This window comes from Schistocerca nitens, chromosome 8, assembly GCF_023898315.1.
Source record: "Schistocerca nitens isolate TAMUIC-IGC-003100 chromosome 8, iqSchNite1.1, whole genome shotgun sequence".
Taxonomy (NCBI): domain Eukaryota; kingdom Metazoa; phylum Arthropoda; class Insecta; order Orthoptera; family Acrididae; genus Schistocerca; species Schistocerca nitens.
In genome coordinates this window covers 603,580,009-603,868,366 of record NC_064621.1, presented here as the reverse complement: position 1 = coordinate 603,868,366, position 288,358 = coordinate 603,580,009, and the positions used below count along the sequence as shown (strand labels likewise).

The window sequence follows — 288,358 nt, the reverse complement described above, 5'->3', positions numbered from 1 at the left end:
GGATAGGTTAAAGTTAGATATAGTGGGAATTAGTGAAGTTCGGTGGCAGGAGGAACAAGACTTTTGGTCAGGTGATTACAGGGTTATAAATGCAAAATCAAATAGGGGTAATGCAGGAGTAGGTTTAATAATGAATAAAAAAATAGGAGTGCGGGTTAGCTACTACAAACAGCATAGTGAACGCATTATTGTGCCCAAGATAGACACAAAGCCCATGCCTACTACAGTAGTACAAGTTTATATGCCAACTATCTCTGCAGATGATGAAGAAATTGATGAAATGTATGACGAGATAAAAGAAATTATTCAGGTAGTGAAGGGAGACGAAAATTTAATAGTCATGGGTGACTGGAATTCGAGTGTAGGAAAAGGGAGAGAAGGAAACATAGTAGGTGAATATGGATTGGGGGGAAGAAATGAAAGAGGAAGCCGCCTTGTAGAATTTTGCACAGAGCATAACTTAATCGTAGCTAACACTTGGTTCAAGAATCATAAAAGAAGGTTGTATACCTGGAAGAATCCTGGAGATACTAATAGGTATCAGATAGATTATATAATGGTAAGACAGAGATTTAGGAACCAGGTTTTAAATTGTAAAACATTTCCAGGGGCAGATGTGGATTCTGACCACAATCTATTGGTTATGAACTGCAGATTGAAACTAAAGAAACTGCAAAAAGGTGGGAATTTAAGGAGATGGGACCTGGATAAACTGAAAGAACCAGAGGTTGTAGAGGGTTTCAGGGACAGCATAAGGGAACAATTGACAGGAATGGGGGAAAGAAATACAGTAGAAGAAGAATGGGTAGCTCTGAGGGATGAAGTAGTGAAGGCAGCAGAGGATCAAGTAGGTAAAAAGACGAGGGCTAATACAAATCCTTGGGTAACAGAAGAAATATTGAATTTAATTGATGAAAGGAGAAAATATAAAAATGCAGTAAATGAAGCAGGCAAAAGGGAATACAAACGTCTCAAAAATGAGATCGACAGAAGGTGCAAAATGGCTAAGCAGGGATGGCTAGAGGACAAATGTAAGGATGTAGAGGCTTGTCTCACTAGGGGTAAGATAGATACTGCCTACAGGAAAATTAAAGAGACCTTTGGAGAGAAGAAAACCACTTGTATGAATATCAAGAGCTCAGATGGCAACCCAGTTCTAAGCAAAGAAGGGAAGGCAGAAAGGTGGAAGGAGTATATAGAGGGTTTATACAAGGGCGATGTACTTGAGGACAATATTATGGAAATGGAAGAGGATGTAGATGAAGATGAAATGGGAGATAAGATACTGCGTGAAGAGTTTGACAGAGCACTGAAAGACCTGAGTCGAAACAAGGCCCCGGGAGTAGACAACATTCCATTAGAACTACTGATGGCCTTGGGAGAGCCAGTCATGACAAAACTCTACCATCTGGTGAGCAAGATGTATGAGACAGGCGAAATACCCACAGACTTCAAGAAGAATATAATAATTCCAATACCAAAGAAAGCAGGTGTTGACAGATGTGAAAATTACCGAACTATCAGTTTAATAAGTCACAGCTGCAAAATACTAACGCGAATTCTTTACAGACGAATGGAAAAACTGGTAGAAGCGGACCTCGGGGAAGATCAGTTTGGATTCCGTAGAAATGTTGGAACACGTGAGGCAATACTAACCTTACGACTTATCTTAGAAGAAAGATTAAGAAAAGGCAAACCTACGTTTCTAGCATTTGTAGACTTAGAGAAAGCTTTTGACAACGTTAACTGGAATACTCTCTTTCAAATTCTGAAGGTGGCAGGGGTAAAATACAGGGAGCGAAAGGCTATTTACAATTTGTACAGAAACCAGATGGCAGTTATAAGAGTCGAGGGGCATGAAAGGGAAGCAGTGGTTGGGAAAGGAGTGAGACAGGGTTGTAGCCTCTCCCCGATGTTATTCAATCTGTATATTGAGCAAGCAGTAAAGGAAACAAAAGAAAAATTCGGAGTAGGTATTAAAATTCATGGAGAAGAAGTAAAAACTCTGAGACAGAGGTGGAACACTATTGGAATTATTCTACTCCACAATGACCCTACAGAGATTCAGATTTCTGGCACATTGTTTGAGATTTAACGATAAGTCAACGAGGTCCGACAGGCGAAAAGAAGATAAATTGGCTCCTACACGAAATATATTTGATCTGTTCACCAAAAACTGCATAGCACACCGTTCTCTTGGAGAATATGTCACCGTAGATGAAATACTTGTCAAATTTCGAGGACAATGTAGTTTTCGAATGTATATTCCTTCCAAACCTGGCAAATATGGAATAAAAGTGTTAAATCTAGCCGATGCAAGAACGGCGTACACGTCAAATTTGGAAGTTTATTTAGGTGAGCAGCCAGGTGGCCCGTATCAGTTGAGTAATCGTGCAGCTGATGTCGTCAAAAGGTTGTATAGTCATATTTCCAAAACATCAGGGAACATAACGATAGATAACTGGTTTACGAGCAATGAACTGGCCCGGTCGCTTCTGAAAGACCATAAATTAACACTTTTGGGAACAGTAAGGAAGAACAAGACGGAAATTCTCCCATAATTCGTAAACACAAGAGGTATAAATGTCTTAACAAGTATCTTTGGCTTTCAGAAGACGTGCACATTAGTGATGTATGTACCAAAGAAAAACAGGTGCCTACTTATAATGAGTACTATGCACCATGACAACAAAATACACTACTGGCCACTACAATTGCTACACCAAGAAGAAATGCAGATGATAAACGGGTATTCGTTGGACGAATTGTAACAGTTGTGATACTAAATGTGACACTTCTGTCACTAAATGTAACTGGGTTTTCTCTTTTGATGCTGTCAATTGTCAGGATGAGCATTCTAAAGCATTCTGTCAGGGTGAAAATATTAAATAGATTAACTTTTCTCTCTTAACAACATGTGGGCGGGGTGGGTTCTTCCTTGGCTCGGGTATGAGGTCGAATGAAACATCATTTTTACATAAGATAACTTTTATTGAAGATTTGTACAACTATATCTTACGGAATGTTCTGGTTCGGAGAGCGGCAGCTGTGTCGTTTGTGAAGTCTTCTGCTGCGGCAGCGGTGGCGGCGGCGGCGGCGGCGGCGGATTACGCGTAGCGGTGTGTATCTCGTGTCGCCGTCTCGCCCAGTTGACTGGAGACGCGCAGCGCGAGGTGGCCCGTTTAATTATTGCGAGCGAAATCGTGCATCGGATGATACCTTGGGTGTGGCGTCCCAGTGTTTCTCTTCTCTAAACGGCCGCGTGTGTTCTGCGTCGGCCAGCGGAGCGGCGCGGCGGGGGAAGGCCAGTGTGGCGGACTCGAACCACGGACTCCCGCTTGCCAGTCTTCGGCTGTCAGGTCTTCATCCCAGCTCACAGGTGACTACTGATGTGAGGCCGTCTCCTTCCCGTCCTCACGAGTCACCCGGGTATGTAAAAACCAGACTTCAAATACCTTTTAACTTCTGTCTTCTGGCGCCGCGGCTGCTGCTTGCTATTCCATTACAGCGGCGGACTTGGTTCGTCTGTGCATGATGCAGACTCTTCTTGCATGACGGTCTTCAGCACCGAAACTGACTGAAAACTACTGCTACTCTTCTTTTCTTCCTTCTTCGTCTCTTGTCTCGTCTCCGTCCCCGTCTCCGTCTTCGTCTCTGTCTCCATCCCCGTCTTCATCTCCATCTTCATCCCCGTCTTCATCTGTCTGGCCCACTGCGTCTCACGTATTTATTCACTTCAGTTTACTGGAGGTGAACGACTTCACGGTCATTGCCTCTTCTGTCACGTTGAGAAGCTCCTCGAAGAATCTTCTTAACGTCGGTCATTGGCTCTTGGAATGTAGGCGAGGGCTTTTGATCCCATGTGACGACTGAGAAACACGTGAGCCGGTCATTGCCTCTTCTGTCACGTTGAATAGCTTCTCGAAGAATCTTCTTTACGTCGGTCATTGGCTCTTGGGATGTAGGCGAGGGCCTTTGCTCACGTACGACAACTGAGAAACACGTGAGCCGGTCGGGCGATGCCCTGACGGCTGAATCGACAGCGCCCGCTTATGTGGAACTTGCAGACTTCACGGTCATTGTCTCTTCTGTTCTGCTGTTCGGCCCGCTATTTGCGAGTATGTAACTCTCTATACTAAACCAAGTTTTTCATTTATATTCTAATTTCTAGTTCACTTTGATTTCACTAATTTATTTACTTAAGTGCCACTCAACATTCCTCCACCCTTCAGAGAAATTCGCCCTCGAATTTACCACTCAGCATTCCTCCACTCCGAAATTGTCAATATGTACCGGTACTTTTCTTTCTCCCTCAACGTCTTGAACCCGTACAACACTCCTACGTACAAAACAATGTGATACATCTAATTCCTCATTTTCCTCTAAAGGCTCTATTAGACACACTGTATCTGTAGGTACTTCGGGGTCAACGGTCATCCAGAAAAGTTTACCTGAGCCAGATGGTATCTGATCCCGCGAATCAACCTTCAAGGACGTTGCACGCAGTATAGTTGATTTCGCCTTCCGGTTAGGGAAATCTTGCGGCAGAGGGCCCTTTGCAGCGGTGTCACCTAGCTGAAACACTATTCCGCTAAGTTCTACAGTTTGCTGTCTGAGGTCGATTTCAGCGTGATGTTTATTCAGGAAATCCAACCCTAGGTTCACGTCGTACCCGTCAGTTACCTTTGTTACCACTTCTACATCTTCTTGAAATTGTACACCGTGAATATAGAAAATCAGTGATGTACGTCCTAATGACTTCACTGTACCTCCTCCTACTCCACTCAATCTATACCTTGGAGGGTCATATTTCTTTTCTCCAATACATTCATTACTCACTATTGATACGTTTGCGCCTGTATCCACTAGTATCCTTGCCTCTTTATCCTGTATGGTAGCAGATAACCAGCATTCCACCTTCACATTCGCCTTAATGGCATGAAATTTTATTGGGAACGCCTGGCGGCGGATCCGACATTCCCGTTTGAGTTTAACTGATTTCTATTTCCAAAAACTTTCTTAGACCTGCGTTCCTTGAATGTGTGACCTATTCTTTGACAATTAGTGCATTGAGGTTGTCTGCAGTTTTTTGCTATATGTCCCTGTCGCTCGCACCTAAAACATCGTACTCCTGCTGAAAATACATTTCGGTTCTCCTTGTATCTGGTGGCAATGTCTATTTCTTCGAAAGCCGTCGCCACAGATACAGCTTCTGCTAAATTTTTAGGAAACTCTGCCCTGACACGACGGGACGTTTCAGGAGGTAACCCACGTAAAAATGTATCCAGAGCTCTATCTTCTGCCTCTTGTAAAATAACTTTATTTGCTTCATCACTAGTTGTCAACTGATAGGTGTTAATATTAACTTTTCTAATCCTATCTACAAAGCTTTCTAACGACTCGTTTTGCCTCTGAGTGATAGTGTTTAATTTTTCCCTATAAAATCTACAGCTGTTCTGTTTTTGAAAACGTTTAAGCAATCCTTTCTTCAATTCCTCAAATGTTGGAGCATTCCGTAATTCTTCATGGTATAAGACGTGTGCTTTAGCCTCTCCTAGCAATCTTAACTTTGTCATTTGTAAGAGCTGTTCATCTGACCATGATCCTAACTTTGCAGCTGCTACTAAATCATCAAAAAAGGCTGTTATGTCCTCGCCAGGTTTACCTGAAAAAGGAGTTACCAAGGCTGCTGCTGAGGAATCTATGGTGGGAGGGATTGAACTGGTTTGCCTAACGTCACTCAACTGTTTAAATAATGCATTATTATCGTTTTTAAGCTGTGCTATCTGATTAACTAAGCTCCGAATAGCTTCCTCAGTAGAAACCGCTGGTGGTGCTGACTCTGACTTTGTACGATTTCGTGTCATCATTTTACAAACTATTAGTTACACAATATTACCACACTGAATTCAAAAGATGTTTAAATATTTTCGACAAACTCTTAAAATTATGAGAGAGAATACACTTCTAACTATAGAAAATATTACGACTGCTATGCAAACCTCTATCCTTTCACACATTAAACAATACTAACTGTTGACCTTTAATGAGTGTCATTCACACCTCATATTGAGCCAAGGGTTTTTTCTCTGACACCAAATGTAACAGTTGTCATATTAAATGTGACACTTCTGTCACTAAATGTAACTGGGTTTTCTCTTTTGATGCTGTCAATTGTCAGGATGAGCATTCAAAGCATTCTGTCAGGATGAAAATATTAAATAGATTAACTTTTCTCTCTTAACAACATGTGGGCAGGGTGGGTTCTTCCTTGGCTCGGGTATGAGGTCGAATGAAACATCATTTTTACATAAGATAACTTTTATTGAAGATTTGTACAACTGTATCTTACGGAATGTTCTGGTTCGGAGAGCGGCAGCTGTGTCGTTTGTGAAGTCTTCTGCTGCGGCAGCGGCGGCGGCGGCGGATTACGCGTAGCGGTGTGTATCTCGTGTCGCCGTCACGCCCAGTTGACTGGAGACGCGCAGCGCGAGGTGGCCCGTTTAATTATTGCGAGCGAAATCGTGCATCGGATGATACCTCGGGTGTGGCGTCCCAGTGTTTCTCTTCTCTAAACGGCCGCGTGTGTTCTGCGTTGGCCAGCGGAGCGGCGCGGCGGGGGAAGGCCAGTGTGGCGGACTCGAACCACGGACTCCCGCTTGCCAGTCTTCGGCTGTCAGGTCTTCATCCCAGCTCACAGGTGACTACTGACGTGAGGCCGTCTCCTTCCCGTCCTCACGAGTCACCCGGGTATGTAAAAACCAGACTTCAAATACCTTTTAACTTCTGTCTTCTGGCGCCGCGGCTGCTGCTTGCTATTCCATTACAGCGGCGGACTTGGTTCGTCTGTGCATGATGCAGACTCTTCTTGCATGACGGTCTTCAGCACCGAAACTGACTGAAAACTACTGCTACTCTTCTTTTCTTCCTTCTTCGTCTCTTGTCTCGTCTCCGTCCCCGTCTCCATCTTCGTCTCCGTCTCCGTCTCCATCCCCGTCTTCATCTCCGTCTTCATCCCCGTCTTCATCTGTCTGGCCCACTGCGTCTCGCGTATTTATTCACTTCAGTTTACTGGAGGTGAACGACTTCACGGTCATTGCCTCTTCTGTCACGTTGAGAAGCTCCTCGAAGAATCTTCTTAACGTCGGTCATTGGCTCTTGGAATGTAGGCGAGGGCTTTTGATCCCATGTGACGACTGAGAAACACGTGAGCCGGTCATTGCCTCTTCTGTCACGTTGAATAGCTTCTCGAAGAATCTTCTTTACGTCGGTCATTGGCTCTTGGGATGTAGGCTAGGGCCTTTGCTCACATACGGCAACTGAGAAACACGTGAGCCGGTCGGGCGATGCCCTGACGGCTGAATCGACAGCGCCCGCTTATGTGGAACTTGCTGACTTCACGGTCATTGTCTCTTCTGTTCTGCTGTTCGGCCCGCTGTTTGTGAGTATGTAACTCTCTAAACTAAACCAAGTGTTTCATTTATATTCTAATTTCTAGTTCACTTTGATTTCACTAATTTATTTACTTAAGTACCACTCAACAGAATATATTATACTAGAACTGACATGTGAATACATTTTCACGCAATTTGGGTGAATAGATCCTGAGAAATCAGTACCCAGAACAACCACCTCTGGCCGTAATAACGGCCTTGATACGCCTGGGCATTGAGTCAAACAGAGCTTTGATGAAGTGTACAGGTACAGCCGGCCATGCAGCTTCAACACGATACCACAGTTCATCAAGAGTAGTGACTGGCGTATTGTGACGAGCCAGTTGCTCCGCCACCATTGACCAGACGTTTTCAATTGGTGAGAGATCCGGAGAATGTGCTGTCCAGGGCAGCAGTCGAACATTTTCTGTATCCAGAAAGCCCCGTACATTACCTGCTACATGCGGTCGTTCATTATCCTGCTGGAATGTAGGGTTTCGCAGGGATCGAATAAAGGGTAGAGCCACGGGTCGTAACACATCTGAAATTTAACGTCCACTCTTCAAAGTGACGTCAATGCGAACAAGAGGTGACCGAGACGTGTAACCAATGACACCCCATACCATCACGCCGGGTGATACGCCAGTATGGCGATGACGAATACACGCTTCCAATGTGCGTTGACCGCGATGTCGCCAAACACGGATGCGACCATCATGATGCTGTACACAGAACCTGGATTCATCCGAAAAAATGACGTTTGGCCATTCGTGTACCCAGGTTTGTCGTTGAGTACACCATCGCAGGCACTCCTGTCTGTGATACAGCGTCAAGGGTAACTGCAGCCATCTTCTCCGAGCTGATAGTCCATGCTGCTGCAAACGTCGTCGAACTGTTCGTGCAGATGGTTGTTATCTTGCAAACGTCTCCATCTGCTGACTCAGGGATCGAGACGTGGCTGCACGATCCTTTACAGCCATGCGGATAAGATGCCTGTCATCTCGACTGCTAGTGATACGAGACTTGTGGGATCCAGCACGGTGTTCCGTATTACCCTCCTGAACCCACCGATTCCATATTCTGCTAACAGTCATTGGATCTCGACCAACGCGAGCGGCAATGTCGCGATCCGATAAACCACAATCGCGATAGGCTAGAATTCGACCTTTATCAAAGTCGGAAACGTGATGGTACGCATTTGTCCCCCTTTCACCAGGCAACGCCGGTCAACTGCTGTTTGTGTATGAGAAATCGGTTGGAAACTTTCCTCGTATCAGCACGTTGTAGGCGCCAACCTTGTGTGAATGCTCTGAAAAGCTATTCATTTGTATATCACAGCATCTTCTTCCTGTCGGTTAAATTTCGTGTTCGTAGCATGTCATCTTCGTGGTGTAGCAATTTATTGGCCAGTAGTGTAGATGCAACAACTGAGGAAGAAATGAAGCCGGAGATGAGAACTCTGTATAAGGGTGGGGTAGATTTAGTAGATCAGATGTGTGCCACCTATGATGTAGCAATTCCCCCCTTTTTTTTGTTTTCCCATCATCTGTCCAGTTTCCCCCCACCTGCTCTCGGCTGTGGTATGTCACATTTGCCAGCTTTTTAGCGCAGTGTTCCAGTGACTATTCAGTGTTGTTTGTCTTTCTCGTGTTGCGAACAGAAACCATGCTGTCACTAGGTGTGAATTTTATGTCTTTTGCGAACAGAATCCAGACTGTCGCCGTGTTTTTTAATTGTCTATTGTTTTCCCTGTCTGCTTCGTATGTATTTTTATTAGCATCATCATCCCTCTGTTGTTGTTTTAAGTTCCACGATTTCTTTTCGCCTTGTTACTCTCTAAGTCTCCGATTTTCTCGCCTGTTTTGTTATTATTTGTTCTCTTGATCTTTGTCACAAAATCTGTCGGCTGAAGAGCGGCATACTAAGCTGCTGCCAGGCCGCCCCCTTCGGGGGGAATTGAAATTCAATAAAGAAAAAAAAAATATGATGTAGCAAGAACAGCTAGAAGTGGCCGTTGGCCTTATTCTTTTGCTTACTGAATGTATCAGGCATAAATAGTCTCGTCATCTTCAGAGCTAACAACCAGGGAGAGACGAAGAGGAGAGACTTTCTTGAATCGCTTGGGAAGGCTCTTGTCAGAGGCCAGTTACTGCACAAGGCTGACAGTAAGCGTATCAACCGGCATCTCAAAAGATCTGTCAACAGACTGGCGGGGGTCGAACAGCGAGACGGTGGGAGTGTGAACCAGAGGACTGTGCCGAAGAGAGGACGGTGCTATGGGTGTGAAGATAGCAAAACGCAATAGATTTGTTACAACCGCTCTACGTCTGTGTGTCTCAAAAAACACTCAAGTTTAATTTATAAAGACTGCATGTAGCGGCCTGTTGTGGTAAAACGACATGTGGAAACAGTACGTTCAAAAGACACTCCGTTTACTTATTACATTTTCGTACATGTTTTCTACTCATCTGTTAATACCTGAGTTTGGTTTTCGCAGCTTTCATTGTTCTACTTTTTGTGTAACCATTTTTGTCCTGTACAATATGTAAATGTTAGAATCACTATCTAAATTGCTTACGTAGTAATAAAGGACAACAACTTACTCAAACCCAAAGCAAAACATGTTTGTTTACTTCATCTAGACAACATACGTGAATGTGAAATCCTTTTGTGCTCCCTAGGCTTAACAAATCTGATACGCAGGTCGGGTCTGTGAGACCCCTCGTAGCAACGGTGGAACAAACGAAACACTAGCAACGCAGGATTAAAAAATAAATGATGTAACAGCTTTAAGATTTCGGTTCCTATATTTTTCCTTTTTTCTTTTCTGTGACAGAAGCTGAGTACGCATTATAACGATTGGCGTGATAAAGTAAAGAGGGATGTGGTCAGTTCTGTGATTGAACAACACACCTGTAGCCTGTGCCTGTGGAAAAACAACAATTCACTTGCCCGTCTACCCCATTATAATCATATCTCTCGCTTAACAAGGGAAAACCCGAAACTTAATGGCTCTTTCAAATTGTAATTACAATGGTTGCGCCACTGATAAGATTTTAAAAGCCAAGGACTTCAGCACCAGCTATCGACCACCGCCGTGGCAAGCCTGTGGCTAGCCATTCCTAACGACACTCGTTTTGTGCAACTACCTTCATGACGTGAATCTCACGTTGCTTTAACTTGACAAACTTTAGCAGTAAAGCTATCAAAGCATAAAAGAGAACAAAATATTTAGTGCAATTTCTCGGGTTCTAGAAGCCCTATAAAGTAGATATTTGATATCCATGTAACCAAGTGTCACAAGCTAGGCAAACACTGAAAACTGCTATGTCTTCACATCATTTACTTGTTAATTTGGTGCTTGAGTATTATACATTAACGCTGGAAACGAGAGTTTTTGAAAAGTGTAAAACGTTGGTAGGAGAGGACTCATGTTTATCTATTTGAAAGTTCAAAATGGTTCAAATGGCTCTGAGCACTATGGGACTTAACATCTGTGGTCATCAGTCCCCTAGAACTTAGAACTACTTAAACCTAACTAACCTAAGGACATTACACACATCCATGCCCGAGGCAGGATTCGAACCTGCTACCGTAGCGGGCACGCGGTTCCAAACTGAAGCGCTTAGAACCGCACGGCCACACCGGCCGACCTATCTATTTGAAAGCTGATGCTTATTTCATTCCCAATAAAGTCGGTGCAGAACTTTTCACTGTGCTCGACAAGACCAGAAGGAACTTTTAGTGTAACATCCAAACGGTTCAAATTCAAAGCGATGGTTACTAATTAACAAGTGATGCTTCCGAGGCCCCACGGAACAAATCTCTCTCTTCCGGTCCCACTTCTTACAAGAACCGGTGATCAAAATGCGTGTAACGTGAGAAAAATACTGATCTCAACACCGTATTTCGTTTGCTTGCAATGTTTACATAAAGGTACCCTAAATTTACTGTTTCACCGCAAACTTTTACAGCTCTATCCACATGGTCTAATAGTTAATCGTAGACGTTCCAGACATGTTAAACACAACAGAGGGAAATTTGGCTGTAATAAATAGTAATAGTACCCTCAAGTACCACTTAGTAGCGGAAAAGCATCCGGACCAGACGAGATACCCTTAAGATTCTACAGTGATTATGCTAAAGAACTTGCCCCCTTTCTATCAGCAATTTATCGTAGATCTCTGGAAGAACGTAAAGTACCTAGCGACTGGAAGAAAGCGCAGGTCGTTCCCATTTTCAAGAAGGGTCATAAATCAGATGCGAATAATTATAGGCCTATTTCGCTTACGTCAATCTGTTGTAGAATAATGGAACATGTTTTGTGTTCTCGTATTATGACGTTCTTAGATAATACAAATCTCCTTCATCATAACCAACATGGATTCCGCAAACAGAGATCATGTGAAACTCAGCTCGCCCTATTTGCCCAAGAAATTCACAGTGCCGTAGACACTGGCGAGCAGATTGATGCCGTATTCCTGGACTTCAGGAAGGCATTTGATACGGTTCCGCACTTACGTTTAGTGAAAAAAATACGAGCTTACGGAATATCGGACCAGGTTTGTGATTGGATTCAGGATTTCCTAGAAGAAAGAACACAACGTGTCATTCTTAACGGTTCAAAATCTGCAGATGTAGAGGTAATTTCGGGAGTACCGCAAGGAAGCGTGATAGGACCTTTATTGTTTACAATATACATAAATGACTTAGTTGACAACATCGGTAGCTCCGTGAGGCTATTTGCAGATGACACGGTTGTCTACAAGAAAGTAGCAACATCAGAAGACTCGTACGTACTCCAGGAAGACCTGCAGAGGATTAATGAATGGTGCGACAGCTGGCAGCTTTCCCTAAACGTAGATAAATGTAATATAATGCGCATACATAGGGGCAGAAATCCATTCCAGTACGATTATGCCATAGGTGGTAAATCATTGGAAGCGGTAACGACCGTAAAATACTTAGGAGTTACTATCCGGAGCGATCTGAAGTGGAATGATCACATAAAACAAATAGTGGGAAAAGCAGGCGCCAGGTTGAGATTCATAGGAAGAATTCTAAGAAAATGTGACTCATCGACGAAAGAAGTAGCTTACAAAACGCTTGTTCGTCCGATTCTTGAGTATTGCTCATCAGTATGGGACCCTTACCAGGTTGGATTAATAGAAGAGATAGACATGATCCAGCGAAAAGCAGCGCGATTCGTCATGGGGACATTTAGTCAGCGCGAGAGCGTTACGGAGATGCTGAACAAGCTCCAGTGGCGGACACTTCAAGAAAAGCGTTACGCAATACGGAGAGGTTTATTATCGAAATTACGAGAGAGCACATTCCGGGAAGAGATGGGCAACATATTACTACCGCCCACATATATCTCGCGTAATGATCACAACGAAAAGATCCGAGAAATTAGAGCAAATACGGAGACTTACAAGCAGTCGTTCTTCCCACGCACAATTCGTGAATGGAACAGGGAAGGGGGGATCAGATAGTGGTACAATAAGTACCCTCCGCCACACACCGTAAGGTGGCTCGCGGAGTATAGATGTAGATGTAGATTAAAATTACAAGGAGATGTAAGTTAGCACCAATGTAACAGAATCGGGAGCAAATCAATCATTCAATTTGCAAAGAATCATTCATTCAAGACGATATAAGAATGCGGATTGATAAGCCTGATAAAAAGTAGGAAACACCATCTTTTGCAAAAAATAATAATTTTTGACATGATCTCTACCACGCTCATTGCATATTTTACAACGGATATTTGTGATTTAGGTTTCCATAACTAAGATTTTCAGAAGAGTACATATTCTTTGGTTTTACAAGATTCTACATCCAGTAGTGACGTACACTTGAGGCAGTTTTTAGTATATTTATACTCGTGTGTTCCCATTTTTGTGTGCCACTACTGGCATGAGCTATTACATTTTCTATACTTGGTGAGACATAGGCCTATGTACGAAAGACGTTCAATAATTTTTCTTTTTCTTTTCTCTTTCAGTACGTGCGGGAACATGAAGGAAACAGGAAAATGGAGCCCGGCTGCAGGGAACTCCAACTGCAAGTGACGCTGCGAAGGCTTCAGTAAAAGCAACAGTTCCTCACATGCAGACATCAGCCAAAGCGGAGAGGGGAAACGTTGACAGCTTTGAAAAAGACCTGTTGCGGATTCTGGAACAAAGACAGTAAAGTTATACAGTTATTACAAACTTATGATGATCAATCTAACCCACAATATAATATCATCAATTTGCCGTCTCGTGACGAATCTATTCCGCAACGTATGTGCAGCGCACGGCAACATCTGCTTTCTCAATCGCAAATTGAGTAGTAGAATCCGGGGATTTTTGAGTGTCGTATTTGAATCTGTCATAATTATTGGATTGAATCTTACTGCCAGTATGTGAGATTTTTTGTTAAGTAGGTTGAATTTTCTTGCAATTTCTATAATGAATGGGAGTACAGCTGTTTGTAGTATAGTCAACTGTTCCTTATTGCTATTATTGCTTTACATGTATAACTGACAGCTTTTCTTCAGCTCCTATACTATCTTGCATATTGGCATCTCTGCGTGCAAGTCTTTCACGTACTTTCGAGATACTCAAATGATAGTGCAGTATTGACATACGGTAATAATAAAAAAAAACAAGGTTGGGTAATTTGTCAGTCTTTCGTGTGTATTTACGAACTTTCCTTTGCGATGCAGGTCTACAATTATTGGATGTATCCACCCATCTCTCCGCTGTTTTCAGTTTCCGTTGTCTGACAACCAATACTGAAATAGTAGCTTGTGACGTTATGCTCAGTTCCGTCATTGTACTTCTCAGTTCACTCCAGTCGGTGCACAATGGACCGTGCTACAAAGGAAACTACTCTAGCAATACATCGAGTAGCAGGCGTGCTTCCAAGCCTGCGTCACTTAACCTCAGAAACCGCTCCGCTATTTAACGCATGATGTAGCCAGGTGTCTGCTGTAAGAAAACGTTGCCGTAATTTCCGTAACATTGTTGCAATAAAAGACGCCCCTGTAGCCTTAGGCTTGGACTTAAACAACAAATCGCTACGCGACGCAGTTCTCAACAATAGAGGGGTCCTAGCAGCGGACCACGCCGTTGTCTAGCGACAGCGCGAGGCGGGGGGACTGGCTAGCAACACGAGCCCGTCAGCAAGAGGCTGAGAAAACCGTGAAATGCAGCAGGAGCACCGGGCAGCGACACAGTCAGAAGGTAAGCCGCGACAGGCGTTAAGTGGACCGCTCGTATCTGCAGATGCAAAATACAAATTCTCGCAGCCTTATACTGACTGTGTAATGGATGTGGGGGTCAATTCTAGTGTCCGATACCGCCCGGTGGCTTTGACCAATGACGTAATGTGTGATGTTATTTTGTTTGCGCCGCAGATGAACGTCAAATGATTTCTCTGGATTTCCTCGTTACGCGCGTATATTAAAAATTCGATGTAGATTGTTTAGTTTTCATCTTGTAATTTGTTTTCGGCATCTTTTGTTAATGAAATTAGTCGTGATTTATAAGTAGTCGTGATTCATAAGGTCTTGATTTCTCACGCTGTTCGTTGTGGATGAGTCAGTTGTTTTTACTGCGAAAATTCTCCTTCAGAAAATGAGAGACATAAATCAACTATAAAATTTTTGCAATCATTGGGCGTCATTGCGTCGGTGGAAATTATATGGTTTTGAAGAAGGTTGCGTTATCACGAACTTCCGACGAATACATGCGGAGGTGCAGAAAAAATAACATATGGAGATCCATACGCAGGGGGACGTGGTTCGAAAGATCGGGGTTGAATTTAGAAGTAATTGTCATGCTAACCTACTATTTTTGCTATGATTATTCATGCAAATCTGTCATGCATGAAGCAGGGGTTTCGTGTGGCACGGTAGTCGACTGGGTCTCGTTTTGTAGAGAAGTCTGCGGGGCATTTATAAAGTATACGGGGTCATTGGGGAGGGAGGGGGGCAGGGGTTATAGTTGAAGTAGATGTGTCACATTTTGAAAAGAGAAAGTACGAAAGGGGTCACGAGGTTGTTGGACTTTGGGTTTTTGGAGGAGTAGTTTCTGGAGGAGATTGTGCTGATGTTGTATTTAGGGTTGTACCAAATCGGACAAAGGAAGTCTTGACATCTTTTATAGAAGATTATTTGAAAGAAGATTCTGTAGTCATGTCGGATGGGTTTGCTTCATACAAGGGGTTGGGTGAAAGGGGTTATCATCATTTGGTCGTGAATCACAATATTCAGTTTAAAGATTATAAGACGGGGGCATGTACTAATACTATGGAGTGGTATTGGGGGGGGGGGGGAGGGAGGGCTGTAAAATCTGTTTTCGGGCGGGGAAAGAGAACGATTTCAGTGTTGTAATGCCATTTAGATGAATACTGTTGGAGGAAGAGTATCCCTAAAAATTAATGTTTATTTCTTGCATTTATGAAAGTAGTCAGCTAAATGTACAAGCCTCGTTTTGTTAGTTAGGTGTTGGTGGGTTTGAAACTTTTTTCTTGTTTTACGTTGCGTTTTTTTATGTTACTGTATTATGCGAATGCACAAGTGGTTTCTCTGGAGGTAGGTTTCTCTGTCATTTTAATATTTTCTGGTTAAATGGTGGGCCGAGGGGTATTGCTGTGTCTTTGCCGGAGGGTTTATGTGATTGACTCGTGATTTCATTTCTTTTATTACTTTAAAATTTTGCGCCCGATTGAGGGCGGGTGGTAGGGAAGAACTGATTTGAATGGTACCTCATTCGTGACTGGCAGTTTGTGGTTCTTATTATTTTTTTCACTAGTTATTCTGGATTTTGCCTCTTTCGTTACAGTTTGACGTTCAAGCATTATTATTTCTTGGTATGCCCTAATTTCACTCTTGTCAGTCTCGATCTTTGACTCCTTTGGAAGTTCATATGCGATAATTTTTTTTTTTATCTAGCCACTTTTATGTTTTCATTTCGATGTTTCTGCTACACTTGTGTTATTTTTACTGTCACTCATGATATATCGATTTTACTGAGTGTTATTTGGAGCTACTGTAGATAATGTGACTTTCGTGTAGTATAATTATCGGTTTCAAGGTTTGGTCTTTATTTCGTTTTATTTCTTGGCGTGTGCAGTAATGTGTGTAAAGGTTTTCATTTTTTTAAAGTCTAGTCGTATTCTGTAGTTCACTAACAAGATCATTTTTTAAGCACGTTTCTGATATAAGATTTTTGCGCAACAAACAGTAATATTGGAATCGGTAACTAGAAATGACCTCCTACATAGGTCGCTTCTAGTTTCCGATTCCAACTATTCGACGGTTCATTATTTACATCGTTTTTGCAGTACGTGTGGAAAATATAACATAATATATGCACTCGTAATTTCTCTCGTGTTCTCATTTATTTCAGTCATCTTCAACTCGATTAAATGAAATTCGCGCATAAATAATAGTCGCGTTAAACGTATTATTTTATGGCATGCTACATACGTTTGTTTACGAGTATAATCCGTTCCATTCATAGATTGTCCATTGCAGCATCTTTGCCTTACGTATGACGCCATTGGTGAAAGCCGACGGGTGGTATCGGACACTAGAATTTATCCTGGGGATCATTGATATTAAATTTATATTCAGCGTTAGTTGATTTTATTAGCTGCAGTTTGTGTTACAGTTTTTGTGATTCAGTTTGTGATGGAGAAACACGAAGTAAATTCTGTAAATACAGGAAAAAACGAAGCTACGTGTTATAAATTTTCACACAAAGTTTACATGTCAACTGTTTCCTATATTCGTTCTTATAGACAATATTCGGCAAGTCGAGTGTATTACCGTGTTACGATATTATGAAAAGGAAAGTTGCTACTCATCATATTGCGCAGATGCTGCGTCGCAGATAGGCACAACAAAAATTTGTATTACCGTATTATGAAACACGTTTGCAGTTTATTTAGCCAATCCCAGTACAGTCCGCCCACATTCTCTCGACTTCTCGCCTCCCTCGTACTGAATCAGTAGAGGTCCTTTGGTTTCGAGCAGTTCGTGAGTTGATTCTTCTCGCTACCACGATCAGATAACACGTATGCTGAATAGGCCTGCCAATGCTGTGTTCCATTTCGGTGATGGGTAATTAATACCACAAAGTATCGTTTGTACATGACATCTTACATCTACATCTACATCTACATCTGCATGTCTACCCTGCAATTCACATTTAAGTGCCCGGCAGAGGGTTCGTCGAACCACGATCATACTATCTCTCTACCATTCATTTCCCGAACAGCGCGCGCGAAAAACGAACACCTAAACCTTTCTGTTCGAGCTCTGATTTCTCTTATTTTATTTTGATGATCATTCCTACCTATGTAGGTTGGGCTCAACAAAATATTTTCGCATTCGGAAGAGAAAGTTGGTGACTGAAATTTCGTAAATAGATCTCGCCGCGACGAAAAACGTCTTTGCTGTAATGACTTCCATCCCAATTCGCGTATCATATCTGCCACACTCTCTCCCCTACTACGTGATAAAACAAAACGAGCTGCCCTTTTTTGCACCCTTTCGATGTCCTCCGTCAATCCCACCTGGTAAGGATCCCACACCGCGCAGCATTATTCTAACAGAGGACGAACGAGTGTAGTGTAAGCTGTCTCTTTAGTGGACTTGCTGCATCTTCTAAGTGCCCTGCCAATGAAACGCAACCTATGGCTCGCCTTCCCCACAATATTATCTATGTGGTCTTTCCAACTGAAGTTGTTCGTAGTTTTAACACCCAGGTACTTGGTTGAAGTGACAGCCTCGAGAATTGTACTATATATCGAGTAATCGAATTCCAACGGATTTCTTTTGGAACTCGTGTGGATCACCTCACACTTTTCGTTATTTAGCGTCAACTGCCACCTGCCACAACACAGCAATCTTTTCTAAATCGCTTTGCAACTGATACTGGTCTTCGGATGACCCTACTAGACGGTAAATTACAGCATCAACTGCGAACAACCTAAGAGAATTGCTCAGATTGTCACCTACGTCATTTATATAGATCAGGAACAGCAGAGGTTCCAGGACGCTTCCCTGGGGAACACCTGATATCACTTCAGTTTTACTCGATGATTTGCCGTCTATTACTACGAACTGCAACCTTCCTGACAGTAAATCACGAATTCAGTCGCACAACTGAGACGATACCCCATAGGCCCGCAGCTTGATTAGAAGTCGCTTGTGAGGAACGGTGTCAAAAGCTTTCCGGAAATCTAGAAATACGGAATCAACTTGAGATCCCCTGTCGATAGCGGCCATTACTTCGTGCACACATCATGTGTGCTCTTTGTTGTGACCCAACAAGTGGTTTCGTCGATGACGTCTTCGTTGAGCGTCCCACACACGGGGGATGAAGTCGTCACAACGTTGCTACAAGACAACACTGCTGATATTCGAAGCCGACTTGATCAATGATATTCGCCCTTAAATCCGGCTCTTCCAGATAATATTTTATTTTTCTCCATTGTGTGATGCCTGGCTGAAATAGCTAAGGCATTATTTTAACTACTGTAAGAAACATAAGCAAAAAAGTTATTCATCCCAGCAGACATTTCGGTAACACCGTCTAACACCGACTGTAACTTTGATAACGGCCAGAATTCGGCGAGTGAGAGAATCCACATGTTTCTTCAGATGTGTCGTGTCCTGCTGAAGTCAGTCATTGTTGTTTTGAGCACGCAGAGCTATCAGATTTCGGGTGAGTCGATTCCTACGTTTGACCTTCTTTTTCAAATAGTCGCAGACGTTTTCTGTACGATTAAAAGCTGGCGATTTATCGGACCACTCGAAGTTCATTACGGCGCCTGAGAGTTCAGCAAACCAGGACCGTTTGCATGCAGCCCTGTGAACACAGTTTATGTAGCCTTGGGAGAAGGGAGTCCCCATAACTAACTCATCACAAATATGTAGCAGCACGGGCAAAGCCTGGTCGCCATGAATGTTAAAGTAAACATCCCGCGTTGTTTTCACGGTAGACTGAATGAGAACGTGCAGGTCGTCGTACGAAACCCACCCCCGGAACATGAAAGAAGTGGCTCCGGCCCGAACTACACACGGTGGGTCATGCGCCTCATTGCACCGTCGGCATCATTTGTCAAGAGGCGAAATCGCGACTCGTCGGACGACACCATACGACACTGGACAGCCGCTGTCCAGTTTCTGTGTTTTTTGGCCCAACGAAGACGAGCAGATTCATGTCTCGCTATGAGAATGGCCATTTGCGAGGTACCCGAATCCAGATGTCCACTGCATGCAATTCTTTTAGCATCGCAAAATGACTGAAATGGACCAACCCTCCTACTGTGTTTGAAAATGATTGTCGTTGTTGAAGTGTGAAACACGTCTCCGTTCACTGTAGTTTATCATCTTTTTATGAGCACCATTCTTACGCCGTGGCCGGCCGGTGTGGCCGTGCGGTCTAGGCGCTTCAGTCTGGAACCGCGTGACCGCTCCGGTCGCATGTTCGAATCCTGCCTCGGGCATGGATGTGTGTGATGTCCTTAGGTTAGTTAGGTTTAAGTAGTTCTAAGTTCTAGGGGACTGATGACCTAAGATGTTAAGTCCCATAGTGCTCAGAGCCATTTGAACCATTTGAACTTACGCCGTGTTACATGAAGGCGACTGGTACAACATTCGTTCTAGACGCGATGGACTTTCTGGGTTCATACACCAACAAATCTGGCAGCCTCATTCACGTCCAAACACAACAGCTCTCCACTCTGCCAATCAGTCACATGTCCACGGTGTCCCATCTCACTGTGCTGATTGTGTGCCACTGACCGGCTGACCTGCCGTGACGTAACTCGGTAGTGGATGACGTCACCATCACCACAGTCTGGTAGCAGCTCTCTTAGATGACCATGATACTTTTTTGTACATATCTACAACGACCAGTACATTACTGACAAAGTGAAAAGAGCTTTTGTTTCATTTCTATTTATTTAATAATATTCTATTTTTTTATTCTTCGTTACCCACAATGTTCACTTGCGGAATTGACGTTAAGTCGATGTATGTTAATACGAGGGCGGTTCAATAAGTAATGCAACACATTTTTTTTCTGAAACAGGGGTTGTTTTATTCAGCATTGAAATACACCAGGTTATTCCCCAATCTTTTAGCTACACAACACTATTTTTCAACGTAATCTCCATTCAATGCTACGGCCTTACGCCACCTTGAAATGAGGGCCTGTATGCCTGCACGGTACCATTCCACTGGTCGATGTCGGAGCCAACGTCGTACTGCATCAATAACTTCTTCATCATCCGCGTAGTGCCTCCCACGGATTGCGTCCTTCATTGGGCCAAACATATGGAAATCCGACGGTGCGAGATCGGGGCTGTAGGGTGCATGAGGAAGAACAGTCCACTGAAGTTTTGTGAGCTCCTCTCGGGTGCGAAGACTTGTGTGAGGTCTTGCGTTGTCATGAAGAAGGAGAAGTTCGTTCAGATTTTTGTGCCTACGAACACGCTGAAGTCGTTTCTTCAATTTCTGAAGAGTAGCACAATACACTTCAGAGTTGATCGTTTGACCATGGGGAAGGACATCGAACAGAATAACCCCTTCAGCGTCCCAGAAGACTGTAACCGTGACTTTACCGGCTGAGGGTATGGCTTTAAACTTTTTCTTGGTAGGGGAGTGGGTGTGGCGCCACTCCATTGACTGCCGTTTTGTTTCAGGTTCGAAGTGATGAACCCATGTTTCATCGCCTGTAACAATCTTTGACAAGAAATTGTCACCCTCAGCCACATGACGAGCAAGCAATTCCGCACAGATGGTTCTCCTTTGCTCTTTATGGTGTTCGGTTAGACAACGAGGGACCCAGCGGGAACAAACCTTTGAATATCCCAACTGGTGAACAATTGTGACAGCACTGCCAACAGAGATGTCAAGTTGAGTACTGAGTTGTTTGATGGTGATCCGTCGATCATCTCGAACGAGTGTGTTCGCACGCTCCGCCATTGCAGGAGTCACAGCTGTGCACGGCCGGCCCGCACGCGGGAGATCAGACAGTCTTGCTTGACCTTGCGGCGATGATGACACACGCTTTGCCCAACGACTCACCGTGCTTTTGTCCACTGCCAGATCACCGTAGACATTCTGCAAGCGCCTATGAATATCTGAGATGCCCTGGTTTTCCGCCAAAAGAAACTCGATCACTGCCCGTTGTTTGCAACGCACATCCGTTACAGACGCCATTTTAACAGCTCCGTACAGCGCTGCCACCTGTCGGAAATCAATGAAACTATACGAGACGAAGCGGGAATGTTTGAAAATATTCCACAAGAAATTTCCGGTTTTTTCAACCAAAATTGGCCGAGAAAAAAAATGTGTTGCATTACTTATTGAACTGCCCTCGTAATTGCATATGTATGAACTCTATTAATTTGTTAACATCTGCCACATCCACCAAGATATATTCATTATATCAATTGAAGACATAAAGACTGAAAATGAGTCTGTGATTATATTGTGAAACTTTATTTTACAGGTCCGTCTTGATCATACAAACTTTTTCACTGCACTGTTACCAGTTTTGGCTACTGCCGTCTTGGGATCACAAAATATTGATTCAGGTACCAACGTGAAATTATACATGTAGGTACGTAGTAAGCACCTACTATAGTAGTAGCCGAAACCGCTAATAGTGAAGTGTAAACCTTTGTGCGATCAAGACGGACCTGTAAAATAAATATTCATTATAGATGTATAAAATAGACGACAACTGTAATCCAACACTGTCATACAAACGATGATAATAGTGCTGGAGGCTCATTTAGTCACTAAATAATGTTCTACATAGATAACTTAGTACATTATTTGTAGCACATAAACTTCTACATAAAATGTTATAAATTTCCACAACATAAACGAAATCTACAAAAACAACAACAAACTCTTTTTTTTCAGTTTATAACCTATATCTGTGAGATTAACGTGCTTCACCACTGCTCCATTTAACCTTTGTCTTTCACTTTGGCAGGCCACTCGTACCTAAAACACATTAGCATTTAAATCAACAAATTTCCAATTCTGCCGTGTTGTCCTTTACTAAAGGCTACTGGTATCGAAGGATTAATCCTTTGCCATGAAGCTCCTTTTCAAACACAAGGTTGATGTCGAAACACTCGTGCCGTAACGTAATAGAAAATAATTTTATCTAAAGTAGTGCCACACCTGTGACATGTTCCATAAATTTGTAATTCACGTTAAATTGGCAAATATTACCACATGGCAACCAGCTTTCATTTATATAGAATGTACCAGCTGTTAAGAACAACTTTATAGGGGAATAATAATAATAATGGCATGTGACTGGGGCCTCCTGTCGGGTAGACCGTTCGCCTTGTGCAGGTCTTTCGATTTGACGCCACTTCGGCGAGTTGCGCGTCGATGGGGATGAAATGACGATGATTAGGACAACACAACAACCAGTCCCTGAGCGGAGAAAATCTCCGTCCCAGTCGGGAATCGAACCTGGGCCCTCACGATTGACAGTCTGTCGCGCTGACAACTCAGCTACCGCGGACGGACTATAGGGGACTGAAGCCCTTGACACAGCGCAGGGGAACGATGCGGAAGACCTGTACCGCCGTACTAGGCAAGGTCCTAATGGAGGTGGTTTGCCGTTGTCTTCCTCCGACCGTAATGGGGATGAATGATGATGATGAAGACAACACAACAACACTCAGTCATCTCGGGGGAGGTGAAAAATCCCTGACCCAGTGCTAGGGAAGCGAGAACGCTACCGCGAGACCACGAACTGCGGAGAAGAACAACTTTAGTGCCAGTTAAATATTCAGTCGCCATATGCATATTAATCACATTTACTTTACAGCTGGTCTGCATCTACATCTACATCTACATCCATACTCCGCAAGCCACCTGACGGTGTGTGGCGGACGGTACCTTGAGTACCTCTGTCGGTTCTCCCTTCTATTCCAGTCTCGTATTGTTCGTGGAAAGAAAGATTGTCGGTATGCCTCTGTGTGGGCTCTAATCTCTCTGATCTTATCATCGTGGTCTCTTCGTGAGATATACGTAGGAGGGAGCAATATACTGCTTGACTCCTCGGTGAAGGTATGTTCTCGAAACTTCAACAAAAGCCTGTACCGAGCTACTGAGCGTCTCTCCTGCAGAGTTTTCCACTGGAGTTTATCTATCATCTCCGTAACGCTTTCGCGATTACTAAATGATGCTGTAACGAAGCGCGCTCTCTCCGTTGGATCTTGTCTACCTCTTCTATCAACCGTATCAGGTACGGATCCCACACCGGTGAGCATTATTCAAGCAGCGGGCGAACAAGCGTACTGTAACCTACTTCCCTTGTTCTCGGACTGCATTTCCTTAGGATTCTTCCAATGAATCTCAGTCTAGCATCTGCTTTACCGACGATTAATTTTTTATGGTCATTCCATTTTAAATCACTCCTAATGTCTACTCCCAGATAATTTATGGAATTAATTGCTTTCAGTTGCTGACCTGCTATATTGTAGCTAAATGATAAGGGATCTTTCTTTCTACACTCCTGGAAATTGAAATAAGAACACCGTGAATTCATTGTCCCAGGAAGGGGAAACTTTATTGACACATTCCTGGGGTCAGATACATCACATGATCACACTGACAGAACCACAGGCACATAGACACAGGCAACAGAGCATGCACAATGTCGGCACTAGTACAGTGTATATCCACCTTTCGCAGCAATGCAGGCTGCTATTCTCCCATGGAGACGATCGTAGAGATGCTGGATGTAGTCCTGTGGAACGGCTTGCCATGCCATTTCCACCTGGCGCCTCAGTTGGACCAGCGTTCGTGCTGGACGTGCAGACCGCGTGAGACGACGCTTCATCCAGTCCCAAACATGCTCAATGGGGGACAGATCCGGAGATCTTGCTGGCCAGGGTAGTTGACTTACACCTTCTAGAGCACGTTGGGTGGCACGGGATACATGCGGACGTGCATTGTCCTGTTGGAACAGCAAGTTCCCTTGCCGGTCTAGGAATGGTAGAACGATGGGTTCGATGACGGTTTGGATGTACCGTGCACTATTCAGTGTCCCCTCGACGATCACCAGTGGTGTACGGCCAGTGTAGGAGATCGCTCCCCACACCATGATGCCGGGTGTTGGCCCTGTGTGCCTCGGTCGTATGCAGTCCTGATTGTGGCGCTCACCTGCACGGCGCCAAACACGCATACGACCATCATTGGCACCAAGGCAGAAGCGACTCTCATCGCTGAAGACGACACGTCTCCATTCGTCCCTCCATTCACGCCTGTCGCGACACCACTGGAGGCGGGCTGCACGATGTTGGGGCGTGAGCGGAAGACGGCCTAACGGTGTGCGGGACCGTAGCCCAGCTTTATGGAGACGGTTGCGAATGGTCCTCGCCGATACCCCAGGAGCAACAGTGTCCCTAATTTGCTGGGAAGTGGCGGTGCGGTCCCCTACGGCACTGCGTAGGATCCTACGGTCTTGGCGTGCATCCGTGCGTCGCTGCGGTCCGGTCCCAGGTCGACGGGCACGTGCACCTTCCGCCGACCACTGGCGACAACATCGATGTACTGTGGAGACCTCACGCCCCACGTGTTGAGCAATTCGGCGGTACGTCCACCCGGCCTCCCGCATGCCCACTATACGCCCTCGCTCAAAGTCCGTCAACTGCACATACGGTTCACGTCCACGCTGTCGCGGCATGCTACCATTGTTAAAGACTGCGATGGAGCTCCGTATGCCACGGCAAACTGGCTGACACTGACGGCGGCGGTGCACAAATGCTGCGCAGCTAGCGCCATTCGACGGCCAACACCGCGGTTCCTGGTGTGTCCGCTGTGCCGTGCGTGTGATCATTGCTTGTACAGCCCTCTCGCAGTGTCCGGAGCAAGTATGGTGGGTCTGACACACCGGTGTCAATGTGTTCTTTTTTCCATTTCCAGGAGTGTATGTATTTGCAGCACATTACACTTGTCTACATTGAGATTCAATTGCCATTCCCTGCACCATGCGTCAATTCGTTGCTGATCATCCTGCATTTCAGTACAGTAATGTGGTGCTGTTTGTTACAAAGTTGAAACGTAGAGGATTAATCTCCCAAAACTGGTAACTTACCGTGCTAGACATTGTGGCAGACGTGAAACGTCTCCTGCATCCACAAAATCACCTACTCTCTCCCTTCATCGTTCCTACGTGACTGCGAAGAGCACGGCTTCAATCTTGTCATCAACTGTTCCACAGTCGTACCTACAGCTCTAGCGTGTGCCTCTGTACCACAGTCGGCAACCACAGCTGCACCAAACGACGACAGCACAATGCTCACTACTATCACCTACCTGCGCCATCGCCATCACACCCGGCTGCACCACTGCAGAAAGAGCGGCGTCGCCATCACCATCGTCGGAGCCATTACCAGCTCCTTCTTTCTCAAAAACCTTACATAAAAAGTACCAGAGAATGAAATCCGAGACCTTATTCATCTCAGAAACCAAAAAAACTTTATATGAACACAGCAACACGGAACCAATGGAATCCACCCCTGACACAAACCTAGCCCCTACTACAGCCCATTCTTTCTCCTGCCCCATTGCTTCACCATAAAACTTTACCGTTTGCATTCAGAAAGTGCCTCCATAATTAATCTTCTTTCACATAGCTTAGTGTGAGTTATTTAGAAACTTCCTGCTGTCAGATTAAAACTGTGTTCAGTCTGGGACTCGAACGTGGATCACACTTTCTCTAAGGAAACCACTGCCGCCAAAGCGGTGGTTCCGCGTTCGAATCCCAGTCGAGCACGCGGTTGATGTCTGTCCGCAAGTTTCAACAGCGTGTCCCTCATCTCACTGTCTTACAAGCACACACAGATTCCGTAATCACCAAATTCTTATCCACCCGACGGAATTTGCTACTTAATTACCCTGTTTCATTAAGAGATGTGACTGTTGGTATATCAGATCACACGACGCTGTGCTACCAGTAGCCTATAACACTGCAAGAACACACAGTTATGGATTCTTCAGTGGTTGCAGAATTTTGAAATCGGAATTTTAAACGAGAGATAAACTGAATCTTACTGACATAATAAACGGAAGGTTGACGAAGAGAGTATCTCTATACACTTTTCTACCACAGAGCGAAACGACATGACAAAACATAATCACACGGCAAAATATATTAATAATGTGATCTCTTAAATGATAGTGTGCTTCCGGGTGCTCTGCCGAGTTGCTTTCATTTTATATATAAAATGGAAACAACAACCAGACGAAATACCGGGAAGTGAACTATCAATAACAACAATGATAACAGTAACACATTTATGCACACAGGCATTGAGTCCGTGTTACTACGAGGGTCACTCCAAAAGAAATGCACACTATTTTTGTAAAAATACAGTTTTCATTCTGCATGTGCGAAAGTTTTACAGTGTGTAGATACATCCTACCCGCTTGTTTTCAAACTTAGTTCAACCTGTTCCCGTGAGTGGCGCCGTCACAGCATGTCTTCAAGATGGCTACTACACTTGACGTTCGTCAGAGGCCACGTGCTGTCATAGAATTTCTGTGCTGTGAAAACGAGACAGTGAGAAACATCCACAAGAGGTTGAAAAAGGTTTATGGAGATGCTGTTGTCGATCGCAGTAAAGTTAGTCGGTGGGCAAGCAGGTTACGTGATGAAAGCAGGCACGGCAATATTGAAGATTGTCCTCGCAGCGGCAGGTTTCGTACTGCACAGTCCAGACAATGTGCAGAGAGTTAACGAATTGGTGACTGCTGACAGACGCATGACAGTGAACGAATTGTCATGCTGCGTTGGGATAGGGGAAGGAAGTGTTTGCAGAATACTGAAAGTGTTGGCGTTAAAAAAGGTTTGTGCCAGGTGGGTTCCCAGGATGTTTACAGTGGCTCACAAAGAAACAAGAAAAATTGTATGCAGCGAACTTTTGGAACAGCATGAGAATGGTGGAGATGAATTCCTTGGAAGAATTGTGACAGGTGAAGAAACATGGCTCCATCATTTTTCACCAAAGACGAAGAGGCAATCAATGGAGTGGCATCATGCAAATTCACCCAAGAAAAAAAAATTCAAAACCACACCTTCTGCTGGAAAAGTTTTGGCTACGGTGTTTTTCGATTCCGAAGGACTCTTGCTTGTGGACATCATGCCAAGTGGAACCACCATAAATTCTTGTGTATATGTGACAACACTGAAGAAACTTCAAGCTTGACTGAGTCGTGTTCGACCACATCGGCAAAAGCAGGATGTTTTGCTGTTGCACGACAATGCACAGCCACATGTCAGTCAAAACACCATGGAAGCAATCACAGAACTCGGATGGACAACACTGAAACACCTGCCTTACAGTCCTGACCTAGCTCCATGTGACTATCATCTCTTTGGGAAAATGAAAGACACTCTTCATGGAACAAGGTTTGAAGATGATGATTCCCTTGTGTATGTTGCCAAACAGTGGCTCTGAAAGGGTACAGTACCACCCGACATTGAAAATAGGTACAAAATACTTCATTATTCTTGTCAGAACAACACATTTTTTGTGTAAAAATAACTCAATTTCAATTAATGCAGCGAAGCCGGATACCAGTGTGGGAAAGCATGACAATTTATTTATTTAATTGATCACATGTGCACTCCCACAAAGTAAATCCCTACATCCAGTTTGGTGAGATCTGTGAAATGAATGAATGTATGGTCGTCTGCTAACCACAGATAGTGAATGGGAATATATGATCATCTTTGAGTCGATCCTTTGGCCACCTTTGGTGGGACCAAAGACATGAAATTTACCAGAGCTTTGAGCGCCTGAAATGTGGTTGACCAATACGGTGGCAAGGTGCTTCCCCCACCTCGACAGAGGTGCGAGATGACCTACAGAACGGCCATGTTTCAGCACTCTGCCGCTGGATCTTGTGCTGTTAAGACCTGTTTTAGTTGTGCTCCGTATTGACGAAAGAGTGGAGACAAGGTATGCATGTGGAATATTTAAGAGTAGTTTGAAATAATAATTTCTCTATCTCAGGAACTTTTGTGGGGAGAATTAAATGTCAGGCAGGTAATATTAAGGGGATTGTAGTAATCTTCGGAAGTGACCAACGGTCACAATGAAACCACGTGTAGCTGTAAGTTGAGATACTTCCGTGTGCTTAAGTTAAGCTGAATTACTAGCATGTGTACAATAAGTTGAAATATTTAAGAAATAGTGTGTGTATCATAAGTTGAAATATTTAAGAAATTGCGTGTGCAGGACTTGAAATTAGAGACGAGTACTTCCACGTGGTGAGTACTGTGTGAGTCTCAATCTGTGTATGAGACAAAGGACAAAGAGAAGTACTCGTCCATGGTATCAGTTGAGGACTCGCATGTGTGCTTAATATTAAACTGCATGATATGATTCCGTGTGACGCTAGATTTAAACTCTGAGAGAGAATCAAGGTGAGTCGGTCGTCTATCCAGCAACGCCACTTGGCTTGCATTGCACAGGAAGACGTGCATTTATCTCCAGAGTTCACAGTAGGAAAGTAGAATTACAAAGTGGGGCAGTGTCGTGTGAAACTGGGATAAATATTGATTGAAGTGGGAAAGCTGAAAGTGATAATGTTGTAACCATTCTTTGTGTAGTATTTCACATTGTTGTGTGGTGTATGTCATGTAATTTGGGTATGTGTGGTTTGCATGGGGGAGTAGCAAGGTAGTTTCAAAAGATTTGTGGGTTATGCTTGTTCCTTCTGTATCGCTCAGTCTGGAGGAAAGTTTCGTGATGATGATTGTGAGAGTCGAAGTGTGAGGTATAATAAAAGATCCACCATCCTATCCAGAAAGTGCACTGTAGAGTTAAATAAATTACGAGACCATAATATAGAGATTCACTAATGTAAAGCCAGGCCCACTGGGCGGAATTTCTCACGTGATATTGTGTAGGTTATAGAATTTGTGTGTTTTGGAATAAATAATATAGTGAAAAGAAAAAGATTGGTGGATTTTTCCATTGAATTGCATGTTGTCATGATGCCCCGAATTTATAATGTGTGCGCCATTCACATTCAGTGCGGTGGCCACGTGTTAATAAAAGCCGTTAAATAAAAGACAAAAAAGAAAATGTGGTATTGCCAATGCGTAGTGTACAGTCAGAGTTCTGTAATTCACTGATAGTCAGATATGCGTTTCCGTTGCGTATTATTCATACAGGAGGATAATTTGTAACTAAATAGTAAGATACGAGAGTTCATGTTACTCGATAAATTAAGAAAGAATCCACTCGCTTGGCAGACCACACATCTTGCGGGCCTGACTGCTTGATGCCACAGTATGAGCAAGGCATGTGGGTGCCTCTCAGCTCCAACAGGTCGGTCCAGAATTTTACTGTGCGAGTATACAGGCGCTGGTTCCAAGATGAAGTAAGGCAGTTGAGAGGGATGGAAATTATGTGGAGAAATGAAAATATTGTTCCTAAAGGATGTATCTACACACTGTAAAACTTTCAAACATGTAGAACAAAAGATAGATTTAAAAAAAATAGTGTGCATTTATTTTGGAATGACCCTCATAGTCATGCATAGTCATCACTGCTACTACAGCAAAAGATTCTGAGCAACTAATAAAATTTGTTGTATTACTGAAATGCCTAGATTCAAGTGAAGGGAATCATTACAGTTCTCCATGCCAAACTCACTACTGCTTTATGGTGATGGATTGTAGATTAAAAGAAAGAGAGCTTCATCACAATGTCTTTTAATATATTTATGTCGAAAGAAATACGGAAGTAATAATTGAGAAGCTGCCCTTTGCAATATGTTTTGGCAAACTTAGATGGTTCGATGCATTGTTGATGTGGACATTGCGCATTTTACCTGCATCTCTGGGGCACAGTGACACATGTCATATGGTGCAACACATTTCTTCTTGCCTGCTTAACCTATCACTACTCTGGTTATGACAGGATGCGCTGTTCTTCCAGATAGCACATTTTCATATCACAGCATTCCTAAGCACACAAAGACCACCATGTTGCTAGGATAGCTATAGACTTCTCAGTGCAGTTACAATAAATAAAGTCTTTGCCTAAGCAGTGCAGTTCTCCTGCAGACATAACTGCTACATCCGTGAGTAGCTGGACATCAGCACATGCGTCACAACCCAGGAGAGGAACACCTGAAGCTGCAAGGTGGAAGGGCTCTGTGCAGAAGAGAACATGACACCTAGCAGTAGCCGAGTTGAACGCAGCTGACTCATGTCGGATGGGACACAAAGATTAGCCAAACAACGAGCTGCAAAGCGGAAACCTTAGTCACAACGATGCCTATAGGCCAACAACAGAGAGATGCCAATCCGAATCGCGACCAGAGAGAAAGACTAAGTGCCAAGCGAGAGTGCTATCGAGCACTGTGAAGTACAGCAATGATACTAACCAACAATATCAGACGCCGATACGGAACTAATACAGAACTGACTGACCGTTCACTGGGCAGCCGTATTTAGAGTCTGCGCAGAATATCCTGGCCAGTAGATGCGCAGTTGGCAGGCAGGCGTGGGGGGCAGAGGTAGTGGTGGGGACTGCAGGCAGGTGCTGTAGGGGAAATTCCGAGTGCTGGAGGGGAAGTGCCTTTCCAAACTGAAGGGCACACTCACATTTCATGTAAATATGAAGTGGGGCCCCTCACACCTACACTTGTAGAGTGACAATTGAAAGAGATCCACTATCTGTGCTTTGGCTAGTATCTCAAAAGAATCGTATGTACATCAGTCATGCGCAGTATTTTATGGTATGTTTCCCTATCATTAAGCGAATAAATTATACGTTTTTTGGTAGGTCTTAGGAAAATAAGATTCATTAAGCCACTGTTCTCTCAAACCAGTCTGTATTGTGTCATCAGTTACAGTTACAGGATGCATGCCTAACATGTGCGGTCGTACGCTGCCAATGCCAAATGTTCTGTCTATCTGACAAGGGGCATGATGGATAATGAATTCGTCAATGGCAACACCATCATTATCGGGTGCTTTTGGTTTTGCTGAGAGCTGTCTGAGAGATTTAGTAACTGGATTAAAGGTCTCTCTTAGTGTTTGCTGTCAATCCATATGCCCTAACCTTGTTGTTGTTGTTGTGGTCTTCAGTCCTGAGACTGGTTTGATGCAGCTCTCCATGCTACTCTATCCTGTGCAAGCTTCTTCATCTCCCAGTACCTACTGCAACCTACATCCTTCTGAATCTGCTTAGTGTATTCATCTCTTCGTCTCCCTCTACGATTTTTACCCTCGACGCTGCCCTCCAATACTAAATTGGTGATCCCTTGATGCCTCAGAACATGTCCTACCAATCGATCCCTTCTTCTGGTCAAGTTGTGCCACAAACTCCTCTTCTCCCCAATCCTATTCAGTACCTCCTCATTAGTTATGTGATCTACCCATCTAATCTTCAGCATTTTTCTGTAGCACCACATTTCGAAAGCTTCTATTCTCTTCTTGTCCAAAATATTTACCGTCCATGTTTCACTTCCATACATGGCTACACTCCATACAAATACTTTCAGAAACGACTTCCTGACAAATCAATACTCGATGTTAACAAATTTCCCTTCTTCAGAAACGATTTCCTTGCCATTGCCAGTCTACATTTTATATCCTCTCTACTTCGACCATCATCAGTTATTTTGCTCCCCAAATAGCAAAACTCCTTTACTACTTTAAGTGTCTCATTTCCTAGTCTAATAACATTCCATTATCCTCGTTTTGCTTTCGTTGATGTTCATCTTATATCCTCCCTTCAAGACACCATCCATTCCGTTCAACTGCTCTTCCAAGTCCTTTGCTGTCTCTGACAGAATTACAATGTCATCGGCGAACTTCAAAGTTTTTATTTCTTCTCCATGGATTTTAATACCTACTCCGAATTTTTCTTTTGTTTCCTTTACTGCTTGCTCAATATACAGATTGAATAACATCGGGGAGAGGCTACAACCCTGTCTCACTCCTTTCCCAACCACTGCTTTCCTTTCATGCCTCTCGACTCTTATAACTGCCATCTGGTTTCTGTACAAATTGTAAATAGCCTTTCGCTCCCTGTATTTTACCCCTGCCACCTTTAGAATTTGAAAGAGAGTATTCCAGTCAACATTGTCAAAAGCTTTCTCTAAGTCTACAAATGCTAGAAACGTAGGTTTGCCTTTCCTTAATCTTTCTTCTAAGATTCTTAGCAACCGTAATTTCTCACGAAATGCTTTCTGTGCTTGAATCACTTTCTGCTTCATTGAATTGACATCTCGGTGTATACTAATCAGTCATCTCTGCAGCGTGAGACTTTATACATGTGCTCTTCTTCTTCCTCTTACTATGTGCCTCCTTCCCCTTCTCAACAACAAGGAAGTCTACATCTATCTTTCCCACAATAGCCTCGATCTTTTCAGTTAAGTCGGTTACTTTCTTACTGGCTTCATCAGCTAAATCATTTAACGCATTCACCATTCTCAGAAGAGTCTGGTTATATGCCTCTAGTTCCCTGCACATACCTCCGACTTTATGCACAATAGCCTGAATTTTCACATCCATCTACAGGCGAATGTTCTGCCTGTTTACAACCATCCTCTCGGGTTGAGAGCCAGATATGCGAGCGAATTTGTACATGTTGTAGCGTATACTGATATACTAACCTCTCTTACTGCGTTATATATGCAGAAACTCTAGAAAGTTTCGCCTGTACCTACCATCACTCAGTTTTCTTGTTTTATCAATAACGAGAAACCTATTCTGTGCATGACTCCAGCGATCAGCACATGCATTGAACGACATGTCAGTTCCGACATGTGCCTGGTAAATGTGTTTTAAATTCAGACTCTCTTGTTTGAAGGCTATAATGAGGTTTGCATTATCCCTAACCTACTGTTTCGGGATTCTGGAATATGTTTGGCTTAGATAAAATACATCTGCACCCATATGACGACCGAAACAGAAATATTTTCGAATTTGGTCTTAGTTTCCCACAGCAACATCGTCAAATATGAAGACAGTGTTTGGCTTTGCTTTTTCAGATGGAAGGATATCACTGCTTTCACTGAATGTCGTGTATGTAACACCATCTACACCGCACAATATCTCCTGTAATAACTGATACTTGGGTTGAAAACAGTGTTTTTGAGAATACACAAACATGTTCAAATCGGACTCTATCTACATACGTTAGCAGCGTCGTGAGAACATCAGTCTTGCTTTAATTGTATGGACCTACAATAATTGCACGTAATTGTCAGGAAGGAGAATTCTGTTCTTCTTTTTCTTCAGTTCGTCTTTTGCATCTTCACAGGACCAGTCACCGACAACAAAGTCCTTGTGATGAGGCTGTTTCTCCCAGCCTGCCATGATACTAACTACACCAGGTACTGGCAAGTAGTTGTCATATATAGAAAGATACACTTGAATGGAAGGTAATAGTATGTGTAGCCACTATAGCTCCATCACCTAACTGACTGCGATATATTGGGTACACCGAGAAACCAGCTATATATATGTTTTACCCATGAACAATAACTTTATCGTTCCTTTTGTGAATAACTGGTGTAGCATTGAAAAAATATTGATATTAATAAGCGTAATACTTTGACTATAATGAGAGGTATGAAATAAAATACAAACATGGTTTGAGTATGTATATAAATACATTACTTATTTAAATATCATACATTGGATGCAGTATTTCAAGAAAATCATCAGACTCTTTCTGCATCTTCTTCTTCTTCGCACTTGTACAGTATTTCCCAGACAAAGCTTTCTGACATCCAATAAACTCCGCACATATCTCCCTCAAGCCAATGGATGCCTCACAGTATTCGGGTTTTTCAGACGCACATTTAATCTGCTTCTCTTTTGGTTCAGCGTTCATAAGCAAACAAAGGTGCTGCTCCAAATCATCAACATGTACGCTATGCACACATAGGAAGTTTACAGCATCATTGTATGCAGAGTCTATGCTCAGCAACCAATGGTTCAGTCTCTCCAATGCAAGATGTAGCACAGTATCCAGTTTGTGTAAGTTCATAACTGAGGTGTGCCTTAGATAAACACAGCTATCACCCGATTTCACACATAGTGCACAGTCATCATACACTATTGTAATAGATAGTGTCACACCAGCAAGGCGAATGTCTGGGGAGAACGAGTGGGATAATACTCTGTAGTCTTCTGCTGATTGATGTAGCGCTCTGCATGACATATTTCGTCCCAGTTGAACTCGGAAATTGGCACTTTAACACCCTTCGATGCATTTTCAATTTCTATTCTCGCAGGAAAGCCCCAGACGTGATGTGCTTCTATACGAACGTTTACACGTTTCGTTCCACTGGGAGTTAAATTGTACATAGAACTGAAAAGCATGAGTACAGTCGATGCCTTCTTATCCACAGCATCTCCACTCTGTGCCTGCACTAGCACAGGGATGTTCTGCTGGGATGGGTCATTTGTTGGTGACCAGTACTGTCCTCCATCTTGCTGTTGTTTAGGACCACCAGCAGCATTCGATGTTTTGGGAGCAGATCACGTGACCTCATCACACAAATCGATGAATGGAACAGACAACAGCTTATTGTCCTGCTCCAGCAAGTGGGCTATGTGTGCTACAGGATCCCACATAGTCGCTACAGGTTCAGACATGCTGGAGATTGCTGCTGCAGCAGGTCCAGAGGTCGGTGCAGGTGTCGACAAGATGGCAGCCATGGTTGCTAAATGCTCAGATGTGGCAGAGATCAACATGTTGGCCCTTGACCCTGAGGGCTTGGACGCATGGAGGACTACTGCTGAACAAAGATGAGGAAGCATTACATATGGACCAAGACATGAAACCAATCATTAATAATAATAATAATAATAATAATAATAGTAATGCTAACCACAGAGAGAGATGTGATATGGGATACTTACTTTTCCGTTTCTTCCTATTCTGCAGGGCTGTGTCGGATTGCGAGTGCTGTTGATGCCTCATGGTTCTTCTTCTTCTGCTGCTGCTAGCTGATGGAGCAAGACTGAGGTCCCAGAGCTGCTGAGCCTGCCCTATATCCCCTCCAATGACATTACCAGATACCTCCATCTTACTGGCTGAAGTTGGTTCCCACCATTTTTCCTCTACAGACCAACATCTTGGATTATGTCACAGAAGGGGTGATGGGGTTCTCTGGTGGCGGTACTGTGTACTAGGTCAGTTGGACTCTGGGCCTCATGGTGGAAACACTGGATGGAGCTACTGCCTCAAACTGTTTAAATAAGGACTGTCTGCAATATAAAGACTTATGTCCAGCCTATCCAGCACAGGCTGAGTCCTTTCCTAGCCAATTCCTAGGAAGCGGTGGTGGTCGGATGACTTAGGTTAGTGGAGGTAGCCCAAGTAACCTATTTTCCCGCCATTTTCTTAGGTTAGTGGAGGTAGCTGTGGTGTGTTGCATTGTCCTGATGGAATTCGAACTTCCCACCATTTTCTGGGGGAAGGGCGGGTACGGGAGAGGGGAGGGGATTAGTTTAGTGGAGGTAGACCCAGTGACCTATCTTCCTGTCAAAATTTGAACTTCCCGCCATGATGTCATTGCGATGTTGACATATCTATCGCCGCCATCTTGGATCAGCCATCTTCAACACGTTTGGCACCAATTGAGAGTGGGGTGACGCCGCCCTTGTTCCACTACATATGGCATGTATGTGTATCTTAAACGCGTATTGTCGTTTATGATTCGCTGTGTCATGACAAAGTGCACCTCCACAACACCCAGCTGCACAAACCTCTCCCCAAAGCCTTTAGTTCGCATGCTCCCATCGTCCCTCATGGTCTGCAACGTCTTAAGCAGTCCCAACGTCCGGAACGCCTGGAAACCCTCATTGTTGTGATCTTGGGGGTAGACCCTCAGATTGCACCTGAGGAGGTTGTGCACGAACTTAACTTCCCTCCCAGAACTGCAAATCAGATAACATCTCCGTATCCACGGCAGCGCTGGTACACTTTTCTTGTCCATATACGAGGGCAGTTCAATAAGTAATGCAACACATTTTTTTTCTCAGCCAATTTTGGTTGAAAAAGCCGGAAATTTCTTGTGGAATATTTTCAAACATTCCCGCTTCGTCTCGTATAGTTTTATTGACTTCCGACAGGTGGCAGCGCTGTACGGAGCTTTTAAAATGGCGTCTGTAACGGATGTGCGTTGCAAACAACGGGCAGTGATCGAGTTTCTTTTGGCGGAAAACCAGGGCATCTCAGATATTCATAGGCGCTTGCAGAATGTCTACGGTGATCTGGCAGTGGACAAAAGCACGGTGAGTCGTTGGGCAAAGCGTGTGTCATCATCGCCGCAAGGTCAAGCAAGACTGTCTGATCTCCCGCGTGCGGGCCAGCCGTGCACAGCTGTGACTCCTGCAATGGCGGAGCGTGCGAACACACTCGTTCGAGATGATCGACGGATCACCATCAAACAACTCAGTACTCAACTTGACATCTCTGTTGGTAGTGCTGCCACAATTGTTCACCAGTTGGGAAATTCAAAGGTTTGTTCCCGCTGGGTCCCTCGTTGTGTAACGGAACACCATAAAGAGCAAAGGAGAACCATCTGTGCGGAATTGCTTGCTCGTCATGTGGCTGAGGGTGACAATTTCTTGTCAAAGATTGTTACAGGCGATGAAACATGGGTTCATCACTTCGAACCTGAAACAAAACGGCAATCAATGGAGTGGAGCCACACCCACTCCCCTACCAAGAAAAAGTTTAAAGCCATACCCTCAGCCGGTAAAGTCATGGTTACAGTCTTCTGGGACGCTGAAGGGGTTATTCTGTTCGATGTCCTTCCCCATGGTCAAACGATCAACTCTGAAGTGTATTGTGCTACTCTTCAGAAATTGAAGAAACGACTTCAGCGTGTTCATAGGCACAAAAATCTGAACGAACTTCTCCTTCTTCATGACAACGCAAGACCTCACACAAGTCTTCGCACCCGAGAGGAGCTCACAAAACTTCAGTGGACTGTTCTTCCTCATGCACCCTACAGCCCCGATCTCGCACCGTCGGATTTCCATATGTTTGGCCCAATGAAGGACGCAATCCGTGGGAGGCACTACGCGGATGATGAAGAAGTTATTGATGCAGTACGACGTTGGCTCCGACATCGACCAGTGGAATGGTACCGTGCAGGCATACAGGCCCTCATTTCAAGGTGGCGTAAGGCCATAGCATTGAACGGAGATTACGTTGAAAAATAGTGTTGTGTAGCTAAAAGATTGGGGAATAACCTGGTGTATTTCAATGCTGAATAAAACAACCCCGGTTTCAGAAAAAAAATGTGTTGCATTACTTATTGAACTGCCCTCGTACTTACTGAATCGTCATTATCTAATATCCCTTAGCCATGGAACCCCCATTTATCATCGCAAAGACACCATGCAGAATGTCCCCTATTACAACCCCAAATGCATCGACGCCAAAAATAACTTATTTACAGTGACCTTAACCCATTTATACAAAATCAACAAATCTGCCCCTATTGTCAATCGAATTAGCTCCTAAAGAAATTTCTCAATGTTGCAATCTGCACCCCTATGTAATGCCTGCAATATATCCTACCTGACCATTCCTACGAGTGTGAGGCCAAAACCTCCTACACAAAACTTGAAATCGCAGCCACACTGCACCCTAATAACTCATTACTCCCTATATCGTTGAGCGAAGTACACTGGCTGCCTGTTCTGTGCTTCCCATAAATGCCGCAGCCTCCCACTCCCAGAGCCACTGTAAGTTCGCTTTCTACTGGCTAGGTTCCCCCCCTCTCTGATCACGTTCCCACGTTACCATGTGCCACATTTCTAATCCTGCTGTACCACAAGTGCATTCCGATACTGTTCCATTGGTCCAGTCCTTGGAACAAGAATCAGATAATACCTCATGTTCCAAATTGTAACATAACGCACTCATCAATATGATTTTTCAGTTTCTTCCTCCTATTCCATCTAGCTTTTTACGCGTAGCAGTAAAAGTCTCTGATCATCATCTTACAGCCATCCATCATCTTATAGCCATCTTGTGAAGCATCGACAACATCTACAAAGACTAAATAAATGAGCTGTAGAGCACTTGTTTTAAAATCATGTTTGTTTTAACTACATTTTATTTTCAAAGAAACAACACAGCTGAAGGAGAGTCTCATTTGCAGCAAGTTTTTTCCTCTCCCGCCGTCCCTCCTCCTAGCAGTTAGTGTGGGGCGGAGATGATGAAACGACATTAAAGGAAATAACATGTTACTTAAACGTAAGCATAGACTGAATTCCACTGAATTATATGCTAATTGATACCGTTCATTGTAGTCACTGTTGTTACCGCCGGTGCTGCTTGACACTGGTAATCCACACAGAAGAGAATGTCGAATGGTGCAACCTCTACCGAACATACTCCACAAATTCTAATGGCAAATGCATTACTTGCATCGCTACTTTTCCCTGTTTGACTATCGTTTGTGGTACAAACATGCACCCTAGGTCGAAGGTCTCCTCGATACCTAGAATCTTTTTCAATAGAGTGTTTGTCAAATATCTGATCTCTGGATGCATCACAATAGTTCTGAGGAGCCTATAGGACACAAGTTTTGTTCTGTTATGGGTGTACAATGTGGCCAAGGTGGTTTGGAGTGCAGAGTACTAGGCTGTTGCCCCTCAAGCTCCTGGTATCATTCCCACATAGGAGCGGGGATTTTTTTCCTCGTTACAGTCAGTCCCTCCACGAGGGCTCTAGGTCCACTCAAGCTGTTATCGAACTGAGTACCAGGGATCTTCCCTGGGGGGTAAAAGGCGGCTGGGGCAATGGCTTACCACCGCAACCCCTCCTAGTAACACAGTGAACGAAACATTGCATTTCACCTTCAGTCAGGCCAGAAACCCGCCTACAGGTTGAGCACCACAGACTTTGCCTTCTTACATTTGATTACACAATGGATATAGCAACGCAGTGTGATTGAGGGAACACTGCACACCTTCATCTTGTTCTTCTTCTTGGCTACTAATAGACTCGAAGCTCCGATGCTAGTGTTACATGTTGCTTCCAAATTCTTCGATCTTGGACTACTTCCCGCCAGTTATTTACCTCCATCGTATTGTATATTCTTTTAATTTCATTTACCGATGTACTTCTGACTCCTCCCCTTTGTGTCTTACCAAATGACTTCTCCATGCTTATTCTTGAAACTACTAGATCCTGATTCATTCTCATCAGATCTCCTTATCTCCTTTCCATTGAGGTCTTCCGGTATTTATTAAGCTCATCACCGTTACTTGTTGTTGAAACCTAGACAACACTTTGCCTAGCCTCTTTTCATTTTTATTCACCTTTCACTATACAAATGGAGGGGAGCTGAATTAGTTTAATGGCACTTATGATATGACAGTGATGGTATGAGCTAATTTCACTTCCTATTCTTAACCTCTTGTAGTCTGACATGGTCCTGGGTATAATCATTTGCTTTTTGTCCTGACTTTGGAAGTGAGGAGTGCTGCGAATATCGAACAGGCGATGGACTGCCAGGGCTGAAGGAATGAGCCATGCAGGGACCGTGGGTGCACTAAAACAGAGGGAGAAGAAATAGCAGATAGGGCACCCGCCTACTTGCCACGAAATGAAAGATACTTTGCCACACAGAGACCAGGCAGATAGGCCATTTACCCATTTATAGGATGGCCTGCAGGTGACTGAGACAAAAAGCCCTCGTTCCAGAAGACAGAACTCTGTCAGATAATGATAGGCGGTAGGAGCTTGTTAAGTGATATACACTCCTGGAAATTGAAATAAGAACACCGTGAATTCATTGTCCCAGGAAGGGGAAACTTTATTGACACATTCCTGGGGTCAGATACATCACATGATCACACTGACAGAACCACAGGCACATAGACACAGGCAACAGAGCATGCACAATGTCGGCACTAGTTCAGTGTATATCCACCTTTCGCAGCAATGCAGGCTGCTATTCTCCCATGGAGACGATTGTAGAGATGCTGGATGTAGTCCTGTGGAACGGCTTGCCATGCCATTTCCACCTGGCACCTCAGTTGGACCAGCGTTCGTGCTGGACGTGCAGACCGCGTGAGACGACGCTTCATCCAGTCCAAAACATGCTCAATGGGGGACAGATCCGGAGATCTTGCTGGCCAGGGTAGTTGACTTACACCTTCTAGAGCACGTTGGGTGGCACGGGATACATGCGGACGTGCATTGTCCTGTTGGAACAGCAAGTTCCCTTGCCGGTCTAGGAATGGTAGAACGATGGGTTCGATGACGGTTTGGATGTACCGTGCACTATTCAGTGTCCCCTCGACGATCACCAGTGGTGTACGGCCAGTGTAGGAGATCGCTTCCCACACCATGATGCCGGGTGTTGGCCCTGTGTGCCTCGGTCGTATGCAGTCCTGGTTGTGGCGCTCACCTGCACGGCGCCAAACACGCATACGACCATCATTGGCACCAAGGCAGAAGCGACTCTCATCGCTGAAGACGACACGTCTCCATTCGTCCCTCCATTCACGCCTGTCGCGACACCACTGGAGGCGGGCTGCACGATGTTGGGGCGTGAGCGGAAGACGGCCTAACGGTGTGCGGGACCGTAGCCCAGCTTTATGGAGACGGTTGCGAATGGTCCTCGCCGATACCCCAGGAGCAACAGTGTCCCTAATTTGCTGGGAAGTGGCGGTGCGGTCCCCTACGGCACTGCGTAGGATCCTACGGTCTTGGCGTGCATCCGTGCGTCGCTGCGGTCCGGTCCCAGGTCGACGGGCACGTGCACCTTCCGCCGACCACTGGCGACAACATCGATGTACTGTGGAGACCTCACGCCCCACGTGTTGAGCAATTCGGCGGTACGTCCACCCGGCCTCCCGCATGCCCACTATACGCCCTCGCTCAAAGTCCGTCAACTGCACATACGGTTCACGTCCACGCTGTCGCGGCATGCTACCATTGTTAAAGACTGCGATGGAGCTCCGTATGCCACGGCAAACTGGCTGACACTGACGGCGGCGGTGCACAAATGCTGCGCAGCTAGCGCCATTCGACGGCCAACACCGCGGTTCCTGGTGTGTCCGCTGTGCCGTGCGTGTGATCATTGCTTGTACAGCCCTCTCGCAGTGTCCGGAGCAAGTATGGTGGGTCTGACACACCGGTGTCAATGTGTTCTTTTTTCCATTTCCAGGAGTGTACTTGGGCAGGTAAACATCTTGTGGCATTCCTGAAAACTTGAAGAAACAGCGCTGACCTACTTAGGAGCTTGTAGCAAGCTTTATAATGTTTCATGAGACATGCAGTGCGAGGCTAGGTGGTGGCTGAATGAGCATGGATTAGTGTGTTAGTGGTGACGTCATGAGAATGTAACATTTCAAGGGGAGCTTTGAACAAATGAGGGGAAGAATTTCGATTTATTGCATTGTTGATGTTTCACCGTTCCTGGGCATGAAATACTGTCGAAGAAACAATTACACCATTGGCGGGCTGTAGCAGCTTTTAAAAGGGCTGGTGGTGACGTCTTATTGATGGGACGACAGGAGAAAACTTCTGGGAGGATACATGAAAAATATGAGGGGCATATAGTCAGTGACAGAGGGCGAACAGACGCAAAAGTTGGAGGATCTCCGGGGCAGAAGTCGTAGACACGTGACGGAAACCAGGTCGTGGCTGCACTCTCCAGTCACGGGGACGCTGCGTTTCCAGTCTGCTCACAGTTTCCTAAGGATTCTGGTAAGCAGTGCTTACAGCTCCGCAATATTAGGGCGAGCGAGAGTTCAGTTGCAAAGTACCCCTCACTGGCTCATATTTTTTCAGGCTTCTTGGACGTTAGTTCCAAAAAAACAGTCACTACGACGATCATATAAAGGTAACTGTACCTAATTCACTGAATTAGATCTCAGATTATTATAATGCAATCCTGTTTCTTTCAGCAACTTCGCCAACTCAGAGCTTTTTCTGTGCAGTTCTCATAGTAAGCTTCATCTTTGTACGGTTCTTGTTGTGTTAATCACGTGTCCTTCATAATAAACCATAGCGCTACTTAAACCTTCAGTTTATTATTGCAACCATTTCCTTCCAGTGATAAATATTATGTCCATTCCCCACATTCAAATTCACTGCTAGAGCCAATAAATTAAAACGTCAGTAATTGCGTTGTGTACATTAAATTCAGCACTGGATCTCAAGGGCGTGCCCAATTCTTCATTTCTGCCAGATTCAATGAGATTTCACATATCATACGCGTGAAGTTGTATATTGTGACACTACGTGGATTTCTGTGTTGTGTCTTCTCTTCCAGCTTTGCGATTCATTATCGTAGTGTGGGCCTAAGATTTTCCTATAAACTTTGTCTTCAAATACTTCTAATGAGTGTTCTTCCATCTTAGTTTAACTCCATGTTTCTGCTCAATAGGTTCGGAATGGCCTGATGACTGTGTTATATAGCTTCATTTTAGTTTTCCTTGTCAGTAGTTTAGAGCCTGGAAGTTTAAACATGGACCAGTGGGCTCTATTACTATTTTTCTATCTGATTTCCACTTGTTTCCGATTTTGTTCATCTGTCATTGCGTCCACAAATCTGAATTGTTCACCGCATTCGGATTTATGTTTGCCTATTACTAGATGCGACTGGTTGTCTTGGCCATCTCTACGTATTACTGTTTGCATTGCAGGAACCTGAAGTCAGAGATTCGTTGCTGGAGATGAGGCACAGAGACTTGCAGCAGAATGGCAAGACGGCAGCAGCGTCTTTCCACGTGATTCGCAACACTTCTACGCACACGTGATACACAGGTGCTTACACTGAGAAGAGGTTAAGCGGTTGCCTTAGCTGCTGCCGACTCGTTGCTGCTTTCGCATCAGATGTGTTCACGGCAGTACGATTATATTCCTCGTGCTGGAGGACAGGGACGTAAGAGCAATAAGTGGAAGTAAAGCATTTATGAATTAATTATGGCCGGCCGGGGTGGCCAAGCGGTTAAAGGCGCTACAGTCTGGAACCGCGCGACCGCTACGGTTGCAGGTTCGAATCCTGCCTCGGGCATGGATGTGTGTGTTGTCCTTAAGCCGTCGGCACACGGACCGTGCTGTCGAACATTAACGCTGAGCGTGCAAAGTTCAACGTGCTGCTGAACGCTCAGGAACGATGCGACTTGTGCATACGGTACGTGGGCCCCAACGTGGTATACGCGATCGCAACGCACTCCAGCGGCAGTTGAGGGATGTTTGTAGTTCGTAAATCACACTGTTTACTCGACGGGCGCGCGTAAAATTCCGACGTTAGCTCTATTAAAACGCACATTTCCTCCATCGTCCGCGAAAAGGAAAGTACCATGTCCAATCAATAAGGACACAGGCATATAAAAGTTCCATTACAAACAGTGCCGTACAAATTTGGAATACTTCTCCTCATAAGATAAACATTATTTCATCATTCCCACATTTTAGTAAAACCCCAAGGTCAGTCTTGCTTGATCACTGTTCCTACCCAGTAGCAGAATCTCTGCAACATGTGAATTACGAAGCATAAAAGTAAAAGGAGCAAAATAGCTTTATACAAGTAGTGCAAGCCGTCCTGTAAATTAAGCCAATCGAACAAAGTCACCCCGCAAAAAAGGTGAACTTATATTTACATAACACCAAATATTATAGCATATACTTATATTAAACTAATGATGAAGTATCAGAACCTAATAAAAACGCGAATGCTAGGAAAAATAAAATTTGGTAGTGATGTGACGCGAACCACCGCCCCAATTCAGAATTCATCAATGAACGGCGACGCTACTCATCTTTTTTTTTTTGTAATCTCATTTTGTTCGTTATTGTTCGTTTTTTCAAATGTTCGTGGCGGACGTCACCTGACGCCCATTGAAGTTCGTTTTTGATCCATTCACTCAGTTTTTTTTATTACAGAGGGCAGCTAACCCTCTGACCGAACACGCTGAGCTACCGTGCCGGCAATTACGCTAATCCAACAACACACGTGAGGTATGTAGTCATATTATGTTAAGCCTTGCTATAAAAGTTAATCGTAGATAATTATGTTATTATATGAAATTTAATTATAACAAATTGTACCAAGAACAATGCGTTTTGGGTGGATCTTCAGTGTGTCGCTGCCTTCAAATAGCCTACTCTCATAATACGTTTCTCATTATTTTATTGGAACGAATCACACAGGTAACGTGTTTTCCAGTGATTCTCAGTTTTCTGGTGCTCAGAAATGGCATATATACACTCCTGGAAATTGAAATAAGAACACCGTGAATTCATTGTCCCAGGAAGGGGAAACTTTATTGACACATTCCTGGGGTCAGATACATCACATGATCACACTGACAGAACCACAGGCACATAGACACAGGCAACAGAGCATGCACAATGTCGGCACTAGTACAGTGTATATCCACCTTTCGCAGCAATGCAGGCTGATATTCTCCCATGGAGACGATCGTAGAGATGCTGGATGTAGTCCTGTGGAACGGCTTGCCATGCCATTTCCACCTGGCGCCTCAGTTGGACCAGCGTTCGTGCTGGACGTGCAGACCGCGTGAGACGACGCTTCATCCAGTCCCAAACATGCTCAATGGGGGACAGATCCGGAGATCTTGCTGGCCAGGGTAGTTGACTTACACCTTCTAGAGCACGTTGGGTGGCACGGGATACATGCGGACGTGCATTGTCCTGTTGGAACAGCAAGTTCCCTTGCCGGTCTAGGAATGGTAGAACGATGGGTTCGATGACGGTTTGGATGTACCGTGCACTATTCAGTGTCCCCTCGACGATCACCAGTGGTGTACGGCCAGTGTAGGAGATCGCTCCCCACACCATGATGCCGGGTGTTGGCCCTGTGTGCCTCGGTCGTATGCAGTCCTGATTGTGGCGCTCACCTGCACGGCGCCAAACACGCATACGACCATCATTGGCACCAAGGCAGAAGCGACTCTCATCGCTGAAGACGACACGTCTCCATTCGTCCCTCCATTCACGCCTGTCGCGACACCACTGGAGGCGGGCTGCACGATGTTGGGGCGTGAGCAGAAGACGGCCTAACGGTGTGCGGGACCGTGGCCCAGCTTCATGGAGACGGTTGCGAATGGTCCTCGCCGATACCCCAGGAGCAACAGTGTCCCTAATTTGCTGGGAAGTGGCGGTGCGGTCCCCTACGGCACTGCGTAGGATCCTACGGTCTTGGCGTGCATCCGTGCGTCGCTGCGGTCCGGTCCCAGGTCGACGGGCACGTGCACCTTCCGCCGACCACTGGCGACAACATCGATGTACTGTGGAGACCTCACGCCCCACGTGTTGAGCAATTCGGCGGTACGTCCACCCGGCCTCCCGCATGCCCACTATACGCCCTCGTTCAAAGTCCGTCAACTGCACATACGGTTCACGTCCACGCTGTCGCGGCATGCTACCAGTGTTAAAGACTGCGATGGAGCTCCGTATGCCACGGCAAACTGGCTGACACTGACGGCGGCGGTGCACAAATGCTGCGCAGCTAGCGCCATTCGACGGCCAACACCGCGGTTCCTGGTGTGTCCGCTGTGCCGTGCGTGTGATCATTGCTTGTACAGCCCTCTCGCAGTGTCCGGAGCAAGTATGGTGGGTCTGACACACCGGTGTCAATGTGTTCTTTTTTCCATTTCCAGGAGTGTACATAGAGGCTTGAAATGAATGCCAATATGGCGCCTCACAACTCTGTACTGAAGGGAGACGGCGTGCGTGTGACGTAGGTGGCGCTGTTCCATCTCATTGGTCAACGCTCACACGCACGCTCAGAATATCTGACATGTCAGATATTGCTCTGTACGTTCGGAAAGACCCGCGAACGTGCTATTCCACGCTATGACGTCAGAAAGTCCGCACGCTCAACGCTCAACGTTCGGATGCACGGTCCGTGTGCCGACGGCTTTAGGTTAGTTAGGTTTAACTAGTTCTAAGGTCTAGGGGACTGATGACCTTAGAAGTTAAGTCCCATAGTGCTCAGAGCCATTTGAACCATTTTTGGAATTAATTATGGATGAGGAACACTGCGACTGTGGTGAATAAAGGTTTCTTGAAATTACTGCATCCAGTCGCCCATTTGTTGTGTTCTTCAGTTTTATTATCCCATTAGCGTCGGACATCAGTGTAGCTGCGCACTCATACGCACCGCCGGTGGGTACGTAAATGACCAGAGTTGCAATTCTCTATGAGAGATAGAACAGCAACCAGACTGCGTTAGTATTGTTCGTGTGTAGTGTTGTTGCCGGGCCTGGCAGGGTTTACAAGGGACGTCAACAGCATCAGGTACTCCGTAGTCACTGTGAATGTCGCGGAGATGTTGAGTACTCGTTGAGACAGCGTTATCAGCACCTGACGCACTTTGAAAGGGGCCTCACTCTGGGTCTCCATTTAGGAAGACTACATGTTTTACACGAATGAAGATGCGAACTTGGAGTAAATTTTAACTTACGCTAGTCTTTGGTGTGACGTCATAAGCGCGTGACTGCGTGTGAGATCGCTCTCTAAGTTTTCATCTATTTTTAGGTTTCAGATACATATTTTAAATGTTTTTGTGATAATATTTACTATATAAGTGACTTATTAGTGGTTTCTTCATTCACCTCTGCATTTCTTGTGTTGTGGCCTGATATTTGTGAGTGTTTCGTATCGAGCAACTTAACCTCTTACCCGTGTTTACATTCCGCGCTGACCAGTTGCAGCTGTAGCGGCGCATCGAAAGCTAAGTACTAATTAATTGTTTGTGTATAGTAGTTTATTTAGGAACTTTAGTAGTCTTCAACCGGTGTTCTTGGTGTTTTCCGGTGAAATAACTTCAGAAGAAATTTTTGCGAACTACTTTCAGTTTCGTTACTGTCATTAGACGTTTGATTTTCTTTCTGTGTTAGTATTTTGTTATATTCTCATTTGTTGTTGATTAATAAAGTCAATAATAGTAGTTACTTCCCTTGTTAGAGCAAGTTTGTGATTATTGTAGTCAGTTTTTAACATCTTCTTATTGTAGTAGCGGAACTTAGATAAAGTTGTTTTCTTGTTTCAATAATTGTAAAATTTTACCATGAGTGAGAAGTGTGGGCTTTGCCGTAGGTTCGTGAGCAGTGGATTGCGGTGTGAGACTTGTTCGAAGTATTTTCACTGGGGGGAATGCAGTGGGGAAGCCAGTGGGCATTTTGGTGAGATCCTGTCCTGGAACTGCAGGTTATGTAGCAAGAGTAAGTTGATAGAGGAGCAGGAGCGTAATATCTGTGCCCTTCAGGTGCAGTTGAAAAACGCACAGGAGGAGCTAGATAGGATGAGGAGGGAGAAGGGGGTTGGGGAATGGGAGCTGGCTGTTGGCAAGAGATCTGCTAGGAGAAGGAGATTTTCAGATAGTTTTACAATTGGTGTTTGTAATAGATATGACCAACTGTCAGAGTCTAGTGGAGAGGAATCTCTAGTAGCTGTAGATGTAGGAAGTATGCAGCAGACCTCAGCAGTTACGGTGGCTAGGACAGTTGCAAAGTCTAAGAGAAAGAAGAAGGTTCTGCTGTTAGGTAGTTCTCATGGTAGAGGTGTAGGCCAGCAGTTGCAGGAAGTTTTGGGGAGTGAGTACCAGGTCACCAGCATTGTGAAGCCTAATGCAGGATTGGCTCAGGTGACTTTTAACATAGGGGGGCTATGTAGGGATTTTACTAAAGAGGATCAGGTAGTGATTGTGGGTGGGGCTGGTAATAGTATTGATAGGGATGGGGAGTATGACATAGATGGTGACCTGGAAAAGATAGCCACTCAGACTGGCAACACGAATGTGCATTTCGTGGAACTGTTTCAGCGTCACGATCGGCCTCATCTTAATACAGCCGTCAGGCGTAATAACATGAGACTTGGGGGTGCGCTGATGACAGAAGGCATGAGTCACATTTCAGTGGTGTCGGTGGAGTCTATCGGCAGGACTGGTTTCACTAGACATGGCCTACACCTCAACAGGTATGGGAAGGGGAGGTTGGCAAAACTTATAGGTGACAGCATAGGTGGGGGTGGTGGGATCACTCATGGGAAAATTCGGGTAGTTGTGGGTGTTAGAGCTGTACCTTTTTTAGATTGAAGTCGGCTGATAGGTATTCCTGCTTAAGGGAAGTCTCTCTAACAAAGAAACCACTTTCTACAAAGCTTGGGTATCCGATTAATGAGGGAATTAGTATATTTCATCAAAATATACAAGGTATTAGAGATAAAGTTAGTGAACTGCTTATAGATGTTGACTCAAATTATTGGTATATCTGAACACTTCTTAAATAAGGAGATAATTCAGAGGCTTCCTTTACCAGGATACAGGTTGGCTGGCAGCTTTTCTAGGAGCTCTTTGTGGTGTGGGGGAGTAGCCATGTATGTGAAAAACGGTATCCCATTTGAGTCAATTGATGTTTCAAAGTACTGCACTGAAAAGGTGTTTGAATGTTGTGCAGGTGTGGTTAAATTTAGTGGAGATAAACTTCTTACTGTTGTTATTTATATATCCCCAGACTCCGATTTCACAACATTTTTGCTAAAGCTAGAGGAGGTTCTTGGTTCACTTTATAGGAAATACAAAAAGTTAGTTATATGTGGTGACTTCAATATTAATTGTATAAGTGATTGTGCAAGGAAAAGGATGCTGGTAGACCTCCTTAATTCATATAATCTTATGCAAACCGTATTCTTTCCAACTAGAGTGCAAGGGAACAGTAGAACAACCATAGACAATATTTTTGTTCATTCGTCATTATTAGAAGGGCATTCTGTTAGCAAAAAGGTGAATGACCTTTCAGCTCATGATGCACAAATTTTAAGTCTAAAAGATTTTTGTGCTGCAACACATGTTAAATATAGTTACCAACTTTTTAGGAAAGCTGATCCAGTTGCTGTACAGACTTTTGTAAACCTTACCAAGGAACAAGAGTGGCAAGATGTTTATAGTGCTGACACAGTAGACGATAAATATAATGCTTTCCTCAAGACTTTTCTCGTGCTCTTTGAAAGTTGCTTTCCGTTAGAACGTTCAAAACAGGGTACTAGCACAAACAGGCAGCCTGGGTGGCTGACTAAAGGGATAAGAATATCTTGTAGAACAAAGTGGCAATTATATCAAAACGTTAGAAACAGTCACAATCTAAATGCAGCAGCCCATTACAAACAGTATTGTAAGGTGCTTAAAAAAGTTATTAGGAAGGCAAAAAGTATGTGGTATGCAGATAGAATAGCTGAGTCTCAGGATAAAATTAAAACCATATGGTCAGTCGTAAAGGAAGTGGCTGGTCTGCAGAGACAGGTCGAGAATATAGAATCAGTGCGTAGTGGGGATGTCCGTGTTACTGATAAGTCGCATATATGTACAGTACTTAATAATCACTTTCTGAATATAGCAGGTGAACTAAATAGAAACCTAGTCCCAACAGGGAATCATATAGCACTCTTAGAAAAAAGTGTTCCGAGACTGTTACCTGAAATGCTCCTCCATGATACTGACAAGAGGGAGATTGAGTTAATAATTAAATCACTAAAGACCAAGAACTCTCATGGATATGACGGGGTATCTAGCAGAATACTGAAGTATTGTTCCACGTATCTTAGCTCAGTACTTAGCCATATCTGTAACTTTTCCTTTAGGAGTGGTCGGTTTCCTGACCGATTAAAGTACTCGGTAGTGAAGCCACTTTATAAAAAGGGAGACAGGGATAATGTTGACAATTATAGACCTATTTCTATGCCATCGGTGTTTGCTAAAGTTATTGAGAAGGTTGTATATACAAGGTTACTGCAGCATTTAAATTCACATAATTTGCTGCCAAATGTACAGTTTGGTTTTAGAAATGGCTTAACAACTGAAAATGCTATAGTCTCTTTTCTCTGTGAGGTTTTGGACGGATTAAATAAAAGGTTGCGAACGTTAGGTGTTTTCTTTGATTTAACGAAGGCTTTTGACTGTGTTGACCACAAAATATTACTGCAGAAGTTGGAACATTATGGAGTAAGGGGAGTAGCTTACAATTGGTTCGCCTCCTACTTTAAGAACAGAAAGCAGAAGGTAATCCTCCGCAATATTGAGAGTGGTAATGATGTTCAGTCCCAATGGGGCACTGTTTAATGGGGCGTTCCCCAAGGGTCGGTGCTGGGGCCACTGCTGTTTCTTATTTATATAAATGATATGCCTTCTAGTATTACAGGTGATTCAAAAATATTTCTGTTTGCTGATGACACCACCTTGGTAGTGAATGATCTTGTGTGTAATATTGAAACATTATCAAATAATGTAGTTCATGATATAAGTTCGTGGCTTGTGGAAAATAATTTGATGCTAAATCACAGTAAGACTCAGTTTTTACAGTTTCTAACTCACAATTCAACAAGAACTGACATTTTAATCAGACAGAATGGGCATGTTATAAGCGAGACGGAACAGTTCAAGTTCCTAGGCGTATGAATAGATAGTAAGCTGTTGTGGAAAGCCCATGTTCAGGATCTTGTTCAGAAACTAAATGCCGCTTTATTTACCATTAGAACAGTATCTGAAATAAGTGACATTTCAACACGAAAAGTAGTATACTTCGCATATTTTCATACGCTTATGTCATATGGTATTATTTTTTGGGGTAATTCTTCTGATTCAAAAAGGGTATTTTTGGCTCAAAAACGGGCTGTTCGAGCTATGTATGGTGTAAGTTCGAAAACCTCTTGTCGACCCCTATTCAATAGTCTGGGAATTTTGACATTGCCCTCACAGTATGTATTTTCTTTAATGTCGTTTGTTGTTAGCAATATTAGCTTATTCCCAAGAGTTAGCAGCTTTCACTCAGTTAATACTAGGCAGAAATCAAATCTGCATGTGGAATGCACTTCCTTGACTCTTGTGCAGAAAGGAGTGCAGTATTCTGCTGCATCCATTTTCAATAAGCTACCACAAGAACTCAAAAATCTTAGCAGTAGCCCAAACACTTTTAAGTCTAAACTGAAGACTTTCCTCATGGCTCACTCCTTCTATTCTGTCGAGGAGCTCCTGGAAGAGCTAAAAAATTAAGCAAATTCCAGTGTTACATTCTTGATTTTCTTTATTTAAACTAACGACTTGTCGCCTGAATATGTTTCTTATATTTCATTTCATTCTGTTTCTACAATCGTGTTATAATTTCATGTATTGACTCGTTCCATGACCATGGAGACTTCTCCTAAATGTGGTCCCACGGAACAATAAATAAATAAAAAATAAAAAATAAATAAAAACTAATAGTTTGGCTCGGCGCCAGCTGTCAGATTCCGGCAGGGGCCTCTGCTGCAGGTAGCCCGTTGTCTCTCTAAAACCATGGGACGGGTTTTACTATCGTGTAGACGCTGTTGTGCGCCCATGAAACATACATTGAGTGGTTGTGAAAGGTAAAACAGAGTCTGATCCTCAACTGAATTGTAAATACACTACCGGCCATTAAAATTGCTACACCAAGGAGAAATGCAGCTGATAAACGGGTATTCATTGGACAAATATACTATACTAGAACTGACATGTGATTACATTTTCACGCAATTTGGGTGCATAGACCCTGAGAAATCAGTACCCAGGACAACCACCTAGGACCGTAATAACGGCCTTGATATGCCCGGGAATTTAGTCAAACAGAGCTTGGATGGCTTGTACAGGTACAGCTGCCCATGCAACTTCAACACGATACCACAGTTCATCAAGAGTAGTGACTGGCGTATTGTGACGAGACAGTTGCTCGGCCACTATTGACCAGACATTTTCAATTGGTGAGAGATCTGGAGAATGTGCTGCCCAGGGCAGCAGTCGAACATTTTCTGTATCCAGAAAGGCCCGCACAGGGCCTGCAACATGCGGTCGTGCATTATCCTGCTGAAATGTAGGGTTTCGCAGGGATCGAATGAAGGGTAGAACTACGGGTCGTAACACATCTGAAATGTAACGTCCACTGTTCATAGTGCCGTCGATGCGAACAAGAGGTGACCGAGACGTATAACCAATGGAACCCCATACCATAACGCCAGGTGATACGCCAGTATGGCGATGACGAATACACGCTTCCAATGTGCGTTCACCGCGATGTCGCCAAACACGGATGCGACCATCATGATGCTGTAAACAGAAACTGAATTCATCCGAAAAAATTATGTTTTGCCATTCGTGCACCCAGGTTCGTCGTTGAGTACACCATCGCAGGGGCTCCTGTCTATGATGCAGCGTCAAGGGTAATCGTAGCCACGGTCTCCGAGTTGATAGTCCATGCTGCTGCGAACGTCGTCGAACCGTTCGTGCAATTGGTTGTTGTCTTGCAAACGTCCCCATCTGTTGACTCAGGAATCGAGACGTGGCTGCACGATCCGTTACAGCCATGCGGATGAGATGCCTGTCATCTCGACCGCTAGTGATACGAGGCCGTTGGGATCCAGCACGGCGTTCCGTATTACTCTCCTGAACCCACCGTGTCCATATTATTACAGTCATTGGATCTCGACCAACGCGAGCAGCAATGCCGCGATACGATAAACCGCAATCGTGATAAGCTACATTCCGACCTTTATCAAAGTCGGAAACGTGATGGCACGCATTTCTCCTCCTTACACGAGGCATCACAACAACGTTTCACCTGGCAACGCCGGCCAGCTCCTGTTTGTGTATGAGAAATCGGTTGGAAACTTTACTCGCGTCAGCACGTAGTAGGTGTCGCCACCGGTGCCAACCTTGTGTGAATGCTCTGAAAAGCTAATCATTTGCATATCACAGCATCTTCTTCCTGTCGGTTAAATTTCGCGTCTGTAGCACGTCATCTTCGTGGTGTAGCAATTTTAATGGCCAGTAGTGTAGTATCCCGAGATTGTACACAGATGTGAAGGGGCTGGACCAAAACATCGAAACATCGTGTGGAATGTACGCTTGTAGCCAGACCTACAAGTTGCGCCTGCGTCGTGTCCTCAACACGTTACAAGTTTCAGTGACGGTCACATCAGTGTTCTGTGTAGCTGCGAGCGCAATATGTCACAGCTATGTGCATTGGAGCGTGGGCAAAGTGTTTGGTGTCTCAAGAGCCACCGTATCGAATATTTATACCACATACCAGGAAAGCGGAAAAATATTACCGGGTAACTCACAACCCGGACGAAAGTGTATGTTGAGTCAGCGTGACAGACGGTCTTTGAAGAAGAGTGTGACATCAAAAAAGTTCAAAAAAGGGCAGCTCGTTTTGTATTATCGAAAAATAGGAGAGATACTGCAACAGGCATGATATGTGAATTGAAGTGTCAATCATTAAAACAAAGGCGTTTATCGGTGCGACGGGATCTTCTGATGATATTCAATCACCAGGTTTCTCTTCCGATTGCAAACACATTATGCTGGCGCCCACCTACATAGGGAGAAAGGATCTTCACGATAAAATAAGAGAAATCAGGCTTCGCACAGAAAACTTTAAGTGCTCGTTTGCCCCGTGCGCCGTTCCAGAATGGAACGGTAGAGACACAGCTTGAAGGTGGTTCATTGAACCCTCTGCCAGGCACTTTATTGTGAATAGCAGAGTAATCACGTAGCTGTAGATGTAGACGTAGAAACAAGAGGACGACGACTGCAGGAGTCACTGCAGATCCGAATGTCGCAGTCGCCAACCCTGCCAGCACTAAAACGACGGAATGAGATCTCCAGAAGCAGGAAATTCGAAAACCAGTTATCAGTTACGCAAATGTCCGCAACGGAAAAAAACATGGTGGCCAAGACGCAAAACCTTGACTGTGGAGGAAAAGGAGAATACCATTTGGTCGGATGAGTCTTGTTGTGCACTGTTTTCAACTTCTGTATAAGTTTCCAAGAGTGAAACATGGCGGCGTTCTGTGATGATCCGTGCACCCATGTCGCGGTATTGCATAGGTCACATGGTAACTCTGCAACGTCGCGTTACTGCAGACGATTTCGTGACTGTTTTGGCTGATCAGGTCTATCCCACGGTACAAAGTTTGTTCTCCAATGGTGGCACTGTTTTCCATGACTACATGGGCCCCTGTTCACGCAGACCGCATCGTTCAGGACGGGTTTTGTGACCACATCTCCTGGCCACCACAGTTACCAGATCACAGTATTATAATGAGACCCTGTGGTCTACTTTGCCGAGAAAAATGCTTGATCGCTATCCACCTCCATCACCTCGGCACTATTTTGCACGAGAAGTGGTATAAGATTCCGTTGAAAACCATCCACGACCCGCATTTATCCACTCACAAACGACTGGAAGCTGTTTTGAATTCCAGCGACTTCCCACACAGTAAATGTGTTGCGTTTGTGGTGTCTGTATAGTTTTGTCGAAACCTTGTATATTTACGATGTACCCTTGTAGAAACGTTCTTTCGAAAATAAAACCCCAAGTTTCTATCTCCAATCAAGTATAACATGTAGGCTTGTGAAATCAGAAAAAAATGGTTCAAATGGCTCTGAGCACTATGGGACTTAACTTCTGAGGTCATCAGTCCCCTAGAACTTAGAACTGCTTAAACCTAACCTACCTACGGACATCACACACATCCATGCCCGAGGCAGGATTCGAACCTGCGACCGTAGTGTGAAATCAGATGCTGTTTTTGAAACACCCTGAAAATTAATACATGATCAGTTGTTTGCAGTAGAACGGTTTATTTCAGTGTCTTCCGTTAAATTCGTCATCTGTCTTTCAGTTACAAAAAAAAAAAAAAAAAAAAAAAAAAAGTGGTTCAAATGGCTCTGAGCACTATGGGACTTAACATCTATGGTCATCAGTCCCCTAGAACTTAGAACTACTTAAACCTAACTAACCTAAGAACATCACACACATCCATGCCCGAGGCAGGATTCGAACCTGCGCCGGCCGGAGTGGCCGAGCGGTTAACGGCGCTACAGTCTGGAACCGCACGACCGCTACGGTCGCAGGTTCGAATCCTGCCTCGGGCATGGATGTGTGTGATGTCCTTAGGTTAGTTAGGTTTAAGTAGTTAGTTAGGTTTAAGTGGTTCCTGAAGAGGGGCAGCAGCCTTTTCAGTAGTTGCAGGAGCAACAGTCTGGATGATTGACTGATCTGGACTTGTAACATTAACCAAAACGGCCTTGCTGTGCTGGTACTGCGAACGGCTGAAAGCAAGGGGAAACTACAACCGTAATTTTTTCCGAGGACATGCAGCTTTACTGTATGATTAAATGATGATGGCGTCCTCTTGGGTAAAATATTCCGGAGGTAAAATAGTCCCCCATTCGGATCTCCGGGCGGCGACTACTCAAGAGGACGTCGTTATCAGGAGAAAGAAAACTGGCATTCTACGGATCGGAGCGTGGAATGTCAGATCCCTTAATCAGGCAGGTAGGTTAGAAAATTTAAAAAGGGAAATGGATAGGTTAAAGTTAGATATAATGGGAATTAGTGAAGTTGGGTGGCAGGAGGAACAAGACTTTTGGTCAGGTGATTACAGGGTTGTAAATACAAAATCAAATAGGGGTAATGCAGGAGTAGGTTTAATAATGAATAAAAAAATAGGAGTGCGGGTTAGCTACTACAAACAGCATAGTGAACGCATTATTGTGGCCAAGATAGACACAAAGCCCATGCCTACTACAGTAGTACAAGTTTATATGCCAACTAGCTCTGCAGATAATGAAGAAATTGATGAAATGTATGACGAGATAAAAGAAATTATTCAGGTAGTGAAGGGAGACGAAAATTTAATAGTCATGGGTGACTGGAATTCGTCAGTAGGAAAAGGGAGAGAAGGAAACATAGTAGGTGAATATCGATTGGAGGGAAGAAATGAAAGAGGAAGCTGCCTTGTAGAATTTTGCACAGAGCATAACTTAATCATAGCTAACACTTGGTTCAAGAATCATAAAAGAAGGTTGTATACCTGGAAAAATCCTGGAGATACTAAAAGGTATCAGATAGATTATATAATGGTAAGAGAGAGATTTAGGAACCAGGTTTTAAATTGTAAGACATTTCCAAGGGCAGATGTGGATTCTGACCACAATCTAATGGTTATGAACTGCAGATTGAAACTGAAGAAACTGCAAAAAGGTGGGAATTTAAGGAGATGGGACCTGGATAAACTGAAAGAACCAGAGGTTGTAGAGAGTTTCAGGGAGAGCATAATGGAACAATTGACAGGAATGGGGGAACGAAATACAGTAGAAGAAGAATGGGTAGCTCTCAGGGATGGAGTAGTGAAGGCAGCAGAGGATCAAGTAGGTAAAAAGGCGAGGGTTAATAGAAATCCTTGGGTAACAGAAGAAATATTGAATTTAATTGATGAAAGGAGAAAATATAAAAATGCAGTAAATGAAGCAGGCAAAAAGGAATACAAACGTCTCAAAAATGAGATCGACAGGAAGTGCAAAATGACTAAGCAGAGATGGCTAGAGGACAAATGTAAGGATGTAGAGGCTTGTCTCACTAGGGGTAAGATAGATACTGCCTACAGGAAAATTAAAGAGACCTTTGGAGAGAAGAGAACCACTTGTATGAATATCAAGAGCTCAGATGGCAACCCAGTTCTAAGCAAAGAAGGGAAGGCAGAAAGGTGGAAGGAGTATATAGAGGGTCTATACAAGGGCGATGTACTTGAGGACAATATTATGGAAATGGAAGAGGATGTAGATGAAGATGAAATGGGAGATATGATACTGCGTGAAGAGTTTGACAGAGCACTGAAAGACCTGAGTCGAAACAAGGCCCCGGGAGTAGACAACATTCCATCAGAACTACTGATGGCCTTGGGAGATCCAGTCATGACAAAACTCTACCATCTGGTGAGCAAGATGTATGAGACAGGCGAAATACCCACAGACTTCAAGAAGAATATAAATAATTCCAATCCCAAAGAAAGCAGGTGTTGACAGATGTGAAAATAACCGAACTATCAGTTTAATAAGTCACAGCTGCAAAATACTAACGCGAATTCTTTACAGACGAATGGAAAAACTGGTAGAAGCGGACCTCGGGGAAGATCAGTTTGGATTCCGTAGAAATGTTGGAACACGTGAGGCAATACTAACCTTACGACTTATCTTAGAAGAAAGATTAAGAAAAGGCAAACCTACATTTCTAGCATTGGTAGACTTAGGGAAAGCTTTTGACAACGTTAACTGGAATACTCTCTTTCAAATTCTAAAGGTGGCAGGGGTAAAATACAGGGAGCGAAAGGCTATTTACAATTTGTACAGAAACCAGATGGCAGTTATAAGAGTCGAGGGGCATGAAAGGGAAGCAGTGGTTGGGAAAGGAGTGAGACAGGGTTGTAGCCTCTCCCCGATGTTATTCAATCTGTATATTGAGCAAGCAGTAAAGAAAACAAAAGAAAAATTCGGAGTAGGTATTAAAATTCATGGAGAAGAAGTAAAAACTTTGAGGTTCGCCGATGACATTGTAATTCTGTCAGAGACAGCAAAGGACTTGGAAGAGCAGTTGAACGGAATGGACAGTGTCTTGAAAGGAGGATATAAGATGAACATCAACAAAGCAAAACGAGGATAATGGAATGCAGTCAAATTAAATCGGGTGATGCTGAGGGAATTAGATTAGGAAATGAGACACTTAAAGTAGTAAAGGAGTTTTGCTATTTAGGGAGTAAAATAACTGATGAGGGTCGAAGTAGAGAGGATATAAAATGTAGACTGGCAATGGCAAGAAAAGCATTTTTGAAGAAGAGAAATTTGTTAACATCGAGTATAGATTTAAGTGTCAGGAAGTCGTTTCTGAAAGTATTTGTATGGAGTGTAGCCATGTATAGAAGTGAAACATGGACGATAACCAGTTTGGACAAGAAGAGAATAGAAGCTTTTGAAATGTGGTGCTACAGAAGAATGCTGAAGATTAGATGGGTAGATCACATAACTAATGAGGAGGTACTGAATAGGATTGGGGAGAAGGGAAGTTTGTGGCACAACTTGATTAGAAGAAGGGATCGGTTGGTAGGACATGTTTTGAGGCATCAAGGGATCACAAATTTAGCATTGGAGGGCAGCGTGGAGGGTAAAAATCGTAGAGGGAGACCAAGAGATGAATACACTAAGCAGATTCAGAAGGATGTAGGTTGCAGTAGGTACTGGGAGATGAAGAAGCTTGCACAGGATAGAGTAGCATGGAGAGCTGCATCAAACCAGTCTCAGGACTGAAGACCACAACAACAACACAAGTAGTTCTAAGTTCTACGGGACTTATGACCACAGCAGTTGAGTCCCATAGTGCTCAGAGCCATTTCGAACCTGAGACCGTAGCAGCAGCGCGGTTCCGGACTGCAGTGCCTAGAACCGCTCGGCCACCGCGGCCGGCTTTTCAGTTACAGATTCGTGTCTTCCTGTCGTGTCAGTTAATGACATCGTATCCGCCTCTGGTTAGATCTCCAAGAAGTGGGTTAGTCCAAACCTTTAGGCAGGACCGAGAGCTTAAAAAGTTAGCCCTGCCTCTCTCGAAACATTTTCTCTGAAAGGGGGTGTTTTGTCATCATATTGGCGGTAAAGTACGTACAATACTCCGACTATATGCAAGTTGAGGGTGAAAAATCCGTGACTGAGGTGCTTCTGCACAATGTACTGTGTTACTAACCATCCTCGCTACGTTGGACTTCGCAATCCCTGGTTCTCTCGGAATCAAGGACTGAGAATCCGCACAGCTGTCACACCTAGTTTTTTACGTGCAGAATATCAAACGGCAGCGCCGTCCCTGCGACATCGCCATGCACTCAGTGTGCGCTCTCGGTGTTTATTATTCCGAGAGCTGGCCTGATATTCTCGCACGCTCATCGTGTGCATTCAGCCGGAAGCACCGCTGTATGCAAGTTGCATGCAGCTGACAAATATTTCCTTAATATTTCACCAGCATGTCAACCATTCACCTCTAACCGACTGTGTCGATGGTGTATGAAGTCTTCTCGAACGGGCAATGATTTGAAAAGTGAGACTAGAATAGTTACAGGTTAATAACAATGGTTAAAGCAGCAGTGAGGAATGCAGTATTATATGCTGCTGAGACGATAACACTAGGAAGAAATGGGGCAGAGAAACTAGAGAAAGAAGAGAGGAAAATACTGAGAAAAATACTAGGTCCCAAAAGAGGTGGAGAGAGGTGGATGCGAAGACCTAGGGAAGAATTGTACCGGAACATAATTACAATATCCGGGGAAATCAGACTCAAAAAGGCAAGGTTTGCTGGGCATGTAGTTAGGATGAGTATGGACAGAATGACGAAGAGAGTGTGGGAATCAACGGGGAGGACAAGGGGAAAGACAGGAACCAAGTGGACTGTTGAACTTCGGAAGGACTGGTTGGAATTGGGGATCAAGGTCGAAGGAAAGGAAAATTGGAGGAACAAATATACACCGACAAATATGCCGGAGATCAATGACAGAGAAGAATACAGGAAAAGATTAGAATGTCACCAGTGGAGCCACCAGGAGAAACGGAAACGAGAAAGAATGAAGAGGTTCTGGGAGAAGAAGAGGAAAATGCAGACCACGAAGGGGCTACCCGTGGTGCTACAGAGGCCGTAACGCAAGAAGAAGAAGAAGAAGAATGGTTACGGTAAACCAGCGCATAGAGATCATTTTAAACTCATACAATCATTTGTATGATGTTACCTTATAGCACCGCTAAGACTATAAGTTTCTCTCTTAACGTCAATAAACTGCGCTAAAGGACATAGTTGTGATAAAACGTAACAATAAATGACTGTACATAAGGTTCATTTAAATGTATGAGATCGACAGAGAATGGCCGGGCACACAAATAATTTGTATTTTTTCGACGATAGACGTCTACAAACTGGTTTTGAGGCTGTCAGTTGGAAGGATGGAGCTAGAGATAACGCCTCTCGATATTAAAACCAGTCACGAAAAGGAAACAATAGGTGGCAGAACTGAATATCTAATCTATGTAGCCGGCCGGAGTGGCCGTGCGGTTCTAGGCGCTACAGTCTGGAACCGAGTGACCGCTACGGTCGCAGGTTCGAATCCTGCATCGGGCATGGATGTATGTGATGTCCTTAGGTTAGTTAGGTTCAATTAGTTCTGAGTTCTAGTCGACTGATGACCAAAGGAGTCACATAGTGCTCAGAGCCATTTGAGCCATTTAATCTATGTAGCTAGTGGTTCAAAATGGTTCAAATGGCTCTGAGCACTATGTGACTTAACATCTGAGGTCATCAGTCCCCTAGAACTTAACAATACTTAACCGTAACTAACCTAAGGACATCACACACATCCATGCCCGAGGCAGGATTCGAACCTGCGATCGTAGCGGTCGCGCGGTTCCAGACTGAAGCGCCTAGAACCGCTCGGCCACACCGGCCGGCTATGTAGCTAGTGTAATCTGCATTTTCACCGCAACGACCATTACGTATACGTGGAAAAGAAATGTTAATACGTTTGATGATAGTCCATGCCATGTATAAAAAGACAAGGATTCTTTTAACATTATTGAATGTAGCAACGAAAGTTTTAATTATCAATTACAAATAATGTACAGGCAGACGTTTCTCAGTCGTAACATGCGTGTGTGATTATCCACATTCTCGCTGTCTCATACTTCGTGACCATTGTGCTGTCTGACGCAGAACTGAGTCACTTTATCGTCATGTATGAATTATTGTTATTTTAATTTTTGTGGGAGAGACAGCCACAGCCACCGAACCAAACCGTTAGGCTAACATGATTGGGCTTGATCCCACACTGTCTGAAGAACACTTTGGCATAGTCTGATACCACAAACACAGTTTCGATTTTGATTTGTGGCACCAAAGTGAACGAAATGTTTGTGATATGAGTTGATAATGTTTTATCTAAAAATATCACTTCCATAATCCCATTTTAAATATTCAGTTGTAAGACATGATGGGTTTTTTTTATTTTTGTTGGAGGTGTTAATTCAAAAATGTAAACCTTTAATTGGATATGTAGAAATGGCCCTGTCTATGTGATACAATTAAATCGTCGTCCACCAAAACAATGATAAAGCAGTTCAGTTACATACAAAAGTAAACACGGATCTCAATTTATTTCATGAAAATGCAAATGAAATGGTTTAAAAATCATAGGCAATACTGAACTAATTCCCTGGCAAACCTGGACATGGGTTCTGGGGCAAGTTTCAAATGGACATGTGTCTGAATAAAACAATTATACTCAAGTAAGTGATACCGTGATTGCGAAAGGTTAGTGAATACAGATAGATAGCGCTACCGAAGAGTAGACGTTCTCATCTTTGGCCGGAACTGAAAGCACGATCTACATCTAGCTACAAGCAAGTCTTCAAAGTGAAGAGATTAGATTAGATTAGTACTTGTTCCATAGAGCATGAATACGACACTACGTAGTGATGTGGAACGTGTCAGGTTAATAAAAGGTGTCTATACAAGATATTACATTACACAAAATATTGCATGACACTTAATATTTGATAATTTTTTTGTTTTTCTTTGTGGAGGTTGGGGAAATTACCCACTTACTATATCCAAAAATTCATCTAATGAGTAGGAGGAGTTGCTATTAAGAAATTCTTTTTTTAATTTCCTTTTAAATGCTACATGGCTATCTGTCGGAATTTTGATGCTATTAGGTAAGTGACCAAAGACGTTTTTGGCAGCATAATTTACCCCCTTCTGAGCCAAAGTTAGATTTAACCTTGAGTAGTGAAGATCATCCTTTCTCCTAGTGTTGTAGCCATGTACACTGCTATTACTTTTGAATTCGTTCGGATTGTTAATAACAAATTTCATAAGTGAATATAATATATTGTGAGGCTACAGTGAAGATCTCTAGCTCTTTAAATAAGTGTCTGCAGGATGATCTTGGATGAGCTCCAGCAATTATTCTGATTACACGCTTTTGTGCAATGAACACTCTTTTACTCAATGATGAGTTACCCCAGAATATGATGCCATACGAAAGCAGAGAATGAAAATAGGCCGTGGTAAGCTAATTTACTGAGATGTATATGGCCAAAATTTGCAATGACCCTAATAGTGTAAGCAGCTAAACTCAAACGTTTCAGCAGATCTTCAGCGTGTTTTTTCCAGTTCAACCCCTCATCAATGCATACACCTAGAAATTTTGAATATTCTACCTTAGTTACCGATTTCTGATCGAAATCTATATTTATTAATGGTGTCATTCCATTTACTGTGTGGAACTGTATGTACTGTGTTTTGTCAAAGTTTAATGAGAGCCCATTTGCAGAGAACCACTTAATGATTTTCTGTAAAACATCGTTTGCAATTTCATCAGTTAATTCTTGTCTGTTGGGTGCGATAGCTGTACTTGTATCATCGTCAAAAAGTACCAGCTTTGCATCTTCGTGAATATAGAATGGCAAGTCATCAATATATACACTCCTGGAAATGGAAAAAAGAACACATTGACACCGGTGTGTCAGACCCACCATACTTGCTCCGGACACTGCGAGAGGGCTGTACAAGCAATGATCACACGCACGGCACAGCGGACACACTAGGAACCGCGGTGTTGGCCGTCGAAAGGCGCTAGCTGCGCAGCATTTGTGCACCGCCGCCGTCAGTGTCAGCCAGTTTGCCGTGGCATACGGAGCTCCATCGCAGTCTTTAACACTGGTAGCATGCCGCGACAGCGTGGACGTGAACCGTATGTGCAGTTGACGGACTTTGAGCGAGGGCGTATAGTGGGCATGCGGGAGGCCGGGTGGACGTACCGCCGAATTGCTCAACACGTGGGGCGTGAGGTCTCCACAGTACATCGATGTTGTCGCCAGTGGTCGGCGGAAGGTGCACGTGCCCGTCGACCTGGGACCGGACCGCAGTGACGCACGGATGCACGCCAAGACCGTAGGATCCTACGCAGTGCCGTAGGGGACCGCACCGCCACTTACCAGCAAATTAGGGACACTGTTGCTCCTGGGGTATCGGCGAGGACCATTCGCAACCGTCTCCATGAAGCTGGGCTACGGTCCCGCACACCGTTAGGCCGTCTTCCGCTCACGCCCCAACATCGTGCAGCCCGCCTCCAGTGGTGTCGCGACAGGCGTGAATGGAGGGACGAATGGAGACGTGTCGTCTTCAGCGATGAGAGTCGCTTCTGCCTTGGTGCCAATGATGGTCGTATGCGTGTTTGGCGCCGTGCAGGTGAGCGCCACAATCAGGACTGCATACGACCGAGGCACACAGGGCCAACACCCGGCATCATGGTGTGGGGAGCGATCTCCTACACTGGCCGTACACCACTGGTGATCGTCGAGGGGACACTGAATAGTGCACGGTACATCCAAACCGTCATCGAACCCATCGTTCTACCATTCCTAGACCGGCAAGGGAACTTGCTGTTCCAACAGGACAATGCACGTCCGCATGTATCCCGTGCCACCCAACGTGCTCTAGAAGGTGTAAGTCAACTACCCTGGCCAGCAAGATCTCTGGATCTGTCCCCCATTGAGCATGTTTGGGACTGGATGAAGCGTCGTCTCACGCGGTCTGCACGTCCAGCACGAACGCTGGTCCAACTGAGGCGCCAGGTGGAAATGGCATGGCAAGCCGTTCCACAGGACTACATCCAGCATCTCTACGATCGTCTCCATGGGAGAATAGCAGCGTGCATTGCTGCGAAAGGTGGATATACACTGTACTAGTGCCGACATTGTGCATGCTCTGTTGCCTGTGTCTATGTGCCTGTGGTTCTGTCATTGTGATCATGTGATGTATCTGACCCCAGGAATGTGTCAATAAAGTTTCCCCTTCCTGGGACAATGAATTCACGGTGTTCTTATTTCAATTTCCAGGAGTGTATTTCAAGAACAGCAGAGGACCTAAGACCGAACCTTGCGGCACCCCATTCTTGATTGTTCCCCAGTTAGAGAAATCACCAGTTTTTTGCATATTATGTGAACTGCTTATTTCAACTTTCTGTACTCTTCCATTTAGGTATGATTTAAACCATTTGAGCGCTGTGCCATTCATACCACAGTACTTGAGCTTATCTAGAAGTATTCCATGATTTACACAATCAAAAGCCTGAAATTACTGAACATCGCCAGAAATGACTCGACTTTCCTAATAGTTCACTTCGCTTTTGCAGCTGGATCTCGCCAAATTCATAAATTGCAAGTGGCGGCAGAAGCAGATGCAGAACGAGTCACTGGCTCTGCGTGTACGTCTTACGTAGACGCATGAAGCGTCTCCCTTCCGAAATGAAGTCTGCCCAGGATGGCTCCGGGCTGCCGAGGTGCGCACGGCGTGCCGCCTGGCTGAAGCGCGCATTTGTGCCGCCTGCTTCCAACAAGTACGAATCGGTTCTCTGCGTTTCTCTGGCGTTGCATAATTTTCATAGGCTTGACGATAAATATTCCGAGAGCCTACCAGTGAGAAGTTGTCTTAAAAGGCGCTAGGCTCCCTCTCTTAATTTCATTTTAGATGGTTATCAAGTTACGAAGATCACAATATTTGGCCCTAAAAACTGTGTCCACTGTCACCCTCTCTCTGTCTACGTTTTCGTGTTGGCCGGTAAGGGTGGATCTCTGTAAGAACAGTTGTGTGTCCTAGTTCCACTTATACAGGGTATCCATTGATAGTGACCGGGCCAAATATATCACGAAATAGCATCAAACGAAAAAACTACAAGGAACGAAACTCGTCTAGCTTGAAGGGCAAACCAGATGGCGCTATAGTTGGCCCGCTAGATGGCGCTGCCATAGGTCAAACGGATATCAACTGTGTTTTTTTTTTAAATAGGAACCCCCATTTTTAATACATATTCGTGTAGTACGTAAAGAAATCTTATGTTTTAGTGGGACCATTTTTTTCGCTTTGTGATAGATGGCGCTGTAATAGTCACAAACGTATAAGTATGTGGTATCACGTAACATTCCGCAAGTGCGGACGGTATTTGCTTCGTGATACATTACCCCTGTTAAAATGGACCGTTTACCAATTGCGGAAAAGGTCGATATCGTGTTGATGTATGGCTATTGTGATCAAAATGCCCAACGGGCGTGCGCTATGTATGCTGCTCGGTATCCTGGACGACATCATCCAAGTGTCCGGACCGTTCGCCAGATAGTTACGTTATCTAAACAAACATGAAGTGTTCAGCCACATGTGAAACGTCAACCACGACCTGCAACAAATGATGATGCCCAAGTAGGTGTTTAAGCTGCTGTCGCGGCTAATCCGCACATCAGTAGCACACAAAATGCGCGAGAATCGGGAATCTCAAAAACGTCGGTGTTGAGAATGCTACATCAACATCGATTGCACCCGTACCATATTTCTACACACCAGAAATTGCATGGCAACGACTTTGGACCTCCTGTACAATTCTGACACTGGGCACAAGAGAAATTACGGGTCGATGACGGATTTTTTTGCAGGCGTTCTATTTAGCGACGAAGCGTCATTCACCAACAGCGGTAACGTCAACCGGCATAATATGCACTATTAGGCAACAGAAAATCCACGACGGCTGCGACAAGTGGAACATCATCGCCCTTGGCGCGTTAATGTATAGTGCGGCATTATGGGAGGAAGGATAATTGGCCCCCATTTTGTCCATGGCAATGTAAATGGTGCAATGTATGCTGATTTCCTACGTAATATTCTATCGATGTTACCACAAAATGTTTCACTGCATGACAGAATGGCGATGTACTTCCAACATGATGGATGTCCGGCTCATAGCTCGGGTGTAGTTGAAGCGGTATTGAATAGCATATTTCATGACAGGTAGATTGGTCGTCGAAGCACGTTCACCGGATCTGACGTCCCCGGATTTCTTTCTGTGGGGAAAGTTGAAGGATATTTGCTGTCGTGATCCACCGACACCGCCTGACAACATGCGTCAGCGCATTGTCAATGCATGTGCGAACATTACGTAAGGCGAACTACTCGCTGTTGAGAGGAATGTCGTTACACGTATTGCCAAATACATTGAGGTTGAGCATTTCTTGCATTAATGTGGTATTTACAGGTAATCACGCTGTAACAGCAACCGTTCTTAGAAATGATAAGTTCACAAAGGTACGTGTATCACATTGGAACAATCGAAATAAAATATTCAAATGTATCTATGTTCTGTATTTTAATTTAAAAACCGTACCTGTAACCAACTGTTCGTCTAAAATTGTGAGCCATGTGTTTGTGACTATTACATCGCCACCTATCAGAAAGCGAAAAAAGTGGTCCAACTAAAACGTTCATATTTCTTTACGTGCTACACGAATATGTAATAAAAAATGGGGGTTCCTATTTTTTAAAAACGCAGTTGATATCCGTTGGACCTATGGCAGCGGCATCTAGCGGGCCAACCATAGCACCATCTGGTTTCCCCCTGCAAGCTAGGCAAGTTTCGTTCTGTGTAGTGTTTTCTTTTGACGCTTATTTCGTGAGATATTTGGCCCGGTCACGATCAATGGACCACCCTGTAGATTGTTGAGGTTAAGCAATGGTTGCTGTTTTTCTCATTTCGCTAAACACTTTGTCTTGCGCAGCCTGAGTGCGATGGAGTTTCTCTCAATCTTCAAAGGCATCCTACACTTGCAGTTCCCGCTCTACTCTCTCAGATGTTATCTCAACATCCTGTGTTTTCGACGAATTCTGACTGCTTGCAGTTCTGTCCGCAGTAGCTGGTCTCTGAGGACTCCGCCCCGAACCAGCCCTCTCCCCTCCCCCCCCCCTCCCCCCCCTCAAGACGACACAGTTGGTCAAAAAAGTCTTCACTGTTTCTGCACAGGCCTGAGCCACAGTCCCTATTGTGACTGACACTGCGTCCGGCGCCGAGCCGCGCTACTTAAAAGCATTCCCTAGTCGGACGGCCCTGGGTTCCTATCACGTGCGCCTGTGCGTCTGCTGTCCTTCCATAAATTGTTCTGAGCTAAGGGCTGTTTCCTAGGCGGCCTGCATGACCCACGGCGCTTCCGCTAACCTAGAACCTAGCACAATATGCTTTTATAGAGGCTTCTTCTTTAGGTTTACATGCAGGAGAAAATTTTAATCTACATAGTTGAGTACCGGTAATCACTGGTACTCATTCACATTTCACTTATCGGTAGAATTAAGTTAGTCGTATTTGATTTGTCTTTTTATTTCGGTTGCACATCAGTTACAGAACAGTTCGGGAAAAATGGTCGTGTAACACGAGGAAGGCTCATTACCACAGTTATTTTTATCAGTACTACTCGCAAGTAATTTTTTTCTTTAAATAAAAGCTGTCGGAGATCCTCTATGATTAGAAATATGTCATGATTAGCGCCTCGAGTTGCTGGTAAAATTCTTTGTTTAACAAACAGTTTCTGTCGGCAGATCGTTATCAGGTTCTTAAAAGCATTTACAGAATCATATTGGGCGAATATAAAATCACTGACGTATGATAATAAATAAGTGAATTTGTCACTGTTGTTACATCACAATAAAAATTAAATCGTCAGTATATACACCACAGGTTATATATTTACGATTTAATTTTCGTTACAATGTGACACTAGTGATATACACTCCCGGAAATGGAAAAAAGAACACATTGACACCGGTGTGTCAGACCCACCATACTTGCTCCGGAACTGCGAGAGGGCTGTACAAGCAATGATCACACGCACGGCACAGCGGACACACCAGGAACCGCGGTGTTGGCCGTCGAATGGCGCTAGCTGCGCAGCATTTGTGCACCGCCGCCGTCAGTGTCAGCCAGTTTGCCGTGGCATACGGAGCTCCATCGCAGTCTTTAACACTGGTAGCATGCCGCGACAGCGTGGACGTGAACCGTATGTGCAGTTGACGGACTTTGAGCGAGGGCGTATAGTGGGCATGCGGGAGGCCGGGTGGACGTACCGCCGAATTGCTCAACACGTGGGGCGTGAGGTCTCCACAGTACATCGATGTTGTCGCCAGTGGTCGGCGGAAGGTGCACGTTCCCGTCGACCTGGGACCGGACTGCAGCGACGCACGGATGCACGCCAAGACCGTAGGATCCTACGCAGTGCCGTAGGGGACCGCACCGCCACTTCCCTGCAAATTAGGGACACTGTTGCTCCTGGGGTATCGGCGAGGACCATTCGCAACCGTCTCCATGAAGCTGGGCTACGGTCCCGCACACCGTTAGGCCGTCTTCCGCTCACGCCCCAACATCGTGCAGCCCGCCTCCAGTGGTATCGCGACAGGCGTGAATGGAGGGACGAATGGAGACGTGTCGTCTTCAGCGATGAGAGTCGCTTCTGCCTTGGTGCCAATGATGGTCGTATGCGTGTTTGGCGCCGTGCAGGTGAGCGCCACAATCAGGACTGCATACGACCGAGGCACACAGGGCCAACACCCGGCATCATGGTGTGGGGAGCGATCTCCTACACTGGCCGTACACCACTGGTGATCGTCGAGGGGACACTGAATAGTGCACGGTACATCCAAACCGTCATCGAACCCATCGTTCTACCATTCCTAGACCGGCAAGGGAACTTGCTGTTCCAACAGGACAATGCACGTCCGCATGTATCCCGTGCCACCCAACGTGCTCTAGAAGGTGTACGTCAACTACCCTGGCCAGCAAGATCTCCGGATCTGTCCCCCATTGAGCATGTTTGGGACTGGATGAAGCGTCGTCTCACGCGGTCTGCACGTCCAGCACGAACGCTGGTCCAACTGAGGCGCCAGGTGGAAATGGCATGGCAAGCCGTTCCACAGGACTACATCCAGCATCTCTACGATCGTCTCCATGGGAGAATATCAGCCTGCATTGCTGCGAAAGGTGGATATACACTGTACTAGTGCCGACATTGTGCATGCTCTGTTGCCTGTGTCTATGTGCCTGTGGTTCTGTCAGTGTGATCATGTGATGTATCTGACCCCAGGAATGTGTCAATAAAGTTTCCCCTTCCTGGGACAATGAATTCACGGTGTTCTTATTTCAATTTCCAGGAGTGTAGTTTTATTATCTCATGTCAATAATGTTATAGTCGTCCAGTATGATTCTGTAAATGTTGATGACAGTATCCCTACCGTAACTTGTTGTTAAATAAAAGATTTTATCAGTATCTCGAAGCGGTAAACACGATATTTTTCAAATGCTTAAGATCTGCGGCGCACCACTTCCTGAAGATACTCTCCTTGATTAATTTCTAATTATCACCAGATATGATCTAATCAACATCAACAACAAAAGCAAAACGAGGATAATGGAATGTAGTCGGATTAAATCGGGTGGTGCTGAGGGAATTAGATTAAGAAATGAGACACTTAAAGTAGTAAAGGAGTTTTGCTATTTGGGGAGCAAAATAACTGATGATGGCCGAAGTAGAGAGGATATAAAATGTAGAATGGCAATGGCAAGGAAAGAGTTTCTGAAGAAGAAAAATTTGTTAACCTCGAGTATAGATTTAAATGTCAGGAAGTCGTTTCTGAAGGTATTTGTATGGAGTGTAGCCATGTATGGAAGTGAAACGTATACGATAAATAGTTTAGACAAGAAGAGAATAGAAGCTTTCGAAATGTGGTGCTACAGAAGAATGCTGAAGATTAGATGGGTAGATCACATAACTAATGAGGAGGTATTGAATAGGATTGGGGAGAAGAGGAGTTCGTGGCACAACTTGTCTAGAAGTAGGGATCGGTTGGTAGGACATGTTCTGAGGCATCAAGGGATCACCAATTTAGTAATGGAGGGCAGCGTGGAGGGTAAAAATCGTAGAGGGAGACCAAGAGATGAGTACACTAAGCAGATGTAGGCTGCAGTGGGTACTGGGAGGTGAAGAAGGTTGCACAGGATAGAGTAGCATGGAGAGCTACATCAAACCAGTCTCAGGACTGAAGACCATAACAACAACATTGCAAAGGGCAGCTTCTCAATGATTACTTCCGTATTTATTTCGACATAAATCTATTAAAAGACAGTGTGATGAAGCTCTCTTTCTTTTAATCTACAATCCATCATCATAAAGCAGTAGTGAGTCTGGCACTTGGAATATTAATAATTCGCTTCACTTGAAGCTAGGCATTTCAGTAATACAACAAATTTTATTAGTTGCTCAGAATCTTTTGTAGTACCAGCATTTTTTTCTTTTAATTGAAAAGAACTGAGAAAACTTCCTGCCTACATGCCAGTTGTTTGTACGTAAACATTTTCAAATAAAGGTTCAATTTACGCAGTGAAACAGAGATCAAACACACACGCTAGTGCCGACTAGAAACTGCTTTCTTGCATCACAGCGACACGTATTCGAAACGAGCCACTATTTCCCAGCCCGGTTTGTTGCGGCCACCAGCACCCCACGAGTCCTTCTGTCGCGGTGCCTACTTCCGACCTTCTAACAAAGACACCCCCTTCGCCTTTTCACTTCTTCTCCCAACTGTACACGGCAGTTTTTCACCACTTGTCTACATTCATTTCTAGCCATGATTTAGTCCTGTGGGATACCGATTTATTTAAGATACGTATCACATTCTTGAAACCATCTCGTCCTTTTGCCTTTGATCTTATGTAATTCAGGATTTTCTTTGTTAGACGCTCATCAGACGTTCTGAAGAAGTGTCTATAGAACAATAACCTTTTTCTTTTTACTCAGTAATGTTACTACTTGTAACTTCCTGTACAGCTCCTCATTTGATCTCAAACATATGTGCCCATTAATCCATATGCTGCCTTAAATAATATGATCTGTATATATAAAACACAATGTCCTCACTGAATCCTCATCGCCGAGCCTAAACCGCTAAGGATAGAAAATTGGAATTTGGAGAGAGCGTTGATCTTATACTGTAGCCGTCGTTTAAGGAGTTTTTCGAAATCCCTCCGCACAGAGAATGAATAAGGGATGAAAGGTCTTTTTGAAAATATGTCACTATGAAGACAATTGCAAAGCTAGAACTACGGAAATTTGTATTTGGTTTCTCAGTCAGAAATGAAAAAATACAAGTTTTTGGATTTTTTGATGTCTAAACGCTAAGGGCGTAAGATAGTGGATGAAAGTTTTTTGAAAATGAATCGTTATTAAAGCACTACTAAACCATTTTGAAGCCACTTCTATGAAAATTGGTATTTGACTTTTCGATTAGACATAAAAAGGGAGTGAAATAGGGAATAAAATGTTTAATGAAACTATTTCGTTATGACAGCATTTTCGAAGCTAAATTTAAAAAATTTATATTTTGCTTGCCTCTTAGAAATAAAAAACACATATTTCATTGTTTTTGGAAATTCAACCTCTAAGGGGATAAAATAGGGAATGAAAATTTTTAAGAAAATATTTCATCATGTTAAATAATTGTTAAAGCTGCTTGTAAAGGCTTAATTAGCGTGAAACGTTTAGAAGCGTTGCAGTTGATGAACAACACAAAAATTCGATCAAACGAAAACAAAAAGAAAATAACCGAGCACACCATGAAGTCTACGTGAGCGAAGCAGCGGGAGCTACGCTACTGTAATATAATCCTTCTGGTTTCACAACCTATTCCTCAGCTAAATACCATGTTATCTCAATGAAAAATTTGATAAAATGGCAAGTTAATGTATAAAACATTGCTTTTGACTGTGAACATGTAGCGTGTAGCCTTTGGCTGTGAACTGTAAAAAGACGTGTGGCGACTTTATAGAATTTTGTGTCGGTTTAGTTGTCCGCTCTACAGACGATAAAAACAGTAGTAGAATGCCCATCTGGTAGCTAGCAACTTTCACATTCACAGACATATCCCGAGTGGACGAGTTAAATACGTATAATCTTCATTATAACACAGAAATCCAATATTACCTATCCGTCAGTTTTCTGTAAAAGCATCGGAAATACTGTTAGTGCAATATATGAAATCTTTTCAGATTTACACCAGAGACCAGGACGCCTCAGAATTCTGGATGATTTGCAGACAGTTCTCTGAGCTGCCACGGCTCAGCAGCATGCGTGAGAATTCGTCGGGGTTGCAGGAGGCAGTCACCACGTGGCACAAGGTTTCATTCTGTTTCATTGGATTCCATCTCGACACGATCCTGCCATACACAGGTGAATTTTAATGTCAGTGGAGACAGTAAAATGTCAAGTATGTTGTTAGTTTACGCGTGTATAAATTTCCAGTTGCCAGTGTTTCATAGGTCGGAGATTCGTTTGCACTTCTGGCAAGTGACGTGGCACAAAGCTGTTAATTTGTAGATTACTCTGACTCATCAGAATTTAAATACACTGGTGTGTGAAACGTAAGGATGCGACTTATATTCGCATGACGTCTCACTGCCACGTAACACAGCTCCATGAAACTTGGACCATTTACAGAAAGAACTGCTAGAATACATTCAGGTAGGTAACTGAAATAAATATGCAATGAGACGAACAGAGATCACTCTTTGATTCAAAGACAATAAGTACACTGAAGTCGGCGTGATTTATGATGGTCCCCTGGACATCACAAAAGGAGGAACATGTTTCTTAACCCTGCAGTGGTCGCATGGACTACATATGTAATCCACCTGTGGAAATTCAAATAAATTTGGAAGTCCGGAAGCGACGTTGCTTCGAGCTTCTGCGTACTTTAAGGTGGATTGCTGGCGGACGCTCTCAGTGTTGTGTGAGCGCCGGTCACGTGTGGGTGCCTCACAGGACCTCGTCAAAGTCGGCGGTCTACCACTGCAGTCCACGCGCCTCTTACGTAAGTACTTTCGTTCCTTTCTTAGTCCACTTTTTCCACTTATTTGTTGGATTACATTACAATGTATAAATATTTGAAATAATAGTACAATTTCATTGAATTTTAGGTAAATAATGGATCAGAGGCAAGCATTACTTTAATGCTGGCGTATGAATTTTACGACACTCGGGCTCATTCCAGAAAAGGAAGGGACCCTGCTTGGTAATGCAATTGGGACAATGAGCAACAAAGGTTCATGGTAAGTTGCTGTATCTTTGTGATGCAATAGTTTGAAAAGCTGATGTCTGCCATACAGTTCTAAAACTTTACGTGCTTTTAGTCTTCCTTGTTGGTTGATTGAAGGTTTGCAGTCGTCGATCAGGGAGGTGGCGACAGTCACTCATTGTCGGCCGTCGCTGTTGCAGAAGCTGGATGTTGGCGCGCCTCCTCCTCGACACGGTCACCAGGCGAAACCGGCTCTTGATGTGCGCCAGCTAATGCTTCCCGTCCACGACACCGTGTCAGAAACTATCATAGCAAGTCGAGCGCAATGACATGCTGCCAAACCCCGGAAGCGCGGCAACTCGCGGGAGCGTCACACAACACACCTGCTCCACCGCCCTACTCCAACTAGACTCCCCCTGCCCGCGCTCCATGCGGCAGAGTTAACACTACCAAAGATCCTAAACACTTTGGTGACCCAGCGTAAAAATACAAATAATATTTACAAAACAAACCAATTATACATCGACATAAACGCATATATATATATATATACAAATAGTAAAACAATTACAATATATAAAGACACAGAAATGTCATACCTTCAGGTAACAAAATAAGGAAAAAAAATATAGTACAATAGATGGAAATAGGAGGATATGCATTTCCGGCGTTACAGTTTGATGTCCAATCTTTTAATATCTCGTTACCCACTAACAGCATTATAGACGGTATGATGCTCGCGTTTACGTGTTTAACTCTGACGTGCTGATATCGTCAGCAAGTAGTGACCGCCCGCCTGCGTGCTGACCGCCTCCGCGCCGCCGCTCGCACGCAGCCGCCTCTGTCTGGTCACCAGCAACGTCCAGTTGACACCGCCGCAGCGTGAGCAGCCTCTGCTCCAGCCCCCCACTACGGAATGGTACGTTACAGGCGCCACCCCCCGCCTCGTTAGAGCACTAACAGTGTAAGGTGGGAACGGCCTTGCACCTTACATGGGTCCATTTAACGCGACAGTTTAGGTTTTTTTGGAGTAATACTCTAAATTAAGGTGTAGGAAGTCTATGTGGAAACGCATCGGCACGCGAGAATCCCGAGAGTTTGTAATTATAAGATTTTGCGGAAAGGCAGTATTCAAACATTATGAATCACCTCGAAGAGAACGATCTATTGATACGTAATCAGCATGGCTTCAGAAAACATCGTTCTTGTGCAACGCAGCTAGCTCTTTATTCGCACGAAGTAATGGCCGCTATCGACAGGGGATCTCAAGTTGATTCCGTATTTCTAGATTTCCGGAAAGTTTTTGACACCGTTGCTCACAAGCGACTTCTAATCAAGCTGCGGGCCTATGAGGTATCGTCTCAGTTGTGCGACTGGATTCGTGATTTCCTGTCAGGAAGGTTGCAGTTCGTAGTAATAGACGGCAAATCATCGAGTAAAACTGAAGTCATATCAGGTGTTCCCCAGGAAAGCGCCCTGGAACCTCTGCTGTTCCTGATCTATATAAATGACGTAGGTGACAATCTGAGCAATTCTCTTAGGTTGTTCGCAGTTGATGCTGTAATTTACCGTCTAGTAAGGTCATCCGAAGACCAGTATCAGTTGCAAAGCGATTTAGAAAAGATTGCTGTGTTGTGGCAGGTGGCAGTTGACGCTAAATAACGAAAAGTGTGAGGTGATCCACATGAGTTCCAAAAGAAATCCGTTGGAATTCGATTACTCGATAAATAGTACAATTCTCGAGGCTGTCACTTCAACCAAGTACCTGGGTGTTAAAACTACGAAAAACTTCAGTTGGAAAGACCACATAGATAATATTGTGGGGAATACGAGGCAAAGGTTGCGTTTCATTGGCAGGACACTTAGAAGATGCAACAAGTCCACTAAAGAGACAGCTTACACTACACTCGTTCGTCCTCTGTTAGAATATTGCTGCACGGTTGGGATCCTTACCAGGTGGGATTGACGGAGGACATCGAAAGGGTGCAAAAAAAGGGCAGCTCGTTTCGTATTATCACGTAATAGATGGTTCAAATGGCTCTGAGCACTATGGGACTCAACTGCTGAGGTCATTAGTCCCCTAGAACTTAGAACTAGTTAAACCTAACTAACCTAAGGACAGCACACACATCCATGCCCGAGGCAGGATTCGAACCTGCGACCGTAGCGGTCTCGCGGTTCCGGACTGCAGCGCCAGAACCGCGCGGCCACTTCGGCCGGCATATCACGTAATAGGGGAGAGAGTGTGGCAGATATGATACGCGAGTTGGGATGGAAGTCATTAAAGCAAAGACGTTTTTCGTCGCGGCGAGATCTGTTTACGAAATTTCCGTCACCAACTTTCTCTTCCGAATGCGAAAATATTTTGTTGAGCCCAACCTACATAGGTAGGAATGATCATCAAAATAAAATAAGAGAAATCAGAGCTCGAACAGAAAGGTTTAGGTGTTCGTTTTTCCCGCGCGCTGTTCTGGAGTGGAATGGTAGAGAGATAGTATGTTTGTGGTTCGATGAACCCTCTGCCAAGCACTTAAATGTGAATTGCAGAGTAATCGTGTAGATGTAGATGTAGAGACAGAGCTCGGATACGTCCGTCCCTAGCCGCCGAAGGCCACAGCCTTACGGTATGAATGGTGAACTGGGGGATTTCTGTAATGCGTTTAGAGAGGCCGCAGCATCCGCGAACCTCTGAGGGACGCGCAGCTGCAGGTGTTCAAGTGTTTACCAAAACACAGCAGTTGATAGCTGGACGGGCTTTCCTGTGCATGCTCTCGCCTATGTCCCACTAATTTTACGCCTTCGAGTAACTTAAGTGGGGCAGACCAGGAGTTCCGAATAACAAACTTTCAATGCAAGAATCTGTGTTCGCTACGACGGGGAAACTTGCCGGGAAAATCTCGAGTGGTCTCTTGGGAGAAAACTTCCACTAAACGTGCTATTGCCCACAGCTGTGGTTCTTCCCAGCCAGCGAGGGCGGAGTTTACTTGTGAAATTTTGTAGAAATAAAAGAATTGTGGAAAAGAGTTCTGTTTCCAGGCCGTACATTGGTCGGCACTGGCAAACTGGGTATTTTGAGAGATTCTAGTTATGTGATTCGCTCGGTAAAAGTTGAGGTGAGAAAACAAAGATGAAGAACGAACTTGCTGGACTCTCGAGAGTGGTCTTCCGTTCTGGGCTCTCATACTGAGAGGACGTTAGCCAAGTCGTCTCCCCTCTTGGTCTTTCGTTCTGAGAGTACGTTAGCCGCGCCAGCTCATTGCTTATGGAAACATTGTCGCAATTAGAGAAGTTTACGGACAGCAGTCTGTTGTTCGAATACTGTAGGAGTGTACTTTCCGAGACGCCACACGCCGACCGCACGGCCGCGCCGGCGCCGTCGGAGACCGCCACTAGAACAGGAACATTACGGTGAGATCGCTCCCGCTTTGGCCTGTGTTAGCAGCAACGTTAAATAGTTTGATCAATTGCAATTGCTGTTTCCTCAGATGGCTCAAATGGCTCTGAGCACTATGGGACTCAACTGCTGAGGTCATTAGTCCCCTAGAACTTAGAACTAGTTAAACCTAACTAACCTAAGGACATCACAAACATCCATGCCCGAGGCAGGATTCGAACCTGCGACCGTAGCGGTCTTGCGGTTCCAGACTGCAGCGCCTTTAACCGCACGGCCACTTCGGCCGGCTTTTCTCAGATGTTTCACGGTACTTTGGAGTGTAGTCGTTCTTCGTATATATGTTATAGGAGAGCGCGTTTTGGACCGATTTTAACACAGTTACTGCCAATGCCAGTTAGCAGGATAATTTGTAAATTGTTCATTGTGTTTTATTCAGCATTGATCTGAATGTTATAATAAAATTCTTGTGATTCAGTAGAGCCTTTACTTTCAGTAGTTGATCCTGAATTCACCCTTTTGCTTTATTTTGTTTTTGTGTATGTGTTTGATGTCATTGAACATCCTAAGTGTTCGTGATCGTTCATGTTTGGAAGTAAAAATAGGTGTGATTTTATCTTCAACACTACCACCTCAGATTAATTAGGGGTGACAGAGCCACATTTAAATCTAGCGTTATCCATTTTTGCGTACAGTTCCACTCCCAATTTCTCTGTAAGTTGTTTGTCAGGCGCGAACACATGCAAAAATCGGACAAGGAACAGGTGTGGTGTTACAACAGCAGCACGCCCCGCCACCCACACTCCGCCAGCCACCTCACGGTGTGTAATGGCGGGACGCTCTGGTGGCATCATAACAAAAGTCCCTGTCCTGTTCCTAAAGCCCGTGGTACGAGGGAACAAAAGAACGACTGTCGCCGTGGATCCAGACAACCAGGTAGATGCAGTATTTCTCGAACACCGAAAATCATTTGACTCAACGCCATACCAAAGCTTATTATTAAAAGTACAGTCGTACAACATATCGAGCGATAATTGTCACTGGACTGGAAATTTCTTGGTTGGAAGAGTGAAGCGTGTTATCTTGGATGAAGAATCATCGCCAGATATGGAATCAGCTTCGGGTGTACACCAGAAGGCCGTGTTCGGACCGTAACAGACAGTGTTAGCAGTAACCACAGACTTTACGAAGATGATGTAGTTATCCATAGTAAAGTAGTGTCTGAAAAAGTCTGTACAGATAGGTTTGTTTATAAATAATTCTTCTGCTACCAGTCACGATTTTCTTTATTTACTTTTCACACGACGCTTGCGTCTTTTTGTGTGTATTACGTCATTTCTACACAAAAAACACACTTATTTTGGGAATAATTTCCCAAAGCGCGTCGTGTGAAAAGTAAATAAAGAACATCGTGACTGTGTAAGACGCCGAGGTCTCCTGACCTTCATTGCTTACATATTCCGCCCTCACAATCATATTCCGCACATCAAGACGCTTCATTCGAACCCAAACTCGGTAAGATAAAGTCAGTGTTTTAGGAATTCATGTAAACAATATGCAAATAACTAATAAATCGCAAGTGCGCACCGTGGTTGAAATACTCAAGGCTGGCATACACACATACATTCCAGACACGACTGTCACAGGAGCTTTTAGTTCGAGAGAGGCAACCACACGCCAGAAGGCCAGTCTCAACCCATCTACGTCGGTTGGTGGCCGCCCGTGGAGCGGACAGCGTCCACCCGAGGGAAAGGAGGAACGACCCCGTGTTTGGCTTAAAAGCAAATTCCGCAACATTGTGTGGGAGCGGCCAGCCTACGCATTCTTTACACATAGAACGCAGTTTCAGAGATTTTGACAGGGAGACAGCAAACGCCAAACGCCGATTATACAGATTTCTGGATTGGTCGCCTTAAACGAAATGTCATTCTCCCGTTTTAGAAGAGCAATGCTGATTGGCAGACGATATTTCTGATACCTTGAGCTGAAGGAGTAATGGAAGAGATGAAAGATATACCCCTTCACATCTGGCGTGGAGACGGGCCGTTCCATTGTTGCTCTTGGAGCGAGGAACAAGTCTCTCCTCAGTACTTCACTGGGAGAGCACCTCTGTCGAGAGCGAATCGAACTGTGACTCTCTATATTGCGTCCTTGGGATTAAGCATTGTTCCCTGTGTTGGCCGACACACTTATTGTGCGGTGTGAACTGACAAAGTTATAGTTAAATGCCTGTGAGGGAATTTTTGAGTGGCATCGTGGTGGACTGGTTATCTGACTGGTGTTCCACGCCAATAGTTAGACTAGGGACGAATAGGAGTCCTTGACTTCATCAAGACATACGGAGAGTTTGATTGGCAAAGGTCAATCCATATAGAACGAGAGTTAGCTTATTTGTCAGCAGCAAGCGGCGCAGACAGCAGTCATCGCAGCTTACGGTATTGTGCGCTACAGCTATTGCAAGCTCCATATTTCCTCCACAACAGTACACTTCACTGCATTTCACACGCGACAGACTCGACCGTACCTAGCAACATTCTAAAGGATAATTATTCAAGTTGAGTAGGCGCGCCTCTCAGCCATTCTGCCAGGTCAACAACAAACGTTGTATAGAAATTTCATTAGCGAATCCTATCCTTGAGAGGTAACTTCACATTCCGAAAAGAACCAGGATATAACTTGTTCAATTCATAACTAAAAGTGCCATTGTGATTTCTCAGTATTTTTGCAAAATAAATAATAACTTTCGTTAGTTTCATGTTTTTCTTACACTAACTAGCACTACTCCAGTACCCAAGTATCCCACTAGTTACGTAAGAAATTTTGTGAATTTTTGTGTCATTTCCTTACAGCGGACGACTCCAGAAGATATTTATTGCTGAAAGTTTTTCAGGCATTTCTCTTTAGAACGTTAGGAGCGTCTGTCTGACTTCTGTAGTAGTGTGGGGGTGGAAATTGCATCTTGCAGGAGCCATGGGGTAAAGGGTACATCTCAGATTAACCCGTTGCGCAGAATAACAGAATAGCAGATCAACCCCGCATTCACCACAGAACTGGTAGCAGAAGAATTATTTATAAACAAACCCATTATTTTCACAGTCGCAGGCTTTCAAAAACCATTTAAAATGGATCAAATCAGATCTGTACAGCTACTAAGAAACTGATGAGACTGTAAATAGGCTGTTTATGTTTTCTTATTGGCAACGTTACGTAGCGCTCTGTATGAAAATCACTGGCTGTGCTGTGTGCAGTCTGTGGCTAGTTTGCATTGTTGTCTGCCATTGTACTGTTGGGCAGTTGGCTGTTAACAGCGCGAAGCGATTGCGCATTTGGAAGTTAGCCGCCAGCAGTGGTGGATGTGGGGAGAGAGATGGCGGAGTTTTGAAATTTGTAATACTGGATATCATGAACTGCTATATACATTATGACTTTTGAACACTATTCAGGTAAATACATTGTTTGTTCTCTATCAAAATCTTTCATTTGCTAACTATGCCTATCAGTAGGCTTTTATTTAGCTGGCAGCAGTGGCGCTCGCTGTATTGCAGTAGTTCGAGTAACGAAGATTTTTGTGAGGTAAGTGATTTGTGAAAGGTATAGGTTAATGTTAGTCAGGGCCATTCTTTTGTAGGGATGTTTGAAAGTCAGATTGCGTTGCGCTAAAAATATTGTATGTCACTTTAGTGCATGTTTGAGTACATTCAGTTTTGCTCAGCTGTTTGAAAAGCAAATAATGTAAGAGGTTTATCAGCACAGTAATTCAGAAATTTTTCTAAAGGGACGTTTCATATAGCTACCCTTAGCCGAGGATACCTCACTGGAATCTTCTGATTTTTTCTTATAGTTTGTGTAATTAGTGTAGCTTTTGTTTATTGCTAGCGCGTAATTTAAGAGAGAATCTCCTTTGTAGTTGCAGTCTTTCATTGTTGTACAGTAAAACAGTTGTGGCATGCATGTAGATTTGCACCAAGTATTTCGCAGCTGCGCTTGCAATTAACTAGATATTATTTTCAGCGCTATGTTAATGTGTTCTCTTATTTTTCTCTTCAAATTGTGCTTTTCTGTGTTATCGTGTGAAATATTGTGACAATAATGGCGTGTGAAAAACGTAATACTAGGCTCCAAAGTAAACTGAGAAATAATAGTGACGACGAGTGTAGCTTATCAGCACCACTGTGTAGTGAATTATCAGACATTCAAAGTAGTAATTTGGTAACTGTGCATAGGGAAATGGAGCGGGCGTCAAATAATGGTGTAGACAGTGAAACAGGTAGTGAACAGGGAAGCATTATCGATCGGTCGGCAACAGCTCGCCTCAGGAATCGGGAATGACAGAACACAATATTGCAAATACTGTAGACTCAGGTTTTGGGTTCTCATCGTTTTCTCAAATGAGTCAAGACACATTTTCCGCTTGTCAAAATGTGAATGTTACCGGTGAAAATTCACTGCCGAAAAGCATAGAGAAACAGATTCCAGACACAAATACATTATTATTGCAATTAATGCAACAAATGAAACAAAATCAGAGACAAACACAGCAACAGTTAGACACAATGGAACAAAATCTTCAAAAGTTAGACACAGTGGAACAAAATCTTAAAAAGTTAGACACAGTGGAACAAAATCTTCAAAAGTTAGATACCACACTTAAACAAACACGTGAAGGTTTAACTGCTGAGTTACTTAAAATCGAATCGAAATGTCAAAAAATCTGTAAAGACGTAAAAACACAAATTTGTGAGCATTTCCAACCTATTTTTTCCCGTCATGAAAAGGCATTACAGAGTCACGAAGCAGCCATAAAAGAACTGCAAACCATTGTTCATGAAAATCACGACACCTTGCAAGCTAAAATTGACTCACTTGCATCTACCGATTCGGTTACGCAACTTGCAAAAACTCAGGAAAACTTAAAGGACACAGTAGATACGATTTCAACACAAATGGACACTCTGAAACTTGGTTCAGAAAAACACACTGAGAAAATAAGTACACTATCGGAGAAAGTAGCCGAACTTTCAGATCAGTTCACTAACTTATCTACAAAGGTAGATGATGATCTGAATGACACAAGACCTGTAGCCTTCACGGATACTGAAGAGTATGAACAAATTAGAAAATTCAAACAAAATCAAAATCAAGCAATACACAGTACAAAAGAGAAATCCGGGAAGTACAAGATCAGTTGGCACAAGTAATACAAGAATTACATATTTCAGAGGACACTCGCGTCCCAATACGGGAAGAGGGACATAGAAATACGGAACAACCACAAAATAATAACACACGACACTTCGGAAATTATGAAAGAAAATGTCAAGGTGCACCGAATTTTGAAATGGAACCGCCGAAACGACGTAACAATGACCGACATGCGACTCGCCGACACGATGATTTTGACTATAAGCTGTTCATTACTACACGTAAATTTAAAACATTTAAGACTTCTGCCAACGACATTCATCCACAAGCGTGGCTCCATCAATTCTCTCATGGTTTTCCTCCCAACTGGTCATTAGAGCACAGATTAGAATTTATGTGTGGCTATTTAGCGAATGAACCAGCTGTAAGAATGCGATCGGTCATTCACGATTGCCACAGTGAAGGAGAATTTTATCATGCCTTCCTCTCAGCATATTGGTCTCAAGCTACACAAGACCGAGTAAAACATAGAATCATGATGATGAAACACTTTGAACAATGTGAATTTTCCAGTCTTGTGAAATATTTTGAAGACATGTTGCACAAGAATCAGTATCTTTCAAACCCATACAGCCCCTCAGAACTCATCCGCATTTGCGTAATCAAATTGCCTGAACATTTACGACATATTATTTTAGCAGGACGTTGCAAAGACGACATTGAAGCTTTTCAGGGACTGTTACAAGAACTGGAAATTGACACTGACAATCGTGGAATGCGAAAACAGGAACACAACAATTACAGGTCACATCCGTCGCAATTCCGCGATGAAAGAAATAATAACTGGACACGACAAGGCTATTCTCACAACACAAATCGTGACCAAAACAGACACCATCCATATGACAACCGTTGGCAGAGTAGTAATAATTACAGAGAAAGATCGCATTTCCGTAGTAATGAATATGGCATAGATAACCACAGAAACAGACAATATGGTAACCAAAACATTTATTGTCATGGGAAACAGAATAACTTCAGACGCAAACGTTCAGAGCGCAGTTACGATTCAGGGAGGCATTCTAGACCATGTGACCATCAAGAAGGAAATTACGGAATCTACCGTTATGACGACAGACGATATAATCGTAACAACAAACCAGAATTTAATCAGAACTGGCGGGTTTCAAACAGTGCAGGGCCCTCTCGACAAGGTGAATTCGTAGAAGTTAGACCCCCAAATCCCAGTAATGACGCGCGGCAACAAAGAGACAGACAATGACTCGCACCTCAGGCAGACACGTGCGCCGGCTGGCTCCGAGAAAAATAACGTAGACGCTAACCTTGAGAAAAATTTTAGCATTCCTTACCGACGTATACCACATGATAACTGCGTTGAAGTTGAAACTCTGCGTACTAGGAAGAGTAAAGGTTTACACCACATTTCACATGTAAAACCGTTTATTGAGAGATAATCTGCTTTTTTAACTTTGTCTTTGCTATAAAATTTTTTCGCTTCACGTTACTAGTATGCTTTGTCAGACTTAGAATCTGTTAACATGCAACAATGTTTGAAGTGAAATATCCAGTCAAGAACCAAGAGAACTTATTTAAACAGAAATTACGAATGCATTGTTATTGTGAACAGACAACACAGTGTTATTGTGTGTGTACATTCTTGCTTGTTAGTTGCACGATTAGGTAACGACTATAAGGCTCACATACTTAGAACATATACCGCTAATGATATTTTAATGCAACATTTTGGTTTACTTGAAAATACATTCTGGATTTAAAGTACTTTCTGTGAGATACCAGATGACACAGTGGTTAGTTAATGTGACAGCTACATGATTTTATCACGACGCTACTAATTAGTGACAATTTGCAATGTTGCTTTTGCGGTGTATCTGTTTTATATCTGCACAGTTTTTCTGAATTCTTCTGGAAAGTAAAACATGTTTTAGTAGTAACTTTTGTGGTATAGCTACAATGAGACAGCCTTTTCCGTATAACAACAATACGTTACAGCACAGTACTTTGTTCATCACGGCAATAAGCGTAATAAGTAAGATATCAATACGCAAAGCATTTCACTTTTGTTTATCATGAGGTAAGTACATTGACTTCCACAGAACTTTTCTTACGGACGACGATAATTACGACACTTGGCACATTTTTTACCCTTAAGTAATGACAGAGATTATATTACAACAAGACGCACAATTTAGCGCTACAGGACACGCATTTGAGTGATTAATTTTGTACTTAAAACATTTATTTTTAAAGATTTTTGAATTGCAGTGATACAAAGGTTTTCCGTGATACATTTCATTCCATTGCTGTAATCTGTAACACCTGAGGGTATAATTACATGAATCCTCAGGGGGGTACACGCCTACTTTGTGTACCATGTGTTTGGCAAGCACAAGGAGCCCTAGCTAATATGGTATTTGCTTATACAACTTTACACATCGGTACCATATTCCTCTAACACATAAATTACACAGCTATCTGATCATTTAACTGTGAGATAAACTTTTTTTACTACATCAGTGACACATGTTTACACAATTACACAGTTGCATAACTTCACACTTATGAAACTGTATTTTGTCTGTACCGTACGAACTGTTCATATTTTTTCGGAACCATTGTGATACTATGAGAACTTTGAATGATGTATTTGGTATGAGATCATGATTTTTAAAGTATGTTTGAGGTTGATGACACTATTGAAATGAACACTATTGAAATGAAATTATTGCAGAAAGCTACGACGTTTTTGAGATTTGACTGAGGTGTTATGATGTTATTATTATGACAACGATGTGTATTATGCTGCTGAGGTATGTTTATGATTAATAAGCTGATGCTATATGAGTTATTTGATTATGCTACGTATCTGTTATGATGAAATATTGAAGAAGTGTCGACGAATATGTATATGTGTAATAAGGTAAGGAATAATGAGTACTGGTTAGGGACTCTGGTTTGTGAGAAAGGTTGTTGGAAACCAAGAATCATACTTTAAGAGTTATGAAATGTATGTAAATGCGTGAATGTATTACAATGCCGACGAAAATTTTTTGGACACTGTTATATCAATAGGATTTTGTTTCTACACATTTGTAACGCAAATTCTCAACCTGTGAAATTTTTTTATATGAGACTGCCACTGTAGCAGAAACTGCTGTCGTAAATATTTCAGTAAGAAGAGTAAGTGACTTTGACATAATGCATTCTGGGCGCCCAGCTGAGAGGTAGTCGTCTGACAAAAGAAAGCCTTTAGGTGGAGAAAAAAAGAGGCCATGATCTTCGCCATTGAAATTCCTTTAGAGAAAGCATCGCAAATACGACACGCTCATTACTTGGAAAGATACTTACATCTGCACACCTGATAATGACAAGCGTCTTTCTACGAGAGTTGAGAGAATTTCTACTAACTTACAAAATGTCACATGACTATTGAATGATATTTTTATGCTTTGCTTTTCGTAGTTGCTTATTTCATTTGATATCTAGTTTCCAGTTGTGTTGCAGCATTGGTTTTATAAAATAAAATAAAATGCATTTGCTAATGTGAACACTTTCTGTCAACAGATCTATTAAATAATAATTTTGTGATCCACGTTCTTCAAAAAAGGAGCACTTGGAAAGGAAAGAACAATAAGAAGGGACTAGTAACAGTAACTGCATACATAATTTTCTTTTCAAGTACATGGTAATATATTTTTTTACAATAAGTTGTTGTGGTGCACCACTTTAATTACATAGACACTAAGATGTGACATAGGTATTAAACATGGCCATTTTTACTGTAATATTTTCTCTGCTTGAGCTTTGTCATGTTTAGGTATAAGTTATAACATTTGCTGCTGTTGCTTGCCAGGCGTAGTTCTACTGAATTTTATCTTGTGTTAAGCCAGTTTTACTACTGATTTATTTTTCTTGTTTGCTGCACAGTGCCTTATATTAGTTGTAATATTGCAATTGCTTTGCCAGTTTCCATTTTTTTGTCATTGTTGTTTGTGTTAATTGTTTTGTGCTGCTGCATTGCCTCGTCCTTTAGTTTAGCATCTGAGCTCAGTAGATTTAAGTTAGCTTAAGAGGGGGTAGGCTATATAAGAGAATGAGTTGCGATGAATTGGAAGAAATGCATTGAGAAGCTATAAGAAAATGGTTTGGCCAAAAAAGTATTTTTGAAAGAGGATATGAACCAAAAAAGTAGGGTTTAGGGACAACAGGTTTAGGTAGGATTTTCTTGGAAATAAATGATGAGGTAAGATAATGGAAAATAAATAATGAGGTAAGAAATGTGTGAACATATAAATACAGAAAGCATGCTTCGATAGAATTTTTTTGGTGGAAACAAATGTTGAAATAAGAGGAAAGATATATGGAATGAAGTTTTGGGGTGGACTGCAGTACCAAATGTCACACTGAAAACAAACCCTATCCTGTATTTTTGTGTTATTACACTATGTGAATTTGTGTTTTTCCTTAGGAGTTATGTTGTAGAATTTTTCTGATAATATGTTATTTTCTTTGTAAAGATGTTTAGACATTATTTATTCTGTTCAGTTTTAATGCTCATGTGTGAACTTGATGTTTCGAAAGTTATTCTGATCTTTTATGTATGTACTCATTTCATAATTCCTGTAACACTGATGTATATGTTATTTCGGTTCTTTTGTAAAGCCTGTACTACAAATGTTATCTGTATTGTTATGTTCTTTAATGATGTATGTTGTACCTTTGTAATTGTATTCTTATGTTATAAAATTGTAATTGACACCAGTTCATCATATTATTAACTTGTAAGTTCCATTTCACTGCACACGTTTCTGTTGGTCATAGTATATGGACAATATGTGAGAAGTAGGGACTGTTAGCGTTTGCACGTGTGTTAATAATTCAGCAAGGGACTGGATAACAGCATTGCTGGTTGTAAGGACAATTCCAAAAACTTTGTGAGTGCACAAGTGGTGGTTATGGACTTGCTACATTATCTGCAAGACTCTTCAATGGTGATTGTGCACCTGCACAGTCACAGCAGATGGCTGCTGCCCATCTCTACAAGGACTACAGTGGGTCTACACCTTTGCTGAATCACCAGTCCCATTATTTCTACAAGGACTGCAGTGGGTCTGCACCTCTGGTGGCCCACCATACCACAATCTCAAGCAGGACTACAGTGGGTCTGCACCTCTGGTGGCCCACCAATACCGTAATCTCTACCAAGACTTGTGATGTTACAAAATAAAAGTGATGTTGTTATTCAATGGAAAGTTGGAAATTGAGATTTAGCTTACTGTTTTATCAATCACAATTGGCGTAAGAATCATGGATTGACCATTGTCATAAAATATTGCATTATGAGATGTGATTAGTTTTTACTTGCAGTTTCACGTGGCTTGAGGCAGTCACAACTAGCGTGCTATTGATTAAGAAATCGCATTATCGTCTTTCTAATTACTTCATGATCGTAGATACGATCATACCCGGTTGTGAAGTTATTGTTATGACAAAACAATTTCCTAAGGGACCAGAAAGTTCTTAAGGGCGCAAAAACAACTGTAACATCACACAAAAGGGAAATTCAATATTAAAGCTGATGCAAGAAGACGATAAAACAGTTTTCTTTTTATCAATGTAACACGCACATTGGACTGCTGATCTCCGTGTCTGTAATCTTAGCAAAATGCATAATTAAAATGAAAATAATACTGAGGAGATGATAGGAATGAGCACTGCTAAATGATTCAGTATTCCCAAAACAAATATTTATTATAACTAAAACATATATCGTACCTTAAGCTTAGTACTACAATGACGGTAGATTTTTATGTCCGTATCATGTCCATTGAGCGCTCTTTTATATAGCCATTGTCTTCTTTGAGTCGGTCGTGCGTCGTCACAGTAAGTTATAACAGTTCTTTACACTTCACTCAAACTTAGACATAACACGTTTTTATACATTTAGTAAAAATTAGATCAGACTGCCACAAATCTGCGTCCGTCTTACTTGAGAAAAAACAGTACAAGTCTTTAGCGCTCAAGGCTTCATTTGTTCTCCAGCGAACAAAATAGTGAAGGATCGCATATCTATCCGTATTTTTGTTTATATTGCCGGCCAAAGACGACGAATTACATTATTTAGAAAATTCCACCGTCGCCAAGCGACGCCTCATTATACATTAATCATTATTTATAAACAAGTATTTGCCTTCTGGCTGAAACTATTAACTACTCGTATTTGCTGTTTTAATGAAGTCAAAAATAACGAATATCACAGACTACAGTGGGTCTGCACCGCTGGTGGCCCACCAATACCGTAATCTCTAACAGGACTACAGTGGGTCTACTCTGTGATGACCTACCTACCAATATTCTTCAAAACTTCGAATGACTCTGCTGTGGGTTTGCTCTGTTGTGGCCCATTACCTGTCTGCGTGTCGAGAGTCAGCACTGTCTTTCCGTTGGAAGGACAACACTAATTCTTCAAGACTGCATGGAAATTTTCCCGTCCTGACTACTCTTTCGTTAATTGTTTTTATAAATTGTTAGTCTCTTTGGTTCATTTATTTATTTTTTAATTATTATTATTAGCGTAACCACGCATATATGGAAAGAGTGACGAGAAATTCTTTTAACAATGCTGTGCCTTTAATTTCTTTATCATCGTTACCTTTTAGTAAAATAAAATGATTCTATGGAAGTCTTATTGTTCTGGATCTGGCCTACAATTTAAAGAACGATTTTTAGTAACTGCAACCCATGCTAAGGATCAATATATCTTTCCTACTTCATAGTTATTCAAAGTTGAAATTACTGTTTTATGATCACTGATGTTACAGTTCGTACAATCGTTCAAAAACACAAGTTTGCAGTGGATTTTATTTCTTACTAGAATGCTGTTTCATACCACGACTAGCCCAAGAACATGAGACTCTCATTAAAGAAAATTACGTTATCACTATAAAATTTAGCCAGATCAGAACGGAGCACAGCAAGATTCCTATCAGATTCGGTAAGTACCTTAAATTATTTGCACTGTAATTTATATCCTATCAGCAGCCCGCGTCAACCTGCAACACATCATAAAATCTGCTGATCTTCACTGCCAGTCTGGGAGCTAAAAGAAATAATATTATTCTACTATTATTTTACCGCTTCCTTGCGGTATACTCGACGATATTGTAAGTCGTTTAAATACGCCGCGGCAGCGGCTCTTCTTTCTCCACACAGCTCAGCTCCACAGATAATAATTTTTTTTTTATATAACTGAAAAATATCTTAACATGATGGGATAATAGGCAAGCAAGCTTTAACAATTAAATAATACACGTTTTCATTTAAACAACTCTATTGAAACATTTAAATATCCCAACAATTACAGACCTGTGTAAATGCACACGTAATGGCGTACAATTCCCAATCTCGACAAAAGAATGCTACCTTCTCGCTCTCTACGACAACAACAGGAGATCTTTCTCTCACAGCTTCCAGATTACGAAGACAAAGACTTTACTTTACATCATGCATTATATACTAATTCATTTTGTGATCTCTGTACAACATTTATCTTCTGTGTCGGTCTTATTACTCGCCGACGCAGACGTTCTCAGAAATAAATAATAAGGAAAAAATACATAATTTTACACAATGACACAATATGACACATCTAATATTCTCATTATTACACAATATATTGTCTTTGTTTATTACTAGACGTTACAATGCCCCCTGGCAGCAATTGACTAACGTTGAAAATGTTCGGCAATATGCTGCCACTAACGTCTGTTTAGTTATTGTCTGTTACTTCTGTTGGAACATTCACTTTACACTACTCAGTTCTTTTACACTGTAGGTTTAATTACACTTTGTATACTGTTCTTACACTTTGCGAGGTGACCGTCAACCTAGTCCCAGGGTCATTACATTTATTTGGCTCCCCCATTCGGGCTACGTGCGATCAGAAAACCTGGGAAAACTGCGCCGGAGCCATGGTCATCTCACCAAAAGTTTAAACTCTATTCAATGTTCACATATAACACAGGCTATTTGTGATAGTATGCTACACTTTTAGTCTCTTTGTTATCAACATAATACTTGTGTTCTGGATTGTAATGTAAGTCACTTATTACACATCTTTACAATAGTATAATGAATCGTCCTTGCATTTACTTGCGACAGTTGGTTTAAAATGTCTAGCATTCGTGCGAGTATCCTTCATCAACATGACGAAAACATATTAGATCGATACATCACTAAATCCATGAATATTTTGAGTTTGTGTTGGATAACAACAAAAAAATGTTTATCACGTCTTTTCGTGTCCATTAAACACTTCTCATGTTAGTACATTAAACACATAGTTCATAGTTCATTTGAGTGACAACAATGTGGTATGGAGCTGGCGGCGCGAAGCAATTGTTGAGTAGCGTCGTCTGGAACGCCGCGTACCGACGGTCGCTGGGTTCGACGACCGGCTCTCAATAACATCGACGTCGTGCTGGCGTGGCGCCCACGCAGTCGCAAACCGCGCTGAATCATTCGCTGGTACCGGCGAGTGGCAGTGGTTTACCGCGACCGGCTGGATGGCGGCACGGCACTCGTCTCTGCTTCTCCGCATGGCTCCCCGTCGTAGCGCATGAAACAAATATTCCACAACGGTGTACTGTCTTTAAGGACACAGATTACTAGCTGTGGAAGAAGAGGCAATTTGTTAAAAGCGTTTATTGTTCAGTAAGCCGTCGCTTCACTGGTATGCACAGGATGTTTTGGCGTGATAACAGGTTTCTTGTGGCATTGTGACACTGGTATTCAGAGTTCGTCACACGCACATTGTACTACACGTTTTCATTCACTTTCACGGTTGATGCACTGCCAGAGCGTCTTTCAACACGCGAAAATGGTTCGTTACACTCATACTACATGTCTCCGCCGAGCGATGTTTGTTTAAATCGACTCCGAACGGACCAATAACTACTGTTTTTATACATTGTCTATTGTTCGTTGAGCACTGCACTAGGACAGTCTATCACTCAACACTAGACTTATCGACGTATATATTGGTGCAGATACAACAGTCATTTTCTGTCCCTACTACACACAATATTCCGTCCTGTACTTAATTGTTTATGCACACAGTTTATTTTTTAACACCTTTTAACTGTTCTTTGCATAGTCACTCTCATTTACATAGCATTTATTTGTTTTTACCTTATCACAACACACTTTTCATATTGTTACTAGGCGTATATAGCCCTTTTGTAAAATTTTTTAAAGGTGTGTGGATTTTTTTTTTTTTTTACATAGTTTTTCTTTCCTCCTTAGTGTAGCTTGCCTGGTTATCACCCATCTATCATACAGATTTTACCATGTGCATGACAGCTTGACTTGGGCATATTGCTCAATAAATACTTCATTCATCACTAACATTATTTTTAATGATTTCTCCTATATGACTACAGTGTAGGTTCTGCATTGTCTGACTTAACTCCCGTATCGCGTAATGAATATTCAAGGGCGTGTACCCAGTACACAGGCTTCAATTGAAGCATTGCTACATACAGAACGGAGTTTCCACGGAACGGGTTGTTTTTAATTAGCTTCTGCTCCAGTGTCGTTCTCAAATCACTACTGGCAGCAAACATCACATCACATAATTGTTGCATATTGCAAAGTCAATGTTTGGCTAGTAAAGACTCTCTCTCTCAGGGTTCCTTATCTTAATACAATTACAGCAATTACCTTACTCTATAAGATTGCCTCATTAATTGCACTTACACACTACACATAGAAAATGGTTCAAGACATTAATTCTTTATAAAATGATTCAAGAAATTAGTCCTCACTTTGTCAACAAGAAGATTGTTCATTGTTTAATAAGCACATAATATCTTAATGACTAATTGTCTGTAAACAAAATCTGTCCTGTGTAAGCTATTGCTCACTTTCTGATTCCACTTCCTCCCAGCTTCATTACACACAAATTTCTTTTTAAATACTAACATCCTTATATTCTAAAACACAATTAACATCTTCTTACAACTATTACTCTTTATATGTGATATGTCACTGAATAAATAACTTCACGTCTTCAATGATGTCCCACTCTAACATCTTTCGAATCTCTTTGGCTACTAATTCCCTCCTCGACCAAGGGATGGAGTAGGTTGCGCGACAGTATGTTTTATGGGGCATCACCTCTATGTGATAGTGGTACCCTTTGACTATTCCTGGTCGGTCGGTAAATACCGTAGTATATTCCGATAGCAGCTGCGTCAACTGTTGCTTTTGTGTATCATTTAAACCTTCAGATTCGTGCACTTTGGTTTTAAATGCCTCAACATTTGTCTCAAAATTTTGGTCCTCTAAATTTGGGTAATAGAGGTCTGTTGCATGTGAAAAATTATCGAGTTGTAGTACCCAAGGGTTCCTACCTTTGATATTGATTCGATTACAGCACGGCACAAGTACCCCCTTCGATTTTATCATAGATAACTCAATCCTTCTACCCCTATTAATTATGCTTAATTTCCCTACGGAGAGGTCGATCAATGCGTCCCTCTCTCGGAGAAAATCTACTCCCAGAATGCAGGCCACCTTTAATCCTTTAACCACGAGGAACGAGCTCACTATGGCTTCGCCCTCCTTATGAATCTCCACCTGCACCTGGTACTTAACTGATTGGCTCTGTGCACTAATGGCTCCAGACACCTTACAATTGTTAACCGGGAAGGTCGGAATACTATGTCCCTTTCCCAGTGCTTTAAATAACTCCATACTCATCACACTTACTGAGGCACCTGTGTCGATAATTATGTTCACTGCAACATCATTGATTCTAGCTTCAATAATAGCTTGCACATTTTCGTTATTATCTTTCTTACATTCGTGCGGCTCATTCAGTAGCTCTTTATCCATACTAACACCTTCGTTGTATCGCAGCATGCGTATCCCAGGTATATTACTATTATTCGAGTTGCTCTCACTCCCTCCCTCGGCCGTCGATGGAGAGCATATCGAGGCCGATTCTAGTTTGTTGGATTAATTACTTGTGAGGTACTTGGACGGTTATTGTCCGCGACCTCCACTATATGTACATTCTGATTTGTAGGCCGCCACGGCTGCGCAATAGGCGCGTTTTGCGGTGGTGGTCTATTGTTGTCATACCGGTCACTAGCCTGTCGTTCTGGGCTTCTACGCTGATTCTGTTGCCAATTTCGATTACTATCATTATAATTGCTCTGCCACTGACCTCGCGCATTTTTCCAGCGGTTGGTCCCTGACATTCCGGATTCGTACCTGTCGTCAAATCGACGCTTTTTGTTATAAATTGGTTGTCCATACCCGTTCTGGCCTCTACCATTACTACCATTTTGCGATTGTTCTTGTCGCTTGCTACCACCCCCACCATTTCCATGGTTGTGGTTCTGTGCACTACTATTTCTATCGTGTTTACATCCTGACCCATTATTCCGCGAGTGATCGCACGCTGATTTTGCGTCTTCCTGTATCAAGTCTATGGAATCTAGGACCGACAGGAAGTTTTCCATGTCGCTTTCTGGTACATGTATTAATTTCTCCTTGATATGAATAGGTAAATGTGATTTTAGTAGTCTTACTATGTCTCTTGGTGATATAGGCTCGTCCCAGTAGCGCGTTTTGTTTATATATTTTTCAAAATACCGCCTCAAATTCCCAAGACGGGGTGAGTACGGTTCGGGATTATATACCTCTTTTCTTAGTCGCTCTTGTATACAAGGCGACCAATATTTTGACAAAAATGCCCTTTCAAACTGTTCGTATGTCTTGCAGCTGTCTGCTACTTCTGTAGCCCATAGCGCTGCGTCACCTTGAATGTACGACATTACGTATTGTATTTTCTGTGTTTCGTTCCATACACTGGGTAAGATATTTTTAAAGCTTTTTATGAATACTACTGGGTGTACTGATTTCCTTTCAGTAGTGAATGTTTGAAATTGCCTATTTTTAATTAAACTTTCTTCCACTAATATTTTTGAACTACATGGGTTTGCTGCTGGGACATATGCTGTGTGCTCCGAACCGGAGCTACAGCTCTTCGCATTATCGACTACAGATTCCCCATTGTTGTATCGCATATAAGTTTGTGCGTTGCCAAAACCATGGGCTTTTGGCGACAGAGGTTCCTGTTCCACATGTTTCCTGCTTTGTGCTAAACCTTTCTCCAGTTCGGATATCCGTTTGTTAACATTCACTTGCCACTGCGGAATATCCTCACTGAGTATTTGTTTAATTGTTTGCACATCATTCTGTACTTGACTATTTACTGCGGTACTGAATGATTCAGAATCTCTATTTGCTATGGCTGCTTCTACTTTAGACTTAATATTCGTGTCAATCTCACTCTCCTTCACTTCTAGCCATGAGTTAAATTCTGTTTCAATTTTATTTGCCTGTTCATTCCACTTCTGCTCTACAAGCTGTGTGGAATCTATTTCGAGCTTTTCTACTCTGTTGGCTAATACACCTATTTCGTCTACCATGTTAGTGTTTGCTACTTGCAGGTTGTTGACCTGTTCAGTCAGCTCCTGCACGGCCCTAGGTATCGACTCATAATTCTTTTTCATATCTGCTATCTCTTTTTTCATACTTTCTATCGATTGCACAAGTTGCTGGTCTCGCTCAGCTTGCTGGCGATCTCGCTCTTCTAGCCTGCGATCTCGCTCAGCTTGCTGGCGATCTCGCTCGGCTTGCTGTTGCGCAAATTCTGCCTGGTAATTTAGCACACGCTCTAATATAGCCTGAATTGAATACCCACCAGGCAGATTACCACTCTCTGGTTCCTGCTTTTCTGGTGGTGGTACAATTTCTTTATCTACATCGACTTGATGACTAGTGGGCGGAGGCACTACTTCCTGTGCCCCTGCCCCCCCATTTTCGCCTGTTATATCCTCAAAGAGAGTACTAGTACTACTTGAGGCACCCGGTTCCACATTTCCTTCACTAGCTAATTGTTGTTCCTCAGTATCCATATTGCTTGGACGTTGACTACGCAACTTAACCATATTCCTAAATTGCTTACTAAAACACAAAATCTAACAGTTTTTCCCCTTGCACACAAAATACATCACTTTATATACACTACACTGCACACTAAAAATTACTATCTACCACCACTTTGTCCTGTCACAAATACTAACATCAAACTACGTACAATATGCACACCACTAGCGATATGAGATTACTCCACTGGAGCTCAACTTCTACCAACAGGACAACTACACTGTAGTCTTACCTTTAATTTATCTTATCTCGGGGTTCGGCTGCCCCCCGGATTACGTAGTCGTTAGAGCTTCTCAGTACTATCAGGATCGTCTTCTCAGACTCGCTTGCAGTAGTGCGTTTTGTCATGAAAGAGTGTTTGCACATTCATTAATACATAGCATAGATCATGATATACATACATACATTTAACACTAAATACATATATATCTATACATACATAACAATAGACACTGAAAGAAAAATACATAAAATTTTATAATTGTGGCCACTGCAAATTCGGGCCCCGCGTTTTTGGGCGACAGTTTCCCGTCCTGACTACTCTTTCGTTAATTGTTTTTATAAATTGTTAGTCTCTTTGGTTCATTTATTTATTTTTTAATTATTATTATTAGCGTAACCACGCATATATGGAAAGAGTGACGAGAAATTCTTTTAACAATGCTGTGCCTTTAATTTCTTTATCATCGTTACCTTTTAGTAAAATAAAATGATTCTATGGAAGTCTTATTGTTCTGGATCTGGCCTACAATTTAAAGAACGATTTTTAGTAACTGCAACCCATGCTAAGGATCAATATATCTTTCCTACTTCATAGTTATTCAAAGTTGAAATTACTGTTTTATGATCACTGATGTTACAGTTCGTACAATCGTTCAAAAACACAAGTTTGCAGTGGATTTTATTTCTTACTAGAATGCTGTTTCATACCACGACTAGCCCAAGAACATGAGACTCTCATTAAAGAAAATTACGTTATCACTATAAAATTTAGCCAGATCAGAACGGAGCACAGCAAGATTCCTATCAGATTCGGTAAGTACCTTAAATTATTTGCACTGTAATTTATATCCTATCAGCAGCCCGCGTCAACCTGCAACACATCATAAAATCTGCTGATCTTCACTGCCAGTCTGGGAGCTAAAAGAAATAATATTATTCTACTATTATTTTACCGCTTCCTTGCGGTATACTCGACGATATTGTAAGTCGTTTAAATACGCCGCGGCAGCGGCTCTTCTTTCTCCACACAGCTCAGCTCCACAGATAATAATTTTTTTTTTATATAACTGAAAAATATCTTAACATGATGGGATAATAGGCAAGCAAGCTTTAACAATTAAATAATACACGTTTTCATTTAAACAACTCTATTGAAACATTTAAATATCCCAACAATTACAGACCTGTGTAAATGCACACGTAATGGCGTACAATTCCCAATCTCGACAAAAGAATGCTACCTTCTCGCTCTCTACGACAACAACAGGAGATCTTTCTCTCACAGCTTCCAGATTACGAAGACAAAGACTTTACTTTACATCATGCATTATATACTAATTCATTTTGTGATCTCTGTACAACATTTATCTTCTGTGTCGGTCTTATTACTCGCCGACGCAGACGTTCTCAGAAATAAATAATAAGGAAAAAATACATAATTTTACACAATGACACAATATGACACATCTAATATTCTCATTATTACACAATATATTGTCTTTGTTTATTACTAGACGTTACAAAATGCACTACTTCCGTGTGCATTTTCTTTTACTGCTCAGACTTTGAAAAAAAACAACAATGCAATTTTACTGTGATGAATGATCAGGACTGTCTTTATGGCCTGTGAGAAAATTTTAGCTTTTGACCAACATTGTATCAATAAGTGTGTGTACTTGATTTCTTCGTTATTGTAATTATGAAAAAATTTTTTCAAATCTGTATTGGCCACTGCCCAAAACAATTTGTAAAATTTTTTGTGGGGAGCATGGGGGCTATGTCAGTAGGCTGTTTATGTTTTCTTATTGGCAACGTTACGTAGCGCTCTGTATGAAAATCACTGGCTGTGCTGTGTGCAGTCTGTGGCTAGTTTGCATTGTTGTCTGCCATTGTACTGTTGGGCAGTTGGCTGTTAACAGCGCGAAGCGTTGCGCAGTTGGAGGTGAGCCGCCAGCAGTGGTGGATGTGGGGAGAGAGATGGCGGAGTTTTGAAATGAAATTTGTAATACTGGATATCATGAACTGCTATATACATTATGACTATTGAACACTATTGAGGTAAATACATTGTTTGTTCTCTATCAAAATCTTTCATTTGCTAACTATGCCTATCAGTAGTTAGTGCCTTCAGTAGTTTGAATCTTTTATTTAACTGGCAGTAGTGGCGCTCGCTGTATTGCAGTAGTTCGAGTAACGAAGATTTTTGTGAGGTAAGTGATTTGTGAAAGGTATAGGTTAATGTTAGTCAGGGCCATTCTTTTGTAGGGATGTTTGAAAGTCACATTGCGTTGCGCTAAAAATATTGTGTGTCACTTTAGTGCATGTTTGAGTACGTTCAGTTTTGCTCAGCTGCTTGAAAAGCAAATAATGTAAGAGGTTTATCAGCACAGTAATTCAGAAATTTTTCTAAAGGGACGTTTCAAGACTTACAAATGGTACAAAGATCGGCAACTTGCTGTAAATGGTCAAAAATGTAACATTTTGCACTTAAGAAACTGAAAGAAGCGTAGTATCCTATCACTACAGTAACATTGAGTCACAGATGGTAACAGTCATCTCGTACAAACATTTGCAGGGACATGAAGTGAAACGATTGCATATCATCAGTCGTAGGTAGAATATGTTGCAGACTGCAGTTCATTCGTGGAATGCTGGATATATGCAAACAGTTTACAAAGGAAAGTGCATACAAAAAAACCTCGTCATACAGTATTGCTCCAGTGTGCGGCACGCGTACAAAATAGGACTAGCTAGGGATACGGAACGGATTCGTAGAAGCGCAGCACAGATGGGCTCGGGTTTGTTTGACTCAGGGGAGAGCGTCATGGGAAACGTCAAAGAACCCAACTGGCAGACTTTTGAACACAGGCGTGAAGTATCCTCTCAGAACTAGCTTGTAAGTTTCAAGAACCAGCATCAAGTGAAGAAGCTAGAAATATACTACAATCCCACAAAAATCGCAAGGACAAGATTAGACTAAATACGGCGAGCACAGAGGCTTTTAAGCAATCATTCTTCCCCTCTCCGTACATAAATGCAATGGGAAAATAGCTGATGTCATACGAAGTACCCTCTGCCATATACTTCACACTGATTTGCAGAAAATGGATGTAGATTAAGTTCCCAGTATGAGCTCTCATCTTTCTGATTTTCCCGTCTCTGTGATTTTGGGAAATGTGTGTGTGTGTGTGTGTGTGTGTGTGTGTGTGTGTGAGTGTGTGTGAGAGTGAGTGTGTGAGAGAGAGAGACAGAGAGAGAGAGAGAGAGAGAGGAAGTAATGTCGCCTGACTTCCCGGAAAGGACGCTCTCGGAATTTTAACAGCCAAGCGCTCCTAGCTGTACAACGCTTTACTTGTAGCATCTGCTACTGAAACACGTTGAGCGTCTGTATAGATTCTCCTGTCACTTCTTTGTGGCAATTTGTGGGTGCATATTGTAATTATCTTTCTGGACACATCACCAGTTTTTTCGTAATGCCGGCCAGAGTGGCCGAGCGGTTCTGGGCGCTACAGTCTGGAACCGCGCGACCGCTACGGTCGCAGGTTCGAATCCTGCCTCGGTCATGGATGTGTGTGATGTCCTTAGGTTAGTTAGGTTTAATTAGTTCTAAGTTCTAGGGGACTGATTACCTCAGCAGTTAAGTCCCATAGTGCTCAGAGCCATTTTTTCGTAATGCAGAAAAATAAAACATTCCTTTGAATCATATGATACAATGTGTCATACAGTAAGAAGTTCCCGGTTTATATTTATCCTGTTCCACCTTTACAAATATTAATAGAATGGAATTTTGACTCTACAGCGGAGTGTGCGCTGAAATGAAACTTCCTGGCAGATTAAAACTGTGTGCCGGACCGAGACTCGAACTCGGAACCTTTGCCTTTGGCGGGCAAGTGCTCTACCAACTGAGCTACCCAAGCACGACTCACGCCGCCTCCTCACAGCTTTAATTCCGCCAGTACCACGTCTCCTAACTTCCAAACTTCACAGAACTCTCCTGCTAACCTGCAGAACTAGCACTCCTGGAAGAAACGATATTGCGGAGACATGGCTTAGCCACAGCCTGGGGGTTGTTTCTAGAAGGAAATGTTCACTCTACAGCGGAGTGTGCGCTGAAATGAAACTTCCTGGCAGATTAAAACTGTGTGCCGGACCGAGACTCGAACTCAGGACCTTTGCCTTTCGCGGGCAAGTGCTTCTGTGAAGTTTGGAAGGTAGGAGACGAGGTACTTGCGGAATTAAAACTGTGAAGACGGTGCTTGAATCGTGTTTTATAAATTTTATTTAACATGCTGACGATACAAGTTCAGGCTACCACATTGTGTTATTTACCAATCTGCTCTACCCATTTATGCTTAAAACTGTTTTCTCTATCTCTGATAACCATGTTATTTGCATATTCAATAATAGCGTGACTGCCTAGCCGCGAGTAAATGGACTCGTTTTTGGACGCCACAGTACTGCGCAATATCGATGCAGTCGAGTATGGTGCTGAAAGCGCATTCGGTTTCGGACAGGGTGGTACAGCACAGTATTCGTACGGTGGAGTATAGCACTGTACCGGGACGGGGTTTCGGTGGGATGGCACACCGCAATAGCAGGATGGACTAGTGTCCGAACGTGATAGTGGTACTGTGCGGCGCGGGATATAGGGTGGTAGTTGTTAGGGCAGTCGCCTTCCCTCCCACGGACACCTTGCGCACAAAATAGCGCAACAGAGCTAGGATCTATGCAGTGTGTACGACCGGAAATCACGTGACCGCTATCGTGGTTATTTAGAGTATAAAAGGATGCATGATAGCCGCAACCGATCAGTCTTCGTGGTAGTTGAAACTGTCAACACGGATTCCTCTAAAGCCCTTAATAGGCCTCAGCTATTACGGAGGAATACGATACCAACCGACGAACGCCTTGGTTTATGGTTACTACTGGAGAACCTGGACAATCTTGTTTCTAACATTGGCAACATAAATTACACCGAAAATGGTAAATTCTCCAAGTTCGTCACTGCAAGACATGGCGTCAAGGCGAAGCTACCATTTCTCCTACATGGAAGTGGCAGTGTTACAGCAAGAGGAAAATCGGCAAGGAGCGGCGATTGAACTAATTCAGTTGGGACCCAGACATCGTGGATGCTGGTGCGATCTCATATAGGTACGAAAAGGGGTTCGCTACGCTTTCAACTACCTAGTTTCAACTACTTTTCAAGGTCATCCAACCGCTCAGTTCCACATCCGAAATACAGGCACATAGATCGTTGTATATGGGAAATGTCTTAGAATTTTAGCTAGATTAGCAAATAAGACAGGTCTAAATTCTCGTACAAAATATTTATTAACTTTGCATATACATCTACACACAGAAAACAACTCTTTCTTTATTTTTCTTAGGTGTAGTTCTTATAATGTCCAATTTAATTTTTAACTTATAACTTAAATCCACATCTGAATCATCTATTTCTTCCTCCAACCAGTAATTTGACAAATACAGAGAGGGTATATACTCGAAGTCTAATACATATCTAATTTTCTTCCTGTAAAACACTTGTTATGTGGCTTTAACTATTAACTCTGTTCCTTCCTGCAGCTCTTCTAGGCGAGAGCATTCGGGGATTTTAATTTTTCCTCGTATCTCCTCCACAACACTACAGTTAAAGCGTTCCACTTCTTCCTGTGTGTATGTCGGCAACTCTTCAGCTCCACATTCTTGCGGCATTTCTGTGTACAACTTTTAGTTTACAACTTTTGCAGACGAGTGCCCATTAAATGTAGTTATTCCATCAGTTTTAAACTCGGCAAATGGCTGTTCTGTTGCTAGGTGGACAACATCCAGTTCGCCACACTTAGATATAACCATGCTTTTGAAGCCGATCCAAATGGGAACAGAGCTTAATAAACACATATTTCGTGTATCCCTTGATATAATAAACGTTCTCGACTCCACTGATTTCGGCCAGTACTCAAACACGTGACCAGTGTCCATGGCTGTTTACTGTAAATGCCAATATTTTGTATTCCCCTTCGTAGAGAGATTTTTCCATTACGTAAACCTGGCCTGCACATCCGCAATAGTCTCCTCCTTTTCCATTTGCAACTTATATTCTTCCTTTATGGCAGCTGTCTTCACTGTAACTCTAGTTTTCTTTTCTTTAGTTCGATGTCATCCATTTCCAGATTCCTTTTTCGTGCACATAAAACATTAACTGCACTTAAAGGAGTAATTTCTTTAATGGGGAATAGTTTAAGTCTGTATGATACATTTACTGTTTTTCTTAAGACCTGGGGTATAACCTTATTTGTAGGAACCAGCCCCAGTTCGGCATTATCTATATCATACGGTATTGTGGAGAACACTGTTCTATATTGAGGAAGATAAGTTTCTCCTGCTTCAACATAACACTTCTGCGTAATACTAATATTGTCTATGTTGGAGTCTCTGTTAAGAACCTCTACGTAGTTTACAGGTAGATAATTAAAACTGTATGCAACCAGAGAGTAACTTATAAGCTTTTCTCGGTCCTGGGAGTCTGGCAGACTTACTTGCACACCAGTCAGTTTTCGAGTGTTCTTATTACCCCAGTAGACAAATTGCAGAAAGTTGTTAAACACCACACACCGACTGTTCTGTAAATTATTAGTTAGCCGACACCACATAGACGCAATTGGCACAGAGTAAAGTGGAGCACATTGTAAATACTGCCTGTTAGTGTCTAATACACGTAAACAGCTCTGTAGTTGTATATAGTAGCCTCCAGCCTGGTAATGCCATGCTCCTTAGCCAAAGAAGACGTACAAGTTTACCGTAGTCGCGTGTCTGGACACTTTATAAAGTCTATAAGTTGGTTACCGATAACTTTGTTCACTCCTGGACTTGTGATTTGACATATAAATTTGTTATATACCTTTACTCTATTCCAGCTGTCTTGTCATTGTCCACAATCACACTGCTGGTCCCCTGATGGTCTCCTTCGAGGCAGAAGTCGTGGGGCGATATTAGGTAGTCGAACATCTCCACTATATTAAAAATTCCGGCAAAGTCTTGCGTTATGTCTAAATCCAAAAGGTAAGAATCGTCTACAAGTAGCTGCTGCAATATTCCAGGCAACTCTTCCATTAGAACATCCAATTTAACGTCGGCTAATTCCACGTTATGTGGTATAGCCACAGGACTTTTATATTTCTTCGAAATGGGTTCCAGAGCTTCCTTGCCGATTTTCCTCTTGCTGTAACACTGCCGCTTCCATGTAGGAGAAATGGTAGCTTCGCCTTGACGCCATGTCTTGCAGTGACGAACTTGGAGAATTTACTACGTAGGTAATAGTTAACTGAGCCACACATCTCCTTCTTTAACATTACAGATCGCCCCTTCTCTAACTGCTCCTGACAGTCCCCTTGATCACAGATTTTAACTACCATAACGTTATCGCAAAACGGCTCTGTAATAGGAGTAAGCACATTTAAATTCGTCTTGCTAAGAAGCGTACCATTTTCGGTGTAATTTATGTTGCCAATGTTAGAAACAAGATTGTCCAGGTTCTCCAGTAGTAACCATAAACCAAGGCGTTCGTCGGTTGGTATCGTATTCCTCCATAATAGCTGAGGCATGTTAAGGGCTTTAGAGGAATCCGTGTTGACAGTTTCAACTACCACGAAGACTGATCGGTTGCGGCTGTCATGCATCCTTTTATACTCTAAATATCCACGATAGCGGCACTTCCGGTCACGTGATTTACGGTCGTACACTCTGCATAGATCCTAGCTCAGTTGCGCTATTTTGTGCGCAAGGTGTCCGTGGGAGGGAAGGCGACTGCCCTGACAAGTACCACCCTATCCCGCGCCGCACAGTACCGTTATCACGTTCGGATACTAGTCCATCCTGCTATTGCGGTGTGCCATCCCACCGAAACCCCGTCCCGGTGCAGTGCTATACTCTACCGAACGAGTACTGCGCTGTACCACCCTGTCCGTTCCAACATCTATGTTTACGTTTCCATGGTGGTTGACTCCACAGCTTTACCCTCTGAGTTGTCTTCGCGAGGTCTGTCATATTTTCTGTTGTAATTTGATTAATTTCTTCAATAATACGAGATGTGGCTAGAAAAAAACCGGACTAGTACTGGTGAAACAATAAAACGAATGCAATAAGGCTGAAAGTCGCGTGGCCTGTCACGTGACTCTCGCTCCGCCTACTGCTCGAGTTTCATCTGCCTCCTGCACTCAGTCTGCCCGTGGCGTCTGTTTTAAGTAGTTGACGTTTTGTCTGTGCGTCGAAAAATGTTGAGTGTACAGAAAGAACAGCGTGTTAACATCAAATGTTGTTTCAAACTAGGAAAATCTGCAAGTGAAACGTTTGTAATGTTACAACAAGTGTACGGCGATGATTGTTTATCGCGAACACAAGTGTTTGAGTGGTTTAAACGATTTAAAGATGGCCGCGAAGACACCAGTGATGACACTCGCACTGGCAGAACATTGTCAGCAAAAACTGATGCAGACATTGAAAAAATCGGTAAACTTGTTCGACAAGATCGCCGTTTAACAATCAGAGAAGTGTCCGAGTTAACAGGAGTTGACAAGGAAAGTGTCGAACAAGTTTACCGATTTTTTCAATGTTTGCATCAGTTTTTGCTGACAATGGTCTGCCAGTGCGAGTGTCATCACTGGTGTCTTCGCGGCCATCTTTAAATCGTTTAAACCACTCAAACACTTGTGTTCTCGATAAACAATCATCGCCGTACACTTGTTGTAACATTACAAACGTTTCACTTGCAGATTTTCCTAGTTTGAAACAAAATTTGATGTTAACACGCTGTTCTTTCTGTACACTCAACATTTTCCGACGCACAGACAAAACGTCAACTACTTAAAACAGACGCCACGGGCAGACTGAGTGCAGGAGGCAGATGAAACTCGAGCAGTAGGCGGAGCGAGAGTCACGTGACAGGCCACGCGACTTTCAGCCTTATTGCATTCGTTTTATTGTTTCACCAGTACTAGTCCGGTTTTTTTCTAGCCACACCTCGTATTGTCTATGTCCGTCTCCAGGTATTCCAGGTCCGATCTTATAATTTTGTTCTGTATTGTCCTTCTGTTTCTTGGGACTGGCCTAATTTTTATTTGTCGTAAAAGATGACTGGCCGTGAAGAATCCTTTGCGTGTCCTCACGTTCGGAATTGATCTACTAGTTTTCTTTGTTATCGCTGTGAGATCTATTTGCAATTCTCCCCATAGGTGTTTGTGCGTTTTCCATGTTGTGAGTTTTCGTCTTGGCTATTGAAATTGTGTTGACACACCACAGATACAAGAGGCGATCAAACAGATCCCGTATAAGGGCTTTCCTGCAGGATATATCCAACGTGGCGCGACACCGGTGCGGGTATGTAAGCACCGACATGTGGACAAGGAATTAGTGTGGCATTCGTGTGTTTCCGAAGTGCGTGCGGTGAATGCGGAAACGTGAACCATGGCGATGTTTTTACCAACTGCGTCCAAACATGGCTGCGTCCGGTTATTATTTTCTTGGCTGCCGAAGGGCTAACACCGGCTGATATCCATCGGACAATGAAGAATGTGTCATGGGGCAGCATGTCTGTCCAAACTACTAGGGTGGCGCTGCTTCACGATAACGCACGTCCCCACGCCGCAAATGTTGCCATCGCAAGTGGGAGAACCAAACACCCGCCTCATAGTCCTGATGTCTCCCTCTTCATGCGGTTATCACGCCTTCGGTCCCTTCAAACAGGCGTCGAAGGGTTGACGATACCTGTCGAACGAGGATGGGCGGCAGGACTCGGTGTAAACAGACGAGTGTCTTCAGACTGGTGCGTCGGTGGGACGATTGCCGCAATGCCCACGGTGATTTTGCCTGATCCTCATACTAATTCTAGACTATATGTCGTTCTAAAGAAAACTTTTTGATCGTTCTCTTATACGAGGGTCACTCCAAAAGAAATGCACACTATTTTTGTAAAAATGCAGTTTTCATTCTGCATGTGTGAAACTATTACAGTGTGTAGATACATCCCTCCCGCTTGTTTTTAAACTTAGTTCAACCTTTTCCCGTGAGTGGTGCCGTCACAGCATATCTTCAAGATGGCTGCTACACTTGACGTTCGTCAGAAGCCACGTGCTGTCATAGAATTCCTGTGCTGTGGAAACGAGACAGTTGGAAACATCCACAAGAGGTTGAAAAAGGTGTATGGAGATGCTGCTGTCGATCGCAGTACAGTTAGTCAGTAGGCAAGCAGGTTACGTGATGAAAGCGGGCTCGGCAATATTGAGGACTGTCCTCGCAGCGGCAGGCCTCGTACTGCACACAGTCCAGACAATGTGCAGGGAGTTAACGAATTGGTGACTGTTGACAGATGCATCACAGTGAACGAATTGTCACGCTGCATAGGGACAGGGGAAGGAAGTGTTTGCAGAATACTGAAAGTGTTGGCGTTAAAAAGGTTTGTGCCAGGTGGGTTCCCTGGATGTTGACAGTGGCTCACAAAGAAACAAGAAAAACAGTATGCAGCGAACTTTTGGAACAGTACGAGGATGGTGAAGATGAATTTCTTGAGAGAATTATGAAAGGTGATGAAACATGGCACCATCATTTTTCACCAGAGACGAAGACGCAATCAATGGAGTGGCATCATGCAAATTCACCCAAGAAAAAAAATTCAAAACCACACCCTCTGTTGGAAAAGTTATGGCTACGGTGTTTTTCGATTCCCGCCGGCCATTGTGGCCGAGAGGTTCTAGGCGCTTCATTCTGGAACCGGGCGATCGCTACGGTCGCAGGTTCGAATCCTGCCTCGGGCAAGGATGTGCGTGATGTCCTTAGGTTAGTTAGGTTTAAGTACTTCTAAGTTCTAGCGGACTGATGACCTCAGAAGTTACGTCCCATAGTGCTCAGAGCGATTTGAACAGATAGGAACACTGAAGAAACTTCAAGCTCGACTGAGTCGTGTTCGACCACATCGGCAAAAGCAGGATGTTTTGCTGTTGCACGACAATGGACTGCCACATGTCAGTCAAAAAATCATGGAAGCGATCACAAAACTCGGATGGAGAACACTGAAACACTCGCCTTACAGTCCTGATCTGGCTCCATGTGACTATCATCTCTTCGGGAAACTGAAAGGCTCTCTTCGTGTAACAAGGTTTGACGATGATGTCTCCCTTGTGCACGCTGCCAAACAGTGGCTCCAACAGATTGGTCCAGAATTTTACCGTGTGGGTATATAGGCGCTGGTTCCAAGATGATGTAAGTCAGTTGAGAGGGATGGAAATTATGTGGAGAAATGAAAATATTGTTCCTAAAGGATGTATCTATGAGAGGTGGCAGGAGCCCCCTCTAATATTTCTATCTTACTCTGAGTAATTCGATTTTCCTCACTAATTGCATGCGGTGAAAAGTTGCTATTCCTTCACACGTGGACTTCCCACGCAGCGTCTCTCGTCACCCGGGTGGTCCAGTCACAGGCGAGTTCTGCTGAGCTTGAGAGGGTTAAGCCGACAGGCGTGAGGGAGTCGAGTGGGTGCTTTCCAGATGCCGACATTGTCATAAGAGCGTCGGCGACACGCCCGCAGGGGCCTGAAGGAGCAGCTGGGCTAGAGATTCCGTTACTTCGCAGAAACTTAGTGGAAACACTTTCTGGCGGGCTACTAGCGAGGCGTGGGAATGACTTGTGTTCCCAGGCGGTCTAGGCGGGCAAATTCCCGCGTTTTCTGCAAAATCGTAACTGTGATTGGCTTGCTCAGGGCATAGCTCTGTGACGTCACAAAAACGGCGCAGAAATTGGCGCCAATAATCTCCATTGGTGGAATGGTAGTGCTTTGGCAATAGAGTGGAATTTTCCGCCGGTTTTCTAGTTGCTGATTGGAGCGTTTAACCACGGCCACTGTCGTGGGGGCGAGAATGTTCTGTGTTCGGTTTGTACGGGTGCTCTTCAGGAGTCGGCTCTCGCCTTTCGATAGGTTACAAGACTGAGCTCTCGCTGCTCTGGACAGCCTGCCTTCCGTTGGCTGTCTAATATACTTTCATTTAATCATAACTGTTTGACGAAGTTGCTGAAGTTTCGACTTCAATGTAACTTTCTGAGTACAGTTGGCAATTGAGCGTTCTGCGTACAAGTGGCCTATGTTGTCCGTCTTGAACAGTTTGGGCTAAAGTTGGCTGTATCGAAGTTACTGTGTGACTTCGCTTGTTAAAACCAATCACTGTACCATCAGTGATTGTGTGACGAGCCTTCTTCGTCTCCCTCAGAGGCGCATTTGTATTGATAGGAAGTCTTTCGTCTGGAACAACCAGACCACGATAATTTGTTTTGGGCTGTACTCGTGACATTATCATCACCATAACGGGACATCGAAGCAACCAGCCATTGCTTCCCGTACGCCATATCGTGTCCTTGCAATTAAGAAGACAGCTTGGTAACGTATGTCCGCAGCACTGGCAGATTAGAGAATTTGCTCTGTGATAATCAGAGCTCAGCAGAGCGCGCCTGTTCCCGTTTTTCTTACGTGGTTCTGTCTTGGATGTTCATTGCCTGCGTTCTCACTACAGTAGCAGCAATTAATGTTGGGTTGGCTGGGTGTTTCTCTTAAGATTTGAGTTGCAAGGAATTGGCTCCACATACCACTTGGTCATAAACGTCACTAGCTAGTTTATGGACAACTTCACGTTCACAGTATTTATTTGAGTATTCAATTTGACGTATTGTAAATGTTTCATGTGTTTTCTTTATTTTCTGAGTTTAGTCATATGAAATCAAATTGTTATTTTGGACAGAACTTTCATTCTGTGGATCGGTAAAGCAACCCTTTCATTTCTCACTACGTCCATGAAACTTTCCTTTATCAAGTTAAATTATTGCAAGTGCCAAACTCTTTTCTACTCCACTTGCAGGGTCGATTACAGTCAGTTCGCGTTTCTTCTTAATCCTTGTGCAACAGCAAAAGTCGGAGTTAGAAAAGGGGGGCTTAGAGCATCATTTTCATATGAAGATTCTAGAAGACTTTAGTGTTAAACACACTCCTAGCCCTGGCACCTCGCATGAAATGGCGACCCTTAGCCTCGGATCTTTCTTGTGAATCACTGATAAGCAAACAGTATTCTAAGTAGTAGGAACATTCAAGTTTTTTTTCTCTATTTTTTTTAATAATTAATACCAAAGTTCTTTTTCTTGTAGTTCCGCGATTAATTTTAAGTAGCGGCGCATTATTACAGTTTTTGTTTTCAGTGTATATATTGTTTGTTTGTTCATTGTTTTTTTGTGTTTCTTTGATGTGGTGTCTGTACCACATCACACTTTGTCGGGTTTGCGTGTGGTTTCTGTACCACAACAAATTGTGCATGTAATTACAGCGTTGGAACGGCGTTGTTGAAATTTACGTGTATGTGTAAAAATGTTGAGAGTAGATTATTTTTATCGTGCATTTTAGATAAATTTGTTTTTCATGAATGATCACGAGAAGCAAGGCACGACTATTAGCGAGGGAAGCTAAAACAAAAGAGGATAGCATAATGGATAAGGGGCAGGTTACTGACGGGGATAGGTTCAGAGATGAGATGGGCACATTTTTAGCAGGACAGGATGTCAGGGTCATTGATGAGGAAGGTGATTTGGACGCGATCTGAGAGCAACGTCGCGGCCGTGATTATGATAGTGAGGTAGAGGATGAAACAGAGACAGGCACACAGGTCGAGACGGTAGCAGAAGTTTATAGTCAAACGAACGAGAGCAGACAGAGGCCAGCTCGGTTACGTCAGAGCTCTAGCGCCCAGGTGTCCAGAGTTACATCGCCCATGTGTGACGAGGATCAAAAAGATGACATAAAGCCAATACTGAGCTTCCTACGATCAATGAAAGAAGAAGCTGACGAACGATGCAAGAAGGAGAAGGAAGAAGATGAGAAACAGCGTAGTAAGGAGAAGGAAGAAGCTGAGAAACAACGTAAGAAGGAGAAGGAAGAAGATGAGAAACAGCGTAAGAAGGAGAAGGAAGAATCTGAGAAACAACGTAAGAAGGAGAAGGAAGACGCTGACGAACAGCGTTAGAAGGACACTGAGGCAATAATTTCGCATATAGGGGAAATTCGTGGGGAATTACTAACAATAAAGAAAGGATGTGGAGAAGCAAAACAAATGTCAATGGTAGAACAAAAAGTAGCAGGCCTAGCCAAAACGGCAGCAACAGGGGCAATGAAAATCGCAAAAGTAACTTCTCAGCTTGCAGTTCGCTTGCGACGTGCGACACAAGCCCACTCAAAATCCCTAGCGTTCTTAAAAACCGAAGGTAATATTGCGGTTACGAACATCACGAAACGAATGAAAGAAGTAGAAAGTCGGATAGCAAAACTAGAGCGAAACGGGCACACGAGCACTGCGCGTTCAGATACCAATGATGGAGTACACAGAATTGTGTCTCTGAGGAAAAGCCCGCCGTGCTCTAGCCCAGTGACAGAGTGCGGAACTAACAATGCACACGCAGAAACAGCGAGTAATAGCTCCAATAATTGTAGCCCACTTAGGAGAGTGAATTCGGAGTGCCACTTCCACTGTGATACTAGTTATCAGCAAGATAGATCAGGACACTCAGCAGACGTGCAAGTATCGGAAACGAGTGACAACACCAGTGCGAGGATCAGACAGGATTTTGATCACAATCACTTCCTGTCGATACTAAAATTCCAGAAGTTCAAAGAAAATGGAGGGTCGATGCATCCCAAGAGCTGGGTGATGCAGTTTACAAATTCATTACCGTCGCCATGGCCAACCCAGGCAAAATTAGAATTCATGTGTGGACACATCGAAGGCCAAGCCGCGGAAAAGATGCGGGGTGTGGCAGCGACGTGTCGGACTTATCAGGAATTCGTTGGTGCATTCTTGCGGACCTACTGGTCAAAGGAAACGCAAGACAGGATTAAAGAGGAAATAATATTTTGTCCTGAACTGGAAGTGTCCGGGCATAGGAATGCAACCAAATTTTTTGATGATTTACTCAAGAAGAATCAGTTTTTAGATAGTCCATATAGCAACGGAAAAATCATTAAATTTTGCTTTTCCAAATTGCCAGATAGTCATCAACAGACACTTGTCGGGAAGTGTGAATCTGACATAGAAGCATTCAAGAGTTTATTGCGCGAACTCGAAGTAGTCTTCGATAAACAAGACGCAAAGGACAGGAAGAAGGCGCAAAATAACAAATACCACGGGCTAGCAAGGGAAGACGACAACAAATCGCATAATCGCACTGGTCAGTTAGGAAACGAGGGTTACGGAAATCAAGGTTACGCTATTCAAGGTTATGGAAACCAGAGACACGGAAACCAGAACGTCAGGGAACAGGGTCATGCTAGACAAGGAATCTGGGACAGGAGGAATAACGAACGGCAAAGCGACCGTAATTGGAGAGAGCGAAATCAAGGACAACAGGAGAACCAGGAGATTGAAACTAGACCCGCAAATCCTAATGCACGTCAGAGAAGGGGGAGTCTAACAAGGGATTGGCGCTAGTCCATAGGACTCCACCACATCTCTCACACAAAGAAGTTCGTGGAATAATAGTAGTTTAAGTGGTGTACATAGTAGAATAGGCAAATATATGAACCTTTCTTCGGGGAGCAATAATCGTTGCATTAATAGATTAAGATTGTTGAACTATTAACACACTGCGTTGTCTCACATAAGAATTTACTGCTGCTTTCCTTTTTGGTTTATGTTCGCGACTTACAATGTTGATGGTGTAGGAGACACAACCTTTCCATGAGCAATGTTTTTGTCCTTTCCTGTCTGGTATCCATGTTGAGGGATAATGATGAGTGAGGAGATGTCGCACAAACGGGCGCATACAAGAACGTGCTCTTAGAAGCGTTCTGAGAAGTTGTGATACGCTCTATAGCGGCCACAACCAGTTCACGATACGTTCAGAACAATGCTTGCAGGCACGCAACAGTGCACTGGAAGATTGTGGTATTTTGCGTGATTTCGAGGATGAATATGGGCAGTACTGTTTTTACAGTGGTGCGCCAGCATCGTTGTCTTGCAAGTAAGGGTGAACCTGTGAGCGTTTGACTCTAATGGTGCCCTAGACGGTGGATTTATCGTGCTGCTCGTGACTGTCACAGATGAATAACCAAGGAATTATACTTGGAGATTCGTGACATACTGTGTAGCTGGTGTGTGGTGGGCGACGGAATCCTCAACAGGAACCAGTCCTGGCTTGGTCACATTAAATTGCCTCTGGAAAGGTGTGCTTTGATCGCGAAAACCGCATTACATAGCAAAGGAAGTTGCAACTATAAATTTATTGTCTTGTATAGCCATGGTTAACCCAGTCTCTGGAGTTTCAGTGAGGCGTAGTGAGAACTCGGAGGCCGTGTCGTATAGCGCGCCCATCACTGTCGTCGTCAATAGCGGCGAGCAGCGAGACATCTCAGCGTAACAGGAATTATGTAAGAGTATTGTATAAGGTAAAAAAAAGGAGAGAGTACCATATACTAGGATAAGTTAAGCTTCAGGATTTAACAATAACTAGATCCTTTATATTGTGGGGGTTTTCTACCACAAGTGTTGTTTGACGCGCGCCTGTTGGGATGCTATTTTTGAGGTCACCAAACCACAGACCCGAGATGAAGGGACGACGGGCAAGCGAAAGTAGAATAGTTGCATGTTCTTTGTAGCTCAGTAAAACTTCAACCTGCATAATAACATAATTTATTCAAAAGACATAGAATGTAGATCGTTGGCAAATGGTAGTTAATTCTTGAGCATGTCTACTGTAGATCTATATAAGTAATACTAATATTAACGTGGGCCCGCACATTTAGTTGTTCATCTAATACATGTACAGTAGTGACATCGGTCTCCACACAAATATCAAGATAAATTATTTTCATGTCTAGGTTAGGTACACCAAGATTTTGTTATAATGATAGCCATAGATTATTAACTAGGAAATTAAAATAAGTCTGTCTGAAATGACAGACCATCAACGTATTGTTATGTAAATTTATTATAGCATAGAAGGTCATGGGAAAAAGTTAGGCATAAGATTTTTGTCAGAATTGTGCAGATGACGGGTATCGTGGCAATGCAGAGGCCAGGCGGAGCAAAAACAAGAGGTCATCGGCTATCTGCAAGAAGGGGAGCGTCAGCGTGCCACCTAACGAGAAGGGCGCGGGGGCATCCGGTCCTGCAAGCTGTGGGCCGTATACCTGAGGGATTAGGCAGGAGATAATCCTCGCCGGGCCACAAGCGAAAGTGAGGTTGCCGTTGACACTGACACACAACCAGCATGCAACAACCAGCTAGCTCTCCGGTTGCAGCAGCCGTTTGGAGGGATTCCCTGTGGCAGACCACGTTGTCGTGAGTACACAAAGAAGATCATGTACGGTGTCAGAACCTGCGCCACATGTGCCTCAGGACAGAAAGGGACGCTATATACTCACCTGTTTGAGCTTTTACAACTCACTAGCATTGGCCGATCTGCATACACAGTATCGTGCCACAAACTCTAACAAATGCATTGTCTCATTTCTAACTTCTCCTCTCACTTAGAGAGCAGTTGTATCTATCGTCGCTCCTAGTTCGATCCTGTCTGGATGACCTCACACACTTGTGGAGTCACTCCACGTGCCATCATCCCTCGTCGAACTGCAATATTGGGAAACGTAAAGTACTGTCCAGGGAGAGAAGAGATCTGGACTAGTGATGTATCCCAACTAGTAGACCTCAGAGAGAATTAATCAACGTGAGGAGAGCCTATTACTATGTCTTCCTACCGTACTGCCGTGATCATATGTGTGGGTCTTGCTGCAATCTCAACAGTGTACTGCAGATGCTCCAGCACACTCTATTGCTGTTGCAACAACGTACCAATAACACCCGATGTTTAGCACTATGTGATGTCAGAACTGTGGCCCCATCCCAAAAGCCCCCTCCGATGCTCAAGACAAGGAACCACGTGCATCAATGCATATGACTCAACATACCAGCCCCCTCAGAGAAACTAACGAATTTGTGAAGTGCTTAGAATATTTCTAACAATGTGATTTAGAGCCTCATTCTCAGCACAGTCGTGAACATTGTGCAATGTGCAAGCACAACTTGACACCCCATGAACCTTGTTTTTTTTTTCTTAAATTTCTTTCTCTACTGTTGTTTATGTAATGTGTGTTATACCTTGTCCGCAGCTCGTGGACGTGCGCTTCCCACGCTCGGGTTCCCAGGTTCGATTCCTGGCGGGGTCAGGGATTTTCTCTGCCTCGTGATGACTGGGTGTTGTGTGATGTCCTTAGGTTAGTTAGGTTTAAGTATTTCTAAGTTCTAGGGGACTGATGACCATGGATGTTAAGTCCCATAGTGCTCAGAGCCATTTGAACCATTTTGTTTTACCTTGTATGTGTTTGCGTTTTGCACTGTAATTCTTATGTAAGTGATAGAGTAGGGCACACAAATTACAAATTACTCTATTGTTCTCTATACCATGTTTTGTTTGTATTCTGTATTTATTGTTGTGTGTATGCAAACAGTGTGCCTGAAGTCCCCATAAACTGAAGCAGATACATCCACTGTCATTGTGAATGGACCATCAGTTCGGGGAACATTTTGTAAAGGTTATTCTTCCTGCAGGGAGACAGAATGAATCGGAGGTTGTAATTAGATTCTGAAAGCTCACAAAGAGATTGTTAACTTAAATAGTATCATGTGTGATTGAGTTCAGGTTAGTTTAATGACTGAAATTGTTGTAACATCTTGGCATTTGATTACGGAGCACTCCATTTCTGATTCTAAAGAATAAACTGCTCCATATTTGGCTCACATGCCCGGGCCATATTTAGAGCGTGAATGTCTGTGTGAAGTTGTGTTTGGAAGGGACTCCCTGGGTATGGATGTGTGATGTGAGTGTTAGATTTCCATATTAAGAAGGTGAAGTTGGCTACATTATAAATAATCCTCCCTCTATGAGCTGCATTTTTCTGTTGCAGTGATGTTTTTATAGAGTGCGGCATATGGAGTCAGTTTGGAGGATTGTTCTTGGGCGATTGACTCGCTACCTTGCTCCTAAGTGAGCCAATTGCTCAGCAACTACAATCTAAAATGGCATAGGGGCTATGAGAGGTGGCAGAAGCCCCCTCTCATATTTCTATCTTACTCTGAGTAATTCGATTTTCCTTACTAATTGCATGCGGTGAAAAGTTGCTATTCCTTCACACGCGGACTTCCCACGCAGCGTCTCTCGTCACCCAGGTGGTCCACTGACAGGCGAGTTCTGCTGAGCTCGAAAGGGTTAAGCCGACAGGTCTGAGGGAGTCGAGTGGATGCTTTCCGGATGTCGACATTGTGATAGGAGCGGCGGCGACACGCCCGCAGGGGCCTGAAGGAGCGGCTGGGCTAGAGATTCCGTTACTTCGCAGAAACTTAGTGAAAACACTTTCTGGCGGGCTACCAGCGAGGCGTGGGAATGACTTGTGCTCCCAGGCGGTCTAGGCGGGCAAATTCCCGCGTTTTCTGCAAAATCGTAACTGTGATTGGCTTGCTCAGGGCATAGCTCTGTGACGTAGCAAAATCGGCGCAGAAATTGGCGCCAATAATCTCCATTGGTGGAATGGTAGTGCTTTGGCAATAGAGTGGAATTTTCCGCCGTTTTTCGAGTTGCTGATTGGAACGTTTAACCATGGCCACTGTCGTGGGGGCGGGAATGTTCTGTGTTCGGTTTGTAAGGGTGCTCTTCAGGGGTCGGCGCTCGCCTTTTGGTCAGGGTAGGTTACAAGACTGAGCTCTCGCTGCTCTGGACAGCCTGCCTTCCCTTGGCTGTCTGATATACTTTCATTTAATCGTAACTGTTTGACGAAGTTGCTGAAGTTTCGACTTCAACATAACTTTCCGAGTAGAGTTGGCAATTGAGTGTTCTGCGTACAAGCAGCCTATGTTGTCGGTCTTGAGTAGTCTTGGCTAAAGTTGACTGTATCGATATTACTGTGTGACTTCACTTGTTAAAACCAATCACTGTACCATCAGTGATTTTGTAGCTAGTCTTCTTCGTCTCCCTCAGAGGCGCATTTTTTGTATTGATAGGAAGTCTTTCGTCTGGAACAACCAGACCAGGATAATTTGTTTTGGGCTGTACTCGCGACATTATCATGACCGCGACGGGACTTCGAAGAAACAGTAATCGCTTCCGGTACGCCATATTGTGTCCTTGCAATTAAGAAGACAGCTTGGTAATGTACGTCCGCAGCACTGGCAGATTAGAGAATTTTCTCTGTGGTAATCAGAGCTCAGCAGAGCGCGCCTGTTCCCGTTTTTCTCACGTAGTTCTGTCTTGGATGTTCATTGCCTGCGTTCTCACTACTGTAGCAGCAATTAATGTTGTGTTGGCTGGGTGTTTCTCTTAAGATTTAAGTTGCAAGGAATTGGCTCCACATACCACTTGGTCATAAACGTCACTAGCTAGTTTATGGACAACTTCACCTTCACAGCATTTATTTGAGTATCCAATTTGACGTATTGTAAATGTTTCATGTGTTTTGTTTATTTTTTGAGTTTAGTCATAAGAAATCAAATTGTTATTTTGGACAGAACTTTCATTCTGTGGATCGGTAAAGCAACCCTTTCGTTTCTCACTACGTTCATGAAACTTTCCTTTATCAAGTGGTCGTGCGGTAGCGTTCTCGCTTCCCACGCCCGGGTTCCCAGGTTCGATTCCCGGCGGGGTCAGGGATTTTCTCTGCCTCGTGATGGCTGGGTGTTGTGTGCTGTCCTTAGGTTAGTTAGGTTTAAGTAGTTCTAAGTTCTAGGGGACTTATGACCACAGCAGTTGAGTCCCATAGTGCTCAGAGCCATTTTGAACCTTTATCAAGTTAAATTATTGCAAGTGCCAAACTCTTTTCTACTCCACTTGCAGGGTCGATTACAGTCATTTCGCGTTTCTTCTTAATCCTTGTGCAACAGCAAAAGTCGGAGTTAGAAAAGGGGGGGCTTAGAGCATCATTTTCATATGAAGATTCTAGAAGAATTTAGTGTTAAATACACTGCTAGCCCCGGCATCTCGCATCTACACACTATAAAACTTTCAAACATGTAAAATAAAAGGTGGATTAAAAAAATAGTTTGCATTTCTTTTGGAGTGGCGCTCGTATATAGGTTGCCAGCGTCCATTAGACACAGAAATTGGCTCCGCCCCGTAAAACACGACCATTTAACCAGCATGCCCAGGAGAAACGTATACGACAAGTACGATTCTCTAAAAACGAAGCCAAAGGCGGAGACTGTCATGGGTGAAGCGTGTCCGCAAGACCGTTACGACATCTAGACGATGACGCAACACATCGGAACGGCGGTTCAGCGAATTTCTCCCGTTGCGCCTGCCGCTGACTGCAGCGGCTTCGCCTGCAAGCAGAACTGCGGCGGGGCTCCACTTAAAGCACCTGTTCGACGATGCGCGGAAACCGTACACCTACGCACCGGCGCCCCAGGCGTGCGTATCTGCGACTACGGAATGTTTCACGTAGACCTGTTCACACCATCCACGCGTGATGTACATAGCGCACATGATCAGCAGACGGTAATAACGTGCTAAACGCAAACAGAACTGTCTGATCTCTTATAAAGTGGTTCGTTCTACCGCACGAAATAGAAGGGGAGCCGTTTGACATATTGGAACTTCATTCGTTCAAATTATTTGTGTGAGCTCAAGGTTCCTAATTAATAAAATGTTGTTTTTTATCATTATTTGTTAAGTAATTGTTTTCTCCTGTGTAGGTTAAATGGTTCAAATGGCTCGGGGCACTATGGGACTTAACATCTGAGGTGTTCAGTCCCCTAGAACTTATAACTACTTAAACCTAACTAACCTAAGGACATCACACACATACATGCCCGAGGCAGGATTCGAACCTGCGACCGTAGCGGTCGTGTGGTTCCAGACTGTAGCGCCTTTAACCGCTCGGCCACTCCGGCCGGCTCCTGTGTAGGTTACTACTATTCTGAATTACAGGCTCAACAGTTAGTTTTATACTACGACACTTGGTTACGCAGGTATATGTACACCCAAATTTACACGTATACAGCATTTTGCACATGGAAGATCCACTTCTTTTTGCACCTACTGCTGTGGCAGTGACAGTAAATCTTCGGATTACGGCAGAACCACGACGAAAACGAAAAGCCAGACGTTGTTGAGTTCGACCCTGGCTGAAAAGAAGGGACGAAGGCAGGGGTTATATTCACTGCTTATGAAAGAACTGCGGCCCGAAGATCCGCGAGAATTTCCGAACTTCGTGAGGATGGACATGGCCTGTTTCGAGAATCTACTGTCTCTGATACAAGATGGACTTAGCAAGTGTGACAGAATCATGAGGGAGGCTGTCTCGCATTCCCGAAACTAAGAATTAAATAATATGTTTATACGTTTCGTGATCATACCAGCCTAGATCACGAATAGAATACCGCTAAATTCCCTGTTATGATGCAGGTTGTTTGTGACACTACGATTCCTGGCGACTGGAATCTTTTACGAATCTAGCTTTTAGCCACAGCCCACTATTTCAAAAGTTGTTGTGGATGTGTATACTGCAATATGTAACACTTTAAAGGACCAATACTTCAAGGTGAGTTGTAATATTTTTCCGAGATGTGTGTGTGTGTTCAAATGGTTCTAATGGCTCTGAGCACTATGGGACTTAACATCTGTGGTCATCAGTCCCCTAGAACTTATAACTACTTAAACATAACTAACCTAAGGACATCACACACATCCATGCCCGAGGCAAGATTCGAACCTGCGACCGTAGCAGTCTCGCGGTTCCGGACTGAGCGCCTAGAACCGCTAGACCACCGCGGCCGGCTTGTGTGTGTGTGTGTGTGTGTGTGTGTGTGTGTGTGTGTGTTGCTACTCCGAGTTTTGCAGTCCTCGTCTGTCACATTGGCCCAAATTGCATGGAGCAGTTGGGCTAAATGCCAATGGCCTTGCCGCGGTGGTAACACCGGTTCACGTCAGATCACCGAAGATAAGCGCTGTCGGTCTGGGCTAGCACTTGGATGGGTGACCATCCGGTCTGCCGAGCGCTGTTGGCAAGTAGGGTGCTCTCAGCCCATGTGAGGCAAACTGAGGAGGTGCTTGATTAGGAAATAGCGGCTCCGGTCTCATAAACTGACATACGGCCGGGGGAGCGGTGTGCTGACCACATGCCCCTCCATATCTGCATCCAGTGTCTCCCGTGGGCTGAGGAGGACACGGCGGCCGGCCGGTACCGATGGGCCTTCCAAGGCCTGTTCGGACGGAGTTTGGAGTTTAGTTTAGTTGTGCTAAATAGTATAACGGAGATCAAACTGTACAACTTTCCGCATACATATCTCGTTTGATATCTTGCGAAGTAAAACTGTGGACATAAGCTCGAAATCGAAAACTGCATTAAGGCTGTTGAAAAACTTAGATGTGAGAAAATTATTCTGAAGTGCATAGCACAAGCTACGAGCTTTATAAATTCAGCAGGACTTCCTGAAATTAATTTTAACGAAACAGAAGCAAGCATTCTGAAATTGAGAAGGCTAGGATTTGAAATAACTGACGCAGTTGTAGTAAACATGGAAGCTAGATTCCAGGACTTTCACGCCACTTTCTCTTTTCTGGCATGCTGGAATAAAGCAAGAGATACAATCAAGCTAAGGCATTACGATAACAAATCGAAAATCACCGTGTAACGTTATATGCGTATTACTGAGAAAGAAACGATTGCCGAATGGCAAGAATAAAAGTATTTTTTTTTTTTTTTTTGCATTTATGAAACCTACTCACTGAAAAACTGCGGAAAATCGCCAACATGAAAATCTGAAATTAGCCACTAGCCACCTAACAATACGCAAATAACAAGAACACAGCGCTGTCGTACCTACCCCCTTCTGCGCATACGAGAGTTATCGCTGCCTAGAGCGAATACACGGACTGACGGCAGTTTATAACGGCTCTCTATTTTGGCGCGCGGGTAATGTGTCTGCTTATTCTCGTAGTTTCACCCGTTCTACCGCTAGATGGATGTCGCGCTAGACCAGTGCCGCTCGTGGCGGATCGTCGTTTTAATACCCCCATAAAACGTCCCAGCCCACTCTCTGGTTAAACTCGTGGCGGGGCTACCAGCTCACGAACATGCCCTGCTTTGGGGCGAGTGTGCTGAAACTTTGTAGAAGTACAGGTTTCATGAGGCAAAGTGTACAAAAAGTGCGTACACGGATGCAGGCAAATAATCGACATTCGCAATAACCACACGATTGAGGAGTACTAAACGCATGTATAATCAATCATGTCATTTATTTACTGGAGATACGATACAGCCATTCAAGTTTCGCTGAGCGCATATAGAAGCGTGATCATTAACCATCAAGCGTGGAACAAAAGATGAAAGTTATCAGAATGAACACAGGTAACAGAAAATTTGTAAAATCACAGCAGAACTTACGCCTACCAAAAGCACTTTCATTGAACGAGAAAGTAATTGTACGACCTCAACGAAATATGTAGACTATTGGTCATTAAAATTGCTACACCATGAAGATGACGTGCTACAGACGCGAAATTTAACCGACAGGAAGAAGATACTGTGATATGCAAATGATAAGCTTTTCAGAGCATTCACACAAGATTGGCGCCGGTGGCGACACCTACAACGTGCTGACATGAGGAAAGTTTCCAACCGATTTCTCATACACAAACAGCAGTTGACCGGCGTTGCCTGGTGAAACGTTGTTGTGATGCCTCGTGCAATGAGTATAAATGCGTAACATCACTTTTCCGACTTTGATAAAGGTCGGATTGTAGCCTATCGCGATTGCGGTTTATCGCATCGCGACACTGCTGCTCGTGTTGGTCGAGATCCAGTGACTGATAGCAGAATATGGAATTGGTGGATTCAGGAGATTAATACGGAACGCCGTGCTGGATCCCAAAGGCCTCGTATCACTAGCTGTCGAGATGACAGGCATCTTATCTGCATGGCTGTAGCGGATCGTGCAGCCATGTCTCCATTCCTGAGTCAACAGATGGGGACGTTTACAAGACAGCAACCATCTGCATGAACAGTTCGACGACGTTTGCAACAGCATGGACTATCAGCTCGGAGACCATGGCTGCTGTTAACCTTGACGCTGCATCGCAGACAGGAGCGCCTGCGATGGTGTACCCAACTGCGAACCTGGGTGCACGAATGGCAAAACGTCATTTTTTCGGATGAATCCAGGTTCTGTTTACAGCATCGTGATGGTCGCATCCGTATTTGGCGTCATAGCAGTGAACGCACATTGGAAGCGTGTATTCGTCATCGCCATACTGGCGTATCACCAGGCGTGATGGTATGGGGCGCCATTGGTTACACGTCCCGGTCACCTCTTGTTCGCATTGACGGCACTTTGAACAGTGGACGTTACATTTCAGATGTGTTACGACCCGTGGCTCTACTCTTCATTCGATGCCTGCGAAACCCTACATTTCAGCAGGATAATGCACGACCGCGTCTTGCAGGTCCTGTACGGGGCTTTCTGGATACAGAAAATGTTCGACTGCTGCCCTGGCCAGCACATTCTCCAGATCTCTCACCAATTGAAAACGTCTGGTCAATGGTGGCCGAGCAACTGGCTCGTCACAATACGCCAGTCACTACTCTTGATGAACTGTGGTATCGTGTTGAAGCTGCATGGGCAGCTGTACCTGCACACAGCATGCAATCTCGGTCTGGCTCAATGCCCAGGCGTATCAAGGCCGTTATTACGGCCAGAGGTGGTTGTCCTGGGTACTGATTTCTCAGGCTCTATTCACCCTAATTGCGTGGAAATGTAATCACATGTCACTTCTAGTATAATATATTTGTCCAATGAATACCCGTTTATCATCTGCATTTCTTCTTGGTGTAGCAATTTTAATGGCCAGTAGTGTAGTTTTTTGATGTCTTCTTTCACAAATTTTATTGTTACTGTATGACTTTGGTTTCACGTTATAAGCCAGTTTTCTAGTACACAACCGATTACAAACATGGCATCCAGGCAAAAATAAACACGTCAGCTTCTTAATCTATCGATTGACTGAAACTTTAAAGTTGTCTCTGTTGACAATTTTTGGCAGAGTTACATTTATATTTGCAACATTCGTTAGGACAGCAATTACAAGAAGTATAAATAAACAAACAACGTGTGTTCAAAGAGAAACGAAGCTTTTGAATTGGTACCTCAACCAGCAAAGGAGGCGTGTTTCCTGCTAATGAGCACACATCGTGGTAAACTCAGACATCGAACTGCCGTTAGCTCGTTCCGCTGTGGCCGTTATAGTTGAATTCTTTTATCTTGGCGGCTCGCGCATGACCGCCCAGACGCGGGAGATTGCTGCGTTGCCAGTTGCACACGACGCACGCGCCAAGAGAAGCAGCGCCATAGTATAGTATAGTTCGCAAGCTTACGTTTAGGGGGGGGGGGGCGCAGTTTATGAAGTAAAGCCACCACGGCCGCATTAACGCTTTCGCTGGTACAGAGACGTGCTCCCCGCATTCCGCGCTGTGAGCGATTTTGTCACTGCACTGCTCGCCTGTGCTGACACATGGTGTTTCCGACTGCTTTGACACACTTATCATTTGATTCCACAAAAACTATTTGGCCCAAAAATTAGATTTTTACACATCTTCTTTACTGATACCTTCCCCCCACTTCCATTGACTGACTGAAGTGCTTTAAAATAAAGCCAAACGCGCCCGGTGTAAATGAAACTTTTATTACAGTCGCGAAAGACGGAATATTTCTCAATATTACATACGACACCTATGTGGTACTTAAATTAAATGAGATATTTTTATGCAGTAAATTTTATATGAAATTTAGGTACCTTGTCCACATTTCATTCTCAACATTGTGGCAACTAAAATCGACCATACGGAAAGTATACACTATGGACTTTTACCTCTGCAAACTTTTCAAAATTTCGTGCAATGGTTTACTACATTTAATGCTGCACAATAACTGGGTTGAACATCGAAACAAAATTAAGTCATTTATGCGGGGAAAGTATCAGTCAAGAAGATGTGTAAAAATCTAATTTTTGGGCCAAATAGTTTTTGTGAAATCGAATGATAAGTGTGTCAAATCAGTCCATGTGTCTGCACAGGCGAGCAGTGCAGTGATGACAAAATCGCGCACAGCGCGGAATGCAGGGAGCATGTGACTGCAGCAGCGAAAGGGTTAAAGAACAGACAAAGAACTAGAAATTTCAAAAAATTGCATTCAAACGAATAAAATTCGTGAAGTAAGACACTTCGATATTGTTTTTAAATAAAGAAAATATTTTGCATCTCATTACCTTTCGCTCACTAACCCAACGCCTCAACCGTTACACTAGCGCAGCTCGTCCTGCAATGTCTCTCCATAAGGACTGCAACAGCTCACGCAAAATTCTGACAAACACTGTTGGTATGCCTATGAATTACTCGCACTTCGTCGAAGTACAATAGGAAATAAACAATTACCGCTGTTCTTTATTGCGAAAAAGCGGTTCGTGAAATTGATACAAACACCTTTCCTTGCTATCGCCTGATTTAAGAGCCTTATTGCTTGTTTGGTTTAATTAATTAATAGAAAATGAAGCAATTGGTATAAAGAATGATTTTTCCAAACTTTCTATAAACGAAAGTCTGCTATCAAGACATTGCTTTTGTTATATTACTTTATTTATGACTGAACGTTTATAAAACTGAAGACACTCGTCCGTGCTCTGCTCTGCAGTCGAGATCTGGCAAAGTCGTTCTCTGTTCATTGGCTGATTGTGTTTTGTGACGTCAGATGCGCAGAACGAACCTAAACTCGGCCGCCAACATAAATGACGCGCACTTTAGTTGCCGAGCTGCAGCCGTTGAAGTGAACACGTGCACAGCTGCACAGATGAATACCAACCAACAACTGAGATTTCTATTCTTTGTTTGCAGTGTTATTCGCACAAGGCATAGTTCAGAACTACGATTCTCAAATTTATTATTGAAGGAAATAAATCCGTAAAACATCTGTTTTGCGAAAAGTATTGTGTATGTGTCCAGTAAAAACCTTCATGAGGCTGTCAAAATAAATCAAATCTAATACGCTTATTGTCATAGTACACATTCCTGCTGCCAGAAGCTCCGAATTGTTGACAACTTACAATCGCAACAATCACTTGACTTGAGAAAAGTGCACCGAAAAGTGTGAGATAACGCAGGGCTGCACGAAAGCGCCGGCAGGCACGGGGAATAATTACACGGGTGGGTGCAGATGGCGACACAGGGAACAGCCGGGTCAAAGCGATTAACGAGCATAGGGATAATAAATTCCGAGTGGCTATAATTAAACTGATGGGGTCCCAAGCGCTGCAGTGCAGGCAGTATACGTTGCAGGACGCTGAAACATCGCAGGTACATTCTTTATACGATGCACTCGCGAAGTATGCTGAAAAAGTAATAGTTCTACTTTATTCTGCTAGGTTAAAATGTGGCGCTCCAAGCAGGCAGGGGTGCAGGAAAGGGGGAGGAACGATCAAACACATGATGCCGGTGGTACTGCACGTTTATTTGTATACGGTCTCAAGTTACAACATCTGTTCAAAACAGTCTCCCGACTCAGCAACATACTGCATCCATAATACGACGTGGCCAACACTTGCTCGCATCATATTCGGTGTAATCAGAGCGGTATGTCGTCGTATGCTCTCCTTCAGAGAGTGAAGATTCTGAATATATCCCTGACAGACACTATCCTCCGATATCCCCACAACCAGAAATCGTATGGATTTAGGTCAGGGCCGGCCGAAGTGGCCGTGCGGTTAAAGGCGCTGCAGTCTGGAACCGCAAGGCCGCTACGGTCGCAGGTTCGAATCCTGCCTCGGGCATGGATGTTTGTGATGTCCTTAGGTTAGTTAGGTTTAACTAGTTCTAAGTTCTAGGGGACTAATGACCTCAGCAGTTGAGTCCCATAGTGCTCAGAGCCATTTAGGTCAGGGTATCTGGAGGGCTACACATCTTGAAATCGCACAGAGATGACGGGTTCGTTTCCAAATATTTGTCAAAGCAAATCATTCACCTGCAAGCGGCATATGGTATCGTCCCATCTCGCATGAAAACGGTGGTTCAGACATGGTTGCGTTCCTGCAAAGCTGGAATCATGTTCTTATAACGAGCAGACGACACCTGACACGCCCGCAATGTGTCATCTCCTCGAAGAAAAATCAACCGAGAATGCAGGAGCTTGAGAACCCACGCCGCACATACAAGGTGTTTCAAAAATGACCGGTATATTTGAAACGACAGTAAAAACTAAACGAGCAGCGATAGAAATACACCGTTTGTTGCAATATGCTTGGGACAACAGTACATTTTCAGGCAGACAAACTTTCGAAATTACAGTAGTTACAATTTTCAACAACAGATGGCGCTGCGGTCTGGGAAACTCTATAGTACGATATTTTCCACATATCCACCATGCGTAGCAATAATATGGCGTAGTCTCTGAATGAAATTACCCGAAACCTTTGACAACGTGTCTGGCGGAATGGCTTCACATGCAGATGAGATGTACTGCTTCAGCTGTTCAATTGTTTCTGGATTCTGGCGGTACACCTGGTCTTTCAAGTGTCCCCACAGAAAGAAGTCACAGGGGTTCATGTCTGGCGAATAGGGAGGCCAATCCACACCGCCTCCTGTATGTTTCGGATAGCCCAAAGCAATCACACGATCATCGAAATATTCATTCAGGAAATTAAAGACGTCGGCCGTGCGATGTGGCCGGGCACCATCTTGCATAAACCACGAGGTGTTCGCAGTGTCGTCTAAGGCAGTTTGTACCGCCACAAATTCACGAAGAATGTCCAGATAGCGTGATGCAGTAATCGTTTCGGATCTGAAAAATGGGCCAATGATTCCTTTGGAAGAAATGGCGGCCCAGACCAGTACTTTTTGAGGATGCAGGGACGATGGGACTGCAACATGGGGCTTTTCGGTTCCCCATATGCGCCAGTTCTGTTTATTGACGACGCCGTCCAGGTAAAAATAAGCTTCATCAGTAAACCAAATGCTGCCCACATGCATATCGCCGTCATCAATCCTGTGCACTATATCGTTAGCGAATGTCTCTCGTGCAGCAATGGTAGCGGCGCTGAGGGGTTGCCGCGTTTGAATTTTGTATGGATAGAGGTGTAAACTCTGGCGCATGAGACGATACGTGGACGTTGGCGTCATTTGGACCGCAGCTGCAACACGGCGAACGGAAACCCGAGGCCACTGTTGGATCACCTGCTGCACTAGCTGCGCGTTGCCCTCTGTGGTTGCCGTACGCGGTCGCCCTACCTTTCCAGCACGTTCATCCGTCACGTTCCCAGTCCGTTGAAATTTTTCAAACAGATCCTTTATTGTATCGCTTTTCGGTCCTTTGGTTACATTAAACCTCCGTTGAAAACTTCCTCTTGTTGCAACAACACTGTGTTCTAGGCGGTGGAATTCCAACACCAGAAAAATCCTCTGTTCTAAGGAATAAACCATGTTGCCTACATCACACTTGCACGTTGTGAACAGCACACGCTTACAGCAGAAAGACGACGTACAGAATGGCGCACCCACATACTGCGTTGTCTTCTATATCTTTCACATCACTTGCAGCGCCATCTGTTGTTGAAAATTGTAACTAATGTAATTTCGAAAGTCTGTCCGCCTGAAAATTTACTGTTGTCCCAAGCATATTGCAACAAACGGTGTATTTCTATCGCTGCTCGTTTAGTTTTTATTGCCGTTTCAAATATACCGGTCATTTTTGAAACACCCTGTAAGTTGCGTGCAGTGGAAATTCCTGCACAACATGTGGTGGAGCAGAACCACACAAGCGACTGTTCTCAGCTTTCACAGTAACATCCTGAATAAGATGTGCCTCGTCTGTCCCAGCCACATGTCATCCATTTCCATGTGTGCCACAATATGATAGGCAAAGTCACTACGTTGTAGCCTATCTCGGGGTTTCATTTGTTGCACATTCTGAATCTTGCAGGCATACCGGTATGCAACGTGTGCCGCAAAATGGTTTGAACTGTTGACCAGAGGAGAGGAAGCTCCCGTGACACAGATGCAGCACTGGCTGCAGAATTTGAGCCACGTTCTGCACGGTCGGCTAAAGCTACAGCAACTTCATTATAAACTGCCATGAAAATGGACCGCCTCCTTCGCCTATTTCTTGAAATTTCTTGATCATTTTCCCTAGCCCATTTACTGACATGGGGCCTCTTCGCAACTGTTTTCGCAATGCAGTGCTGCTATTACTGATGTTTTTGATAAAATAACTTTACCAGCAGTGTACGGTCTTTCTTCTCAACAGCAGTTACGTTTCATACGGAAAAATTCGACTTTCTCAACCCTTTACATCAGCTGTCGCTTCGTACACTACTGGCCACTAAAATTGCCACGCCAAGAAGAAATGCAGATGATAAACGGGTATTCATTGGACAAATATATTGTACTAGAACTGACATGTGATTACATTTTCACGCAATTTGGGTGCATAGATCCTGAGAAATCGGCACCCAGAACAACCACAAAAAAATGTTCAAATGTGTGTAAAATCTTATGGGACTTAACTGCTAAGGTCATCAGTCCCTAAGCTTACACACTACTTAACCTAAATTATCCTAAGGACAAACACACACACCCATGCCTGAGGGAAGACTCGAACCTCCGCCGGGACCAGACGCACAGTCCATGACTGCAGCGCCTGAGACCGTTCGGCTAATCCCGCGCGGCAGAACAACCACCTCTGGCCGTAATAACGGCCTTGATACGCTTGGGCATTGAGTCAAACAGAGCTTAGATGGCGTGTACAGGTACACCTGCTCATGCAGCTTCAACATGATATCACAGTTCATCAAGAGTAGTGAGTGGCGTATTGTGACGAGCCAGTTGTTCGGTCACCATTGGCCAGAAATTTTCAATTGGTGAGAGATCTGGAGAATGTGTTGGCCAGGGCTGCAGTCGAACATTTTCTGTATCCAGTTCCTGCAACATGCGGTCGTGCATAATCCTGTCGAAATGTAGGTTTCGCAGGGATCGAATGAAGGGTAGAGCCACGGTTCGTAACACATCTGAAAAGTAACGTCCACCGTTCAAAGCGCCGCCAATGCGAACAAGAGGTGACCGAGACGTATAACCAATGGCACCCCATACCATCACGCCGGGTGATACGCCAGTATGGCGTTGACGAATACACGCTTCCAATGTGCGTTCTCCGCGATGTCACCAAACACGGATGCGACCATCATGATGCTGTAAACAGAACCTGGATTCCTCCGAAAAAATGAAGTTTTGTCATTCGGGCACCCAGGTTCGTAGTTGAGTACACCATCACAGGCGCTCCTGTCTGTGATGCAGCGTCAAGGGTAACCGCTGCCATGGTCTCCGAGCCGATAGTCCATGCTGCTGCAAACGTCGTCGAACTGTTCGTGCAGATGGTTGTTTTTTTGCAAACGTCCCCATCTGTTGACTCAGGGATCGATATATGGATGCACGATCCGTTACAGCCATGCGGATAAGATGCTTGTCATCTCGACTGCTAGTGATACGAGGCCGTTGGGATCCAGCACGGCGTTCCGTATTACCCTCCTGAACCCACCGATTCCATATTCTGCTAACTGTCGTTGGATCTCGACCAACGCGAGCAGCAGTGTCGCGATATGATAAACCGCAATCGCGATATGCTACAATCCGCCCTTTATCAAAGTCGGCAACGTAATGGCACGCATTTCTCCTCCTTACACGAGGCATCACAACAACGTTTCACGAGGCAACGCCGGTTAACTGCTGTTTGTGTATGAGAAATCGGTTGGAATCTTTCCTCGTGTCAGCAAGTTGTAGGTGTCGCCACCGGCGCCAACCTTGTGCGAATGCTCTGAAAAGCTTATCATTTGCATATCACAGCATCTGCTTTCTGTCGGTTAAATTTCGCGTCTGTAGCACGTCATCTTCGTGGTGTAGGAATTTTAATGGCCAGTAGTGTAAAAGAAATCGCATCGCGAGGCGACAGAAAGCATACTGACGTCAAAAGAGGAAACATTTCGCACTCTCACTACTCACAGTGCCTTACTTCCATCTGGTGGCAGAAGTTGGAACTATTATTATTTCAGCCTGCTCCACGAGCACTCTGATCAATGAACGCAGCTACAAAATTTTAGCACCCTGTGATGTCTACAGCCCACACTACAGCATTTGTGTACAACACCTTCAGTGTAGCTACAGCCACCCGGTATCACTTGGTTTCCAGGTGAGTTTCTTGTTCGTGGTCGCATCACAATAGCGATCTCACCGAGAAATTAAAATATTTGTATTCTTACAGCAATACTTCCTACTGTCGCACAGCACAGTCCAATTACCTATTTCTTTTCCAAAAGTCACATTTTCGAAAGTGTCTACTGAGTATACAGAAGAGATAAGGATTCGTTATTTATTATGACAGACGATGCATATTTGCCCCTATGGTTCCGTATTTACGTGTAATTAACCACTAACATGAGCTCTAGAATTCTTCAGTGAAGTGAGATCGTAAATATATGTGTAATATTATGAAAATGTTAGGACTTATATTCTGAAACCGCAAATCAAAGAAGACATAAAGACAAGAGCACTAAGAAAGGCAATTTGCATGAACTCCAGGCACAAACTACTAAAGTAGCAGAGAAAACTTCAGGATTATCAAGAATGAAAAGAACACGTGATGGAAAGAGGAGCGTGGAGAAGTAGTGGAAGGAAGAGCTCAAGGGTGGAAAAAAAATGTTTTTTCAAAACAATAAGGACACCTAGAACGATTCATACAACAAAGAAAAGAAATATCGTAAGTAATCCATAAAATGAAGAGAATCTTGGAAAAACATCATGCCGCGTGGGGTAGCCTGCGGTTTGAGTCCTTTTGTCACGGTTTTTGTGGCTACCCCTGTGGAAGGTTTCAGTCCTCGCTTGGGCATGGGTGTGTGTGTGTTGTCCTTAGTGTAAGTTAGTTTAAGTGTGTAAGCCTTGGGACCGATGACCTCAGCGGCCCCATAAGTACTTATCACAAATTGCCAAAAAACATAATCATAAAGATGAATAAATACTATAAATTTTTACCAATCTTCCAATCACTTTCTTAAATGTTATGAAACACCTTGTATAAGTTTCGAGAATGAACGCGGCAAAACAAGATTAAAAACAAGGAATATTGTGAAATAGTAGCAAAATTTGACAGTTAAATTAGAATTTTTAACAATGCTGGAAAATGTTGAGGAAGATTTTCCTCCAATAAAGGTAGAAATTCATGACGCCATCGAAATATTCGAAAACAAGAAATTAAGTGATGAACTTTCTCTGACAGCACAGTTATTAGAAGGTCATAACCAAAGATTACAAGAGAATGAAAGCCTCCATTTGCTTCGTATATTTAACATGAGATCTCATTACTAGCCGGCCGAAGTGGCCGTGCGGTTAAAGGCGCTGCAGTCTGGAACCGCAAGACCGCTACGGTCGCAGGTTCGAATCCTGCCTAGGGCATGGATGTTTGTGATGTCCTTAGGTTAGTTAGGTTTAACTAGTTCTAAGTTCTAGGGGACTAATGACCTCAGCAGTTGAGTCCCATAGTGCTCAGAGCCATTTGAACCATTTTTTTGAGATCTCATTACTAATGTCCTGAAAATATTCCCCTTCGTATACAAAAATGTGACCCATGTATGAATAATAACGCGGTCTGAGTACTGTTTATGGGATACATGGAAGTAGGCAGGACTTTCACAGTGCAATGATAACTGTAGAGATTTTGAACGTGTGTTTATGTAATACGTAATAACAGCCAATATGTCCAAAACCTGTTAACACAACCTGAAAGTATATTGCATCCTGTCTTACAGAGATAATTCGTGGTATAGAGATGTAGACTTCAAGTATTAATCATAATAATCACCTTCAACATATTCAAGATCAGCACTGGTCGAGAAGTTCTCAGCAGCTCAGACGTAACCTCCATTTATTTTAATGTGCATGCAAAGAAACTCAAATACTTTACACAGATTGCAGTTTATCTGAATAACGATTCCACTGAAGCCCAAACGTTTTCGGTAAGGTGTGCTCGCATCAACTGCGACTTGTAGTGTTACTTTTTAATTAGTAGTATTTATTTTGCTTTTAAAATTATTTCCGACATTTACGGAGTCAGAGATTCCATATTACATCCTGTCTTATAGTTTCATCTGTGTGTACTTATCGATGTATCTGCTGACGTACAACCACTGTTTAATTTCGTTAGTCATTTTTATGTCTAATTCTTTTGTCTAGCGTCCGCTGGTTTTTGTTCTGTTCTGTTCCCGCTCTGATTAGGTACGGACCTTCGACCATAAATATAATAGACTGGCCCTGACGTCATTTTCGTGGCTCCAACATCCCTGGGCTAAAGTCACGTGAATGTTGACAAAACATGGTTGTATCGTGTTGCGCTTATGGCTGTACTCAGCGTTTTGTCAGGGGAAATGGCATTACGTTTCACGTGTGTTCCTATGACAGTGCAGATGCGTTTATTGAAATCTGCTGAAGTGACTTTTATATGTTTTTTTACACTTGAAATAGAGTATCACGTAAATTAAAGTGTTGAAAGTGATGCCTGTAATGTCAGACTCTTATTACATTTTGGAAAGTATCTGTGATAATTCGGTTACAGAAGTAAGTATAATTGTTTCTCGTTCCTACTCATAGGTTACCTAAGGATGGAAACAGAAGACAGCTTTGGATACAGGCCCTGAAACGGAAAAACCTTAACCCATCTGCACATACGCGCCTTTGCTCGAAGCACTTCGCGGAGAAGTGTTTTGATAAGTTAGTTATTATTTATGATGTATATTTATAATTTATATTTACAGTGTCTGTCATTTTTAAACCAAGGCTCCAAAATTATTTTCAGAAACTTCAAAGTCTCACCTTTCATCTAAAATATCATTTTTTTTTAAACTGATAGTTTAAACTTTTGTAAAAATAGTGGGAACTGAACCATTGAAGTGCACCTGAAATTGATACTCTAAAACGGACCTGCTCCTAAAGTCGACAATTTTGGCACCTATAGTTGACATAATTCCCTTATCCCACTTTCTTTTATAAGTGACTAGAGCTCAAAACGTGGCGAATCAAATGTTTAGAGTTTTGACACGAGCCCACTCTTACTGTTTAAAAGAATTTTAACGACATTATACTTTAATTGATAGTTTATAGAAATTTCGTCCCGCTGCCCACAAGAGTGGCGTTCGATGTATTTGTTAGATTTTATAAATGGTACTGTGAACAAATCCAGGTCAAATGTAGTTCTGGCATAATTTTTCGCAAATAAAAAAGTAATTTTTGTTGGAAGCGTTTGGCAGAATTGAGAAATGGGGGGAAAATACGATGCAAACATAGGATGGCAGACTGCTGATTTGAAATCCCGCCACGTTTTGCCAACAGTCACGTGGTTTATGTTGGAGCCACACCAGCCCCATAGCTTCTGCACAGCAAGGCCAGTCTCCTAGTATCTATGGTCGAAGGTACGGACGCATTGTCATGACTCTCTGTATGAAGGCCGGCCGGTGTGGCCGTGCGGCTCCAAGCACTTCAGTTTGGAACCGCGTGACCGCTACGGTCGCAGGTTCGAATCCTGCCTCGGGCATGGATGTGTGTGATGTCCTTAGGTTAGTTAGGTTTAAGTAGTTCTAAGTTCTAGGGGACTGATGACCTCAGAAGTTAAGTCCCATAGTGCTCAGAGCCATTTGAACCATTCTCTGTATGAATCTATGTTAAAATGTACCTTAAGTGCTTATAGTATACTCGAAGTTAACTTTCCTATGATTTTCATTTCTAAATTTCAACCCTCCATGTCACTTTGTTATTAATGTTTTATGATTTACGTTTTCCAGACGATCACGGCTAGAAAAGAGGCGCCGACGACCCATTGTTAGTGGACGTATATGGCCGAACGGTTCTCGTGTTCGGTCATTAATTTCAAACCGCGTGTATCGCTCCACGTCCCTGAGATCGGTGCGCCAATCATTGCCGCAGTTTTCACGCGAGTGACACAAAGAATGATTCGGCCCGCCGTCCACTAACAGTGACGTCGTTGTGCGACCTACACCAGTCGGACACAGCCCCTGCTTCGTTCAAATTATTGACGGTGGTCCATGTTTTATTTTTTAATTCATACTAGCCGCTTCACGACGAACTCGGCACGGAGCGTTGCAGTTTCATCGCGCTGTGCCGTCCGTATTGCGGGCGACGATACGCGCGCGACCGCCACCTAAGGGTACTTTCCTCCTTCTTTACTAATTTGGAATGCAAATTTACATTTTCGATTCCCCTTTAAGGCCAGGAAACGTGTCAGACAACACTAAGGATAGGAGCGCACGGCAGTTCATCGTGGAAACGTGGTAAGTAACAAGTGTTTGAGCACGAAAAGTAGCCGGCCGTGGTGGCCGAGCGGTTCTAGGCGCTTCAGTCTGGAACCGCGCGACCGTTACGGCCGCAGGTTCGAATCCTGCCTTGGGCATGGATGTGTATGATGTCCTTAGGTTAGTTAGGTTTAAGTAGTTCTAAGTTCTAGGGGACTGGTGACCTCAGAAGTTAAGTCCCATGGTGCTCAGAGCCATTTGAACCATTTGAACCATGAAAAATAACTGACGAGAACTTGAAATCACTTATGATTATCGTTCGAGAAATAAGTACGAAATTTTATGTAAAGAAATTACATATGTTCTCCATGGGGCAACGTGGAATACATTACTAGAGAATTTCAAAAAAAGAACAAAATAAAAAGAAAAAGAACATTTAATATTTGATCCCCACAGTAATATTAAATGAGTGGGATAGCACCGTGTAGTGTGACCTATATTCATGGATGTGGTAATAAAAGTTCGATACGGATCCTCAAACATGGAATAACAGACGTAACCTTGGTCACAAAGAAGCTCAGCTACAGAGGTGAGAACCATGCAAATGGAATATTACGTTCTCAACATAAATTCCTGTACGAATCGAAGTAAAACACTACACTAAAACATCGAATCTGAGCAAGTACAACTGACGAGTCTGCTTACGCAAGATTACTAAACCGTGGGATAATCAGACTTTAAATAGAAATAGAAATTAATCACTGGAAAGAAAGCTGCAGATTTCAATGCTGGGCCATCAACAAGTGTCAGCGTGCGAACTTTTCAACGAAACATCGTCGATACGGGCTTTCGGAGCCGACGGCCCATTCGTGTACCGTTGATGACTGCATGACACAAATCTTTACGCCTCACCTGGGCCGGTCAACACCGACATTGGACTGTTGATGACTGGAAACATGTTGCCTGGTCGGACGAGTCTCGTTTCAAATTGTATCGAGCAGATGGACGTGTACAGGTATGGAGACAACCTCATGAATCCATGGTTGTCAGCAGGGGACTCTTCAACCCGGTGGAGGCTCTGTAATGGGGTGGAGCATGTGCAGTTGGAGTGATATGGGACCTCTAATACGTCTAGATACGACTCTGACAGGTGACACGTACCTAAGCATCCTGTTTGATTACCTGCATCCATCCGTCTCCATTGTGCATTCCGACGGAATCGGGAAGTTCGAGGACGACAATACGACACCTCCCACGTCCAGAATTGCTACACAGTGGCTCCAGGAACACTCTTCTGAGTTAAAACACTTCCGCTGGCCACCAGACTCCCCAGACATGATCATTACTGAGCATATCCGGGATGCTTTCGAACGTGCTGTTCAGAAGAGATCTCCGCCCCCCCCCCCCCCCCCCCGAACTCTTACGGATTTATGGACAGTCCTGCAGTATTCATGATGTCAATTCCCTCCGGCGCTACTTCAGACACTAGTCGAGGCTACGCTACATCGCGTTGCGGAATTCTGCGTCCTCCCTGGGGCCCTACGCGATATTTGGCAGGTGTACCAGTTTCTGTGCCTCTTCAGTGTATTTTCCCCCAGTACGATGTAACGTTCGTTTCGCACTTCTACGTGATGGTAACGATGTTACTAAATCGTTGCCCCGATTTAAGAGCTGTCCTACTTCTTCAACGTAAACTGACGAAGCTGTAGCGTCTGTTTCTTTTCCCACTTTTTTACGCTGACAAAATATTTACGCACTTCATTTGCTGCTTTACCTGGAATACAAAGAGGGCTGCCTTCTAAAACAGTGCTACTTTTTGTGGATTGTCTTCCTTTGCATTTACTCTTTTTATACACTCCTGGAAATGGAAAAAAGAACACATTGACACCGGTGTGTCAGACCCACCATACTTGCTCCGGACACTGCGAGAGGGCTGTACAAGCAATGATCACACGCACGGCACAGCGGACACACCAGGAACCGCGGTGTTGGCCGTCGAATGGCGCTAGCTGCGCAGCATTTGTGCACCGCCGCCGTCAGTGTCAGCCAGTTTGCCGTGGCATACGGAGCTCCATCGCAGTCTTTAACACTGGTAGCATGCCGCGACAGCGTGGACGTGAACCGTATGTGCAGTTGACGGACTTTGAGCGAGGGCGTATAGTGGGCATGCGGGAGGCCGGGTGGACGTACCGCCGAATTGCTCAACACGTGGGGCGTGAGGTCTCCACAGTACATCGATGTTGTCGCCAGTGGTCGGCGGAAGGTGCACGTGCCCGTCGACCTGGGACCGGACCGCAGCGACGCACGGATGCACGCCAAGACCGTAGGATCCTACGCAGTGCCGTAGGGGACCGCACCGCCACTTCCCAGCAAATTAGGGACACTGTTGCTCCTGGGGTATCGGCGAGGACCATTCGCAACCGTCTCCATGAAGCTGGGCTACGGTCCCGCACACCGTTAGGCCGTCTTCCGCTCACGCCCCAACATCGTGCAGCCCGCCTCCAGTGGTGTCGCGACAGGCGTGAATGGAGGGACGAATGGAGACGTGTCGTCTTCAGCGATGAGAGTCGCTTCTGCCTTGGTGCCAATGATGGTCGTATGCGTGTTTGGCGCCGTGCAGGTGAGCGCCACAATCAGGACTGCATACGACCGAGGCACACAGGGCCAACACCCGGCATCATGGTGTGGGGAGCGATCTCCTACACTGGCCGTACACCGCTGGTGATCGTCGAGGGGACACTGAATAGTGCACGGTACATCCAAACCGTCATCGAACCCATCGTTCTACCATTCCTAGACCGGCAAGGGAACTTGCTGTTCCAACAGGACAATGCACGTCCGCATGTATCCCGTGCCACCCAACGTGCTCTAGAAGGTGTAAGTCAACTACCCTGGCCAGCAAGATCTCCGGATCTGTCCCCCATTGAGCATGTTTGGGACTGGATGAAGCGTCGTCTCACGCGGTCTGCACGTCCAGCACGAACGCTGGTCCAACTGAGGCGCCAGGTGAAAATGGCATGGCAAGCCGTTCCACAGGACTACATCCAGCATCTCTACGATCGTCTCCATGGGAGAATAGCAGCCTGCATTGCTGCGAAAGGTGGATATACACTGTACTAGTGCCGACATTGTGCATGCTCTGTTGCCTGTGTCTATGTGCCTGTGGTTCTGTCAGTGTGATCATGTGATGTATCTGACCCCAGGAATGTGTCAATAAAGTTTCCCCTTCCTGGGACAATGAATTCACGGTGTTCTTATTTCAATTTCCAGGAGTTTAGTTTACAGAACACAAGTAAATCACCTCTCGCCTGTTTGTGTAGCCCACTATAAAGGGTGGTCCCTTGATCGTGACCGGGCCAAATATCTCACGAAATAAGCGTCAAACGAAAAAACTACAAAGAACGAAACTTGTCTAGCTTGAAGGGGGGAACCAGATGACGCTATGGTTGACCCGCTAGATGGCGCTGCCATAGGCCAAATGGATATCAACTACTTTTTTTTTAATAGGAACCCCCATTTTTTTATTACATATTCGTGTAGTACGTAAAGAAATATGAATGTTTTAGTTGGACCACTTCTTTCGCTTCGTGACAGATGGCGCTGTAATAGTCACAGACATATGGCTCGCAATTTTAGACGAACAGTTAGTAACAGGTAGGTTTTTTAAATTAAAATACAGAACGTAGGTATGTTTGAACATTTTATTTCAGTTGTTCCAATGTGATACATCTACCTTTGTGAACTTATCATGTCTGAGAACACATGCTGTTACAGCGTGATTACCTGTAAATACCACATTAATGCAATAAATGCTCAAAATGATGTCCGTGAACCTCTATGCATTTGGCAATGCGTGCAACGACATTCCTCTCAACAGCGAGTAGTTCGCCATCCGTTATGTTCGCACATGCATTGACAATGCGCTGACGCCTGTTGTCAGGTGTTGTCGGTGGAATACGATAGCAAATATCCCTCAACTTTCCCCACAGAAAGAAATCCGGGGACGTCAGACCCGGTGAATGTGCTTCGACGACCAATCCACCTGTCATGAAATATGCTATTCAATACCGCTTCAACCGCACGCGAGCTATGTGCTGGACATTCATGATGTTGGAAGTACATCGCCATTCTGTCATGCAGTGAAACATCTTGTATTAACATCGGTAGAACATTACGTAGGAAATCAGCATACATTGCACCATTTAGATTGCCATCGATAAAATGGGGGCCAATTATCCTTCCTCCCATAATGCCGCACCATACTTTAAACCGACAAAGTCGCTGATGTTCCAATTGTCGTAGCCATCGTGGATTTTCCGTTGCCAAATTGTGCATATTATGACGGTTTACGTTACCGCTGTTGGTGAATGAAAAAATCTGTCATCGTTCCGTAATTTCTCTTGTGCCCGTGGCAGAACTGTACTCGACGTTCAAAGTCGTCGCCATGCAATTCCTGGTGCATAGAAATATGGTACGGGTGCAGTAGATGTTGATGTAGCATTCTCAATACCGACGTTTTTCAGATACCCTATTTTCGCACAATTTGTCTGCTGCTGATGTGCGGATTAGCCGTGACAGCAGCTAAAACACCTAATTGGGCATCATCATTTGTTGCAGGTCGTGGTTGACGTTTTACATCTGGCTGAACACTTATTTCCTGTTTCCTTAAATAACTTAACTATCCGGCGAACGGTCCGGACACTTGGATTATGTCGTCCAGGATACCGAGCAGCATACATAGCACACGCCCGTTGGACGTTTTGATCACAAGAGCCATACATCAACACAGATGGCGCTATGGTTGGACCGCTAGATGGCGGTGCCATAGGTCAAACGGATATCAACTGCGCTTTTTTTAAAATAGGAACCCCTATTTTTATTATGTAATCGTGTAGTAAGTAAAAAAATTATTGGACCACTTTTTTCGCTTTGTGATAGATGGCGCTGTAATAGTCACAAACTTATAAGTATGTGATATTCCGTAACATCCGCCAGTGCCGACGGTATTTGCTTCGTGATACATTGTTGTTGTTCTTGTGGACTTTAGTCCTGAGACTGGTTTGATGCAGCTCTCCATGCTACTCTATCCTGTGCAAGCTTCTTCATCTCCCAGTACCTACTGCAACCTACATCCTTCTGGATCTGCTTAGTGTATTCATCTCTTGGTCTCCCTCTACGATTTTTACCCTCCACGCTGGCCTCCAATGCTAAATTTGTGATCCCTTGATGCCTCAAAACATGTCCTACCAACCGATCCCTTCTTCTAGTCAAGTTGTGCCACAAACTCCTCTTCTCCCCAATTCTATTCAGTACCTCCTCATTAGTTATGTAATCTACCCATCTAATATTCAGCATTCTTCTGTAGCACCACATTTCGAAAGCTTCTATTCTCTTCTTGTCCAAACTAGTTATTGTCCATGTTTCACTTCCATACATGGCTACACTCCATACAAATACTTTCAGAAACGACTTCCTGACAGTTAAATCTATACTCGACGTTAACAAATTTCTCTTCTTCAGAAACGATTTCCTTGCCATTGCCAGTCTACATTTTACATCCTCTCTACTTCGACCATCATCAGTTACTTTACTCCCTAAATAGCAAAACTCCTTTACTACTTTAAGTGTCTCATTTCCTAATTTAATTCCCTCAGCATCACCCGATTTAATTTGACTACATTCCATTATCCTCGTTTTGCTTTTGTTGATGTTCATCTTATATCCTCCTTTCAAGACACTGTCCACTCCGTTCAACTGCTCTTCCAAGTCCTTTGCTGTCTCTGACAGAATTACAATGTCATCGGCGAACCTCAAAGTTTTTACTTCTTCTCCATGAATTTTAATACCTACTCCGAATTTTTCTTTTGTTTCCTTTACTGCTTGCTCAATATACAGATTGAATAACATCGGGGAGAGGCTACAACCCTGTCTCACTCCTTTCCCAACCACTGCTTCCCTTTCATGCCCCTCGACTCTTATAACTGCCACCTGGTTTCTGTACAAATTGTAAATAACCTTTCGCTCCCTGTATTTTACCCCTGCCACCTTCAGAATTTGAAAGAGAGTATTCCAGTTAACAACGTCAAAAGCTTTCTCTAAGTCTACAAATGCTAGAAACGTAGGTTTGCCTTTTCTTAATCTTTCTTCTAAGATAAGTCGTAAGGTTAGTATTGCCTCACGTGTTCCAACATTTCTACGGAATCCAAACTGGTCTTCCCCGAGGTCCACTTCTACCAGTTTTTCCATTCGCCTGTAAAGAATTCGCGTTAGTATTTTGCAGCTATGACTTATTAAACTGACAGTTCGGTAATAATCGCATCTGTCAACACCTGCTTTCTTTGGGATTGGAATTATTATATTCTTTTTGAAGTATGAGGGTATTTCGCCTGTCTCATACATCTTGCTCATCAGATGGTAGAGTTTCGTCATGACTGGCTCTCCCAAGGCCATCAGTAGTTCTAATGGAATGTTGTCTACTCCCGGGGCCTTGTTTCGGCTTAGGTCTTTCAGTGCTCTGTCAAACTCTTCACGCAGTATCTTATCTCCCATTTCGTCTTCATCTACATCCTCTTCCATTTCCATAATATTGTCCTCAAGTACATCGCCCTTGTATAAACCCTCTATATACTCCTTCCACCTTTCTGCCTTCCCTTCTTTACTTAGAACTAGGTTGCCATCTGAGCTCTTGATATTCATACAAGTGGTTCTCTTCTCTCCAAAGGTCTCTTTAATTTTCCTGTAGGCAGTATCTATCTTACCCCTAGTGAGACAAGCCTCTACATCCTTACATTTGTCCTCTAGCCATCCCTGCTTAGCCATTTTGCACTTCCTGTCAATCTCATTTTTGAGACATTTGTATTCTTTTTTGCCTGCTTCATTTACTGCCTTTATATATTTTCTCCTTTCATCAATTAAATTCAATATTTCTTCTGTTACCCAAGGATTTCTATTAGCCCTCGTCTTTTTACCTACTTGATCGTCTGCTGCCTTCACTACTTCATCCCTCAGAGCTACCCATTCTTCTTCTACTGTATTTCTTTCCCCCATTCCTGTCAATTGTTCCCTTATGCTCTCCCTGAAACTCTCTACAACCTCTGGTTCTTTCAGTTTATCCAGGTCCCGTCTCCTTAAATTCCCACCTTTTTGCAGTTTCTTCAGTTTCAATCTGCAGTTCATAACCAATAGATTGTGGTCAGAGTCCACATCTGCCCCTAGAAATGTCTTACAATTTAAAACCTGGTTCCTAAATCTCTGTCTTACCATTATATAATCTATCTGATACCTTTTAGTATCTCCAGGATTCTTCCAGGTATACAACCTTCTTTTATGATTCTTGAACCAAGTGTTAGCTATGATTAAGTTATGCTCTGTGCAAAATTCTACAAGGCGGCTTCCTCTTTCATTTCTTCCCCCCAATCGATATTCACCTACTATGTTTCCTTCTCTCCCTTTTCCTACTGACGAATTCCAGTCACCCATGACTATTAAATTTTCGTCTCCCTTCACTACCTGAATAATTTCTTTTATCTCGTCATACATTTCATCTATTTCTTCATCATCTGCAGAGCTAGTTGGCATATAAACTTGTACTACTGTAGTAGGTGTGGGCTTTGTGTCTATCTTGGCCACAATAATGCGTTCACTATGCTGTTTGTAGTAGCTAACCCGCACTCCTATTTTTTTATTCATTATTAAACCTACTCCTGCATTACCCCTATTTGATTTTGTATTTATAACCCTGTAATCACCTGACCAAAAGTCTTGTTCCTCCTGCCACCGAACTTCACTCATTCCGACTATATCTAACTTTAACCTATCCATTTCCCTTTTTAAATTTTCTAACCTACCTGCCCGATTAAGGGATCTGACATTCCACGCTCCGATCCGTAGAACGCCAGTTTTCTTTCTCCTGATAACAACGTCCTCTTGAGTAGTCCCCGCCCGGAGATCCGAATGGGGGACTATTTCACCTCCGGAATATTTTACCCAAGAGGACGCCAAAATCATTTAATCATACAGTAAAGCTGCATGTCCTCGGGAAAAATTATGGCTGTAGTTTCTCCTTGCTTTCAGCCATTCGCAGTACCAGCACAGCAAGGCCGTTTTGGTTAATGTTACAAGGCCAGATCAGTCAATCATCCAGACTGTTGCCCCTGCAACTACTGAAAAGGCTGCTGCCCCTCTTCAGGAACCACACGTTTGTCCGGCCTCTCAACAGATACCCCTCCGTTGTGGTTGCACCTACGGTACGGCCATCTGCATCGCTGAGGCACGCAAGCCTCCCCACCAACGGCAAGGTCCATGGGAAAGTTAGTTGTTTTCACAATCGTCGCTGTTTCGACCATATTTCCTCACAACGAATCTTCTGCATCCCACTCCTCCGTAACCTCAGAAACTCTTGACCTCGCGGTATTCGCTGCTTTAGCGCGCCGTGAGCAAAAAACCGCCCCGGCGCGCAGGAATTTTGGCCACCCCTTGCCGAAGTATGTCGCTTCCCGGAATCGCAGGCCACTGCCCCACCCCTCAGCAGGTAGACACTTAACCTGTCACAAGGGCACCTTCCAAACAGCCCAGCGCAATGCGTCACAGCTGTTATCAGCTCATTCCATCATCCAGTGTCTATCTGCACATTACAAAGAACTCAGTCTCCTCTTCCAGCAACTTAACTCTCACGTAATTCTCCTGTACGATACATGGCTAAAGCAACACATCCCACTCAATCAGTTCATCTCCCGGGATATAGTACATTTCTTAGGAGGGACAGATAAAACAAACGTGGTGGAGGTGTAGGGCGACTCTAGGAACTGCTCTCAAACTCTTAAAGTGTATCAAACCCTACCGAAGAAAGACGGGCTGATTTCAAGTTCATTGAAATAAATGTAGAGAGACAGAAGTACTGAACTGGTGTCGTCTGCAAGCCTCCAGAAACGAGCTCTGTGAGCTCCTTCCAGTCGGAATTATATACACTGCAGTGTCAATACGAACACATCATCATAATGAGAGAAGTGAACATAGACTTTTTGAGAGACACTGCCTCCACGATTGACTTAAGAAGATGGTTTAGTTGTAACAACTTGAACGTTTTTCCGTTAAGATCTACACACCACACGGCGCACAGTCGCACGCTTATTGATGTGACCGCAACGACAAATATCGACGAAGTAACAGACGTCGGTGAACCCTCGGCTCCAGACCTCACAGCACACGATAAGGCCTATAATATTCATGGCCTACTCCAACGTTGAAATCGTATTATATGACGTGTAGTATAACGGTACTTTGCGGGAAGGCGTGTCAATTAGCATCATATTAATTAAAATCGGGGAAGAATTAAAAAGTGGAAAGTTATACGAAACTTTAATAACTGCACAGTATTACTAAGAAGCAATATAATGAAATGTAATAAAAAGCAAAGTAGCAAAGACCAAGCGGGACAGAAAGATATAGGGGCGCGTTTGCTTTTTAATAGATATAAAAGAACATGTAACACATTATTGAGCTCTCTACCTTCAGTTATCGCGATCGGGCTAGTAGATGAAAAAGTGGTACGCGACTGCGAAATTCGTTAAGGAGATTATTTAAAGACTCTTCAAGCACGTTTAAAACACATTACGTGTGACGAAGTGATCAGAGACGTTTATTGTCGGGTGAAGTGAAAATTAATCCGACAACATAATTCGAACTTTGTGTTAGCTGGGAAAAATACTCTTGAGAAACTATTATGTTTGTGGAACCCACGAAAGTTGTGCGCAACGGAAAGCTATAGTTTACGTAATTCTGCATTTTATAAAATGGTGAAACGCGTGGGCGCGGAACATTAATAGAACCTTATCGTTGCAGGGGTAACTGATATAAACAACGCGCCAGCATAAAAAACAGTTCGCTTATTAACTACCAGATATTAATTAACGGGGACCTAAAATACTAAAGAAAAGAAGGATAGGATCATCACCTCCAATCCCGATTCATATTTCATATTTAATTAGTGAAAAGAAAAGTGTTAATAAACAAACTACATTTCAATTTTATCCACGATTTTGGCTTCATTACGTAGTCTTGACTACATGATAAACAATATCTGTGGAAGTTGTGTGCAACGTATCGTCATACTATTTAGCCAACCAATGTTGTGGGACACCAAAAAATGTAAATGCATGAAATTGTTCTTACAGCGGATATATAATGTGTGAGTGCGACGAACTATATTGAGAAACTGAACATCCATTACGTACTTGCACGTTTATCTGCCAAAATGGTCCTTGTCGGTACATCAGCATAGAGTTCGAATAGAATCGCTGGAACATTGCAAACCATTCATATTAATAGAACATCTAAATACGCATAATGCTGGTACCACCAGGATGTGTTCTTTCTCCTCATCCCCGTGGCAGTAATTGAATTAAGAGTCAGCCGGGAAATACATTTAAATCAATTGACGACCATTGAGCTAGCGTCACGAATTTTCCAACGTCCACTGCCATGTATGAAGGCGAGTGACACCACGAGTGCTAACGTCGATCGAGGGGTGTCGTCGTGATCGTATTGAATGACATAGAGCGGTTACAGTAGGAACATTAAACACATGGATCGTGGCGCATTAACAGCCATCTCCTCGGATACCGCAAGGTTTCAAATAATCGAGAGCCCATAGTTGATGATAAAATCCGTGAACTTACTAATACACTCACTGCTCTGTACGACAAACATGCCCCTCTACGCACAATCCGTATAAGTAAACCCCTTGCTGCATAGCTGACAACAGAATTATACCAAATGATGAACAACAGGGACGCTGCTCACACACGCCTCAAAGTAAATCCGAAACCCGAACGTTACGAAGAATACAGGAAGCTACGAAACAAAGTAAAGCAGTGCTTACGCAACGCCAAAATCACGTACGACGCCCGCGACGCTGTGGAAGAATCTCCGTAGCTTGGCTGTTTGAAAGGCAAAACCAGAAACTGCTTTTCAGATCTCCGATTAACTGAACGAATGTTTCTCTGCATCAATCAGCTCCCTTGCGGCGAGGAACTATTACCCAAAAGAATCTCCCAACTACACTCCTGGAAATGGAAAAAAGAACACATTGGCACCGGTGTGTCAGACCCACCATACTTGCTCCGGACACTGCGAGAGGGCTGTACAAGCAATGATCACACGCACGGCACAGCGGACGCACCAGGAACCGCGGTGTTGGCCGTCGAATGGCGCTAGCTGCGCAGCATTTGTGCACCGCCGCCGTCACTGTCAGCCAGTTTGCCGTGGCATACGGAGCTCCATCGCAGTCTTTAACACTGGTAGCATGCCGCGACAGCGTGGACGTGAACCGTATGTGCAGTTGACGGACTTTGAGCGAGGGCGTATAGTGGGCATGCGGGAGGCCGGGTGGACGTACCGCCGAATTGCTCAACACGTGGGGCGTGAGGTCTCCACAGTACATCGATGTTGTCGCCAGTGGTCGGCGGAAGGTGCACGTGCCCGTCGACCTGGGACCGGACCGCAGCGACGCACGGATGCACGCCAAGACCGTAGGATCCTACGCAGTGCCGTAGGGGACCGCACCGCCACTTCCCAGCAAATTAGGGACACTGTTGCTCCTGGGGTATCGGCGAGGACCATTCGCAACCGTCTCCATGAAGCTGGGCTACGGTCCCGCACACCGTTAGGCCGTCTTCCGCTCACGCCCCAACATCGTGCAGCCCGCCTCCAGTGGTGTCGCGACAGGCGTGAATGGAGGGACGAATGGAGACGTGTCGTCTTCAGCGATGAGAGTCGCTTCTGCCTTGGTGCCAATGATGGTCGTATGCGTGTTTGGCGCCGTGCAGGTGAGCGCCACAATCAGGACTGCATACGACCGAGGCACACAGGGCCAACACCCGGCATCATGGTGTGGGGAGCGATCTCCTACACTGGCCGTACACCGCTGGTGATCGTCGAGGGGACACTGAATAGTGCACGGTACATCCAAACCGTCATCGAACCCATCGTTCTACCATTCCTAGACCGGCAAGGGAACTTGCTGTTCCAACAGGACAATGCACGTCCGCATGTATCCCGTGCCACCCAACGTGCTCTAGAAGGTGTAAGTCAACTACCCTGGCCAGCAAGATCTCCGGATCTGTCCCCCATTGAGCATGTTTGGGACTGGATGAAGCGTCGTCTCACGCGGTCTGCACGTCCAGCACGAACGCTGCTCCAACTGAGGCGCCAGGTGGAAATGGCATGGCAAGCCGTTCCACAGGACTACATCCAGCATCTCTACGATCGTCTCCATGGGAGAATAGCAGCCTGCATTGCTGCGAAAGGTGGATATACACTGTACTAGGCCGGCCGAAGTGGCCGTGCGGTTAAAGGCGCTGCAGTCTGGAACCGCAAGACCGCTACGGTCGCAGGTTCGAATCCTGCCTCGGGCATGGATGTTTGTGATGTCCTTAGGTTAGTTAGGTTTAACTAGTTCTAAGTTCTAGGGGACTAATGACCTCAGCAGTTGAGTCCCATAGTGCTCAGAGCCATTTGAACCACTGTACTAGTGCTGACATTGTGCATGCTCTGTTGCCTGTGTCTATGTGCCTGTGGTTCTGTCAGTGTGATCATGTGATGTATCTGACCCCAGGAATGTGTCAATAAAGTTTCCCCTTCCTGGGACAATGAATTCACGGTGTTCTTATTTCAATTTCCAGGAGTGTATCTAACTAACCACGACACTGTCCACTTAAAACAGGTAACAATAAATACAACAAGTAAGGCGATGATGAGAACTCCTTCTGAACCGATAGGCAAGACAGCATCAGCATAACCGTGATCAAGAACGTAACCGACGACTTAATACCTGCCGCAACAGATATTTAATTTTTCTGTCGTGAATGGAATATATTCCACTCCATGGAAAAAAAGCGTAGTCAGACCAGTTCCTAAGATAGAAAACACGTAATCGTCTTGTGATTGCTGGCCAATCAGCATAGTACCTGCTGTTTCCAAACCGCCGAGATATACTATTAACGATCAAATTACTAAATACATGTGCGCACTCAACTTGTTTGACGAACATCAACCCGGCTTTCCTAATCACCATATCAGAAACTCTGAACTAATCAAGGTAACTGACGACCTGAAACATGGCATCGACAACTGTAAGGCCATAATATTGACCTCTCTAGATTTCAGCAAAGCTTTTGATACTGTCAACTTCGACATACTTCTCAGAAAAATGCGACAACAAAATTTCTCAGACACTTCCCTGAAGTCGTTTGAAAGCAACTACAAAAACAGAAAGCAGTGTTGTCTGTGGGAATGAAAAATCGTGCCACAAAGGTTAGTCTTAAGCGCAGTTTTGTTCTCCTTGTGTGTCAATGATGTTTCGTCAGTTGTGTCTTCCTGTAAACATCATTTCTATGCCGAAGACTTCCAGCTCCACGTAAGTGCCAGACAAGAAGAAATAAATACTGCGATTGCCCAGATAAATAATGATCTGTCTTCAGTAGTAACACGGGCAAAAAATTTGTGGCTTAAACTAAATGCAAAAAAGTAGCAAGTAATCTTAGTACGCCATCAGAAATAATAAGTTGAGAACTTGGTTCAAATGGCTCTGAGCACTATGGGACTCAACATCTGAGGTCATCAGTCCCCTAGAACTTAGAACTACTTAAACCTAACTAACCTAAGGACATCACACACGTCCATGCCCGAGGCAGGATTCGAAACTGCGACCGTAGCGGTCGCGCGGTTCCAGACTGAAGCGCCTAGAACCACTCGGCCACACCGGCCGGCCAGTTGAGAACTCCAAGATCATTTGCCTTCCACTCAACATGACGGCATCCCAGTGTCATATCAGAAAGCAGTGAAGAACTGGGGTGTAATTTTGGATGAGCGTTTAAACAGGGCAGAGAATACTGTCACCACGTGCCGGAAGACTCCAGCCTGTCTCTATGCCCTCAGAAAGTTTCTAAACATATTTTACAGGAAGTGAAACACAAACTCGACCAATCACTCGCCCTCCTGCCATCCTCATAGCGCTTCCACAAAACAAAAGCACTCCAAGACTCCCATCTTCTCTCAGTTATGCTTCTTTTTCCTTTTTATTTCTCTATCAGTTACGTCACTGATATTGTTTTATTTATCAGGTGCATATATTAACTGAGTGTATGTTTTTCTTACCTGAACTAATGTAATTTTTATTTTTCTGGAATTAGTGTACGTGTTTACTGTTGTACAAGCAATGTAAACGATGTAGAACTCCTGGTTAAGTGTAAGGGCCTATGATCCTAATCTTGCCAAGTTAAATCAATAAATAAATAAGTAAAGTGAAATATACGGGAGGAGTATCTCAAAGATTTGAAATAAAAAACTGGTGTAAGACAAGGGGAGTGTTTATCGCCTTCACTGTTTAACTGCGTTTTGGATAAAAATGTAAGGCTTCGGAATTTGGAGCTAAAGAATAACAAAATTGAATTAATAATTCCGGGAAGGAAATCAAATGGAATTAAACTGCCTGGGTTTTCCAGACGATTTTCCAGTACTTACAGAAAATGTCATAGAAGCAGTTAGTCACATAAACATTCTGGAAAGAATAGAGAATAGAGCAAAACTCAGAAGTTCAGCAGAAAAGAAAATTCGTGACCAAAATAACAAATGCACCAAAATATATGAAAAACAAATAGGTGAAACAGAGACAATTAGTAAATTAAGATATCTTGGAGAAACCACTCAGCAGAATTGACTTGAAATATTTGTAATAGACGTAAGTGTAAGTAAAAAGCAGGGAGTAGTCATCTTGTGGTTTTGCAGTTCTTCTTATTATGACTGTGCTTGCTACGAAAATAGGACAAGGAGTTCTGCCTTACGCAAGACACCTTTTTTCTGTTTTGCCTTACCCAGACATGTTTCAGCACTTTTTGTGCTGTCTTCAGTGGGTTGTTTTTTATTTTCTTACTGTAAAATTGTTGTTACATATTAAGGGCTTATTTTAGTAGTGATACAAGTCCATTTTTGTTCATCCTGAGATACAGAGTCCTAAAGTTAAATGAGCGCTGAAAAATCTGCAGTTGAGATACCAGAGAAATATTCAAGTATCTCAACTGCAGATTCTTCAGCGCTCATTTAACTTTAGGACTCTGTATCTCAGGATGAACAAAAATGGACTTGTACCACTATTGAAATAAGCCCTTCACATTAGCATTTAGCGAAACTTTTGGTACATAATATTTACAATTGTGATTGAATAATTCATGTAAAATATTATACACCATTTGTTCATGGTTCACTGCTGAGATACGACTAACGACCTGATGCACTATATGTTGTTTATAACATTATGTCAAAGTTCTATTTATAGCTTAATTGGCAAAAAGAGTGGATATATGCATTAGTTTACATACCTTACATGATGCTATTGGACATTTATTTTGGTAGCTGTTCTGTTACACAATCTACAACTTCCCTTCTGCAAACAGTAAAACGTAATTTTTATTTTTCTGTTTATTATGCACTTACAAAGGGAAATGAGTATATGTCACGTTTTTTGTGTGTAAATTACGGTTTTGATGTTGTAGTGCTTTCTCATATGTTGTTGGCGAAGTGAATAGGCTGATTTCGTGACCTACAGTCGCTTGACACTGCACTTTTTCCGATTTTTCAAAACATAGGCAGAGTTTTCACCGCCATTCCGTGTTGTTGTGGTTGTGGCTGTGTACTGTTCATTAGAAAAAGGCACGGCCTTGAAACGACACAGTTTGTGCGCCGACCCTAACGACCTTGATGGACACGGGACGTTAAACTCTAATCTTCCTTCCGTCGTTGTGTTGGCATTTTATGGGTACAACCGCTCTTCACGATACCACATCGCTTCACTCAAGGAGCACATTTTTGTGTATCCATGAAAGCAGTTCACATGTATGTTGAAGATGGAGTTATGCACACGTATAGTCCGTACTATACTATATCTGTGTATTATTTTACTGGATATGTACACATATGCACTTCTCGCTTTAATCATTTTTATTTTTTTTATTGTTTTTCACTCACGATTTTCAAAATTTAACATGTAATCTTCTCGCAACAGGAGCGCACTTGCCTACGACGCCATTCTACTTCCCTCCACTACCAAACTGACGGCTCTTTTCTGCCTCAGAATGTGTCCTGTCAACTGATCCCCCTTTCTAGTCAAGCTGTTCCATAAATTTCATTTCTTTCCAATTCTATTTGGTACCACTTCATTCGTTATACAATCTACATATCTAATCTTCATCATTCTTCTGTGCCACACCATTTCAAAACCTATACTGTCGATCTCAGTTAGTTTCTTTCCAGTACAGTAATAGAATTTGCTACTAAAATTTACTATTGTAGGTACATACTTTAGGTTCGAGGTTATATAGAGGTTATTATTCTTTATGGGAACAATATCTGTTTTACAATATAACTTTAATCCGTCTTGACTGCAAAATGTTTATTCATATGACCGGTTTCGGTTCCTTTAGAACCATATTCAGATCTGATATTTCGGTTACAGGAGTAACCTGTCCAAATACAGCATGTGAAAGTTGCTGTATTTGGACGGGTTACTCCTGTAACCGAAATATCAGATCTGAAGATGGTTCTAAAGGAACCGAAACCGGTCATATGAAGAAACATTTTGCAATCAACACGGATTAAAAGTTATATTGCAAAATCACTGATTGCGGGTAATCTATGAGACATTATGTCTGTTTTTGCAAAATATCTGTTTTTACTTTTAGCAGCGTCTTTTTCAACGTCAAATCGTCGACTAATTGTTCTATATGCCCATTGTTTTATTCATTTCACCTTTCCAATGTACATAAATACCTGCACATACTTTTCATGATCTTCCGCATTAAATGTATAGTGGAGACACGACGTGTGACGTTGGTTTCGTTGTCAAATTCGTCATCTTCTTCTCCAGCAATGCAACCTTCGTCTGTCATAATCATTGCAATACACATGTCAATGTTCACTGCAACATACTCATCCAATGATGCCGCTGGACAGTCTAATGATGTAGAAACTTTCAAAAACATTTCATTCGTCTTTGGCATCATCGAATTACGTGCAGAATGAAACATATGTAGAGCATTAATAATCTTATCTATAAGGGACAGTGAAACGAAAAAGAGACAGATGGAAAAAAGTTAAGTAAATTGTTCATTAATTCAAAAGTAATCGCCATAAATGTTAATACACTTATCCCACTGTGAGACAAGACATCAGTGCCTTCACGGAAAAATGTTTGCAGTTGCCTACGAATCCATGATTGTACGGCTTGCACCTCTTCATCCTAAGCAAATACTCCGTCACGAAAGCCTTTTTTTTTATTCAGGGCTCCAGAACTATAGAAGTCGCTTGGAGATAGATCGGGACTGTATAGAGATTTTGTCGTTCTCGAAACAACCTTGGCGCCATGTGGGCGGACCTTATTGTGTAACAGAGTGACGCCGTCCATCAACATTAATGGCCGTTTAAACCTGATGGCGCGCTTCAATTTTTACGGAACGTCCGTCCACCTACTGCTGTGCGTCAACTGTGGCTCACTGTTTCAGAAAGTCAATGAGCAGCGGGCCCTTGCAGTCAAAGAGGAAAATCATTGTGGGTTTCCCGAAGCTGCCGTGCCTGTTCTTTCGACTACGCTGCGTAACTTTCGCTGGGGAGCCCTTACAGGCCCCCTACCCAGTCCATACCTCTCTCCATGCGATCTTCATATTTTTGGAGCCCTGAAGAAGACATTCGGGGCCGTCGATTTGCTTCGGACGAAGAGATGATGCAAGCCTGGGGACAATCATGGTTAAGTAGGCAACGGGAAACATTTTCCACAAGGCTAGGGTGTCCATTCGTCCCGTTTTTCCCGGGACAGTCCCGTTTTTTACCAAAATGTACCGCTCTCCCGAAAGTTTTTTTGGGGACGCTCAAATGTCCCGTTTTTTATGATTCCGCTTGGCTAGAGTATTTTACGCTACTGGTTGTTTGACTTGCTATTAACTGCGCAATTATTTACGCTAGTAAGCGTGTGATGACTTTCAGCATACCCCAAACATGTACCGAACTGTCAAAAATCGCAAGTAATCTTAAACGCACTACAGGTTACGAGTAACAACGAAGATTCTTCTCTTCTAAATCGATCCCCTGAATCCGTCCTTTCGGTCCAGAGATACTCTACACCACTCATACTTGCCCTCTTGCTTTCGTCACCACACTGTTAATATTTTGCACTGTGCAATCACTGTTTCATTATGCCAAAGCGAAAGTGTAATTTTAACGGCAATATAAAAAGTGAGTTTCCTTTTATCACCGGTAGTGGAGAAACTGTAGAATGTACGTTGTGCAGATCAAAATTTGCTATTGGTCATGGTGGAAAGTCTGACATTGTGAATCACATTAAGACGAAGAAACATCGCATGAGTGATGAAACGAAAAGAGCAAATAAATGCGTGAGTGACTACTATGTAAACTTAAAATCAGTAACAGAAATGGATAGGCAGTTGGCAGCACAAGAAGCTAAGTTTGCATGCCACAGTGCAATGCGTAACCATAGCTTTAAGTCAATGGACTGTACTACAGCAGTTGTTAAAAAACTTTTCAATCCTAAATTCACATGTGGACACACAAAATGTAGTGCAATCATTTCAAATGTTATTGCACCGTATGCAGCTCAGTAGGTTTTAAATGAACTGAAAAGTGCTCGATTCATTTCTGTAATGATTGATACATCGAATCATCTGGATTTAAAGTTGGTTCCTCTCCCTATCACGTATTTTCACTCTGAAAATGGCATCACGGTGAAAGTGCTCGAATTAGTTGATTTAGCTGGAGAAACTTCAGAATTATGTGCTGGGAGTTTTAAACAAATATGATCTTGAGGGAAAGGTGATTGCAGTTTCTGCAGACAACACTAACACCAATTTTGGTGGTAAGCAGAGGAAAGGAAAAAACAATTTGTTCAATAAACTGCAACAGAACGCAGTGAATAATATAGTAGGTGTTGGCTGTCCAGCACATGTGGTGCACAATTCCTTACAAACTGGCTCAGATTGCCCACCCATAGACTGCCAATTAATTGTAAACAAAATCTACCAGCATTTCCACATATATACAGTAAGGGTTGAATCTCTGAAGTCATTCTGTAAGTTTATTGGAGATATTTCCTGCTTTGAAATCATATTTAATTTCTCTTGATAAGTGTCCTGTTATCCTTAAACAATTCTTTGATAACCCTGTGTCTATTGTTCTTCTACATTTTCTTGTTAGCCTGCTAAAACCTTTCGCCACAACAACTGAATGTATTCAGAAACAAGAAATCACAATAGTGGAAGGTTATCAAGAAATAAAGAAATTATTGGGCAAATTACAATGTTGAAAATCTGAAAGATTTCTCACATCCTTTGTACATAAGACTCTAAGAAAGCTGGAAGAAGAGGGTGAAATTACTGTAGAACAATTTCATATTTATGCTGACCACTTCTATGACTCTTGCATTGAGTATATTAAAGAATGGTGTTTACCACTTCTAACACCTTTTAAAGCATTTGACTGGGCTAATACTGAAAAGGAGCAGCCACAGTGGAAGGATATTCAGGACTGTTCTGTTTTTGTTAAAAGTATTGTACCAAATTTTCCTGTTGATGAAGACGAAGTGTTCGATGAATTTTCATGTGCACAGAACTTCATAAAAAGTGAAGAAGGAGGCAAAGAAAGTCTTAGTGCAACGTGGTGTAAAATATTTGCTTATTTCAAAAGTAAAAACATTAACATGAAAAACATGATTCATTTGGTGGAGTTTTGTCTGGCAATTCCTGGGTCAAATGCTGGTATGGAACGTGTGTTTTCGTTAGCGAACTCTTTGTGGTCAGATGAAAAAAACAGAATGAAAGTTGAAACAGTGAAGGCCTTGCTCATTGTCAAAACACACTTTAATGGTGTATCGTGTACTGACTTTTATGATACAATTTCAAACGAAAATGCACTTCTTGATAAAGTACATAAAAGTGAAAGGTACGGTGATAGCGAGGCAGAATAATTGTAAAAGTGATTTGGGATCATCTGCGTACACGTTGTAAAGGTAAACTTGTATGTGTATTAAATTTAGTCAGTACAATATTTATGTCCCAGGTTTTTCTCTAATTTATTTTAAATGTCCCCTTTTTCAATGGAAATGAAATGGACACCCTACACAAGGCACTGACAGTCTTGTCTCACAGTGGGGTAAATGCATCAACAGTTATGGCGATTACTTCTGGAACAATAAACACCTTACTTTTTTCCATCTGTCTGTTTTTCATTTGACAGCCCGTTGCAGAAACATTTTGCTCCGATGACGAGTAAATATTTTCGGAAAAATTGCGTTCGAAAGTGAATTTGGAAGTTTTGAATTGTGATTGAATTACACGGTTGTAAAACACTTCCGGTGTTTGGAGGAACAAATACAGATCTCATAGCCTTACTTTACTGTCAGGATGTCCGGGCAACTATTAACAATAAGCGGGACTATACGCTTCTGTAGTAAAAATCGCTAATCCGCTGTGAGAACCTAATCTGCGGACACAGAGGCCACAATTCAAGCTTTTTCGATCACCTCATATTCGACTGCTGATGTTCTTCCGTTTTTAACTCTAAGCCATACCTTTCCTTAACACTAAGCCGTACCTTTCCTTGAAGTGTTCCAGCCATCCTGGATTGGCAGACGATTCAATACCCATTTGTTTGCAATGTCAGCTCTTCCCAGCAGCAAAGTTTCCTCGTAGGTATGGGAGCATCAGAATCTTGGATTGTTTGGATGAAACAAGCAACGTCCTCTCTTAATCCCTGTGTTTAGCAGTTTTTCCTACGTTGGTTCTCCGGCGCCAACGCATTGCGCTTAAACACTGCCGTCATTTTGTCTCTCTTTGTTGTTATCGTCATCCGATTTGGCAGCTCCACCCTCATTTTAAGCGATACTCATGAGCGAAATCGAAAACTGCTTTTGACAATAGCGGTACTCTTGGACAAGCTGTAACACAGCAACGGCAGCAGGCATTATTTTCTATGTCCAGTCTAGCGAAAAAAGAGAACATAGAAATCAGGATGACAATGTGTCTGTATATATATTCGTCCGAGCAGAGAAACATATTTTTCTAAGCGGTTATCGTTTGGAATTAAAAGAAAAAGAAATTTATAAAGTTAAATAATATTTTATCCAGAGAGCAATATTATTTCGTGTTAATCAATGTTTCATGTTAACCATTTTCGTGTTAGACATCTTGCGCCGTATTTCTCTTTTTCAGAAGCTATTTCTTTCTGTTGCCAGTCTACATTTTATATCCTCGCTGCCATCATTATTTTGTTTTTCTCTTCAAGTACGAAAATACCATTAGCTAATTCTTGTGCCTCTTTCCGAAATCCAGTTCCCTCAATATCGCCTGATTTATTTCGACTGCACTGTTACCATTGTAACGCATGTTGGCTATTGTTACAAGGTCAGATCATCCACACTGTTACTCCTCGAGTCACTGAAAAGGGTGCTGCCCCTCATCAGCAACCACGTATTAGTATGTCCTCTCCACAGATACCCCTCTGATCTGCTTGCACCTGCGACACACCTGTCCATATGGTTAAGGGACGCAAGCCACCTTGCCTCTGTCCATCACCTTCTCTCTCCATGTCCTTCTCCATTTCCCTCTGCTCTACCATGCCCGCCCACAAGTGTATTGCCTGGAACGCATTCTGATACTAACTGTGGCAACAGCTGGTCCTGCAGAGCAGCTGCAATTTCAGGTGTTACCAACAATTCCCCCCCCCCCTCCCCACCCATAACAGTATGGAAGTTACATGGTTCTTGCATCCACAGTACTTCTTTTCAGATAATAAGAGGTATGCATACCAAACTGGTTGACGTCAATCCAATGGTTCAAGAGAAGATGTGGAACATATACACAAATACAGTCTTTTTTGTATATGTACTGATCTTCTGTCACTCTACTCTTCTTTACTTTGTGACTCCACAGAGGATGTTAAATGTATCTATGGTATACAGCCTTGAGGCATGTTCTTTGGTCCATGAACACAGCGACAGAAGTATTGGCTCATTCTCGTGACCTGGTTTTTACACAATGAGCAGCACAAATAATAAATATATTGCACTTCATACTTGTAAATTATTCCAGTTTAACTAAGTACAGTAAATAAATACCGGAAGGTAGTTCTAGATCATGTCATTTACTCCACTATTGCTAGTGGGAGTACCCACGGTACTTATGTCCACTGCCTCACACCAGCTTCATTTCACTTACCCACTACCCTTCTCCATCTTCCACCTGCCTCCTACACCTCCTCCTCTTACCCTTTTCTCTATTTGCCTCCTCCTTTCCCATCTCTGTCACTGCTCAGCCATACCTGTCCACACTTATACCATTTGGAATGTATTCCGATACTACCTGCACATCACATCAGTCCTTCATGGCAGCTAAGTTGTCAGGAGATACCAACATTTTTCCACCTACTTCCTTCCCCTATGAGAGCTCAGTGATTCCTTGCTGTATATATATATATATATATATATATATATATATATATATATATATATATATATATATATATATACAGGGTGTTACAAAAAGGTATGGCCAAACTTTCAGGAAACATTCCTCACACACTAAGAAAGAAAATATATTATGTGGACATGTGTCCGGAAACGCTTACTTTCCATGTTAGAGCTCATTTTATTACTTCTCTTCAAATCACATTAATCATGGAATGGAAACACACAGCAACAGAACGTACCAGCGTGACTTCAAACACTTTGTTGCAGGAAATGTTCAAAATGTCCTCCGTTAGCGAGGATACATGCATCCAACCTCCGTCGCATGGAATCCCTGATGCGCTGATGCAGCCCTGGAGAATGGCGTATTGTATCACAGCCGTCCACAACACGAGCACGAAGAGTCTCTAGATTTGGTACCGGGGTTGCGTAGACAAGAGCTTTCAAATGGCCCCATAAATGAAAGTCAAGAGGGTTGAGGTCAGGAGAGCGTGGAGGCCATGGAATTGGTCGACTCTACCAATTCATCGGTCACCGAATCTGTTGTTGAGAAGCGTACGACCACTTCGACTGAAATGTGCAGGAGCTCCATCGAGCATGAACCACATGTTGTGTCGTACATGTAAAGGCACATGTTCTAGCAGCACAGGTAGAGTATCCCGTATGAAATCATGATAACGTGCTCCATTGGGCGTAGGTGGAAGAACATGGGGCCCAATCAAGACATCACCAACAATTTCTGCCCAAACGTTCACAGAAAATCTGTGTTGATGACGTGATTGCACAATTGCGTGCGGATTCTCGTCAGCCCACACATGTTGATTGTGAAAATTTACAATCTGATCACGTTGGAATGAAGCCTCACCCGTAAAGAGAACATTTGCACTGAAATGAGGATTGACACATTGTTGGATGGACCATTCGCAGAAGTGTACCTGTGGAGGCCAGTCAGCTGCTGATAGTGCCTGCACACGCTGTACATGGTACGGAAACAACTGGTTCTTCGGTAGCACTCTCCATACAGTGACGTGGTAAACGTTACCTTGTACAGCAGCAACTTCTCTGACGCTGACATTATGGTTATCGTCAACTGCACGAAGAATTGCCTCGTCCATTGCAGATGTCCTCGTCGTTCTAGGTCTTCCCCAGTCGCGAGTCATAGGCTGGAATGTTCCGTGCTCCCTAAGACGCCGATCAATTGCTTCGAACGTCTTCCTGTCGGGACACCTTCGTTCTGGAAATCTGTCTCGGTACAAACGTACCGCGCCACGGCTATTGCCGCGTGCTAATCCATACATCAAATGGGCATCTGCCAACTCCGCATTTGTAAACATTGCACTGACTGCAAAACCACGTTCGTGATGAACACTAACCTGTTGATGCTACGTACTGATGTGCTGGATGCTAGTACTGTAGAGCAATGAGTCGCATGTCAACACAAGCACCGAAGTCAACATTACCTTCCTTCAATTGGGCCAACTGGCGGTGAATCGAGGGAGTACAGTACATACTGACGAAACTAAAATGAGCTCTAACATGAAAACTAAGCGTTTGCGGACACATGTCCACATAACATCTTTTCTTTATTTGCGTGTGAGGAATGTTTCCTGAAAGTTTGGCCGTACCTTTTTGTAACACCATATATATATATATATATATATATATATATATATATATATATATATATATATATATATATATATATATATATATGGGGGGGGGCATGTACACACACACATACACACACATTTCAATGTTCTAACAACATTTATTTTTCAAAAGAAAAAGCAGACATAAATTATGCTAAACAAGTTATTGATTGAATACCGTAAACAACTAACAGGTGGTTTAAGACTACACTGGACAAGGATCCTGAGTGGCAGAAGTGAGTCAAGCACTCTGGCCCTAAAAATGTAGATAACACAATCTGAATTGATCTGACGCTGAGCAGATCGACTGTAACTTCTCTACATAGGTGCAGCTGAGAGCAAGTGGCGATTGAGCTCTGTACGCCCTGACAATGCCAGAGTAGCAGTACATTATGCTGTTTGCTTCGTGTGGCGATGTAACTTGGAGCAGGCGAGATGTGTGTGGCAGAAGCGAGACGTGGAGGCAACACCTGCGAATCGATCGCAGCCACGAAAGAAATGCAAACATCTGACGGTCTAGCGCTCAGGCAGACGAATCGCAATTTACTCTCTACCAGAGCCCTGAAATCAGGGTAGATTTCAGTCTGTGACACACCTGTTCGCTGGTCATACCAAGGACCAATTTGGCTCACTTCTACGAGAGTGCACAAGGATACCAAATGTCAAGACTCGTAAACCAAAACCGAATAAGTGTGCCCTCAGGAAATGAGTAGTCCGAGACATTTGAAGTCACGAAATCGGTACAGTGAGAACTTCACCAAGGGCTCCCTAGTCTAAACTACTCGCAAGTGAAGTCAGTCTCAGGACAGGTTCTAAGTACCAACCACACATGGTAGAGCTTCGACCAGAGGTGCTTCCGGACCAAAGTCCCGCACCCAAGTGCTTTGCACCTCTCTAGCAAAAAAATTAAGCTTTCCCGCAAAGTGCATGAACGACACAACCTTCACGCCGTCTTGAGCCAATCACAAGGCTCTAGAGGCGCCAAATCTCTCCTCCCACATGGCAGCACAAACTCATGTCGAACCAGGGCAAAAGTTAAGAAACCTGCATCTCTGAAAAAAGAGGAAACCACCAATTACTGGCTTCTTTTAAAGTTTTTGCAGAGGGGAAGAGATGTTATTCTCTGAAGTCGCGTCGCTTTCCACGGCAACAAGTGATCAGATACGGTCCCAAAGATATTTATCTGAATTGCATGTGCCTTGGAGCTTGTTAGTCCTAGCTATGAGGTGTAACAGAGATTCTATCTCCAAACATTTCTCAGACGCCAGATTTTTATTATACAACCGAGGCCAGCCAGGGAGAGTCATTCACTAGCCTATTTGCACTTTCGGCGAATATGAGAACTTGTGAATTTTTATTACACGTGGCTCTGCACACAGTGCCCAGTTTATAACTCCACTGTGTAGACATGTTCCTTCAGACTGTTGCCCCCAGCCCAGACTTCCGCTGGCGCCGTGGCAGGTATCGCAGAATTGTTCTGCTGGAGACCTGTCTTGACGAGAGGCTGCCCTGGCTGCCCTGTACAGCTGTGGATCTGTCCGGCAAGATTTGCTAAGGGATGGGCTCGCCGCCAGTGGCTTTCAACTCCCAACATGCCGTTTCTACAAGCTAAGAACCGTAAAAATACCTCATGCTTTTAGCGCCCTACCAGGCTCTATCAATGCCTGCTCAGGCTGTTAACTTTCTAAACTATCATTCAAGGTGCATCAGGTTGTCATGAAGTCTTTAATAATTTTCCATGTGTGAAAAGTAGGTGAGAGAGTAACTTGTCCTCTCTCTCACTTTGTCATTGCCTATTTATGTATTCCAATATTCTGTTTTAAAGGAAGAAGATAATCTATTTCTCACTTCCCTCTTCAAGCTGCCTCTTCACATCCCATCCCTCTTCCAGCTGCCACCTTACACCCTGTACCTCTTCGAACCTACCTACTTGCACCCCCTCATTCTTTCACCACACACCATTAAATTCTTCCACCAGGTGCCTCACACCATCTTCCACTTGACCTCTACCCCTTTCCAACTTCCACATGCCTCTTACATCTCTCCCTTCTCCCTGTTCATCTCCATCAACCTCTATTTCTATCCATGCCCTGAGACCCCTCTCTCTGTCCATTTCTTTCATCCCTGGCTCTCTATACATCACCTCCACTCACTTCTCTCTGTCCATCTCATCACGCCATTTCTTTCTGTAAACCTCCTCTTTCTCTGTCTCTGTCTTTCTATCTCCCCCTCCCACTCCCTCTCTGTCCATCCATTAGTCCCACCACTATCTATCTATCTATCTCCTCCTCTCTATCCCTGTGTCCATCTGATCCTCCTCCATCTTATTGTCCATTGCCTCCTCCCCACTCTTTCAGCCATATCCATCTACATGTATATACATGAAATAAATTCTGATACTACTCACCCACCCACCCACCCACCCACCCACCCACCCACCCACACACACACACACACACACACACACACACATATATATATATATATATATATATATATATATATATAACAGAGGGAAACATTCCACGTGGAAAAAATATATCTAAAAAGAAAGATGATGAGACTTACCAAACAAAAGCGCTGGCAGGTCGATAGACACACAAAAACACAAATATACACACAAAATTCTAGCTTTCGCAACCAACGGTTGCTTCGTCAGGAAAGAGGGAAGGAGAGGGAAAGATGAAAGGATGTGGGTTTTAAGGGAGAGGGTAAGGAGTCATTCCAATCCCGGGAGCGGAAAGACTTACCTTAGGGGGAAAAAAGGAAAGGTATACACTCGCACACACACACATATCCATCCACACATACAGACACAAGCAGACATATATATATATATATATATATATATATATATATATATATATATTTTTTGTCCTCTCCATCTCTCTCTCTCCACCTTCTAGTCCCCACTCTAGCAGTCTCATCATTCTCTCTCACCCTCGCTCTCTGACCTTCTAATGTTCACTCTCCCTATCCATCTTCCCCTGTCCCCATTTACAGTTTCTCTTCCCTATATCACATTAGTCCTCCCCACTTCCCCCTTTCTCTATATATCTCCTCCTCCCCCTCTAACTATCCCTCTCCTCCTCCTCCCTTTGTCCATCCCTACCTGTCATCCCCCTCTCTGTCAATTGTCCCTGTCCCACTGACTCTCTATCCATTCCCTTCTGCCCCACTCACTCAGTCCATGCCCCCCTTCACTCATCTCAACCTTTAACCTGCTATGTCCATCCACAGATGTAGCCTCTGCATAAGAGGTTGATGAAGTGGGCTGATACTGTTCTGACAACACATCTGTTGTACACAGTGGCCTACCTATCAGTGGTATGAAAACCGTTTTGTGCCCCTGATGTGTAGGCTGTCCTACAAAGCAGTTTGATAAAGCTGGCCCACTCTTTCCCACACAATAAACCAAAGCAGCAAATATGGCAGAGGCTGAAAAACACTTTTATGGCTGTACCTCTCTCCTATTGACGCTAGTGGCTTATAAATTCCACAGTGCTGACACTGGTGAAGTTTGCTGTTTCTGTGCGGTTCTAGGCGCTTCAGTCCGGAACCACGCGGCTGCTACGGTCGCAGGTTCGAATCCTGCCTCGGGCATGGATGTGTGTGATGTCCTTACATTAGTTATGTTTAAGTAGTTCTAAGTTCTAGGGGACTGATGACCTCCGATGTTAAGTCCCATGGTGCTCAGAGCCATTTGAACAATTTTTCAGAAGGCAGTAAACAAACGAGGAAACATTCTCCTGTTATTGCCATGGATGCAACACGCAGTAACATTCCTTAGTGGTGTTACTGTACACCGTATTCACAGTTCTGGATAAGTACAGCGTATACATTAGTCCTAATGGAACCAGTGTGTGTTTTGATAAGCCTGTAAAATGCATTTCCCAAGATGGTGGGAACCCCTTTATTCTACACGGTAAATGACACACATGATCTTCTGTTATTGTCTGGTAAATTGAAGCAAATGTCGATCCCAGTATGCGGGAAAATACCCAGAACGTCTTTTCCAGCGACTAGCAGATTGTCGCTCCGTAGCTCCAGCGACGGTGAATCGTGACACACCTCACATCATTCGTACTCCTGTTGTGCTGGAGTGAGTACTGCAAAGAGCGGAACAAAATCCTGGGTCCAGTATACGCAATGCAACTGTCGGGGTTAGTCGTCTTCCCTGCATGAAGAGTTGATACATCCGTTTTACGTACAGCGTGTGCAAGAGCTCTGGCCACAATGTCTGCCTCATAGAACGCGGTTCTGCCAATAACTGTCGCAAAGGTGTACTGAAGATCCACTTTTCACAACAAAGATACTGTCCACTGACGAAACTGATTTCGCGCGAGATGGGAGGGACAGTCAGTTTTCCCAACCAAAATGTATGGGATGATGCAAATCCACACGCAATTGAACATTCAAGGCTTCGGTGCCAATTTTCAATTAGTATAGACAAGAACTATTAACGATATACTAACGAGCTAAAAAAGCTTCGATTGGAGCAAAAAAAAGTGAACATTTTCATGTTTATTTAAAAGACTCTGACTTAAAAGTGAGGTACCGTATCAGTTGCCTCAGTCTTCTTTTTTTCAGCACCTTCAAATTTTTACCAAAAATTTTGGCGTGCGAACATATTCGTGCTCTTTTCAAGATGCAACTCACCTTTCACTCCCACAAGTTCACCTGGCTGTAACTCGATCACACCCACTAGTCCATCGTCGTAAGTCTCTCATACCCATCCACTTCCACTTGCCATTCTCACTACTCATTCACCCCAAATCATTGTCATTATCTCTTGTACCTCACACCCAGTCTTCGTTCTGTCCTACAACTACTGTCTTCTCTCACTGCCACTATTTCCCTCTTGCTCCCTCTTACTGCTACTGTCTCATTCATTCATTCCCACAATTTTTGTCTCTTCTCACTATCACTATCTCTCTCTTCCTCGTTGTCATTCTAATAGTTTCTATCTCTCACCCACTTCAACTTTCTCCTTCTCTTTATTCCTTTCCTACTGGCACTGTCTCCTTCACGCTTTTCTTAGCCCTATTCTGTGACAGTCAGCTGTGTTCCACTGCCTCTGCCTGCCTCTCTTTCTCTCACACTGCCACTGTCTCCTTCGCTCTTTCTATACCACAACCACGATCTATCATGTTCCAGAATTTATTACTTTTCCGTCTCTTTCCCATTGCAAATTGCCTCTTTTTCTGAGCATAAAAAGATGCAAAAATGTTCGCATGCCAAAATTCTTGGGAACATTATTAAAGTTGTCGAGAAAGGTAGAATGAGACACTTGGTGCCCCATTTTGCAGTCAGATTCCTTTAAGCATTAGCATATTAGCCTTCTTTGGGTTCCGATAGGAGCATTTTTCCGTTGGTTTCCGTCTTTTCCCTGACACAGTAGGGCATGTTATTTAAATGAAAAGAACTTAGAGGGTCAGCAAAATTTTTTTATTTAAAAATTTTTATATTTTACTTATGTGAAATTGAAATAACCTAGGACTAAATTACACCCTATAACGGTACTTTGCGGGCAGGCGTGTCAATTAGCATCATATTAATTAAAATCGGGGATAAATATACTTTATTTTGGCAGAATTAAAAATGGCAAAGTAATACGAAACTTTAATAACTGCACAGTATTACTAAGAAGCAATATAATGAAAAGCAAAGACCAAGCGGGACAGAAAGATTTAGGGGCGCGTTTGCTTTTTAATACATATAAAAGAACTTATAACACGTTATTGAGCTCTCTACCTTCAGTTATCGCGATCGGGCTAGTCGATGAAAAAGTGGTACGCGACTGCGAAATTCGTTAAGGAGATTATTTAAAGACTCTTCAAGCACGTTTAAAATACATTACGTGTGACGAAGTGATCAGAGACGTTTATTGTCGGGTGGAGTGAAAATTAATCCGACAACATATTTCGAACTTTGTGTTAGCTGGGAAAAATACTCTTGGGAAACTATTATGGTTGTGGAACCCACGAAAGTTGTGCGCAACGGGAAACTATAGTTTACGAAATTCTGCATTTTATAAAATGGTGAAACGCTTGTGCGCGGAACATTAATAGAATCTTATCCTTGGACGGTTGCGGGGGTAACTGATACAAACAACGCGCCAGCATAAAAAATAGTTCGCTTATTACCTATCAGATATTAATTAACGGGGACCTAAAATACTAAAAAAGAAGGATAGGATCATCACCTCCACTCCCGATTCATATTTCATATTTAATTAGTGAAAAGAGAAGTGTTAATAAACAAACTACATTTCAATTTTATCCACCATTTTGGCTTCATTACGTAGTCTTGACTACATGATAAACAATATCTGTGGAAGTTGTATGCAACGTATCGTCATAATAATTAGCCAACCAATATTGTGGGACACCAAAAAATGTAAATGCATGAAATTGTTCTTACAGCGGATGTATAATGTGTGAGTGCGACGAACTATATTGAGAAACTGAACATCCATTACGTACTTGCATGTTTATCTGCGAAAATGGTCCTTGTCGGTACATCAGCGTAGAGTTCGGATAGAATCGCTGGAACATTGCAAACCATTCAGATCAATCGAACATCTAAATACGCATAATGCTGGTACCACCAGGATGTGTTCTTTCTCCTCATCCCCGTGGCAGTAATTGAATTAAGAGTCAGCCGGGAAATACATTTAAATCAATTGACGACCATTGAACTATCGTCACGAATTTTCAAACGTCCACGAGTGTTAACGTCGATCGAGGGGTGTCGTCGTGATCGTATTGAATGACATTGAGCGGTTACAACCCCAGACCGGATCTTAAGTGCACAAAAATTTTGCACCTGCTTGAAAACTATAACGTGTGGCTTCCAAACTATAACGTGTGGCTTCTGGTGATAATGAAGACACTTTACAGCACATTTCTCCGTGATACGTCACTTTATAAACTACATTTTCATCTCACACGGGATTTTACGTGTGTATTTTACATGTACAGGTAGAGTAACTTTTGTACCTCTGTATCTCGGAACCAGGTGAAGATCTCAAGAAAATTTTAAACATTGTTCGATATCGGGCTCTTACGAATACATTGGAAAAATTACAGCGATTTGCTGTGCGTAGCCTTCTTGGCATCCACAGCTCGATTGTGGTATCCAAAATGGTCTCTGCATCTCTAAAACGTGAAAGATTTCAATAAAATGTTTAAGATCTTTCGAGAACGAGTTCTTGAGAATATATCGTAAAATTACAGCCATTTTCTGGGATCCGAGGCTCGGTTTTGGTGCTTAAAAATGATACAAACAGTCTTGTTTGGGCATTTTCTAAGGAACCGCCCATGAACTAGTGGCGCCTCCATAAGCGCTTTAAGGCCCGTCTTAGACCACATCAAATGCAAGAAGAACCAACGTATTTGTTCCGTTTGTCCAAACAGGAAGAATGTGTATTCTTCATACTTTCACCCTGTACTGTAGGATAGTGACACTAAGACGACCCTGCTGTTGGGTATACAAACGGTCCCTAGCCCAAGGACTATCCAAAACACTTGAGCTCATCTTTCTGTTATCAACAGAACCCGACGTGTGAGTCTCAGAAGAGTCCCGTTTCTACGCGCAGCGTTTTGGAACATATTGGTGCAGCATACTGAAGCAAGCGTAGCGATAGGACCATAAACACTACCAAATAGGTTGACTGGTGCTAGTGATCGCGCCAGTACCTATCAAACAACTTGCCTCTCCTGCTGGAGGAGGTATCATTGCAACAGCGGCTGCAGATGTGGTTCATGCATGATGGAGCACCAGCCTTTTTCCGAATTGTTCCAAAACACCTCACACACACATTTAGTGGACAGTGGGTAGGTAGGGGAGGTCCAATGCGTGGTTCAGTACGCTGGCGATCTAAATCGATTGGCTTGGAGTAACGGATGTCTTTTCAACAGACACTGTGTCAGTCGCCCATCCTTGTATCCATAGTGTGGAATACCCGTTGCCATTACATTTTATCTAAAATTCCCGTCCTAAAATGATAAAGACGTCAAGCATCACGCATTAGAATAGCGATAGAGTATCTCGAAAACATATAGAAACCAGAACATCCATGCAGGTAACAGGTGATCGAATTTAGGATCTCCTGCATATGAACGAGACTTACGCGTCGTCATTACAACCGGGTCACCATTTCTAACACAAACAAATCAGAAACGCTGCATGGAAATCAACTTCAGGAAAAAAAAAATCCTGTATAGGTACGTAAGCGTCAAGAGGAGACATCAGCAAGAATATTAACGTTGTAAAAACAGTACCTGACAATATTCTTGTACAAAATCTTTAATGATTTATGCATAACATTTACACACTTTCCGTATGTCTATTGACCTGAAAAATGAAGATTCCACCAGTATCTTCGTGAACTTGACAGCCTGTAATTGTAATATTGTATTTTTTAGGTAGACAATAAAACTACAGCAATAATAATTTCGACTGACACTCGACTATCGAATGATCGTATGAAAATACAGCAGCTGCCTTCCGCCGAATTTACATTTACGTGCGTATGCTATCTGCGCATCGCATTCCTGGCTGAATAGCTGTCCCAGCGTTGTTCTGAGCTGAGTGTGTTCCAGAAATAGATCCCACTACATTCCAGCCCCGTTACACTAACGTGTCCGAGCTATGAGGACGTCAGATTCCCGGACAACCTAAACTTCGGACAGCTAGTAGTTGTACGGACATTCATGTCTCTATGCTTGTTAGAAATATTAAATAACTGTTTCAAAGATTAGCAAATTTTTTCAAGATTTCAACATGCTTGACATTTTTATCATTTCTTGACAAGTATTATAGTTTAAGTACACTCTATAACACTCCAAACACACCAAAAATAATGACATCCCTTTTGGCAGTGAAAGATATAAAAATTAATTATCCTGTCCTCGACGGTAGCTACTGGCAACAAAATATTAACACTATTGAAAGCTTGACCAACAGAAATTCTAGGGAACTAACAACATCTATTCCGCGGAAAGAACTAAATGAAAGATTTTCAGATGATCACTTAATCTACGAAGCATGAAACTCTAAATTAATAATTCAAAATGTATGCTTTACGAAGATTAAAACCCAGACCAGATAAAGTGATCAGAGATAATATGTATCCAAGAAAAGAGTTGTAGCCGCATCGAGCTGTAAGTTCGCTGCGACTACAATTAAAAACTTCAGAGGAGATGTTAATTCGCTTTCTTGTAGACGTCGCGATAGAAGCACGCTTATTGACCGATACTAGATTGTTTCAGACCTATCTGGAATTTTAAAGTTTTTCAAGTATCGTCTTGACGTATTAGTCGAAGTTATGAAGAAAAGGATAGAACATTTACTGTTTAGCCAGACAACGTGTAACGCCGGAAATGCATATCCTCCTATTTCCATCTATTGTACTATAATTTTTTCCTTGTTTTGTTACCTCAAGATATGACATTTCTGTGTCTTTGTATATTGTAATTGTTTTACTATTTGTATATATATGCATTTATGTCGATGTATAATTGGTTTGTTTTGTGAATATTATTTGTATTTATACGCTGGGTCTGGCCTAGGGAAAACTATACTATCGAACGAATACATCGATAGGTCGTGTGGAGAACGAAAGTGTTTAGGATCTTTGGTATAGTGTTAACTCTGTCGCGTGGAGCGCGGGCAGAGAGAGGCTGGCTGGGGTAGTGCAGTGGAGCAGGTGTGTTGTGTGACGCTCCCGCGAGTTGCCGCGCTTTCGGGGTTTGGCAGCATGTCATTGCGCTCGACTTGCTATGATAGTTTCTGACACGGTGTCGCGGACGGGAAGCATTAGCTGGCGCACATCAAGAGCCCGTTTCGCCTGGTGACCGTGTCGAGAAGGAGGCGCGCCAACATCCAGCTTCTGCAACAGCGACGGCCGACAAGGAGTGACTGTCGCCACCTCCTCGATCGACGGCTTCAAACCTTCAATCAACCAACAAGGAAGACTGGAAGCACGTAAAGTTTTAGAACTGTATGGCAGACCTCAGCTTTTAAAATTGTTGCATCACAAAATTACAGCAACTTAGCATGAACCTTTGTTGCTCATTGTCCCAATTGCATTACCAAGCAGGGTACCTTCCTTTTCCGAAATGAACCCGAGTGTCGTTGAAATTCAGACGCCAGCATTAAAGTACTATCTTTCTGATGTGTCGGCAGCTGGGCCAACACCTTGTAGATAGAGGTGGCTTAAAAGGCACGCTAGACTAACGCAGACGGGCGTGAAGTACTGGAACAGGATACGTAATTAATGCTATGAAGAAAAGTACGTAGCTGGTATAATACTTATCTTTAATCAATCATTGTGGTACATCGCACAAAGGAGACTTTAATTACAATCACTGTAAGGCTAATGGCGCCTTTCTAGTTCGTAGCCATTAACTTAGCTGAAGGCTATTCTGTCTCTCGGCTAATGAGAGAGAAAGGCTTCGTACGTCTAGTCGCTAGCTATGTCGTCCGTACAACTGGGCCGAGTTCTAGTCAGTCTCTCGAGACCTGCCTTGTGGTGGCGCTAGGTTTGCGATCACACAGTGGCGACACGCGGGTCCGACATGTACTACAGGACCGCGGCCGATTTAAGCTACCACCTAGCACGTGTGGTGTCTGGCTGTGACACCACACTTTCCATTTCACTGCTTTAATTTCAAAGTTCAGTTAAGGTATTCATAGCTGGCTACAATATTTAGATTACACGAGCACAAATTAAGAGTGCGAGTTTTGTTACCGTATTTTAGCTTACCTGTGACTACAGCTCAGCTTGGTACGTACTAAATTTTACTATTGTTAATTGTTCAGAATCATTTAATTCAAGTTCAAAGTTAAATCTGTTATTTCTAAATTGCGTAGATTCAAGTAGCTTTTGAAATGATTGTTGAGGTAATCCAAGACTAACCGTATTTTACTGAATTTCGATGTGCTTCAGAAAGAAAGCTCACTATTAAATTCAGTCACTAAATTAACTTTCGATTTTCCAGTTTTATTAATTCTTTTGCTAAATTAAGTCAGAGTGTAGCGAAATTTATTACTTCTGACAAACTTTCAGTTTTCACATTACACGTGTCAACCTTTAGTTGCCACGCTTCTAGTGCTAATTATATGTGTAAGAACCTTTCTTTTTCAGCTACTATAGTAATTGTCCATAGGACTGGCGACCGTAATTTCCCCGAAATCTCAAATATCTAATTATCGCTGGTTAATTGTTAACGTAACGGCCGCTCATTTACTTTCTTTATTAACTTTACCCCTTTTCAAAATTAATTTCCACCAGTTTCATTTGCATTTTTCCTTTCATTGAGATGTAACCCTTTCCTCCCTCTTTACCGACAGATTAACTTCGGTGACGATTGCATTTCCCAAATTTCCATTAGGTACACGCGGTTTAATTTTTCACTGTCATTAAGGTCGATAAGTGAGGGGGAGGTTACAAACGGAACAGATATTATACCCAAAGGAAGAGTAACTCATCTGATACTTAATCAATTCTGGGACTTAGTCGTCGTGATCTGTGATCGTCACGAACATTGAAAGACACAGCAAAATACCAGACGCCGACATAAACTCTACAACTAGACTTGATTAGGAAACATATACACACAATCACAGGTACGCTGTGTTGTCGGAAGCTGTAGTCAATGTCAGAATTGCTGATGTAAATCGTAGCACGAATTCCTTGAATGACAGATCGGTGTGCTTTCTAATGCAGTGGTTAGACAATTCACAAGTTCAGTTTACTCAGTTATAGCTTCGTGTCGTCTACATCATTTAATTGAACTTTATTGTGTAACTGTGAAATAATTACTTTCTTAATAGGCCGAGCTAAAGGTGATTGACTGACATTATTAACAGTGAACAGTAATAGAACATTTTGTTACGACGCTTTCTGCACGTTTTTTAGAGAATACATTATCTCTGTGTTTAACGTAGTAGTTGTTGAATTAGCACCGTAGCGACGCATTAACGACGCTATAATACTTCACAAATCAACATCCTCGCAAGACTATAATGTGGCATCGGCTTGAATGGTGGAACTTTGTGGCGTCGGCTTGAATGGTGGAACTTATAATTCGAGATATATTATCTACGTTTGAACACTCATTTGCAAACCGGGAATAAATACTAGTTTCGCGTAAGCTTTTAATCCCGTCGCGAACACGCGAAGGATATTTGGTTTATTGTTTCAGATGAAGGGAGTTGTTGTGGTATGAGTGGCGCAGTCGCTGTGTGTAGCAGTACAGAAGACAGACATCCTTCGAACACCATTGCTTAAATTATAAGAAAGGGCCGGTTATACATTTCGGAGTGCTGCTCCATCGGTACTCGGATATCTGTTAAAGAGAGATAGTATCCGAAACTAACCAAACAAGCCGAGGAGTTTGTTTTCACAGTTACAGATCGTAATTGTCACGATCGACGGACGCCGACCTGTGTCAACCATACTTGAACCACCATCCGCATCGAGCCGGCACACACACACACACACACACACACACACACACACACACACACACACGCCACAACTCTAAGACAAAGAAAACGACACACCACGAAGAAACTATCTGGATGGGACGGGAATCACTAGATGTGATGCACAGTCGTGCTCAAAAGTATCCGAACTACCTGAATTGCATTTCGCCTGATTCGCATGCAACCCGCATAACGCAGCTGCCTAGCAGGTCCTCTAATCGCTCCTCGGTACAGTAATTTGTCTATTTAAAATGGTTCCAACAAGTCACCACTAGAAAACACTGCTCTGTATTGCAATAACTCAAGATGTAAAGTAATACCACGATACTACAAATATCAGGGAACACCTTTTCATAGATAAGACTGTCCGTAAAGCTTGTAAGCTCACATTTATTACAATAAATGACATACCTGAAATGTTACCACTGTCAATATTACGTCAGATAGGTAATGCAAGTAGCCGGCCGTGGTGGCCGAGCGGTTATAGGCGCTTCAGTCTGGAACCGCGCGACTGCTACGGTCGCAGGTTCGAATCCTGCCTCGGGAATGGATGTGTGTGATGTCCTTTGGTTAGTTACGTTTAAGTAGTTCTACGTTCTGGGGGACTTATGGCCTCAGATCTTAAGTCCCATTGTGCTCAGAGACATTTCAACCATTTTGAGGTAATGCCCGTAGTAAGTTCGTCGTATTAAAGATTTCCTCTTCAAAGTAACATACCGTAATTATTATTTAACACAAAATGACATTAAAAATTTAAGTTATTCAAGGGGAGTTAGTTGAGAATGTGTATGAACTTCAAATGACACAACGAACCTACTCGTTCTGCATATGGATTCAAACCCAGCTCATGCAGACTAAGCAAAGATTTCGTGACTGACGGAAACTAACAGTCATTCCTGACTAGGCATACAGAGAGTAATATACCTCGATTTTAGACAGTATCAGTTAGCAAATATCAACTTTACCTTACATAACGTAAACATTTTTAAAGGACGCGAATTCCTACCGAGCATCTGTTGTACCTGTTAACGAACTACGAGAGATGTTAAATATTCCTTCTTCACAAGTAACTTACTTGAAATGCCGTTACGTAAGGCTTTGCGTTGGACTGGGATTCGAACCCAGAACCTAATCGGATTGTTATCGAAGCACAATCAACTGTGACATATCGGATTTTCTCGGCAATAGCTAGATGTTGTTGTGGTCTTCAGTCCTGAGACTGGTTTGATGCAGCTCTCCATGCTACTCTATCCTGTGCAAGCTTCTTCATCTCCCAGTACCTACTGCAACCTACATCCTTCTGAATCTGCTTAGTGTATGCATCTCTTGGTCTCCCCCTACGATTTTTACCCTCCACGCTGCCCTCCAATACTAAATTGGTGATCCCTTGATGCCTCAGAACATGTCCTACCAACCGATCCCTTCTTCTGGTCAAGTTGTGCCACAAACTCCTCTTCTCCCCAATCCTATTCAGTACCTCCTCATTAGTTATGTGATCTACCCATCTAATCTTCAGCATTCTTCTGTAACACCACATTTCGAAAGCTTCTATTCTCTTCTTGTCCAAACTATTTATCGTCCATGTTTCACTTCCATACATGGCTACACTCCATACAAATACTTTCAGAAAAGACTTCCTGACACTTAAATCTATACTCGATGTTAACAAATTTCTCTTCTTCACAAACGCTTTCCTTGCCATTGCCAGTCTACATTTTATATCCTCTCTACTTCGACCATCATCAGTTATTTTGCTCCCCAAATAGCAAAACTCCTTTACTACTTTAAGTGTCTCATTTCCTAATCTAATACCTTCAACATCACCCGACTTAATTAGACTACATTCCATTATCCTCGTTTTGCTTTTGTTGATGTTCATCTTATACCCTCCTTTCAAGACACTGTCCATTCCGTTCAACTGCTCTTCCAAGTCCTTTGCTGTCTCTGACAGAATTACAATGTCATCGGCGAACCTCAAAGTTTTTATTTCTTCTCCATGGATTTTAATACCTACTCCGAATTTTTCTTTTGTTTCCTTTACTGCTTGCTCAATATACAGATTGAATAACATCGGGGAGAGGCTACAACCCTGTCTTACTCCCTTCCCAACCACTGCTTCCCTTTCATGTCCCTCGACTCTTATAACTGCCATCTGGTTTCTGTACAAATTGTAAATAGCCTTTCGCTCCCTGTATTTTACCCCTGCCACCTTTAGAATTTGAAAGAGAGTATTCCAGTCAACATTGTCAAAAGCTTTCTCTAAGTCTACAAATGCTAGAAACGTAGGTTTGCCTTTCCTTAATCTTTCTTCTAAGATAAGTCGTAAGGTCAGTATTGCCTCACGTGTTCCAGTATTTCTACGGAATCCAAACTGATCTTCCCCGAGGTCGGCTTCTACTAGTTTTTCCATTCGTCTGTAAAGAATTCGTGTTAGTATTTTGCAGCTGTGGCTTATTAAACTGATTGTCCGGTAATTCTCACATCTGTCAACACCTGCTTTCTTTGGAATTGGAATTATTATATTCTTCTTGAAGTCTGAGGGTATTTCGCCTGTTTCATACATCTTGCTTACCAGATGGTAGAGTTTCGTCAGGGCTGGCTCTCCCAAAGCCGTCAGTAGTTCCAATGGAATGTTGTCTACTCCGGGGGCCTTGTTTCTACTCAGGTCTTTCAGTGCTCTGTCAAACTCTTCACGCAGTACCGTATCTCCCATTTCATCTTCATCTACATCCTCTTCCATTTCCATAATATTGTCCTCAAGTACATCGCCCTTGTATAGACCCTCTATATACTCCTTACACCTTTCTGCTTTCCCTTCTTTGCTTAGAACTGGGTTTCCACCCAATAGCTAGATATTTTAATTGAAATGACGAGACGAAACATTGATTGTTTCCCTTCTCAGGACCCCAACCCAGTAGCTATCGCTGTTTGATTCTAGAGAAAACGAACGTTAAATATGGGTTTGTTAACTAGCAGCGACATGTGAGCATGTTTGAACTAGAAATAATATGACGAAGAGTTCAGTGCTGACTGGGAATCGAACCCCACACATACCGTTGTTGACTACACACAAAGAGACGTCAGCTACCGAATTTTTCTCCACCAGCAGCTCGGAATAACATCCTTGAACTTACAGTGATCTCCCTAATACTTCAGTGTCTCACTGGGAGTCAAAAACGTCAGATATCGTTAGTGTTGACAGCGAATGAAAATACATTAAAAATCAAAATTATTATCCACCAGCAGATAGGTGTTCTCATGCTAGAACTTGATAATACATAATGAAAACATTAGTGCTGGCCAGGATTCGAACCCATGCACGCGCAATATGTGGAGATGTTGAGGAATCTGCAGTTTTGAACAAACAACAAATTGTAATCGAGTTGTATTGTCACGATCAAATTCCTCGTTAAGGGCGGTCTGAGTTGCATTCCCAGTTGAGAACCAATTTTTTGACATACAGAAGTTCAAATAAAAGATGGAATAAGTGTCCTGTGACCGTACATCGCGTTTGTTTCGTCACGAGAAATAAATAACTAGTATAAGAAAGGTTACTGGTAACAGAGTTTCTACATGTCGCCACTCCTGACTTCATTGTGGTTCAACCTAACGTCTACTTGGTAGAGAAGGAATATAACGTTTAATGTGAATTTCAGACCATAATACCTTCTTCACTTGGAGTAGCCAGAAGAGAATAGAATCTGTCTCTCCCAATCAAAATTCATCGGCAGAAGTTGGAATCAAACCCAGACCATAAGTATATGAACCTATCACCAATCCAACAGACCACCAAATCCTCTTCACTGTGACTCATTTTTTTATCTAACGCCGTTGGGCCACACTGGATGAAAATTCTGACACACAGGTTCCCTGTAGTGGTTTGCAGCATGTTCAGTACATTCATTTACTTGGTTGACCGAATCACCATGAACTAGGTGCTTCGGCTACCCAGTGCATACATTCGCCTCCATTTTGTAATCACCAAAATAAAATCACGTAACTGCCACCTACACAGAACTGCCAACAGTGTAGGACTCAGAAATTTAAATAGGAAGTGTTCCTTTCAACTTGATCTACTCTATTCCGCTATCTGTTTTTTTGGAAACATCGTGCAGCGCAAAAGAAAAGCTGTAACTGTCTGTTTCTCAGAAGTCTAGATACGGCCGTATGCATTATCTCACAGCACTGTGGTATGCGGAAGTGTTGGAGGAATTGTTGTTGGCTTCTGGAGCTGCTTTAGCTACATGTCAGCTAGTAGTGTAATAATAATTGTCACGCACCATAGATAAGATATCGCGATTCCGAGTACATTCATTGCTACATATTTTTAAAACGCAATTCTGCTCTCTGCTGAAGTTATCAATCTAATGGAACACTGAACGTAATTCCCTTCACTTCTCAACCCAAAATAGTTGCTTGTGGAAAAAGGGCTAACTTCTCTGACATTTTGTTCTTTTCAGGTTTAATAGTTGGCCAGGCAGCAGATGCATCTCAAAACTTTTGTATTTTGTATGGGGAGAGCGCATCGTGCCAAAATACGTCAGAAAAGTATTTTCTACATTAGCTGTCGTGTGGTAGTGGCATTTTACTCTTTTCCAAACCTTGTTTGACGCTTAAACTCAGATTAAGTTTTCTACATGAATGTAATCAATAAACTGCATGTCCATTGTCAGACTGTTATAGATAACATCAGGGAATTCGTATATATCGTTGATGATTAATTTACCTCTCTTGTTTACTATTGTTTTAACAACACTAAAAGAAATCGTACGAAAATTGTGCACCGTATTATAAGGAATGAAAAAAAAACAGCCACGATAACCTTACGACGGAAGTCTGTTTTCATAAAACTGAGTATCTGTACACAAGCGTGCCTCTATCGTCACCAATTGGTAAAATACTACTCACTTAGATTTTGATAGGGTCTGTGTTTAATTGGTATGCTGTGTCATACTCAAGTGGTATGCAAATGTGGCATTTCACAATTAAAGTTACGTATTCCTAGAAACCCCGAATTTATCTTGTCAGCAGCGGAAAGAGGCGTTACCTGTTGTGCAGCGTTGTAAGTTTTTCACCAGTGCACTATGAGCCGAAAGTATTTTCTTGCGATTTCCTTATCGATGTTTGATCTGACTGCTTTTAGCTCTTTCACAGAAGGGGTAAAAACGTTAGAGTCAGCAAGACTCGAACCGTGTACCATAACAGACGCTTTTTCACAGGTAGCGAAGAGATATGTGTCTTGGCTTCCTCTTACGAGGCCAATAGTAGCTAGAACTCGTAAACCGCTATTTAAAGTACGAGATTAGTTTCGATTTCCAAGTGCAACGACTTTCCTGGGCTGAAAACCGTAAATTTACAATCTTTTGTTACACCTCAAGCGATAATAACTCTATGGCCAATTCAGTGGAAATGACAAAAAAATGGTTCAAATGGCTCTGAGCACTATGGGACTCAACATCTTAGGTCATAAGTCCCCTAGAACTTAGAACTACTTAAACCTAACTAACCTAAGGATATCACACACACCCATGCCCGAGGCAGGATTCGAACCTGCGACCGTAGCAGTCCCGCGGTTCCGGACTGCAGCGCCAGAACCGCTAGACCACCGCGGCCGGCTGGAAATGACAGGAAAAATCAAGTGAACTTGGAGGCTTAATTCCGTGCACACCAGGAAGTAACTCGCCGATCACAGAGTTGCCAAACATACCTTACCTTGTTGACAAATCTCAGTTACAGTACCAGCAGGAAGAAGACGACCCGATCTGGTCATACAGCTGGATGGCAAGTGACCATAGCTGGCGTCTCAAAGATACGGCTGCTACGGGCTGGAATATGTAATGCATCTGATTCGCATTTCTGTAACTAGGTTCAGGGACCGGAGCGTAGTTAATAATAATACTCAGAACTGACTGCAAACTAAGCATCATAAATCAGTAACTCTCATAGTTGTTTTTATATTTCTTTCGTAAGTGTACTCAAAACTAAGAAACTCACTTACAGACGTTTTCGTGCCTCGCCGATAGTCGAGCACAACAGATAAATAAAAAAAAAAGAATGTGTGAGAGAGAAATAAAAACGAATGAGAGAAAGAGTAAAAAATTGTTGTAAAGAAATTGAATGCTGGTATGTAAAGAAATTTTTCATTAAAATGACATGGTCCACATCATTACGAAATGTCGTATTCATGATCTGTGGAACAAGTATTAATCTAATCAAATATAATCTAATCATATCATATTGCTGACTAGCCATGAAGAGTCATGAATTACCGAAATTTTCGCCAGTATCAGTAACGAAATCTAAACTTGAAAATAAAGGACGACAGTTTTTTTAATAAACCGGGACTCCTATCAAGATCCTTTCGTCCCTGTTAACTTACCACGAAAGATGTCTGATATACCTCCATTCAGAAGTACCAAAGCGTGCATGCATATAAAGATGAAGCTCATGGTGTGAAGTTCTGTGATGGAGATACGAACCCAACACGTAATCGGATTGTTGACTAAATAAAATCAAATGTTATATATCAGTTTTTTTTACCAGCTGCTAGGTGTTTGAATCTAAAATAAGGATACAAATTTTTGTGCCTGAGCGACAATCGAACCGCACACCTGCCGTCCTTCTTTATCATACACGAATATAGCCAAAGTATCAATTGCTTACTCACCAACAGTAAGATGTGTGTGTGTTTGACCAGAAATAACGACACCTTTTGCGATTGTTGGCAACACATGAACAGACATTAAAAATGCGGTGTACACGTGATAGGGCTTCAAACGAAATTATGAATAGTTTTGTACTGGATCAGGACAGATCTATGACCATTAACACAGCTTACTGAGTCGAGCTACCAAGAGGACTTGATGTGTATGTTTTCTTCTGATTACGTTACAGAATTTTTAATGGAAATTCGCAGCTGAATAAAATAAATCAGAGAAAGGAGCTCACAAAGCTGGCACCTTCCACGGTTAGAACTGATGACTCATTGAGCCATTGTGACACTGACACGGGTGGTACCACGTGGCTACAGACAAACTGGTGCCAGCACACCACTCTCATCATGGTATTGGTCGCTCAGCTTCATAACGCATTGTGAAAGATAATAAAAGTTGTCATTTATGTGAATAATAGCATTTCTCTAGCCAAAAACTTGAATTTTCTGTCTCAGTGTCTTAGTTTACATGAGGATTATATAGCACGAGTCATTCAAATGGAAAGGGAATATCAAGTGAATACAGCGAGTCAATTCAGTACCATACGCAGAAGTGGCTGCACTGTCACAGTGTTGCCAAATGTTTGTGACGATGTTGCCAATTCTCAGCTGTGCTAGGAACAGCTCTGTAGCAGTATGCGAGGAGAATCCCATACTCGTGTCATAGGAGGATATGGAGAGCAGCCACAGGGTTTGGTTAATATGCAGCGTTTTCTCCTACCAGCTGTGTCAAACATTCAGGTGTATAACCTTCCATCACAGTTACAGTTTCTCACAAAATATATACGAATGAAACACGTACCTTGTTACTTTGTGACAAAACATTATTTCAGTACAATAAAAAGTCTTTGGCAATCAACTATGCCCACCTGTCACGAAAAGTAAGATAAAATACACTTTGCACCTCGAAATCGATTGCATGTATGTGCAGTCTTCTGATCATACAAGTAGAATTTCCTGAATTGCACGAGAATGTAGAACTATGTTGGTGCAAATGGAAGCTATAAGGAACACAGTTAACTAATTATTCTGTGCCATGTAATAATCGATTCATTTGAAAATTCAGAAGAGAAGAAACTAAAAATTATGCCCATTAAGACAGAAACTAAAGTGCAGATGTGGGCACTGTGCAGATCTGCCCTTTTTCATCTTCAGATCTATACAAATAATGTATAGTAACAAGCATATTCATTGCTTTCGTAATGTTTCGCTCTTGTTTAGTCTTCTAATGATGAACTGGACCCACACCCATGAGGTTGATTGTTTCTTTGTATCCTTCCATCAACTATCTTTGTGTGTTATTGCTCGGTGTCTGGGGAGGGGTCATGGATGAGTGAGTGTAAAGATGTTGGGTTCTCTTATTATTATATTTATCCTTTTTGCGAACATTATTCTATTATTTTATCTATTAATGTAAATAATGAATTGCTTGGCATGTCTGCTTGGTCATTCAACAGGATTTTCCTCTCAGCTTTGGTTTTATGTATGTGGTAATTTTCTTGCATGGTCAGAAGGTGTTTTTTATTGTTGATTCTAATTATTTTCATGTCATCTTCTCTAGTGGGTGGTTTGTGGCTATTTTCTCTTAGGTGTTCTGCAAATGAGAAGTGGTTTGTCGCATATTTCCATGCTCTCATGTGTTCCTTGTATCTGACATCAAATGTTCTCCCTCTTTCCCCTGTAGAAACATTGACCCATTCTCTCTCTATAGCCGTCCATTAATTCCGAAAGTGTTGTCAGTACAGCATTTTGTGCACGAACTGACCTGACGTAAATGTTCCATGGGATTCGTGTCGGGCGACCTTGGTGGTCAAAACATTCTCTCAAACTGTCCAGAATGCTCTTCAAACCAATCCCGAACAATCGTGACCCGATAACAATTCCATCGTTTTTTGGGAACATGAAATCCATGAGTGGTTGCAAATGGTCTGCAAGAAGCCGAACACAACCATTTCCAGTCAATGATCGGTTATGTTGGACCAGAGGATCCAGTCTTTTCCATGTAAACACACACCACACCTTTATGGAACCACCACCAGGTTGCACAGTGCCTTGTTGACAACTTGGGTTTATGGCTTCGTGGGTTCTGCGCCACGATCTAACCCTACCATCACTTCCTGCCAACTGAAATCGGAACTCCCCTGACCAGACCACGGTTTTCCAGTCGTCTAGAAACCAACCGATATGGTCACGAGACCACGAGAGCCGCTGCAGACGGTGTCGTGTTGTTAGCAAAGGCACTGGCGTCAGTCGTCTGCTGCCATAACCGATTTAACGCCAAATTTTGCCGCACTTTCCTGACGGATATGTTCGTCGTGTGTCCCACATTGCTATCTGCGATTATTCCGCGTAGAGTCGCTTGCATGTTTTTTCTGACAACTCTACGCAAATACCGCTGCTCTCAGTCGTTAAGTGAAGGCTGCCGGCCGTTGCGTTGTCCATTATGAGAGGTAATGCCTGAAATCTGATATCCTCGGCACGCTCTTGACACTATGGATCCGGCCATACCTACGTTGGAAACCTTTCCACATAAATCATGTGGTGTCACCGCCAGACACCACACTTGCTAGGTGGTAGCTTAAATCGGCCGCGGTCCATTAGTACATGTCGGACCCGCGTGTCGCCACTGTCAGGATCGCAGACCGAGCGCCACCACAAGGCAGGTCTCGAGAGACGTACGAGCACTCGCCCCAGTTGTACGACGACGTTGCTAGCGACTACACTGACGAAGCCTTTCTCTCATTTGCCGAGAGACAGAATAGCCTTCAGCTAAGTTAATGGCTACGACCTAGCAAGGCGCCATTTGTACCATTGCATGTATCTCAAGATAGTCTCACTTGTATCATCAAGATTGCTGTATACCAAAGGACAATATAAAAGTTAAGTGTTCTAGTAGCTACGTTCTTTTCTTTATCACATTCATTACGACTCCTGTTCCAGACTTAACGCCAGACGGCGTGAGTTGACGCGTGCCCTTTCGGCTACTTCACTGTGGACTGGCTGCCTTAACAGTCCACTACAAATCATCTGACTACAGATGACAGTTCCGTCAACGCGCTGCCCTTTTGTACCTTGTTACGCGATATTATCGCCATCCATATGTGTGCATATCGCCATCCCTAGACATTTGTCACCTCAGTGTAATAAGTAATTAAAATTTTGCTTCAGACGTCCATGTTCCACCAATGTAGTATTAGTGCAACGTGGAACTATATTAGGAAAAGAGAGACTAAAAGTAATAGGTAAATATGGGTATTTAGGACGCAAAATAACTGACGATGGTCGAAGTAGAGAAGATTTGAGATAACGGGAAAATCGTTTCTAAAGAAATAAATATTTAAACATCTAATATAAATTTAAGTCTTAGGAGGTCCTTTAAGAAATTATTTGCCTGGAGTGTAGTCTTATGTTAAAATTAATCGTGGACGGCATACGGTTCAGACAAGAAAAGAACTAAACATTATGAAACAGATGTTTTAGAAAAATGCTGAAGATTAGATGTGCGGCTTGTTTAACTTATGAAAAGGTACTTGATCTAAGTGCGGAGAAATTAAAGTTATGGTGCAACTTGACTAACAGAAGGGGTCGGTTGATAAGACACATGCTCAGGTCTGGAGAAATTATCATTTTGGTTAGGGAAGGAAGTGGGGGGGGGGGAGGGGGTAATGTTAAAAGTTGTAGAAGAAGACCACGGCTAGACGTCAATAAGGTGGTTCAGATGGCTCTAGGCTGCTGTGGGTTGTGAAGACAAAGAGGCTTGCACAGGATAGAGCTGCATTAAACCAGTCTTCCCAATGAAGACCACAACAGCACCACTAGACAACTCAAATATACGTACAATACATTTTCTTATAATTAACGCTACATAATATTCTTTACTTTGCAAGACGTCATACCTGTATATAGAAGAACAGCTTTTCTAGATTTTTATTGGAAAACCATTCGGTTACATCATTCAAGTACAGTTGTCAAAGCAGATAGATAGAGTGGGAAGTATTCTGAAAGCTTATTTTAGTCGAATAAATAAATATTATTCCGAGAGGGTGAAGAAATGTGCGATGCTAAGTAATAACATTGGCTCACTGTCGATCTTAGGGGTGATCTGAAAGTGCCACCATTAACTCCCTGCAGCACCACCATTTGAAATTCACAAATATTCCAGCGATCTTATGGATAAATATCCAAGTACTGCAAGTTGCGAAATTATATAAATAAAATTATTATAGGAAAAGAACGGCGTAACTCTCAGAGAATTAATGAACTAGACCAAACCAAACAAATAAGTTTTAAAAAGAAAATAGTTTTTTTTTCAGCCAGTTCGATTACATTCTGTAAACGGTGGCTTAACACACCGAAGTGCGGTAAATGAAGACCTAAGCAGCAGCTATGATTTAGAAAACGTGAAAACTGTACAAACAGCCTCCACAGATCGATTTTTTTCTTTTTTTCGTGTCAAGGGCGTCACTAACAATGGAGGTAACGAAAAGCTTAGCAGTTATAAACATGAGTGCAGAAATATGGAAATAGATAAACGTGACAGTAATTAAATTACTTACACCCATTAAAACACTTTCACTCATTAAATCTGTGGTGTCACCGCAAGGCACCACACTTGCCAGGTTGTAGGCTTCAAATCGGCCGCGGTCCGTCAGTACACATCGGACCCGCGAGTCGCCACTGTAGACGCTAGCAGACCGAGCGCCGCCACTCGGCTGGCCTAACGAGACAAGCTAGCGCACTGGCCAGTTCTACAGCCGACTTTAACAGGAATGGTTCACTCGTTGTAGCTTCAGAGATCTCATTTGCAGAGACGATAGTTAGCGTAGCCTTCAAATAAGTCAGTAGCTACGACCTAGCAAGGCGCCACATACACTGCATGCATTGCCAATTGATCTACAGGGTTATTACAAATGATTTAAGCGATTTCACAGCTCTACAATAACTTTATTATTTGAGATATTTTCACAATGCTTTGCGCACACATACAAAAACTCAAAAGTTTTTTTAGGCATTCACAAAATCGATATGTGCCCCTTTAGTGATTCGGCAGACATCAAGCCGATAATCAAGTTCCTCCCACACTCAGCGCAGCATGTCCCCATCAATGAGTTCGAAAGCATCGTTGATGCGAGCTCGCAGTTCTGGCAGGTTTCTTGGTAGAGGAGTTTTAAACACTGAATCTTTCACATAACCCCACAGAAAGAAATCGCATGGGGTTAAGTCGGGAGAGCATGGAGGCCATGACATGAATTGCTGATCATGATTTCCATCACGACCGATCCATCGGTTTTCCAATCTCCTGTTTAAGAAATGCCGAACATCATGATGGAAGTGCGGTGGAGCACCATCCTGTTGAAAGATGAAGTCGGCGCTGTCGGTCTCCAGTTGTGGCATGAGCCAATTTTTCAGCATGTCCAGATACACGTGTCCAGTAACGTTTTTTTCGCAGAAGAAAAAGGGGCCGTAAACGTTAAACCGTGAGATTGCACAAAACACGTTAACTTTTGGTGAATTGCGAATTTGCTGCACAAATGCGTGAGGATTCTCTACCGCCCAGATTCGCACATTGTGTCTGTTCACTTCACCATTAAGAAAAAATGTTGCTTCATCACTGAAAACAAGTTTCGCACTGAACGCATCCTCTTCCATGAGCTGTTGCGACCGCGCCGAAAATTCAAAGCGTTTGACTTTGTCATCGGGTGTCAGGGCTTGTAGCAATTGTAAACGGTAAGGCTTCTGCTTTAGCCTTTTCCGTAAGATTTTCCAAACCGTCGGCTGTGGTACTTTTAGCTCCCTGCTTGCTTTATTCGTCGACTTCCGCGGGCTACGCGTGAAACTTGCCCGCACGCGTTCAACCGTTTCTTCGCTCACTGCAAGCCGACTCGTTGATTTCCCCTTACAGATGCATCCAGAAGCTCTAAACTGCGCATACCATCGCCGAATGGAGTTAGCAGTTGGTGGATCTTTGTTGAACTTCATCCTGAAGTGTCGTTGCACTGTTATGACTGACTGATGTGAGTGCATTTCAAGCACGACATAAGCTTTCTCGGCTCCTGTCGCCATTTTGTCTCACTGCGCTCTCGAGCGCTCTGGCGGCAGAAACCTGAAGTGCGGCTTCAGCCGAACAAAACTTTATGAGTTTTTCTACGTATCTGTAGTGTGTCGTGACCATATGTCAATGAATGGAGCTACAGTGAATTTATGAAATCGCTTCAATCATTTGTAATAGCCCTGTATATGTGTGAAGCAATCAGAATTGTAAAGCAGTATTCGCAGTTCAGTCTATAACTGCACTTGTAAATATTATTGTACAAAGTCAAGATCGACGTTCATCGCTGATGCTGAACTAAAGCTAAGTATCTAATTGTATTCCTGTCTACTTACTTCTAATCACCTAAGATGGTCCAGATACACTCCTGGAAATTGAAATAAGAACACCGTGAATTCATTGTCCCAGGAAGGGGAAACTTTATTGACACATTCCTGGGGTCAGATACATCACATGATCACACTGACAGAACCACAGGCACATAGACACAGGCAACAGAGCATGCACAATGTCGGCACTAGTACAGTGTATATCCACCTTTCGCAGCAATGCAGGCTGCTATTCTCCCATGGAGACGATCGTAGAGATGCTGGATGTAGTCCTGTGGAACGGCTTGCCATGCCATTTCCACCTGGCGCCTCAGTTGGACCAGCGTTCGTGCTGGACGTGCAGACCGCGTGAGACGACGCTTCATCCAGTCCCAAACATGCTCAATGGGGGACAGATCCGGAGATCTTGCTGGCCAGGGTAGTTGACTTACACCTTCTAGAGCACGTTGGGTGGCACGGGATACATGCGGACGTGCATTGTCCTGTTGGAACAGCAAGTTCCCTTGCCGGTCTAGGAATGGTAGAACGATGGGTTCGATGACGGTTTGGATGTACCGTGCACTATTCAGTGTCCCCTCGACGATCACCAGTGGTGTACGGCCAGTGTAGGAGATCGCTCCCCACACCATGATGCCGGGTGTTGGCCCTGTGTGCCTCGGTCGTATGCAGTCCTGATTGTGGCGCTCACCTGCACGGCGCCAAACACGCATACGACCATCATTGGCACCAAGGCAGAAGCGACTCTCATCGCTGAAGACGACACGTCTCCATTCGTCCCTCCATTCACGCCTGTCGCGACACCACTGGAGGCGGGCTGCACGATGTTGGGGCGTGAGCGGAAGACGGCCTAACGGTGTGCGGGACCGTAGCCCAGCTTCATGGAGACGGTTGCGAATGGTCCTCGCCGATACCCCAGGAGCAACAGTGTCCCTAATTTGCTGGGAAGTGGCAGTGCGGTCCCCTACGGCACTGCGTAGGATCCTACGGTCTTGGCGTGCATCCGTGCGTCGCTGCGGTCCCGTCCCAGGTCGACGGGCACGTGCACCTTCCGCCGACCACTGGCGACAACATCGATGTACTGTGGAGACCTCACGCCCCACGTGTTGAGCAATTCGGCGGTACGTCCACCCGGCCTCCCGCATGCCCACTATACGCCCTCGCTCAAAGTCCGTCAACTGCACATACGGTTCACGTCCACGCTGTCGCGGCATGCTACCAGTGTTAAAGACTGCGATGGAGCTCCGTATGCCACGGCAAACTGGCTGACACTGACGGCGGCGGTGCACAAATGCTGCGCAGCTAGCGCCATTCGACGGCCAACACCGCGGTTCCTGGTGTGTCCGCTGTGCCGTGCGTGTGATCATTGCTTGTACAGCCCTCTCGCAGTGTCCGGAGCAAGTATGGTGGGTCTGACACACCGGTGTCAATGTGTTCTTTTTTCCATTTCCAGGAGTGTATGTCGGAGCATAAGAAATAGCGTGCTGTAATCGAGTTTATAACCGCACAAAACGTGCCTCCAATTGAAATCCACACTTGGAGCACCGTCTCCTTCAGCACGACAACGCCAGACCAAAAGTCTGGGAAGACTGGAAAAGGGCACAGGTCATCCACGTTTTCAAGAAGGGACGTCGAACAGATGTGCAGAACTATAGACCTATATCTCTAATCTCGATCAGTTGTAGAATATTGGAACACGTATTATGTTCGAGTATAATGACTTTTCTGGAGAGTAGAAATCTACTCTGTAGGAATCGGCATGTGTTTCTAAAAGGACGACCGTGTGAAACCCCGCTCGCGCTATTCGTCCACGAGACGCAGAGGGCCATAGACACGGGTTCCCAGGTAGATGCCGTGTTTCTTGACTTCTGCAAGGAGTTTGATACAGTTCCCCACAGTCGTTTAATGAACAAAGTAAGAGCGTATGGACTATCAGACCAATTGTGTGATTGGATTGAAGAATTCCTAGATAGCAGAACGCAGCATGTCATTTTCAGTGGAGAGAAATCTTCCGAACTGAGAGTGATTTCAGGTGTGCCGCAGGGGAGTGTCGTAGGACCGTTGCTATTCACAATATACATAAATGACCTTGTGGATGACATCGGAAGTTCACTGAGGCTTTTTGCGGGTGATGCTGTAGTATATCGAGAAGTTGTAACAATGGAAAATTTTACTGAAATGCAGGAGGATCTGCAACGAACTGACGCATTGTACAGGGAATGGCAATTGAATCTCGATGTTGGTTCAAAATGGTTCAAATGTCTCTGAGCACTATACGACTTAACTTCTGAGGTCATCAGTCACCTAGAACTTAGAACTAATTAAACCTAACTAACCTAAGGACATCACACACATCCATGCCCAAGGCAGGATTCGAACCTGCGACCGTAGTGGTCGCTCGGTTCCAGACTGTAGCGCCTAGAACCGCACGGCCACTCCGGCCGGTAATCTCAATGTTGACAAGTGTAATGTGCTGCGAATACATAGAAAGAAAGATCCTTTATCATTTAGCTACAATATAGCAAGTCAGCAACTGGAAGCAGTTAATTCCACAAATTATCTGGGAGTAGGCATTAGGAGTGATTTAAAATGGAATGACCATATAAAATTAATCGTCGGTAAAGCAGATGGCAGAATGAGCTTCATTGGAAGAATCCTAAGGAAATGCAGTCCGAGAACAAAGGAAGTAGGTTACAGTACACTTGTTCGCTCACTGCTTGAATACTGCTCACCAGTGTGGGATCCGTACCAGATGGGGTTGATAGAGGAGATAGAGAAGATCCAACGGAGAGCAGCGTGCTTCGTTACAGGATCATTTAGTAATCGCGGAAGCGTTGCGGAGATGACAGATAAACTCCAGTGGAAGACTCTGCAAGTGAGACGCTCTGCAGCACGGTACGGGCTTTTGTTGAAGTTTCGAGAACATACCTTCACCGAGGAGATTAGCATTATGTTGCTCCCTCCTACTTATATCTCGCGAAGAGACCATGAGGATAAAATCAGAGAGATTAGAACCCACATAGAAGCATGCCGACAATCTTTGCTTTCCACGAACAATACGAGACTGGAATAGAAGGGAGAACCGATAGAGGTACTCAAGCTATCCTCGCCACATAGCGTCAGGTGGCTTGCGGAGTATGGATGTAGATGTAGATCAACAAACTGGTCCCTCGTCGGGGGGAAATGGGTTCGTCGCCAGGGTGATCATGATAAGAGATAAACATGTAGACATGGAGATTAAAGGTGCAGAATGTCAACAAAGTTTGTTTTGTTTAGAAAGCTTTAAGAGCTTTCACATAATAAATTCGGAGGCACTACTTTCCCGCGCGAACTCGTACTAAGATCTTACAACTTAGTACGACACATTTTCCGTCCCACTTGACACACTAAGTTAATTTTCATCCTGAACCACAGACACAGAAAAATCAAAATAGTCTTGGAGAAGTAGGTGATGAAGCTTTTTAATTTTTGCTTAGGAGGTGAAGTGAAGCCAGTCACTGGAAGTTGGATCCCTGAATAACGTAAGCAGCTTCCTCGGTTTATTGTAAACTACCATGTCACTCTCGTATGGTGAAACTATACTTTGGGTTCGTCTCATCTTCTATTGTTTGAACTATGGCAAAAATGTAAGAAACTGAAATCGTTTTTCAGTTAACATCTACCCTAATAGCAGTCTGAGAACAGTCTAGAATATATTATTTGTTTGATTCTCTATTCAGGTTTTACAATTAAAGTTTTCAAAGAAGTCAGCGGCACACAGATGTGAATAGGTTATGGTTCCAAATTACTGGCACGCGTTATCACAAAAGGATGGAATGACTGCTAGAAGTCAACCTCGGGTGAGATCACTCTGCATTCTGCAGAAATGTAGGAACACGCGAGTCGGTATTGAAGCTACGACTACTCTTAGAAAATAGCATTTTTTGATTTAGAGAAAGCTTTTGACAATTTTAATTGAAACACATTCTTTGAAATTGTGAAGATAGTAAGCATAAAATTAATGGAGCGAAAGGCTATTTACAACTTGTACAGAAACCAGACGACAGTTCTAAGAGCCAAATGACATGAAAGTGGGCCATATTTGAGGAGGAACTGAAACAGAATTACAGTCTCTCTCCGATATTATTTAGTCTGCACGTTGTGTAAGCAATGAAGGAACGCAAGGAGAAATTTGAAAAGGGAATAAAAGTTCAGGGGGAAGAAATAACAACTTTAACGTTTGCCAGTGACCTTGTAATTCTGTCAAGGACAGCAAAGGGCTTAGTAGAAAAGTTTTACGGAATGGGTAGTGTTTTGAAAAGAGTTTGTAGAATGGCCATCATGAAAAGTAAATCAACTCATTATAAATCAGGAGAGGCGGAGGGAATCTGATTAGCAAATGACACGCTGAAAGTAGCTGGTGAGTTTTGTTACGTGGGCAGCAAAAAAACCGATGACGACCGAGGTAGAGACTGGCTATAGAAACAAAATCATTTCTGAAAAGAAGAGAAACTTGTATAAGTTTTAGGAAGTCTTTTTTGAAGATATGTGTATATAGTGTTGCCTTTTACTTGAGTGAAACGTTACGATGCGCAGTTCAAGACAAGAACAGGGCGGTAGTTTTTGATACGTGATGCTCCAGAATAATGTTCGAGATCAGCTGGGTAGATCGCGTAACTAATGAAGTACTGATTGAAATTGGGGAGGAAAAAAAATTATGGCACAGCTTGAGTAAAAGAAAGGATCAGTTGATAGCAAACATTCTGAGACATAAAGGAGTCGTCAGTTTGGTATTGAAGGAAATTTTGAGGGTAAAAAATACCGCCACGAACTTCCTATACTTGCAAATACTGTTTTGTCAGCCCAGAGATGAGGCTTTAAAGGCAAGGAAACGTAATAAAGTAAAACTGTTCACTTAGTTTTCCTCAAGTATGGTGCAGTTCATAATACGAAGCCACACAGTAGTGTTGATGGTTTGAAGATTAGTAATACTGTGACAATGAACTCGTGGTACAGAGTGAACTCGTCGTACAGAGAACCAAGCTTCAGTAAACATTATAGGGAGTCATATAGCGCGGCGCGCAGAAGGAAATTTATTTTTTAAAAACGAAGGATAAATGGCACCGCTCCCGCTCTTTTGTGAAGAGAAACAATAGTGCTGAAAGTGGTGCGACTGCTGATTACGAAAAGAGTCTGCGACTGTGGAATTCAATTATCCAAACAATGGGAGTACGATGCGTGGTTAAATGACGATAATAAGAAGTAAGGGGCAAGACAATTTAACAGAGGCGTTCATTCCCACTTTTGTGCGCTATGTGCGTAGCGGGAACAGAGATAAGAAAGAGAGGAAGAAAGGTGAACAATTCGCATAACCAGCCAGTAAAACAGCTAGGAGAAAATCAGTATTCATCGCACTAGAATTCCACAAAACATTCATCTCTCTATAAATTTATTTCAAATATTTCCGGGAACATTGTACATGAAATTAATTGAAATTTGACGTTGTCTGTTTTCTACTCCATAATGTACTTTGGACTTTCCTGAACATTTTGGTTTATAATACATTAAAATCAGACAATTGTGAGACCTTCAAATAATATTTTGAATGTTGACGTGTGACTGACAGATTTCGCAGCTACCCATTTACTGCCACAGTTGAGCAGTCATATCTTGGGAACTACACAATCTAAAAGGCTGTGTCTAGAATGAAATTTTCACTCTACAGCGGAGTGTGCGCTGATATGAAACTTCCTGGCAGATTAAAACTATGTGCCGGACCGAGACTCGAGCTCGGGACCTTTGCCTTTGGCAGGCAAGTGCTCTACCAACTGAGCTACCCAAGCACGACTCACGCCCCGTCCTGCAAGGTTCACAGGAGAGCTTCTGTAAAGTTTGGAAGGTAGAAGACGAGGTACTGGCAGAAGTAAAGCTGTGAGGACGGGGCGTGAGTCGTGCTTGGGTAGCTCAGGTGGTAGAGCACTTGCCCGCGAAAGGCAAAGGTCCCGAGTTCGAGTCTCGGTCGGGCACACAGTTTTAATCTGCCAGGAAGTTTTAAATGGCTGTGAATTGCTTTCTTCTATGTTTACTGCTACGTCTCAGAAGTTGGCATTACGAATAAATAAATCAGTCCTGCGTTTCTGACACTCGTTTTCGTTGAAAGTAGTGTTCAAATCTGTGTGAAAATCTTATGGGACTTAACTGCTAACGTCATCAGTCCCTAAGCTTAGACAATACTTAACCTAAATTATCCTAAGGACAAACACACACATCTATGCCGGAGGGAGGAATCTAACCTCCGCCAGGACCAGCCGCACAGTCCATGACTGCAGCGCCTTAGAGCGCTCGGCTAATCCCGCGCTGAAAGTAGTGTGATTGTCGGCTATTTTTGTAGTAAGCTAACTTCTATTGCTTTTTATATGTAAATAAAATGACTAAGCGTAAAAATAACTTGAAGAAACGCAAATTTGCGGTTAACAGATATGTGAGACCTGCATTTTCTTCTGAAGTACTTGAAAGCATTTGTGCAAGGAGAGAAGGAAACCACGATAATGTTTCTGAAGTGACCACGCCCCCTAGTGCATCGAAAAGGAAGGTAACTTTAGAAACTGGAGACAGTGGTAAGAGTGATGTTATTATGGCAATCAAACCTATTTACGGAGATTTGGCAAATCCTGACCTACTAAAGAAGTGTTTACATGGGAAGACACAGAATGTGAAATAGTCCTTCAATAATGTTGTGTGGTGCCGTGTGCCTAAAAATGTATTTGTTGGCCTTATGACTCAAAACCCCCCCATGAACCATGGACCTTGCCGTTGGTGGGGAGGCTTGCGTGCCTCAGCGATACAGGTGGCCGTACCGTAGGTGCAACCACAACGGAGGAGTATCTGTTGAGAGGCCAGACAAACATGTGGTTCCTGAAGAGGGGCAGCAGCCTTTTCAGTAGTTGCAGGGGCAACAGTCGGGATGATTGACTGATCTGGCCTTGTAACATTAACCAAAACGGCCTTGCTGTGCTGGTACTGCGAACGGCTGAATGCAAGGGGAAACTACAGCCGTAATTTTTCCCGAGGACATGCAGCTCTACTGTATGATTAAATGATGATGGCATCCTCTTGGGTAAAATATTCCGGAGGTAAAATAGTCCCCCATTCGGATCTCCGGGCGGGGACTACTCAAGAGGACGTCATTATCAGGAGAAAGAAAACTGGCGTTCTACGGATCGGAGCGTGGAATGTCAGATCACTTAATCGGGCAGGTAGGTTAGAAAATTTGAAAAGGGAAATGGATAGGTTAAAGTTAGATATAGTGGGAATTAGCGAAGTTCGGTGGCAGGAGGAACAAGACTTTTGGTCAGGTGATTACAGGGTTATAAATACAAAATCAAATAGGGGTAATGCAGGAGTAGGTTTAATAATGAATAAAAAAATAGGAGTGCGGGTTAGCTACTACAAACAGCATAGTGAACGCATTATTGTGGCCAAGATAGACACAAAGCCCATGCCTACTACAGTAGTACAAGTTTATATGCCAACTAGCTCTGCAGGTGATGAAGAAATAGATGAAATGTATGACGAGATAAAAGAAATTATTCAGGTAGTGAAGGGAGACGAAAATTTAATAGTCATGGGTGACTGGAATTCGTCAGTAGGAAAAGGGAGAGAAGGAAACATAGTAGGTGAATATGGATTGGGGGGAAGGAATGAAAGAGGAAGCCGCCTTGTAGAATTTTGCACAGAGCATAACTTAATCATAGCTAACACTTGGTTCAAGAATCATGAAAGGAGGCTGTATACATGGAAGAAGCCAGGAGATACTGACAGGTTTCAGATAGATTATATAATGGTAAGACAGAGATTTAGGAACCAGGTTTTAAATTGTAAGACATTTCCAGGGGCAGATGTGGATTCTGACCACAATCTACTGGTTATGAACTGCAGATTGAAACTGAAGAAACTGCAAAAAGGTGGGAATTTAAGGAGATGGGACCTGGATAAACTGAAAGAACCAGAGGTTGTAGAGAGTTTCAGGGAGAGCATAAGGGAACAATTGACAGGAATGAGGGAAAGAAATACAGTAGAAGAAGAATGGGTAGCTCTGAGGGATGAAGTGGTGAAGGCAGCAGACGATCAAGTAGGTAAAAAGACGAGGGCTAATAGAAATCCTTGGGTAACAGAAGAAATATTGAATTTAATTGATGAAAGGAGAAAATATAAAAATGCAGTAAATGAAGCAGACAAAAATGAATACAAACGTCTCAAAAATGAAATCGACAGGAAGTGCAAAATGGCTAAGCAGGGGTGGCTAGAGGACAAATGTAACGATGTAGAGGCTTGTCTCACTAGGGGTAAGATAGATACTGCCTACAGGAAAATTAAAGAGACCTTTGGAGAGAAGAGAACCACTTGTATGAGTATCAAGAGCTCAGATGGAAACCCAGTTCTAAGCAAAGAAGGGAAGGCAGAAAGGTGGTAGGAGTATATAGAGGGTTTATACAAGGGAGATGTACTTGAGGACAATATTATGGAAATGGAAGAGGATGTAGATGAAGACGAAATGGGAGATACGATACTGCGTGAAGAGTTTGACAGAGCACTGAAAGACCTGAGTCGAAACAAGGCCCCGGGAGTAGACAACATTCCACTAGAACTACTGATGGCCTCGGGAGAGCCAGTCATGACAAAACTCTACCATCTGGTGAGCACGATGTATGAGACAGGCGAAATACCCTCAGACTTCAAGAAGAATATAATAATTCCAATCCCAAAGAAAGCAGGTGTTGACAGATGTGAAAATTACCGAACTATCAGTTTAATAAGTCACAGCTGCAAAATACTAACGCGAGTTCTTTACAGACGAATGGAAAAACTGGTAGAAGCCGACCTCGGGGAAGATCAGTTTGGATTCCGTAGAAATGTTGGAACACGTGAGGCAATACTGACCTTACGACTTATCTTGGAAGAAAGATTAAGAAAAGGCAAACCTACGTTTCTAGCATTTGTAGACTTAGAGAAAGCTTTTGACAATGTTGACTGGAATACTCTCTTTCAAATTCTGAAGGTGGCAGGGGTAAAATACAGGGAGCGAAAGGCTATTTACAATTTGTACAGAAACCAGATGGCAGTTATAAGAGTCGAGGGGCATGAAAGGGGAGCAGTGGTTGGGAAAGGAGTGAGACAGGGTTGTAGCCTCTCCCCGATGTTATTCAATCTGTATATTGAGCAAGCAGTAACGGAAACAAAAGAAAAATTCGGAGTAGGTATTAAAATTCATGGAGAAGAAGTAAAAACTTTGAGGTTCGCCGATGACATTGTAATTCTGTCAGAGACAGCAAAGGACTTGGAAGAGCAGTTGAACGGAATGGACAGTGTCTTGAAAGGAGGATATAAGATGAACATCAACAAAAGCAAAACGAGGATAATGGAATGTAGTCAAATTAAGTCGGGTGATGCTGAGGGAATTAGATTAGGAAATGAGACACTTAAAGTAGTAAAGGAGTTTTGCTATTTAGGGAGTAAAATAACCGATGATGGTCGAAGTAGAGAGGATATAAAATGTAGACTGGCAATGGCAAGGAAAGCGTTTCTCAAGAAGAGAAATTTGTTAACATCGAGTATAGATTTAGGTGTCAGGAAGTCGTTTCTGAAAGTATTTGTATGGAGTGTAGCCATGTATGGAAGTGAGACATGGACGATAACTAGTTTGGACAAGAAGAGAATAGAAGCTTTCGAAATGTGGTGCTACAGAAGAATGCTGAAGATAAGGTGGGTAGATCACGTAACTAATGAGGAGGTATTGAATAGGATTGGGGAGAAGAGAAGGTTGTGGCACAACTTGACTAGAAGAAGGGATCGGTTGGTAGGACATGTTTTGAGGCATCAAGGGATCACAAATTTAGCATTGGAGGGCAGCGTGGAGGGTAAAAATCGTAGAGGGAGACCAAGAGATCAATACACTAAGCAGATTCAGAAGGATGTAGGTTGCAGTAGGTACTGGGAGATGAAGCTTGCACAGGATAGAGTAGCATGGAGAGCTGCATCAAACCAGTCTCAGGACTGAAGACCACAACAACAACATGACTCAAAAGTTAGCAACGTCTGATGCTGTAGTAACTTTTAATGGTGCTAACTATGGAAGACTTAAGGTTCTGGAGAAGTTGTGGGTAAGATTTGGACAGAACACAGCTAAAGGACTGTGGAAACTGGGTGAGCTTCGTGTACGTGAAGCAGAGTTGGCTGCTCAGCAAATGACAAAAGAAGCAAGAAAGAAAAGGAGGAGGCAAGTGCTGGGCTGTTGTGACACTGAAGAAGACACAGACTATGGGTCAGGGCAATTCTAGTGCATAAAAGACGCAGAAATGTAAGTCTGTATAAGAATTTGTAATAAAAAAATTTTAAACCTCAATATCTCTGAACTACACTTTTTGCAATAAATGACCTGTTTTCTAAAAAAGTACTGATCGTAGAGACATGAAATTTTCACAGCATTCGAAGTGTGAGATTCAATACATATGGAACTAGAATAGTTAAAATATCCTGAGTGTTTTGTTTTATGTTTTGTTATTTACAAAATCCGGTCAAAAAGTTGAGTGTTTGAAAAATAAAAGATAACATGCCCCACAATACAATTTTAGAAATAATTCTAGTTCAGTGTATCTAGAAAGGTACATTCAATGGAAAATAATAAGTTGCTGTCTTAAAAAAGTTTCCAAGACAATGGGTCTCAAAATTCGATAATTTAACATTGATGGCATAGGACATGCGATGTCATCTTAACAAATATTTGTTAGTACGAGAACGTGTCTACAATGATCTACTGGAATATGAGCCAATAAAATATTCCAGAAGTTGTCTTGTGACAGCCAGAGCGAGAGCACCAGCAGCAGCGAGTACTGTTTGTATAAAGCGTTTATTTTGCATTTTGTTTACGACCTTCCACTAAGGAAGGGATTCTATTTGTGTTTATCTGCTCTGCATAGAAACTAACAGTTCTTGATCGTTAGGAGAGAAATTTATTTTGTACTTATTTGCTGCGCTTAGCTTTTAAATAGTTTTTCTGGGAAAACCTAGCGTAGTTTTCGCGTCTCGTATTTCAGTGAGTGTTTCTTGATTATCAGAGTAGCTCATCAGAAGATTATCTTGGGAATTTGTCACCGTATAGAGTAGGGTAAACATAGTCATGTGTAGGGACTGTGGTTGTTGTGAGCGGACGCAAGGAGAATTGGCCACTCTTCGGGGGCAGGTGGAGGCTTTGTCTGTTAGGCTCATCGAGCTCGAGGCGCAGGCGTCGGCTCGTAGTGGCGTTGGGGCAACTGTGGTGAGACCTATGCCTACTTCGGTGGCCTTGGAATCACATGGAACCCCTGATGTCGCTGCGTCTTCCGGCAGTGAGCATCTTACCGGTCAGCCATCACTCCAGGGTGAATGGCGGACAGTGGTGGGCTTGCGCGTGCCTGGCCGAAAGGCGAAGGTGGGATCTGGCCGCGTGGCAGCTGCCTTACCCCTTTCCAACAGGTACGGGGTGCTTCCTAGTGGTGATGACATCGTTTCCGAGCCACCACAGGATGCCTCGCCTGTTGGGCCAGTGGCCGATTCTCCGGCAAGGTCCCGACAGTCACAGAGGGCGGGCCTATTAGTTATAGGGAGCTCCAACGTTAGGCGGGTTATGGAGCCCCTCAGGAAAATAGCGGGTAGGTCGGGGGAGAATGCCAGTGTGCACTCGGTGTGCTTGCCGGGGGGTCTCATCCGTAATGTGGAGGAGGCCCTTCCGGCAGCTATTGAACGCACTGGGTGTGACCGGCTGCAGATAGTAGCACATGTCGGAACGAATGACGCCTGCCGCTTGGGTTCTGAGGCCATCCTTGGTTCCTTCCGGCGGCTGGCTGATTTGGTGAAGACAACCAGCATCGCACGCGGAGTGCAAGCTGAGCTTAATATCTGCAGCATAGTGCCCAGAGTCGATCGCGGTCCTCTGGTTTGGAGCCGTGTGGAGGGTCTAAACCAGAGGCTCAGACGACTCTGCGACTATAATGGTTGCAAATTCATCGACCTCCGTTATTGGGTGGAGAACTGTAGGGCCCCCCTAGACAGGTCAGGCGTGCACTACACACCGGAAGCAGCTACTAGGGTAGCAGAGTACGTGTGGCGTGCACACGGGGGTTTTTTAGGTTAGAGGGACCCCCCCTTGGGCGAAACGATAAAATACCTGACGGCTTACCAGAGAGAACATCAGCATCGTTGATAAAGAACGTCCGTCCTCAGAGACCAAAAACAGGAAAAGTTAACGTAATATTGGTAAACTGCAGGAGTATCCAGGGCAAGGTTCCTGAATTAGTATCGCTTATTGAAGGAAATAGTGCGCATATAGTATTAGGAACGGAAAGTTGGTTAAAACCGGAAGTGAACAGTAACGAAATCCTAGACACAGAATGGAATATATACCGCAAGGATAGGATAAACGCCAATGGTGGAGGAGTATTTATAGCAGTAAAGAATTCAATAATATCCAGTGAAGTTATTAGCGAATGCGAATGTGAAATAACCTGGGTTAAGTTAAGTATCAAAGGTGGGTCAGATATGATAGTCGGATGCTTCTATAGACCACCTGCATCAGCAACCGTAGTAGTTGAGCGCCTCAGAGAGAACCTGCAGAACGTCGTGAAGAAGTTTCGTGATCATACTATTGTAATAGGGGGAGACTTCAATCTACCAGGTATAGAAGGGGTAGTCACACAATCAGAACTGGAGCCAGGGACAGAGACTCTTGTGACATTATCCTGACTGCCTTGTCCGAGAATTACTTCGAGCAGATAGTTAGAGAACCAACTCGTGAAGCTAACGTTTTAGACCTCATAGCAACAAATAGACCGGAACTTTTCGACTCCGTGAATGTAGAAGAGGGTATCAGTGATCATAAGTCAGTGGTTGCATCAATGACTACAAGTGTAATAAGAAATGCCAAGAAAGGAAGGAAAATATATTTGCTTAACAAGAGTGATAGGGCACAAATCGCAGAATATCTGAGTGACCACCATCAAACGTTCATTTCTGAGGAAGAGGATGTGGAACAAAAATGGAAAAAATTCAGAAACATCGTCCAGTACGCCTTAGATAAGTTCGTACCGACTAAGGTCCAAAGCGAGGGGAAAGATCCACCATGGTATAACAATCATGTACGAAAGGTACTACGGAAACAAAGAAAGCTTCATCATAGGTTTAAGAGTAGTCGAATCATAGCTGATAAGGAAAAGCTGAACGAAGCGAAAAAGAGCGTAAAGAGAGCAATGAGAGAAGCATTCAACGAATTCGAACATAAAACATTGGCAAACAATCTAAACAAGAACCCTAAAAAGTTTTGGTCATATGTAAAATCGGTAAGCGGATCTAAATCCCCTATTCAGTCACTCGTTGACCACGATGGCACCGAAACAGAGGACGACCGAAGAAAGGCAGAAATACTGAATTCAGTGTTCCGAAACTGTTTCACTGCGGAAAATCGTAACACGGTCCCTGACTTCAGCCGTCGCACGGACGCCAAAATGGAAAATATTGAAATAAACGATATCGGAATTGAAAAACAACTGCTATCACTTAGTAGCGGAAAAGCATCCGGACCAGACGAGATACCCGTAAGATTCTACAGTGATTATGCTAAAGAACTTGCCCCCTTTCTATCAGCAATTTATCGTAGATCTCTGGAAGAACGTAAAGTACCTAGCGACTGGAAGAAAGCGCAGGTCGTTCCCATTTTCAAGAAGGGTCATAAATCAGATGCGAATAATTATAGGCCTATTTCGCTTACGTCAATCTGTTGTAGAATAATGGAACATGTTTTATGTTCTCGTATTATGACGTTCTTAGATAATACAAATCTTCTTCATCATAACCAACATGGATTCCGCAAACAGAGATCATGTGAAACTCAGCTCGCCCTATTTGTCCAAGAAATTCACAGTGCCGTAGACACTGGCGAGCAGATTGATGCCGTATTCCTGGACTTCAGGAAGGCATTTGATACGGTTCCGCACTTACGTTTAGTGAAAAAAATACGAGCTTACGGAATATCGGACCAGGTTTGTGATTGGATTCAGGATTTCCTAGAAGAAAGAACACAACATGTCATTCTTAACGGTTCAAAATCTGCAGATGTAGAGGTAATTTCGGGAGTACCGCAAGGAAGCGTGATAGGACCTTTATTGTTTACAATATACATAAATGACTTAGTTGACAACATCGGTAGCTCCGTGAGGCTATTTGCAGATGACACGGTTGTCTACAAGAAAGTAGCAACATCAGAAGACTCGTACGTACTCCAGGAAGACCTGCAGAGGATTAATGAATGGTGCGACAGCTGGCAGCTTTCCCTAAACGTAGATAAATGTAATATAATGCGCATACATAGGGGCAGAAATCCATTCCAGTACGATTATGCCATAGGTGGTAAATCATTGGAAGCGGTAACGACCGTAAAATACTTAGGAGTTACTATCCGGAGCGATCTGAAGTGGAATGATCACATAAAACAAAAAGCAGGCGCCAGGTTGAGATTCATAGGAAGAATTCTAAGAAAATGTGACTCATCGACGAAAGAAGTAGCTTACAAAACGCTTGTTCGTCCGATTCTTGAGTATTGCTCATCAGTATGGGACCCTTACCAGGTTGGATTAATAGAAGAGATAGACATGATCCAGCGAAAAGCAGCGCGATTCGTCATGGGGACATTTAGTCAGCGCGAGAGCGTTACGGAGATGCTGAACAAGCTCCAGTGGCGGACACTTCAAGAAAGGCGTTACGCAATACGGAGAGGTTTATTATCGAAATTACGAGAGAGCACATTCCGGGAAGAGATGGGCAACATATTACTACCGCCCACATATATCTCGCGTAATGATCACAACGAAAAGATCCGAGAAATTAGAGCAAATACGGAGACTTACAAGCAGTCGTTCTTCCCACGCACAATTCGTGAATGGAACAGGGAAGGGGGATCAGATAGTGGTACAATAAGTACCCTCCGCCACACACCGTAAGGTGGCTCGCGGGGTATAGATGTAGATGTAGATGTAGATGTAGAAAGACACTTTATGTTTTGAAGTACAAGCACGCATACAAAGTCGCTGCTGAATGCCCATGGTAAACAACACAAGACGAATATTAACTCAAATAACAATTCTCTGTGCGAAACACATCTCGCTGTTTTGCTCACCCTTTCCTCACAGGATGGATCTTGATCAGTTTTTCATCACAGATTGCATTTCTGGTATGCACATATGATGTTTTTCACTGGCAGCCAGTCATGACTAATATTTGATAAACACCAAAACTTTGTAGCTAGGGGATCGCTTTTGCAGAAAAGGTTATACACTGGTGAGAAAGACTCCAGGGTAAAAGTAAGTTTCCAGCGATGCATCACTGCCAGATAACATAGCTCTATGATCCTTGGATCACACGTAGGAAGAAGTGCTACAGTACAGTACAGAAGGTAACTGCATGAGATACGGAATGAGACGAACAGAATTGACACTTTTATTCAAAGATAATAATGGCATATTCATGTAGGAGAGGGCAAGGGCGTACAATGGCAATGCTACTATGAGACGTGTTTTTGATGACGACAGTCATCCTCTTTTTGTTAGCTGTTATTTCTCGGAAAAACAATTGTATTATACCGTTTACATAGCTGTCAGAAGTTATAGTTTGCTGCAAAATGATCAGTGCTATAATTCGAGTTTTCACTGATTATACACTGCACTCCTGGTTTCACATAGTGCAGAGGGTCTTCACGCGACTGTGAGGATCTACAGAATTCCAACGTCGGTTGTTCTGCCGTTTCATTAGCTCGATAAATGTAGTCATACTTCATTTCAGGACGATCTCGACTATCATGCACAGAGTACAGTAGCCAGTGCAAGAGTTGATCAGTCGACGCACTGGCGTTACTCCGTAAGGCTTGTAAGCAGGCTGTTTAGGTTTTTATGTTGGTAACGCCACGTAGCGCTCGGTATGAAAATCACTGGCTGTACTGTGTGCAGTCTGTGGCTGGTTTGCATTGCTGGAATATTTGCTATTGTAGTGTTGGGCATTTGGATGTGAACAGTGCGTAGCGTTGCACAGTTGGAGGGGAGCCGCCAGCAGTGGTGGATGTGGGGAGAGAGATGTTAATATGAGCGGACGATCTGGGCGTGTGTCCGTCAGAAAAAGGAAATTTGCCAAACTGGATGTCAATATATATATATATATATATATATATATATATATATATATATATATATATATATATATATATATATATATAATGACTTTTGAACACTGTTAAGGTAAATACATATCAAAATCTTTCATTTGCTAACTATATGCCTATCAGTAGTTAGTGCCTTCAGTATTTAGAATCTTTTATTCAGCTGGCACTATTGGCGCACGCTGTATTGCAATAGTTTGAGTAACGAAGATTTTTGTGAGGTAAGTAATTCATGAAAGGTATAGGTTATTGTTAGTCAGGGCCATTCTTTTGTAGGGATTATTGAAAGTCAAATTGCGTTGCGTTAAAAAAAATATTGTGTGTCAGTTTACTGTTGATCAGAATAAGTAAAGAGAGAAATGTCTTAGTACGTTCAGTTTTGGTCAGCTGTTAGAAAATCAAATAACCTAGAGGCCTTCCAGCGCTGTCATTTATAAATTTTTCTAAGGGGATGTTTCAGGCTTCAGTTAAAGTTTGCACTCAGACCTACGAACAGATGCTGCTGGCACAGCAGTGTGCAGTGCTAAAGGGCGCAACGGCTTTCTCGGATTCCTTTCCGATGTAACTATGAGGTAGAGTTGTTGAAGTGGAGGCAGCGAGTACATGTAACAGCACAAGACGCAGTACCCTGTGACGTTTCTGTTACAATATGGCGTTACTGTCACATATCGCTCTGCTGGATCATTTCATTTTTCCGCCGCTATTTCGCAGTTATCTAGTGAGTACACTGGAGCAGTGCGTCTGAGAAAGCAACCCTGCGCTCGCCACTGTGGGTGGTGTGCCACCGGAAGTGCCTCTGTAGCCTCCTTTGTCGGCAGGAAGACAGCCGCTAAATCTCGTTAGGTCGAGAGCGGCGGGTCTACTTTGTGGTGGTGGGGGGGGGGGGGGGCGGGAATTGTCGGTTCACGCAACTCAGGCAACAACAACCCGGTCCACAGCTGATGCAAGCCGTGCTGGTACAGAGTACACTACAGCCGCTCCACACTCCACAGTCTCCAGAGGAAACCTGAGCGCGAGATTCTTTCTTCTCTGCTCGACTCCAAAGGTCTTGATGCGGCAACACCATCTCACCAGTGTGGGAGAGTCTGTTGCATTCGCTCTAAAAATCTGGCAAGCCAATAGTAAGACCTCTATAACCTGAGCTGAACTTCCCGCCACGCTTTCCCCAAAGTATAGGATATTCATCCCTATTTACACATCAGTCACGATGCGAGCCGAAATTTCTAATTAAGTGTACCGAAGAATTCGTCGTGAATAAGGGTGGCTTCTCAGCTGTGAACTGCACTGACCATTGCAGAAATGGTTTTCGTATGTTTAGATTTCCAAAGTGATCCCAAAGGAAGAAAAGGATGGGCCATAAATTGCCGCAGACAGAACTAGGGGCCAGGAGCTGGCGCTCGATTGTTTATTGTAAGTATGTGTCAATAAAAGTAGTGGTGAACGCGAAACCAGTTATATTCGATTGCTTTTCTTCCCCCTTGCTTTCTTTCTATCCTCAAGCAGTTTGCCTAAAATTTTTCGATTCCAGTTGGTTACGTGAGAGGGAATATTTATTATGACGTATTTATATCTCTTCATCGTAAACATGCATACACAAATTGGATAATACTTAACCTCTTCTCTTACATAGCTACGGTAGGACGGGTGATGATTAAGATATTTTTTATAGTGCATTGATCATTGTGATGATGATGTTTGGTTTATGGGGCGCTCAACTGCGCGGTCATCAGCACCCATACAAAATCTCAATTGTTACACGGTCCAATTTTTCCCCAGTCCACTCTTGTCACTGCCACAAATGACGATGAATATGAAATGATGAAGACAACGCAAACACCCAGTCCCCAAGTAGAGAAAATCTCCAACCCAGACGGGAATCGAACCCGGTACCCCGTGATCTAGAAGCAGCAACGCTACCCAGTAGACCTCGAGCTGTGGTCATTGATCAGTGTGAGGAAACATGCACAAGCAACACAACTGTCAAAGAATAACGTTTTGACCACAACTCAATAAGAAATTGCTACATCAAGAAGAAATGCAGATGATAAACGGGTATTCATTGGACAAATATATTATACCACAACTGACATGTGATTATATTTTCACGCAATTTGGGTGCATAGATCCTGAGAAATCAGTACACAGAACAACCACCTCTGGCCGTAATAACGCCCTTGATACGCCTGGGTATTGAGTCAAACAGAGCTTGGATGGTATGTACAGGTGCAGCTGCCCACGCAGCTTCAACACGATACCACAGTTCATCACGAGTAGTGACTGGGGTATTGTGACGAGCCAGTTGCTCGGCCACCATTGACAAAACGTTTTCAATTGGTGAGAGATCTGGAGAATGTGCTGGCCACGGCAGCAGTCGAACATTTTCTGTATCCAGAAAGGCCCGTACAGGACCTGCAACATGCGGTCGTGCATTATCCTGCTGAAATGTCGGGTTTCCCAGGGATCGAATGAAGAGTAGAGCCACGAGTCGCAACACATCTGAAATGTAACGTCCACTGTTCAAAGTGCCGTCAATGCGAACAAGAGGTGACCGAGACGTGTAACCAATAGCACCCCATACCATCACGCCGGGTGATACGCCAGTATGGCGATGACGAATACACGCTTTCAATGTGCGTTCACCGCGATGTCGCCGAACACGGATGTGATCATCATGATGCTGTAAACAGAACCTGGATTCATCCGACAAAATGACGTTTCGCCATTCGTGCACCCAGGTTCGTCGTAGAGTACACCATCGCAGGCGCTCCTGTCTGTGATGCTGCGTCAAGGGTAACCGCAGTCATGGCATCCGAGCTGATAGTCCATGCTGCTGCAAACGTCGTCGAACTGTTCGTGCAGATGGTTGAAATGGCTCTGAGCACTATAGGACTTAACATCTATGGTCATCAGTCCCCTAGAACTTAGAACTACTTAAACCTAACTAACCTAAGGACATCACACAACACCCAGTCATCACGAGGCAGAGAAAATCCCTGACCCCGCCGGGAATCGAACCCGGGAACCCGAGCGCGGGAAGCGAGAACGCTACCGCACTACCACGAGCTGCGGACTCGTGCAGATGGTTGTTGTCTTGCAAACGTCCCCATCTGTTGACTCAGGGATCGAGACGTGGCTGCACGATCCGTTACAGCCATGCGGGTAAGATGCCTGTCATCTCGACTGCTAGTAATACGAGGCCGTAGGGATCCAGCACGGCGTTCCATATTACCCTCCTGAACCCACCGATTCCATATTCTGCTAACAGTCATTGGATCTCGACCAACGCGAGCAGTAATGTCGCGATACGATAAACCGCAATAGCGATAGGCTACAATCCGGCCTTTATAAAAGTCGGAAACGTGATGGTACGCATTTCTCCTCCTTACACCAGGCATCACAACAACGTTTCACCAGGCAACGCCGTTCAACTACTGTTTGTGTATGATAAATCGGTTGGAAACTTTTGTCAGCACGTTGTAGGTGTCGCCACCGGCGCCAACCTTGTGTGAATGCTCTGAAAAGCTAATCATTTGCATATCATAGCATCTTCTTCCTGTCAGTTAGATTTCGCGTCTGCAGCACGTCATCTTCGTGGTGTAGCAATTTTAATGGCCAGTAGTGTAGTAGTAAAAATTCGTTTCACTGGACCAGTCAGCCTAATTGTATACGGATGCATTAAGGTACTGATATCGGTTGATCTTGATACAACTCTCTTGCTACCTCTAATTTCTACGGTTCCTTTCACATGTATTTTCTCTTCAAATCCCGACTGGTCGGAGTTTAAAACAAATGCCCTCCTGGACGGTGGGATAAGTTTGTTTATTTCATCTACAAATTTTCGGACCGATTCCGCAATTCACTGTCTATCGTCAAGTCGACGCGTCGTTAGAAATTTCGTTATCTTACGTCTTCCAGTTCTGTAGCACTGTTTAAGTCAGCCGACAGCTGTGGCCGAGAGGTTCTAGGCACTTCAGTCCGGGCCGGCCGGTGTGGCCAAGCGGTTCTAGGCGCTACAGTCTGGAACCGCGCGACCGCTTGTGATATTCGCTATTTTTGACTTCATTAAAACAGCAAATACGAGTAGTTAATACTTTCAGCCAGAAGGCAAATACTTGTTTATAAATAATGATTAATGTATAATGAGGCGTCGCATGGCGACGGTGGAATTTTCTAAATAATGTAATTCGTCGTCTTTGGGCGGCAATATACACAGAAAAATACGGATAGATATGCGATCCTTCACTATTTTGTTCGCTGGAGAACAAATGAAGCCATGAGCGCTAAAGACTTGTACTGTTTTTCTCAAGTAAGACGGATGCAGATTTGTGGCGGTCTGATCTAATTTTTACTAAATGTATAAAAACGGGTTATGTCTAAGTTTGAGTGAATTGTAAAGAACTGTTATAACTTACCGTGACGACGCACGAGCGACTCAAGAAGACAATTGCTATATAAAAGAGCGCTCAATGGACATGATACGGACATAAAAATCTACCGTCATTGTAGTACTAAGCTTAAGACACCAAGATCAGCAGTCCAATGTGCGTGTTACATTGATAAAAAGAAAACTGTTTTATCGTCTTCTTGCATCAGCTTTAATACTGAATTTCCCTTTTGTGTGATGTTACAGTTGTTTTTGCGCCCTTAAGAACTTTCTGGTCCCTTAGGAAATTGTTTTGTCATAACAATAACTTCACAACCGGGTATAATCGTATCTACGATCATGAAGTAATTAGAAAGACGATAACGCAATTTCTTAATCAATAGCACGCTAGTTGTGACTGCCTCAAGCCACGCGAAACAGCAAGTAAAAAAAAACTATTCACATCTCATAACGCAATATTTTATGACAATGGTCAATCCATGATTCTTACGCCAATTGTGATTGATAAAAATGTAAGCTAAATCTCAATTTCCAACTTTCCATTGAATAACAACATCACTTTTATTTTGTAACATCACACGCTACGGTCGCAGGTTCGAATCCTGCCTCGGGCATGGATGTGTGTGATGTCCTTAGGTTAGTTAGGTTTAAGTAGTTCTAGGTCTAGGGGACTGATGACCTCAGATGTAAGTCCCATATTGCTTAGAGCCATTTGAGCCATTTGTTTCAAGTTATACAACCATCCACTGCTTCCCTTGAAATCACTGTAACATATGTCGGGCGCAGTTTGATGTGCGTTACGTAGTGGGTCACTAGTATGGACATCCTGTAAATTGTACTGAGGTCCTTGAAACGCACAGCCACCAGTTTTTGTAACAAGTGCGTCCTCCATTGAATATCCTTAGATTTTCTTATGCACTCCACTGTCATATCGCTGCGGACTTATTCGAAATCTGTTCATAATTGTTCTATTACTACGCTGTCGATATTCTTCCATGTACGTAATTATATTCAGTATGCGCTCCTTTGACAATAATTGTCCTTTACTGAGTTTCACTAGAGACGGCATTTGTGGCTCCCTATCCGACAAGAATAATGAACTACATGTGTGGTGTCACCACCAGACACCACACTTGCTAGGTGGTAGCCTTTAAATCGGCCGCGGTTCGGTAGTATACGTCGGACCCGCGTGTCGCCACTATCAGTGATTGCAGACCGAGCGCCGCCACACGGCAGGTCTAGAGAGACTTCCTAGCACTCGCCCCAGTTGTACAACCGACTTTGCTAGCGATGGTTCACTGACAAAATACGCTCTCAGTTGCCGAGACGATAGTTTAGCATAGCCTTCAGCTACGTCAGTTGCTACGACCTAGCAAGGCGCCGTTATCAGTTACTATTGATATTGATTCATGTACCGTCAAGACCGACGTTCTTCATTAAGTATTCCACCAGCTACGTCCGTTTTTCTAAATTCTAATTTCCTTGTCCTGTTCCAGACCTCACGCCAGCCTGCGTGAGCTAAAACGCGTGCCTTTCGGCCTCCTCTACTAACACGGTGTTGGCTCTCCTGCCAACCAAAACAACATGAACCGACTCCTGTTTCAGTATCATTTTCAGCTGTTAAACACGAATCGTCATCATTGTACTCCTCCGGAACATTGTTCGAATAGTTGAGCTTATACGACACCACACATTCCACTGCCTTATCTTGCAGAAACGGTAATATTTCGTCTGCCACTTCTTTCTCACTCTGCGAAATTCCTTCGGTAAAACTCTGCTTTGTATCATCACTAGTACTGTGGCACTGTTACCTGTCGACTAAGCATTTCAACTATGCTCCGTAGCCTCACGCTGCGCTCGCCTTTGGATACCCCAGTATCGTCATCTGTTGCCATTTTCAGCCAATATTGTGGTTGCGTGGTAAACAACATGTGGGGCGTCGAATGCCCTAAACATAACCGGCCTTTTGCGACCTGGCACTGAAGGGGTTCTTTGTAAGTTCCTTGTAAGTCGTGGTGATATAAGATGAGCAAGTGCAATGCTCGCTGCTTTGACAAAGTAATAAGTAAGTTTCCTCATAGTGAGCCACCGTGCTCAAGATGCACAAGGACAAAGCTAACACTGTGAAGTTAACCAACTGGGAATAAAACTGCATAAATATTTTTTATAATGGGTCGCCTAACGGGCACAAATTTTACGTGAAGTTAAAGGGTTTTAAAATCTAAGACAAGGCCTACGTTAACGGTTATTTATTTGCTCTAAGGATTGAGATAAAACACAATGACTTAACATTCACATTAAATTACGTAATGACGCTGACACAGCAGAGGTACAAAGGAACTGTGGAAGACTATACAGAGCTAGCGCAACAAGTTCTGCTTATGTTGGCGACGGGCGTAATTGACGTCAACATTACAACAAGAAGCCACAAATATTACCCAAATAAGCAACATCAGTCGCGTGAGAAAGTAGGCAATTACCGCTCGGCTACCGCACTACTTACATTCCCTTGAACAGCGAACATGCGCTGGACTCTATAATGGCAGCTGCAGTGACGCCCTCTCTATCGGTCCGGAGCGGAATTCTCTTCCCAAGACGGCCCAGAATAGAGCGCTGAGAAACCAAGTTCAGTCACCCCAACTCTCCACTCTCTAAACTCCGGAAAGAGTTCTTGGCACGTTGGTGATCTTGACCAGTCATGAAGACACATTGGCAACAGCATCCCCGTATTGTCCGATCTGCATCCTTGGGATGCTATAGTCAACGTAACGAGTGAGAATTATTGCTAAGTTCATGAACAGCAGGGGAAAGAGCATTTAACTTCCCTGCTTTTGTATGCAAGGTGCACTTTTTTTGAAAACGAAGCCAGCACTCGGCCGAAACAGTGTCTTGACGATTGGTCACGCTTATATGCCAACAACTCTTTCCAGAGCAAAGCAGTACTGTTGGCAGAGCTCCTACATAATAGGCCGAAGCGCCCCTCATGATTTCCCCAACTCTGAGGATTCGCCAATGTTTTCCTTATGGGTGGCTAACCTATTCACGGAACATTCTATAATATGCCTTATATAATACTTTATATTGCAAGTACGAATTGTAGTGGACAGTGTATAAAGATATTTAGAATGGCCTTTTCGTACAAGAGAAAAACTGAAATGGAATATTACACGGCTTGGAAATGCGTGGTAGTTTGTAAATATTAAATGTAATGAGTCAATAACTCAGTACCAATGTCTTCAGACAGGAGTGTTATATAGTAACAACCTGTGACTGTTAGTCTTTACTTCCACAGAGGCACTTGCGAAAGTGGTGTTTATTTTTTAATCATAAGTAATTACGCAAAGAAATGCTGTATATTCATTGTACGGAGAGGGGAAACGTGGAGTTTCATGTTCCAGTGAAACGAATTTTTATGAGGGCCGTTCAGAAAGTAACCTCCGGTTGATTTAAAAAAATACACCAAGTTAAATAAAAATATTTTAATATATACATCTTACAACTACATCTTTGCACTATTTTTCTACATAGTCTCCATAGCGATTGAGGCACTTATCGTATCTCTTCACAAGCTTTGAAATTCCTTCTGCATAAAAATCACCCGCTTGTGCCTGGAGCCAGCCCGTGACCGCATCTTTGAGCTCTTCGTCGTCATCAAACCGCTGTGACCCGAGCCATTTCTTCAAATGCATGAAGAGGTGATAATCACTTGGCGCCAGGTCTGGGCTGTAAGATGGATGGTTGATAACGTCCCACTTGAAGGACTCAAGGAGGGCCGTTGTTCTGCGAGCAGAGTGAGGACGGGCGTTATCGTGCAAAAAAACGATACCGGAAGTCAGCATACCACGGCGTTTGTTCTGTATAGCCCGTCGTAACTTTTTTATTGTTTCACAGTACACGTCTTGATTAATGGTCGTACCACGTTCCATGAATTCAACCAACAACACCCCTTTGGCATCCCAAAACACCGTTGCCATCAGTTTTCTGGCAGAAAAATCTTGCGAGGCTTTTCTTGGTTTGGTAGGCGAATTGGAATGTGCCCACATCTTTGATTGTTCTTTTGTCTCAGGGTTCACGTACTTAATCCAGGTTTCGTCACCGGTCACGATTCTGTTTAACAATGGTTCTCCTTCGTCCTCATAACGTGACAGAAAGTCTAATGCAGAGGCCATTCTTTGAGTTTTGTGGTGGTCGGTAAGAATTTTGGGCACCCATCGTGCACAGAACTTACGGTAACCTAATCTTGCTGTCACTATCTCGTACAAGAGAGTCTTAGAAATCTGTGGAAAACCAGTAGACAACTCCGACATTGAGAAACGTCGATTTTCACGAACTTTTGCATCAAGTCTGAACGAGTTCGTCAGTCACCAATGATGGTCTACCACTCCTCTCTTCATCATGAACGTTTTCTCGTCCACTTTTAAATAAACGTACCCATTCACGGACAACTCCTTCACTCATAGCTCTTGGTCCGTACACAGCACAAAGCTCACGATCAATAGCTGCTGCAGAATATCCTTTGGCTGTAAAAAACCTTATGACAGCACGCACTTCACATTTGGCGGGGTTTTCTATTGCAGCACACATTTCAAACTGCCACAAAAACTAAACTAGCGCAGGTACGACGTTCACTCGACCACGGCTTGATGCCGACTGACCTGTTGAGTGCGTGAACGCACAGATGACGTCGCTACTCCCCCCACAACCCGCACTGTGACCAATCGGAGGTTACTTTCTGAACCGCCCTCGTATTAGTAGTTTCATGTGGATAGTAAATTGGCTGGAAAGTTATTTACTGTACAGCGAGAAGTTGGAGATGCTCTGCTCCCTATGATTCTGTCTCGTACGCGTGATCTTGCAGGGGCAGTAGGGAATATTTACGTTACAAGAAGTAAGAGTGGAAAAATGAGCGTAAGAGAACTACAGCTATGGTATGAGCACTGTTTTTGGCCAATAGCTGGTCGAAATAAATTGCTTTTGCTTGGTTCCTAGTCTGCGTATCAAAATCAAATAGCTTAGAGGAAACTATCCCTCCTGAAAAGTGTGTGACATTTCAGTTCATAAGACCTGGAACCACTCCACAAATCCAGTCTCTGGACGTTTGTTTTTTCCATGCCTACATAACATGATTGCACTATATGCAGCTACGCCTTACAGGATAGCCAGTTTCACGATAAGCTCCCCGACGGACTATTTCGCATTCAGTTGCATGCCATCAATTTCTATCAGTTCTCATCACCCCTTTACACCTGTATGATAACACGCTGAAGACCCAAAGACATTGGTACACCTGCCTAATATCGTGTAGGGCCCCCGCGAGCACGCAGAAGAGCCGTAACACGATGAGGCATGGACTCGACTAATGTCTGAAGTAGTGCTGAAGGGAATTGACGCCATGAATCCTGCAGGGCTTTCCGTAAAGCTGTAAGAGAACGAGGGAGGGGGGGGGGGTGGAGATCTCTTCTGAACAGTACGTCAGCACGATGCAAAACATCCCTGATATGCTCAATAATGTTCATGTCTGGGGAGTTTGGTGGCCAGCGGAAGTGTTTAAACTCAGAAGAGTGATCCTGTAGCCACTCTGTAGCAATTAAGGATGTGTGGGATGTCGCATTGTCCTGCTGGAATTGCTCAAGTCCGTCGGAATGAACAATGGACATGAATGGATGCAGATGATCAGGGACGATGCTTACGTACGTGTTGAAAGGTATGTGCTTAGGTCTGATCAGGGTATATCCAGAAAATAAAGTCGGTAGTTGCCAACCGCAAGGTGGAATGAGTAGGAGGATCTATGATGGTTAAGAGAGCTGGGTGCGCGCAGTAAAAAACTCGTGAGTCGCAGCTAGGTGCCCGCAGGAAGCAGATGTGTGGTGACAGCTTTAAGGTAGGACGCGCGCTCGCTGTGCAGTCGGATACATGATACATTACTGGCAAAATGGAGGAGTGCAAGAAACAAGTTCGCAGACGTAGTCAGATGCAGGTTTGTTGAATAATTAATTTGGAACAATCTTATCATTGATACTTTCACTAATTAAAAAAGAAAAAAATTTGGTTAGGTACTTTCAGTGTCACCTATCAGATTCGCATCTAGCCGCATCAGGGGTACCGTATCACTCTAACTGCACACGCCCGCCGGCCGATGTGGCCGAGCGGTTCTAGGCGCTTCAGCCTGGAACCGCGCGACCGCTACGATCGCAGGTTCGAATCCTGCCTCGGGCATGGATGTGTGTGATGTCCTTAGGTTAGTTAGGTTTAAGTAGTTCTAAGTTCTAGGGGACTGATGACCTCAGCAGTTAAGTCCCATAGTGCTCAGAGCCATTTGAACCATTTTTTTTTTTCAAACGCCCCACACCATTACAGAGTCTCCACCAGCTTGAACAGTCTCCTGCTGACATGCATGGTCCATGGCTTCACGACGTTGCCTCCATACCCATACACTTCCACCCGTTCGATATACACTCCTGGAAATGGAAAAAAGAACACATTGACACCGGTGTGTCAGACCCACCATACTTGCTCCGGACACTGCGAGAGGGCTGTACAAGCAATGATCACACGCACGGCACAGCGGACACACCAGGAACCGCGGTGTTGGCCGTCGAATGGCGCTAGCTGCGCAGCATTTGTGCACCGCCGCCGTCAGTGTCAGCCAGTTTGCCGTGGCATACGGAGCTCCATCGCAGTCTTTAACACTGGTAGCATGCCGCGACAGCGTGGACGTGAACCGTATGTGCAGTTGACGGACTTTGAGCGAGGGCGTATAGTCGGCATGCGGGAGGCCGGGTGGACGTACCGCCGAATTGCTCAACACGTGGGCCGTGAGGTCTCCACAGTACATCGATGTTGTCGCCAGTGGTCGGCGGAAGGTGCACGTGCCCGTCGACCTGGGACCGGACCGCAGCGACGCACGGATGCACGCCAAGACCGTAGGATCCTACGCAGTGCCGTAGGGGACCGCACCGCCACTTCCCAGCAAATTAGGGACACTGTTGCTCCTGGGGTATCGGCGAGGACCATTCGCAACCGTCTCCATGAAGCTGGGCTACGGTCCCGCACACCGTTAGGCCGTCTTCCGCTCACGCCCCAACATCGTGCAGCCCACCTCCAGTGGTGTCGCGACAGGCGTGAATGGAGGGACGAATGGAGACGTGTCGTCTTCAGCGATGAGAGTCGCTTCTGCCTTGGTGCCAATGATGGTCGTATGCGTGTTTGGCGCCGTGCAGGTGAGCGCCACAATCAGGACTGCATACGACCGAGGCACACAGGGCCAACACCCGGCATCATGGTGTGGGGAGCGATCTCCTACACTGGCCGTACACCACTGGTGATCGTCGAAGGGACACGGAATAGTGCACGGTAAATCCAAACCGTCATCGAACCCATCGTTCTACCATTCCTAGACCGGCAAGGGAACTTGCTGTTCCAACAGGACAATGCACGTCCGCATGTATCCCGTGCCACCCAACGTGCTCTAGAAGGTGTAAGTCAACTACCCTGGCCAGCAAGATCTCCGGATCTGTCCCCCATTGAGCATGTTTGGGACTGGATGAAGCGTCGTCTCACGCGGTCTGCACGTCCAGCACGAACGCTGGTCCAACTGAGGCGCCAGGTGGAAATGGCATGGCAAGCCGTTCCACAGGACTACATCCAGCACCTCTACGATCGTCTCCATGGGAGAATAGCAGCCTGCATTGCTGCGAAAGGTGGATATACACTGTACTAGTGCCGACATTGTGCATGCTCTGTTGCCTGTGTCTATGTGCCTGTGGTTCTGTCAGTGTGATCATGTGATGTATCTGACCCCAGGAATGTGTCAATAAAGTTTCCCCTTCCTGGGACAATGAATTCACGGTGTTCTTATTTCAATTTCCAGGAGTGTAATTTGAAACGAGACTTGTCCGACTAGGCAACATGTTTCCAGTCATCAACAGTTCAATATTGGTGTTGACGAGCCCAGACGAGGCGTAAATCTTTGTATCATGCAGTCATCAAGGCTCCAAAAACCCACATCGATGATATTTCGTTGAATGGTTCGCACGCTGACACGTGTTGATGGCCCAACACTGAAATCTGCACCAATTTGCGGAAGTGTTGCACTTGTCACGTTGCAAGATTCTCTTCAGCAGTCGTTGGTCCCGTTCTTGCAGGATCTTTTACCGGCCGCAGCGATGTCGGAGATTTGATGTTTTACCGGTTTCCTGATATTCACGGTACACTCGTGAAATGGTCGTACGGGAAAAGCCCCACTTCATTGCTACCTCGGAGATGCTGTGTCCCATCTCTCGTTGGCCGACTATAACACCACGTTCAAACTGACTTAAATCTTGATAACCTGCCATTGTAGCAGCAGTAACTGGTCTAACAACTGCACAATACACTTGTCTTATATAGGCGTTGCCGACCGCAGCAGCGTGTTCTGCCTGTTTAGATATCTCTGTATTTGAATACGCATGTCTTTACCGGTTTCTTTGGCGCATTAGTGTATATGCATTCTTTAAGAATGGACACATAACGGAACGTCCAGGACGGTTTGTAACTCCCAAAGAGTTCGCCGTCTATCTTGACTGTGGGAACCTTTGTGATCACTGTGGCGCGCCAGTTTTCATTCGGTGTTGACGGTGCAAGTTAATGGTTTGTTTTGAACATTTCTTGAATGTCGACGATGTCCACTTCATGAACTGTAAGACATACATCCTATAGAAGCGTGATCCCTGCAACTCCCGGACGCTCATTTTCTGTCGCCCTCCAGGTGCACGTGGTCAGTCATTAGCAGCCAGCCTTTTTCCTGTGGTGGCTGTCAACACAACACTTTCAAATGAGCCTTGCTAAAGATTAAACGTGATACCACGTACTCAACGGGTTTCTTTGTTAGTTTTTCCAGACGTTATTTTGTCAAAGCTACGAGCATTGCACTGGCTCGTCTTATATCAGTTCGACCGAATTTCTCGTGCGATTCTGTATCGAAGCAACGAGCGTGGCATCAGTACACCGTACTCATCAGAGTTGTTCTGTGAAAGCACAAGCATTGCATACACTCGGCTTGCATCACCGGCACGGAGGGATAAAGTGTCAACCTGAAGAAGATGACCCGTTCGGTACTCGAAATATCGTGCATAAAATGGGAAAGACAACTCGGCTGAACACCCGAAGGTACGTCATTAATCAATTGCGACGAGAAAACTTGAGAGATAAAACTCTGACGGTAAACAAATCATAAAATCATCTTACCGAAATTTTATCGTGTAAAGCTCGTACATCTTTTTCGAAAAAATAGTTGGACTCCTCAGACCAGAATAGTCAAATAGGCGTAAGCAGTGACGTAATCTGACCCTCCACATGGGTGACAAACAATTCGATTCATTTCTCTGAGGAAGAAAAACGCACTGCAGACATGACAGAGAAGAGCTGCAATAAGGAAACAGTAGAACCACCGATGACCTATGTAAGGGACACGTGTAAGACAGCCCATCCAATGAGGTGAGAAATGCGGCTTGTCAGACAAGATCGCAGACCTCCAACCACCATCGCTCTTGTTTCTCTACTTTCAGACAAAATCAACGTTTTCTTTTTTTGGTTAAAACCCTGTCACCTATACGAGTGTGTGGACACGACCTGCCTGCTTTGGAGGCCTGAAGGCATTGAGGTTTACTAAACTGTTTCTCAAGACACGAGTCCGGTCCTTCCCTGAATTAATTGAAAAGCGAGCTGTCCTACTTGCCCAAATGCATTAGTAGGGGAGGGGGAGGGGGGAGGCTAGGAGAGACGCAAATCCAAGATGGCTGCCATGACGTCAGCTGATGACACGAGTACCGTTACCTAAGTTGGCGCGTAAGTGCCATGCTCCCCTGGTGCGGAGTTTAAATTTTTGGAGGTCAATTGGGCTACCTCTACTAACCTAAGAAAATGGCGGGAGAAAAAGGGCACTTAGACTACCTCCACTAACCTAAGTCACACGACCGCCAACTCTTCCTAGGAATTGGCAGGAAAAGGACTCGGTCTGTGCTGGACATATGTATTTATTTTCAGTCTTTATTTAAACAAATAGAGGTAGTACCACCATCAAGTGTGTTCACCTTGGGGTTTCGGCGCGTCATCCTTTTGGGAAAGGGGCGGGAATTCCGAATTTTGGAGGTAATTGTGCTCTCAGAGCTTACTCCTGTAGCTGAGGGAAGTTAGTATGGTGCTGCCCCCACTAGAGGTTGCTCATGATGCTGTTCAGTTCGAATACAATTTGTTTAAATTTGTATAAATTTGTTAAAATTTATTACCTATCTACAGCATTAGTGTTGTGTTACCACCACGAGAGGCTGAGATACTAGTTGTCAGTGTGGAACGAGCTTGATGCTGGCCTGGGGGTGTTTTAATAACTATATAACATGCAATAATTCAGCTGAGGAATGGAAGCGACCATTAATTCTTGAACATATGAAGAGGAAGAATACGGTCCTGCAAATAAATGCTCTGCATTAAAGATGCATTACACAACACATGGAAACATCTGTCTCTGCTGGAATTGTCTGTCACTTCTAAAACCTGCATATCAGCTCCCGCCACACAAGAGACAACTGCTTCCGATCCACCAGTCCAAAGAACTGAGGTAGTTGACGAATTCACCACTAGAAGTCGCCACAATAGGTCACGTGATCCTCCAGTTCAGTCCATAGGAGCGTTGCATCATAATGACATCTCGTGTTTTTTTCAGCTGTACGTCTGCCCCAGCCTCCTCATGCCCCCGGAAGTCTGGAGGGGAAAACTGGTGGGAAATGGAATCATCCTGTTCTGAGCTGCTGGAGAGAGGAACGTGTGTACTTTAGTTACATCTTGAACAATTTATTTAGGGGCGGATTTCAACCAGTTTATTTATTATGCTGATACAAAACACTCACCCTGCCGGCGGTCTGGAGGGGAAAATTGGTGAGAAAAATAATCAGTATACTCGTATTCTGCGCTGCTGGAGGGAGGAATGACGTAATTTATTTATGTCTGGAACAATTTTCTTAGTTACGGATTTCATCTATTTTATTTATTATGCTCATGCAAAATACTCATCCTGACGTGCTTGGGGGTCACAATATACGGTTTACAGACCTGAAAACTACTTGTATATTATGCTTTACGCTAATGTCTAGAGACGAAAACAACTCGTAAATTACCGAATAAATCCAGTACACACTACACAGACGCGTAAACTTCTCGTTGATCACCGAAATAATGCATGCAAAAACTGTCACAACATTTAAACACCCGAAAAAAAGCAGATTTCAGAGTACTTGACGGCTCAACACAAAAGTTTTGTCTCAAGTGTTGAGGATCTGTGGACAAAGTTCAAAACCATCGTACAATATGCATTAAATGAGTAAGTGCCAAGCAAGATAGTAAGAGATGGAAAAGAGCCACCGCGGTACAACAACCGAGATAGAAAACTACTGCGGAAGCAAAGGAAACTTAACAGCAAACATAAACATAGCCAAAGCCTCGCAGACAAACAAAAATTACGTGAAGCGAAATGTAGTGTGAGAAGCGCTATGCGAGAGGCGTTCAATGAATTCGAAAGCAAAGTTCTGTGTACTGTCTTGGCAGAAAATTGTAAGAAATTTTCGTCTTATGTCAAAGCGGTAGGTGGACCAAAACAAAATTTCCAGACACTCTGTGACCAAAATGGTACTGAAACAGAGGATGACAGACTAAAGGCCGAAATACTAAATGTCTTTTTCCAAAGCTGTTTCACAGACGAAGACTGCACTGTAGTTCCTTCTCTAGATTGTCGCACAGATGACAAAATGGTAGATATCGAAATAGATGACAGAGGGATAGAAAAACAATTAAAATCGCTCAAAAGAGGAAAGGCTACTGGACCTGATGGGATACAAGTTCGATTCTACACAGAGTACGCGAAGGAACTTGCCCCCCCCCCCCCTTTTCTTGCAGCGGTGTACCGTAGGTCTCTAGAAGAGCGTAGCGTTTCAAAGGATTGTAAAAGGGCACAGGTCATTCACATTTTCAAGAAGGGACGTCGAACAGATGTGCAGAACTATAGACTTATACCTCTAACGTCGATCAGTTGTAGAATTTTGGAACACGTATTATATTCGAGTATAATGACTTTTCTGGAGTCTAGAAATCTACTCTGTAGGAATCAGCATGGGTTTCGAAAAAGACGGTCGTGTGAAACCCAGCTCGCGCTATTCGTCCACGAGACTCAGAGGGCCATAGAAACGGGTTCCCAGGTAGAGGCCGTGTTTCTTGACTTCCGCAAGGCGTTTGATACAGTTCCCCACAGTCGTTTAATGAACAAAGTAAGAGCATATGGACTATCTGACCAATTGTGTGATTGGATTGAAGAGTTCCTAGATAACAGAACGCAGCATGTCATTCTAAATGGAGAGAAGTATTCCGAAGTAAGAGTGATTTCAGATGTGCCGCAAGGGAGTGTCGTAGGACCGTTGCTATTCACAATATACATAAATGACCTTGTGGATTACATCGGGAGTTTACTGAGGCTTTTTGCGGATGATGCTGTTGTATATCGAGATGTTGTAACAATGGAAAATTGTACTGAAATGCAGGAGGATTTGCAACGAATTGACGCATGGTGCAGGGAATGGCAATTGAATCACAATGTAGACAAGTGTAATGTGCTGCGAATACACAGAAAGAAAGATCCTTTATCATTTAGCTACAATATAGCAGGTCAGCAACTGTAAGCAGTTAATACCATAAATTATCTGGGAGTAGGCATTAGGAGTGATTTAAAATGGAATGATCATATAAAGTTGATTATCGGCAGAGTAGATGCCAGACTGAGATTCATTGGAAGAATCCTAAGGAAATGCAATCCGAAAACAAAGGAAGTAGGTTACAGTACACTTGTTCGCCCACTGCTTGAATATATTGCTCACCAGTGTGGGATCCATGCCAGATAGGGGTGATAGAAGAGATAGAGGAGATCCAACGGAGAGCAGCGCGCTTCGTTACAGGATCATTTAGTAATCGCGAGGCCGGCCGGAATGGCCGTGCGGTTCTAGGCGCTACAGTCTGGAAACGAGCGACCGCTCCAGTTGCAGGTTCGAATCCTGCCTCGGGCATGGATGTGTGTGATGTCCTTAGGTTAGTTAGGTTTAATTAGTTCTAAGTTCTAGGCGACTGATGACCTCAGAAGTTAAGTCGCATAGTGCTCAGAGCCATTTGAACCAATAGTAATCGCGAAAGCGTTAAGGAGATGATAGATAAACTCCAGTGGAAGACTCTGTAGGAGAGACGCTCAGTAGCTCGGTACGGGCTTTTGTCGAAGTTTCGAGAACGTACCTTCAGCGAGGAGTCAAGCAGTATATTGCTCCCTCCTACGTATATCTCGCGAAGAGACCATGAGGATAAAATCAGAGAGATTAGAGCCCACACAGAGGCATACCGACAACCTTTCTTTCCACGAACAATACGAGACTGGAATAGAAGGGAGAACCGATAGAGGTACTCAAAGTACCCTCCGCCACACACCGTCAGGTTGCTTGCGAAGTATGGATGTAGATGTAGATGTAGAAAATAATTCAGCGCACAAACACTCAGTGCACGTATAAAAAGCAAATTATCAGCGACTCGAACCCTGATTCTACTGGGTGGAAAGCCTAGGTGCACCCCCGTAACACATGCGGGAGAGGAAGGTTAGGTTAGTATACTTTATTTATTTTGCTCTTGAAACGGGCGCTACTACAAACTTTACGCACAAATTTGAGGTCAAACCTCACAAGAAATTCTTCGTTGCATCTTACGCCATACCGCGCGTATACCGGGACAAAGTGCCAACTGAAATTGCAGCCGACGGAGTTCCACTTACAACAACCAATAAAAGCCGTGGAGAAAAAGGATGGATCTAATCAGGCTGGTGATAGATTCACTTCAGATAAACACAATTATTGACATCGACACTGATAGAACAGAGCGGCTGAAAAACTTTCACGGTGTGTTGATATCTACGTCTATCGACCTCCGCAGCAGCTTCTGGCAAATGGAGCTGCACCCGGAATGCGGGAAATACAAAGCCTTTTTAACCTTCGGGAAGTACGGTCAGTTTCGACGACTTCCCTTCGCCCTCAATATCTCGTCAGCCGCATTCATTCGGTGCCTACACAGTATTCTCAGCGAGTTTCTCCCGGGGAGAGTTACATAATCCGTTGACAAGCTTTTGATAGCTGAAAAGTCACTACTATAACTATAGCTTTGCGCTCCAAGAACTACTTCGGTTGTTCAAACAGCGTGGGGTCACCATGAACACTGAAAAGTCGTATTTCGGTACTACACCAGAGCACTTCCTGGGGCAAGTAATTCTAGGAGCAGAATTTCTGCCCATCCCGACGAAACTGCAGCAATTCCGCAAATCCCTCGTCCCACAAACAAGCACCAGCCGCTTGGCTTCTTAGGAATCGTAAATTTTTACCAAAAATTTCTGCACACTTCCTCCTTTGGCAGACCACGCCTCAGTATCCGCACCGGCAAGAATACTCCCTGGTAATGGGACCAAGACGCGGAGAGTCGGTTTTTAGCGCTCAAAGAAGCGTTGTTAAACGCACCGATACTTTCACATCCTAACCTAGCACACGATTTTTGTATCATAACGGGTAGCTCGTTAACGGGTCTAGCTGTTAAGTTTTCCAGCAGTACCAAGAGAATGGGACATCAGCCGGAGAGACTATTGTGTTTGAGTATATGAAGATTAAAAAAATAAATAAAAAATGGTTCAAATGGCTCGGAGCACTATGGGTCTTAACATCTGAGGTCATCAGTCCCCTAGAACGTAGAACTACTTAAACCTAACTAACCCAAGGACATCGCACACATCCATGCCTGAGACAGGATTCTAACCTGCGACCGTAGCAGTCGCGCGGTTCCGGACTCAAGCGCCTAGAAACGCTCGGTCACAGCGGCCGGCGAGTATATGACGTTGGTACCTGTTCTTTCGGACATGCCCGAAAGAACAGATACCATCGGCGACCATGCAGCGCTCTAGAATGAAATGATAATTAAATCAAGACCCTATGCTGTCGACAGGCGTTGATATACATCAATGGGGACAGTTGAAAATGTGTGCCCCGATCGGGACTAGAACCCGGGATCTCCTGCTTACATGGCAGACGCTCTATCCATCTGAGCCACCGAGGGCACAGAGGATAGTGCGACTGCAGGGAATTATCCATTGCACGCTGCCTGTGAGACCCACATTCCCAACTTAATATCCACACACTACATTCATAGTGTTCCTGCCCATTACACTCATTACTCGCGGCAGACAATCTTACCGAGACCTGTAAGAGTTCTGGAAATACGTGTGCATTCGCAAGGTAGAAGAAGGTCAATGGCCGGTTAGCCGTAACTATATGAAGATGGTATCTGTTCTTTCGGACACGTCTAAATGTAGTGTGTGGACATTAAGTTGGGAATGTGGGTCTCACAGGCAGCGTGCAAGGGATAATTCCCTGCAGTCGCACTATCCTCTGTGCCCTGGGTGGCTCAGATTTATAGAACATCTGCCATGTAAACAGGAGATCTCGGGTTCGAGTCCCAGTCGGGGCACACATTTTCAACCATCCCCGTTGATGTATATCAACGTCTGTCGACAACGTAGGGTCTCGATTTATTTATCATTTCACTGTGTTTGATAGTCGTGTACTCACTGAAGGTGAGCGGAACTACTCAGTTAGGAGTTGGAGGTACTCGCCGTGGTCTCGACTTTTGATAAGTTCCGATACTTCCTTTACAATAGGCGGACGACGGTATACACAGACCACAAGGCGCTTGAGTTTTGTTGACAGCAAAACTCACCCACAGACGTCTTTCCTGCTGGGTGCTGCTATTACAAGAGTACTCCGCTCAATTTATACGTATAAAAGGCAGCGACAACATAATAGCCGACGCACTGTCTCGGTCTCCGATAGCTTTCCAAGAAACCACCGAAAATGACCTTGAAGAGGACCACATTAGCCTCCACTACATGAAAAACGTAGTATATGAGTAAAAGGTAGTAGCGAATACGAAAGACATCCGCCATCTACAGGACGACGATCTTAAAATACAAATGTAAGCGAGAGGTAAACGTGCTCCAACACCATCTATTGAGGCAAGGAATCCTATGTAAATATACTTAGGCGAGATATAAAATAAAAACATTTATGAACATGTATATGACAAAATTTTTTTGCACTGTTATCCTGTTACCTAACACACACTCTCTCTCTCTCTTTTCCCATCGTATGTCTGCCTGTGTGTATGTGTGTGTGTGTGTGTGTGTGTGTGTGTGTGTGTGTAAGAGAGATATAGATAGATAGATAGATAGAGACAGAGGGGGACAAAGGGAGTGAACAGGGAGGAGACTTACTGACAACGAATAGAGCCTATGGTACGTAAATACTAAACACATTTTTCCCCATCTTTGACCCCCCACCCCTCCCATTTGCTACAACCATTTAACTGTAGATTTGGAAGAATCTGCTAAGGAAAGAAAAGAGGTTTCACTTTAAGTTTCTTATGTGTATGTGCATTTGATCTGCAGAGTTTTTGGGTGTTCTTCATTTAATATTTTGAGATGAACTATTCAGTATCTCTGTGTTTGTGATTTAGTAATGAAACAGAAAAGTATATTCTCTAGATAACGTGTGTGTGTGTGTGTGTGTGTGTGTGTGTGTGTGTGTGTGTGTGTGCGTGTGTGTGCCTAAGAGAGAGATGTTCAAATGTATGTGAAATCTTATGGGCCTTAACTACTAAGGTCATCAGTCCCTAAGCTTACACACTACATACCCTAAATTATCTTAAGGACAAACACACACACTCATGCCCGAGGGAGGACTCGAACCTCCGCCGGGATCAGTCGCACAGCCCATGGCTGCAGCACCTTAGACCACTCGGCTAATCCCACGCGGCTAAGAGAGAGAGAGACTGAATTTGAAGTACAACGATTGACTTAAAACATTCTGTAGTAAAGTACAAAACTTTATTTGCGAATATCTGCATGTGTCAAGAAATTTAATGGCGAGACTGGACGACACTATTTGATATACGAAATGTAGTGATGAAGTATAGAACAATTATTTATGAGTGTCATTGTGAGTAAGAGTTACGTCTTTTTTTTATAAAAAGTCTAAACAGTAGAGTGTGTTGTTCAACTGCATTAATCAAATACTTTTGAGGGCAAAGGTTTGAAGTAATTTAAAGATAATAGAATTACTGAGAGTAGTATACTTTTCGTATCAAGAGTAAATAATAATCAGCGAACAGAAACATTGTAATGTTGTTGCATTAATTTGAGGTGTAAGCGGTGCTGATATTCAAGACCATAAAAGTGGGTTAAAAGCTGTGAGCTATGTGGGGGAAGTTAACCTTGCATTACTGAGCAACTGTTTCACCAGGTATCCAGTCTAGCTTACCAAATTCCCAACCAGACTAACATTAATTATAATCTTTTAATCGTCATACGACAACCGGTGATATATATATATATATATATATATATATATATATATATATATAATTTAAATAAAAAGAAATAAATCAGTTTATATTTGGAAATTTATTTTAACGTTGATCATTGAAATTTCAGCATATTAAACTTGATTCATAACTGAACTGGTGCCTTATTTAGGATTGTGAAAATGTGAGTTTGTAATCTTACAGAACACATCAAATATGGAGCCCAGATTGGGAGACATGCATACAACACTGCATTCATAAAATAACACACGAAGAACGTTGAAACATATGCAAGAGGAAATTAACCACAATCAACCGATTCAATTTTCACCCAAAGAAGTTACATTCGTAGTGCAATCCTGTCCGTCATGTAATTACCACACACTGGTATACTAAATTCATACTAACTCTCTGTGAAATCTTCCCGAAAAGAATAGCTGAGGGCTACTTTGATGATTACACCACATGCTTCACGTGTTCAACTTGGTTTACACAAAGAGTGTAACCCCACAATAATTTTGACAATTAAAATAAATTAGATCGAAAAGCAATTTACAAAAGAAAAACCTCGAACTGGTTACTATCGTCTTACTATTAACCTGATGGGTCAAACAATTGTATAAGCACGTGGTACTGGTCTCACAAAGTACACCCCACGTGGATTGAACATAAAGAAAAGTTGCTATATTGAAAAATATTGTCGAGACGAGACATTATAATCTCACGCACATTCGCATTTAAGATTGATGATCTTAGTTAGAGTTACTGATCAACACGTGGTTCCACTTTACTCACAAAGTAGTGACAAAGCAACTACTGGAAGGTATTCTGAACTTCACACTCAAAATACACAGCATTGCAATTTAAGACAACATTAGATATTTTAGAGCTAAACATGAAATAAAGGTGATTAAATTTTCAGTTAGGCTGAACTTAAGAAATCCATTGTCCTACGGACTTAGCAGACACGCGCTTAGCCGGAGATCTTACCACTTCAGACGCTCGCCGCAGACAGACTGACCTGCTGGGCTCCTACCGAGCGTGCTTCACAAATACAAACGGAAGTGACCAGACAGGCAGCTCCCTATACCAACATGACAAGGGATGGACAGGACAATACTAAGAATAGAAACCTCTTTGCTTCTAGAAAGCGTAGCTACGTGTTCCGACGTTGGTCCTACTGTTCTCTAGCAGACAGGCTTGTCTGCTGCCGTCAAGCATGCAACTAGAAATACATTTGCTCATTCATTCTTTCACACAGAAGGGAAGGGGGATGACAGTATCTTATCATATACAGTATATAAAAGAAAGCGGATGTAGGTTCCGTACGAGACTGTGTGACATGAATTAGATATAAACTGTGTTTTAAAGTGTAGTAGTGTGACAGATCGTTCTTGTTTATGTGTAAAAGTAACACGTTTCACTGCTCAGTCTCCTCCCAGATAGTCAGAAACACCACAGTAAATTTAGAAGAGGAATTTATGCCATAAATGACAACAGATTTAAGAAATTAACATGAAACGAATCCAACAGAGACCTTTCAACATCATTTATAATTTTGCGATGCAGAAACGGCAAATACGCTAGAATCGGTGCATGCTGAGATGGGTTTCTAGAGGGCTGTGTTTCGGCCGTAGCACTACAAAGCTGACGTCATCAAGGCGCGCCCAGGCCAGCATCTTTCTCGGCCCTGTGCAGGCCGCCTATGCGAGGATAGGCGGAAGCAGCCGCCTGCGAGCCTTTGCCGCAGTGGGACGTGCCTGCCTCACTTTGCTAGCGACGTGATGCGTGCCTACAGTCAATCAAATACACCGCTGGGGCACCAGTGTGTCTGTCATTGCGCCTTAGTGGCCCGCCAGCACGCATCCTGCCGTGCGCCACCCATCACCAGCCGCTTCAGAGTGGCGTGTGGCGTCACGGCGATCGCGGACATTCTACTTAATAGTGTTCTATTATTGTGTTTTATTACGATTGTGAGATCGTGCCAGTTGAGCTGCATGGCCTTGCTAGCACCTTGCCAGTCTATCGTAATGTACACTACTGACCATTAAAATTGCTACACCAAGAAGAAATGCAGATGATAAACGGATATTCATTGGACAAATATATTAGACTAGAACTGACATGTGATTACATTTTCACGCAGTTTGGGTGCATAGATCCTCAGAAATCAGTACCCAGAACAACCATCTCTGGTCGTAATAACGGCCTTGATACGCCTGGGCATTGAGTCCAACAGAGCTTGGAGAGCGTGTACAAGTACAGCTGCCCATGCAGCTTCAACAAGATACCACAGTTCATCAAGAGTAGTGACTGGCGTATTGTGACGAGCCAGTTGCTCGGCCACCATTGACCAGACGTTTTCAGTTGGTGAGAGATCTGGAGAATGTGCTGGCCAGGGCAGCAGTCGAACATTTTCTGTACCCAGAAAGGCCCGTACAGGACCTGCAACATGCGGTCGTGCATTATTCTGCTGAAATGTAGGGTTTCGCAGGGATCGAATTAAGGGTAGAGCAACGGGTCGCAACACATCTGAAATGTAACGTCCACCGTTCAAAGTGCCGTCAATGCGAACAAGAGGTGACCGAGACGTGTAACCAATGGCACCACATACCATAATGCCGGGTGATACGCCAGTATGGCGATGACGAATACACGCTTCCAATGTGCGTTCACCGCGATGTCGCCGAACACGGATGCTGTAAACAGAACCTGGATTCATCCGAAAAAATGACGTTTGTCCATTCGTGCACCCATGTTCGTCGTTGAGTACACCATCGCAGGTGCTCCTGTCTATAGTCTCTGAGCTGATAGTCCGTGCTGCTGCAAACGTCGTCGAACTGTTCGTGCAGATGGTTGTTGTCTTGCAAACGTCCCCATCTGTTGACTCAGGGATCTAGACGTGGCTGCACCATCCGTTACAGCCATGCGGGTAAGATGCGTGTCATCTCGACTGCTAGTGATACGAGGCCCTTGGGATCCAGCACGGCGTTCCGTCTTACCCTCCCGAACCCACCGAGTCCATATTCTGCTAACAGTCATTGGATCTCGACCAACGCGAGCAGCAATGTCGCGATACGATAAACCGCAATCGCGATAGGCTGCAATCCGACATTTATCAAAGCCGGAAACGTGATGATACGCATTTCTCCTCCTTACACGACGCATCACAACAACGTTTCACCAGGCAACGCCGGTCAACTGCTGTTTGTGTATGAGGAATCGGTTGGAAACATTCCTCATGTCAGCACTTTGTAGTTGTCGGCACCGGCGCCAACCTTGTGTGAATGCTCTGAAAAGCTAATCATTTGCATATGACAGCATTTTCTTCCTGTCGGTTAAATTTCGCGTCTGTTGCACGTCATCTTCGTGGTGTAGCATTTTTAATGGCCAGTAGTGTATAACTTCAGAAGTACTAGTAAAAACAATAACGTTAACAATCTGAACACTATTTCAGATTGAAATGAACTCTCTGAATAACGCTAAGCACGTAACTAAGTACTTGTGTGAATATTAATTAGTCTATCGTACATCCTCCGGAATGTTTAGTGGGTAGACTAGCAGGTCGTTTTTATCAAGAAACAAAGTCTACACTTCATTGTCACGTGGTGTTATCGTTCTGATAATTCATGTTTCCCACTAAAGCATTCAGCACTGGACCAAGAACCAATACTAACTCACTTTGCGAGTTTCCCTCCTGAAAAATCATTGTCCCTGCTAATATCAGTCTCCGTGTCCTGAAGGGACGAATTTTGAGACTAGTGTTCACTCAACTTAGAACATATGACGACTTTATAATTCCAGAAATGTAGTTACAGCGTTGTACATGACAATAAACCAATCAGATCTTAAATGTCTTCCTTTTCAAACATTAATTTACAAACTTTGAAAAACAATATGGAGCTAGTAACTATCATTAGACAATATTTACCTTACCATGGAAATTTTAGTGAATGAATTTTGCCAAAAGAAATTTAACAAAGTACGGTAGCAATGTGATCCATCAAAGTTACGCGTCCCTACTTTCTTACTTTAATAGACCACTCAAACATGCCATTTAGTGTCGTTAGTGTTCCATATAATGAACAGTAATTTAAATATAGGATTTAAGTAAAGTAATGAAAGACACGTTAATAAAACGGTAAAATTGTTTGAATTAGTGACCGATAAACTGAATAAAAAGCTCATTTCAACGCATATATGATAACACAGTCTGACTTCCCTGTACTTGAATAATGAAGTAAATTGTCTGAATCAGTCAATCTGAGAATGTGGTGCAAAAATTCTTTAAGTGTTACACAGACTAGAGTCCGTAATGTCTACCTTTGAGAAACATCCTTGAAGTAAGGTGACGTAATTCCTGTAGCACCATATTCTAACTTGGGTAGCCGAGTATGCAAGAAGTACAAATTATCGATTCCTCCATAATTTGTGATAACCTTAGGAATAACCTTAGGAAGAATATTTAACGTCTTGTAGAGTGCAGCGATACATGACGTCACTCTGAGACTGCTGGCAGTCTCCTCTCCACAGCTCAGCCTGTCTGCTGTACGAACGACGTTTACAAAAACGAAGAACGACGAGACTTCTCGACGCTGCCCAGAAACCGAGTCTGGGTACTGCGTGTATCCCTTCGTAGAAAATGTGTTAACAAAACGGAACGGCGATGCTTAGTCGTCCCCAGGCCTAATGGCTTCCTTTCTTTGGCAGAATTTTACGCATTGACTAATGATAAATTGTTACATCCTAATGAAGTGGTCGGACTTTGCAAGTTGCTTCGTTTGATATTGTCAATTATAGAACAGCAAAAAGAAACGTGCTGTTCCTAATTAAGCTACAGTTTTACAGTGATCTGTTTACTTGTTTTAATACACAGAGCGTGGGGGTGTAAATGCATATACACTACTGGCCATTAAAATTGCTACACCAAGAAGAAATGCAGATGATAAACGGGTATTCATTGGACAAATATATTGAACTATAACTGACATGTGATTACATTTTCACGCAATTTGGGTGCATAGATCCTGAGAAATCAGTACCAGAACAACCACCTCTGGCAATAATAACGGCCTTCATACGGCTGGGCATTGAGTCAAACAGAGCTTGGAAGGCGTGTACAGGTACAGCTGCCCATGCAGCTTCAACACGATACCACAGTTCATCAAGAGTAGTGACTGGTATATTGTGACGAGCCAGTTGCTCGGCCACCATTGACCAGACGTTTTCAATTGGGGAGAGATCTGGAGAATGTGCTGCCCAGGGCAGCAATCGAACATTTTCCGTATCCAGAAAGGCCCGTACAGGACCTGCAACATGCGGTCGTGCATTATCCTGCTGAAATGTAGGGTTTCGCAGGGATCGAATGAAGGGAGATCCACGGGTCGCAACACATCTGAAATGTAACGTATACTATTCAAAGTGCCGTCAATGCGAACAAGAGGTGACCGAGACGTGTAACCAATGGTACCCCATACCATTACGCCGGATGATACGCTAGTATGGCGATGATGAATACACGCTCCCAATGTGCGTTCACCGCGATGTCGCCAAACACGGATGCGACCATCATGATACTGTAAAGAGAAACTGGATTCATGAGAAAAAAATGACGTTTTGTCATCCGTGCACCCAGGTTCGTCGTTGAATACACCATCTCAGGTGCTCCTGTCTGTGATGCAGCGTCAAGGATAACCGCAGTCATGGTCTCCGAGCTGATAGTCCGTGCTGCTGCAAACGTCGTCGAACTGTTCGTGCAGATGGTTGTTGTCTTGCAAACGTCCCCATCTGTTGACTCAGGGATCGAGACGTGAGCTGCACGATCCGTTACAGCCACACGGATAAGATGCCTGTCATCTCGACTGCTAGTGATACCAATCCATTGGGATCCAGCACGGCGTTCCGTCTTACGCTTCTGAACCCACCCTCCATATTCTGCTAACAGTCATTGGATCTCGACCAACGCGAGCATTAATGTCGCGTTACGATAAACCGAAATCGCGATAGGCTACAATCCGACCTTTATCAAAGTCGGAAACGTCATGGTACGCATTTATTCTCCTTACACGAGGCATCACAACAACGCTTCACCAAGTAATGCCGGTCAACTGCTGTTTGTGTATGAGAAATCGGTTGGAAACATTCCTCATGTCAGCACGTTGTAGGTGTCGCCACCGGCGCCAACCTTGTGTGAATGCTCTGAAAAGCTAATCATTTGCATATGACAGCATTTTCTTCATGTCGGTTAAATTTCGCGTCTGTAATACGTCATCTTCGTGGTGTAACAATTTTAATGGCCAGTAGCGTATTTTGATCATTGCTACTTTAATACGTATCTGATTCAGTGTTGTAGATGCTTTTTTCCTCTACATCTAACAGTCTTCCCACAAACACGTCACATAATTTACTGCCTGATCTTTTCTGTATAGTCGTAACTGCATCACTAGGTGGACTATGCATGTTAGTATACACTGGCTGTTTTGCGTTCTCACGTCCACACTTCAACACCTGACCTGTTACCTACAGGAAAATAAGCATTGATGGGTCCTCTTGCAACATGTACTTCAACACTTGGTTAGTTGGTTGGCTGATTTGGGTAGAGGGGACGAAGCAGCAAGGCCATCGGTCTCATCGGGGTACGGAAGGAAGTCGGTCGTGCTCTTTCAAAGGAACCATCCCAGCATTTTCCTGAAGCGACTTAGGGAAATGACGGAAACCTTAATCGGGGTGGCTGGACGCTGGTTTGAACCGTCGTCCTGCCGAATAAGAGTCCAGTGTGCTAACCACTGCCCCACCTCACTGCCAACACCTGACCTGTTGCCTTCTTTAGTTCAACACATTTTGAATTGAACAACTTTTGTAGAAAAGCTCAGATTCTTGCCTGGTGTTTTCTCCCCCTCATCCAAGTAGCTTCATTGGCGTTGGAATGTGTTATTTCGTGCGTATGTTGACTTGCATGGGTTAAGTAACTAATCTGATGCAGGATTATTTCCTGTTTTCCGTTAAGATTCTGTTTTCCTCCTATCACCTGATGCTGGCGTCTCTCTTGTAATTTGATTCTGCCACGTACAGCTACTATAAGTAAGGGACTATAATTTCATTTATATTCCGAATTGATTTTTGTTCAGTGTAGGTTACATTTCCAATTGTCACTGTCACAGAGATCCACATTACTAACATTTCCACACCTCGTCACATCTTGCCGCCTCCTGAAATCATTCTCGCCAAAAAATTAATCAGAAGATTTATCAGAAACATCTTGTACCAGAATAGTGCTTTAGGCTCATGTAATGCACGTCATGTGTGTGGGTAGCATTTTGTAAGGGGTCCGTATGCCCTTACTATAACTTTGCACTCGGCACAGGTCGATAGGGCGGACAATCGATTGTGGACGTGTTGCGAGAGCGAGTGTCGAGATGCGCCACTGTGGTTGGCGGGAATGGTGTGTGTGTGTGTGGAGGCCATTGTTGGAATACAGGGTCTTTAACCGAGAAGGGTGTCACCATCGCCGAGGTTAGACCCCTAAATAATAAATTAATACCGGGAAAGTGATGAAGTATCATTATGAAAGTGATCAGTGACGTCACTAGTGCCGATATTTGGTTTCGCGTCTACCCCACCGGCCTAACCTTGGATTGCAATGTTGGATGCAGTGACGGATTAGCGTGTGACGATAATGAAAAATGAAGAAAGCCTGTGCTGAGATTAGCCGTAATTAGATATGTATGATGAAGGCAGTGGCTGTCTCCTTTTTGTGTTTTGAGAAGACTATAAGTTCGTAATTAGTAAAAACTGTGTTGGTGTTCCTTATTACCAGACATTCAGTATTATAGTATTGAACAGAACGAACTGGAAAGTAACAACTTCCGTAGCAGTCAATTCCGATTACCAGCCCCATTAGGTTCACGGTCATGTTAATTGTTGTGGACTGGCAAGACAGCCAATCCACTATGAGAGGAAGCCGAAAGGCACGCGTTTAAGCTCACGCAGGATGGCGTGAGGTCTGGAACAGGACAAGGTCTTGAGACTAGCAAAAAAGGTACGTAGTTCTGGAATACTTAACTTTAATCCATAATTGGTGAACATCGCTCTTGACGGTACATGTTTTACAGAATCAGTATTGACTGGTAATGGCGCCTTGCTAGGTCGTAGCAAGTGACGTAGCTGAAGGCTATGCTAACTATCGTCTCGGCAAATGAGAGCGTAATTTGTCAGTGAACCATCGATAGCAAAGTCGGTTGTACAACTGGGGCGAGTGCTAGGACGTCTCTCTAGACCTGCCGTGTGGCGGCGCTCGGTCTGCAATCACTGATAGTGGCGACACGCGGGTCCGACGTATACTAGCGGACCGCGGCCGATTTAAAGGCTACCACCTAGCAAATGTGGTGTCTGGCGGTGACACCACATTAATAATAAATATTGGGCTGCTATTCGATCAGATCAGATCGGGATAAAAAACCGTGTTACAATTTCCAGTGCAAGTAGTTTACATCAGTGTTTCTTACACTTCAATCCCAATCGGCCGATCTTGCACAGAGGTGACGCATGTGCACGAAAAAAGTTATGGAATCCGTTAGGTCTGAATATTAATGTGGTTAAGTCAGAAGCAAATGCAAGAAGAAAGCTAGTTGCAATTTCACTTCAGGGATATCCACTGTACATAACTTCAGTCTAACTGTCTCTCTCTCTCTATTTTAAGTTCTCTAACCTATCTATCCAGTAAAATAGTCTAATATTCCGTGCTCCCACCCGTAGAAGCGAGTTTTGCTTTTGCTGCTGAGAAAATCCTCCTAGTGTTCCCTGCCCAGAGATCCGAATGAGGGATTATTTTACCTCTGGAATATTTTACACAAGGCATGCCATCATCATTATGCCATTCAGTACAGATGCATGCCTTCAGGGAGAAAAACGGCGTTAGTTTCCCCCTTGCTTTCGGCTGCTGGCAGTACCAACGTAGATAGGCCACATTGGCTGATGTTACAAGGGCAGACCGGTCAGTCACACAGACCGTTGCCCCAGCAACTACTGAAAAGGCTGCTGCCCAGGGGGAGTGGGGTCGCCGGCCGGTGTGGCCGTGCGGTTCTAGGCGCTTCAGTCTGGAACCGTGTGACCGCTACGGTCGCGGGTTCGAATCCTTCCTCAGGCATGGATGTGTGTGATGTCCTTAGGTTAGTTAGGTTTAAGTAGTTCTAAGTTCTAGGGGACTGATGACCACAGATGTTAAGTCCGATAGTGCTCAGAGCCATTTTTTTGAAGTGGGGTCATCAGTCTTCTGGCTGGTTTGATGCGGCCCGCCACAAATTCCTGTCATGTTCCGACCTCTTTATCGCAGAGTACAAATTACATCCAACTTCCTCAATTATTTGTTGGTTATAGTCCAATCTACGTCTTCATCTACAGTTCCTACACGGTGCAGCTCTCTCAGCTGCCACGGACGTTATTCCCTGCTGCCTTAGTACATCTCCTATCATCCGGTCTCTCCATCTTGTCAACGTTTTCCACATGTTTCTGCCCTCGCCGATTCTGGAGTGAATCTCCTCCTTTCTTATCTTGCCTAGTCCACCTAATTATGAAAATGCTTTTATAGCCCCATATCCCAAACTCTACGAATCTCTTATGTTCCGGTTTTGCCACACTCCAAGTTTCACTAATGAATAATGCTGTTCTCCAAACGAACATTCTCAAAAATTTCTTCTCAAATTACGGCGTATGTTTGACACTAGCAGGCTTCTCTTTGCCAGGAACACCCTCTTTGCTTGTGCTAACCTGGTTCTCATGTTCTACTTGCTTCGTCTTTCATGTGTTACTTTAATTCAAAGGTAGTAGAATTCCTTAACTTTGTCTATTTCGTGGTTCACAGTTTGGATGGTAAGTTTCTCGCTAGTCTCCTTACTTTCGTCTGGCTTCGGTTTACTCTCAATCCATATTCTGTACTCATTAGACCATTCCATTAAATATGTCCTATAATTCTTCCTCTCTTTCGCTGGCGATAGTAACGCCATGAGCGAATCTTAACATTGATATCCTTTCACCCTGAATTTTAATCTCAGCCCTAAACTTTTATATTTATCCCTGCTTCTTCGATATTATGACTGAAGAGCAGGTTAGAAAGACTGCAACACTGGCTTACACGCTATTTGATGAGAACACTTCGATCTTCGTTCTCAGTTGTTATTGCTCCTTCTTGGTTCTTACATATACTGTATATTACCCTTGTTTCCCTACAGCTGAGACTTCTGAATACCTTGTACCATTTTACACTGTCGAACGCTTTTTTAGGATCAAAAAATCCTATGAACTTGTCTTGATTCTTCTTAATTCTTGCATCCATTATCAAATGCAATGTCATAATCCATATTAATTAATTAATTATTATCCGATTTTGTTCAAATTTGGAACACAGCCTTTTGTTATTAATGGAATGATGCTGTCAAAATTTCAGATTTTAATTTGTTATAGTTCTGGAGATAAAGGGAATTACCTAAAAGTCCTAAAACCTACGCTTGTTTTCTAAAACCAAGTTAGGAACAATAACAGGTTGACTTTCATTATCATTTGAAGCCATTCCATCAGTGCATAAAAATCAATTAATTAGAATTGTCTTTTTAAAACTTTAGTCACTGTGCATTACGTAATACAAAATTCGATCAAAATTATTATTTGATTATATTTTGCCGTGTAAGTGCGTAAGAGTGATTGAGAGAGTGTAAGTGTGACATAAGTTAAAATTTAATATTTCATTTTACATAAAGCCTTGTACAAACGAACCGTGGAAAAGCTATGATGCAACCATGATTCAGGTGACGCATATCGGTTTGTGCTTGCTTTTGTATAAAAGTAGCCAGAAAAGAAGTTAGAGGCGGAATAAGTTTATTTATCAGTTTGAAGAATATTTCACACTTCGTTTGATTAAACAAAATATAAGAAATTGAAGTTTGGCTGACATTAACTACTATCAAATTAATGATTGGATAAGGCAAGATTTTCCGCAAGAATGATCTGGAAGGGACTTTCTGCTTGGTCGTTGAGATCAACAGCCAATCGGAATTTAGCTGTTTCCGTGCAAAATGAGGAGTAGGCGTATAGGAGAGTACGTCGAGAAAAGTCGCTTGCTAGCCGGTCTACGGATAACACGATGTCAGATCGCTCCTTAAAAATACTCTGTAAGATGAGGAAATAGTGAGCTAAATTCGGTTCGAACATATCGTGACTGAAGCGACTGGAGTTACGAACATTTTAATGAAAGCTCGGTATTCCTGAATTAAACAGTTTGAGAGATATGAGCGTGTGAACTTTCTGGTCGTAATAACAACTCCGAGTGGCGTGTTTCGTGCTCTGTACGGAATATTTTGGCGAGCACCTCTCTCGAAGAAAACCACTGAAACGACCGAATGTTTAACTAGCGAATAGTTGTGGCTCTGTGACTGGTAGAACGTGAAAATTAGTCGGGTTGGACTTACTAAAATTCTGGCTGTTTTTCGAGTGAATACTTGTTATACAGGCAGTGAAATTTGAACGATAACGTTGTACCATATGAAATACGGACTTGATTGCCATTTCATGTGTTTCAATACGAATAAAACGCAGAGTTAATCTAATTTTAAAAGCTTTTCTGCAAGTAGACTGAAGATCCCGAACGCCCGATTTTTTAATCATGAACTTTCAGGAACTGATTTTCAGCTAGAGTTACGCGGCCTCTGTGTGGTAGGTATTAGGTGGTGGTTTCATCGACGCTGCTCTACACTGCCTAGCACGTATCTGCTACCACAGAGTGAAGGGACATCGGCAAGGATCCTATCGAGGTAGGTGGACTGAACGATAGCATTAACAACAACGCAGACGACCGACCCCGCCCCGCCGCACGCTGGTGCCCTTATCTTACCTAAAGTCAAACTGATCGTCATCCAACAGATGCTCAATTTTCTTTTCCATTGTTCTTAACAATATTCTTGTCAGCAATTTGGATGCATAAACTGTTGAGCTAATTGCGTGACAGTTCTCGCATTTATGTGCCTCTGTTGTCTTTGGGATGTTGTGGATGATATTGTTCCAAACGTACGGTGGTACATGGGGCATCAATAAGTTTCCGTTCGAAGGCCGTGCAGTCCAGAATCGGTTTGCCAATGAGGTAAAATCACCGTGAGCATTGACGCAATCATCCCATCGACGTACCGAGTTGAAGATAATTGTTTAGTTAGACTGTGTCCTGCTGCTTGAAGAAGTCAGTAAGTGCCCGCTGTACATCCTCGTCCGACAGTAATCTTCGAGTTTCCGAGGCCTTTTTTAAGGGACCGAAGGCGTGATGATGGCAGGGGAGAGATCAAGGCTATAGGGCGGGTGCTCGAGTGGTTCCCACTAGAGCTGGCGTAACTTCTGCGTTACGACATTTGCGATGTGGAGACGTCCGTGATCCTGAAGCACCCGCATCCCGTAGGTTCTCAACGGACGTGCTGCCCCACACGCGTTCTTCATTCTCCTGTGGAAGTCTACCGGTGTTCGTCCTTCTGATGGATTTGGTAATAACGTCGCCATGGTTCACATTTCCGCATTTTGAGCACGCTTGTCGGAAAGACGCGAATGCCGCGAGCGTGAGAATCACGCTGCTTTGCATATACGCTCTCAAACAGAAACTTTTCGGTCGTCCCTCAAAGGTCTACGTATCCGTGCTCATAGATTCTACAAACGTACTTCAGTGGTCGTTTGGTTGTTTCCCCAATGATTTAGGAATTTGCGAAGGAATTTTATTTATGACTTCCGTCCTATTTGATCGCAAACCTTCCAAAACTCTGTTAAACTCTAGTACTGGATCAGCAATACACTTCACACCGACTCCCATGTGTCCTTGCATCACGTCTGTCAATTACTTCCCCTAGAAGTGGCCTTCAGATTACTTTCTCCACCCATCCGCTCTCTCTTCTATGTTTAATAGTGCAATTCCTCATGGACTCTTGACGTTCACGCCTTTGCTTTTGATTTCACTGAAAGTTATTTTGACTTTTCTACATGTTGAATCAATCCTTCCGACGCCTTTGCTTCTCATTTTTCCCGCAGCAATACGCTTTGCCTTCCCTACTCTTATCATTTGTTTTATTCCTAAATGACTGTATTGCCGTATGCCTGTCGTTTCCTAAACGTTTTTGTACCTTCTTTTTTCGTAGATCAAATGAAGTACTTTTTCTCTTATCCGCCGTTTCTTCGCAGTTGTCATGCAATATTTTGTGTAATGTAATATCTTGTACAGACATCTTTTATTAACCTGACACGGTCCACATCATTACGAAGTGTCGTATTCATGATCTATGGAACAAGTATTAATCTAATCTAATCTAATCTAGTTACCTTCGTCGTTCCTATATTTCTCCAGCCAGCTTCCGTGACTGCCATTTTTATAGGTGTCCACTGCAGTTCAGCTCAATCTCCAACTGTGGTACTCGTCATCACAGTAACTATAGGCTTAAAAAACTTCAAACGCACCTCACGATTCCTCCGTACTTCAGTACCCCACTTCTTTCTACATTAATTCTTCCACTTGATTCTCCTAAACTTCAGTCTGCTTTTCATCGTCACTGAATCGCATGACGTATTCCACCTGCTGTCTTCCCCTGACTCTGGGCCTTTGCCAAGTATGCCTCCTCCTTTTGTGACTTTTGAACTGTGAATTCCTTACCAGTTGCTGAAAACTATTGCAGAAGACAATTACTCTTTATCTCGACTCATTCCTAACAGCGAGGTCATATCCTCTGTTAACTCTCCCTTCTATTCCTACCCCTATTACAGTGACGTATCCACAGTTCGGCTGTCTGTATCTTTGAGGCATGCAAGCCACCCCACCTTTGACAAGGTCCGCGGTTTGGGAGATACTCGAAATAATTAAGTTATGTAACTAATTTTTTGTTTGTTTGCAGATTTTTGTCTGTAGTCCACGTACGTACCAAACTGACCGAGTCACAGTACAGTACTAGGCCACTGCAGTGGCCAAGTGAAGTTCTGCAGCCCGTTGATAAGCGGGACACTGTGTAGGGATATTGCAGCCATGTCAGTCCACTACATGTGACTTCATCAGGGACAATGCTACTCACACATACGGTCGTAATACAACATGATGTTCGTACGTGCGATCTCGATACGACGTGATCAGGATGGACAACTAACCATTCAGGCGGCGGTGGCTATATGCGTCTCTTAGCTGCTAATGTTTACATGTATTTTGTGTAAGTCTTGATTCATGTGAACCACCGTAAGCTTCCTAATTTCCGTAGTACAACTGTTAGTTGAGTGGCAATGACTTTCTCTCATGTCCATTTTGGTGTACCTGGAACTTCTGTAGGGCTAATCCAATTTGTGAAACTAAACTGCTGCAATATCAGCACGGACCATATACATATCCATAACGCATATAACATGCAAAGTCTGACATTACAGACTCGCGTCATCACTGGATTCATTGAATTCGAGTACAGGAACTCCCCCTGATTTTCGGTGAAGGCTTAGCCCTGTGCCGTTTCTTCAGTTGTCGGCCCCCAGTTTCTATTTTCTTTTCTTCTTTGGCTGTCCTTCCTTATGTTGATCTGAAACGTGCAAGAAAGTTACGCGAGAATGTGAGAGCGAACACGCCATCGCGTCACACGAGCAGGTGTGCCCACCTGGTCGCGTTGAGGCGCTGCTCCGTGGTTACCGGGCTGAGGAGGCGTAGTTTCCGCGACATCCCACATTTCTCGCAGAGACCACCGGCCGATCACAAAAACCTCTCCCGGAGCTTAGGACTTCGTTGTCTCACCGGAGTTCTGCCACCGACAAATCCCGAGGTAAGTTCAAAGCGAGTCTGAAGGTCTCATCTTGAGGCTGAAACTCACTCTCTGTGACCGTCTTTATTTACAAATAAATTTGTGTTTGGATAGGTTCCATCTTGAGGAAATACACTTCTTTCTTGTTTTCTAAAAAAGCAAAACTTTCTTCATCTTCAAGATGGCGTAATGTGATTGGATCATAAACATGTTCAAGATGGCGTAATGTTTTGAATCGTAAACAAAGTGCGAAAGTTTTGCTTCTCTGTGTATACAATTAGATGCATATCGTCAAACGAATTTGCAGATGACGTCATGTACGAGGGGGGACCCAAAAATAACCGGAATTTCTTTCTAGAAAGCATATACTTTATTGTTTTCAAATATAACCTTAATCTCCTTCGAAGTACTCTCCATTGGCATTAATACACTTGTCCAAACGTTCATTCCAGTGTTCGAAGCACCTTTTAAATTCGTCCTCTTTGATACCTGCTAGCACTTTCATGACATTGCGTTTTACGTCTTCCACATCCGCACAACGCTTCCCTCTCAAGTCTCTTTTCATCCTCAGGAATAAGAAGAAATTCGAGGGTGCTAAATCCGGCGAATAGGGCGCGTGGGTCAAGGTAGTTGTCTTCGTTGAGGCCAAAAACTGGCGAATGCTGAGAGCCGTGTGCGCGGGTGCATTGTCGTGATGCAGGAACCGCACGCCAGAATCCCACAAAGCCAGACGTTTTCGCGGCAAACTTCTGCGAAGCCATTTAATAACCACTAAATAGAATTGTTGGTTTACTGTCTGGTTTTCAGGGACAAATTCAGAGTGTACGGTCCCTTTCATGTCAAAAAAACAGACCAACATCGTTTTCACATTCGATTTCACTCATCGAGCTTTTTTTGGTCTAGGTGAGCCAGGTGACTTCCATTGTGATGACTGTTGTTTACTTTCTGGATCGTACCCATAGCACCATGACTCATCACCTGTAATGATTTTGTTGAAAAAATGTGGATCATCTTTGAACGCGTCCTTCATTTCGAGACAGGCTTCGACGATCCCTTTGATCTCCAGTAAGAAGCTTTGGCACGAATTTTGCTGCCACTCTTCGCATCCCCAAATCGATGGTCAAGATGCGCTGAATTGAGCTCCAGGACAACCCGGCCAAGTTCTCGAGTTGGTCGATTGTCCTGCGTCGATGAGATGAGATCACGGATTTTGGGATTTTGTCGATGTTGTCTTCGCTTTGAGCAGTTGAAGGTCGACCGGAACTGGGCTGGTCTTCAATCACCATTTCTCCCTTTTTAAACCGAGAAAACCATTCATACACTAAGAGCATGGTCTTTGTAGGCTGTCTGAATCATCGCAACAGTTTCTGCTGCGTTCTTGGCGAGCAAGAAATAAAACTTCACTGCTGCACGTTGTTCGTAAGAACTAGCCATTTCCTCGTGTCACCTCTGCACTGTACGCACACTCAAAGAACTGCCAAAGAAACCACACTTCTCACTGTCGGGTGACGCCACATGGCAGAATGACTCAGCAGAGCTCCTACTGCAACCCTCTGGCGGTGCAACCTGCTATTACAAGTACATGACGTACAGCATTAAGATTCTGGTTACTTTTGGGTCCCCCCTCGTATGGTGAGAAAAACGGCAACAGAAAAAGCACAGAAAATATGCCGCAAATAGCGACAAACAATTCTTCAAAGCATGCCAGATTAGATTAGATTAGATTAGTACTTGTTCCACAGACCATAAATACGACACTTCATAATGATGTGGAACGTGTCAGGTTAATGAAAGGTGTCTATACAAGATATTACATTACACAAAACATTACATGACACTCAATATTTTTAATTTTTTATTTATTCTTTTTTGGGGTGGGTGGAGGGGTGAGGAAATTACCCACTTACTATACCCAAAAATTCATCTAATGAGTAGAAGGAGTTGCCATTCAGAAATTCTTTTCATTTCCTTTTAAATGCTATATGGCTATCTGTCAGACTTTTGATGCTATTAGGTAAGTGACCAAAGACTTTTGTGGCAGCATAATTTACCCCCTTCTGAGCCAAAGTTAGCTTTAACCTTGAGTAGTGTAGATCATCCTTTCTCCTACTGTTGTAGCCATGTACACAGCTATTGCTTTTGAATTCGGATTGTTAATAACAAATTTCATAAGTGAATATATATATTGTGAAGCTACAGTGAAGATCGCTAGCTCTTTAAATAAGTGTCTGCAGGACGATCTTGGATGAGCTCCAGAAATTATTCTGATTACACACCTTTGTGCAATGAACACTATTTTACTCAAGGATGAGTTACCCCAGAATATGATGCCATACGAAAGCAGAGAATGAAAATAGCGTGATAAGCTAATTACTGAGATGTATATCACCAAAATTTGCAAATGACCCTAATAGCCTAATAGCATAAGTAGCTGAACTCAAACGTTTCAGCAGATCTTCAGTGTGTTTTTTCCAGTTCAACCCCTCATCAATGCATAAACCTAGAAATTTTGAATATTCTACCTTAGCTACCGATTTCTGATCAAAGTCTATATTTATTAATGGTGTCATTCCATTTACTGCGTGGAACTGTATATACTGTGTATTGTCAAAGTTTAAAGAGAGCCCATTTGCAGAGAACCACTTAATGATTTTCTGAAAAATATCGTTTACAATTTCACCAGTTAATTCTTGTCTGTTGGGTGTGATAGCTATACTTGTATCATCGGCAAAAAGTACCAGCTTTGCATCTTCGTGAATATAGAATGGCAAGTCATTAATATATATTAAGAACAGCAGAGGACCCAAGAGCGAACCTTGTGGCACCCCATTCTTGAGTGCTCCCCAGTTTGAGAAACCACCAGTTTTTTGCATATTATGTGAACTGCTTATTTCCACTTTCTGCACTCTTCCAGTTAGGTATGATTTAAATCATTTCAGTGCTGTCCCATTCATACCTCAGTACTTGAGCTTATCTAGAAGTATTCCATGATTTACACAGTCAAAAGCCTTTGAGAGATCACAAAAAATGCCAATGGGTGACTTCCGGTTACTGAGAGCATTTAATATTTCATTAGTGAAAGTATATATAGCAGTTTCCTTTGAAAAACCTTTCTGGAAACCAAACTGACATTTTGTTAATACTTTATTTTTACAAAGGTGTGAACCTTCTGTACGTTACATTACTTTTTCAAGAATTTTTGATAAGGCAGTCAGAAGAGAGATTGGGCGGTAGTTGTTGACATCAGACGTATTCCCTTTTTTATGCAGTGGTTTAGCAATGACATACTTCAGTCTATCTGGGAAAATACCCTGCTTCAGAGAGTTATAACATATGTGGCTAAGAATCCCACTTATCTCTTGGGAACAAGCTTTTATTATCCTGTTGGAAATGCCATCAATTCCATGTGAGCTTTTATTATTGAGAGAGTTTATTATCTTCCTAATTTCAGAAGGAGAAGTGAGTGGAATTTCAATAAATTCAATAAATAAGATTTAACGAACCCACTGATGATGACGACATTGGTCGTTGAAACTAGTTTGAGAAATAAATAAGTAAACAAATAACAAAGTGTTTTGCATCAAGGCGGACTCAATTCTCAGATTGTTGTTCTTATATGCAAACACGGACCAAATGGAAGAGTTTCAAGATAAAGTTATTGTATAGTTTCACGTTATAGTGAAACGAATCTTTATTAATAGTTTCATCTATCACTTAATGTATTCATTTTGTGTACTTCATGATAGGTTTATCGCTTGTTGAGTTCTGGCAAAAACTTTATTCTTTAAAGTTTATGTTACTTGTGCAGTTTCGCTCACAATGAGCAATCCGGTATAAAAATATCTTAATTACAACTCGTCCTACCGTATCTACATATACATCTACATGGACACTCTGCAAATCACATTTAAGTGTCTGGCAAAGGTCTCATCGAACTGCCTTCACAATTCTCTATTATTCCAATCTCGTATAGCGCTCGGAAAGAACGAACATCTATATCTTTCCGTACGAGCTCTGATTTCCCTTATTTTATCGTAGTGATCGTTTCTCCGTTTGTAGGTGGGTGTCAACGAAATAATTTCACATCCAGAGGAGGAAGTTGGTGATTGGAATTTCTTGAGAAGATTCCGTCGCAACGAAAAACGCCTTTCTTTACTGATGTCCAGCCCAAGTGCTGTATCATTTCAGTGACACTCTCTCCCATATTTTGCGATAATACAAAACGTGGTGCCCTTCTTTGAACTTTTTCGATGTACTCTGTCAGTCCTATCTGGTAAGGATCCCACACCGTGCAGCAGTATTCTAAACGAGGAGGGACAAGAGTAATGTAAGCAGTCTCCATAGTAGATTTGTTACATTTTCTAAGCGTCCAGCCAATGCGCAGTTTTGGGTTAGCCTACACCACAACATTTTCTATGTGTCTCTTCCAATTTAAGTTGATCGTAATTGTAATTCTTATGTATTTAGTTGAATTTACGGCCTTCAGATTTGACTGATTTATCGTGTAACCGAAGTTTAACGAATTCCTTTTAACACTCATGTGGATGAAGTCACACTTTTCGTTATTTAGGGTCAACTGCTCATTTTCGCACCATTCAGATTCCTTTTCTAAATTGTTTTGCAATTTGTTTTGATCTTCTGATGACTTTATTAGTCGATACACGACAGCGTCATCTGCAAACAACCTAAGAGGGCTGCTCAGATTGTCTCCCAAATCGTTTATCTAGGTAAGGAACAAGAAAGGGCCTGTAACACTACCTTGGGGAACGCCAGAAATCACTTCTGTTTTACTCGATGACTTTCCGTCAATTACTACGAACTGTGACCTCTCTGACAGAAAGTCACAAACACAGTCACATAATAGACGGTATTCCATAATCACGCAATTTCACTACAAGCCGCTTGTGTGGTACAGTGTCAAAAGCCTTCCGGAAATCCAGAAATACGGAATCGACCTGAAACCCCATGGCAATAGCACTCAACACTTCATGCGAATAAAAATGCTAGTTGTGTTTCACTAGAAAGATGTTTTCTAAAGCCATGTTGACTGCGTGTCAATAGGCCGTTTTCTTCGAGGCAATTCATGATGTTCGAACACAATATATGTTCCAGAATCCTGTTGCATATCGACGTTAATTATATGGGCCTGTAATTAAGTAGATTACTCCTACTACCTTTCTTGAATGTTGGTGTGACCTGTGCAACTTTCCCGTCTTTGGGTACGGACGTTTCGTCGAGTTGAAGGTTACGTATGATTGTTAAGTATGGTGCTAATGTATCAGCATACTCTGAAAGGAACCTAATTGGTATACAGTCTGGACCAGAAGACTTGCTTTTATTAAGTGATTTGAGTTGCTTCACTACTCCGAGGATATTTACTTCTACGTTACTCATGTTGGCAGCTGTTCTCGATTCGAATTCTGAAATATTTACTTCGTCTTGTTTTGTGAAGGCATTTCGGAAGGCTGTGTTTAGTATCTCTGCTTTGGCAGCACTGTCTTCGATAGTATCTTCATTGCTACCGCGCAGGGAAAGCGTTGATTGTTCCTTGCCTCTAACATTCTTCACATAAGACCAGAATATCTTTGGATGTTCTGTCAGGTTTCGAGACAAAGTTTCGTTGTGAAAACTGTTATAGGCATCTCGCATTGAATTTAAAGTCGTGAAAACCATTTCGCAATTCTTAGCGCAGTTCACAGCTGAGCGGCCACCCATATTTACGACGAATGCTTCAGTACATTTCATTCTAAATTTCCACTCGCATCGTGACTCATATGTAAACAGGTAAGAATGTGCTGTAATTTTTGGGAAAACAAGGCGGACAGTTGAGCTCGGGTTATAGGAGTGCTACGTGGGAGTGTGACGTCGGGTTTAGCAGCTGCCCCGCCGTCCACGGGCCACCATTGTGCTGTACGCGGCCGCCAGCTGCGTTACTGGTCCAGCTGCCAACCCCTCTACCCCTGACGGTTTCCTTGCAGCCCTCAGACGACCTCTTCCACACACCGTCTCCGTGCTCACAAAGCCTCGTCCGCTGCCAACCAACCAGTGGCCGTTAGGTCACACTCTGCCCAAAAGCTTGTCGTGTCCATGGCGGAGACTACGGTCCTGGTGGAAAAGGAACGGAACAGGCTAGGATTACCGTCCCATCGAGCGATACGGGCTCGTGCTCAGTACCTGCGGATCTCACCGTCGACGCACCATTTACGCCCGGTCTCCCTCTCTACCCTCGAACGATGGGGGGAATACGAGGTGTGGCTAGAAAAAAACCGGACTAGTACTGGTGAAACAATAAAACGAATGCAATAAGGCTGAAAGTCGCGTAGCCTGTCACGTGACTCTCGCTCCGCCTACTGCTCGAGTTTCATCTCCCTCCTGCACTCAGTCTGCCCGTGGCGTCTGTTTTAAGTAGTTGACGTTTTGTCTGTGCGTCGGAAAATGTTGAGTGTACAGAAAGAACAGCGTGTTAACATCAAATTCTGTTTCAAACTAGGAAAATGTGCAAGTGAAACGTTTGTAATGTTACAACAAGTGTACGGCGATGATTGTTCATCGCGAACACAAGTGTTTGAGTGGTTTAAACGATTTAAAGATGGCCGCGAAGACACCAGTGATGACACTCGCACTGGCAGACCATTGTCAGAAAAAACTGATGCAAACATTGAAGAAATCGGTAAACTTGTTCGACAAGATCGCCGTTTAACAATCAGAGCAGTGTCTGAGTTAACAGGAGTTGACAAGGAAAGTGTCGAACAAGTTTACCGATTTTTTCAATGTTCGCATCAGTTTTTGCTGACAATGGTCTGCCAGTGCGAGTGTCATCACTGGTGTCTTCGCGGCCATCTTTAAATCGTTTAAACCACTCAAACACTTGTGTTCGCGATGAACAATCATCGCCGTACACTTGTTGTAACATTACAAACGTTTCACTTGCACATTTTCCTAGTTTGAAACAAAATTTGATGTTAACACGCTGTTCTTTCTGTACACTCAACATTTTCCGACGCACAGACAAAACGTCAACTACTTAAAACAGACGCCACGGGCAGACTGAGTGCAGGAGGCAGATGAAACTCGAGCAGTAGGCGGAGCGAGAGTCACGTGACAGGCCACGCGACTTTCAGCCTTATTGCATTCGTTTTATTGTTTCACCAGTACTAGTCCGGTTTTTTTCTAGCCACACCTCGTATAACTCTCAGGAGGACGTCGCACGCTGGTTCTGTCAAACGGCTAGGCGGCGCACACACTACTGTTACAAACTGCCTCGGATTCTCCGGTCGACGTTTGTTTCATGACTTTTCTGGCGTTTCGCCTGCACGAGTGCTTAGCATGGTCAAAAATGGTTCAAATGGCTCTGAGCACTGCGGGACTTAACTTCTGAGGTCATCAGTCCCCTAGAAATCAGAACTACTTAAACCTAACTAACCTAAAGACATCACACACATCCATGCCCGAGGCAGGATTCCAACTTGCGACCGTAGTGGTCGCGCGGTTCCAGACCGTAACGCCTAGAACCGCTCGGCCCCCCGGCCGGCTTAGCATGGTCAAAACTTCATTGTCCATTGCAGTTGGTGGACAGGAGTCGCGGCCGCAGATTTGCAGCCAACGGTCGTTCTCTGCAGGACCCGAATCCAGGACACGTTCGCCTTGAGGCTTCCTTCTTTTGTGATGTTCGTGTATTGCTGTAGCTTCCCTGAACAAGCGGATGCGATAGCTCTTCTCTACAGCAAGAACTTCCGTGTGAGCTAACTTTAGTATGTGGCTGGTGTCACACAGCGCGCACCCTGCCAGGGCCGATTTCTGTACCTGTCCCAACCTGTGATGCCGCTGATGTTCGACGAGCTTGGTTTCGACAGATCGTCGAGTCATTGCAACGTAGACTTTATCGCATGTACGAGGGCTATTCCGAAAGTAAGGTCCGATAGGTCGCGAAATGGAAACCACGGTAAAAATCAAAAATGTTTTATTTGCAACAGTTAGATACACCTTGCAGCTACTTATCTCCATAGTCGCCGACCCGACTTAGACGTGTATCGTAGCGTTGTACCAACTTTCCCATACCCTCGCTATAGAAGGCAGCCGCCAGTGCTCTCCGCCAATTCTCTACGCTGGCCTACGGCTCGTTGTCTTGTGCCGAAATGTTGTCTTCATAACCAGCGGTTCATGTGACCTGAGCTGAAACTCAGAGGGAGACAATTACGGGCTGTATTGTGGGTAATCTCACATTTCCATTTGAAAACGATGCAGGAGCATCTTCATTGCCCCTGCAGAATGCGGCTGAGAATTGTCTTGAAGACGAAACAGCACGACAGTTATGTAATGTTAGCTGCATAGCTTCAGGGGAAATTTCTCACCAGGCCCCCGTACTTGGCGGCAGACACTATTTTCTAGACATCTTTACGCACTCACTGCGAGCTCAGAAATGAGAAGAGCGACGTGATGCTAACTGGGGTTATACTAGAGACAGTACCCAACACATCTGTGCAAAGCTTTATCGGATTTTCATAGTCGTTTCCATTTCGTGACCGATCGGACCTTACTTTCGGAATAGCCCTCGTACATGGTATGCGGTATATCCCCGACATTGCAAGTGCGTCCCTTTCCTCCTTTCCCGATCTGAGACTCTCTTTGGTCTTCTTTGTCTAATTATAAATTGTGGTGTCACTGCCAGACACCACACTTGCTAGGTGGTAGCTTAAATCGGCCGCGGTCCATTAGTACATGTCGGACCCGCGTGTCGCCACTGTGTGATCGCAGACCGAGCGCCACCACACGGCAGGTCTCGAGATACGTACTAGCACTCGCCCCAGTTGTACGACGACGTTGCTAGCGACTATACTGACGAAGCCTTTGCTCTCATTTGCCGAGAGACAGTTAGTATAGCCTTCAGCTAAGTTAATGGCTACGACTTAGCAAGGCGCCAATTGTCACAGTACATGTATCTTACGAGTCTCATTTGTATAGTCAAGAGAGATGTATCACAAGGATTGATTAAAAGTTAAGTATATTCCAAAGATACGTATTTTCTTTATAGTATTCAATACGTATCCTGTTCCAGACTTGACGCCAGTCGGCGTGTGTGTACGCGTGCCTTTCGGCTTCCTCCTCAGTGTGGCGTGACTAGCTTGTTACGCCACAACATAAATAGTCTTTGCTCTGTGTTTGAGCAATATACAGCCGATTCTGTCCGTCAGAATGTATGGCAGAAAGCCGAGTGGGATTAGCCGAGCGGTCTCAGGCGCTGCAGTCATGGACTGTGCAGCTGATCCCGGCAGAGGTTCGAGTCCTTCTTCGGGCATGGGTGTGTGTGTTTGTCCTTAGGATAATTTAGGTTAAATAGTGTGTAAGCTTAGGGACTGATGACCTTAGCAGTTAAGTCCCATAAGATTTCGCAGACATTTGAACATTTTTGTTTTTGTATGGCAGAAAGTCCGCACCCGATAGCTCTTTTTCCGATGTGCCATTTCGCCGATTATTTTAATCTGTCACACTTCTTGTGTAACTGGTGGAGTATCCATTGCTCCTCAGAACTCTTTCTACGCGCTTTATCTCACATCTGAGGAGCTGCAGCTAACAAATTCGTGTTGCTCGAGTTAGTCGACCTCTTTCCTGGCTAGGGTGATGATTTGACAGTTTGTGCAGGTATCCGTCCGTGCGTGTGGGTGTCGTCGGCAAACGATAAGACGGACGCACTTGCAATGTCGGGTATATAGCGCTTACCATGTGCATGCGGAAAAGTCTATGTTGGAATGACGCGACGACTTTCAACACCAGAATCACCGAACAATGCGGCATTGCGGATTGGGACAGGTGGAGAAATCGGCCGTGGCGGAACACGCGCTGTGTGAGAACGACCACATAGTAAAATTCGCCGACGCGCAAGTTCTTGCTGTAGAGAAGAGCTATCACACCTGCTTGTTGAGGGAAGCTGTAGAAATACACAAACATGACACTAGCTTCGGAAAGAAAGAAGAAAACCTCAAAGTGAATGGATCCTGGATTTCCATGCCGCAGAGAACGACCGTTCCAGGCATAAAGGGGAGACCGTCGCGCAAATGCCCACGGAAAAGCCCTCTGACATTGGCGCGCCAGGCACGTATAATCTGCGGCCGCGGTCTCGGCTCCAGCCCACCACCAGCAACGGGCGGTGACAATGCCAGCCAGTCGTGCCGGTGACACGTCAGCTAAGTTATCTAACAGACGTCGGCTGAAGAGCTCGACACAGACTGGCCACGAAAGCCTTAATACACTACTGGCTATTAAAATTGCTACACCACGAAGATGACGTGCTACAGACGCGAAATTTAACCGACAGGAAGAAGATGCTGTCATATGCAAATGATTAACTTTCCAGAGCATTCACGCACGCTTGGCGTAGGTGGCGACACTTACAACGTGCTGACATGAGGAAAGTTTCCAACCGATTTCTCATACACAAACAGCAGTTGACCGGCGTTGCCTGGTGAAACGTTGTTGTGATACCTCGTGTAAGGAGGAGAAATGCGTACCATCACGTTTCCGACTTTGTTAAAGATCGGATTGTAGCCTATCGCGATTGCGGTTTATCGTATCGCGACATTGCTGCTCGCGTTGGTCGAGATCCAATGACTGTTAGCAGAATATGGAATCGGTGGCTTCACGAGGGTTGTAAGAGGTCCAAGCAGATATAATGCAGATGTAATTTTATGTAAGAGGTAATTTCGATGTATTGTTCATGCGCTGCCTGCGATATGCAATGTATAAGAGAATCGCTGACCAGAGAGCAGTGTTGACTGCAGTACGTACTGTGTAGCTGTAGCAGTAAGTTGTGGCTAGTCTGCGCTAGTCTGGTCTGGAGTCTGCTCCGGTCTGGTATAGTGTATCGTGTTGGCTGGGCCGGTCGCGGTGCAGCGATACCGGAGTCTGAGTATTATTGTATAAGGTAAAAAGCAGCCTCGCGCATATCTAGTAATGTTATCTGAACTCCCATGTAAATTAAAAAAAATGTCCTAATAATAATCTTTGTGATATAAAGTAATTTTTAACAAGCATTCATTTCAATTTAAAGAATTTACGAATTTCTTCAATCCATGATCATTCCTATTGATGCAAAAAAAATCAGTTGCTTCCTTTCATAAATGATAAATCTATCGGCCAGCATTGCACAGAGCTGTGCCGGAAAAAGTTATTGTAAGAGCAGATAGTTGGTGACTTTATTGAGGTAAGAATTTTTGCTTTTTTATTCAGAATGATCTTACAGGGCCATGACGCAGCACTGCTGACGTTCAAAATTTAGCAGGTTACTGAATTTATTTTTTATTACGAGGTTTAGGAATTTTTCTGTTTCGAGCTTACATTAAATGAGAAAAGAATTTTGTGGGTACATTAAATGTGAATGCATTTCTGTACGGAGATTATAAATAGGAAGCAATTTTGTTCTGAGGTTACACAAAAATTAGAATCAAAAAATGGTTCAAATGGCTCTGAGCACTATGAGACTCAACTGCTGTGGTCATAAGTCCCCTAGAACTTAGAACTACTTAAACCTAACTAACCTAAGGACATTACACACATCCATGCCCGAGGCAGGATTCGAACCTGCGACCGTAGCAGTCGCACGGCTCCGGACTGCGCGCCTAGAACCGCGAGACCACCGCGGCCGGCAAAATTAGAATCATATTCATATTATTATATATACAATTTTTTTTGTGGGGAGGTTACACTTGGCGACAACCGGCCAGGATCGTATTTCTTTGTGAATCTCTGAGAAGTAGTCATATATCTGCTCTTATTTACTTAAATGTAGTTTGCATCTGGCGCAACGCATTTACTAATTTGTCACTTTTTCTTTCACAGATCATTGGCAATTTATTGCTCTTTGTTGTAATTGTGTTTGTTCCATTTTTGCTTTGTCTTTGTTTCATTTTTGTGCTTATTTTTTGATTTGTGAAAAATGCCGCGACAAACTGTTAACAGTACAGCGCGATGTGCAATGAGTGAAACAGCCGACTCGAATAATTTGACCGATAATACTTGCGACACTCAGTGTCTTAATGATAGTCCTCCATTTACAGACAATCAGTGCGTACCGATCACTAGTAATGATTTTAACGCTAATGATGAGGAAACAAATTCAATTGTGTCCTCTGTTAATTTAACGACAATTGATGACGCGGCACGTTCCGTTACAATGAGCGCTGCTCAGCTTGACAAACCCGATTTGCAAAATTTACGTAACGAACAGATAATTGTTTCTAACGAAGGTGAACAATGTACTCAAAGTACGTCAGATTTATTTGATTCCGATGTAATGACCAACAGTGCACATCCAATTGGCGAACCTTTTCGTGAATCAGACAATGACCTAATGGTTACACAAAACGCGACAAATGCAGATACACCAACACACAGCACAGGGAATAGAGTAGGTAATATTGGCTGGGATCAAGTTATGGCAGTATTGCTACAAATTAGTGAATCGCACAAACAACTTAATGAAAATCTCAAACAACAAATTAATGAATATTTCAAACAGCGGAATGAAATACTAGATAACCATTTCAAACAACTTAATGAAAATTTCGACAACTATTTCAAACAACTTACTGAATCGCGCAAACAACTTAATGAAAGTTTCAAACTGTCGACACGACAACCTTAATGAACAGAACAAACAACTTAGTGAACAGATTACAGCCGTTTCCGTGCAACGTTTTGACACTGAAGAACAATTATGTGAGGAAAGTAAGGCTTATGCTAGGAACAGTAGTGAAGAAATTAGATCTGTTGCACAAGAATTAAGTAATACACATGCAGCCACAACAGAATCACTTATAGATGAAATTAATGCAGTCACTGAACAATGTTCAAAAAACGCAACACAGATACGCGACGAGTTTAAATTAATGTCAGCAGAAGTTTCACGCACTCTGGATAAGGAAGTCGATAAGAAATTAAAACAACACATCAGCCAAATTGACGAACGTATTAAAGTGACATAAATGAAAAATGTTTCAGTCTCTAACACGTCACAGCATATGCCAGATTCCGAACATTTGTTACACCCACACAGCCAGTGTAACTTAGGTAATTTACAGAGACCACGCGACTTAGAATCCGAAGAGACACAGACAAACAGATTCTCATGCAATCCTGAACCTGCTAAGACATACAGAGACGATAATTTTTATTACAAACACTTTCTATCTGTTAGGAAATTTAAAGTGCTTAATAATGACAGAACACAGATACACGCTTTGGACAGGATACGACAATTTGCCTTTCTATTTTCATCAGCATTGCCTGTAATGCAGAAAATAGAATTGGACTGGATACAACAATTTGCTTTTGAATTTTCACCGGCATTGCCTGTAACACAGAAACCAAAATTTATTTGCAGCGCGTAATTAACCTCAGGGGATTCATTACACTTCGATGAATATGTGCCGTAGCGTGCACAGGGCCCCGAGCCGTAGTAGTGCTGTTTCATCTTTAGTTTTCTGCACTGCTGCCTTCTCTTTTACTATCCTTTATATCTATCAAAACAGCTTTTCAGCTATCGATCTATCTAGAATTAAGAATGATTGAAGAAAACCCGATATGACAAGTTTTACCGAAAGTGACAGTCTTTTATTAGACACTCCCTAAATGACAAGAACTACCAGCGTAATTTTAATAGCAGGCAAAATTTTAATCATCAGTATGTGTAAAATTATCAGCAACAGGAACCACATTTTGGTAACAATAGAGGTTTTTCCCAACAACAGCAACAAAACCAGCCGTTTAGCATACCTAACCAACAATGTAGTCTGCAAGGTCAACCAAGCTTTAATGTTTCGCCGCCTACACGTATAGCGTCGGCTCCACCAAATAGCAACGCACCGCAACAAGGAAATAACTACGTACAGAAAACACATCATTTTAACTCGTACCGCAACGCACCGTATAGAAATGGCTATCATGACAGACGTAAAAGTAATGAGCACAATTTTCAGCGTACGTTTAATAACAGTCGGTCTTACCAGCAACAAAATCATCCGCAACAACAAATTGTCATGAATGAACCAGACAGCAGATATCATCCCGAACGTAATACGTCAGGATGGAGTAACAGAACAGTACAAATAGTCGAAATGCCACAGCATCCTCCTGCAAATAATAACACGTCAGATAGAATTTGACTAGATACAGTACAGGTTGCATCTTCCAGCAACGCAAGCAATACTTTTGACACGCAGAATCTTGTTCACGAAAATGTTATTACTTTTGACGACATCCGAGACACTCTTTTGCAGGAAAGACCAGTTATTCAAAAAACCATTTCCCACCCTGTCATGGAAGTAAAGATTGGATCATCCAAATTTTCAGCAGTAATCGATTCTGGATCACCTATGTCAGTTATAAATGAGGAAACTTTCAACGAATGTAACAAAAAGAATACCTATCCTACGTTACCATTAGGCAAAACTAAAGTAAAAGGAGCAGTATCTGGCAAAGGAGTAGATGTAAAATTACAGACACTTTTATCATTTTGTATTGCAAGTCATACATTTCACTCAAATTTTTGGATTGTTCCCTTATTGACAACAGACGTTATTTTAGGTACGAATTTTCTGGTACAACACGACGCAATTATGGACTTTCAAAATTCCTATTTAATGTTAAAGGATGAAAATGTACAACTGGCATTAGAATTTCAGCACTCTTTATCTGTAGAAGAACAAACAATTAATCGTACATAGCTCATTTGTGCTTCACGTAACATAGACTGTCATTCCACATTGTTCACAGAGACGTACGTACACAACTATAATACTCCAGACGAAGCCGACTATGACGTTATACAGATGATTTCTGATAAAGTTAAACAGAGCAGTGCAAATACAGACGACGAACGCACGCAACTACGCAAAATTCTTTTACAGCAAGCTCCAGTTTTTGACAACGTCCCTGGTACTATGTCCAATTTTATGTATGAATTTCAAGTTAGACAGCACGATACATTTAAAGCCAAACATTATCCCATTCCGTATATTCACAGAGAACAAGTTAAGAAAGAATTGCAAGCTATGCTTGACCAAGGAATTATTGAACCGGCAGTTAGTCCGTACATAAACCCACTCCATATTGTTAAGAAAAAGGATGGTTCACTTCGCCTCGTACTTGATTCGCGCCACATCAATGACATTATTATTAATGAAACAGATCGCCCACAGACACTAGAAGAACTTCTACAGAAATTTCATGGTACTGCTATTTATTCCACATTAGATTTGAAATCGGGATTTTGGCAAATTCAGCTCCTTCCGAACTGCAGAAAGTACACAGCTTTTCTCTGTTTTGGTGACTGTTATCAATTTTGTAAATTACCGTTCGGTTTAACTATTTCTTCAGCAGCATTTATTCACAGATTGAATGCTATACTTCCGACAGAACTTAAAGACAGAATCACAACGTATGTAGACGACATTCTTATTGCAGAAGCTAACTGGTCTGAACACAATCTGATTCTTGAACAACTGTTGCGAACTTTTCGTGCACAAGGACTCACAGTTAATCTCAGTAAATCGCACTTTGGCAAAACTTCTATAAAATTTCTTGGACATATAATTTCAGCAGAAGACATTGTGCCTGACCCGGAAAAACTTCAAGCTTTACGTGACATCACTGTTCCTACGAAGAAGAAACAACTACGTAGCTTTTTGGGGTTAATTAACTTTTCTCGTAAATTTATTCATTACTCGGCTTTAGACACCCCTAGATTATGTCAATTGACGGGTAAAAACACTATTTGGTCCTGGGATAGCAAAGTACATTCTGAATTTGTCAATCTGAAACAAGCTTTGTTGAATGCACCTCTTTTATAACATCCAGATCTTACCAGAAATTTTTCCATTGCCACCGACAGTTCTAACACCGCTTTAGGCGTACACATTTTTCAGGAAATTGAAGAAGATGGTTGTACAGTAATTAAAAACATCGCCTTTGCGAGTCGCATTCTGCCATCTGCTGAACGCAATTATTCTGTTACAGAACTTGAAACATTATGTGTTGTATGGGCATTTACGAGATTTCGGCATTTTCTTTATGGAAGACACACTACCGTTTACACAGATCATAGAGCTACACAGTTTTTACTTTCCGCTAAATTTACACACGACAGATTAAGCAGATGGAAACTTTATTTACAGGAATTTAATTTTACAATTGTTCACATTCCCGGTACACAAAATATTGTAGCAGACGCACTATCCCGTTCTCTCAGCAACAATCAGCAAGACATCGCAACCAACTTCTGCCAAGCAAATTTCAGCGTCATGTATATTCAACAAGTTGCATTTGAAAATTTCATTTAGGCATCATTACGAGACATAGCACAAGAGCAGAGTAAAGACAACGTGTGGAAAGAAATTAAACACCTTTGGCAAGATAGGAATAATGTTACATTAGAAACCATTACACTGTACGCAATAATATTCTGTTTCGCCGCTCTCACCCTCAGCAACAACTGGTTACTATGCATTCCTGACGAACTTGTTAACAAATTAATTTGGTATACTCATTTAAGTTACGCACATTACGGAGCCAGAAAATGTTTTCTCATACTGAGGCAGAACTGTTATTTTGCCAACATGGAGAAACGTATTCGACGAGTTTTAGCGTCATGTAAAATCTGCCAGAAAGCTAAGTCAGATACGACTTCACATATTCCTCCATTACATCCCATTGTACCTGTTAAATTGAGACACATGGCCGCTGTAGATATTTTTGGTCCGATTCCCAGAACTAATAGACGTTTTTGCTACATCTTTGTCGCTGTTGAACTCACTTCGAAATTTGTTACCTTCACTCCATTACGCAAAGCTACTGCTAAATCTGTTTCGAAAGCATTTGTAAAACATTTTCTATCCCATGTAGGACATGTATTGAAAGTAATTTCCGACAATGGACCACAGTTTCGATCTGCTATATGGACACGTATGTTACGAGCTAGAAACATTTCTCCGATCTATATATCCAGGTACCACGCTTCTTCGAACCCTTGTGAACGACTAATGAAAGAAATTGGTAAACTGTGTAGAATATACTGCCATAAAAGACATATTGATTGGGACACACATACTCTCATTCGAGGATGTAATTAATTCCATACCAAATGAATCTACTATGCTATCTCCGACTGTTATACTCAAAAATGTTGAACCACCTAACAAAATTAAAGAATTAGTATCCTTTCCTACATCTCGTCGACTACGACACCATGAAATAATTGACATTGCGCTGAACAACATCAAACGTGCCGCAGAGCGCCGGAGAAGACAGCAAAAACAGGTTTGTACACGCCGTGACTTTCACATTGGACAGAAGATATTAGTACGTACACATTATTTATCCAACAGGGGAAAGAGTAGATGTAGTAAATTTGAGCTTCTATACGCAGGTCCATATCGAATTCGCAGCATTCCTCACCCCAATGTAGTACACGTCGAAACTCTGAGAACCAGAAAAAGTAAAGGCAATCACAATGTCTCCAATATTAAACCCTTTATTGAATGAACATACTTTATGATTTATCACACTGTAATGCCATTTTCTGATTTTTATATGAACAATGATGCAATTATATTTATGTGACTACTTACTGATGATTATCATATTTTTTCTTGGCAAGTGCCCGGCAAGGTAAGGTTAGCAGGTCGCTTTTCTTGTCGATATATATCAGACCGTGCACATTTTCCATTTTTCGTGTTTGTATGATTCTTTTCCTGTTGCCGGCCGCGGTGGCCGTGCGGTTCTGGTGCTGCAGTCCGGAACCGCGAGGCTGCTACGGTCACAGGTTCGAATCCTGCCTCGGGCATGGGTGTGTGTGATGTCCTTAGGTTAGTTAGGTTTAAGTAGTTCTAAGTTCTAGGGGACTTATGACCTAAGATGTTGAGTCCCATAGTGCTCAGAGCCATTTGAACCATTTTTCTGTTTTCCTGTTTTGTCTGTATGCACTATGAAATGTTTAAGATGTAACAAACACCAGTTGACTTTAACATTTTTCCTTATGATATCTCAATATCTTGACTATTCTACACTCTTGGCTACTGCATTATGAGACTGTGTGTACATTTTTTGCACCTGAACACTGTCTATGTTTTTGACATAATACGTTTTCTGTTATGCTAAGCTGTATGCTTAATTATATCACTAGAAACCAGTTTTTATTTAATGGGTATATGATTTAAATGCAAGATATTAATCCTTATTCATCAATGTCAGAAAGCAATAACGTGTAAAAGATATAAATTAAACAAACCACAGTGGATTACTGTGAAATGGGAATTTCACCTTCGGAATGAACGAAAGAAGATGCAATACCTCGTCATGAAGAGTAAATGGATCAGAATTAACAAGCATTAACAAGAATATACTATACACATCGTATGATAGCAGTCTTAACTAATTATTTTTCTTTCAGAATACGAGGCGATTGATGCAGGCTGTCAGACAGAACTACACATCATAGTTTTAGTGATGAAATATGCTAGAAATAAGAAACTCTATACTATGAATAGTTGTATGAAGTAAATGGTGATATGAATAATGAAGTGTCTTTTTTGCAGATGATAATGAATGATGATGAATAGTTATATGAAGAATATGCTAATATGAATAATGAAGTTTTTCTTTGCAGGTGATGATAGTAATGAAGTTACAGTAATATGAATAATGAAGTTTTTCTTTGCAGATGAGGATAATGATGAAGTTTATATATTTACTGTTAGTTAAGAAATGCTATGTAGTTATTTAAGTATTTGTTGCAGTTCGTTTTGACAGTATGTCTTATGTCGCATGGTATAATGACTGAATGTTTTGGAAAGGACAGCTAGAGTACATACATATTGAGTACACGTTTCATTACCTGTTAATTCGAAGTTCACTACTTTTGAGCATAATATGCGTTTCTTCTTTCAGCTCAATAATTCATGAATGTAATCACATATACTCTACTTGTTTAATAACCTTGCTACAGCTGACTCATGACGAATGACGTAATTAATTCTTCTTTCCAGCAATAAGTCAAAAGCAAATATTTTCGTGCCCCAGCAATTAATTATCGATCCCAACGCAATGCATTGCTAGCACAAAAAAATGTATTACCAGTCCCAAATAATGTTACCAGTTTAAGAGAGTTCTGAGTAATACTGAATGATGTTTTCTAACCACAGACCTTGAGTAATAGTTGCAGTGTGTTACATTTTAAATATGTCCTATGTCACTTGAATGATGATTTCTGAGTAATACTGAATGATGTTTTGTAATAATGCGTAAATGCTATGCCAATAATTTCTGTAAATAATATTTTTGTTATACTCTATAAATGCTATGCCAATAATTAACTCTCATTTTGAATGATGACTTCTGAATAATACTGAATAATGTTTTATAAATCTGTATGAATACTTTGTAACTGGCCAATGAATGCCAATGATTACTATAACTAGATGAATTATGTTAATGCTATGCCATTAATTAACTCTTGTTTTGAATGATGACTTCTGATGGTTTGTAACTGGCCAATGAGTGCCAATGATTACTATAACTAGATGAATTATGTAAATGGTATGCCATTAATTAACTCTTGCTTTGAATGATCACTTTTGAAAAATGCATAAAAATGTTTAGTAACTGGCCAATGAGTGCCAATGTTCACTGTAATCAGATGACTTATGAAAAATATTCTGTAATACTTCATACATAGTACAGAGATGTTTAGTAACTAGGCAATGAGTGCCACCAATTACTCAAATCGGTTGATAGACTAGTGTAATTCTCAATGATGACTAGCATAAGACTTAATGTCCTTCACCTTCTGACCTAATTACCAGAAGTTACTGCAATATCCGTTTGTCCTGTCCATCCTCATGATCATGGAGCACTATACTTGGTTTTTGCACTAATTCTACGATAGTAAAAAAGTATGTGGTGTTGACACGACATGCTGTCCACCACCTTGAAAGATGGACATGTTTTTATGGTCCCACTGTTTGGTGTACCTAATGTACTACCAAAATGATAACATTGAATGTTAATACGACATTTCAGTGTCTTGGCTACACTGATTAATACTTCAGGGAAGAGAACGTCAGATTGTGTCACTTGGTGTTGTGCTTCTGTAGAGAGATATGGACTTTCAGTGCAGCTACGTGCAACCTACTGTGCTACAACTATGATGCAATCCTTCCCTTTCCTATCCTAGTTCTTGTAAAATGGTAGAAATACATACAGTGTGTGTGCACTTTATGTCATTTGTTAATATGTTTTGTACTCATTGCGTATACATTTTGTCATTGCTTGATATGTTCTGTACTCAGTGCATGTGCACTCTATTTCATTTCATGTTCTGCACTTATATATATGTATATACTCTGTGACTGTAAACTTAGTTAATTAAGAAAAATTTGTTGCTCATGGCAAGTCCAATCGACTCACCATCGCTCCCAAATTTTTGCCCCCCCCCCCCCCCCCCCCCCAGTGGAGGGTTATGTAAGAGGTCCGAGCAGATGTAATTTTATGTAACAGGTCCGAGCAGATGTAATTTTATGTAAGAGGTCCGAGCAGATGTAATTTCGATGTATTGCTCATGCGCTGCCTGCGATATGCAAGGTATAAGAGAATCGCTGACCAGAGAGCAGTGTTGACTGCAGTACGTACTGTGTAGCTGTAGCAGTAAGTTGTTGCTAGTCTGCGCTAGTCTGGAGTCTGCTCTGGTCTGTATACGGTAAAAAGCAGCCTCGCGCATATCTAGTAATGTTGTCTGAACTCCCATGTAAATTTAAAAAAAAATGTCCTAATAATAATCTTTGTGATATAAAGTAATTTTTAACAAGCATTCATTTCAATTTAAAGAATTTACTAATTTCTTCAATCCATGATCATTCCTATTGTTGCAAAAGAAAAATCAGTTGCTTCCTTTCATAAATGATAAATCTATCGGCCAGCATTGCACAGAGCTGTGCCGGAAAAAGTTATTGTAAGAGCAGATAGTTGGCGACTTTATTGAGGTAAGAATTTTTGCTTTTTTATTCAGAATGATCTTACAGGGCCATGACGCAGCACTGCTGACGTTCAAAATTTAGCAGGTTACTGAATTTATTTTGTATTACGAGGTTTAGGAATTTTTCTGTTTCAAGCTTACATTAAATGAGAAAAGAATTTTGTGGGTGCATTAAATGTGAATGCATTTCTGTACGGAGATTATAAATGGGAAGTAATTTTGTTCTGAGGTTACACAAAAATTAGAATCATATTCATATTATTATATATACAATTTTTTTGTGGGGAGGTTACAGGGTAATAGCGAACGCCGTGCTGGGTCCCAACGGCTTCATATCACCAGCAGTCGACATGACAGGGATCTTACCCGCATGGCTGTAACGGATCGTGCAGCCACGTCTCGATCCCTGAGTCAACAGATAGGGACGTTTGCAAGACAACAACCATCTGCACGAAGAGTTCGACGTTTGCAGCAGCATGGCCTATCAGCTCGGAGACCATGGCTGCGGTTACCCTTGACGCTGCATCACAGACAGGAGTGCTTGCGATGGTGTACTCAACAACGAACCTGGGTGCACGAATGACAAAACATTGAAGCGTGTATTCGTCATCGCCACACTGGTGTATCACCTGGCGTGATGGTATGGGGTGCCATTGGTTACACGTCTCGGTCACCTCTTGTAGCAATGACGGCACTTTGAACATTGAACGTTACATTTCACATGTGTTACGATCCGTGGATCTACCCTTCATTCGATCACTGCGAAACCCTACATTTCAGTAGGATAATGCACGACCGCATGTTGCAGGTTCTGTACGGGCCTTTCTGGAAACAGAAAATGTTCGACTGCTGCCCTGGCCAGCACATTCTCCAGCTCTCTCACCAACTGAAAACGTCTGGTCAATGGTGGCCGAGCAACTGGATCGTCACAATACGCCAGTCGCTACTGTTGATGAAATGTGGTATCGTGTTGAAGCTGTACACGCCGTCCAAGCTCTGTTTGACTCAATGCCCAGGCGTATCAAGGCCGTTTATTACGGCCAGAAGTGGTTGTTCTGGGTACTGATTTCTCAGGATCTATGCACTCCATTTGCGTGAAAACGTAATCACATGTCAGTTCTAGTATATTTGTCCAATGAATACCCGTTTATCATCTCCATTTCTTCTTGGTGTAGTAATTTTAATGGCCAGTAGTGCAATTTTGTACAATCCTGTTATCCTCTCACTGGCTGTTCTCAGTTACAAGTTCTGTGTTGGTGGCTCTTCACAACTCTAGTGCAGGAATTTTCAACTGTCTGCACACGACGACCGTGTGACCCATTTGTGGTGTAACACGTTTAATCCGAAGAAAATAGATACTGAGGGTAGTTAGGATCGTCCATCCAGCACTGGAGCACAATTCAGTTCAACGCGACGCGCGGGTCTGGACTCAGTGGGTTTCTAGGCCTCCACTTTCCGCGAGCGGCAGGCACTCGGCCGCCGTTGCCCTCGGCGCGGTACGGTACTGTCACACGACAACCACTGCGTCTGCAAGAGACCAATGCCGACCGGACAGTACCTCTCCCAGGAGGAAGTCCTGGCCTGTTTCCCTTACCATGCCTCAGTCTCGGAAACACCTGGCCAACAGTAGTGACTGGGAAATATCTCGCTGGCCAGCACAGTGCCTGCACCGACCTGCGCAGATCACGGTCGCGGCTGTGACGTTCGCTGTAGCCGCGGAGTGGGCGGAGCCACTGGCTGCTTAAGAGAGACATCACGGTGAGCTTAAGTTTCTAGGTAGGAAAATAAGTTACCCCCAAACAAGACCCCCAAATTTCCCGATGAAACGGAGTCTAAACGGAACAGACTAAGCATGTTGACTTGTAGCCTGCTGGCTTCTGTTTCGGATTCTTAGGTCAGCATTTGTTTGTCGACTTTTTCCTACATTTCGGGCCGCCACTAGCGATGGAGAGTGAAGCTTTGAAAATACCGGATACTCTAGCTGGTGAAACGTAGAAAAAAAAAAGGCGAACAAATGACGGCCGAAGAAGCCGAGACAGAAACTAACAGCAATATGTCGACAAGAGGCTGCGAAAGCCTCAAAAATTTTGTAACCACGTTACGGCACCAAAGAGGACTATGCTCTCCGTGTGCCCACTCAGCCCCTCAGTTGAAAGAATGGAACATCACCAAACTGGGCGAGTCAGCCCAGGCAACACCAACACGTGTCACCCTCCCACCACCTGCACACCTTCAACAATCTGCCACTTCCACTCCGTCTTCAGGCCACGAGTGGCCTACCGGGACCATCCGACCGCCGTGTCATCCTCGGTGGAGGATGTGGATAGGAGGGGCAGGGGGTCAGCACACCGCTCTTCCGGTCGTAAGATGGTATTCTTGACCGAAGCCGCTACTATTCGGTCGAGTAGCGGCTCAATTGGCATCATGAGGCTGAGTGCACCCCGAAAAATGGCAACGGCGCATGGCGGCCTGGATGGTCACCCATCCAAGTGCCGACCACGCCCGACAGCGCTTAACTTCGGTGATCTCGCGGGAACCGGTGTATCCACTGCGAATCTGTCACCTCCAAACCCAGAAAACCGACCTGACATCCATACACCCTACCAGGTCTATACCTAGTCCCCAAATCCTGTCCCTCGATCAAGGCTCAGATAACTACTCAGATAACTCTCCCAGACTTGTGGTTAACTGGCTCAAATGGCTCTGAGCACTATGGGACTTAACATCTATGGTCATCAGTCCCCTAGAACTTAGAACTACTTAAACCTAACTAACCTAAGGACATCACACAACACCCAGCCATCACGAGGCAGAGAAAATCTCTGACCCCGCCGGGAATCGAACCCGGGAACCCGGGCGTGGGAAGCGAGAACGCTACCGCACGACCACGAGATGCGGGCACTTGTGGTTAACTGTCGTCCCTGTTCCAGTCTTATGTTATACTAGTACATCCGACTTCCCACGCTAACGTCATCGTCCTAAACCGTACACCACCCCGCATACTCCCAGACACAGCGACCTACACAAATAAAACGATTTTCTGCGTCAGTCAGTTCTATGTTTTCCCATTGCGCGTTTCGATGGTTGATATCATCATCTTCAAATGGAGAAATGCTTATTAACATAGCTGGTTTTGGTGAAGAGTACAGACACTTTTTCATAGTAGCGGATCATGGGCAGTGTAGGTTATGTCGCGTCTTTTGCTAATGATAAAAATTGTTTATTTATAAAAGACGCTTTTGATTTAAAAACATGAATTTCTGGCAGTGAATTGCACTTACAGGGGTAGTAGAGTCATGAAAAGTCTGCATACTGCTGCGTGTTGCATGTCCTCTCCACTGCACACTATGTTTACATCGTCCCTTCAAAGGTGGTGTACATCTTATACCACTGAGGTGGAAATGACATGCAACAGGCAGCAGTATGCAGACTTTTTATGTCTCTATCGCCCCTGTAAGTGCAATTCACTGCCAGAAATTCATGTTTTTAAATCAAAAGCGCCTTTCATAAATAACACAGTTTTATCATTAGCAAAAGACGCGACATAACCCACACTGCCCTTGGTCCGCTACTGTGAAAAAGCGTCTGTATTCTTCAACAAAACCAGCTATGTAAATAAACAATTCTCCATTTGAATATGATGGTATGAACCATCGAAACGCGCAGTGCCAAAACAAACAACTGACTGACGCAAAAAATCGTTTTATTTGCATTTGTCAGCAGTTGCAGCCCTCATAATGCTGTGCTTTACGGACGAAATATTCGTTCACAGCGAGCTGTTTACCTGTATTGTCATATTACCCCAATTTCTCGGTACCCCCTTTCTTCGCACCCACACAGAGTTTAGGGTTAGGGATTCGCTGTACACGTGGTCGTTGTCATCGTCTCACAGCCACACCATCGTGTAACGTGTCCTCTTATATTATTATGTTTTGCTATTGTTATTGTTAGAAAAATCTTTATTGAGTCGGTCGCCGAAATTTTGAAATAAAAGTTATTGTGGATGTCGCGTAATAAATATTTCGCGTGAAGCGCTGTTGCAACACAGGCAAAGATCAACTGTGGAAACTGAGTCACCGAATATTACAAATAATGTTATTAAAGAATACGGCCGACTGACTACATCAAATAAGAGAGCACGTACATTTGCGAATGAGTGGTCAAAAAAAAAAAAAAGCGTTAATACTGTGTAGGAAATGAGTCTTAAATACAGATACGCATGAACACACTCAAATGTATGCGAACATACGAACGGCATAGAGGCACGTACATTTTGAGTGCAATCATCCCCAGTGGCCTGGATAAAAAGAATTACAGTTAAATGCATTTATTCATCTTAGAACGTAAATGCGTGGACTTCGAAATTAAATGAAAAGAAAGACTGCAGGTTCTGAATGTCGCGGGAAATATGTTGAAAGTGACGGTAGCGGCCACGAAAGGAAAAAGATGAACACATTCACGTTCCTCTATTGTTGAGCAGCGTCGCCGTGATATAGTCGCCTCCATCTAAATTCTCTGCATAAAATTAAAATAATAGTAATAATTTTTCAGAATTTCAGGAGCTGGGACCCATGTTATCACAAAAGACGAAATCGCTCTGCTTCAAAATGACTTTCATTATTTAACTGAATTTTATCAGTAAGAAATGTCACAACACGTCTTAACACTAAGGCAGGATAACAGTGCAAGGTAACTTATTCTAAAACTAATAAACGAAGAGCGTAAAGCCTCTCTTGTTCAGAAAATGCTTTACGCATTAATCTCTGGTAGTTGAACTAGTGTCTATATGTTCATAAAAAAATTTTTATATAATTCCTTTACAGTCACCATCTCTGTTTTACAGTAAACCGTCAAAAGGGATCGTCTTTGTGGTTTTTAGTCATCTTAATCCCTTAACTGTAAAACAAACTCAAATGTTTCAGCAGGAGTTCACTGAAGGACAACAATATGGCTGCTGCCAACTGTTTCCTGCCACACCCACCCCCCCTATGTGGGGGCATTAAGTGATCAGTTAAGGGGGAGGAAGCAGAATCGTGTCAGCTCGTCGAAATATACTACGCTATTTTTTCACTACATTCATTGTCTGCCACATACTAACTACATGTCGTTTTGCACTTTCGCACTGGATCTGTTGGGACTGTTCTCGTTAGCTCACGTTAACTTCAACTCTACCCACATTTCGTTGAAATAAGACATTCAGGCTATTGTGATTTCCCGCGTTCTTCGGAAGTACAATACTTAATTTAACAGCAGTTCTGCTGCACTGAAGTGCGTTATACGCTGTGAACAGGTTTGTATATCTGCAAAGATACTAAACCTACATTGGAATGGGGCCTAATAAACTTTTCTACATCTGTACTGCTTCGATTTGTTTCTCCGCTGGTGAAAATAATTTCTTCCAATTCTGTGAAGGCCAAATCGCCGTTTCACTATTGGTTATCAACAATGCACTTCAGCTTATAGTAGCAGACTGCAGTAGTACGGACGTTTAAGTGAGAACTGAGCATGCCAGGGTAGATGTTACACCAACCGCATAGCGTCAGTGAAGTTTCCTTTTTCCGCCCATCATGGTGTACGCCCGAATGCTGACCCGTTTCGCATATCCTACAATGTAATGTTAGCAGGTCAGTACACAATTATCTATATAACTTCGCAAGTTATTGTATTTCACTGGGACAGTTACCTGACAACATATTTGGCTTCATAGCTTCTAGTCGTCTGTGGACGAGTGCTTCTCATCTCCGATCGATACATTTGTCCATCCACATCTCTCCCGAAATTCCGCGTCACCAACATAAAAGCACCCAGCATATTTACCAAGCAACCGCTACTTATAACTTCCAAAAAGCATAAGAGTGGTTTCTCATGACATGGCATCCAAACTTTTATCGTAATGTGTCGAAAATATCATCAGCCATTTGGTGAGTCTTCAGCAGCGCTCACCCATATTGCTTGTAGTGAAACAACACTACACACACGTTTACACTCATCAGCCCAAACATTGCAACTACCTGTTCAACTTCGCGTTGGTCCAGCTTTGGGGCGCAATACAGCACCGGTTCTGCGTGCCAGACGTTCGACAAGTCACTGGTAGTTTACTGTAAGTACAGTCGTGGACAAAACGAGCGAGACCCCTCGCCTTTTCGTTATGCTGATAGGCACAGCTTTAAAGTCTGCTACACAGCATAACAGGCAAGGCGACGAAGTGCTACCAACATCTTATGCACGGTGTGAAATTGAAAAACTATCCGAACTTTGCCAGACTGTTTTCAATCATGTGTGAGACTATATTAATGCTGATCAGTGTGTTAAACACAACACGGAAATGTAAGATATAAATGAAAGAAGAAACGCAAATTAGTATGAACTGTACTAATGAAAATTAATTTCAGCTTATCGAGATAACATAACTGGTTTAGTAAGACAAAGTACCCCAGATCGTTACGGAGTAGCAAAATATTACGAGCATTCGGCCGGGAAACGGTGTGTTTCAACGTTCAGACTAGTCATATTGGATTACCGTTGCTGACCTACCATGAAAGTGTGCAAATCTAGCAATGCGTGAAGATTCATAACTAAATTCAGTTAAAAATCATTCAGTGCCACACTTAACTCAATTATTGACAAAAGCGGAAAAAGTAGGCAGTAACAAGTATGATATTCTACAAGAGTTTCATATTGACATCCACAGGGCGCCGGTACAGAATAAAGGTAGCAATAAGACGTATTGGGGGCATTTCTTAAAATTGCTTTACTGATAGTCTATCTGCCTCCATCGAGATTAGAACCGAAACCAAACCAGACTTCCCTTGCAGTAGCAAACACCTTTCACTACGCTAGTAGACAACCCAGGCAAACCCAAGATGAATGCTACAGACGCGAAATTTAACCGACAGGAAGAAGATGCTGTCATATGCAAATGATTAGCTTTTCAGAGCATTCACACAAGGTTGGCGCCGGTGGCGACACCTACAACGCGCTGATACGAGGAAGGTTTCCAACCGATTTCTCATACACAAACAACAGTTGACCGGCATTGCCTGGTGAAACGTTGTTGTGATGCCTCGTGTAAGGAGGAGAAATGCGTACCATCACGTTTCCGACTTTGATAAAGGTCGGATTGTAGCCTATCTCGATTGCGGTTTATCAAAAAAATGGTTCAAATGGCTCTGAGTACTATGCGAGTTAACTTCTGAGGTCATCAGTCGCCTAGAGCTTAGAACTACTTAAACCTAACTAACCTAAGGACATCACACACATCCATGCCCGAGGCAGGATTCGAACCTGCGACCGTAGCGGTCGCTCGGCTCCAGACTGTAGCGCCTAGAACCGCACGGCCACTCCGGCCGGCTGCGGTTTATCGTATCGCGACATTGCTGCTCGCGTTGGTCGAGATCCAATGACTGTTAGCAGAATATGGAATCGGTGGGTTCAGGAGGATAATACGGAACGCCGTGCTGGATCCCAACTGCCTCGTATCACTAGCAGTCGAGATGACAGGCACCTTACCCGCATGGCTGTAACGGATCGTGCAGCCACGTCTCGATCCCTGAGTCAACAGATGGAGACGTTTGCAAGACAACAACCATCTGCACGAATAGTTCGATGACGTTTGCAGCAGCACGGACTATCAGCTCGGAGACTATGGCTGCGGTTACCCTTGACGCTGCATCACAGACAGGAGCGCCTGCGATGGTGTACTCAACGACGAACCTGGGTGCGCGAGTGGCAAAACGTCATTTTTTCGGATGAATCCAGGTTCTGTTTACAGCATCACGATGGTCGCATCCGTGTTTGGTGACAGCGCGGTGAACGCACTGTACGGAAGCAGCCTACTCACGCAGTATAAAATTCACATCAATCTTTCCATTGTGTGCCAGCCTAGTCCGCTGTAACTAGCTCTGACGTCATAAATGTTGCGCAATACTTTAAAAATCAAATAAATAACCTGAAATGTTTCTAGCATGTCAGGAGTAATACTAAATCAATATGTGTTGAATATCAGTTCAATAACTTTAACCATTTTCGAAATTTGGACGTTTTTCTGTAAAAATCATTGGCACAACAGAAAAGAGCTAGAAACTTAAAAAATTATATTTGGATTCCTTTTGCATAATAATTTAGTAGAAACAGTATTCTGGATCTCACAAATTAAAATTTTAGTTGAAAGTCATGATTTGTCTTAAAAATTAAGGAAGCAAGATAGATCAAGTAGGCGAATAAATAAGGCTAGGATGTTTAAATGATGGTATGGGGTGCCGTTTCTTACACGTCTCGGTCACCTCTGGTTCGTATTGACTGCACTTTGAACAGTGGACGTTACATTTCAGATGTGATACGACCCGTGGCTCTACCCTTCATTCGATCCCTGCGAGACCCTACATTTCAGCAGGATAATGCACCGCATGTTGCAGGTCCTGTACGGGCCTTTCTAGATACAGAAAATGTTCGACTGCTGCCCCGGCCAGCACATTCTCCAGATCTCTCACCAATTGAAAACATCTGGTCAATGGTGGCCGAGCAACTGGCTCGTCACAATACGCCAGTCACTATTCTTGATGAAATGTGGCATCGTGTTGAAGCTGCATGGGCAGCTGTACCTGTACGCGCCATCCAAGCTCTGTTTGACTCAATGCCCAGGCGTATCACGGCCGTTATTACGGCCATAGGTGGTTGTTCTGGGTACTGATTTGTGAGGATCTATGCACGCAAATTGCGTGAAAATGTAATCACATGTCAGTTCTAGTATAATGTATTGTCCAATGAATACCCGTTTATCATCTGCATTTCTTCTTGGTGTAGCAATTTTAATGGCCAATAGTGTAATATGCCATTTCCTCTGACTCAGTTCTCTAATTGTTTCTGATCTCTTCTATCAAATGGCTATGATTCCTGGTATTTTTCAATGAATCCAGGGTAACTCGACTCTCCGTGCGTATTAAAGTAACCTTTTTGACATTTGTTTCTCGCAAATTCTCTAGTTTCTCTAAGGTTCACAAGACTGCTAACTATGCTGTTTTGTCTAAAACTGACATGGTGCGACCGTGGTTGTGTACAGTTAATGCCACAGTAGCTGGTTGCTGTCTTCTTTGTAAGAATCAATCTAAATTAACAGTCTACTAACTATTCTGCTTTGCAGGTGGTGCAGCTATTCTGTAATGTGCACTTCAACTGATAGGCAGATGTACCATTAACATTAACCTGTTCCGTTCCCTGCATAACTCCCATCGGTATTAACCTATATAGGATATTCCTTGAGTTTGCTTTTTTCTTCTAAAGTTACTGTACTTGCTGGATGAGGACACTGTTTGTAATCTAAAGCAGTGCCTGTATAATGGGCCGCATGTTCAATTTTTGTAATTTTATATTCTTTAGCTATTGCCTACAGCTCAACAGTTATTGGAGTAAGGCCTGTTAGAATGCAGAACGGTTCCGTAGACCACAATCTGTTTGATCAAGCGCTGGATTCTTCGAATTTTCATACAGTTCAATTTTTTTCTTAGAGCGTGTACCCAAACAGGAGCTACATATGGCGATATTGGTAGTATAACGCCTTTGTAAATTATTTTCACTGCTCCTGGACCAAGTTCGCAGTTGAGCCTGGCTGAATTAGATAAAGAGTGAATAAGTTTGGTTCATTTTTCAGTCATGTCCTGTATATGTCCATTTAACATAAATTTAGAATCAGTAATTATACCCAAATATTTTAAGCGATCAACTTGTTGCAAAAATTTATTGTTTAGAACGATTGTTGCTTTCTCTTTACTCCTTCTCCTTGTTATTAGCATTGCTTTCGGTTTGTGATTATTAAAACGGATTTTGGTGATTTGGATCCTAGCTGTGATTTTTTCCGCTCCTTTACTGCAGAGATCTTCAGCAATAGCACTGAGCGAGGTAGTGCAGTGGTTACGGCATTGAACACGCAACCGGCAGGATGACGGTTCAAACCCGCGCCTGGCCATCCACGTTTAGATTTTCTTTGATTTCCGTAAATCGCTCCAGGGAAATTCCGGGATGGTTCCTTTGAAAGGTCTCTGACGACTTCCATTCCCATGCTTCATGCAATCCGATCTTGTCTTCCGTCTTTAATGACCTTCCTTTCTCAGCAATAATGACAGTATTTGCTTTGGTCGACACGGTTAAGTTATCTGCAGATGCTATCTTTTTGTGTTAGCTGTATAGTCCAAATTCAGCAGAGAATTACGGTGCATATTCCAGAAACTTGGGCCACAGCAAGATCCCTGTGGGCACCCTTTCGTCATCTTCTTTTCTTGTTTGATTCTCTTAAACGCCAACACTGCTGTCCTGTCACTGTAATAGGTTTTTTGTTAGGTTGTGCAAGTTTGTAGAACATTCAAATTCTGTTGTTGTTGTTTTGGTCTTCAGTCCTGAGACTGGTTTGATGCAGCTCTCCATGCTACTCTATCCTGTGCAAGCTTCTTCATCTCAAAGTACCTACTGCAACCTACATCCTTCTGAATCTGCTTAGTGTATTCATCTCTTGGTCTCCCCCTACGATTTTTACCCTCCACGCTGCCCTCCAATACTAAATTGGTGATCCCTTGATGCCTCAGAACATGTCCTACCAACCGATCCCTTCTTCTGGTCAAATTGTGCCACAAACTCCTCTTCTCCCCAATCCTATCCAGTACCTCCTCATTAGTTATGTGATCTACCCATCTAATCTTCAGCATTCTTTTGTAGCACCACATTTCGAAAGCTTCTATTCTCTTCTTGTCCAAACTATTTACCGTCCATGTTTCACTTCCATACATGGCTACACTCCATACAAATACTTTCAGAAATGACTTCCTGACACTTAAATCTATACTCGATGTTAACAAATTTCTCTTCTTCAGAAACGATTTCCTTGCCATTCCCAGTCTACATTTTATATCCTCTCTACTTCGACCATCAACAGTTATTTTGCTCCCCAAATAGCAAAACTCCTTTACTACTTTAAGTGTCTCATTTCCTAATCCAATACCCTCAACATCACCCGACTTAATTCGACTACATTCCAGTATCCTCGTTTTGCTTTTGTTGATGTTCATCTTATATCCTCCTTTCAAGACACCATCCATTCCGTTCAACTGCTCTTCCAAGTCCTTTGCTGTCTCTGACAGAATTACAATGTCATTGGTGAACCTCAAAGTTTTTATTTCTTCTCCATGGATTTTAATACCTACTCCGAATTTTTCTTTTGTTTCCTTTACTGCTTGCTCAATATGCAGGTTGAATAACTTCGGGGACAGGCTACAACCCTGTCTCAGTCCCTTCCCAACCACTGCTTCCCTTTCATGTCCCTCGACTCATAACTGCCATCTGGTTTCTGTACAAATTGCAAATAGCCTTTCGCTCCCTGTATTTTACCCCTGCCACCTTTAGAATTTGAAAGAGAGTACTCCAGTCAGCATTGTCAAAAGCTTTCTCTAAGTCTACAAATGCTAGAAACGTAGATTTGCCTTTCCTTAATCTTTCTTCTAAGATAAGTCGTAAGGTCAGTATTGCCTCACGTGTTCCAGTATTTCTACGGAATCCAAACTGATCTTCCCCGAGGTCGGCTTCTACTAGTTTTTCGATTCGTCTGTAAAGAATTCGTGTTAGTATTTTGCAGCTGTGGCTTATTAAACTGATTGTTCGGTAATTCTCACATCTGGCAACACCTGCTTTCTTTGGGATTGGAATTATTATATTCTTCTTGAAGTCTGAGGGTATTTCGCCTGTTTCATACATCTTGCTCACCAGATGGTAGAGTTTTGTCAGGACTGGCTCTCCCAAGGCCGTCAGTAGTTCCAATGGAATGTTGTCTACTCCGGGGGCCTTGTTTCGACTCAGGTCTTTCAGTGCTCTGTCAAACTCTTCACGCAGTATCGTATCTCCCATTTCATCTTCATCTCTTCATCTACATCCTCTTCCATTTCCATAATATTGTCCTCAAGTACATCGCCCTTGTATAGACCCTCTATATACTCCTTCCACCTTTCTGCTTTCCCTTCTTTGCTTAGAACTGGGTTTCCATCTGAGCTCTTGATGTTCATACAAGTGGTTCTCTTATCTCCAAAGGTCTCTTTAATTTTCCTGTAGGCAGTATCTATCTTACCCCTAGTGAGATAAGCCTCTACGTCCTTAAATTTGTCCTCTAGCCATCCCTGCTTAGCCTAGTAGAGCTTTAAGGCTGCTGGGCCACCAAGATACGTCAAAAGCTCCCTGAATATCAAGACTGACCATTATTAGATACTGCCCTTGTGATACGCTTTCATCTTCGGAGTTCTGAACAAACAACAATGCAACGACTGTCCCTTTCTGTGGAGTAAATCCATATTGAATGTTGCTGAGGAGATCCTTAGTGAAAACGTGGTGCTTAATTCTGTTAATTAATAGCGTTTCCAATACTTCTCCCTCCGTATACAGAAGGCTGATGGGACGAAATTTTGACTCTTCCAAGTTGCTTTCATTACCATGCTTGAGAATGCGTACTCTTTCGGCTCTGGTCCACAGTCTCTGAAAGCAAGCGTTCTTAAGGCAATTGTTATGTAAACCGGAAAGATAGTTGGGGAAAACGCTATACAATGGACGAAGGATCTTACTAGTAAAACCATTTACACCAGGAATCTTGTTTGCAGGAAACTTCTATATTATTTTCTCAATTTCTGTCGATGTAAAAGCTGCGTCGTTCAAAAATGGCTCTGAGCACTATGGGACTCAACTGCTGAGGCCATTAGTCCCCTAGAACTTAGAACTAGTTAAACCTAACTAACCTAAGGACATCACAAACATCAATGCCCGAGGCAGGATTCGAACCTGCGACCGTAGCGGTCTTGCGGTTCCAGACTGCAGCGCCTTTAACCGCACGGCCACTTCGGCCGGCAAAGCTGCGTCGTCTACCGTTTCGTTGAGTCGTAGTTTTTGAGATCTTAGTTTATGGTATTCCGTATCCTGAGTTTGATCGTTCTCAGACACAAAATATAATTGGCGGTTTCGATTAAATTCGTTGTTTTCGTGTTGTCACTTTTCCTTAGCGTCGTCGTTGGAGTGTTCCAACTGATTTTCCCTGACGTGATTCGATGGACTGCTTTCCACGGGTTATCTGTTGGGGGTCAAGTGGCAGCATTGTTTCCAAGACTGTGTCCTTGATTTCTGTGTTCATTCTCCCCTTTACGATATCGTTTCCTTCGTACTTGGCTCAGCGGTTCGCTGTTCTTTGCCCAGATTTTCTGCCAGTTCCGTTCTTCAACTGAGTTTGTATCTTGAACGCTTTATTGCATGAGGTGTCCAGAACTCGTCCCAAATTGTGGTCTGTTTCTTTTAAGTTGTGTAAGTCCATGTTTGGTAAATATTTTTGCGTAAGTTCTCCCGTCAAAGTCACTCAGGTTTTCGTCTCTAACAATAATTTCTTTTAGTTTGAATTACGCTTCCAGCATATACCGTTGCGCACACTCCTCCGCTAAAAGTAATAATCCTGTGGTCGGAGCAACTCTCTTGTTCACCACACGTTCATTGGCTTAGCATCGGCAGTAGGCTATATGAGAGGTGGTCATCAGTACTGCTCTGTCCTTTACTATTTTCAAAAGTTGGTCCGCGATTCCCCTTGTTCGGTAGGTACAGATAATTGGATGCCAGAAATTCGGCCATCTCCTTTCCTCTGGACTTTGTTGCCGTATCATGCCACATGCTAGATCTTGCATTGTTGCGCGTAACATTAACTAAACCAACGCGTTTATTTTAGGCTATCATGTCGTCAATTTTTCTCAGGTCATCTTTGATGGGTTTTTTAGGTCTAAATACACGCTTGATGTGAAAAATAGCAAATTTTCTTTTTCTGTTTCTACAAATACTGAATTTTCGTCGGAAAAGTGGCTGATCATTACGGAATCAGTATCCTTGTTGCTTATCAGTAGTATTACTGTCATTTTCCTTGCGTTACTTGCGCTGAGTATATCGTAGCCACCTACGTTGTGTCGATAACAATATGGTTCTTGTATGAAAACAATGTCAGTCTGATACTGCACAATAAATAGCATTAGGTTATCTGTTGCAGCTCAGGAACGGTGTAGATTTATTTGTATGCATTTGATTTGTTTTTCAATAGACCAAATTGATTTCCTTGTAGTTGGTGTTGTCATTGGTGATAATCTACATCTATATCCACATCCATACTCCGCAAGCCACCTGACGGTGTGTGGCAGAGGGTACTTTGAGTACCTCTATCGGTTCTCCTTTCTATTCCAGTCTCGTATTGTTCGTGGAAAGAAAGATTGTCGGTATGCCTCTGTGTGGGCTGTAATCTCTCTGATTTTATCCTCATGGTCTCTTCGCGAGATATACATAGGAGGGAGCAATATACTGCTTGACTCCTCGGTGAAGGTATGTTCTCGAAACTTCAACAAAAGCCCGTACCGAGCTACTGAGCGTCTCTCCTGCAGAGTCTTCCACTGGAGTTAATCTATCATCTTCGTAACGCTTTCGCGATTACTATATGATCCTGTAACGAAGCGCGCTGCTCTCCGTTGGATCTTCTCTATCTCTTCTATCAACCCTATCTGGTACGGATCCCACACCGGTGAGCAGTATTCAAGCACCGGGCAAACAAGTGTACTGTAACCTACTTCCTTTGTTTTCGGAATGCATTTCCTTAGGATTCTTCCAATGAATCTCAGTCTGGCATCTGCTTTACCGACGATCAACTTTATATGATCATTCCATTTTAAATCACTCCTAATGCCTACTCCCAGATAATTTATGGAATTAACTGCTTCCAGTTGCTGATATGCTATATTGTACCTAATGATAAAGGATCTTTCTTTCTATGTATTCGCAGCACATTACACCTGTCTACATTGAGATCCAATTGCCATTTTCTGCACCATGCGTCAATTCGTTGCAGATCCTCCTGCATTTCCGTACAATTTTCCATTGATACAACAGTGTTCTTTTTGGGTTGTGTACCATTTACTTCGGACGTATCCACGCAACTGCATTTTTCTTGATAGAACACGGAGGCGACAAACACACATCTAATTTAGCTGCCGTTTTTTTATTATTTTTTTTAATTTTTTTAATCGCATCTAACAATCGTTGTAGGTGACGACGCTGGCAGATTGCTTTAGTACTTGTAATTTGTTTATCAATAAATTGCTGAAAAGCTACAAAGTCTTTAGTATACTTTTTTGCAATCGGAAGTATTATTTTCCGCTTTCTTGTTGCTCTCAAAAAGGCTTTGAATTGTTTTGAAGACATGAGGTAATGTTTCTGGATACCTTCCATTAGTGACGCATTCTCAATGAGGAATTTGGTACTGATGAACCACATTCGAATTCCGTATCTGTCATGTCATCGTTTTGTTGTGTAGCACCAAATGCAGGTAGTGTGCCAGACGCTTATGTGAGCATTTGTGTTGGATTCGTCAGTTTCGCTAAATTCGCATAAGCTGTTAGTTTCCATAGGAAGGACACTGACAGTTTCATTTGACAAAAATTTTAATCTGATGTTCGTTGACAGAAGTACGGTTATCAGTGACGATTGAACTCGACAGCATGCTTATTAAAATCTAAATCAGATCGACGTCGTGGGTATAAGGGATATTTTTAGAAAGGTAGCACCAGTGTCAGATGTATGTTACTCTTTTCCAGACCGTGTGGGAGGAAGAGGAATTTTAGAAACTGGTGAAATTTTTAGTAGGATAGTATAAGAGTCTGGTGTACGTTGCTCTTTTCCGGACATTGCGTGAGGCTGAGAAACATTTGGGGCTGCTTCTTGTGCCAATGGTACGCACTGTTGTTTAGAAGCATTATGTACGAAGCAGGAAATTCGCTTTGACCCGTTCGGAAAGTCAGTAACTGCGAGCAATCTTTCTTGATGTGACCAACACCTTTACAATGATAACATACAGCGTCATCAACGGTAATATAAACATGGAAATAATTTCCTTCATAAGGAATCTGTATCGTGGATGGTACTTGGCTTATAATACAGGAATAAATTAATAGAAAGATACCTAAAGAAACGCTATGGCGAATGTACAAGGACGAAACAGTTACAGATGCAGGATGTCTCCCGAAGTAAGAGTGATTTCAGGTGTGCCGCAGGGGAGTGTCGTAGGACCGTTGCTATTCACAATATATATAAATGACCCTGTGGATAACATCAGAAGTTCACTGAGGCTTTTTGCGGATGATGCTGTAGTTTATCGAAAGGTTGTAACGATGGAAAATTGTACTGAAATGCAGGAGGATCTGCAATGAATTGACGCATGGTGCAGGGAATGGCAATTGAATCTCAATGTAGACAAGTGTAATGTGCTGCGTATACATAGAAAGGAAGATCCTTTATCATTTAGCTACAATACAGCAGGTCAGCAACTGGAAGTAGTCAATTTCATAAATTATCTGGGAGTAGGCATTAGGAGTGATTTAAAATGGAATGACCATATAAAATTAATCGTCGGTAAAGCAGATGCCAGACTGAGATTCATTCGAACAATCCTAAGGAAATGCAATCCGAAAACAAAGGAAGTAGGTTACAGTACACTTGTTCGCCCACTGCCTGAATACTGCTCACCAGTGTGGGATCCGTACCAGATAGGGTTGATAGAAGAGATAGAGGAGATCCAACGGGGAGCAGCGCACTTCGTTACAGGATCATTTAGTAATCGCGAAAGCGTTACAGAGATGATAGATAAACTCCAGTGGAAGACTCTGCAGGAGAGACGCTCAGTAGCTCGGTACGGGCTTTTATTGAAGTTTCGAGAACATGTCTTCACCGAGAAGTCGAGCAGTATATTGTTCCCTCCTACGTATATCTCGCGACGAGACCATGAGGATAAAATCAGAGAGATTAGAGCCCACACAAAGGCATACCCACAATATTTCTTTCCACGAACAATACGAGACTGGAACGGAAGGGAGAACCAATAGAGGTACTGATGGTACACTCCGCCACACACCGCCAGGTGGCTTGCAGAGTATAGATGTAGATTTAAGACCTATGCAGAAATGAAGAGGAAACTGGAAACACGTGAAAGATGGAGTTCTGCTGCCAAAGAATGTTCGGGTTGATCACTACAGAAAAAGACAAGTACTCAGATACCATGGTGCCTTCGATTGCTACCACAAGAGCCATGGAACCCAAGGCGAATGTCAGTTGCAACTGAAGAGTTGTCGTAAGGCCTGAGGAGGAACAAATGACAGAAGTCGTCAACAATCAAAACCACTGGATAGGACGTTTAGCAACCGAGGTGATAGTATTAATAGCCATGGCAAAGACAGTGACAAAACATCACCTTGAGGGACACAGTTTACCTGCTCAAAGCGACTAGAGAGGACGTTACCGACTTGATATTTAAAATATTCTAGCCATAGGAAGGACTATATAAATCTGGAAAGACATCCTCGAAAACTCCAGATGCCTCCAAGTAGCATCTTGGGCCTTCTCGACACCAAAAAATACGAACATACAGAGCACGTGATACCAGTCCCAGAAGGACCACTCTGTAGCCGCTTCGAGGAGAGCCAGGTTGTCAAAGGTGTTACCTTCAAGGACTTCACTTGTTTGGACAAGACTCAGTATCAGGGGTCGACAAAACATTGTACAATAATAGGGTCCTTCTCCATCCGATTCTGCTCCTGATGTAATTAAAAACTTTAGAGAAAACCTCAGTTCTGTCATATACACTACCCTAATGATACGAAAGGGAAGTCACGGGAGAACTGACCCAACTTAATGTTCATACCGCTAAAAAGATGAGCGAAATACACTCCTGGAAATGGAAAAAAGAACACATTGACACCGGTGTGTCAGACCCACCATACTTGCTCCGGACACTGCGAGAGGGCTGTACGAGCAATGATCACACACACAGCACAGCGGACACACCAGGAACCGCGGTGTTGGCCGTCGAATGGCGCTAGCTGCGCAGCATTTGTGCACCGCCGCCGTCAGTGTCAGCCAGTTTGCCGTGGCATACGGAGCTCCATCGCAGTCTTTAACACTGGTAGCATGCCGCGACAGCGTGGACGTGAACCGTATGTGCAGTTGACGGACTTTGAGCGAGGGCGTATAGTGGGCATGCGGGAGGCCGGGTGGACGTACCGCCGAATTGCTCAACACGTGGGGCGTGAGGTCTCCACAGTACATCGATGTTGTCGCCAGTGGTCGGCGGAAGGTGCACGTGCCCGTCGACCTGGGACCGGACCGCAGCGACGCACGGATGCACGCCAAGACCGTAGGATCCTACGCAGTGCCGTAGGGGACCGCACCGCCACTTCCCAGCAAATTAGGGACACTGTTGCTCCTGGGGTATCGGCGAGGACCATTCGCAACCGTCTCCATGAAGCTGGGCTACGGTCCCGCACACCGTTAGGCCGTCTTCCGCTCACGCCCCAACATCGTGCAGCCCGCCTCCAGTGGTGTCGCGACAGGCGTGAATGGAGGGACGAATGGAGACGTGTCGTCTTCAGCGATGAGAGTCGCTTCTGCCTTGGTGCCAATGATGGTCGTATGCGTGTTTGGCGCCGTGCAGGTGAGCGCCACAATCAGGACTGCATACGACCGAGGCACACAGGGCCAACACCCGGCATCACGGTGTGGGGAGCGATCTCCTACACTGGCCGTACACCACTGGTGATCGTCGAGGGGACACTGAATAGTGCACGGTACATCCAAACCGTCATCGAACCCATCGTTCTACCATTCCTAGACCGGCAAGGGAACTTGCTGTTCCAACAGGACAATGCACGTCCGCATGTATCCCGTGCCACCCAACGTGCTCTAGAAGGTGTAAGTCAACTACCCTGGCCAGCAAGATCTCCGGATCTGTCCCCCATTGAGCATGTTTGGGACTGTATGAAGCGTCGTCTCACGCGGTCTGCACGTTTAGCACGAACGCTGGTCCAACTGAGGCGCCAGGTGGAAATGGCATGGCAAGCCGTTCCACAGGACTACATCCAGCATCTCTACGATCGTGTCCATGGGAGAATAGCAGCCTGCATTGCTGCGAAAGGTGGATATACACTGTACTAGTGCCGACATTGTGCATGCTCTGTTGCCTGTGTCTATGTGCCTGTGGTTCTGTCAGTGTGATCATGTGATGTATCTGACCCCAGGAATGTGTCAATAAAGTTTCCCCTTCCTGGGACAATGAATTCACGGTGTTCTTATTTCAATTTCCAGGAGTGTAGATATTAGTGGCAGTGGCGTTCAGAAACAGCTACAGTCGTTAAAACTGAACATATCTCCAGGGCCCGCTGGGATACCTATGAGATTCTACAAACATTTAGCTGAGTTAGCTCCCCTGTTAACTATCGGCTATCGTTGATGCATCGAACAAAAAAATGTGCCCAGTACTTCGAAGAAAGCACAGGTTACACCTGTCTACAAGAAGGGTAGCAGAAGTGATCCAAAATATTACCGTCTAATGTCCTTCACATCTATTTACCATAGACTCTTAGAACATATTCTCAGCTCAAGCATAATGATGTATCTCGACCAGAACGACCTCCCCCATGCCAACCAGCATGGATTTCGAAACCACAAATCTATGTGAAGGCCAACTCGCACCCTTCCCACATGACATTAAGGCCAAGGATCGAGGCAGTCATGCAGATGCAGTATCTCTCGATTTCTGAAAAGCATTTACCTCAGTTCTACACTGCATGGGGGCTTAATTATATGCAATGAAAATAATTTTAATTTCTGCTTTAGTATTAGTCTGTCCGATTACGAAGTCTCGTAACGGTTGGCCCTGACTAGTATTATTACGCTATCTGACTGCTTAGAACAACAACAAAGAATGAAATGGCAATTTTCATTAACACAATTAATTAATTAAGTCCCCAGCAACTATAAAACCTACGAAACCAAAGCACAAGTGTAACTGTTCTGCGTGTGGAAGTATGACTCAACGTACGCATCTGGCACGGTTCTTCTTCAATAACACAAGAAATTTTAAATATCATTTATACTGAATTAATTAAAGAAAATAAAAATACCATAATTACTCAAGAAAACCAGAATTACACTCTAATACAAGAACACAAGCCAGATGCTTTGTTGACTGAACCTGTAATGACGCATTATTTAAAACATGGAAATAATGAAAAATAAATCAAGTTTCGTTACCTTCATATATTGACCAAAATCACTCTAATCATTACAATATATCTCCACACCGACTCGCTATTACCACATCTCAACAAGAACTTTTCAGTATCACATCTCAGCAAGCACTCCCTACTAGCACATCTGAACACGAACTGACTACTACGAGTCCTCGACAAGCACTGACCTCTAGCACATCTCAATAATGACTGCCCGTGGAGGCGGCGGAACAATGCTCTCTAGCGATCTCTGGCGCTGTGGCTCAGTGTAGCCACCTTCCATATGCCCTTCCTCCACGGCTAGAATTTGATGGTATTTTTGCCAGCATTGGTGGTGAAAATACCACCAAATTCGTCAAAAAAATACAGACAAAAATAAAAGATAATATTAATACGTAAATATCATATAACTAGATAAAATTTTGGCTTTGCACTGACCTTTCAATAACCTATTATATAGAATACAGTAAGCAATACAAATTCTTTCATACATGTGACTTTACATAATAGTTTACACAAGTATTATGTGGTTAAACAATTCAATCAATAGCGTCAGCAATGACGAATATGTGCAGGTAAGAGTCTCATAACTTTTCACAACCAGTAATACACAAAAAATCAGTTTATACAAATATTCACATAAACGCTTTCCATAGCCCAAGAAACAAGTAGTTGACAGTTCCAGCAGTAGCACCCAGCAATGGTCAACAGGTGCAAAAACCAACAAGTGAAATTTTTTTTCAGTAGAAACAGTCCATCAGTGGCACCCAGTAATGTTGAATAGGTGCAGACACCAACAAGTAACACCATTTCAGTAGAAGCAGTCCATTAGTAGCACAGGCAATGTTGATCACGTGCACACAGCAACAGGTGACTTCATTTCAGTAGAAGCAATCCATCAGTGGCACCAAGCAATGTTGAGCAGGTGCAGACATCAACAGGTGACATCTTTTCAATAGAAGCAGTCCATCAGTGGTACCAGCAATGTTGAGCAGATGCACACAGCAACAGGTGACATCTTTTCAGTAGAAGCAGTCCATTAGTAGCACCAGCAATGTTGATCAGGTGCTGACCGCAGTCTTTATGGACTATCACTATCACGAATCACACTGTTCATCAGCAGAAATTAAACATGTCCTTGTGGCACCAATCATGTAGAAAAAGTGCAAATAACAGTCCATAATTTTTTACAATCACTGATCACACAGTTCATCAGCAGAAATTAAACATGACTAAATGTCACACATCATATTGAAAAGTGCAGCACCATCACTAATCAGACATTTCAGGCATGAACAATAGTTTGAATACACATACAATGCTTTTACACTAAACATACAAATCATAACAAACACACAAATGATATCAGATAATTGTCCTATTAACTATTACAATACACAAATACCAGTAAACCTATAACATTTATGGGTGTCAGTGCAAGCCACAACAAACAAGTGAAATAATATTTAGGAGATAGGTTGGGATCACTTCTCTGGGATTATAAAAGGAAAACACACAAAACACTCACTCATCTTTCATCCACATTAAGTACTACTGTGTAATTGAATAGTGTTAACTGTGTAAATGTAACTCTGTCCAAGATTTGATGTTCATCATGTGTACCAAGTACTAGTGGCAGCAATGTATAACAGTCAATAATAGTTAAGTCAACGTCATAGTCATCATGTCAAGACCAATGTTTGCCAAGCCAGATCAAAATGTACGGTTGCTGAACAACTGTCAGTGAGCCAAGATATGCACATGCTTCCTCTCTCAAAAAAAAGTATATACTGCTTAGTGATTTAACAAGTGTGTGTATAGACAATCTTCCTTCCACTTTAGTGTTCTAGTCTGCCATCTTCATCCTCCTTGTTCCATATAAACCAACAAAACAATATGCTCCTCATTTACTTTACCTCTTATCCACCAAAACTCCAATAATCATCAACTTCACCTAATCTCAATACCTCAATAATACGTCGATACATATAAACCTCAGCACCAATATCATTTCACTTCCATAACAACTCTTTCCTCTAGTCAGTCTCCTCGAACAAGTACAGACAAAATCCTAGTGCAACTTCAATTCATCATCCCATACACTCCAAAGACACAGTGTCCACACACAACCTCTGTGTAATCCATCTGACCCAAATTTTCTACTCATTATAAATTATAAGATACATTTTGGTTCCTTGTCCATCATTAAATAAAAGAAATGCATACATTACCTCTAACAGACTTTAGTTCGAATAACTCTCAGTAATTAAGTACGATTACGGAGTGTGAATGATCATAATATTTCACAGTGTGTACACCACTTCAAGAATCAAAGCAGAAGCAAACATGTGGAGTATTTTTTGTGTCAAGTGTCACTTCCTATTTCAATTGCTCACGAAAAATGCAGTGTAATACTGTCAATGGTCTAAACCTAGTTTTGGTATGTCATGTCGTTAGCTTCCTTCCTATTAGCATAAATTTATACAGCTTCCATAAAACCTCAGCTCATGTGACTTCTATGACTTTCTTGTACTAATGTCGTTCGTCGAATTATAGCAGTTCATTTTCTTATCTTAAAAATATAAGGCACTGAGCGTAAGCAAAACAAGCAATAGCGAGTAAATATACCAGTAGAGAACAGAATGTCAACAAGTGGATGCAGCACAATCCCTACAACGAGGCTCTGCCAAGCGAACAATCTACAATTAATACCATAGTGTGACCTAAACTCTATGTAAGTACACAGTATATCAGCATTTCTATATTCTAAATTGAAGAGTAGTTATGACAACAAAACAGAAACGTGTAAATATGCAATCCATACGCACAGCAGCAAACATGCCTTACACAATAAACAGGTCATTAGCATCACATCAGCATAAGCAAATAAATGTTCATATGTAATCTTTATAAGTAAACATGAAGGAGCAAGCAGATAAATCACAAAGTATAACTTACATATCTAACCACATCAGCACAATTAATCAGGTGACAATTATAATTTAAATAAATAAGCACAGCAGGCACATAATTAAAAAATATGACATCAGTGAAAAAGCATAGCAGCCAAGCGATGCATAATATACACAAGTAATAACACTGTTCATTAATCAATAATTGTCAAAATCAGCAAATGTACACAAGCACGTCGCTTCACAAGTAAATTCATAGAACATGAAATTTAGCACAAAGTATGAATCACGTAATCGCGAGCAGCAAATTACGTCTAAAGTACGTACCTAAGTGGAATTATGTTACCTGAAAAATAAACTCAATTAATAGTTACCCTTTTTAGTTTATTACCTTTTTTTTTCGAAATTACATTCTTCCTGAAATTTTCTCCAAAGCAAGTCGTCTTAACGTCGGACACGCACAGAATTTACCTGAAGGTCTTAAATATTTTACACAACCGTATCCTGAAAAATACTGAACGTTAATAACATAATTTATGAAGTCCTTATAGCTTTATACAGAATTTAGTCGGAGAAATTAGACTGTGTATTTGTTTACGTCCGTCAGTGCATTCGCACTGAGCGCTCGATCAGCTGTAGGCGCGTGACGTAGGAAGTCATTGTTTGCGGTCAACGACTGCCTTGTGCGGCGCGCAGACTGACTGTTGCTTTGAGTATGTGCCGCCGCCAAAACACAGCGCGGTATCCTTGTACTCTCTTCGTGTTTACATGTAGCTGTTGGTTTCTCAAAAGTATGTCATTCCACAAAAATTTTTACGTTCGATATATGATGTATTCCCTTAGAGCGCCGAGATTTAAGAGTTTCTACTTCAACAGTGTTATCATGAATAATTTTGCGAACTCTAAATGGACCGTTATAAAGCAGAAAAAATTTGCGACACAATCCCTTTCCTTTGTGAGACAAACGATGAGACTTAATTAATACCTTCTGACCAACTGACAAAGTTTTTAAACGACCAGGACGTTTAGCTGATTTCTCTCTTCTTGCAGCCGCAGACGCAATATTTTGTAGGGCCAGGTTCACAACTTCAGAATGCCGCAGTTTTCGTGAAGGCGGAAAAGGAACGATTTCAGAAATGCGATTTGTCGGTGCTTTATTTTTTAATATCAGTGTAGGCGGTAAAGAAGTTGAATCATTAGGGAGTTCATTCAGAATATTTTGAAAAATATGAAGATACTGATCCCACGTTCTGTGATTCTGATGACAATAAAGACGACACAATTTATTGATTTCCTTCATCCATCTCTCTGAAGGATTAGATTGAGGGTGAAAAAGTGAAATGAAAATTGGTTTAATTTTACGACGCCGTAGAGTACGAAGCCAAATTTTAGAGCGAAACTGTGATCCATTATCTGATATAACCTTATCAACATGACCAACTTCCTTAAGAAAATGTTTGATGAAAGCATTAGATACTGCACGAGCTGTTGCTTTGCGTAAAGGTGTAAAACACACATGTTTTGATGTCAATTCCACTGCTACGAAAATGTACGCAAAACCATTAGTAGAACGAACCACTGGACCGAACAAATCGACTGCAGCCATGTCCTTTAATTTTGCTGGAATGATAGGAAACAACGGTGCTCTGTGAGAAATCGTTGGCGGTTTAGCCTTTTGACATAATTTGCATTTGGCCAGAACTGATCGTATACGTTTTTCCATATTACTGAAGTAACAATTTTCTCGTAATTTATGAAAACATTTTCTGGGACCAAAGTGCGCATAACTAAAATGTGTGTACCAAATCAATTTATTGACCCACTCATCAGGAATACAAACTAACCAAACAGAGTTGTCGACCGATTTTCGTTTGAAAAGAATGTCATTGCGAACTAAATAATGCTGTCTAATCGCTACGCTTTCCTTTCTCCTCCACTTCTCCTTAATGTCCTTCCAGATTGGATCCTTATTTTGCTCCTTAGCGATGTCCTGGAGCGAAGACGAAATAAAGTTCTCAAACGCAACACCTTGAATGTACATCAAACAATAATGGTTTTCTTTGCAGTCCTCTTCAGCACATTGTTTCAAACCCATAGGTGCACGTGATAAAGCATCAGCAACAATATTTGAAGATCCCTGTATGTAAACAATACGAAAATCAAATTCCTGTAGGTACAACGCCCATCGTGACAATCTGCCATGAGTTAATTTTGTCGACATAAGAAATTCCAGAGCTCGATGATCGGTGTAAACCTTAGTATGTCTGCCAAACAAAAATGTGCGAAATTTTGTGAAAGCCCAAACAACAGCCAAAGCTTCAAGTTCCGTAATCGAATAATTCTTTTCGGATTTAGAGAGAACACGACTTCCAAATGCAATAGTCTTCTGTACTACAACGCCGTTTTCTTCTATCTCTTGAAATAAATGTGCACCTAGGCCTTTGTATGATGAGTCCGTCGCCAAACAAAAATCTTTAGATAAATCCGGATGTGAAAGAAGTGGGGCAGCAACTAAAGCATCACGAAGTTGTTCAAATTCTGACTGAGCTTCCTCATCCCAACACCAATTAGAATTTTTTCCAGATAATTCACATAAACGAGGTGTGGCCAAATTGTCCAATCTAACAAAACGTCTAAGAAAATTACAAACACCAAGGAAACTACGAACATCACGTTTTGTGGTAGGAACAGCATAATTACGAATAGCGTCTAGTTTCTCTGGATCAGGAAGAATACCTTCTGTAGAAATAATGTGACCGAGAAATTTCACCTGAGAACGACCAAATTCTGATTTTTCCAAGTTCACTGTCATGCCAACTCGTGCAAAAATACGTAATAATGAATCCAAAATTTTGTTGTGCTCACTCCAAGAACGTTTAGCAATAAGAATGTCGTCAACATAAGAAGTAATATTGTCACGAAGATAAACAGGTAAAATTTCATTTAAACTGCGAATAAATGCTGCAGAAGATACAGTAAGTCCAAACGGTAATTTCCGAAACTGGTAACAGTTACCAAAGGCTAAAAAGGCAGTATATTTTCTACAATCAGGGTGGAGTTCTATTTGCCAAAAACTTGCGCGCATATCAATCGTGGATAAAACTTTAATTCCATGGAAATGTTGAAGAAGTTCATCTAAATTTTGTGGACGGTCAGTTTCAGGAATAATAATATTATTTATCTGTCTGGAATCCAGAACCAAACGAATTGATCCATCCTTTTTAAGAACAACGTGTAATGGGCTGGTATAAGGGCTGACTGCTGGCTCAATAATGCCCTGATCTAACATGTATTGAAGTTCATTCTTAACCTTGTCTCTGTAAGCCAAAGGAATAGCGTACGTTTTTCCTCGAAATGGTGTGTGTTCTTTAACTTTAAATAAATATTGTAAGCCTTGTATAGTTCCTGTGTGATGACTAAACACTGTAGCATGTGAAGTCAAAATATGGTGCAGCTCTTCTCTTGCAACGTCATCTGGCACTTCTGCTTTTTCAACCTTTTCATTAATTAATTCTTCGCTACTAATTATATCCTCCATCGCGTCTCTGTATCTATTGTCATTGTCATTAATAAACACACTGTCGTCATAATGCTCAACGAAAACATCAGAAGTAAGAAACCTTAAACATTTTGTATCTGATTCAGATCTTGCTAAACACTCGAAAAATTTCAAACATTTCGGCATTCCGGCAACAGTCAAATTCACACTTCCTTCTTTAAAGTTCAAAATTGCCTTATGTGTGTTAAGAAACTCCATACCTAATATAATCTGTGTACTGAGTAATGGAACAATAATAAAATTAGCAGACAATTCGTATCCTTGACAAATGAAATTTAGGTTGGTCTGTTGTTTAACTTCCACACCTTTTCCAGAAATCGCTCCTCGAATTGTAGTTTTAGAAATAGGTAACACAGGACAGGCAATAGTTCTTTCACATATACGAAAAACTGATTCACTAATGACGTTCAATGGGCTCCCAGAATCTAAAACTGCAGTGAACTTATTCTTACCCACACATACTTCAATAACAGGATGTAAAAATGCGTCTACATTATTTTCCTTTTCATCTAGCAAAATGTCTCTCATGTCTTCCAGGCGTACGTAGTGTAAAGTCGTGGTGTCATTACCTTCTGAACCGTCTATATTGCTGCCAGAAGCCGAAGCTGCTAGTCATTGTCGATTGTCTGCGTCACGTCTTTGATTATTCCCGACATTTCGCGGATCAATTTCTACTATTTCCACTTGTCTCTCTGAATTTCTGTCACGCGGAGGATGCCAATTAGGTCCTTCCTGTCTGTTAGATGCAAATTCTTGGTTGTGTCTGTTATTAAAATTTCTGGTTTCCTGTCTGTCTGCATAACTACTTCTTGTATAATTTCGACTGTCACTTCTGAAATTATTGTTAGACCTACTACCCTGGTTATTTCTGTAGTAAGAGTTTCTATTATTGTATGAATAATTTCTGTCTTGATGATACCGATTACTGTTTCCGTATGATTGATCATTCCGGTAAGAATTACCGTTATAATTGTCTGTGTAATCTCTGTTAGAACGTCTGTTATTGTCATAAGGCTGGTATCTATTGTCCTGTCTGTTACGTCTGTCATTCTCAAAGTTACCCAAATAACGTCCGTTCCGATCACTATCCCTTTTCTCTGAAAATGTATTGTAATTACTGCTACTGAAAAAATTACAAGAAGTCCCGTCGTCGTTGTCATACTCAAGTTCTTGTAGCAAAGTCTTAAAAGTCTCAATGTCGTCTTTACATCTTCCGGCTAAAGCAATTTGTCTTATGGATTGTGGCAGCTTAGTTAAACAAATGCGAATTAATTCAGTCGGGCTATAAGGGTTGGACAGGAACTGATTCTTTCGAATCATGTCTTCAAAGTATTCTGCCGGTGTGCGGAACTCAGACTGTTTAAAATTACGCTGCATAATCAGACTATGCTTGACTCTGTCTTGTGTGTTTTCGGACCAATATGCCGATAGAAATGCATGATAAAAATCATTCAGATTATTACACTCTCTAATGAGTGCGCGCATCCGCGTCGCCGGTTCGTTTTCTAAATATCCACACATAAATTCCAGTTTGTGACTTAGTGGCCAATTTGGTGGGAGTGCATACATAAATTGATCTAACCATGCACATGGATGTATGTCATTCTTAGAATTGCGGAAGATCTTAAATTTCCGAACAGTCAAAAAGTGTTTATAGTCAAAGTTTTCGCCTCGTGGCGACAAAGACCTACCGCGTCTGTCCCAGTTTGAATGTCGATTATTGTCAAGTTCGCGCGCCTGGCGCTCTCTTGTTGCATCCCGTAAATGAAACAAATTACTTTCTTCAAACCCCTCTGGTATCTGTGATTCTAAATTTCTTTTGCCGTCTTTTCCTACGATTTCGCCTTCAATTTGTTTGACTTGCTTTTTTAATACCTCAAATTCCCTTTTCACGCGTTCATTAAATTTTCCCTGATTTTCAACATGCTTATTTATGTTCTGATACTCTTCGGTTTCTGCAAATGGCAATGGTGCTGTATCATCTGAATCTCTGTCCCCATGTAAACTAAGATTTGTCAATTTATCTGAAATCTCCTCAACTCTTTCCGATAAGTCACCTATTTTTTCTTTCTGTTTATTTACGTCTTCCGTAAGTGTCGCGACTCGGGTTTCAGTGTTGACACATTTGGTAGTTAACTGTTCATATTGTTGTGTTAGATTATTTATTCTGTCATTTGGTACGGATTCCTCGATTCTCTCAAATATTTCTTTCTTATCGTGTGCACGTTGTAAATTTAACTCTGAAAATTTTTGTACTATCGCGCGATCTCTTTCTTCCTGTTCTCTATCCTGTTCCCTTTGCCTAATCTCTACTGCAATTAATCTATTATTGTGAGAATTCAAAATCGGTTGTACTTCTTCTCTGATTTCTTTCTTTAACTCATCTTTCATATTTTTGAAACATGTCCCTATTCGTGAGTCTAACCGTGTTTCCATTGTTTCCATCTCTGTTTTAATTGTTCCTATTTGTGAGTCTAACCGTGTTTCCATTGTTCCAATTTGTGATCCCAGTGAGTCTAACCGAGATCCCTGTGAGTCTAACCGTGTTTCCATTCGTGCTCCCAAATTTAATATAGCACTCATCAACTGCTCCATAATAGCCGGTTCGAAATTCTTTTCGCCCCTAATATTTCCCGCGAAACCAACTTCTTTCGTCATAGCTGTAAAGCTATCTGTGTTCGATACTATTCCAGAATCTTCTGTCGTTAATCTCGAATTCTGAAAATTTTCTGATTGAGAAAAATTTTGAAATGGTTCCGGACTATTTTCCCGACTTATTACATTGTTTTCCACTTCATTATTCATCACACTGTTTTCCTCTGTTGGCGAGTTCGCCATGTTAACAATTTCGTCATTCTCACTATTCATCATTTTTGCCTTTTTCATTGATCGCGTAATCATTTACAAAACATACAAAACTCGTCACTGTACGAAAATTACACACAATGACTCTTTATCATCAACAATACCATTCACTCGAAATGTTTCCCTCAAACACGATTAACGAACAATTGAAATAATTGCACTAAATCGACAAACGCGTATACAAGACAACAAATCAAATTCAGAGAAAAAATACCATTATAAGAATGACAATTACCAAATCTACACATGCAAAACAGACTATAATTACTAAACTACAAATTGCTACAACAATGCTACTGTCTACTATTTTTACAATCAGAAGATTCCAAGGGACGATCCGAAGCAGCGGTCGCCACGTGCATGGGGGCTTAATTATATGCAATGAAAATAATTTTAATTTCTGCTTTAGTATTAGTCTGTCCGATTACGAAGTCTCGTAACGGTTGGCCCTGACTAGTATTATTACGCTATCTGACTGCTTAGAACAACAACAAAGAATGAAATGGCAATTTTCATTAACACAATTAATTAATTAAGTCCCCAGCAACTATAAAACCTACGAAACCAAAGCACAAGTGTAACTGTTCTGCGTGTGGAAGTATGACTCAACGTACGCATCTGGCACGGTTCTTCTTCAATAACACAAGAAATTTTAAATATCATTTATACTGAATTAATTAAAGAAAATAAAAATACCATAATTACTCAAGAAAACCAGAATTACACTCTAATACAAGAACACAAGCCAGATGCTTTGTTGACTGAACCTGTAATGACGCATTATTTAAAACATGGAAATAATGAAAAATAAATCAAGTTTCGTTACCTTCATATATTGACCAAAATCACTCTAATCATTACAATATATCTCCACACCGACTCGCTATTACCACATCTCAACAAGAACTTTTCAGTATCACATCTCAGCAAGCACTCCCTACTAGCACATCTGAACACGAACTGACTACTACGAGTCCTCGACAAGCACTGACCTCTAGCACATCTCAATAATGACTGCCCGTGGAGGCGGCGGAACAATGCTCTCTAGCGATCTCTGGCGCTGTGGCTCAGTGTAGCCACCTTCCAACACCTACGATTATCATCAAAATTACGATAATATGGTGTATCACACGAAATACGTAGGTGAACTGAGGAGTTCTTTGTAGGGAGGACACAGCATATTACACTCCTGGAAATGGAAAAAAGAACACATTGACACCGGTGTGTCAGACCCACCATACTTGCTCCGGACACTGCGAAAGGGCTCTACAAGCAATGATCACACGCACGGCACAGCGGACACACCAGGAACCGCGGTGTTGGCCGTCGAATGGCGCTAGCTGCGCAGCATTTGTGCACCGCCGCCGTCAGTGTCAGCCAGTTTGCCGTGGCATACGGAGCTCCATCGCAGTCTTTAACACTGGTAGCATGCCGCGACAGCGTGGACGTGAACCGTATGTGCAGTTGACGGACTTTGAGCGAGGGCGTATAGTGGGCATGCGGGAGGCCGGGTGGACGTACCGCCGAATTGCTCAACACGTGGGGCGTGAGGTCTCCACAGTACATCGATGTTGTCGCCAGTGGTCGGCGGAAGGTGCACGTGCCCGTCGACCTGCGACCGGACCGCAGCGACGCACGGATGCACGCCAAGACCGTAGGATCCTACGCAGTGCCGTAGGGGACCGCACCGCCACTTCCCAGCAAATTAGGGACACTGTTGCTCCTGGGGTATCGGCGTGGACCATTCGCAACCGTCTCCATGAAGCTGGGCTACGGTCCCGCACACCGTTAGGCCGTCTTCCGCTCACGCCCCAACATCGTGCAGCCCGCCTCCAGTGGTGTCGCGACAGGCGTGAATGGAGGGACGAATGGAGACGTGTCGTCTTCAGCGATGAGAGTCGCTTCTGCCTTGGTGCCAATGATGGTCGTATGAGTGTTTGGCGCCGTGCAGGTGAGCGCCACAATCAGGACTGCATACGACCGAGGCACACAGGGCCAACACCCGGCATCACGGTGTGGGGAGCGATCTCCTACACTGGCCGTACACCACTGGTGATCGTCGAGGGGACACTGAATAGTGCACGGTACATCCAAACCGTCATCGAACCCATCGTTCTACCATTCCTAGACCGGCAAGGGAACTTGCTGTTCCAACAGGACAATGCACGTCCGCATGTATCCCGTGCCACCCAACGTGCTCTAGAAGGTGTAAGTCAACTACCCTGGCCAGCACGATCTCCGGATCTGTCCCCCATTGAGCATGTTTGGGACTGTATGAAGCGTCGTCTCACGCGGTCTGCACGTTCAGCACGAACGCTGGTCCAACTGAGGCGCCAGGTGGAAATGGCATGGCAAGCCGTTCTACAGGACTACATCCAGCATCTCTACGATCGTCTCCATGGGAGAATAGCAGCCTGCATTGCTGCGAAAGGTGGATATACACTGTACTAGTGCCGACATTGTGCATGCTCTGTTGCCTGTGTCTATGTGCCTGTGGTTCTGTCAGTGTGATCATGTGATGTATCTGACCCCAGGAATGTGTCAATAAAGTTTCCCCTTCCTGGGACAATGAATTCACGGTGTTCTTATTTCAATTTCCAGGAGTGTATCTTGGATGGAGAATCATCGACAGATGTAGAAGTGTGCTCCAGGAAAGCGCCTTGGGTCCTTTGCTTTTCATATTGTATATTAACGATCTTGAGGGCAATGTTAACAGTAAGCTCAGACTTTTAGCAGGTGATGCATTTACCTACAACGAAATAAGTCCGAACGAATCTGTAGAAATATTCAATCAGATCTTGATAAGATTTCAAAGTGGCGCAGAGTTTATGAGCTTATTTTAAATGTTC

General features: G+C 43.1%; 1 pseudogene; it reads left to right on the top strand.

The window, feature by feature from the left end:
- Nucleotides 1–118,042: 118,042 nt before the first annotated feature.
- LOC126199929 (5S ribosomal RNA) lies at nt 118,043–118,160 on the top strand (annotated as a pseudogene).
- Nucleotides 118,161–288,358: the final 170,198 nt, after the last annotated feature.